Consider the following 288358-nt stretch of genomic DNA (forward strand, 5'->3'; position numbering starts at 1 on the left):
CAGATCACAGATTGTATTTCAATTTAAAAACAAGCAATTCTTTCCTTCTTTATTACAGTTGTCAAGTAACCATATATAACTACATATAGGCAAAGACAGGGTTGTATGGGGGCAGCAATTACTAATGGACATCACTGAATGATAAATAAAGAGCTAGCTCAGAAATGGTATTCATTGCACACAGATGTCTGGACCATGGGCAGATGTCTTAAATTGTCTACACAAAGCGCTTTTGTGCTATCGCAGTAATCTAAATTGCTTTGCATTTTGTTCCAGACATTTCCACAGGCTGTTCTCCACTGCACATAAATTCCTATTCTCAAATCCTAACTGGACTTCAAGGGCCAAATTACTCTCTGGTGTTACTCTTTCACTTAATTTGACTCAGTTTTATTGATGCAGACAAATTTTGAGAATACTGTTCTCAATTACAGACCATCTTGTACATAACTCCATAGTTTATGATCCTGGTTCAGGGGAGGGCATCCACTGCTTTTGCATCACCATGTTGAAGGAGGTGACACTCAGAAAGCACAAGCCGGGGGAAGGTGGGATAGAGCCATGGCTTCATGCACACTCTGGATGCCAAGTTGATGCACTTCACAAGGCAATATGGTCATGATTGACAGTCTTGAGGGGAGGCTTGTTTCAAATGTCCTTCCATTCCCTATTCAGAAAATAAAAGACTACCACAATACATCTTTAAAAGCTTTAACTAGGACATTTGTCCTTCTAAATATGCTAGTCCTTGGTTTAATCTGTGAATTGTCAGCAGACAATCATCATACCTACCGCCTCTGAATATGGGGAGCCCAAAGGAAACCACCCATAACTCTGAGACAGATGGTTTCCTGACTCTCTGGGGATCTTAGCTCTACTGTACTCCCATACCGGGACTGTGCCTAACTGAAAATCAAGTCAATGATGATTTAGGAAATAATTTGTATCCCCAGAGGAGACATATCTTGCCACAGAGACAGCCCAGCCTAAATTGCTGAGTTTTAGTTAATAGCCTTGTTCTATCTAATGTGTCTGCTCCTGTAGATATCACTTACATACGAACTGTATGTTTTCTGTCTCTCTGTTTTTTTTTTTACATGGAAAATATTTGAATTAGGCTAGCACATAAACACTATATAGGAACAGATTCATGGGAGAAGGAGGAAACAGAGAGAGATAGATAGAGTAGTTGATTTAATATCTATTATTCTGAATTGCAACTCTGTGAAGAGAATGAGTAATGCATTTCCTGGTGAACATTTTACAAGAGTCAATTTATAAGGGCAGGGCTGGAAAATCTCTCTTGGTTTTATTATTCCTATTAGCATAGAATTATCTATTACCTAATCCTAGAGGAACTATGATTTGACTTTAATTTATCATTCATTTTTGCATGCATTCAAAATAGCTTTAAAAGTATGCTTAACAGATAGCCATATTAGATTGCACAGATCTCCTTTTTTCCTTCATCCAAGGGTCATGGCACTACATGACCTGATCCTACTACAGAGTCGCTGCGTGCTGTGCAAGAGTTACCAGTTACCAGCTGAAAGGCTGGTAACACTAAGATACGCTGACACCAACGCATGCTGCCACATAGCTGTTAGTGCTGCAAGTGTGCATAGTGCTACATCATTTCTTCCTCTTCTTGCCTTAATGCTGATTGAAAGGCCAGAAGGAAGACTTTGTCATCTTGGACACTTTGGCCACAGAGTTTGAATAAAGCTTTTTAGGTTTCAGTATTCTTTAGAAATTAAACTTGTGACATACAAGACTTCATGCTTTTTCGTTAAGTCAGCTTGTAACTCAGGTTTGACTGGATATAAACAATCTCAGATTTCTGTTACTGTATTGCCTAGAATCATAATTATGGTCCAAGAAAATATGCAGCACATATTAAAACAAAACAAAAAAAACCCACAACAGCTCAGAAACATAAAAGTCTCTAGGAATTAATCTACAGTTGATCGGTAAAAAGAAAGGAAAAGAAGGAAAGAAAAGAAAAAGAAGGAAACAAACAAATAGTGACTAGTAAACTAGATACGTAATGCTTTCAGTATCACTGAGATAAGGCTGCGTTGTAGCAGGACTACTGCAATTCTTCGATTCCAGCATATGGTTGCTGGTTGTAGTTTAAACTGCAAGAAGTGAATAAGACACTTCCAGGGTGCTGCTTTGCCCATAACCTCAGCCTGCATGTGAGTATTGGCAGGTTGAAGGATTAATGGAAATACGGCTAGAAACTGTTTGGGGTGGAAAAGCATGAGCAACCTTGGCGCTTACCGTTTCATTGATGTGGCAGGCTTGTCAACAGTGCAGATCTGCTTTAAATGTCAGGTAGAGTTGGTGCAAGCTGAAGGAAATCTCAGGCATTTCCCCAGTGGTACCTAAAATCACTTTCTGGAAAAAAGCAATAATGTAAAATTACACCGCACAGTGAAAGAAAGCCATAATTCAAATGGTCTCCGCTCCAACAATAATGAAGAGGGATGTACTAGCCAATATTGAAGCCCTGATTGCCTGATTATGGTTTATTATAATAATGGTTTATAATTGATTATTATAATCCATTATTTATATAGTAGTCTTGGTGGATAGTGCTTCTCAGGAAAACTCTCAGTAAAATTAAAAATTTATCAGATAGGGAATTTCAGAAGGAAACAACAGCAACACGAAGCTGTTGCGGATATAACTTGTTCCTGGGGTAAAATCCAACATCTTGGAGCATGGCACACTTTGTTTTTTACATTCAGTTAATTTTTTTGTACTCTTGAAGATGTGGGAGTGGTGCAGCAAGGTTAGCCGCGATAAGCAGCATGAGTACGTGTGTCTGTCTGAGCCCAGCCTGTGAAATCTTTGGTAGGTTTAAGAACAAACCCTGAATAAATATCGCTGCCCGGGATGCGGCTGGACCAAACCCGTTGGAGAGGCTCAGGCTCCCTCTCGAGGACATCAGTGTTAATTACAAATTAATCCTCCGGCTCTCCTGCTTCTCCAGCCTTCACACGTGGAAAGGAAGGAGCAAACCCCAAATGTTACAGGCATAAGCCTAGGACAAAAGGATCCTCAATATTAGGTCAGTCTAGATAGGAAATATATATAGAGAGAGGGATGTAGAGAGAGGAATGGCATGTATTGACATGCACAGTATTCCTTATGTCCTGGTAAAGTTGCTAGAAAATACGTAGGTCTACAAAAAAAAAAAAAAGGGGGGGAAATCAAAGCAATATTTGGACCGTTAGGAGGTGATCAGTGACAGCAAATGCGGTTTCACTAAGGCTAAATTGTGCCTGACAAATTTGGTGGCCTTCTACGATGAGGTTACAGCATTGGTGAATACGGGAAGAGCAACTAATGTCATCTATCTGGACTTGCGCAAAGCATTTGACACTGTCCCACATGACATCCTTGTTTCTAAACTGAAGAGATGACCTGCACTAGATGACCATTAAAGGCCACCTCCAACCCAAAATATTCTATGATTTTAGTCATAAAAGAGGATAAATTATCATTGCCACAGGGGAACTATGACTCTGAAAGTTAAGGATGTTATTACATTGTTGTGGTTTAGCCCTGGTCACCACACGGTTTCTCACTCACTCTCTTCCTCCCCAGTGGGATGGGAGAAAACTGGGAAGAAAGGAAAACTCATGGGTTGAGGTGAAGAGAGTTTACTAGAGTAGCAAAGGAAAATGACAATAACAGAATATAAGGATATTAAAATATACAAAATGAACAATGCATGATTTCTGACCACCCAATGTCCCAATGACCAATAGCCTGTCTCAATCAGTGATCATGGAAAAGAAACTGAGTAGCCAGCAAAAAAGCAAGAGGGAGCCGTGACCCCCTCGGGCAACCCCCACTTACACACTGAGCATGACGTTTATGGCATGGAATACTCTCTTTGGCCAGTTTGGGTCAATTATTCTGGCTGTATGCCTCCCAGCTTCCTGCACACACACATTAGCGAGACTTGGAAAGTCGGACAGTGTCCTTGGTCTCTTTAGCAACAACTTATAACATCAGTGTGTTTATCAACATTCTTCAGATACGAAATCCAAAACACACTGGCTACTGAGAGGAAAATTAACTCCATCCTGCCAAAACTAGGACATACATATAATAATGAATCAACATTGCAGTTATTGTTTGTGTTACTGATATTGCTGTAATTATACACAGATAGTGCTTGACACTTACAGAAAATATGAACATATACTACAGCAACCCCTTAGCACATCAAGCAACCTGGCCACTCTCTGACTATCAACATTTCAGCTCAGCAGCCCCACAGACATCACACGGCTGTGCTCACCTACGGTGACCAGAGTGCATCCGCATTGATGGCAGTGGGAAACCTTCACTGATCCAGACCCAGTGCCACAGATGTAACTTCAGCACACAGCAAAGGCAGGGTCCTTTCCTCTGACCTGTTTGTGGTCAGATCCACTCCTCCACAGTTTTTAGGTTAATTTTCCCCACATTTGGGGATGATTTAGTGTTCCACAGGTCACTCAATGAGATAGTTCTTCATTTAGTCCATGACACCAATCAGTCTCCAGCTGGGTTGCCTTTTACTGCCTTTTACTGACCACTTACCTTAAATATCAGGTAGGAGCAGATTTATCAGTAATGCAAATGAACAGCTGACATGAATTATAGGTCTGTACTTAGGAGGGTAAACAGCTGAAAATGAGTTTCATCAGTACAAAGGTAGCAGCCTTACTATTTAACCCAAGACTTTGAGAAGTCAGGAAGACTGAAGTCTATGTAAAGCTGATGAAGGAGATTCTTGTTTGTGTGTGACTCTAAGGGGAAAAAGCACCACAGGTAGAGGCTGAGCAAATGCACAATGGAGCTGGTTCTGGTGCAGAGGTGAGTGCTTCGTGGCTGCTAAATGTAAATGGTCTTCCTGAAGACATCAAATATAGTAGCTTCTCTGATTTACCTTCCCTAGTTTTCTAGTGGTGACCAAGGAAACCCCATTTTGTTATTTCCAAGTCTAGACTTGTAGCTCTAAGCTTAAGAATAGTTTAATATCAAGACTGAAACTCTCTGAGTACAGAAATTTGTTAGCAAGTTGTTGTCACAGCTCTAAGATGCAATTAATGCCTGTCTTCTCTTACAGGTTGTTACTAATGGGGATATTAATCTCTGAAATATGGACCCAGGAGAGATCAGGTAATGCTACTGTAAACTACTTTCACATAACAGTTTCTAGGCTTTTTCATAGGTAGTATCTGTGTTTGTCTCAAGAGTCTGAAGCTCTTGTGGCAGCCATACTTCTATATTTTTCTGAGAAACTCAAGACATAGAGGTGTCTGGTAACTACTCACAGCCCCTCTTTAGGTTTATGTACCGTCATATTAAGCAAATGTTTCTACCTTTCTTTACTCTGGTAACAACTTCATTATTGCTCTTGTTTTCTTGAGCCTAGTTATTGTTGCTGACCATACAATATGCAAGGTCTTTTAAATGCTATAAAGATGCCAGTACTCTGCCTGAAAAGAAAGTTTTCTTAACTAAAACTGCTGTTTGCTTTAACTACTTCCTTACAAAATACACCTGGTCCTGGAACAGGAGATACAGAGAGCTGGTTATAGGACTGTCTACCCTACTCGCTGTAGGTGCTGTATAAACATGTTAGCATTTACCAAAGATCAAAGTGAAAAGATATTGGAGGAGCTTATTTCCAGCTTGGAACAATTATATAGGTTCTGCACTGAATCGAGTTAGTAGCTTGGAATATAAGCAGAATAAGGTCATGTTTGCCATCATCCACCAGATGTTCCCTAGTATGACCATCTCTTACAGAAGAGTTGTGTCTCTGGTTAACCTAAAGGTATAGTGCTCAGCTCTCTAAGAAAAAGGATCCTCTAAGCCCTTGAAATGCACCATTACTATAAGAGGTCTAGTTGGCATTAGCTCCCTATGCCATAGAAACTTCTGTTTGAAACCATAAATCCCTGTTTATTAGAAATATATGTCAAAGGAAAAGTCTTCTCTGGTCTCTAGCCCTGTGTTTAGAACAGTTTGTACCGCCTTCCTGCCTTTGAGAAGTTTGGTAGCCACAGAATCACAGAATGGTTTGGGTTGGAAGGAACCTTTAAAGGTCATCTAGTCCAAACCCCCAGCAAGGAGCAGGGACATCTCCAACCAGATCAGGTTGCTCAGAGCCCCATTCAACCTGGCCTTGAATGTCTCCAGGGATGGGACATTCACCAGCTCTCTGGGCAACCTGTTCCAGTGTTCCACCACCCTCACTGTAAAAAATTTCTTCATTGTATCCAGTCTGAATCTACCTCTTCCACTTTTGAAACCATTACCCCTCATCCTGTCACAACAGGTCTTTCTGAAAAGTTTCTGCCTATCTTTCTGATAAGCCCCATTCAGGCAAGTTAGAGCCTGGTTTATGCTGTGGCAAAAGCTTTGGACTTCAGCTTCTCAAGTCATCCTCTTCGCTCCTCTGCAGTCCTTTCCCAACATGAGCCAATTGGCTTCTGGTAACTGGTACTTCGGCAGGAGAAGAGCGTAGGCTGAGTAGCTGATGTGGCTGCTCCTTATCTAGACTTGGCTTGCAGCTCCTATTGTGAACAGACCCGTGTGTTTGGGGTGGCTTTTTGGGGGTATTTTGGTTTGGTTGTTTGAGTTTTGGAGTAGGCTTTTTCTCTTTTTCAGGAAAGTGGAGTGACTTTCTTGTTATGTTTTATTCCATTTAAGGTGTTCAGAGTGGGGCAGCCAATTTAGTACTTTTTTAAACCCTGTTTTGAAAATACAGTTTCCATGATTGACTGTTGCAGGTAGCATTGCAAGCTGATCAGACACAGTTACTCCTGAAACACCTAATTCTCTGGTTGGTTTTTCTCCAGGAAGTATTGCCAGTTTAGAAATAAAATCTCTAACACAACCTGATCAGAGATGCTGGAATATGACTGTCACAATGCTGACTTCATAAAGCAGTCTGGGAAGTAACCAATTTCTGCTTGTATGTTACCTTTAATCCCCTACTTACTAGCCTTTCAATCTGTTCAACACAGGACTCACGAGTTCAGAGTGCTTGGGGAACCTTTTGCGTATAACACTGAGTGCAGAATACTTTGAGGACAAATACTTGTCTTTTTCTGTTGTTGGTAAGTTGATACAGAAGAACTTGGGAGAGGGAATTACATACAGAGAAATGTTTAAAATTCTCTGAGGTCCTCCTATACTGGAATTCCCTGGATTATTCTAAAATCATAGTGCTTAGCAGGTTGGACCTCATTTTAAGTAAAGCCAAATGCTACCGTTATTTCTGTGTAACTTATCTTGTAGATGTGTTGTGTAATAACTTATCAATATAAAATCTAATCATGGCTATCAAATTGAATGGTAGTTTCTAGGTATGTTAATGCTGGTGGATTTCCCTTCTTGTTGAAATGTCCCCCAGAAACAGCACGTACTATTGTGAAAATTCACTAGTTGAACCTGGCACTACATTTCTGAACTTGCACTAGTGGCTTTTCACCTTCTTTGCTTGTGTCTACGAGGACCTGATGGAGGCACATAAATTTGTAATAAAGTTAAGAAAAATTAGCTGGGCCCTCTGGCTATGGGCTTAGTAATCAACAAGTGGCGCATTTGAGTGAAAAGCACCACAGAGTGACCTGGAAGGGCAGTGAGAAAACTTCTGGGCGATAAACATCATCAGTTTTATACACAAAATATAAATTCAGCCTTGAACTAGCTCTCTCTGATAGTTAGTTGTCTAACTAGATATATAGTCCATGACATCTCCCTAGAATGTTAAACTTGTGTAAAAACCTGCTTAATGTATCTTCTTTGTTCGGGCATCTTTCTCTGTACGTAAAGAAAAACCACTCTGCAATTGGGATGTGTACAGTTTGAAAGTATAAAGCAATTATTTGGGGGGGGGGGGGTGGAAACACAACTAAAAGACAAAACGAAAAAGCTCAAAACTACAGACAGTCTTGTAGCCTAAAAAAATCCAAGCTAAGCTTTAGTGTGCTGGTCATTCTGGTAAGACCCCAGAAGAGACTCTGTTGGCCAGGCAGGCATTAGAGAAACATGGGTCTGTGCCAGCTGCAGATCAGCCTCCTGATGTTGCTAGGATGTCATCATCAGTCAGTCCTGACAACTTTGATGCTGATGACCTAACAGACTGTTCTGTGCTTACTGGCGTTTTTGCCACTTTAGGATTTAAATCTTTCCATGTTGGTGGAGTTGATTTTTTTTTTTTTAATTTATTTATTTTTATCTTCAGTCCTTGAGCTGGTGTTCCCTGTCCCAGTCTGTCTGTAATTTTACCTTTCTTACTTTCTATAGAGTTCTTTACAGCTCTTTTTCATCACTTTGCAGTTCTCTTTTACGTCTGAGCCCAGGGCATGCAGCTGGGCCATATGGTGCAGATTACTCAGAGTTTGCAGAGCAGGAATTACACTCATTAATGCTGCTCTTCACTAATTGCCCATAGATGAATCTGGCATAGCCTGGGAGCTAGATGAGGCCATGGCATCACAGTGTGGCTATACAGTAACTTACAGCAATTGGAATAACGTTGAGTTTCGTGCTTCTGCACTAAGCTGCCATTCTCACTTAGAGGTAAGTCTATTGTAGGCATTTTGACTACAGTGCTGTTGTATTTGACCTTTATGTGAAAGATGACCAAACTATTAATAGGCATTAATTGGGGTGTCATAATGTCTTGAACATCTATTAGCAGAAAACTATTTAGTTATCTTCAAATGTATCCAAAGGTCTGAAAATGGTATTGACATTTGAATGTCCTACAGCAAAGCACAGATGAACATGTGAAGAAGCATATCACATACATGCCATTGGAGGGCAACTGCTTTCTCTTGGATATGAATAGGGACTTCTGCCTGGCAGCTGTGTTGTACTCTGCTCTACTACTTAGTGTCTGAGACACTAGTGTAAAAGCTCAAAAGCTTTGTCTGTTCTTGTTGCTTGCTCACTGCTACTATATCATAAACACAAAATCAGCTTTATTTTTAAGCAGTACTTTTTTTTTTGTCAGTTCTGAAACGACGTGAAATATTGAAGCTGGTCCCCAAAGTATTTATGTTGCTCTGTAGCTGTACACCTACATGCATATAGCCTATGCAGCTAATCAAGGAGACAGCAATCATGCTTCAGTATGGAGCTGCTCTTCTGTGCAGAGGCTGGTGGCTGGGTTTTGTAAGTTACTTTTAGGTCACAAGGGTAGGCAGTGCCTAACTAGGGAAAATCAGTCTAACAGGCAAGTGTTCCCTGTGTTTATGTAGAAAGATGTCTTCACAATAACTCTAGAAATCAAAGCTTCGCGTACTCCTGATATGAAAAATGCTGCAACTCATCTGAAAAGTGCAAGTTGCCCTTATGGCCCATGGAGTCCAAGAGAGCTAGTATGTGAAAGGAACTATATGGAGGTAAGTGCTGGAAGTCCTTATGGGAAGGTACTTAAAGTAAGGTAGGGAGGCAAGTACTGGAAGATGCTTTCTTCTAGAGCTGATTAGATGTTAGCAATGTGTATTGAAAACAGAAGTTGAACACCCCACAACAAAGAGCTCACCAGCGAATGCACAGCATGCGTCTTGAGTTTTGTGATTCAATTATGTTATGCTTATATAGCCTACTAGCCAGCATTAATAGCCAGTAAAGTTGTGAAATAGTATTCAAAGGCTGAGCAAACAGGCTGAAAACTCACTGAATGTTGTCTTGACAAATTGGATATAACAGAAATGCATACTTTCTGAAAGAAGTTTCCCTACTGAATTTGCTGGGAGGGAGTGGGGCAGAGGGGGAAAGGACTCTGCTTTGAAGAAGATATGGACTTTCACTGGAAGTAGAAAAGGGAAGATATGCTAAAAATAAAAAGAACCAGAAATCAAGTGGGCTATAGATAATGCACAATGCGTGATGGCATTTTGTGCTTGCTTTTTTTTTTTTTTTTCCTCTCTAAGAGAGTGGGAAACCTTCCTTTAGGAAATTAAATACTGATGTCCTTTCTCAATTCTATAGTATTCTGAAAGTATTGAGAAAGACTTAAAATATTGGAGACAAACAAACACGTGCTACCAGCAAAACCCTTACAGAGGCTTTTTTCCTTCAGGTTTCTGTCAGAAATGAGGTTCCTCAGCCTGTGAAAGACTTCATTCAAGATGAACCTGAGGACTGGACGCGTGGTTTTTCAGAGGTAAAACTAAAGGTTTTCCTCCTATCAAAAACTACTGCTACTTCTAGCACAACATCCTTTCATTCTGTGTCTACACAGTATAAAATGTCCTTTCAAAAAGCACTTAAATAGGAAGAGCAAAACTTTTGTATCAAGCATTTTTAGCATGAAGATTTTATACGTTAGAAATACAGACAGCTGTAGGTCCTGTCTCCAAGAAAGAAGGGGAAACTGATTGCTTAAAATGCCTAGAAATTAAGTCTTCCCCAAGTAAGAGACTGTGCAACAAAAACTGTCTAAGACCCCATGGTCCAGGAATGAACTCTGGATATCCTTTTTTCTTCTTAGACTTTATATTTGTAATGTAGCAGTGGAGTTAATTTCTGATGCTCTTAATATGGAAAGTTTTCTGCATGTGAGAGGCTGAGCAGGGGAAAGCTAAAGGGGTATCCCACTAGCAGTATTTAGAATAAGGCAGAAAAACTGCTGGGCAGCTCAATACAATAAATTGTTCAATATGGTAAATTAGTTACTTTAAACAGCATATTTAAACTGTTGATTAATTTCTCTGGTTAGGCAAAAGCAGGAGAAGCCTCAATATGGCAAATAGTGTTTCATCAGCCAGAAGAAAAAAAGGCTCTGCTTGTGAGTGATGCTTGGAGTGCAGGCTATGGGCTCAACACCACAGACACCAGGGTTCTGCTGCGGATACCGTACACTGCTGTGCAAATCCAGCTGGTCGAGGTTCGTGTGCTCATTTTGGCCCAGCAAGATGCCAGGATGTGCAGATCTAACAAGATCTCTTCTTACAGGCTCAGGGAATTACCTTTTCTGCAGTGAGATCAAGTATATTTTACAAACAGCGATGGATGATCCTGATGGTGGATACTGCTGTGGCATGTCCTGTAGGTGAGAAATGCGATAACTTAGTGCTTTAATATACAGGGACCACCTTACGAACAGAGAAATGAGCTGACAGATTTCATGTTTTGTCCCTAAGATGGTGTAGACTACGTTAATAAAACAATCATCTGGACTGTTCCAAAATATATTCAACCACTCTCTGCTGGAGCAACAAGCTTTAAGGATGTGCTTGTTGAAGCTGGTGTGGATCTACACAAACTCTCTGCCAAAGAAATGGCTTCCAGGAAATACATGTTATCGAATGACTTAAATACAATTACAATGAAGATACCAATAGGTGCAGAAGGTGGCTATTACAAGGTTAGTCACTTATGTTAAGTGACAGGTAAAGTACTCTTTCTGTTTTGTTTTTTTTATTATTTTTTTTTTCTAGGCAGGAATAATTATTCTTCCTGTACCTTCTAAATGAAGGATGAGCGTGAAGGGGAAGGAAGGATATATTAAAAATCCCAAAAGCTGTAACCAAAGATAGCTCTTGTAAGCACCACTTTGAATAATTTCTTTAGCTACAAGCACAGATTGACAGGATCCTATACAGAACTATTGATTGGCCTCCTTTCTCAGGTTAACACAGAGCTTTTGCCTTTTAGTTCTGACATCATACTCCTTGGAGATAGCCCCTAACTGGACTGTAGAGCATACATGGGTTCTGTTGTATTTTATACAAACCTTTTAAGAGATTTGGGAACAACCCAGTTGTCCACCAGACTGCATGATATTGGGTTGTGCTGAAACTATATATCTAAAGCTAGTTCCTGGAAGTGAACTGAATCGTGGGGAAATGCTGTAACAACTGAACTTCAAAGAAAGCTGCAGGAGGAGCCCTTTTTAGTGGTGAAATAATCCCCTGCTCCTTTGAAATTTGGAAGTGGAGGGCCACGTTCAAAAGGAATTCTTCTGGGAGAATCTAAACCATTAGGCCAAAATAGAGCCCATAATAGTGATACAGCAAGTGCCAATTAAGAGTTCGTAATTTCTCATAGGTGTTTTTTTCAAAGATTTCTTTCCCAATATAAAAAAAAGCAAGGCCACAGAGCTCAGAAGGACAATTGTTTAGAGCTGCAGTTCTAGCTGAACTTCAGATGCTACAATACAACTTTTAATGTAAAATCATGTCATACTAAAGGGTGTTGATTTGAAATTCTAGACTTCTGTGAGCAGTGGCCAGCATGGGGCAAAATATGCCATCAACTTATTCTTGGAACATCAATGGGAAGACAACAAATGGGGACTAACCAAACATACTATCATCAAGGAAATAGAAACACCATTTGAACAAGTAGAGCTTGCTATAATTAACAGTAAGTAGCCTAACATTGAATTTGGTGAAGGTTTTGATACTGATAAGAGCTTAATGTTATTGTGTTCCTTTTCAGACTTAAATCTGAGCATGAGGATAATGAATGTGACAGTGGGAACATTCTTCCCAGATGTGAAGCTTGTGAACTTAACTATTGAGGGGGCAACTGTTGCTGTGCCTGAAGCTGTTCAGCATGGGTATCTAACATACGAGATCAGATATGCTAATGGAAGCAAAGCCTATGGAATACAAGTCCCATTTGACACACCAGGCATTAAGAAGGAGGTGTGTACTAGGACAGTACAGCACACCACTGTATAGAAATGATGATATCACTTGGTAATTTTTGTTTGTAAATATGATTTTCCTAGTACATGAGAGCGGACATGAGAGCATACACCATGAATGTCACGCTTGGATTCACAATCCCTCCAACAAGTGAGACCTTTGCTGTGCCAGTCATAACAGTGTCCATTGTTAAAGATGCAGGTAAACTAGTGGAACTCAAACAAAACTGTACCAACCTGACTGTGAACTCAGCTGTTAACTGAGTTAACTTAGCCAGGGGTACTGTCAGTCCTAAGTAGCCCTATCAAACTGATAGCGGCTAGCATGCTGGCTGAATCTTGACTGTATTACAGTACTGCCCAGTGCAAGAGGATTTTGTGATGCGAAGAACCTTCATCTCCTTATCACTCGTGGGAATGTGGACCAAAACTGGCTACCCTTCATCTCAGACTGGCACGTGACCCCAGAGGATGCGCAGAAACACAACTACAGCCTGAGGGACAATGGCACTCACTTGGCAATCTCTGTCCCTTTCCTCTCCTCACATGTGAACCATGAGGTAAGGCTGCCAGCACGTAGCAATTAAAAGGCATACTTTAGCTGTGAGATACAAATGTGATATGCTATGGCCTTGAAGGTCGTAAAATAAAACTTCCCTTTGAGATAGGCCTCAAAGTATTAATGGAGAACCATTCTATGATTCTATTTTTTGCCCTTGGAAGAACACTTTAACCAAGGGAAGTTAATATTGGCAGAAACAGTCAAGGAAAAAAAAAACATTCTGTAAGTACTACAAGGATGAGCTATCTTTAAAGTCAATTAAATATACAAAAGAGTTTGTATTGCACTCCGTTGCAAAACAACTGGAAAAACTCATTATGTTGGCTTCCAGATTAAAAAAAAAAAAAACTCTTTTGTTGATTTGACTTTGATCAAGAGCAATTACCTTTTGCTTGTCATAGCCTGCCCTCTTAGTTTTTGCATATTTTAGTTAAACAGTGTGTCTTTATTCTCTTGTTTAATCTGTGATTGTCATGTCTAGGATTTTCATACCTCTGGAGTAAAGGCTTCACTCCACTTAACCTTGAAGGATGGCATGACCTTGGCTAATAAGAGGAACTTCTCAATTTCCTGCCGTTTCTCACCTTCAGAGCTAATACGTAATAACACGTTGGGGATTAGTTGTAAATACTCTTTGAGTTACATGACTAAATCACACAAGCTCATGCAGTCTGAAATGTTTCTAGAGTTTACGCATGTGTGATACGCTATCTACCTGTTATATTTCCTACAAAATAATATGTTACAAGGCAAGGCAGACTACAGACTGGAGTGACTATCCTGTCTAGTACAGAAGAGGGGGAAGGAGGTGGAAAACTCTACTTCCCCTCACACCTTCAAAAGCATGAAGCTCTTACAGGGGTTTAGGGGTTGGTTTGGGATTTTTGGTTTTGAGTGACTTAGTTTTTTGTTTGGATTTGGGTTTTTGCAGAGCAGGATATTAAGGGTAGAGAGGATCATCTTTATAAGTTAGTAATTCCAAAGCTACTCATCTGGATTGAATGTACTGAATATCTTGGCTAGAAAAATCCCTTTGAGAGGAGTGAGAACTCCTGGAAGGGGAAAATAAGGTGAATGAAATCAGACTTCACTCATGCAGTGCACACTCTACAGGTAGTTAGCTTGAAGAAAGTCATATATTAGTATTTAAGAGTCTTCCTCAAAACTTAGTCCTCATGAGCTGCCAAAACACTTGCTAGCAAATCCACGCAGAAGCTCTTTGTTGTGCCAGGCTACAGAATAAAGGAGCTTGAGTCCTGATTTGTATGGAAAACTTATTTTCTCTTTCAGAGTGCCTGCCCAATGGCACTGTGGTTATTACTGTGGTGAAATTGGTTGGAATTGCAGACCTGGACACCAGCTTGCTTGTCTTGAGGGACAGACAGTGCAAACCCAGTCTAGTGACAGAGAAGACTGCAACTTTCAAGTTCAATGTGAACACTTGTGGAACAAGTAGAAAGGTAAGCTTAACCACATGATGTTTACTTTGCATTGGGGTAGGTTTATTGCTAGAACTGGCAGAGGTTCAGGGTTGAACAGAAGCTGCAAGAAGGTCACAGAAGTTTTTAAGTAGTATGTCTATGCTCCTTTTCTGAGGAGACTAAATTCAGTCCTAATTTGGTAAAAATAGTTTTCAAGGCCAGAGGTGCTTTCTGAAAGTAGCCTTCAGTTTAACACCTCTGAATTGTGTAGTAATGAACTTGAATGTGAGTTTACACTGTTGATATGTAGTCATGTGCCTTGAAAAAGCTAGTTAAGTGTTGTTGACTGCCTGGCCCAGGACTAGAGCTGCTCCTGTTACTGCCACTTGGGTACTTCATAAAGAGAAAATGGACGAAATAATAAATGATCAGATCATGCTCAAATTCAGATCACCAGGAAAGCAGATTACTTCTGTGGGTGTTGCCTCTCATGCTAGACACTGATTCTGTTAAAAGAAGCAACTGATCTCTTAGGCCCAGTACACTCCTTTCTGGGGTATTAGGTCATGTTCAAGGTATTGTTAGCTAATAATCTGTTTCTTCTTTACTATGGCATAGCTGTCAGCTGTAGTCAGCTTTAGTTTAGTAGGCATAGAGCTGTTGGCCAGAAGTTACTGGCCATTCCTAAGCATACTGTGCTCAGGGCAATCTGCCAGTCAAGTGAAGGGATGTGGATATTGTGTCAAAGCTAAACTAAACTCTAATATAACTGTCCTGTTTCTAATGATGTGTATCTTCCAGTTCAATAGCACAACTATGACATATGAAAATGATGTACTCTATTTCAGACCTGGCAATGATACACCAGTATACCAGTAAGTGTCATTCACTAGAAGAAGGTTGTACAAGGTATTTTGGTTTCTAAAAATCTAATGTTAAACTTCTTCCCTCAGACTGAAATTTGTATGCTTGTACACACTCAAGCAGATTGTTGATGTCCAATATGAATCTAAGAAGAACCCACCACCCAGTATTAAGCCAGGGTTTGGCTCTCTTACTCTTTCGCTGAAGCTTTTCAAAGGTAATATTTATTATTAGACTTCACAGAATGGTTGAGGTGGGAAGGGACCTCTGAAGGGCATCTTGTCCGAGCCTCCTGCTCAAGCAGGACTATCTAGAGCAAGCTGCCTAGGACTATGTGCACATGACTTGAAGATCTCCAAGGATGAACTGGAAACCTCTTTAAGGCCTCTAACAGAGGCTTTCCATTCTAGGATGCAATACAAATGGTCAAGTACCTATAATGGATCAAGCAGACACTTGTGTCATCACTGATACAAGTGTGGTTTTCCTGCTCAGTCTGGACATGTTAGAAGTCTTGTGTAATGGATGTAATATCAACTTCTGTCTCCCACCAGCTCCCTAAGTGTTGCTGAGCAAAGTTAGCACTGACCAAAATAATCATAACCTGTGTCAGAGAAGGAAGCTATACATAATACTGCTGTAAAATGGTAACTATACTGGTAGAAAGGGCTAACTGAAGCCTGAACCAAATCCTCACCATGACTGGAATGGCCCTGATGTATTTTTATAAACTTTTTTTTTTTATAAGTGTCTTTCTAGAGTCAGTTTTGAATGAGTTGCTTACTGTGGTGGGTTTTTGCAGAAGGAGGAATGGCTCTCCTCTGGATCCTCAGAGTCAAGGCATAGAGTTCAGATCTTTTTGCTTTTGTTATCAGCTCTTATTTTTTTACCATCCTGTCACTGTTTGCTGACATTCATATGCTCTACCAGACTTTAGCATTACTGTGCCAGGACAAAGGATGGTGGAAAGAAGAGCAAAGCAGAGAGTTTGTGAATACTTACTTTGCAAAAAGGAAACTCTAACTTCAATACTCTCTTCTAGAGAAATCCTATTCAGACCCTTATCAGGAACTGGAATATCCTGTGGTAAAATACCTGAGGGAGGCATTGTATTTTGAAGTTGAACTGCTCCAGCCTAAAGATGCAAGACTGGAGCTAAACCTGGATGACTGCTGGGCTACAAACTCCCAAAGCCAGGACAGCCTTCCACAGTGGCCCATTCTTATAAATGGGTAAGAAGAGATTCCCCTCTTGTATTTGGTAACGGTTAGCACAAGGCCCCTTACCTTAGGTGGGAGGAAAGGAGAAGAGGACAGAAGTCAGCTTGGGTGCATTTTTTTTTTTTTTTTTTTTTTTTTTTCCTGATGGGCAACTGCTGCTGGGCTGTGGAGTGCATGTCAATGTCAGCACAGTGAGTATGCCTTCTGGTGGCAGCAGGTCATAGGGGTGGCCAGAAGTGCTTGAAGCTAGCAGCTTCCAGATGCAAAGAAAGAAAAAGAGGTGACTCTGTGGCCAAAGGCAAGGACTGTGAATGGGGAAGGCTCTAGACATACCCGTGTGGCCCAAGGAAACTAGAGGAAGGGAAGTTCCTCCATAGTCTATCTCCTTGATTTGTTTAAAGATCCAGTTGAAGTGATGAAGACTTAAATACATTTTCTTTCACTTTGACAAAAAGGTGTGAAAACAACGAAGACTCCTACAGAACGGTCTTCCATGAAGTTAACTATAGTCTCAGAGTAAAACTACCTCAGCTTCTAAAGAGATTTGAAGTGAGGATGTTTACATTTGTACAAGGCACAACCCTGTTACAAGAGCAGGTGAGATGTCTCTGTGGTTTGTTGTGTGCTGTTGGCAGTTCCAATGCATAAGCCTGGAATAGTACATGCAGAAAACACTATGGAAGATCTCAGCTGGCTAGGTGCTGCCTGAAGCTATTGGTCACCTCCTTGAAGGTGGTCATCTCCTTGAAGGCATGGCACTATAAGAATAGTAAATATAACCACTCAAGTGTTCAGCCTACCTCCTTTGGGGTCAGAACACATACCAGTTATTTGCCAAATAAGACTCCCCTGTATGTAATTGTTGGAGTGAGTCCAGAGGAGGGCCATGAAGATGATTAGAGGAGCACCCCTCCTATGAGGACAGGCTGAGAGAGCTGGGGTTGCTCAGTCTTGAGAAGAGAAGGCTCCAGGGAGCCCTTACAGCAACCTTTCTCCCCTTTTCAGGGGAGAACCTCTTCAGCAGGGCCTGTTGTGATAGGACGAGGGGTAACGGCTTTAAAATAGAGGGATGTAGATTCAGACTGGACATCAGGAAAATTTTTTACAATGAGGGTGGTGGAACACTGTAACAGGTTGCCCAGAGAGGTGGTGGATGCTCCATCCCTAGGAACAGTCAAGGCCAGGTTGGATGAGGCTCTGAGCAACCTGATCTGGTTGTAGACGTCCCTGGTCCTTACAGGGGGGTTGGACTAGATGACCTTTGAAGGTCCCTTACCCCCAAACTATTCTATGATTATATTATAATATAAATATTCTTGTCTTGTAGCTGTATTTCCACTGCAGTGTAGTGATCTGCAGCACTATGCAACAGCCTTCAGATTTTCTTTGTTCAAGAAGATGTAATCCCAGGAAACACAGATTTGGTAAGAAAACAGACACTTCTCACATAGCTCGTTAATCTTTGTTCATCAGTATGGCACATGCTCTCAGGAGCTGTGTCAGATGACAGACTCGTAGTCATAGTGTGCAGAGAAAATGAAAAGCTGAAATGTCTCACTAGACCGCAGTGCAGAACCATATTCACATGGGCAAGTGTCATCTGGAGCAGTGCTTCTTAGGAAGGAAAACGACTAGCAGAGGTGGGTGTCAATCTCAAATTACACTACTGAAATACCCACTATGCTGCTGTTGTAGCATAACAGACTTCTGTACGCCTTTTCTCCCTGTAGGTGAAAACACAGACTCTTGACAGAGACTAAACAAGAACTGTTTAGTTTTATGAAGTTGCAGTTAGGTGACCTAAGCACAGCCTGCTCAGACTTACAAGTAACAACATCTCAAAATTATCTACTGGAAAAATATGTTGATGGTTTCTACTGGGAAGAGTCAGCTAACCAGTATGGGTATTTGTCTTTAAGTCAAATTGGTGTGTTGTGTTCATGTGTACAAGACTGTCGAACTTGTGTTCTTGTGTACAAGACTGTGTCTTGTGTACTATACTGTTGAACTGAGTCTTGTGTAACTTGCATCTGGCCGTCTGCTCAGTTAACGTGTCCAAAACTTGTGCCTAATCCCTTTGCTGCTGGAAACATCTGTTTTGGGGTAAGGGGAGGAAGGTGGCAACGTGTGAAGTCAATTGTAAATCACTTTGAGCTTTTCTAAAGCTTTGGTATGAACAAAGGATTGTAGGGAGCTTAATGTCAGTAAGAGAAAGTGTGTTTTGAAGCAAGATGGCGATGAACATGCTTGATCCTGTAGTGGCTATTGACAGAAAAGCTGTAAACTGTGGATCTCACAGTAGTGTTGTGGCTCTGCAATGTGGCTCTTGCTTTTCTGAATTGGGAGGAAATCACTCACAGGTAGCATCAGTGACTTTCCTTAGCTGAGTAAGCTGTCAGCCTAAATTAAAAAAAAAAAAAAAGCGTTTAGTGAAGACTTGTAGTAGTAGTAGTGGTAATGAAGATAATACACAGACTCTATCCACAAAGTGTTAAGGATTGTTCCTTACTAGAGAACATGATGCTTAGGACCTCCTGCCAGATTATCCTGTCTTTTTTTTTTTTTTTAGAGGAAAATCTCTTGGTTTCTTCTTCGCATCTGAACAGCGATGTGAAAATGGTTCAGATTCAATATTGTATTTTCCTGTTCTAAGGAAAGCTTAGCATGAATCATTATCCCTCAGGGCTGAAGATACAATAATGGGTGTCTGCTTTTTAACTTTATATCAATAAATTATACTACAGGGAATTTCTGTGAAGACTAGCTAGAGCAAGAAACTATTTTGTGAATCCATTTGCACTTTGTGAAAAAGCATGATGTCTAAAAGGCTGTAGCTCTGTTGCTACAATACCTGTATAGAGATCCCATTAAACAGTTTGTGCTATAATTACAAGCTCATGTCTATAAGTATGATCTGTCTTCCAGTTGCCTTCTAAGTATATCTGTAGTAGGTGTCTCTTACTGTCACTTCTGGAAAAATTTGTGTGGACTTCATAATGAGGTACATGTGAAGTTTGTAGCATCAAGACTGTTTTCCAATAGAGGAGGCTACCGTGCTAAACGAGTCTTACTTTGTTACTCCTGTGGTAAGTGAAGACTAAAACCTTGGAGGAATCAGATGTAAGTATGTCAGCAGGGAATAAAAGAAAAACGCAGAACATATAAGCCTGACAGGAGACTTGACAGGTCAGTGACTTCGTGCTTAGTGCTTTCTCCGACATTAACCCAGTGGGTTAAAGTACTAGCTATTCCTCAATCTGCAGGCACAAGCTATGGAGAAATCAAAGGATGTGTCTATAATATGCTGCCAGGCTTTTACACCTAACAGAACAAAAGTACGGGCTCTTCAAGTGGCGTGGTGATCTCCTTGTGTGTCTTAAATTGTGCTGATTGTTTCCCAAGAAATTAAACAATTATGCAGTGTTTTCTCCAGGTAGGTGAGGAGTAACTTTAATCTGATGTGACAGTGCTCTAGCAGCACAGCATGGGCTGCCTTGGGTAGCCATGAGCCACCTGCCCTCTTACGGCTGTGGTGGGGGGGAGTGCAGCAGCTGGGGACAGCTGTGAGAATCGAGCATCACAAAGTTGAGGAACCTATTTCAGTACTGTCAACTCAATCTCAGTTGTGGCTTCCTGGGTTTCTGATCTCTTTCTTCAAACAGAGACTTGAGGACATAACCTAGGAATAAAATGTGGTATTTACAATCTCTTGTTTAATGCATTTAACCTATTTCTGTAAGATTAGTCAATATCTTGTTGGCTTTTTTTTTTTGGCCTGTTGACAGGGATTTGAGTTATTGAAAAACAAGACAATGCTCAGGTAAAGAGTGACTCTAGTCTTTAGCTTTTCTAAAAGCTCTGGTTAGTGCCATTTTGCAAAATAGAAGTGTTAATAAGATGATCCCTTATGTTTTTGTTATTTTGGAAAATTCAAAGAGATTCCCATCCATGGCTAGACTAGAACTTATAGAAATCTTCTTGTCAGATTTTCAACAGCATGTGAGACAGACACTTGAATATCAGCAAAATCTTTTAAAGATGACATGATAGTAATACTCTCTCCACCTCAGAGGTGTCTGTTTATACTAAAATTCAGGAACTGCCTTCCTGGTTATGTATATCTATAAAAGAAAAAAAAATCCTCTTCAAGTGTTGAATCAACACCTCTTCGGCTTTCAAGTGGATTTTTTATGACCACATGCTTTTCCCCCTGGTATTTGGGATGTTATTTTTATATCCCTGTTAACACAAGTTGAAAGAAGATCAATCTTCTTTGTTTATGCTTAATGTCTTCTGCAATTCCGACAGGTGAATGATAAAAGTCTAAAGGAAAAGAGAAGTCTGGTGTGATTTGTTTTTATAGGAAAATAGTAACCATAATAGAAGTATTCTGCAGACAGTTATTTCCACTTCAAATAAGTAGTGGTAAGTCAGTGCTACAAGTAGCCTCATTATATCTGGTCACTGACAGAAGCACAGAGCTGTCATTTTTACTATAATCTGTAGTCAGTAACATGGCTAGTAATTTAAAACTACATACTACTTTGACTTAAAGCAGCAACAACTTGCCGTTAACTAAATCCTGAAAAAGTAAGGAAACAGAAATTTATAGTTTCTGGCCCAACTAACTTTCTCTTTTGGTATATTGCTTTGCTTCTTGTTTTAAATCTCAGTGTCTTCAGTAAGAGTAAATGCTATGTACCTCTATCCAGATGAAAATATCTTCTGACAGTGATCTAATGATTTAGGAAGCTTTGATTCAAGTTTTAGCTTCTACCACAAGTCTAATTGAGTCTTCAGCTAGTCACTGCCATATCAATGCTGTTTCCATTTGTGCATGTGTGTCCAGAAACACCTAAACACAGTGTTAGCTAGCCCAGATGGGCATGTGCTTTGGAAAAAAACAACGCTTTAAAGTAGAAGGAAGCTGAATTGATCTCCTTACAGTGTTTGCAGTGGTACAAGAGCAAGCCCAGGAGGCTCATGGTGCTTTGTAAAGAAGCAAAAAGTCATCAGAGGCTTGATTAGGGAGGGGGTTCAGATGGACCCAACTTTTCTATCTCTACAACGGAATTTCCTGTCTGTTAAATGTGAAAATAGCATTTGCATGACAAATAAGTTGGGAAGTAAAAGTAGTAAGTCAGACACTGGCTCCTTAAAAGCTGAGGTGTATGTACATTGCTATTTTTTTTTTTTTTCTTTGGATGGCCCCTGGCATCCCTAGACCGAGGGGAGGTGGAGCTGTGGCAGCTACCAGATAAGCAGCTCTCCCAAGGAACTGGCCAAAGCTCTTTCACAGTGGGCTTTCTTCCCCCCAAGCACACCTATATGCAGCCCAAATGTGTAACCATAAAACCTCTTGGCACCTACGTGGTGCTCCTCAGCGTAGAATTTCAAAGCTCTGTGTGCATGCGGGCGGGTGGCCCTGGGCTCCCCTCTGCTTTGGGTGTCGGGGGTGAGCTCTGCTGCTCACAGAGCTAGGGCTTGCCTGGGGAGCTGCTTCCACACTTCTACATGTCATCCTTAACCACTGGGGAATATTTTTTGCTGAGGTACTTTCCTTCTGCTAAACAAAGCACTATCATGTGTTTCCAGCTGCCCCAGAGCAGCTGCTGGTCTCTAAGGTACGAGAGGAAACCCAGAGCCTGTTCTCAACTGTTGACAGCAGCAATTCCTCCCTCCAGCAGCACCAACTGCCTGGCTGATGGTACTGAAGGAGTTAACTTGTACAAAATCCATTCTGTATAACTGCCTGCTCTGCCCTGATTTATTCTTCCCTAATAAAAGGCATGAGTGTGAGGAAAAGTTGTGGGGTTTTTTTTTTTTTATTTTGTTGTTTTGTCTTGTGTTTGGTGTTTTGGTGTTTTTTTTTTTTTTTTTTGGTGTGTGGTTTTTTTTTTTTTCCTGACTCCTAAAATTTTAAGGACTCTTCCTCTAAGATCACACCTGCTTACCCCCTCAAAAAATCACCCAGAGGGGAGGCAAGGGCATAGGTCAATATGAAGAGCTGCTCAGGAAAGCAGCTGGTGGGGTCCAGCTATCTCACCTATGATTTGGTGCTCCTTGCACGTCTCTCTTGCCTTCAACCTCCTTCACTGCCCTGCTGTCCTGTGTCTTTGGGCATGTAGAGCATGTGCAGTCTGAGCTGTTTCTTTCTGGCTCAGTGCAAAGTGTGGGGCTTTTGTTGTCTGAGAGCACTTGTTCAAAGGCAAAATATCGACTTGTAGTGTGCAGTAACTGATTCTGGGAGCAGCAGGATGGTGTCATTTTCTCATCAGTATACTGAGAGTGAAGGACTGGTAGTTTAGAAACCTGGTTGTATCTCAAGGCTTTTCCTGAGATTTTAAAGTAGGTTTCAATTAATTAATTTCTGTAGAAGATCTTATAATGCTCTTCATCTTTCCTCTATTTAGTATTCAAGCACTTATCTGCTGCCCTTTCAGCATTATGACTGGTGTCACTCATGAAGTATGATTTCATATACCAATTTATTGTATGAGAATACTGTGAATGAAGTAGAAAACAATGTGGTGGTGGTTTCTTCTTTAGTACCCATGTTCTATTCTCTGTGTCAGTGAGGAATTGCAGTGACTTACTAATCTGGAAAAGGGGAAGATCTTGGGCCCAGAAGAGTTCATTACAGTGTTTGGGACTAATCCCAGTTCACTCCCCTGTATCTCTTTCTCTTTAGCATGTAAACAACTCCATCCCTTAGGCAGAATGTAATTTAATTCCTCAGCTATTGACTTTCAGTGGTTGCTGGGCTATTACTTCAGCTTTATTTCCATGTAGATTTTTAATATACTATGACAAAACACTCGTATGTGAAAAGTCGTCTACTTCTGTGACGTGTGCAACCTTTTCAGACAGTTTTAACTTTTTGGCCTCTGTTCTATGGCTTGTTATGGTGTTGCTGATGGGACTCAGTAAAGCTTTATGGACCTTATGTATAGTCCTGGGGGCTAGATCTCATACCCTCAAATGGGGGATGTAACTTGACCTCCTTCACAGGAATTAAATATTCTGAATTCATGAGGGTAAAGGAAAGGGAGAAGAGGAGAAAACTGGACTGTGTTCCATTTTGTTTAAAAACAAACATTTATTAGCAGTGGGACTTGTACCACCATGAATATAATAATTCAGACTATTTCCTATGGATCAGTGAGATGTCTAGACCAAGGGCAAGAATTACAAAGGGCAGAATTTAGAAAGATGCTTTATGTCAGGCAGAGCAAGAGTTTGTTTATTTCTGGAAGGAGAGAAACAAACATCATACATTCTAGGAGCTCTGAATTCCAGGCAGTCGCTGAACATACCATACCTTCTACTCATGCCCTTCAGTCACTTTTCCCCTTCACACACTTGTGCAAGGAGAGATCCCCTGCAAGGGGAGCAGCTCTGTCAGTACCAACAAATTAAACAGGGTGGGAGTACAACATATTCTAGTAAACTAAACTCATCTTGGACCTAGGCTTTGGTCCTATTGTAGCACAGGGAGTGATTTAGGACAGACCAAGGCCTGTTCCCTAAGGTCAGCTTAGGTGCAGCCACATCATGCAGGATGTCAAAGTATTTAAAGGTAAGGTAGTGGCTACTGGACTTCTGGCATTAGAAAGTGTGCACAGATAAGGTCTTGCTCACTATCAGAGAAACAGTAGAGTGTCTTTCTGAAACTTGAAGCTTTGCCTTTATTGTTACTTAGAGCTGTTGCTCCACGTTGGACTCATGCGGAGACAGAGAGGAAATCTTACAGGTACATAACAAGCTATAGCTCAGCACTTTCAGAGCCTGAAGCTGCCACTGTCTCTGGGGTGATGGGAGATGCTGACCCTGAGCCCCTTCTCAAACCTGCACTGGGCCACTCCTGTGCACAGCATTACTTGGCTTTGTCTGTGAGCAGCAGCTTTCTGAAGCCGTTGGGTATTAGTGTCTTCATTTGTATGTGGGTAAACTGAGGTAGCAATGCTGGATGACCTGCCGTGATCATAGACAAACTAGCAATAAAAGTGGATCTTTCCACTTCCTTGTTCCTCTGCTTTAACCATGACCCTATATGCTTCATTAGCTAAAAAAACATAATCATTACCTGTAGTTTCAGGTGTGGAAGACTTAAGGAACAAGGTTAAGTCCTCCCAATTTACCACACCAGTATACTTGTGAATGGTAATGGTCTTTAATCAACATCACAATGACAGGACTGTCTTCCTGTGCATCTACTAGTGGGTTGCTAGCCCTAGTGAGCAGGTACCCCTTTACAGTAACAATAAGAGTCTTTGAGAAAAGACTCAAGATCAAGCTTAGTTGTGGTTCTGTGCAAGATCCTATGGGCAAGGTACAGTTTCAGCCTCCTGAACGTCATGAGGACCAAATCCAAAACATAATCCAGACTGACCTTATCTATGAGGCTTTTCATCTCCTCAAATCTGGACCAGTTGCACAGGCTTATACCAAGGAATGCAGTGCTGACATTAGCACTGCTATCTCGTATGTGCATAAAATTTTCTCTAGTTTGACAATTTTATAGGGATTTAAAAATGATTCTGCTTATGTTCTTGCTGAAACTCTAAAGCTGGTGAGAAATCTAGCGCGGGTTAAAACAAAATCATATGGGATATGCTGAAACGTGGTTACATCTTGAATGACAGTGCTACCTGCATAAATTTGAATGGAGCTGCTTTTTTGAGTCACTTGATGCATTTCACACTGGTTGCTCCGATATGCACAGACCATGTGAGAAGAGCACTGAGGCAGCTGAGGCTGCGCCTTGGAGAAAAAAACGTACAAACACAATAGTATTTCATTCTAAACTAACAGAAAGAGGGAAAGAGAAAAAAGGAAGGACACAATAAAGTTTTAGCTTTGTGATGCTCTGCAACAGGATGTAGCCACAAACCCAAACCCCACGCAGAGATGCTGATCTCTCCATCCTGGTGAGACAAGCCTGTTACCTCCTGGCTGCTGCTCTCTCCATGCCTTACATTTCTCCATGGAGAAAAGGTTAATTTAACTTAATGAGCTTCACACAACTCAGCCCTGGGTTTTGCTCCTCTCTGTATGTTGCTGCCCTCAGCAGCACCAAGCCATATGAATCAGTCTGCAATTAGATTCAGAAAGCAACTTTTATTTTAATTTTTTTTCTATGGTGTGGTGAAACCTGTGTGATGTCTCTCATGTGAAAGTTGAAGTAATTCAGGATTAAGACTGTGTCCTTATTTGTTTGGTTTGTGGACATTTTTCATGTCTGTGTTTTACAGACTGTTACAGGCTGTAGGAAACAGCTGATCTGACAGCTTTTAACAAGGAGACATTATGGCTACTGGAGCCCTCCTAGGTTTCAGTACACCTTGAAGATAAAACTTTGCATCTTTCTCATACCTGAATCAATTTATTTCATGTCAGAGTGAAGGGAGATAACTCAGCCTAATCTTATTTGTTCTAGCAACTTGATGTAAAAATGTCTTCCATAATTTATCATGCATTGAAGCAAGGGGGTTTGTACATTAAATACAGAAATATTATATGCTTCTGTATATATTAATAAAGAAGATAGGATTTAACAGCAATTTATCTACACAAGATGTCAGTTTGCTTATATTTCATTTCCAATATTTAACAGTCGTTTTTAGATTTTACTTCTCTATCAATCAGATATATAATACAAGATACAGTCTATGACACGTATTTATTTGTTTATGAGCAAAGATTCTCACTATTATTTAGTTTCTTGATTTTTAGGTACAGTGGAAATGTGGATAAATAGACAATACTTGAACTAAGTACACAAGTTTTTCCTTATCCTAATATTTAAAGTGCCTACAAATCAATACACTTAGTATTCCTATAGTGTTGTTGTAATTTACTTTCTTTAAATTCAGTTTAAAGCCTATGGATTTACTATTGTCCTTGTTAAAGAGAACATCAGTCAGAACAGTGATACGTAAATCCTAGGACGATCAGTTGGCTTGTTTCTTTACTTTTGTATCAGACTAGGTTTAATATTTCTCAGAAGCTTATTCTTAAAAAAAAAAAAAGGACATTAAAAAAGCAAAAAGCAAGACTTCCGTCTCAGCAACCCGCAGCTCAGGTTTTTAGGCAATCCTACATCACCTTCCAGCACCGTGTCCTATGTATGCCAGCAGCCCTTGCTCTCCCTCCCTCGTTCCGTCCTCCTCTCGCACCCTGCACCACCGTACTCTGGCAAGGAGGAAATTTTGCTGGATTTTTGGTTTGTAAACACCCTGAGCATGCCGGGGCAGGTGCTCCAGATGGGGTCTACACCCGCTTGACGCTGTTGAGGAGCTCCGTCAGTTCGCTGATGTACTTGATGGTGTACTTCAGGGTTTGTATTTTGGTGAGGGGCTGTCCTCTCTGGCTGTAGACCGGGGGCAGGTAGTTGCGCAGCGTGTGGAGTGCATCGGCCAGGGTCCTCATTCGCAGCTTCTCCCTCTCACTGGCCTTCCTCCTGCGCTGGGCCGACATCCGTACCTTGGTGCCCTTGGGCAGCCGGGCCTGCCCGGGGCTGGGCAGGTAGGCAGGGGGGAAGTCCACCAGGCTGTAGCCCACCAGGCTGCCACCGCTGCCGAAGGGTGCCTCCGCCGCCGCCGGGCAAGGGGATGAGGAGTAGGATTCAAAGGAAGGTGTTGGGGATAAGCTGTGCGGAGACGAGACGGGATGCAGCTCAAAAGCCCCGGTAGTGCTTTTCCAGTCCCAGGACGATAAACAGACGGAGTGCTCTGAACCCAAAGCGTCTTCCATGTTTATCAACGTCTCGTGCAATTTGTCCATGCTGGAGGAGCGCTCAGGAGGAGGAATGCCCTCTTCCCGCCAGCAAAGGCTGGAGCCGCCGGCTGCCGAGACCTTTTTATGATGGAGGGAGGAAAGTGACAGAGTGGGAACGTGGGTTTGGCGAGAGGAGTTCAAAGGAGCGCCACAAGTGCTAAGATGGAAAATGAACTCCTGATGTGCTAGTTTCTTCTCAGTGATAATTATCAACCTTCAGCTAAAAAGCCTTTAAGCTAACAGGCAACAGCGAGAAAGGAGGAAAAAAAAGATTATCTTCTTGCAACTAAACCAATTAAGGCTGTGCATCTACATTTAATGTTGCAGTGGGGGGATAAGTGGTGAGAGAGGAAAAAGAAAATTAACCACTTTACAAAACGATTTAGAGATGCAGAATTTAAAGATAATGACCGCTAACACAAACCCTGAATTTAAGCCATCAAGTGCAGATTTCTGTATAACTGAAAGCGATGGTGCTACAGCAGTGATGGTTTGATCTGTGCTGACTGCTGCTGAGGTAGTCTCTTGTTATCTGCATCTTCATCATGAAAGTCAAAGATGGTTTGTTTGGATTTGTCTGTGTTATCACTCTGTGGATTTCTTTTCTCATGAGATTGCAACTTCTCCCTGGATCACTGTTTTTCAACATGATAAAGGAGGCAAGAATAGCAATGCATTCCTTGCAGTCTGTAGATTCATTTACTATTTTAAATCATGACTGGGAAATCAAAAAGGAAAGCTGTAATGGTAAACATTTGAAAGGCCTATTTGAAAAAGGAAATAGGAAAGTGTAATTTAAAAAAAAAAACAAAAAAAGTCTAGGAAATAAAATACATAGTGTATAAACTTCAGGCCCAGGCAAATTTTTGACATAGAAATTTAATTCAAAGTAATATACAAATTACACTTGTGTAAGAGAAGACTAGAAGCTACTTCTGTAAAATTTTCTACCTCTAGGAATCTATTCTTCTGCCAAAAAAAAAAAACCTTTTCCAGCCCTCACTCAGTGCAACAGTGAAGTCATGTTAGGCAGTTCAGGTGAAAATGTATGTCTTATAAATTAATAGCATTAATAATGAGCACTTTTCATCTCTAGGCTTCAGAACTGCTTACGGTGATGATTAATGATCTCTATTACTCTCGGGAAATGGTTAAGCAGAGGCAAGGAGTAACTTGCGCAAAATCAGACAGCAAATCATTAGGAGAGCCAGGAAATCTGTCCAAAACCACTGAGCTCTGCAGCTCTACCGAGTGGATCAGCTGCCAGCCATGACTTTGTATCGGCCCATAATGGAGGCAAAATCTAATATGGAATGAAAAGAAGGAGAGAAAGAGTGCCAACCTGGAGGAAAATGAAAAGATAAGATTTATTTATTTGTTTTAGAGATTCCATCTGTGTAATGATCTCTGTGTGTGCCATAATCCACTCTGAAAAAAAGGGGATAAATTCCTCTGAATGGAATACACTGATTCTGGGATACACCATTTCTTTTTGATTGTGAAATTCTCAAAAAGAACCCATAATCCAATACTCCTCATAGTCATTAGGACGGCTCTTGCAAATTTTTATGAGTTTAGGATCAAAACATTGGGATGTGGCTTGGGGGAGACTTACTGATTTTTATGCTAAAATGAATAAGAAAGAACCAAAAAGTGAAGGATTTTAGCATTTCAGCCTGAGTTGAGACAGTTTGACCATGATGACATCTACCCCATGCAGAAACTCAGGGCACAGCTCACCACAGTTGGGATTGCTTCAGGTTTTACGGTTACCCAATTGTATTCCGGGCTCTCCTCTACTCCTTCTTTAAAGAAAATGAGCTGAAACAGTCCTAAGAACCACAAATGCCTGCTACAAATTAAAATTAAGACATGATGAATGACAGGTATTTTCTGTGACTTCAATAAACTAAATCAGTTTCACTGAGCACCAAGATAGTGGTCACAAGGCCACAAGTTAGACATGAAGTCTGATTTAGCATAAATAGGGGATTCATTTTTGTCCCAGTTAAAATCTCCCTCCCATTCTTTTTTTCTTTTTTCCTCTCCATATTTTTGTTTATAGTGCCTTTTCCCTTTTTTTTTTGCAAGATAGTGTCTTTTCCCTTTTGTGGTAAACACAAAATTAGAAGTTTACAAATAGACAAAAATCAGGAGGGGGTGGTGGAATAGGAGGAACTTCTGTGTGCAAAGAAAAGGGAGCATCCGAATGCACGTGTGTGTGTGTGTGTGTATAGAAATATATTAAAAATACACATATTGAGCATACGTATAAAAACTGTTCCGCTCAGCAGTTTTAATTTTGAGATCAAATGTTAAGTAAATGCAGTCAAATTTAGAAGCAAATATTTCAACAACTGATTTGTTTGCTGACTATAAACAATGCATGTTGCCAGTTAATTTATACCCTTAATCTGTGGGTAAATCATAGAAAATGTTGTTCAGACACCAAGGGGAAAAGATTTTGTGCACGTTCAAGATGCCATTGCTGTAAATGACAGGGGTACGCAGTCAGATTTCATCTCTATATTCTTATATACAGGGATTGGGATGAGATTAGGTGGGGAAGAGGAATGCAAATTCTAGCAATAGCTATATCTTTCCTTATGTCTTATGGCTGAATTTTTAAAGCAAACAAGGCAGGATATTACAGTATATGGACAACTGCTCTGGTTGCCTAAAAAAAAAAAATCACTAAATCATATAAATTTGTGCTCTTATAAGCTGTTACATAGGCAAGAAAAAATTACAGGTTCTTCTATATTAGCAAATAATAAAGGGCTAACACTCACAATTGAAAACTGCCTTGCAGCTGTGCATCCTTTTTTACTACCATTGTGCACCCTGGTGCTATTTTAGCTCAGACCCAACTAGTCATGTCCCAAACATTGCCTGACTGTGGTTCAGGGAATGGCACCAAGGACATAGGGGTAAGCAAAGGGTTTACCCATGTGAAAGCGAATTTTGCCATCACGTGGTCTTCAGAGCAAGAAAAGGGGCTCTGGCCTTGTTTGCTCAACTGGTTTAGATGCAGCCAGAGGTTTGATTTTGAAAAACGGCCACTCATTTCTACCTACAGCCTCCAGGTTCCCAAAATGTACTCACATGAAGTGTGCCTCAGTTTTGGCCAAACTGGGAAGCTACATGAAGCATTTCCACGATCCCTGTATGTTCCGTAGCCTATGTAAGTCAATAGGTCTCATGGTATTTAGCTGTTCTTGGATTAGTTAGTTTTGGATAGCACTACGTTTCCACCCACAAGTATGAGAATCCTCAGTTAGGAAATTCTCTCACAAAGTAGAGACAATTATATCAGGTAAAAATTACTGGAAATGGTAAAACTGTTCACAGTGGTGTTTTATAACAGGGCCTTGAAAAGTACCATACAGAGGAAGATATGGCTACAGGCTGTTTTATTTTTCTGTATCCTTTGACTGTTTGACAGTCTCTTACTAAAGACCTAAGAAAGTCTAGTATTTGAAAAGGCACCTTCCTAGAAAGTAAATTTAAAAAAAAAAAAAAAAGTGTTTACAATCTTTATTTTATTCTACCTCTCACAAATTTTGGGAATTGCCTTTTTGTCTGTCAGTAAAGTCAAAACATTGACAGGTAGTGAGATATGAGGCTAACACCAATGAAATATGAGCTGATGCTTAAAAAATGATAAGGCATTTTCTGCTTGACTGATAGTTTTGATTTTCATTTCAGTAATTTATTCTGCAGTTTGAAGTCTAACATCTCAATCTTCATCTCCTTTAAAATGACAGTTTCCCTGCTCATATTTCTAAATATATTACAGAAGGGAGGAGAAGCATGGTTGCATGGAAGGAGGAAAAAATTTTCCGCTTTTAAAAAAAAAGACATGAAATAGAAATTTTTTAGAGTTTCCATATGTGTCTGATTCAGATTTTAGGTTTAAAAGAAGTTGTCCAGATAATCACTGTCATCCATGAGTATGGTAGGTAAATACATTTTTTGTGTACTGTTCTTTAAGGGCTGATCTACATTTTTTTTCTGTAAATATTCTAGAGCGTATTTTCGACAAGTTGTGAGTTTGGTAGGAGCAGACTTGTAACAATAAGAAGCAAAATATCATATTGGTCAGGAAGCATACAAGCTGAAACTGAGTAAACATGGATAAATGTGTTTCAGCAACACTAATCCCATAACAATCAGCCTCCTCTACAATTAGGACAGAAGTCCAGTCTTGTTTTATTGACAAGAAGCAGATCATACTAATATTCTTTCAGAGCACTTAGATGATAAAGCCTCATCTTGCAGTTTGTACCATGAAAAAATATCTGTCTCCCAAAAGCTTTTAAAGTCACTTCATCTCTTATTTAGCAAGAGGTTTCCCAAGTACTATCTGCTACGCCTCCCACTCACTGCGGCAGTGGCTGTTACCCTCCTGCTTTACAGAGGCGCGGATGAGGAGTCAATCACCCCTATATAAAACCAGGAGAGAGCAGCTGCAGGTCTCACTAACTTCAGCAGACGCAGCAGGTGTTCAACACTTCTGAAAAACAGTGTTGAACACCTCGGTTTACGCCCAAGCTGGCAATAAAGGAAGGAAAGGATCCACCACATTTGTTATCCAGAGTCACATTAGCCATCAGACGATGCTTCTCTCCTTTTAAAGGTTTTCCCTCAATTTGGATATATGCATTTCTTAAAATGAGGAGACTTTTCAGCTTTTTTCTATATGTGGAAGATGGTTTAATCTGGGTCCAACCTCAACTGAAATAAATGAGATTTCTAGGTAAGCAAGCTGGTCAACAGATACAGATTTTACTCTTTTTTTTTTTTTAGGTAAATATGCCAAAGAATATGGATGAACAGCCAGCTACAATTCCCAGCGAGAAAGAAGGCAGTAAAAGAACCTAGACTGATCCTGAGTCCAGTGCTATAAAAGAGAGCCCACAACCCTTACTATCTGCGAAAACCATCTGTAAATTGGATGTCTCATAGTTATTACTGCCTTTGGTAATAACAAATCTGTGGCTAGCACAAGAGAAAATGTTATTACTCATTCTTAGTAAGACCAGAAATAGGCTAGTTCTAGTGCTGTTAAAAAAAATCCTGCCATAAATGTTTAAAATCTTTAATGTTCTCAAGGGCACAACTCCAAAATGCCAAACTGAGAGCCTACTCATTGAGAAGAAACGGTCAAGTAAGGATCATTGACTTCACCAGGGCTTTGCATAGCGACAAGCATCTCTCTGGCATTGCCCTGGCAGGATCAGGACCTACCTATTTGCTTTACATCCTCAAATGTAAGTATTTGATCCTCCAAACAGTGGCAGTCGCCATCGACTGACAAGTGACATCAGCTCCACAATTCATTTAAAACATCTGATCTTCAAGCAACTGGGTTCCCAGATGAAAAGGCCTACGTGTGGAATTTACACCTACCCACCTTTTAAGTAGGGAGTTTATTACCTAGTGGTTTTCAGCTGATATTTAGGAATGTCTTTTTAATACCCCTGTTAACAGAAGTTGAAAGGAGGTTCGACTATGTGGTTGGTCTTTAATGTCTACTTCAGCCAGAAGGAAAAGGCAATGCTGGGGGTGGAACAAGAGTCTAACAAGGTTTATTCTGCTCAGAAAATGAAAAGTAACAGATATTATCAAAATAATGGAAGCTAGTTCGGTAGGAGAATTCCATTATCGTTTACTGCAGCTTCGTTGTATCAGGTTTCCCATTTGGTTTCAAAAGATTTTGTCTGCTATAATGAAGTTCATGTATTTCAGGGTTTTTTTTGTGGGAGAAGAGGAGGGCTACCTGTTTCAATTATTTCAAGGTCATTAGCAATGCCTCCTTTTCTACCCAAAACCGTATGTTCTAATATAATAAATGATAAAGTACATTATAGTTTATCTCCAAGTGTTTCTTCTGCTCTCCCCACAAACAGTTGATGATTGCCTTTGCCGTGTGTGACAGTGGTTTCACAGGGCTTTTTTAAAAACCTGGACAGCAGCTAAGGGTCCCAGAGGAAGTGCAAGGCTTGTACTCCTGCTTTCCTGCTATTACAATGGTCTTTCATGCTCTGTGCTCTAAATGGTTCATTTTGCAACATGAGGAATTTTCCAAAACTAGGTAAATCTTACAAGAAATTCCAATAGCCAGGAAAATCGCATTGCAGCTTGGTTGTGATTATTTGTAGTCAAGCTGCACAGCTGAAGCTGGGTGCTTATGAAGGGAGCTGGTTTTCAATTGCTGTGATTACATTTCAGCTCAGGCTGTTCCTCTTCATCCACCAAACCTCCTCATCAGTATCTGCTCATTTCTTCCTCCCCCGCACCCCAGCACTGAAGTGCAGAATAGCTACGTGCTGCTAATAGAAACCGTGTTTCATCTCGGCACTAAATGAAGTTATGCTCTCGGTGCAAGCCTGCACTTCAGTTTCATAATTATAAAATGGATCGATAGTCTGGGTGAGAGACAACGTACAAGTGTTAAATTACAAATTTTATTTAGCTCTTACATATTTCACATCCTGAAATAAAGCACTGCGTGCCTGTCCCGAGCTGCCCTTCACAAGCGCGTGGTTAACCCATGGGTAAGGACCATTGATTTTAAACTGCAATCATAAATTTCCTGGCAAGTTGCTAAATCTTAATTTTTATCACATTGAATCCCACAAAAAACAAGTCTGTCCTTCAGTCCATTGATGAACATGAATGGCATGTTAAGTTTGGGTTTTGGGTGGTGGTTTTTTTTTTTTTTGCATTTCCTCTGAATGCTTCCATGAATTTTGCCTGACAAATTGAACTCAGTGTTATAACAATCCCATGAATATATTTGAGTAAAATTGTTCCCATTTTTTCACAGGTAAACTTTGCACATACAGCAGGTTTTCAGTTTACATGAAATTAGAGGGGAAGTGGAGATACATTGGTGAGCAGAGCTGCCATTCAGAGGGACCTGGACAGGCTGGAGAAATGATCCAGGAGCAGCCTTGGGAGGTGTAAGGCAAATGAAAACCCCAGCGCCAAGTGGGATAACTCCAGGCAGCAGCACAGGCTCAGGGGGACTGGCTGGGAGGCAGCTGCTCAGAAGAAGACCTGGGGAACCTGGTGGGTTGACAGGCTGGAGCAAGTCCAGAGAAGGGTCACCAGGCCAGCCAGGGAGCTGGTGGACATGGTCTAAGGAAAGAGAGGTGGATCTCTCCAGTCTGGAGGGGAGGAGGCTCAGAGGAGACTTTACTGTGGTCTGCAACTACCTGATGGGAGAGTGAAAAGGAGAGCAACCCAACTCTTTGCAGACATTTACAGTGGAAGAAAGAGAGATTACGAGGATGTCAAGCGCTGAGTCTTACAAGCCTTCAGCCTTTCAGTGATTCATTAGAGGCTTCCCGCCTCTGGTACTCATACTTCTGGTGATACAAGACACCAGTATTTCCCCTGCCTGATTATATTTTGGGACAGCTGTGTTTGGGTGACAAGGGCATGGTTCAGAGGACTGTATTCTCCACAACTGAAGACCCTGCTCCCTTTCTTTGCCTCATGATCAGCTTCTATTTTCCACCGCTTCCCAATTTTTCTACCCCTAGCTTGTCCCGTCTATGACTAAACATTATTTCTTTTACTCTTTTCTCAATATTTTCTTTTCCCTTTTTTTTTTTTTAAGGCTTCATCTCTTTAATTTTCAGCCTCTTTCTCATTCTTTTTTTTTTTTTTTTTTTTTTTATGCTTCTTGATATTGACAGTAGAACAGGATACCTTTTTTAACATTCCCTGCCTACATGAATCATACATCTCTGTTTATATGCTCAGTTGCATGGATAAACTTCACGTTAGATGCAGGGACATTTAATTATCCACTTGAAACAGGCAAGTCCAAAGCACAGGTTAATGAATAAATAGTTCCAGTAGTTATGGTTACAGTATATAGTTATAGATAGGGGCTCAGTTAAGGTTGTAAAGTTGCAAGAAGTCATTTACTTAAGGCCACTGTTGTTTAGGAACTCTTATATTATTTTCATTTCTATTTTTGAAACACATAAGAGAGAAAAAAAAAACTAAACTCCTACTAGGAAAACTTATGTATGGGCTAGTGAGTCAAGCTTATAAATCTATTAGGTCAAACAAAGAGAAAGTAAAATGTAGAATTAGTGGGAAAAAGGGATTACTAATCAAACTCTTGCCTGCACTTGGAGAGCCCATTTAACAGTGTGCTGCTGGCTGCCCCGTCACTCTGATGAGACCCAGACATCTGGTTTGCACCCTGCCCAAGTTCCTGCTTAGTTAATGGTAATTGGGATGCATGTGTAAAACGGGTGCATGCATGAATAAGCAGGTAGATCTTACAACAGCAGGTATGCAAATCTTGAGAGCAGCTGGTCCTGGCTAAAATTGTGCTCTCTTGGGGTCTGCTTTGCTGCAAGCCAGGGAGAACACCGAAGCCGTGTCTGGCTTTCCCATCACATGGATGGGGGGAAATCAGGTCACAAATATCCTGTTCTCAGCCCTGCTACTGATGTGCATGATCATAAAGAGACCTTGTCTTCTGCTCCTGCTCCCCCAAATCTCTCTCTTCCTTAGACACAGACTGTGTCAGGGGAAGGATTGCCTCTCTACAGAGATCTTCTACATGATACCCACCACAGTGGTCAATTTAAAGCTATTACAAAATAGTGTATAAAACAGAAACAGTATCAGAAAACAATTGCATCTAAATTCTCCAGGTAATATTGCTCTAAGGCAGTTGAGCCCTCCAGAGAAGTTATTTTCTAAAGTAAATACTGGCAAATGGGTTGTAGTGAAAAAAAAAAAAAGGAAAACTTTGATTTCCCTGACATTGACCTGCCCTGTCAGGCTGGGATGCACATTCATCAGTCTTTTGCTCTTATCTGATATCTGTCATTCTGTGATGAGTTGAAAGCAAAGTAACACAGATGGATAGTGCTCTCTTTTGAAGAACAAAATGTACCAGGAACTGAATTTTCAAGTACATTCAATGTGACGTTAACTCTTAGATTGAAGGAGCATCTTTTAAAGGAGAAGGAAAGGGGAAAAAGTACTCAAAAGGGCTATTGGGGATTCCCTGTTAATGTGCATATAGCCTAAGCTAAATTTACAGTCCCTGCTACTTTCAATGTACTTCAGACAATGGCTAATCAACACTCATTACACAGCTTTGAAAAAGCTGAGTATTCTGGGGTGGTGCGCCGCATCCTCCCAAATACAACATACAGCCTGAAGCCAGTTATTTGGTCAGACACCTCCGTCCTTGGAGTTTTCTGGAGATCAGAAAGGCTGTCCTCCTCCAAGGAACCTAGCAAACCTTGTCTTCTTTCAGAGGAAAAGCTCAGTTTGGAGAAATATCATTTCCTCATGGCACAGGAAGGAATTTTATGTGGACAATTTTTAATTAGTGAATCCAGCCTCCCTTAGGAATCAAGTCTGAGATGAGAATGAAATGAGCCCCTGGCTCACAGACCTGGAATTAACCTGAATTACGATCCAGCAGAGAAATTAGCTGATTATATTACATTTTACACAGTCCTGAGGGATACAATAGTCTTGTTTTAAATATTCAGCTATGTTCCTCCTAAATCCTGTGACTCCTATTTGGGTCAAATAGTAAACATGAAGAACATCCTTTATATATCCTAGGTTATATGCTTGATTTTGCTCATATACGTTCCTGGTGCCAGTAATGCCTTCATTTTTTTTCAAGGCATCCTCTTCCAGCCCAATGACAGCGCTCCTGCCCAGAGATTTAATTTCTTTATTTATTTAAATAATATTTAAGAAATGTCTCCATGGCTGTCATAGTTTTTTTTCTTGAGTTCTCTTGGTGTCAAAATTCTTGATGTGTCCTACAGTGAGAAGTTCCTTTTCAACACTAAATTCAAACCTACAGAAGAAGTCAATCTTTACAGCTCAGTAGGCTTTACATCAGACTCTGTATTTCTTTAAAATCTTCCATGAGGAGTTTCTCTAGCTTAAAAGAAACTCTAGTAAAATAAGTTCTTTTTTTTTAATCTTGCGTTATGTAAAGGCCACTCAAATTCAGCAATGGAATATTTTCTGGACACGAATTGCGTAATAGTATTTTCAAGTGTACATCTTCAGAGTGGCTCTCAGAGCTGCTTCTGCTCCTAGATCTTCCACCTGGTAAAAGGCACATGTAGGTGTCTGGCCAGGGGCACAAGCATTGGAGGGAAAAGATCAAAGGCCTATAAATGTGTCAAACTTTCAAATGCAAATTACCTGCCATAACGCTGCTGAGAACAAATCCTTCATTATCACCATTCTGTGAAAGGCTTAAATTAGCCTGAATTGGCTGAAAAGAACAAGAGAAAGCAAGCCATTTATCTTCCTGTGAGTTTTATTACCTTTAGATTTATTTGGCTAATGGTCCAATAGCCCACTAATCAAAATATCTGCATAGCAAATTCTTCAAATGATCCATAAATAAAATATGTGATCATATCACGTTGCTATTAAAGTTAAACTGAGATCTGTGACAACAGGTTATTAAAAGAGTCCTTACAATAAGCCACTCTTTAATTGCCAAACTATGAGCTACTATGATTTATGTACTAACAATTATCCACTGGTTTCTTAGCTTGAGTTACATTTAGGGGAATTTTTTAATGTGCACTTCTTAAACTGTGTATTCTCCAGATAGATGCCATATCCATCCTTATTTTAGGCTGTCATTATTCTGAAAACATAATTACTTTCTTAAAAGGTACTATGTCTGGGGTTTTTTTTAGAGATAGTTTCAGTGAGGTAACAGAATATTTGATTGATTTAATTGACTTGAAGAGCAAGAGTTAAAAAAAAAATATTGCACTATATACCTACTCCTTATCTATAAGAGGAAACCCTAGCGCTCTGCTTTGTTAAACGAACAACTGCAACAAGGTTTTCTTAATTTATTGGGATCTTCAAAAGAGGATACGTCTTGACCAGAAAGCTCTCGGTCAGGATGGACAAGGGGCTGTCTGAGGAGCCAACTGTGGATCCTGAGCTCAGCAAGCATCTTCAGGTGTCCTTGGTTGCGTCTGGTGAGACTCCCCAGAACATGTGCCTTTAACTTTTATCTGCACCAATGACACTTTGTACCTCACTGGCTGTTCTATTGATCAAAGTTTTGATTTATTCCACTTCTGAAATATTCATCCCTCCCAAGTCAGCTGCTTGAGCTAGATTCTGAATTATGTGATCAGTTAAACACAATATACTCACTAGGGTCTTTTTCCCAGGGACAAGTAACACAGTTACACGAGTTCGTACAAGAAGGCTACGCAAGCTTATACAGATACCTACATAGACATCACACTACGAGGACCCCACAGCTTTGAAAGCTTTTCCCTGTTCACTGGCACATCAAAGCAGTTCTAAATCTTGGGCTTCTGTGGTGACAGTGGCCTGGCAGTTGGAAGACGTTTATGATTGTTGATAGTAATTTTTCACTGTATATCTCGAATTCATGGCCTCCCAGCACAAAATGTTTATTTTTATGAGAAAGAAGAAAATTAGAAACTCCAAACTTAAGTTGCTGTTATGTTAGAACTTAAATACGCTAGCATAACAAAGTTGTTGCAAGATACGCACCACTATTATTAGCGGGAATATAATTTTCTTGAAGGAATTTTTCCATTTTGCGTATAAACTCAAACACTTCTGGTGCCAGAGCCACATGCTCATTTTACACAGTTACATTCTTCAGGTTATCAATGTGGGGAGAGGAATGCCCTCTCTGTAAGACTTCAGTGGTGGGCTAGAGATAACAGAACAAGCTAAGGACTTGTGCCTTTTTAAAAATTACTTACGAAATCTGCTAGGTTGCTATACAAAAATCAACTAACTATGATGGGATACCTTCCAGTCCACTTTCCAAACTACTAAAACCAGAGACTGCAATGTGGAAGGTGCTGGAAAAGATGGTGCTGGATAAGGGTTTTTTTTTGATAAATAGAATCAAACTTGGCCTTTGCAGCTGGAAAAAAAAAAAAAAAGGAAAAAGTCCTTGCCAATCCTGCTTTCTTTCTACATTATTATCTCAGAACCTCTTAACCATGTGACTATTGTACTGGTTTCTTAAGGTATTGCTGAAAATAATATTCTTAGAATAACAGAATAACATAGTCTATGAGTTTTTACAATTATTCTACTAACAACCACAACTGACAGTAATACTGGGGAAAAATATATCATCAACAGAAAACAGTATTTCTTTAGAAATCACTAAGAAAAATCATGAGAGAACAATTTTTTTTTTTTCCAAATATATATCTTGCAAATTCTAAGCAATCTGTGAGCAGTAAATTTTGGCATTTTTAGAAAGGTAAACAAAGAAAAGCTCAGAAAACAGAGTGACATCCTCTTTGATGATGGCATATCAGCAGGCACCAGAACAAAGGTGTATTTGTGCTTGGAGATGTGTGGGTGCAATCCCATCACCTTCACTTGAGCTTGATGGTAAGAACACCTACAAATCCCACACATCTCATGTTGTTAAAAAAAAAAAAAGCCCAGAGAGAATGCAAACCACTATCTGAAACCGTGCAGTAAAAGCTAGTATTTTCAGTTTGAAAAGGTAATAGAGAAGCAGGAGTAGAGGTTGGGCTACACATGCCTTACTAAAAGTTTCAGTAGGAGCCAGACACGGGGAGGACAGCAGTTTGGCACGGGTTTGTACAAAGGCAGAGCTGCTGAACTGCATGCCTTGGGCTATCCCAGGAGGTTATTTCAAAACTTGTAACACAAGTGCTCGGGAATTCATGATTAGCATGTGCCCTATGCCACCCCACCGTAGTATCGTCTGGTGTATCTGCTAAACATCTCCGTAATACCAGCAGCACCCTCCTCGGGTCTTCGATAACCCCTCATGGCACAACCACCTTTACATCCTCACGTCTTCCCATGCATCCTCTATCTTTTTTGATCTGCCTGATAGCCAAAAGATAGCCCATGACACAGCTTAGGGAAGCACGTGTGAGCTGACTGACCAGCTGGCGGTCATCAGAGCCACTCCCAGTTTCTTTCCCTTGCAAAGGTCTTTCTCTCTTCCCTGAGCAATTGATTATCAAAAATGGATAGCCCTGAAATCATCAAATGTGGTTGAAATTGGCCAGTTGTTAAAAAGTATCAGTGAATAACAATGGGAAAGAAGCCACGCAACATAGATAAGGCACCTTTCCATAAGGCACCATGCCTATAACTGAGTGGTGTGGCCGCTCTCCCAGAAGACCGATGATTTGAACCCATCCAGGCCAAGAACACATCTAAAATTCTCTATTTATTAAGAACTTCTATGAAAAAGACACCTGGCATTCTTCTGGTCTATCCAACAGAATAGAGTTCTATTCTATGGCCTGATTATGTTTACTAAGCAGTAGTTCTGGTTATTCACTCTCAGCAAACTTTCAGATTTCTATCAACGCAAAAGAATGTAAGAGACTGGCAGACTGTAACTGCTAAGCAGGCTTCTGGAAGTTAGAATTACCTACAGTTAAACCACAAAACCAATTTAGGTATAGAAAAATGCGATTAATACAACTGTCCCAGTGACATACAGTCACCTATGAACTGCTAATTGCCCACTCCATCAACAGCATCTCAGCAGTGTCTTCCTAGGTCATACTGAGACATCAGCCCTGTAACTAATTAGAAGAAAACAGACCATCTCCCACTTTTCTACCTGGCGAGTCTTGTTTGGTAAAGAGGCAATTCAACAATTACAAAAACTAGCGATACATTAGTGTGGATGAAAAGTCTTATAAAGCCCCTGTACAGGAGGTGTGCACATGGCTGTAACTCCTGGAGCCCCCTTTATTCCGTTAAACTCCAGGTTTTAGGGAATCTGAGCCTAAGTATAGTGCTCTTTTCCACCCAGCTACAGATCAAACAGCGAATTTCGCTCACCAGCACAAGATTCAAAGAAAATTCTACACCACATCACAGCAGGCTGAGGGATAGAGAGGCTTAAAGGCTAAAGCTGCTCTGAGACCTGGCGTTCATGTCGGACTGGAAAGCAGCCTGAATTCGACCTGAAACGAGGACACAGATTTCATGGTTTCACAGCAGATAAAACTTGGACAGTTTCTAGGGTTTGGGCGATCTTGTCTGTCCATTATTTGTTATGTGGTATCACTGCCAGGGCAGCACTGCGATGTTGGGATGAAGGAAGAAGGCTGCACACAAGGGTTCACCTAGTAAGTTCACCCACGAATTTACTCAAAGCAGACCATGATCACAGTTCCTCCCATCATGTCCTAAAGAACTCCCATAGCCTCTCACAGATCCAGCCTTTGTCAAGAACACTTGGTAGGACAACTGACTTGGCTTTGAGCTTGGCTGGGGAGGTGGTCTAGCAGAGCAAACTGCATTTTAAAATAAATGTTAAAATAATGTAAATGCTAACATACAGCTACTTCTATGCCATCTTAGCATTAAAAATAGCCATGGTTAGCTGCTTTTACTTCATCGTATCTTAGTCAGGCAGCTAATTCACTTTAAATGTCCATCAGGTGGAATTTTAGTATAGGTAGCTGTTTTCATGAAGCAAATTTTTTAAAGGTATGTCCCTTTTTCCAGCTGTGCTCAGTATTTGAAGCGACAAAATCACTCCAACCCTGTCAATGGAAATTGGGGTGGGGAGTGGAGGCAAGGCTCAGGTTTAAATAACTGTTTAAAGTCTGACACATGATTAATCTTATGAAGTTAAATTCAGTACTGATAGTAGCTACAATGTGGGATATGTGAGCAAGAGAACCCTGCAAAGAGTGGTTCTGTCACCCACTGTGATTTTGTTTCCTTGAAACAGTTTAAGTGTTTTGTTCCCCCCCCCGCAAAGGAAAAAGCGCTAAACCTAGCACTGAGTTTACTGTTTCGTCAGTAGCACCTGGGTTTTTTAACAACTCTCAATAATATTCTAACCACAGTTTTCTTTTATCTGCTGATATAATACAGCAGGGTTTGACACCTTTTTAGACATGAAAAGACTTTATCTTGTCTCAAGTAACAGCTGCCATTAGTCTCTTTCACTACTAAATTTCCCAAGTTTCTTTCTTGACATAGGAGCACAGAGCCAAGCCTGTGCAAATTCTCAATTTAAATAACCCTCTTCTCAAATTTGGAAATTTCTCGTGTTAATTAGCAAAAGATTTATCAAGTCCATCAATTCTATCACTAAAGTAGAAATTGGTAACAATTTTTTCCTTTTGTTAAGCATGTTCACACATATTGATAAGTATTTCAGTAATATCTTCCAATGAAAAAAGAAAGAGCATGTGTAACTTGACAGTAGGATATATAGACATTGAGGGGTGGGCTTTTTTTTTATTTACGTTATATTTTTTGTAGCTCTCTCTATATATACTCCAGGTAAATAGTATTCATCTTCCTTTCTCATTGATTCCCCATAGACCTGAAACAGTGAGTTACAATCACAAGGAACACCAACCAAACGTCTCATTTTGTTAAGATATGCTAAATAAATTTGCTACATCTAAGTAGATTTTTAATACTGTTTATAAGTGGAAATAATGATATTTATGCTGCTAAGACAGAACCTATGGGTCTGCTTGATATCTCTGCAGGAATTATTCAAGCTAGAGGGATACTGACATCAGGGGTGATAGATCAGTTAAAGTACTCAGGCTGGTTCAGTAGTTCTGCAGAAAAACTTCCAGGAAAGTACTTGAGGAGCATGTTTTACTTGCCCCATCTCCATAGCAGGTATAGTTTTACTACTTTAGATGAAGCACCCTGATACAGCCCAGTTGGGCCGACCAAGACAGATGATAAATGAAAATATAGTCAGGGTCAGTGGGCTGATGCATCACATTCATTTATACTTACAGTCAGTTTAAGATAACTTTATTCTACAGGAAATATTCCTAAAAGATTATCTGTTACACCCACTCTGTTTATTTAAACATCTTCACAAGTGTGAGAGGTTGCAAAGAAGTCAGCTTTGGCACAGTAAAAACAGTTCCAAAGAAGAAAAATCATCCCTAATCCTTAGACTCCGTGAACTAAAAAAAGATAAGAAATCAAACAATTTTTAAAACTGTAATTTCTCTTCTGTAATGAATCACAAGATTAATTCATGCAACACTCACCCCTAATTACACGTGTTGTTGTGTTTATTTGCTGCAATGAGCAGCTATAGCCTAAATGAAAGGGCAACCTATACAGATGTTTTCACATCTATTGCCGCTTCTGAAGTAGTGGCAGAAAACTTGCACAAAATTGAGATGTATTGCAAATGAAAAATTTGAAACTTTCATGCATTTAATGCTTAACTGTACTTACGAAACCAGATTATTTTGTAGCAATATCAGCAACAGGCTTTTTTTTTTTTCCCTCTGCAGTTTGTAATATTTTATTATTATATCCTGTTTCTGGTTTCCATCATCCGTAAAACATGAACTTAATATAATTCTAGCACAGTATTTTCAGCAAATTATCCGTTAAAGCAATCATCCTAGCTAGATGTGGAAAAAAACCAAAAAACCCTCCAAAACCCACTCTTGCCTCCCAAATCTAAACACATCCTAAATTCACAGTGTGTGAATTTTTATGATTCCTCAAACAAAAGAGCGCATTCTCATACACTGGGACGGAACAAGAGTGAGGTCATTCACATGATGTTGGCATTTTTATTAATGAAAATTAAAAGTTTTGATTCCAACTTTCAGTATCCAAAAATCAACAACAAAGAAAATGAAAGAAAATACATAACCAATAACAATACTTTTCCACAAAAAATGGTCTGATCTCTCCACTACTGACCACTGCCTAAGGAATCCCTCCATTTATGGCCCCTAGGTGGCTGCTACTCTTACTCTCCTTAGCAATTCTACTCTTCTAGGAACCCTCTCAACATCAGCTGGGTAGTTAAGTCTCCAGAAGACGTAGATGATCTTCAAAATTGAAAATAAGTTTCCAATATTTTTGATTTTTTGCTAATTTCCACAATACATTTCTCATTCGGAAAATCAAGTATTAATAAACTTTCTCTGCACTTTCTTTTCATCTGCCAACAGAGGAAAATGAAAAACTACCATTTTGTCTCATTACAGATTTCATTATCTATAGACCACCTATTTCTTCCTTAAAGACATCTGGAATTTAGCTTCCTAACTTTTAAAGCCTTGATCTTTATGAAGAAAGAATTGGCATTTTCATTAAGGCATGGATATTCTAAATTTCTATTCTTAACATTATATCTTGGCAAGCGTGGCCCTCCTTCTGGTTAGTCCATAGAAAAAGTTATGAACACTTAGATGCGGGCAAGGAGGCATTTCCTAATAAGTGGCTGAAGACAACTTCTTTTGTGTGTATGAACAGAGATTGCTTCTATATTAAAGGGTAGGAAGAATATTCTAAAAAAATGCAAGTGTATTCAAGTTCCCCCTTTAAAAACAAACATTTACATGATATTATTCAAAGAATCTGTAATATCATCATTAAATTTTTATTTTCTGTAACTTAACCTTCATTCTACTGTAAGTAGAAGTGAGTGTTAGATGGGATTTCACATCTTCTTTAAGAAAAAAGAAAAGCCCCAAACTATAAATGTTTGATTAAAACAGCCATCAAGTTTCCTTAAATATTAGATATGACAGTTACAAAAGCTGAATATCCTTACATGGCTTATTCCATTATTTGGAAGATGCACATACTCAAAGAACAGCTTATTATAGGGCATGAGAGAGATAAATTGAGCTACCCAGCAAGGTATTATCTGCTGTGTGTCTCTGTCTGGTCCTTCAGAGATAATCAACACAACCAGCACACCAGGATTCAAAAACTCATTTTAAAACTACCAAAATTAAGTTAGCAGAGTAGAACAGAAAATTTCAGTTGGAAAGAGCTGTTTCACTTTGTCTTATAAAGAATATCCAACAGTAGTACAGTCATTATTTTAATAAGTCTGTTTTCACGAACAAAAGGACTAATAACTGTATATAAAATCCTCACAATTGGCTAGGAAAAACCCTTCTTGTTTCATAAATAAACCTCCCCATTCCCTTGTGTTGTAGTTATTTTGTACTTTTGCTAACATTTGTTTCAAACTTTAGCTCCAGGATGCAGTATTTCACAGCACTTCTTATTCATCAAAACTGTGTCCACTTAAAATCAACAGAGCACACTACAAAAACTTCGAGAAAAAAACTCTGCAAGAGCTGCTATAATCTGTTTTATTGAGAACCTAATTGATTTTGATTCTTCCTTTTAGTCTTTCAGACAGGGGAAGGGGACTGTCTGCCCATGCATAAGTCAGAACAGTACTTTCGGCTTGCTGCATGGGACTAGAACCTGACCTCTCAGACGCCTGCTCTGGACTTTGGGAACAATTAACTTCCCCTACAGAGCACTGTTTCTGAGATACATGCAATGAGAAACTATTACCAGCTTTTTTTAAACCAGTGTTTTTCTTCTTCCCTTTAATTGTAAGAGCTGAGTCACTGTTTGTTCTTTTGGTAGTAACAACATTACTCCTTTTCTTTGTAAAAGAATTTTTAAGCTGACCGGGGTTCAGTTGCCTTTTCTGCTGCTCATAAATCAGACTGTTATTCATGTTCCCATCATCACTGTCTTCACTAGAAGAACATCTGTTCCGACACACACTCTTTTTAAAAGAGGTTTTGCAAGTAGCTTGAGTACAAGCTTTTTTAACGTGACAACCAGTTACAACATCCGCTGGCTTTTGAGACACTGGAAGCACTTCACACCTAGGATGTAGTGTCTCTGTTGTTTGCCCACTGAGGGCTAGAGATGTTGAACTGGTTATATCATGGTCTTTTTGCATCATTTCAGGCAGGCTGTCAGCTTTCTTGTACTGATCTTGAGAAACGTGTACACTGGATTCCCTTGCATGGCTTCCTGATAGCACATTTTTACTTTCCTGCACTAGTTTGTTTAAATGACACGAGGAAGAGACAAAATCTTTATCAGGACTCAATGTTTCTTTTGCTTGTTTAAAACATTTCAAAGACTCCCGTTGCATTACATCTTCAGACAACAAAGGTTTTGATGGAATAGAAGTCTTCTTAAGTATTCGCTCACTTAAAGACCATTTCTGAAGTTGTTCCATAGAATCATCAAAAAACAGATCATCTGCACTATCAGAATGATGTTGATCAGACTGCACGGCATCAGAACATTCTGAGCTATTTCTCACTGTTTCATGACCCAGTGGATGCGAGCGTTTCATGTCTGTAGTTAAGTCAGCTGCTGGATCACGAGTATCACCGCTGTGGGCTAGTGAAGTGCTGAAGAAGTTTCCTTCCTGATAAATACTGCTCAGTTGTAAACCAGCTGTTACAGAGGAAGAGGATGATATCCCTGAATTTTTAGTAAATTGTGCTGGCAATACAGATGAGTCAGTCAACGTACTCTGTAAGAGCGAGTAAGGCAATGCAGTCAGAGGAAGAGCAGCTACTGATGCTGGCAGTTGAACAGTTGTTATGCAGGAAGCTGCAGCTAACACGAGATCTTTTGGTTCAGTACTTCCCTGGTGTATCTGATCTTCTGTGGTAGTTTTTATATCTGATGTGGAGTCTTGCACAGGAATAATTCCACATCTAGATTTTAAACTCATTTGAGACAGAAGATCATTAACTTCATCATAAACATTTGATAATTCTTTTTCTTTCGGTTTGTCTTTCCTGTCTGAAAAAAATAAAAAGGGTATATCAAAATGGCATACTAATAGCATTCAGATTTCCTAGTGCTGAAGTATAAAATAGCGAGGTAAAAGCACACTCCTTGCAAGATACACTCAGATCCTGACAAAACATGGTATTGCTCAATAGTGGGAGAAATGTTTGTTGCTTCTGCTTCTTGCATTCTGGCAAGAAGTGTAAGTTTATAAGAAATAAGCTTTTGGACTTACTTTTCTGTTTCTTCTTGAGAACTTCTGACTTTTCCATTTGATAAAGTGCAACGACATCAGGATAAGCAGCCTGAAACAAAGACTCCTCTTCTACTGTGACTACAAACAACTGTGCAGGCTCGTCTTCTGCATCAACATAATGTTCTAAAAAGTTAATGAATGTACATTAGGTATGTATATAGACACATTTCAAAGTAGTGAATAAGAAAAACAAAGAACAAAAGATTTATTTGAGTACAAAGATATGTAAAAAGGTCAACAGTACAATGTTTGAGATTTAGCTACAAGTGAAGTCTTTCTTTCCGCAAGTCTCCTGGCACAACTGGGCACACTAAAGGTAGAAGTCTTCCGGCACAGAAAATAATTCTAGGTAGTAAACAGTCACAGCTTTGAGTACGTACTGAAATAAGATAGGAAATACAGAGTCCAGGTCTTATTAACATGTAGTAGAAAAAGTACCTGAAGACGAAGCCCCTTGCCTTCTAGGCAGATAACTATATATATTTTTTTTTTTTTAAAAGCATTGCTTTTACTTTCAGGGTATGTGAAATTTGATGCACATTTTCTATTGTTTTCATAGAACAGTTTCCAATCCCACCCACATTTCATTTCCTCATAATGTTGTCAAGTTATTTTCCTCTTTAAGGTATTCTTTTTTCTTTTTCTACAAACTGTTTTGTTCCATAATGTGCATAGAAACCAGACCAACCTGGTTTTTGCCACTCAATTTCATAACAAGGAATTCCATTTTTAACACGAGTCTTGACTATCCTGTAAGAATAAAATGAAACCCATTAAATGACTTCGTTTAGACAAGAAATTTAAAAAAAAGTATTTAAATACTCTAATCTGTAATGATTCAGAGGAAAAAAATATTCTTGTAATAGTGAAATTAATACACTTAAAAAAATATACCACTTCTCTGTATGAGTTACATAGTAAAATTTGGGGTCTAGATTTGAGTACTGAAACATTTTTATTTTTTAATGATACAGCTCACAGGAGCATAACAAGAAATCAAAAAGCTATTCTGTAACAAACACTCATAATGAAGACTTCTGCAAACATCAGTTTGATATCTTCAACTATGCGCCATAGTGAAGGCTGTTGCCATAGACAGTAATTTTCTGAATGACCAGACAGGGTCATTTATATCTTTTGCATGACAGCATGAAAGAAGAGTAAACATGGACTGAGTGAAACAGTCAGTTATGAGTTTTTTTTCTAAAAATATTATCTACACCCCAGTTTAATAAATTCCCACATGTGAAGAGGCTCCTGCTGAACCATCACTGTGTTTTTAAACACTTGTTAACAAAATAAATCTTCTAGAGCATGCATGATACGCCTTTTACACTTCTGAAACACTAGGAAGCATTACAAATGGAGGATGTCAATTAATTCATTCATCAAGGTAAACACTGGTAATTTATCTATCCAATCTATTTAAAAAGCAGACCCCAACCAGTCTCTTCACTCTTCTGAAAGAGAACACGGAATAGAACAGCTTCTCTGCAAGTAATAATTTAACAGAGATACTATCACATTACTACTGACTGTCCTGTCCCCCAAAACTAAGGTCTATAAAATCCTGGACGGCACCAAGGAACATGGGAAAACTACTAACCCTCTTGCAGTACAAGAATTTGGTTGGGTGGAGATTTGATCGTCAGATACTAAAGTTAAAATAAGTCACAATTCCCTTCATACAGTGAAGTTGAGTTCAGATTTGCGACCAGACACTGTAGATTCTAAAAGTCTACATGAGTTTAAGAAAAGATTAGATCACGAAAAAAGAAAAAAAAAAAAACAAAACAAAAAAAACACCCCAACATTGAGGGCCGATAGAACAAGAGATACTAATCTGGCTCAGAAAACTCCCGAGTAACAGAAACCTGGATGGTGGGAAAATATTCCAGGGGAAAGTAGTTATGGTTTTTTTTTCCCTGCATATCCATTTTTAGTAACAGAATACCTGGCCATTTTAAAATTCCTAAATGCAGTAGTTCTTAAAGAAAACATTTCAAGAAGAAAGGGTAGCACAATAGAACTGTAAGCCAATGATTTCATCAGACACATAGTATAACAACAGTCAGCAGGTCTGATGAGAAATGAGAAACCATGACTGTATCTGCAGATGCTCATTTCTAAGTCTAGGCTTTTATTTTGAACCACAGAAGTCAGTTAAACTTTTTCTAAGAACCTGAGCAGAGGATCAAACCCATAATGCTAAGTGTCATGTGCAGATGCAAGGAAACAGAATAGAAAGTAAGCACAAGAAAAAGCAGGCGTTGTCAGAATGAAAGAAAAGTGATATAGGTATTACTTTGTGCAGCAGTAATACAAGAATCGGTGTACTGATCTAAAGTTCTACCTCTATTCAAAATGAGCACAAAGCTTGAAATAGAGATGGAAGAAAACCATTATATGTCCGTAAAAAAAGAAAAAAAAAAAACCCATGATTTTCCTCCAGCAGCAGAAGTAAACATATTAAGTGAAAGAAATCAAGCTACATTACCGTATTGCCTGCAGTTGTTTTGAATCAATATATCCAGATTTTCTCTGGATCATATCATAACGTGTCAATAGTCCTAACAGTTTCTTACAAGCGTAAGGTTTGGTCCATTCCATCTTCTCAGAAGCAAATATCTGTTAGTATAAAAAAAAAACACGTGAAACTTTAAAACTTTCTTATTCTGTTAGGTATCACGCTTAGACAGCTACATAGTAGGGACACCGGACTAAATACTTCAAATACCTAGAACGCTTCTAAACATTAGTGTAACGCGCAATGATATCTCACTGCCCAGGGAGGGAACAGTCACCCCTAACAGGGCAGATTCATCAGCTGTCAATAACAAGTCAAGGAAACAGTTGTGTAGTGGCAGCAACAGGAATAAGACAGCTGCTAAACATCTGATTAGATTCAGATAATCTAGGCAAGGAGCTGTGAAAATTAAGAGATTTTCCATGGGAGAGAAGGATGAACACGGATTTTCAGTAAAGCGATATTGTTCAACAGTGGTCTATTATGCTATACATAATTCTCACAGTGTCATCAATCCTGCAAAAGGAAACATTGTAAGAAATCTGCTTTCACCAATAAAAAACAAATAAAAATCACTCTTAGAAAACAATGCTAACATGCATATATTAACACTCCTCCCGATCCCTCCTATTCCCCCAAAAAAGCCGCACAGGATATTTATTCTTTCTTCTATGGACAGAGCTCAAATGTTCTAGCTTATTCCTTTGTGCACTTTGAATTAAAGGGCCTCTGAACTTGAAAGCTGGTAGTATTGTGCTAAACAGTGGAACAGGCTTCCTAGAGGTGGTCGATGCCGCAAGCCTGTCAGTGTTTAAAAGGCATTTGGACAATGCCCTTAATAACATGCTTTAACTTCATCAGCCCTGAGTTGGTCAAGCAGTTGGACTAGATTATCGTTGTAGGTCCCTTCCAACTGAAATAGTCTATTCTATTCTATTCTAAGCACAAGCCTGCTATCTGGTTTTGGGAAAACAGGCAACATTCAGAAAGAAAGCTACTTCTGCTGGTTATCCCAATGACAGAAAAAAAATACTGAAAAGAAAGTTTAATGTTAAAAAAACCCCACAATCACGACTCGCTAATACCGAAAGTTACCATATATGCACTGTCAATATGATGATGAAACAAGTACAAGTGAAAATAAGAACTGCATCTGTCAATGCCTTTATAGAAGGTGGGTGAAACAAAAAAGATAACATCCCTGAAGCATACACTATGCCACATAACCATATAGTACTTTAAATGCTATATAGATTAGGCACCACTCAGCAACCCAATCTAGTAATACTGGACAATGGAAAACAAAATAATGGCAAGTGACCCGTTTTCCAAGTTCTCTTTCTTCCTCTTTTCTACATATCTTTTTACATCAACTGATTTTTTTTTTCAAAGTTTTCAATTTTAGGCTTTCAAAAAATGAATTATATTAAGAAGTTGTAGCAAGATTCTTTAATTCTTATTTACAGTAAATTAACAATGAAGATCAAAATTATCACAGATGCCTTTCTTACTAATAAACAAAGAACTACAGAGCTGAATATCCAGTATTTTGTTATATACCTGAAAGGACAATAAATCTGGCCTTTGGCATTCCTTTATCTTGATCAATTTATTCCTGTTTACAAGAAATTCTTGGATAACCTTGAAATAAACAAAAGAGAGACATTTTAAGAGAGGACAGAAATCCGAAAGTTCAATTAATTGATTAAAAAAAAATAAAATCTTTAAATAGGCTTGTTACCTCAGAGAATGGAAAGCCCTCACAACTGTTAGCTTTTCTGCAGGTAAAACAAATGTGTTAGGAACTGAATACAAATGGGAAAAAAGTAGAATTTAAATGCTCACCCTGCACATGAATGCAGGGAAAAGCAATTCAATTTTTGAGACATTCCTACTTTCTGATATTGTCCTCCACTGCACTTGCTTGTCTCACTCGCTCTAACTGATGCCATTCACAAGGGCAGCAGTATTTGGCATCACTGGGTTTGCAGTATCTAGTGCTTTCACAGAATTTACATCCGCTGTGCTCATGTTCCTTGTAAGATCCTATAGAAGCAGACACACAAACTGTGAGGAGAAAAGGTTTCCAAAGTCTCCAAATATACTAGGTTAAGAACACATACGAATCGGGCATGAATAGTAGCTGTAAGCAGATCTGAGTGGATTAGCTGTATTTATGCATCTAGAGTGAAAACTGACAAATATAAGCAAGCTTTCATTTTTTTCTGAAAACTTTTTTCCAAGTTGCAGACCTGAACCTGAAAAACTTTATTAATTAAAAACATCCTTTCAGATGTAAGTAACATATTTGAAATTATCTTTTCCTTCTCCAAGTGATAGGTTTGAATGCGTTCATAAATCAAAGATGCTATCAAAATGAGGTTACTTAAGATTAATTTCTTTTTAAGAAAACACTGCAGCAAAACCCAACAATGCTCATGGATTCTGTCCGCATGATGCAAGACCAATTCAGGCAACTAAAGAAATACTTGCTTGTTAGTATAGCATACTTTCTTTACTGCTAATATTGAAAAGGCAAATATCTCTTATCACACAACAGCATCGTGATAACATTCCATCTGCCATCAACCAGTTTCCTATTTGAAGAAAATATTTATGTAAAGATACATATACACAATAATGAAAATGTGAAGGCATCCCAGAAGCTGAATGACAAGAAAAGCGGTTTTTAACATTAGTCATAAAAAACCCCCAAACCCAACCAAACAAAAAAACACCACTCTTCACCTCACACACCCAGAACAAAAAGTAAACAAATGATTAGGCTAAAAATAAAATTCAGCACTTTTCACACTGACCTGGATGATGGCACTCGGAACAGTGAATTACCCTTTTAACAACCAAAACAGGACTATTATCATACTGAAATTGTTCTTTCCATTGCTCAAACCTAAAAGGATGATATTAAAAGAATGAATAAATATATTTTTTTTACTTTCATACTTAAAATAAAACACTGAAAAATGTTCCCTTTATACTTCTCAGGCATCTACCTGAGAAACAGAGTTTTCTAATTTATAAAATAGATTTTATTTTTTTTTAAAGTACATGAATGATTCCTGGACTTCTAGTATTGACATACACATTATAACAAACACAGAAAGCATTTGGTAACTCTTGTCTTGATCTACAAGCCAATTAAAAACCAGCAGAAGTCTCTCATCAGTCCCTATGACTTCCTTTCCAATATCAACATACATCTGCTCCCTCAAGAACTAGGAGATAATGTTTAAAACAATGAAGAAGCTTGCCTAGTAAACTGTATAATTAATTGAGCAAATATGAAGTAATGAATGTGGTAATCTCTTCCCACTCTCCAAATTAAAGTATTACAAACATTGTCTTGGAGCTGAAGTACATACCAGCAAGTTTTTGAATAAAATCAAAGTACTTCAGCATACAGCATAAATTTTCACTTTACCTTTGCAATAAGTTTTGACCTCGTAAAGTCTCAATTAACTTTAAAGCTTGTTCCTTCCCAACTCCTGGAACACCCTATAGAGACAGTAATATGAAACATTATTTAATGACAAACAGAAAATATTCATATTTTCATAAAAACTTCCTTCATAACATTATGTAGAGAAATGATAAAAATGGTCCTAGATGTTGAGAATAAATAGAGAAAAATACTTTTTGACCAAGTTCTAAAGTCAGAAGAAGTGACAGATTACAGCTGTACTATCAGTGTAACACACAAGCTGCACTAAATGTTCTTACATTCAAATAAAACATTGTAGAGGAAGAACGTTGTAGAAAACAATAGGAAAAGAGGTTTTGTTTGTTTTGTTTTCCTTCTTGCTATCTGCAACAGGACAATATAAATACTGGTAACATTCTTGCCAGCTAACTGCCAGAGAGCTGAAACTTTTCAGAATTGTCTTGGAAAGACCAGACAAAGACAGATCTTTTGGATTTTAGAGTTAAAAGGCTGGAATTTAAGAGACAGAAGAAACACAGCAAAAAGGTTTCACTCACAGGAAAGAGATTCTTTACGGCAACAGAAAAAACTTCTAATATTTGAAGACCTAAAGCACTTACACAAAATCAATTCTAAAAAGGTGACAAAATGTAAGAGAATTTTCTGAAAAATAATTAAAAACCCCAATAAAACCACAAACACAGGGAAGTCTTCCACTTCCTTTCAATAAATGCTTGCTTGATTTTGGTATTTACTCCATTGTTAGATTAGATATAAGGAAGAAATGCTTCACTATGAGGTCTCACACCTTTGCCCAATGCAATCAACATCTAAACTTGTATCTTCATTACGGAAAAAGTCTGGAATAATACATAACAGTTTTAGAAAGATTAATGTCCATGAACGATTTTTATGATCTTTAAGCCTTCACAATAAAATTTACAGTGACTTTAAGCGTCTTCTTCAAATAGATCTCTGTAATCATGCATTGCATATGTTTTTGTCAGCATGCACATATCTCCCTCGATACAGTTTATTGTTTTTCAAGGCAGTGTGTGCCTTGAAATAAAAAACAATTACATTGCTTACCTTTGGAAGATAATCACAACCCAGAAGAACAGCTAGCCCAATCAAAGACTCTCTGTCACAACCAAGCTTTTCTTTAATAGAGGACATTGCGTAACAGTCAAGCTGTGGATCCTGCAAGAGAAATTTATCATGTTATTTCTGTAACACCAGGGAAGGACCTTCCCTGAGTCACATTCAGTTCTCATTGCTTACCCACCTCTGTTCACCCATATGTGCAGGAAATGGGTCTATCCCATAAGAGGGGTCTGATAGCAAAAAAAAATAAGCAGCAATTAAAATTTATAATGTAATGCATGGACACCACATGAATAAATACAGCTCTGGAATCTCAAGTTTTAAGTACAGGCAGGCATCAACTGTTGAAAGAAACTAAAATAAATTGGTTTTATTGTTTACTACCTGTAGAAAGTATGGCAAAACTAACATTATCCAGTACTAGTGACTGTGTAAGTAATCTCAGGAACTGCAGTTTTTAAAACCCATGTAAACATTTCCATGTGTTACTTGAGTAAAAAAAAAAAAATTAAAAAAAAGAATTAAAATGTTACCTAGAATATTAAACATGAGCTAAAGGAACACCTGAAGCTTTGAAGGGTAGAGGAACTCAAACACAACAATATGAAATCAAGATTAACATAAATCAAAACATCTCCTCCCCTCCCTCCCCAGACAAAGAAAAAAAAAAACAAAAAAAAAACCAAACCCAAAACCCAAAAACAGAACACACAAGCCAACAACCCCAAATAATTCCATTTTCTGGTACAGATGCTCCTGACAGACACACACTCACTTTTTTTTTTTTATGTTGACTTAGATATGTAACAAAGTACACCTGAAAAATTGAGGCCACCTTCACTTTTGGCGATAAATTACAAGGAACTTGAATGAAAGAAAAGAACTAGGTCAAGACAGAACCCAAACACAGTACCATCAAAGCAAATCATCTTCCACCAACTGTAATTACTTTTTTTAAAGTTAATTGTCCATAGTGGTTTTTTTTTCAGTAATATGAAAAAGATCAATAGAACAGAAGTATTTTCTCAACAAATATTTCAGATAAACATTACTTAAAATTCCAACTCCAATATAATTTTCTCCTCCACTTTCTTGTTAGAGTCACCAGACGGAACACATGCACTCCTTTCTCTGATTTACAGAGAAAGTATAAATTACAGAAATCTGAGGTTGCCTTTCACCAGTTGTGGAAAACTGCAATTACAAAAAATGAACACTTCAGCTCGAAGTCATAAAGTTATTTGATTTTTTGAATGATTGCAACAATTGTACATCTATATCATAATCAATCTCTAATCTATTTATGTTCAGTTGGAAACTAATAGTTTGATACTTAGCTTTCTACTACACATCACAGGACACCACAAACACAGGCAATAATACTGCAAGTATTCAGTAGTTTTCCTCTCACATCCAATATACCGATTGCCAGTGAATGAAACAAAACGTTCCTGTCTTAAACACATTATTTTAAACAAACACCACTACTAGGGGTTAAGTGTGAAAATATCTAAGTAATTGTTTCAAGTCCCTTCTTTTTATTTACATTTTTGGGAAGACTCTAAAGAGAGGGTGAGAAAAGGATGAGGTACATTACCTTCGCATTCATGGCAAAGTTCCTATAAACTGTCTGAGCTCCATATAAGAAAACATCTCCATCATTGGTAATGCAGCCATCAACATGCCCTTTTGCATTTAGGTAGGCACACATTGCCTCAGCTTCCCCCGCTGCTTGAACCCAAGGGACGCCTAAACACTCCAGCAGTTCAAGACACTGAAAGAAGGAATCCAAAAGGAAAGTAAGATTGAATGCTGCATTAGATCCACTTATTAGCATGTGTTTTCTCAGACACAAGTGTATACAAAACCTGCTACTGTTGCACTGCCTATAGAACACTACATCAGTACAAGCCCTACTTTAGGAGAAACACAGTTTACCGCACCACTCAAAATAAATGTCCAATGAAGAGCAAAGTATTTATTAGTTACAGGACTCAAACATAGCATGATTAATAGTTACCTTTTCACAAAAGTCTTTGTACTTTAAACAGATACTCAGGATGTTTTCAGAAGAAGAGTAACAAAGGAATATCTATCTTTGTGAAGCAACACTGTTTACTCAAGTAGTAATACTGGGCTAGCACAGACATCTTTCAACAAACTTCCTGAGAATATCAAGCATGAAGGTACAGTACTGCTGGCCTAGTAAGACTGGACCACAGTACAAGGCACGCTGATATATAACTCATGAATACTTATTACAAATTTCAGAAAAAAATTATTTTAGAATTTAATAATAAAACATGAATTGATATATCCAATCTACTGCAGCCATGAGCGTCCATAAATTCTATTTCATAAAATTCTGAACGAAGAAGAAAATTACTGAATAGGAGGTCTTTGCAACCAGAGCTGTCTCAACCATCTGTACCAAGACAACTACAGTCTTCCTTTTAGCCTAATCCAGTAGGTTTCTAACAAGTGCATCCTCTCAGCTATTCAGCTAGTTTACCAAATCACAGGTCTACATTACAAAACAGTTCTGTGTACCGCTTCAAAAACACACTAGCTTAGCTTACGTAGGTCCACAACATATTCAACATATTCCTGTTTTCACATATACCCTTATCTAGGGAAAGAGTATAAATACTAACACTGTTAAAGAACAAATAAGCTGAATTTCTGTAACAATACGCAATTATGACTGTGGATCACTATAGCTTAACAGGCACAGGAACACATCAAAAAGGAAATTATTCTAACTGACATTGTCCCTTTTCTACATCAACAGTTAACAGATGCTGTAATACCCAATTTCAAAGGCATGTGCTTCCTCAAAATTCAAAATACTGTTGAAATTTGTTGTGTAGAAAACTATTAATTCTTTCAAGTTCTTGTATTTAATGTGGTTAAGATTTCTTCCTATCACATTAAAAATACTAGAACACAGTCCTCAATTACTCACCTCTTTTAACATAGCTTTAAATGAAGATCTCCCTGTTCTTGTAGCTCCAACTTTCTTCGAAGGTCCATAGCGCATCTCATTCCTCTTACTCATAGTGTCTGCTTTCAACTTAGGGGCCTCTCCTTCCATGACAAACACTAGTTTAATTCCCATTGATGTTAAGAAAGAGAACCGAAAAAACAGGTTTCTGCAATAAAGCAAGGTGTTCTATAAGCTGCAGAATTAGTGAAGCCCAACTTCTTCAGATGTTTTCCTGTTTTCCTTAAAACCCTCAGCCTAATCCAGGAACAATTTTAGCTTTCTCTCCACTTTTTATGACTCCCTCACCCCCAAGCTAACAAATCTTTTGTCTATATCCCTGTCTTCAAAGTCATTTTACTATGAACTTGTAATAGCTTTACAAAATTCCCAGGAAAATACCACACAAGCACAAGAAAGATCTTTTTAGGTGTAAAGACGTAAGCAAATTTAAAAGGTTTAATAAAAAAAAAAACAAACATTCAATGTCCAAAGTCTGCTTCCAAACATATGTCCACATTGATGCCTTTCCATCAAATTTTAATCTCAAATCTATCAATACAGGTGCATCAGGTTCTGAAGTGACTGAATGCTGTAGCACTAGACAGACTTACCGATATCATTACCATGCCAATTTATTTCATATGCAAAGCTAGCATTACGGACGGGTGGAATTTTGCAAGGGTGCAATAACAACTATTTGGTCTGCAACAGTAAAATTGAGAGTAGTAATATCAGACAGCATATGCTTTTTCCAGCAATTCCAGGATCAAAGAGATTAGTTCAAACATTTCTATGTCTTTGATTGACATGGAAAAAACATCACTATAGATTTAATTTCATACATTTGCTATTGGTAAAAAAGTATAAGCTGATCTTTTCACGCTAGTTCTATTTTCATAAATTATATAAAGATAAATAACTTACAGTACGTCTTTCTAAGATACTTAGCAAAACAATTCCATTTCCAACTGCCTGAAAACGTTTTTGTTTGTTTGTTTTTTTTTTTTTGGTAGAAATCTGTTTGCCCCTTTGTCTTGCTTTGGAAAGACTGCATAAGAGATCTGGACTGATGCTTCCATTCCACTGCACACAGGAGATTCTATCAGAGGGAAGTAATGACTTTGGTCACGCTTCAGGTTTGATAGTTTGATCCATTTGGGGGTCATAACCATAAAATTTTAAAAAATTGCTAACAAATCTGCTGTTATTTTATATCAGCTGAATTCAACAGAAGGCACAGGAACGCCTAACAGCAGCTAGTAACTCAGAACTTTCAAGCTAATTGATAATGGGTCATTTATGAAAATTTGTAGATATTTTCATTTTTGTCAGCATCATTTGCAGAAAACATTGCTTTGAAGTTACAGCTGCTTATACTTACTCACCCCCTAAGTAGGCAATTTAAATAAAGAATACATATTTTCTTCAAGGTTGTTCATGAGCCTGAAGAATAATTCAAACATATTTAATTCAACATGAGGTCTAACTAGAATTTTAACTTATAAGCCAGATCAGGCTAGAAGATAGACTCTCAGTATACTCTGAATTGACTAGCTTCTAAACTGGTATGATAAACAGTTCAAACTCCCATACTACCTTCCGTCACACAGCCTCATAAATATATAGGAAATAGCATGTTGATTTGCATTTCTTGGTAATCTGTATATCACACAGTGCCACCCCAGTAAAACAACCATGGTTCTGCTTACATCCATCTCATCCTTATCTACAGCTGAGGCCTTGAGACAAAGTAGGCTGGGCCCAAGAACTTCTATTTGCACCCAAGCATTAAGTTGAATTCAGCCAGTACAACCAAGTCTTCACTCCAAACCCATTACACATGTAGCACGAGCAATCAGAATCAAAACAATGCAGTCATACGAATTTTGGAGGTGGTCTTATATTTGGAATAAGTACCACACCTAAATTAAACAGCTCCAAGACTTTTGGCTACAATAATTTATATGGATACCATACCTCAGATGTGGCTTGGTAACTACTCCAATCATCTTTTTAACGGTCTGTGCTTCACAAACCCACAGACTCAAATCAACAGCAAGCGTTTTTCCTTTGAGACTGCTCAGGTTGACAGGTTGTCTCACAGGCTCAAGGATTTGCCACAGATTAGTCACTCCCATTGTTGTAGCTTCTTTGTTGTCAGCATGAAGGTTTCAGCTGTGAAGATCAAGCAAAATAAAATACTTTCAGAATATAACACGAAGTACGACATATTATGAATCTGAGGTTCAGAAAATAAATATTTAGTCATCATCAGTTTTACTTTTACAAGCCAAGAACACACACAATCAAGCCTTCAAAGTGTGTAATGACTCCAGTTCACAGATGGTTTATTACCTTCTTTGGACTGTACATTTTCATTGCTAATAGCCTGAACATAAATAAAAACAAACTCAGTTGAAGGGGGTGGGGGAACCCAACTTCATTTCCAAGTCTCATGTGCCCCTTACAATCACATACGCACAATTCAAGCTTTATTTAAAAACAAAGAAAAACTACACCTCTTGAGTGAATTACTTCCTGATCTGAAGTGGTAGGACTCACATTAAAATGCTTCTGTTCAAACAGAAATACCTTAAAGCTACTTGAGGAATATTTACAATGATGACAGAAGTTAAACTCGCCTTATATAAGACTATATAAGAAGAGTCAACAGCCACAGATTCTGGTTTGAGAAATTCAAGTTGGACTTCAGTAAAAAACCAAAACAACAGAGGGTACTGCAACACTGGTTGCCCACAGGTTGCAGGATCTCAATTTCTGCAGATTTTCAACATCCAGACAGCATACTGTCTTATTGGTTTAACCCAACCCTGGTGGAATCAGCACTGATCACACCTCCAGAGGTCCCTTCAAACAAACATTTCAACATCTATAACACTGTGATTGCAGAAACATGCCAGTGTGTATGTTTTCATTATTGTAATCGATGCAGTCTTACTGTACAAAGTTCGCCTCATGCTTATTTCTCTACTTTTCCCTCTTCTCCCTCAATATTAGAAGACAAAAATCAAATAAAATCTAGAATGTTTTCTATTTCTTTCGTCCTGAGCTTGAAATTACTGTATACTCAGATAAAACAAAACCCTCCTTTGAATAAATCGTGACCAGATGAGCTAGCTTCCTGTGCTCTGTGATCTGCTTAAGACACATGAGGAGCTGTGCCACCTTGAGGCCTCTAGTGAACACGGCCCTGTAAAATTCAGCAATTTTACACATTTAACACCATCACAGTCTGTCAAAACAGCAAGCCTGTCTTTGCAGGGGGCGTTGTTTTATAATCGAGAACTGTTGTAAAGCAAGGCATCTAATCAATAATACATCATTGCCGCTAGTGCAGGAATTTCAGTTTGTTTTTAAATCAAGTTCTCATCTTAAGATTTACTTCCAACAGAAATCATGTTTCTCTAATCGATTTCTTTAACTACATTAATCCCTCAACATAATTTTAGTTGTACACACACAGGGCACAATGTATTGCTTTTGTTGTTGCTATACCTCAAGCACATAAAGTGAGTTAAAAATATAAATAAAGCATACAAATACATGGCATAATTTCTTGAAGGTCAGGATGATCAATTTCTCTGATGCACAAAGGAGGCTAATAAAAGGCATACAAACCTTCTCAAAAGACAGACATAATATTGAACTTCAGTGGGGTTTAGTAAGAGAACATCCAGAAAAAAAAAAAGGAGATATCTTTTTGATACTATTATTTGGTTCCTGCCAGCCTATATCAATAGAAGTTTTTAAAAAACCTGTATTAGTTGGTTTCTAAATATTTTAATGGAATGTCACGTGACACTTAATTAACAGGAAAGACAAATACATCACACTTAACATTCCGTAAGATCACAAATAAGAAAAAAGCAATATAAAAGACTTGAAAACTACAAAAAAACTTAACTTCTTTCATTATGAGATAATAAAGTACTGTTATTTGAGGACAAGTTTTTCTTACCCTTATTCAATACATATCTAAGGTTGAGTTATGAAGGCCCGTGAGACCTACTAGTCTTTGCTTTTTCAAATATATTTTGTAAAATAGTTAGATCTAGATCCTGTATACAAAATAGATCTACTACTTTTAATAGTGATCTATCTACTGAGATTTTCTTGCAGAGCTTCATTCACCACAAGCCTCCAATCTGCTCAGAGAGGTGGTAACTTCCAAAGAAGGGAGACTGAACCTGATTTTTTTCATACTCTTACAAATCACTGAAGACAGACATGTTACTATAAGATCATTGACAGGAAAGATAAAATAAAAGAACCCCACACAAAACCTTCTCAGTTTCTCATTGGGCCAGTATGTCCTACAGCTATATAGCTTTTGTGTTGTATGACTATATTCTCCTGTACAAACATATTTACTATATTCTCCTGTACAGACAGAGAAGTAAGCCAGTTACTTGAAAAATAACTACAGAAGACATTTAATGCTGAAGTTTAATTGATACAGATATGCTTTCACTTATTACCAAATTAGCTTGCAAGGACTGCCAAGCACATGCTTTACACCTGACTCAAATGCCTTTCAAAAAAAAAAAAAAAACCACACACATTAAAAAAAAAGAAAACCAAAACCAAACCAAAAGAAAGCTCATGACACAGTTTTCAGAACTCTCTCGCTCCCTCTCTACACTACTGCGACACGCCAGCACCTGGCACAGCTTTGCCCATAAACCTGAACACCTGAAACACAGCAGTGGTGTGCTTCAGCATTTGCAGATTCCTCCTCAGCGTCCTAAGTTTGGGGCTGGTTTGTTTGTTCTTTTTCCCCGAGACGAAAACAAAACCGAAAAATTGCCTGAAAGCGAAATAACAAGACGCACGGGCACCTTGAACACAAGCATTTAAAATTCCCGCCTTGATGCGAGCTAGCGACAGCAACGCACCGCGCTGACAACACAGACGCTTCCCTGGCCCGCTGTGAGACGAGCAGCCTTCTGGAGGGCTCTCCTCGCCCGGTAAGGACTGCAGGCCTCACACCCCGACGCCAGATTTGAGACCGGAGACCTGTTCTTCCGCAACGCTGCCCGCCCGCGCCCAGGCCGAGGCGCCTTGCAGCCGCCGACGCCCCCCCAGCGGAAGCCACTCAGCCGTTGTGGGGGAAGTCGTAACAACTCACGTCCCGGCTCGAGCCCCGAGAGGTTCAGGGAGACCCAAGGAAGCCCAGCCGCGAACTCCCACGGCCCTCTCAACAGAGAGGGGAGGAAAGACATGAAACCCCCAGAGCGGCTCACCCGCACCGTGCTCCGCAACCCCAACGGTCACCCCCGACAAACACCACCCCAGCAACAGCTCCACCCCCTCGAAAATGGCGGGCGCAGGGAAATGACCCCCTCGGGGCGGGGGGCGGGAGTGCGCAGGCGCCGCGCCCTGCGGCGGCTTCTTCCGTCGCACCCCAGTGGCGCGCGGGTCCTTGGCGGGGTGCGGGCTTGCGGCTGCGGTAGCGGCTCCGCCGGCGCCGAGGAGAGGTAGCGTGAGGGGCGGGCGACCGGCCCGTGCGGCGCGTGTGGGGCCGCGGTGTCCGGGTGCGGTTCTGCGATCCGGGAGCGGGAAGCGGCTGACAGGGCGGGAAGATCGGTCGCGGGGTAGCGGCGTTGCCTGCCTCGGCGCGCTGTGTCCGAGCAGCGCTGGGCTGGGAGCCCCTCGCCCCGCAGCGCTGATCCTGCCCGCCCCGGGGTGGTTCTCGCAGAGGGCTGCGTGGGGGCACGTCAGCAGTCGAGGCTGGCTTTTGTCACCCGCTGTCCATGGCTGTTGTGCCCGGTGCGAGGGCTCCCCTGCGAAGGAAGCGGGCAAGGACCGGGAAGCGGCTGCTACCCGGGCTTTCCAGCCGCGGAGGGTCCGGTGTCACGTCTCTGGGAGGCGAGCGGATCCTTCCAGGCCGGCCGGAGAAAGCGGATACCCGTGGGATGGGAAGCGCGAGCGGAGGGGGTTTCTGCCCCCTCTTTCCTTTGTGCCTCCCCGTGGGGGAGGTGGAGCTGCTTTCTGTGCCGTTGTCCGTCAGGCAGCGCTTTGCCGGTGTCCGGAGGGGATGGTGGAGGCTTCTTACGCAGTGTCTGCAAATGTATTCGGCGGGGAGTCATGGATGTCAGCGCCGTACAGTCTGACGTGGGACATCTGGCTCGGATAGCCGGTAGAAATACACGACATTCTACTGCTGTGGATGAAGCTAGGCTTCTGACTTCGGTCCTCTGAAATATGTGCCTTTCAAGTGCAACTGATAGTGAATGTTCCCTTCCTTCATTGTTGTAAGCCACTAGAGTTAACTTGTAACTTATTTATCACTGTCTTTGTGTCTGTTTAAACGAACTTAGCATGCTATACATCAGCAGAAGACTGCAACTCTTCTTCCTTTTCTCCCATCCTGTGCTTTCTGCTGTACTTCCCATTCATCCTGCCATAGGTCTATGCTGATGTCTTTTCTCTGCCTCTGTTTCCCCAACTGGGCGAAAGACAATTCAGGTTGTACCTGGCCTGGGTGCAGGGTGATTAAAGTGGATGTTTTGAGTGGCAGCTGCTTTCTTCCTTGCACAGACACCAGGCCAACACCACCTAGAAAGCCGGTGGAGTGGTTTTAGTGGCAGTGGGTGTCTGTGTCTGCTCTGGATGAGGCCGACTGTGAGACAGGGAAAGGGTAAAACAATTGCAGAATTGAATTGCAATGGAAGCTGTGGGAAGAGATGCCATGGGTTAAGCTGGAACATGAGTGGGCATCAGTGCATGTTGCTTCCAGTGGATGCAGCCTCTGTTTTCCTATGCTTTGATGTTAACAGGGTAAACACCTTTCTACTGTCACGAGTGACAGTCCTAATAGTTTTATACAGCACATTTGGGGATTGTGGGGTTTTTTCCTGCTGTCATTACATGCATAACAATTACTTGTAATAATTTGTAGTGATCCTGTGATGTTTTTATAATTGGATCTGTCTTCTCCTTGTTTATTCCTGATTTATAGCTGCAGTTTTTATTCCCAACTGTATGCTGTATTCCATGATAGCAAAGTTCACTTTCTCTATTCAATCAGCACTTTCATTTTGTCTTTCTGAGTAATGGTTGGGTTCTCGTTTGAATTATCAATGTTCCTGACTCTGTCATCACAAGTTTCCATTAACATAGTCCTACTTTATATTACAATTTAAACATTAAATTTAGATATCAGTTTTTAAACATGATGCCTAGTCCATTAAAAAAACTTCTCTTAATGTTTGTCAATATTGTCTGTTGTTGGCTTCCCATTAGTCTGTTACATATCTGAAAATGCCTGAACTAATGTATGTTTTTGCCACTTCAACTGTTTCCAGTATAGTATTGCTATATTTTTTAAAAATAACCTTCAGATAGGGTCAGATTGGCTGCTTTTCCTTTATCTTGAGTAGTTATTCCCAAACTGTTGTTAGAGTCATCAGAAATAGTGCTGAGACTGAAATAAACTATTTATTAAATTAAAATTTAATGAAGAAAATTAAGGGTGTCTCGTTGCAAGAATTTTGTGACCAGTTAATAAAACAAAAGGAACTTTTTGAGCCAAAAATATCAAGATGATCTAAAGATAAAATTAAAATGTATGTGTCACTTCTTTTGGGTTTTTAATTTTTTAAAAAATGTTGATTATTTCCTTTTTTAGCTTTTAAAGCTTTGTTTCTTCTTAGTGGATCCTTTGTTGCTGCAGTCAGTTTCTCTTTCCTTCTGTCTTTTTTTGTACTCAGTGTAGGTATTGCATCTGCTAGTACTTGTCATAACTTCTGAGGCTACTGCGATAAGTTTGCTTGCAGTTCCAGTTAAGTTTTGTTTGCAGAACTGCCTCTTCAAGAGTTTCAAGGTGCAGACTATTTTGTCCTTTGCCCTTCTCATGCTTAGATTACACAAGTGAGTTTTCTTCTGGGTTGTTTTGTTCTGTTTTCCACTCTTATACTTTGTTTTTCTTAAATGTCCAAATGTTATAGTGATGGAACTCATAGCCCTGATCTATAGTTTAGACATTAATAATTGCTACACTTAAATCTTGTCTTTTCCTTTCTTTCTAGAGAGACATTTCAATGGAACAACAGATTGAATGAATGCTTATCTTCATATTTGAGTGATGGATAAATTCCAAGAATGTGAAAGTGACTCTTTCCTGGTCTGAATAATTTAACTGTAAAGACATGTTTATGTAGGAAACCGAAAGCATAGCGAAAGGTATGTAACTGAGTCATGAATTATATTTGCTCATTGGTTTCTATGTGTATGGTATTAAACTACATAACATAAAATAGAAATTACATATTGCCTGTAAATACTTAATGGACGTGATAGTAATCCAGTATTTGGTCTGAAATCCATACCGTACAAAATTAGTGCAAGAATTTTAGATGGGAAGTTTATTGCATTTCTGCATTTCTTTGAATTTTGCACTTAGTGTAAAGAGGTACATATTTTTTTTTCTTTATCATTTAGCTACTGTGTCAAAGAAAATTGATGAGGGAATTATTAGACACTGTATTTAATTTAAAAAGTCAACAAATTTCTAAAACAGAAATTAAATACTCTTTGTAGCAGTGTAACAAATCTTAATGTCGTGGTGTTTCGTATAATAAATGCTACTGTCTGTGATGCTTGGTATTATGAGCTGTCTGACCTACGATCAGTTGAAATCAGGCTATAAATTGACCAGAACATGTAAAAGAAGCTGCTCAAAGAAACACTTTTTCTCCACAGTGACCCAAACCTACAGATCCTCATGGTGAAATGGTCAGGGATCTTATGTAATTTTAAAAGAATGAAGTTGTTTTCCTGCATTAACTTTCAGTAAGATCAGAGCCTTGAGGCAGTTTATTATTCTGCTGCGTGAAGAGCTGCTTGAATTCAGGGGATGAGACAGAAACAGAAGAGGCAGAAGGAGGAAAGACTGCTCCTTTCCCTTGCAGCACTAGTTCTTAGGAATAAAACTGTAATTTAACAGTCTTTATTTCATTGAGTTCTCTGTAGATTCTCCAAGTCATAAATCTTAAAACATTTAAAGAGAGAATGTGGAGTAAGACCCAGAGAGAAGCTCTGGGAGGGCCTGAGGGCTTTAATGAAAGGCTGTGCATTGCGCAGCTAGAACCACAGTGCTGATCCACCCAGCTTTCTCAAGGACCGTGTTGTGTCTCCTGCAGGACACAGGAGATGATGTTAAGAACTGCTAGGCTGACCTGCTGACCTTCTCTCCTGGATCCTTCCATCTGTCCTGTGGGACAATGAAGTGGTCACTCATTATTGTTAAATGTATCTGTGACTAGAAGTGTTCTGGTGTCCAAGCCCCTGGTGTATTTAGTTTCCACGTAGTCAATTTACTCTCAAACCATGACACATGGTGTCAACTTTGGACATGCAATGTCTCTAATGCTGGTCTTTCTTTCCTATTCCTCCTCCTCCCATTTAAAAAAATACATATTATTTATTTAATTTTTATAAATAAACTCAGCCTACTGTTAGGCTATGTGTCATGCAGTGATCTCTCTATAGCAGTGGATATTACTGACATTTAATGCCTCTGAATTTTGCTTGAACTGGTGAGATATATTTAAGTTAGTTGCCCTCTTTCCTAGAAGAAAGTAGTAGAGTAAATTCTAGTAAATCAAGTTGTCTGAGCAGGGGAATATACTTCATTTCAGAAACTTTTTGATATCAGAAAACTATGCAGCTGATGTCAGTTTTGGACACTTATGAGTAGGTGACTTAACTACTGGCAAATAAAAAGATTGTGCGTTGCCTTCGTGTGAACGAGACCTTGCTTCTACTTTGGGCAAAAGCATGTGCACTTCCATGTTTTGTGTAGTGCTTTGACACTCTAGATATGAAGAATGCAGTTTGTACTTCTGGAGGAATAAAAACCATGCCCTAAGGTTACACTTACAGAAGATGTGAGATTTTTGACTGCTCTTGGTGCCTGTTGTTTCAGTTTTATGTGACTTTAGTAGACCTTGTTATTTTTGCAAGTTTTATATCTGACCAGTCTTATTAGTGCAAGAAGTTTGTGTTATTTATTCATTTGTAGAGGAAATATATATATACAAGAAAGATGGGGAAGGGCTGTTTAGTAGGGCCTGTTGCGATAGGATGAGAGGTAATGGTTTTAAAATAGAGGGGGGTAGATTTAGATTAGAAATTAGGAAAATATTTTTTACGATGCGAGTTATAGAACACTGGAACAGGTTGCCCAGAAAGGTGGTGGATGCCCCATCTCTGGAAACGTTCAAGGCCAGGCTGGATGAGGCTCTGAGCAACCTGATCTAGTTGGGGATGTCCCTGCTCCTTGCCAGGGGGGTTGAACTAGATGACCTTTGAAGGTCCCTTCCAACCCAAACCATTCTATGATTCTATGATTCTATATATGTTCTCTATATAGAGAATTGTTATTCTTCGTTAGTAAAATAACAACATTTTGTTTACTGTGATCACATTACAAAAGATCACATCAGCCTTACAAAAGCACAAAGGCTGTGTGCAAGAAACAGCACAGGAACAATTCTATGAATCTAAATTTTCGTTTGTTTTGCTTTTATTGGTTCTGCATATTAATTTTCTAGGCATTTGTCAGCCACATATAATTAATACATTATTCTTCTTGGCTGCGGAACTCAGTTTAATCAAACCTGCGTTGACGCTGCTGATCATACTATGATAGTTATGTACTTTTTACAACGTAATTTTCAACTCCATTACTAACCAAAAACAATTCTAGCAAATATCCCAAAGTCTAATTTACCAAGAAAAACAAAATCAAGGTTGATTTTATTGTTAATCAACAAACAAATTCAACTTGATGAGGATAATGAAATTGTGTTTCTTTTGTTCTACAGCTTCTTTATAGTAAGCTTAGGCTTAAATTCACTGAAATTTCAATTCTGAAAAAGTGTCCGTTTATTGCAAGTTTGCTGTGATCTTAATATTTCTTTTACCAAAGTAAATATAATGGTATGTCTGTGCTATCGTCTGTAGATATGTTTTCACCTAGAAGACTGAAACCTACAGTCTTTCATTATTTTCATTTTTCAGTACTCATGGGTAAGAGGAAGGAAGAAAGTATTTCAAAACCTGGATCCAATAAAAGGCAGAGACAAGAATACACAGATGAACGTAGTGATGAGTCTAATGAAGAAGAAAATTCACAGTCATCGGCTGATAGTAATTTTTCTTTACTGTCGGTAAGTTATTTAAAATGTTGGGGGGGGAGATATAAGAAAAACATGATATTAAAAAGCTCTGTGTCTCTGGATAATGTTGAAATAAATGTCCTGTGTGTAGGCTTTAGTGGAACCAATATGAAATAAACTAGAGATAATGTCTGTGATGAAGACTTCTGCATGAGTTCATTCTTGCCTTATTTCTTTTGGGTTGTCGTTATAACAGTTGATCATGAAACAACAGTCTTCTGATTTTATAGAACGAAAACTATTGAAGTTGTCAAGTAACCAAATAAAGGAGTCAGATTTGTTTGATAGAAGTATGTTATATTTAGTTTATGGTTGTTGTAAAAGCAGAAAAAATATTTAGAAAACAAACTACTTACTAAAAGAAGCACCAAATACTTGTTGTTTTGCATGGCTGACACAAAATAAATCTAGTGTTTGCAATGCATGTTTTGATGGAAATGAAACTTGAGAACAAGAGTATCGTTTTTTTTTTTTCTAGTTGTCTGTATTAGTTGAGTTCTAATTTGATGGAGGATTTAAAAAAAAAAATAATTTCTGAGGTTGCAAATACTGTCTTGTGTGTTTGGAGTGCGCATTAGGAAGCATTTCTTTACCAAGAGGGTGGCCAAACACTGGAGCAGGCTTCCTAGAGGGGTGGTTGATGCTCCCAGCCTGTCATTGTTTGAGACATATGGACAGTGTCCTTAACATGCTTTAACTTGGTCAGCCCTGAATTGGTCAGACTGCTAGAACAGATGATTGTTGTAGGTCCCTGCCAACTGAAATAGTCTAGTCTGTTCTATAAGACACCATAGCTGATTTTTAGTATGCAGAAGCATTATTTCTCACTTCACTTTCTTGAACAGCAGCTGTTCAAGCAGGTTTGTTTATTGACTTTCTTATAAAACACTGCTTTTCTGAAGCACTGGGGATAAAACAAAAGTTCCCTGTCAAAGCAGTACTTCACCAGTTGAACAGAGGGCCATCCTACTTTTAGTTTCATTTCCCGCTTCCTGATCTAATTTTACTTCCCTTGTTCTAAGCTGTGCTAAGAATTCTCACAAATAGTATTATTCAAGGAACAAAAAAGTCTTTCTGTGATACTCCAGACTGCAGGGGAAGTTGGGATAATTGAAAGTATCCAACTGAAGAACTTCATGTGCCATTCGATGTTGGGGCCTTTTCAGTTTGGATCAAATCTCAATTTTGTTGTTGGAAACAATGGAAGTAAGTATTAATTGCATAATGTCTTTATCAAAGAGTACTTTTGTTAATAATTTAGAAGATGTAATTTTTATTTGAAAAAGAATTGCTAACCATCTTTTAGGAATGGAAATGGACTTACTTTTGAAATTGGGAACCACATGGCTCTATCTCAGTAGTTCAAGGCTGGTGAAAAGTTAAAAATCTCCTGAATTTGGAGATTTGTAAAAAATAATGTGAACATAAATCTTTTCATAGCTAAATCATACATAAATTCATATTTAAACTAAATGTATTTTTATGGTCATTATTAAATGCATAGTAATTGTCCAAATATATGTCATGTAGAAACTGTTCTGGAAGGAAGTGATACTTATGTAAGTTCACTTCTTTTGGAGAGATAACTTAAAAAATTAAACATAAACTTTGAAAGAGAGCTTAAAACCTTTCAGATAGTTATATACGTGATAATATATGTTAAATTTATTTTGTTGTATATGTCTTCTGTATGCTTGTAACAAAAGGGGAGATTCTTTCCTCCTGAGCTAGGACATCTTGTTGAGTGCCAATTGCTAAATAGTAGTAATAGAAGTAACAGAATTTTGTCTCAGCATGTGGTTTTTTTTTTTCAGGGAGAACACTGGAAGTAGCAATAACTCTAGAAAAACATACGCCACTTCATAAGTTTGCTTCATAAGCGGGGAATTTGGATTTTAAGTGCATGAATACATAAGCAGTCAAACAAAAATCTGTAATGTGGCTGAACTGGATAAAGAGTTAAAAGAACTTATTTTTTAAAAAAAGCTCAATGCTTCTATTACAGGTGGAAAAAGCTCTGTATTAACTGCTCTTATTGTTGGACTTGGTGGAAAAGCCACTGCAACTAATAGAGGTTCCTCATTAAAAATGTTTGTACGAGATGGAGAGACGTAAGTAAAAGTTTTTTTTTTAGTCTTAAGGTTGAACATACTGTTTAGTGATTGTGATTCAGGTTAGCTGATCATTTTTCTATTCACCTTTGTTTTTTCTGTTCTCTTATTGGATTTACCAGATTTAAATAAAAAGCATAACACTGAGGAGACCATATTTAAACAAAAAACCCCAAAACTACAAACAAAACACACATTTGAAACTTTACCAGTAATTTACCAGTAGTATACTACTGTCTCTGATCTATGTAACTGTCATAGTTTAGCCCTGCTTAGGACCAAGCTACACGGGTGTGAGTGACTCTCACTCACTCCCCGCACCCTCCAAGGCAATAGGGAGAGATAATATAACAAAAAAGGCTTGAGGTTTGAGATACGGATAGGGAGAAATCCTTAAAGTTACCGTTATGGGCAAAACAGACTTGACTTGGGGAAAACGATTTATTTATTGTTAAAACCAAAGCAGGATAATGTGGAAGAGAACAAAACAACTTCCTCCCACCCCTCCCTCTTTCTGGGCTTAACTCTGTTTGACTATCTCTACCTCCTTCCCCGAGCGGCACAGGGCGGGGAAGAGGTAATGGAGGTTATGGTCAGTTCATCACGTGTTGCTTTACGCTGCTCCTTCTTCCTCAGGGGAAGAAGTACTCACATTTCTCTCCTGCTCCATCATAGGGTCCCTCCCTTGGGCTACAGTCCTTCATGAACTGCTTTGGCATGGGTCACTTTTTCATGGGGTGCAGTCCCTCTGGAATGGCTGGCCCAGTGGGTCCTCCACGGGCCATGGCCTCTTTCAGGCCTCCACCTGCCCCAGTGTGGGGTCCTCCATGGGCTGCAGGTGGATCTCTGCTCCTCCGTGGGCCTGCATGGGCTGCAGGGGGACAGCCTGCTCCGCCATGGGCTGCAGGGGAGTCTTAGCCAGGAGCCACATTACTGCTCCCCCTCCTTCTTCACTGACCTTGGCATCTGCAGCCGTTCCTCTTGAAAAAAATTCTTCACAATCGACTCAGGCAGACGCCTCTCAGGTTTTCTTCACATCTTCTCTCCATTTCTTGAAGCCCGGTCAGGCCCAGTCGGGAGGCCAGAGGGTGAGGCCTTCAAGGCCCACCAGGCTCGCGCTTCCCCCTCTGTGCCCCGCTCCAGCTTCTTCACGTCGTCTTCTCTTTTTTTTAATTTTTCCCCTTCTTAAATACGTTATCGCAGAGGTGTTATCAGGGAACATTCTGTCATGAATTAGCTTGGCCCTGCCCTAGACCCAGCTGAGTCCACTGGACAAAGGGGAAACTTTTAGCAGCTTCTTGCAGAAGCTGCCACCGTAGCTACCTCCCCCTCCACCCCCAGCCAAAATCAACACAGTAACACAGTGATATGTACTGCATATTGCCAAGTTTTTATGTATTACTTCCGTGATGTACTTGAATGTCCTACAGAAGAATTGAGTTCATTAGTAAAAATTTATAGGAAACTAGTTATTATTGTTCTGTGAGCAGTGGGGTTAATTTTTTTTGTCTTTCTGGTGGTACGATTGAATATCCAATATAAAGACTTTGACATACAGGTGGATTATTAAACATGCAGGATGTGGATTCATGTGCAAGAACGGAGGTAACATGTTTAGGGGAATCAATAAAAAGATAGGAGAGGAGGTTTAAAAGTTTACATTTTTATAAAGCTGTAACTCCAGAGCCCCAGGCTTTTCCTTTCAGAGGTGCTTGGGAGTAAAATTATTGCCAGTACCTGCCTTATGTATAATAACTTCATGTTTCAGTATTCATTTGAGAAACAGAAAATATTAATTCAGAACTGAAACCAGCTCTCATCTTTTCTAGAAGAATACCTTAAGCATTCTGCTATAGATGACTTTGGTTAGGGATGGCTGTAGAAGCTAAGCAACTATTTTCTTCAAAAGCCAGTTTGGGGACAGGAGAACAACTAAAAAACAATGTGATTCTGCAACCTAAGAATGAGGGCACTCAGAGGGGAAGGGAAGGTGGGGGAAATCTGCTCTCACAGCTATTTGCTTTTGGCTCATGATTTGTCTGAAGCATAGAATGTGCAAAAAGGTCAGTGTATGGCAGCCTTTCTGGTCATGTGTATGCAATGCTGTTTTGGCTCAAGCAACATAAATATATCTTGTTCTAATTGCTACTATGACTGACTTCCAGTTGTGAACTGTACAATTTTTGTGGAAAATTAGAATGTTCTTATTTTTTTTTCTTTTACATTTGGAAATAATTTCAGTTGTCTTTTCTTTTTATTTTATTTTTTAGTTCTGCAGATATTTCCATAACATTGCGAAACCGAGGTAGAGATGCGTTTAAACCAGAAGTATATGGTAGCTCTATTATTGTGAATCAACACATTAATCTGGATGGAAGCAGAAGTTACAGACTGAAAAGCAAATCTGGTTGGTGGTAGTCTGTTTTGGTTTTTTTTTTTTTTTTTTTTCAGTCTTAGAAGCTTTTAAAATACCTTCATTGCTTTAAATGCCTTGATGTTAGTAAAGGACGATGTTGTTCATTATTCGTGGCTAATGATGTCCATTTTTTTTCATTTACCTTAGAATATTTTAGTATGTCAAAAGCAGCTGTGTCAGGTTCTGCTTTATGTGAGGTCATAGTTTGTCTTTATGAAAATCTGTTTGTATGATGAGGCTGAACATAGCTTTTAGTCTTTTTGAGTTTTCGTTGCATTTGCTGATTTACCTAAATTCTGTCACAGAGGGTTTATGAGGCAAGAAGTGACTTCTAATTGAAGTCTTCCTGTACAGATGCAAATATATTGCAAAGATTAAAAAACCCACCCAAACAGTGTTTCTCATTTAGGACTAAATCTGTGTTGCAAAAATACTAATCTAATTTTTAAGTTTACTGTGAACCACTAGATTGAACAAAAGGCTAGGGCATTGTATATGTCCCTACTTTGGATCTATTGGTTTTTACCTTTCTTTTTTTACCATTAGGGACCTTAATTTCTTCAAAGAAAGAGGAACTCATAGGAATACTGGATCACTTTAATATACAGGTAATTGTTATAGCGTTTAAATTACGTGCAATTTAAGATATCAGCATGTGATGTTATAATTCTTCAATTAAAAAGCAATATTCTATTTTGTTAAATGAGAGAGGTTCAGCTCTTCCTTGTTCTTTCAAGATCAAATGCAATGGTAAAAGAAAATTGAAATTAGTACCTCATACCATAAGATTCTGCCCCAGACAGGTGAGTATTTTTTTATCATCTGTGAGCTGTAAGTCATGTATCCCGTTACTGAAAATCTTAGCATATATAGCTCTTTTTTTTGTGCTCATATGTCAGTTTCTGCTCTTTGAGAAATTTGAGTGTGGTTTTGCTGCTTAAGTGAATCAGGAAAGATCAGGTAGTACACATGAAGTTTAAAATATTTCAACATATTCAGCCTTTCAAATAATATAAACTTCTCTTAGTATGTATTGATTTTATTTTGTGGAAACTTCCATAAGAATATATGGAGCTATTCATTACATTTAATGCAATATTTTGATCAATTAAATAATGAGAAATTAAACAGCATTGGACAAAATTTCTAATGCTGGTCTTGTTAAATAAATAGGAAAAACAGGCACTGTCTTTCTAGAAGTCAGTTACCCTCCTGGAAACAATTCCTTAGTTGTCCTTGTTGTGGTTCTAATTTGTATCTGAGGGTTTTCTTTTAATTTTTTTTTTTTTTGTTTGGGGGTGGGGTTTTTTTTGTTTTTTTTTTTTTTGTTTCGTTTTTTAAAAAAAAGTGGTGAGAGGAGCAGAAATCTTCATTTCTGGGTCTGATTCTCTCAGCTTACTACTGAATTTCTGGGCATGGAGCAGAGAGATAGTTTGCTCACTTTCATGGATATGCAGTTACATGAGAACTTTTAAACTTAAAGTAAAATGAAAGTAATTTATTTTTACAGGTAGATAATCCCGTGTCTGTTTTAACCCAAGAGATGAGTAAGCACTTCTTACAGTCTAAAAATGAAGGTGATAAATACAAGGTAAGAAAAATCATTGAACACTTTGATTAAACAATTAAGTACTAATTTCAAATTTTTAGAGGTGGCATTTGAAGGAAAAAAAAATCAGAATTCTGAATTTTAATTATTTGTTTTGGATTAACTCAGGTAAGCAGCTAAGCACCACACAGCCACTTGCTCACTTCCCTTGCCTGCTGCCCCCTGCTTAGGGTGGAAGAAGAGGAAAGGAAGAGTAAAGGCAAGAAAATTTGTGAGTTGAGATAAAAATTGTTTGAAAAATGAAGGAAAAGCTGGAAGGAGAGAGAAAGCAAGCAAAACAAAACAAGAGATGCAGTAGATTACCACCTCCCATGAGCAGACCGATACCCAGCCAATTCCCTGAGCAAAAGATGACTAACCCCCTGTAAACCATCTCATCTCCCTTTTAATTGCTGAGCATGAGTGTGCTGGTTTTGGCTGGGATAGAGTTAATTTTTTTCATAGTGGCAAGTATGGGGCTATGTTTTGGATTTGTGCTGAAAACAGGGATGTTTTCATTATTGCTGAGCAGTGCTTACACAGAGTCAAGGCCTTTTTTGCTTCTCACATCACCCCACTGGTGAATAGGCTAGGGGTACACAAGAATATGGGAGGGGACGCAGATGGGACAGCTGACCCCAAGTGACCAAAGGGATATCCCATACCGTGTGATATCATGCCCAGCAACAAAAAGTGAGGGAAAGAAAAAGGAAGGGGGAACATTCGGAGTGATGGCGTTTGTCTTCCCAAGTAACCAGTAGACATGATGAAGCCCTGCTTTCCTGGAGATGGCTGAACGCCTGCCTGCCAATGGTAGGAAGTAGTGAATCAATTCCTTATTTTGCTTTGCTTGCGTGTACAGATTTTGCTTTATTAAACTGTTTTTATCTCGACTCATGAGATTTCTCACTTTTACCCTTCTGTTGCTTTCCTCCATCCCACTGAGGGGGAGTGATTGAGCATCTGTGTGGTGCTTAGTTTCTGGCTGGGGTTAACACAACGATAACGTTTTATGGGAAGGAATATCTCTTTGGTTAGTTGGGGTCATCTGCCTGGTTGCATCCCTTCCCAACCTCTTGCATACCCTGTCAGTCTATTCACTGGGAGGGCAGAGTGAGAAGCCGTAGGCCTTGATGCTGTACAAACACTGTTCAGCTAAAACACTACTATATAATCAATATTATTTTGGTCACACATCTAAAACACAGCACCATAACAGTTGCTATGAAGAAACTTAAACTCCATTTCAGCCAGGCCCAGTACACTGTCTGATTGTAGCAGTCATCCACTTGAAAAAAAATTTTTTTAGAAGTTTCTTTTCTCTAAAGACATTGATAAATTTATCAAAGAATTAGGACACTGCTGAGTTAATTCATTATTCTGAAATACCTCACCAGTTATTTTACTTTGGGTATTATTCAACATGCATAGAGGTTGAGGTGAGTTGTCTTTCTCTGGTAATTACTTAAAATTCAGTTAGATAAGCTGCTGAATCTGACATCTGCATATTTTTTTTCCTTTTTAGTTTTTTATGAAGGCAACTCAGCTGGAACAAATGAAAGAAGATTATTCATCTATTATGAAAACTAAAGGAAATACATGTATTCAGATAGAACAAGGAGTAGAGGTATGTAAAAGTTAAACTAGTTAGGAGTGCAGATCTGAGCACTGAAATAACTATAGGAGTTAAACTACATAGCTTTGATTTGATTATGTCTCTGACATTAAATTAAAAAAAAAACTTACAATACAAAACCTTGGAAAGATATATATATTTTTTTTTATATCACAGCTTTATGCACTCATGATTGAACCTCTTTTTCTTCTTTTCAAGCGTCTTCAAGAACTTAAGCAGCTTTATTGTGAAAAAAAGGAACGTTACAAAAGCATTGGGTTTGTGAATGAGATGCGAAATCATCTTGAAGATTTGAAACATAAAATGGCATGGGCAGTGGTAAATGTCATGTTGAAATATGTTTCTTCATATGAAATGTACCTTAAATTATTCCAAATCTGTTGCAGAAATGCTGATATATGCTAATATATTCTTCCGTTTAGGTGAGTGAGATGGAAAAAGAAATACAGCCAATCAAAGAAGGCATCAGAGTTGAGGAAGGAAATACAAAAAAGTTTGTTCAGAAGGTAGAAGAATGCCAGGTACATATGATTTAAACCATATGTCACTCTGGTTTTGGCCCCTTGACTCAAGAATAAAAATAATAATTAAACTATGATTGTCCTTTAGCTTGTAAGCTATTGAAACTGGCATCATAGCTTTTCACAGGCGGCTAAGAACATTCCCATTTATACATCTTTTTAGCCATCTAAAACTTAACAGTAGCATTTGCATTCCACGTTTCATTGAATAATAATAATAATAAGACATTTTATTTTCTGTTGTTTAGTAGGGGTATGTGTGTGTGGTTTTCATGCCGATACTTTTGTTTCAGGAAAGGGTTATATTATTTTGATTGGGAATTTGAGATTACTAGCATTGCATATACCAGTGAATGGTAATCTAATCTGGTTTATTGTTGAGAGTCCTCACTTGATGCCTATTTCTGTAGCATTGGAGCATCTTTCAGTGAACTGTTATGTATGTTTTCCTGGGTATCATTGCCTGTGGAACAGATCAGTGTCTGCTTTCAGGAGACATCTGGAAATTTAATAGACTTTTTAGATGGTATGTAAGACTTTGTAGGTAGCAAGAGAGAAGATTTTTGCCAAGCATTGAGATTCACATATGAAATATATCTTTTGCAGAGAAACACTAGACATCATCATTCTGAGTTTTTCAGTCTACTAAAACTCCTTTTCCAGACTTGCTGAATTTGCACTAATTTTTCATTGTTTTTTTTTTTTTTTAATGTGTATGTATTATTTTACAGTTGAGGCATTTTTACTTTATGGCTGAACATGTCTGTGTAGTGTTGAAGGAACATTGTCCAGATGCTGGTTTCACTTCTTTCTGTATGATGGCACTTGGCCTTATTGTATTAAGAGTCCTGTGTCTGCGTGAACCATGACTTAGAAAATAAGGTTGCTGTTTACTTCACAGATTTGATAGTCCATTGGTTTCCTGAGTATGTTACTTTATTCATTTTCATCTTAGCATATCCATAGTGGCAATGACCTGCTTTATTTTTTTTTAACAAAAGAAAAGGCAAATGAGGGATGTCAGATGGATTCTTTTGAGAGATGTTTCTTCTGTAGCATTAAGAGGTTTTGAAGAAATTTTTCTTCATTACTGGTTGTGTATCATTCTCTTTTTGCACCGAAGGTAAAAGCGCATGAAGCAGAAGAAAAGTACAAAGCGATACAAGACAGGTTAATAACGATAAGTGAAGAAGCCCAAACCCTACATCCTCAGTGTTTTTCTTTGAAGGCTGATGTGCAGGCAAGAAGAAAAGCAGTCAATGAAGCTGAGGTAGGTAGAAAGAACTTTAAGAGTTCATATCAATTTAAGGCTTTAATCTTGTCCATGCTTTACCCATATGTACTTCTCCATCTATGTCTAGGCTTCCTGAATCCATAATGCAGTTCAAAATAGGGACAATTTCCTGCCTGACTTGCAACTAGTTTCTGTTCAGGGGCAGTGGGGTTTATATCTTTACAGAAGTGCTAAGCACTGTTAAGCTTAGGTCAAAATGAATATGATTCAAGTTAACTGTGTTTTTCTTTTTTCACGTTCTTGAAATTCAAGTTATGTTTGTCTGTTTTGATGCAGTTCAGTGTTTGTTTACTCAAAACTATATAGTTCTTTTTAAAATTATTTCTTGCTTCTATTTATTAAACCACTGTATCCTATTTCCTTACTAGGTACTCTATAATCGTTTCAAAACGGAGTTAAAGCGTCTGGGAAAAGATGATGAACAACTACGTAAACGAATCGAAGAACTGAAAAGCAGGTAAATACAGATATAGTGATTACGATATATATTTATTAAGGTATAGGTATGCAGGGAGTAAGCTCTTCTGATTTAAATATTTCTGATCCTGCTTTGCATACCAAGATTTTTACTAGAAGGTGATGAGGTATTAAGGTAGGAAAAAAGCTTCTCTTTGTTTCTGATAATATACATTTTCTTGCTTTCATGGTGTTGCAAAACAAATATAGCTTAAAGTAAATGTAATAGGAGCAGTTCTGTGTGATTACAAATATTTTTTTAAAAAGGTATTTATGCTTTGTAAATGCACAGAATCTTAGATATAACTTTCTGATGCAGAAATCTTTTGTATGATGCAGGTAATAAAACAAAGTTCGTGTCACTTACAAAATTATCAGTGTGAAATACTGAAGTATGATCTCTTCTAGTGCTAATCACGTTTCAGAGCCTGAAAAATTGGAGAGACAAAGGAAAATCGCACACTTAAGGGAACAGTTAAAGGCATTCCATGATGAAGAAATAATGATTGGTCAACAGATGGATCAGTTTCAGCAGGCTATATATAAGTGTAGGGAAGAACATGCTAGACTTAGGTAAGTTCTGCTTTTTGAATGTAATTGTTTTCGTTTGTTTTGGGTTGTAAGAGGTCCCTTCTTATAGACCTACATTTCCTGCAGTATTAGGCTTCAGTTTCTTTTTTTTTTTTTTTTCCTAGTTATCTTAGGACTTACTAAACTTTTGTCTTTGGCACAACATGACTTCATTTAGAAACTTTTGAAAAAATAAGAAAACTGGTTTGTTGTGAAAGATATTACTAATTTAAAGCCCGATATAAATTCATACTATCAGTTTAATGCTCTTCTTTCTTCCTCCCACCATCTGTCCCTTATTCTCCTGCCATTCTATGGGCAGACTATGCTTTAAATTTTTTCATGTTGTTTAATACAGTAGGACATCCTGATATGATGTCACAAGACCAACAAAGACGCAAGGGTTATTGATGTGTTGCAAACCACAGAAGTGCCTAAGAATGGTCACGTAGGAATTAGGGCTGCCGAAAAGGTGGCAGGATCAATACCCCAGCTGAAGTGCATCTACACCAATGCATGCAATATTGGCGACAAACAGGAGGAGCTGGAAGCTATGGTACAGCAGGAAAACTGTTATATACTTGCCATCACAGAAACATGGTGGGATAACTCACGTAACTGGAGTGCTGCAATGGATGGTTATAAACTCTTCAGAAAGGATAGGCAAGGAAGGAGAGGTGGTGGGGTAACCCTGTATGTTAGGGAGGGGTTTAATTGTCCAGAGCTTAATGATGGTGACAATAGGGTCGAGTGTTTATGGGTAAGAATCAGGGGAAGACTAACAAGGCGAATATCATGGTGAAGAGTCTGTTATAGACCACCCAACTGAGATGAAGAGGCAGACAAAATATTCTGTGTGCAACTGGGAGAAGTCTCAATTGCTAGCACTTGTTCTCGTGGAGGACTTCAACTTAATATGTCTGCTGGAAATTCAGTGCAGCAGAGAGGAAACTGTCTAGGAGGTTCCTGGAGTTTGTGGAAGATAACTTCCTGATGCAGCTGATGAGTGACCCAATTAGAGTAGGCATCCTGCTGGACCTGTTATTTGTGAATACAGAAGGACTTGTGGATGATGTGATGGTTGGAGGCTGTCTTGGGTTATAGTGATTACAAGAGAATAGTTTTTGATTCTTGGAGAAGTAAGGAGGGAGGCTAGCAGAACTGCCACCTTGGACTTACGCAGGGAAGACTGGCCTATATAGGAGCCTCATTGGCAGTCCTGAAGGGCGAAGGAGTCCAGGAAGGCTGGACATTCTTCAAGAAAGAAATTTTCAAGGCGCAGGAGTAGGCTGCCCCCATGTGCTGAAAGACAAACTGGCAGGGAAGAAGACCGGCCTGACAGAACAGAGAGTTTTGACTGGAACTTAGGGAAAAAAAGGAGAGTTTATGACCTTTGGAAGAAGGGGCAAGCAACTCAGGAGGGCTACAAGGATGTTGTGAGGTTATGCAGGGAGAAAATTAGAAGAGCCAAAGCCCAACTAGAACTTACTTAATCTGCCTACTGCTGTAAAAGACTATTAAAAAAATGCTTCTGTAAATATCTTAGCAGCAAAAGGAGGGCTAAGGAGAATCTGCACCTTTTATTGGATGCAGGGGGAAAACATGGTGACAAAGGATGAGGAAAAGGCTGAGGTACTTAATGCCTTCTTTGCCTTCTATTTAATAGTAAGACCAGTTGTTCTTGGGGTACCCAGTCCTCTGAGCTGGAAGACGGGTGGGGAGCACAGTGAAGCCCCCATAATCCAAGGGGAAATGTTTAGTGACCTACTGCACCACTTAGACACGCACAAGTCTGTGGGGCTGGATGGGATCCACCCAGGGCTACTGTGGAAGCTGGTGGAAGTGCTCACCAAGCCACTTTCAGTTATTTATCAGCAGTCTTGGCTAACTGAGGATTAAATGTACAAAAGCAATTATGCACAATTTTTCACCACCCAATGACCTGATGACTGATACAGCTTGTACCAAGTAGGAATTATGGAATGAAATAAAAAAAACAACCCCAGAGCAATCCTGAGCAGTGAGAGAAAAAAATGAGACTGAGCCCACTGACCAACCCCCACTTATACACTGAGCGTGATATTTATGGCGTGGAATAATTTCTTTGGCCAGTCTGGGTCAACTGTACGGACTATACCCCTCCCAGCTTCTTGCATCTGCCATTAGTGAATCCTGGGAAGCTGAGAAAAGTCCTTGTTTTTTTTTTTTTAGCAACAACTAATAGCATCGGGGTATTATCAACATTCTTCACATACTGAATCCAAAAGACAGCAGCTAGTGGGGAAAAAAAATACCTTCATCCTAGCCAAAACCAGGACAGAGGTTCAGGAAGCCTAAGTGTTGGGTCTTGCACTTGGGTCACAAGAACCCCATGCAATGCTACAAGTATGGGGAAGAGTGGCTGAAAAGCTGTCTTCTGGAAAAGGACCTGGGGGTGTTGTTTGACAGCCAGCTGAACATGAGCCAGCAGTGTGCCCAGGTGGCCAAGAAGGTCAACAGCATCCTGGCTTGTATCAGTAATAACGTGGCCAGCAGAACTAGAGAAGTGATTGTCCCTTGTACTCGGCAGAGGTGAGGCTTCACCTCGAATACTGTGTGCAGTTGTGGGCCCCTCACTACAAGGAAGACATTGAGGTGCTGGAGCGTGTCCAGAGAAGGGCAACAAAGCTGGTGATGGGTCTGGAGCACAAGTCTTACAGAGAGGCTGAGGGTACTGGAGTTGTTTAGCCTGGAGAAAAGGAGGCTGAGGGGAGACCTTGTCACTCTCTACAGCTACCTGAAAGGAGATTGTAGCGAGGTGGGGGTTGGTCTCTTCTCCCAAATAACTAGTGATAGAAGAAGGGAAAACGGTCTTGAGTTGCGGCAGGGGAGATTTAGATTTGATGTTAGGAAAAATTTGTTCACTGGAAGAGTTATCAAGCATTGGAACAGGCTGTCCAGGGAAGTGGTGGAGTCACCATCCCTGAAGGTGTTTAAAAGATGTGTCGATGTGGCGTTTAGGGACATGGTTTAGTGGTGGACTTGGTGGTGCTAGGTTAACACTTAGACTTGATGATCTTAAAGGTCTTTTCCAGCCTAAACGATTCTATGATTCTAAGATACATAACTCAATATAGGGAAATAGATATACTTAAAGGTAATTATTGTATCTATAGTTACAGGCAACTTCATAGAGACTTTGAAGCAAGTGATTTAAATACCAATTTAGCCCACACCTGATCTAGAAAAATAAAGCACTATTCTGCTTTGATTTGGAAACCTGAACTTGAACAATGATTACATGAGGGGATTATGTTGATTTTGTAATTTATTGTCTTAAGAGATTTGAGAATTGTTGCTTATTGTACTTGATGTATCACTTTAAATGTTTTTTATCAATTATGTAACAAAGAGTTACTTTGTGTGACAGTGAAGTTGAAGCATATAATTACAAATAAAATAAACTATGAATTTTTAGAAATAAAATCTTATAAACTGCTGCAAAGTAGTAATTTTCTTTCTTTCTTTTTGTCTAATGTTTCTTGAAACCATAAAAATATTGTTGCATGTGTGTAGCTAGCTGAAGTACTGAGGTGTTAATACACTGTCCTATGAGTACTTAAAAATGAGATTTTAAAATTATTTTAATCAAATTACGGCTTCATAAGCTGTTTTTACTGAAAAAAATTCTCTTCTCTTAGGAGAGAAGACTATGATATGAAACAAGCACTGGATGCCAAGCAGAAACAGCTGAGAGAGCTGAAAGATAGTAAAACAAATACCTTGAAAAGATTTGGACCACATATACCAGCATTTCTTGAAGCAGTTGAAACAGCCTATAGGCAAGGACGCTTTAAATACAAACCTGTCGGACCGTTAGGTAAGAATGACTGCTGAAAAAAAACATACTTCCTCATGGGATTTACTGCATGGCTGCTAATGTAGCACTCATCTTTTAGAAAAACTGTTTGTTCTTTAAGGAGCTTCAGATACCTTTCTTCTGTACTTCCTGGACTAAAGGTTTTATCCTGGTAGGTTATCTTTTGCTTCTGTCCTTTTTTATCACATGAATTAGCCAACATCTACTGGTTTTCCTCATTTTTCAGCTGTTTTTGTTAAGGTATTTTATGTAGTTACAGCGGTAAACTTTCAGTGCACCCCTTCAACTCCCACATACCCTCTAAGCATTAGGCTGCTGTACTTTGGCTGCCTGTTCCTTGGTGGATAGCACTGTCCAGTTCTTGGACAGATTTTGTTCAAAATGCCCAGTGGCTGACTTGTGGGCTTGTGAAAATGAGGTGTTTTGTGTGGAGGAAGTCAGATGGAACCAACTGAGATATTCTTGGAAAGCTTGGTTTCATTAGCTTTTTGACTAGCTCTGATAGTGACTGCTATTTTCCGTTTGTGAACGGGAGTCATGGCTTCAACATATTCTGAAGGTAAGTGTAAAGGCCAACTGCTTAAGCACTTGGCATTTACTGCAGAGCAAAAACTTGCAAACACACCTACTACTGAAGACAGGCAATATAAAGGAAATCTTCGTTTAACTTGCAGCATAGTTGTTCCTCTGCCTTTTCCTCTAAAACATTAAATTGCTGATAATTGATAAGCAATCTTGGCCTTGATATGCTCCTGCTGAGCTGTCACAAAATTGTTACCTTAATGGGAGTTAGTAGTGACCTGTCAAAAATCTTGGAAGAAAGTGTAGGCCTCCAAATATGTACGTGTGTCTTTATAGGAAAAGAAACTATGTCTGTGTTCTCACGGTAGCTTGTCTGTTGTGGAGTTTATCTTTTAGTTACCTTCTAATTATTTGTTTTTCTTCTAAGACAGGTTTATTTTGGACTCTTAAAAAACTACCTAACACAACAAAACAAAAACTTTGAGTGGTAAAAATGCACTACTGGATGTTTTGTTATGGAACACAGCTCCTAAAGCCTTGTCTTTTATGTTTATTTAGGTGCTTTCATTCATCCAAAAGATGCTGAACTGACCTTGGCTGTTGAATCTTGTTTAAAGAGTCTAGTTCAGGCATTTTGCTGTGATAATCACAGTGATGAAAGAACTCTTCAGCTACTAATGTCAAAATATTATCCACGTGGATTTAGACCTCAAATAATTGTAAATCAATTTCAGAATAAAGTTTATGATGTTAGACACAGGTAAGTTATGTTTTGAATTTTATTGCTTAGCCTTAATGGTTCAAATTATTACTAGTTGAAAACAGTTACTTGTAATTTTTTTTTTTTTAAAGATCTCATGTGTTTTTGATGGTGTTTTTTCTTCTTTTCTGCAGAGAAGTTTATCATCCAGAATTCCCATCGGTTCTCACAGCATTGGAAATAGATCATGCAGTGGTTGCCAATTGTTTGATTGATGTGAGGGGTATAGAAACAATCCTGCTGATTAAAGTAAGGCTCTACGCTCCCTCTTGGTCTCTAAAGAAAAGCATTTTCTCCTTATAAGGAGCATATATGATACCTTCACTGATAGTGTCTGTAGTGGACAAAAGAGGTAGAGAAAGATTATTTTATTTTTCTTTTTGCCCCTCTGAGGAGAGGTGAGGACCCTGATAGCTGAGTAGACCCTGACTGTATTAGTTATCAGTGTTACAGTGCGGTACAGACACACGGATGTTTCCACTGGAGGGCTCCCAGTAAGGCCATCTTGGCATTCAATAAACTATCAATATCCCACTTCAAACACTATTTTTTATCATGGGTGAGAGAGAGTAAACTGACAATCCATAGTGGATTTAGATACTGGGATTTATTTAAGAATCAGCAAGGTTAGAGTTTTTATTCTTATTTCTACACGCTTGTTTCCCTGCACCCTCAACACTGCCTTCATAGATCTCAACTTCTGTTCCCAGCTGGTCCAGGAAGGTCAGGCAGAAAATACTGTCGATTCCTTCTGTGTAGCTGCTCACAGATACCTGTTTGGTCTGTTATTGGCCAACATCTCTGGGCATTCCCTGGGATTTGTCTCTAGAGATCTCTCTCCATGTGTTTCCAGGATCTTCCCTGTTTGTTTCGGGGATGTCCACCACCCCCTTTCTGGGCCTCTAAATGGTCTAGTTTCCCAGTCTAAATAGTCGGTGTGTGTGTGTGATAGCCTCCTAACTGCTTTCTCCGTCTCATATCTCTTTATTAATTGGTGGGTTCAGGATGTGTCATTTTCATGTACGCCAGGTGTTACTAAAACTTGCAGCCCTTCACTACCGGTTTTACCTATCAGCTAGTAGGTAGGTACCAGTTGTCGCTGTAGCAGGCTTGTGCTTGAGAGTTGAAAAGTTACTTTTTGCCTGTTCAGCCACCCACTCTTACACAAAATTATCAGCTGCCTCTTAGCATTCATAGCTATATTTTCACCTGCCACAACAACCAGAGCCCCTTGGACTCTGCAGTGTTAAAGTGTCTGAGATGAGAGAGTGCAAAAAAACATTGTTCTAGATAGTCTGCTAAAATAAAAAAAGTAGCAATAATCAAGTATTAAGTAGGTGACTAGCAACTGACACTGAATTAAAATTACATACTGGTTTGATAAGAATCTATTTTTTGATTGTCATGAAAATATGTTAATGAACTCTTTTCTGTCATTATTTGATTTGCGATCTTAATTGATTTTGGTTTTCTGTTACTATTGAAGACAGCAGCTCCAGCAGGTAAGATTACAGGTAAAATGTTCAAAGATTAAAAAAAAGAAAAGCTGTATAAGTTTTTATTTAAAGAAAGCAGTGTATTCTGTGAGCAGCAGAACTAATAATACTTACTTTTTCTGGATTTTTATTCTTTTCCAAGACCACTTGTCCCAGTTTGTCCTCTGACATTGCTACTGCAAAAAAGGCTGTTTATGGTCTGTCTAGTGCAGATCTGACAGACTGTTTAGCAAGTATGGCTGTTACTGAATGAGATATGTAACAGCTGAATTTTCTAGGCTTTTTTCATAGCAGGACTGCTAGTTCTGTTCTTCTGCCTCTGCCTTACCTAACCACTGATTATCATAATTTTGATAACTTTGAGCCCTACCTAAACAACTTCAACTGAATCTGAAAGCAGCTGAATGGGTGTTGTGTGGAAGAAATGATACTGCTGAATGGGTGACTTGATTGCCTCGGACAAAGGCACTTGTGACCACTTAGTCTGGCACTGGCAATGTTGTTGGTTTTTTTTTTTTTTTTTTTTTTTTTTTTTTTTTTTTTTTTTAACCAGCGTCTTTCCCCAAAATTGAATTGAGTATTGTTTGATGTACTTCACAACTTTCCTTGGAAGATTTTCCTGTATGTGTATTCCACTGTTGATAGTTAAATATACCTGTACATGGTGACCTTCTGCTTAGTGATTTTTTAGGTTTTTTTTTTTGTTGTTGTTGTTGTTTGTTTTTCTCCCCCATGTCCCCTCTATGGCAAATTAGAAGGGGCTGACTTTACTATGGAACTTTTTCAATTCATATAAATTTGTGATAGAATAAAAGAAATGGTCAGCTAAAGTAAGTGGGTGGTTTTTGAGAACATAACTGTCTTATTCAACTAAGAAAAGCAGATTGTTGACATTGTAGATTTTTTCACATTCTTTCATTACTGTATTTCTTTAATTAGAAATTTAAATTATTGGTGGGAGAGAACTCTAGACAAGGTTTAAATTAATATCTTTAATTATGGTTGCTTTTCTATTGTTATGATAAGGCCATTGTATTTTTCAGAACAGCCGTAAAGCTCGTGAAGTAATGCAGTTTAATCGCCCCCCCAAAAATTGTAAAGAAGCTTTCACTGCTGAAGGTGATCAAGTATTTGAAAGACGTTACTACTCTTCTGATTACCCCCGACCGAAGTTCCTAAGCAAAGATGTTGAAGCAGAAATAAGGTTAGCCTCCTGTAATGTACTATTTGTAAAAAGTGCGCTTGTTGATATGAATAGTGGAATTGCACAATTGTTAACATGTGCGCTACTGTGCAGTCTCTCCATTTTCTTTGAGATTTACAATTCTTTTTTGAGAATTCTAGAAAACCTCTTTATTTCAGTGCCTTTCTGTGATAGGTACAAACCTGAGTTGTACCTACATATTTTTCAGCTTGTGGCATTTAGATCTTGCCCAGCAAGTAGGGATTTGCTGAGCTGAATACTCCAGGAAGTCGTACTACCTTCCTTTTTATTTTATGGTTGCTGAAAAAGAGTATGGAGTCAAAGCTGTTTCTTCAAAAATCTAGTACCTCAGCAGTGCTATCATAGTTTACTGCAAAGGAAGACTGATTATTCAAATCAAAATCACATTGACACTCATAGTCCTGCTGGTTTCAAACTTTCCATCTATGTTTTCTCAGGCTTTTAAATCACTCATGGTAGGTGTCTCTGATAAAGTTGACTACCCCCTCCCCATTTTATTTTTAGTGGTGTTTTTTTTCTCATTACTTTCAAAATGGTAGTTTAAAAAGCCAAACATTTGGAAGTTTAAAAACTTGAACTGTCACCAAGCAAACTGGTGACAATGGCATACTTTTATTTTGAGGCTGAGATTATATTACAACCATAATAAGAAAATATTTTATTTTTAGTATTAATAGCTGATAGTGTACACTGAATGTTAAAATTTGTCTCTGCTAACTCAACAATTTTAAATATGTCAGTTAAGGGTACTTTCTTCATGTCAGTATATAATGAACTTCACTCAGAGGTTTGCTTAACTTTCCAAGCATTGTAGGCATTTCATTACCAATATTGCTATGAGGGAATGATGTAGGCCAGTTAAAAAGGAAAAGTGTCTTCCTACCTCCCCACCCTCCCTTCAGAACTTAGTCTTTTTTACCCTTTATCTTGTCATGCATTTAAATTTATGGATGTCTGTGTGTGTGTAATACATAATAACTGCGTAATATATAATATTTCAATATCTTTTTAAAATAAAGTCACTTGGAGAAAGAAATTGAAAACAAAAAGGCACAGATGACAGCGTCTCAGCAGCATTTATATTCCATTGAAAATGAGATCAAGCAGAATGAAGATCGTCTTCATGATCATCGACGACATCAAAAAGAACTACAGGTAAAATAGGTTCAAAGTTAATTTTTGTTAACTGTTCAGTCTTTCCCTGCTTCATTTTGACTTCTGCAATATAGTTTGAGTGGATGATAGTTTTTAATGTCTATCCTGACTTTTCTTGTTTACTTGTATGTTGTTTACTTTTGTAGTATGCTTTCATCATTTAGGAGAGAATGATAGAGGTCTCATCAATGCTAGCGTATGCTGTAGTTTCTGTATGGTACTTTTTTTTTGTCCTCTTGTGTTAAAATCTCACAAATTTCTACTGGGTTTTTTTTTTGGGGGGGGGTTGTTTTTGTGTTTTTTTGGGTTTTTTTTGGACACAAATAGGAAGTTGTTGCAATATTTGATGCATGTTTCTTTTCCCTGCTTTGCCCCTTTATTTCTGTTGAGCCTTGCCTCTTCATTCCCAGAATCATATTTCTCTTCATGTTCTTCATTTATATTCTTAATCCATTTTAATATACTAACATTAAGAAAATTTAAAGGTGAGATATTAATTTCTTTAGAAACCATTTTACATCTATTAGTCTTCTCTGTTTATTTTCCAGTACTTCTAGGTAGGATATGTATATTTGTGCTGGTCAGTGATGTTGCAGTTAGGCAGTGTAAGATAATACACACCACTTAAGGTTATACTCAGTAAATTATAAATAAGAACCAGCAAAAAAAAAAGACACATGGACTCAAATTGCTGATTAGAAGTATTTGTAGGAAAAATAAAATTTTCCTATTTTATTAAATTGTCATGTTGAACAGAGATATAATAACTTAATAATTTAAAGAGTGTATGACTTTCAGAACAAGTCACAAAACTGGATTCCATAGGTAAGTGGGAAGAGTTCTGTCTTTTTTTAGGCACTAATGAAACTAAAAGATAAAATACTTTGCTTCCTGTGTTGACTTAAATGAACAAATGTGAACTTTTCTCTTTCTATAAGCTGAAAAATATTATTTTTTCTTTTCAGATAAAAATAAGAACAACAAATGCAGAAATAGCAGATCTTGAAAATATAGAGGAACATCAGTCATTGGATATCCGTACATTAGTAAGAACAGATTATCAAATCATGTCTAATAATGATATGAAACAATGTCTTTTAATGTTGTCAGTGTTTTGAAATAAGCAAATACTGTAGATTTTCAACTAGTGTACAAGTTGGATAAATAGTGAAGAATGTAACATTTTACAGGATGTCTACAATTATGGCAATGGCGTGATTTTGTTTATTTTTTGAGTTTTTGGTTGGGTTTTTTTCTACTCTTTTTCAAACCCATAGCACTGCAGGTTTATGGAAGGCAGGGTGGTGGTGTAAAGGAGTATTCCATGCATTTCCTTTCCTCATTCCAGAGGAAAACTCTGGCTGGGGAGAAGCTGTGCTGTAGGTTTGGAGGTCAGAAGTGGCGTGATCAAAGTATAGGTAAATGGCACTCTGGAGAATAATTTATGTCACAGCACTGCCGTTCTGCCCTAAATCCACAGTTTCTTGCTTTGCTGTAGCTTCACTGTGCAGAAGTTTTTAGGTTCATATGTCACTCTAGGGAAGGATCATAGTAGTATGATGTTTTTTTCTTCAAAGTCGTCGTTATTATCCATGTTCCTAAAATGTACACATAGTAGTTTAAGAAGAGAAACTAAGTTTGATCATCTATTGTGATTTCTATGATGGTCACCATTAATTTCAGCTGTTCTTCTGTAATAAGCTAATGTATGGATGGCAAAGACGTAAGTACTGAGAGTCATGCTGATAGACGTTAATAATATTAATCCTGACTACAGTTGCTTCAGTTAAATTCCATGCCAGTTTTCCCACTATTTTATCTGGAATCAGCAAGTCGCCCAGAATTTTTTGTCACTTTCGATGTTGGCAAACATCTGTCTTTCAGTGTGTTTGCAGACAAGTGCGTGTAAGTAAACATTTTAAAATTTACTCAAAAAGTAAGGGATTAGTACAGATTTTGTAAGATCTTGTAGGGTTTTTATTTTTCAGATAAACTAGTTCTGTTGGCTTAAAAAAAAAAAGTGTATTCTTTTGGTGAAATGGAACAATATTCTATTACCTTTTTGTAAGAGAATATCTTCCCATTTGAAAATTATTGGACACTTGCTTTTGGAATGTCAAAACTTCTACCATTGCTTCTGATAACGGTCTTATGCAACTGGTGGATTTATGCTTGCTTCTCCTTATTTCCTTTCTTGGATTTTTATTGTGTTTCTGTTTTCTGCGCTTTCTGACCACTACTATGTATTGTTCTGTTCTTTCACTTGGTATTTGTCTTTAATTTCTACCTTGATTTCACAATTGTCTGATTGTGAAAAAGAATCTTAGCAATACAAAGTTTTAATTTACGTATTTTTCTCAGGTTTTGGAATATATATCTTTTTGAATCAGAAAGTATCTATGAGGATAATTCAATAGGAATGGTATAATTGTCTAGGGAACAGTGATGATCCACTTACTCCTTCTGTATTCCTTTGTATACTGAATTTATATGCTATTTCACAGATCCAGAGGGAATTTACCTTGTTCATTTGTTCAAAAAATTCCTCTAGGAAAATATTATGGCTAAGTCATCACAAAATCCTAGCTCCTTTAGTCTTTTAATCACAGCTCCCAAATAAAGTCCCCTTAATTTTCAGTCAGATAATTAGGAAATTCCACTTTTTCTGTTGTGATTTGATTTAGTGGTGTCCTACAAGATCTGTCAGTCTCTTCTTCTGGGCTCTAGTGGCAACTACATTGAGCTGTTGCTATTCTTATTAGAGTTATAAAGTATTGCATGTGATCTTGTAACTTGATAGCGATAATAAAATAAAAATTTTGTAAAATTATTTGCAAATGTATGTCATCTTTTATTATTCTTCATTTTAATATATTTTGACAGGAAGATGAAGCTAAAGATAATAAGGGTAAGATGGAATCTGTGAAAAAAGACATGCAGCAACACAGTATAAAAATGGAAGAACTGAAAAATATTCTTCAGGTAGCTGAGAAAAATTTTGAAGAAATGAAAGAAAAAATTCATCAAGTAGAAGAAATTGCTGGTCCAATTAAGGTAACAATAATTTCATATTGTATTTTTAATTCATTCCCTTTGTGTGGCAAGAGGAATGAGATTGAAAGGAGGCAGGAGGAAAGAGTATGCTCCTTCCTGACGTGTTTAAGGTCTACCTATGAAAATGGAAATAGAGCATTCCATTGGGAGCATATCAAGAAATAAGATTGGCAACGTTTTGAAGTCCTTTGACTGTTAAGTGTAGTTGCTGTGGTGTTTTATGTTTAAAGAGAGTGTGTTTCCAGGTATTTTTAGTCATAGACTGAAAAGGAAGGAAAAATAGTTTCCTTGGCTTTCCTTTTTAGTGCATCAGATGATTTGTTTTGGCTTATTTGTTTCTGGTAAGACCTGGCTAAGTATTTTCATAACTGGTCAGTTTTCAAAATAGCATTTGAAATTCTATATGAAATGCTTATTGTTCTATAAAATTGCATAATCACAGAAAGTACCAATACATATAGTTTTAATTATTCAAGACTACAGAAGACACCTGGAAATTGCAGAGAAATAGCAAGACTTAAAATAAATAGCAGAGTGATGATGTGCAAAATTTTATATTGGCAAATGGAAGGAGATCTCATGTTGCCAGGAAGAATTAATAGTTTGAAAATGGAAAGAAGAGTCCAGCATGTTTACAGTATTGTAAACTTGTAGAAGGATGGAATTAAATTGTATATTGCTATATAGTCAACTCAGATTCAAAAAGCAAGACCAAACAAAAAGAGGAAGGAAACAGGTAAGGAAAAAAAACTGATAAATATTTTAGTTATAATGTATCTAATTAGTAAATAGTTATCAAGCAATAGAAGACAACTCTTAAATTCCTGAAAGGATTTTAGATTGGCTACACTGCTATGTGTTGTTCGATGAGCTGTTGATATATTGTAAATTGTGGCTTTAAGACAGGATTAGATAGAGGTATCCATTATTGTGATGATTGGTGTTCTTGTTTGTTATTTTTATTTTGGTTTTGGGGCTGTTTTTTTTGTTTTTATTTGGTTTGGGGTTGGTTTTGGTTTTTTTTTTTCTTTTTCTTTTTTTAAGGTAAGCCACCTAGTTGATAGGGATGAGGAAGAAAATTGTCTTCTAATTTATGTCATTTTTTGCTTCTCTGGAAAGATCTTTCAACACTTAACCATATCCGTGGTTCTGTAGTATAGAAGTTGCTGAATTTTCACACAGCAATGCAGTTCTAGCTGATATCACATAGGCATCAGAAGTTCTGCTTAGCCTGTAGTGTATAAAATAAATGTAGTTTTCGAGGTTTAGGAAAAAGGATGGCTTCTTTTCAAAGATTAAAACATCTCCTCAAGATATGATTACAAACATTTATTATGTTCTTGTCAGAATTGAGTATAGACTTTCTGATAAGTTGCTGTTAAAGCTCCTGGACTTTAGAAGGAGTAGTCTTACTGAAAGCAAAATAAATTAGACACTGTTAAAAACAACATAATTATCTGTGATGAGTCAGTAAACATTAGAGAGATGCTTAGGAATCTACCCCAAACAGCTCACTTAATCACATCTTGATTTATTCCAAACAGGATGAATTAAACCAAGCTGACTCAGAAGTGGAAAACAGTAAACGCCGTTTGCAGCACTATGAAGACAAACAGAAAGAACACTTGGCTTGCATAAAAAGGCATAAAGAATTACTAGCTGCCAAAGAAAAAGAATTAGAGGTAACTATGGGAGCTTTTTCTTTATTGAAGTCAGATGGTCATGATACTTCTGATATTTAATAATAAGTTATTCCACTTGTTCAACATACAGACCATATTAATACTCACCTGCATTGAGCATTCTCTCAGCTATGTCTTCAGCTGACTGCATCTAAATCAGTTTAAAGTAATTTTATATAAATTAATCTGGACCTCTTTTCTAGCAGAGCACCATTTCTATCCTGATAGATGAGTTAGGGGTTATTTCTCTGGGATTCTTTTTTTCTGTATTTTGCAATGAAAAGATTAAAATTACTTAAGCTTAAAATTTGTGGGTCAAGTTCAATTGAATAATACTGTTCTGTTGTTTTGGATGCTAGGTTTTTCCTTGCACAGACCTCATACCTGATCTTTTAAAGACTTATCTAATCAAGCTTTATTAACTAACTCTGAAATCACATCCATAAATACTTTTGGAAAACTGTCATATTTAAATATGGTGAACTTGGTTCCTTATTTATATGTATTAGCTAAATAACTGTGAACATATTAAAGATCTCAGATGGAAACAATTCCTAGCACTGAAATAACTACCTACCTGTAACTATGTTGGTGAAATTGTTAGCTGGTATCTAGATTTGCTGCGATAAGTACACAAAGAACAAAACAAAAACATTATTTTTGCTTGGAGACCTTGTTTTTTTCAAAAAAATATTTGTGGTGAAGGCTAAGCAGACTTTTTTAAAAAAATTAACAATTAATTGAGTCTCAAATATTACTTTAGGAAAAAATTGCACAAGCTAGGCAAATCTACTCGGAGCGCATAGAGGTCAGCAGAACGGTTAAGAGTCTTGATGCAGAAATGAATCGCTTGAGAGAGAGGATAAATGCGGAAAATGATCGCCATGGAAACAGAGAAGAAATAGTACAGTAAGTCACCTTTAATGTCTAAAGTAGTTCAGGTAAGATGGAAAAGATAGGGGAAAAAAGAATTTTATTATTGACACCTAATGCTTTTATGTGGTTTTGGTACTTAAACCATGTACAAGAGTATGGAAACATGCTGCGCTGATTGCACAGTCAACCAGTACTGAATAGGTTTAGAGGTGCTGAACGAACTACTCTCTAGTGATTTTAAACAGTGTCTGTACGATATATATGAAGTTACCAATAGTCGGATACCCTCTTAGTGTTTAGAAGTATCCCAATTAGGACTACGTGGTGCAAATATAACTCGCCGTTGTTCTGTGATGCAATGAGCATTAAGCATAACTGCAGCTTGGAAAACTAATGCAGAAGTTAGGCGATTACTTGAGGTTTTGACTGAAGTGTATTTCAAGGAATCACTCACCTTAGATGTTCTTGAGCATGGGGAGCCCGGTCATTCATTCTCCTTGGTGTAAGAGTTTCCTTTCAAAAGAATTAAAGATAGAGATGAAATTTTGTTTTTGATCACTTTTCATTTGTGAACAGTGTTTTACTTGACTCATCAAATACTTTTAGCTTTAACGTAGATACTTAAAGTTTTCATTTGAATGTTTTAATTATCAAATTCATTTTCAGCATTTACAACAATAGCTCAGTTTTAATGTAATGCATGTTGATCCTAGATTTTCTGTTAATTGAAACAGGCAATTTCATGATGCAAAGGAAAGATATGAGGATGCAAACAGTAAAGTGAAGAATTTAAAGAAATTTATCAGGCTACTGGAAGAAATAATGACACAGAGATTCAAAATATATCGGCAATTCTTAAGGTACGTTAATTTTACTGTAATTTCAGGTTTCAAATAAACTAACATTTATATATAAGTACGTGCCCATATTCCAGGGTGAAAATTATAGAACAGAGAGAATGAAATATCTTTAAGGTGGTGTTCACAGCAATCTTTATAACTTAATCTTGCTCCCAGATCCAATACTGTTGTTCCTGACAGTTTAAAGGCAGCTTGGACTGACAGCTGGAAAAACAGTGTGATCAGTGGAGGCTGTATTTTGCTTCACACCAAAGGGCATGACCGTGCTGACTTAATCTAAGGCAGTTCTGTTTCAGTGCTGGTTTCGGTCAGTAAAATATCAGCAACATACTAGCATTGAAATCATCTGGCCTGTCACTGATTTTAATTGAGTATAATTAGTGGTACCGTGCTCACGTAATTTCATTGTGGGCCAAACACTTTTCCTCTGCCATGTGCTGGATCCTGATTTCAGGATCTTTAGTCAGATTCTTCAGTTTGACAGCTTCGCTCATGGAGTATTCACACTGGGACTGCAGCCCTTCTTTCTTCAGTTCCTTGGTATTCTATGCCTATCAGTGAAGATTTTCTGATGACCTCCCTTCAAAAGGACTGATCGTCTTTTTTTCCAGGGCAGTCCTGTATCTTTTATTGTTCCCTTCAGCAGAAATTGAGGGATATCTGTGGTGGCTCTGCTTTTTGTACTTTTGCATCTGGGATTTAGAGGGGGTGCCAGTCCTGACAAATAGTAGTGACCAGGAGAATCCCAGCCTTTGCAGGTGGAAGTACAGAAATAGTAGGGGGTAATGTTTACCTGCAGAATCAGATGCTTGCCTTATGGTGCCCACGTATGTCAAACTGAATCTTGTTCCTTGTGCCCAAATTTAAGTACGAATCCCACTTTAAGATGTGTTAAAGAACCGCAGATCTTTCCTGAAGGAACTGTGATGTATTGTCTGTTGGAGAATTACATACTAGAATTGAGGGGGGAAGGGAGTGGGAGGAGAAATTGATACTCAAAGACGTTTAATTCCCAGAGTCTGTGTAAACCCTTTACTATACTTACTGTGCAATCCTAATGATGGATAGGAAAGAAGTGGAATGTGGTCGTTTTCTGTTGAAGTTGTGGAAAAATAATGTAAAAAGCTTCTAGTTTATTGAAACAGGCTTCTAGAAAATACAAAGCCCATGCATCTGGATTTCTTACCTTGTTACTTTGTGTCAGTGATTCTCTCCAGTATGTCCAGTGTCGAATGTCACCTACTCGACAGCATAATTGATTTGGGAAAATGTCATTAATGGAGCAGGGCTTAATATTTGAGATTATGATGTGGAACTGTTGATAAGAATCTGTTGTCACTTTTTCATGTGTTGTAAAAATTACTGACCTAATATTTATTTGCTTGATTTACCTGATTTAAGGCTCCTTTCTTTACGATGCAAACTCTACTTTGACCATTTATTACGTATTCGAGCTTGCTCTGGAAAAATACTTTTTGATCACAAGAATGAGACGCTTTCAATAACAGTAAGTTATTTTATGTTACTTCAATTATCATAATATGTAATGAATTATTATTATTATTATTAATAATAATATCAGCTGCTAGAATATGCATAGCAAAGGGTAGAATAAATTGTTCTTCCCTCTCCAAAATGTGATATGCTACATTGTAGGATATTGTTGAAAACTAGTGTCCAGGTTTCAGCTGGGAAGGAGCTAATTTTCTTCACAGTAGCTGTTGTTCAGATTTAGTAGGGAATTTGGTATGCAGAGAATATTGATAATAGACTGAAGTTAGTAGTAATTGTTAAGAGATCAAAGACACTTTCCAGCTTCCCAGGTTTCGCTAATGTGCAGGTGCAAGGAGCTGGGAGGAATATAGCCGGTACACTATATATGGACAGAGGAAGTATACGTACCGTAGACGTTATGCTCAGTATGTAAGTGGGAATTGGTTGGTGGGCAGCTCTCTCACTGCTCAGATCATTGAGATTGCTCTTGGTACTGCTTGGCTGTATCGATTATGTTATCGGACAGTAAGGAATTGTGCATCATTCATTTTGTATATTTTATTATCTCTATATTTGTTATTGATATATATATTGTTATTTTCTTTTCCTTTGCTGTCTTAGTAAACTGTTTTCTTTTAGATTCTCTCCCCCAGTTCCCCTGGGGAGGGGGAGGGTGAGTAAGCTGCTTTGTGGTATTTAGTTGCCAACTAGGGTTAAACCAGAACAACAAGCAAGAATAAAAAACATATTGCCATCTTATATGGGCAAGTAGCTAGATTACATGGAATAAATTTGGACTGTTGTCTTATGCTGAGGATAAGAATTCACTAGCAAGTCATCCTAGTCAGTCTTTCAAAATTACTCATTCATGTTTCATTGATAGAAAGTTTGACTTTGTGTGATTGTATTAATGACTCTAGTTGTTATTTAAAGAACTTTTTTAATGACTGAAAGCTTCAATATTGTGGTTTTTTCTGTGTATCTTTTAACATACGTCCCAAAAAGTTTTAGTCATGGGAGTATTTCCTTTTGTTTCTCTGGGAAACTTCAGTTTTAGGAATTAAGGGGAAAAATGTGTCTTGACAACAGAAATATGTGTTGACACAGCCCTAATTAAATGGGTGGAAGGATATGTATCTGAAGAACTCCAACTCAGTCTATAAAATGTCAAGTCATTATCTGGCTTTATCAGAATACTTTTTTTTGTAGCTGATGTTTCATGTTCATCATGCAAGAGATCTACATTTAGTTAAGGAATGTAAATTGAAAAAAAGGAAACAACCTCCCCCAAAAAAACACACCAAAAGACCCCACTCCAAAATAATTCTTCTTTCCCTGCTTAGCTAGTTAAAGGTAATATAATTAAGAGGACAAGAAAATAGTTTGGTTTAATCTTAAAGGGGGAGTGGCACAAGGTGTCATCATAATCAGTGGACCCAAAGGACTGTTCAGTGTTTCATGTATTCGGTAAAGAAACTGTTCATCCTTCAAACTCTGTTGTAAATCAACCTGCTTTTCTATTTCTGTTAGTTTTGTTTAGTGAGAGGGGGCTACAATGGCAGCTTTTGCAGGAAGCTGCTAGAAGTTTCCGAGTTGTTCAGTGGACTCGGCTGGGCCTACGACGGACCTGCTGCTGGCCAGGGCTGAGCCAATTGGTGGCAGAATGTTCCCTGATAACGCCTCTGCGATAATATATTTAAGAAGGGGAAAATTGAAGAAAAAAAAAAAAAGAAGCTGAAGCAGGGGGTAGAGGGGGCAGAGAAGGGGCCCTCCTTGTGGCCCTCACCTTCTGGCCTCCTGCCAGGCGGCCATCTGGGCCTGACTTGGCCCAGCTGAGAGATGTGAAGAGAACCTGAGAGGCATCTACCTGAGCTGATTGTGAATAACTCCTTGAGAGGAATCGTTGCAGGCACCAAGGTCAGAAGGAGGGAGAGGAGTAATGCTGCTCCTGGCCAGAATTCCCGTGGAGCCTGTGGTGCAGCCCATGGAGAGGCAGGCTGTGCCCCTGCAGCCCATGGAGGCCCACAGAGGAGCAGAGATCCACCTGCAGCCTGTGGAGGACCCCATGCTGGGGCAGGTGGATGCCTGAAGGAGGCTGTGGTCTGTGGAGGGCCCGTGCTGGGGCACCCATTCCGGAGGGACTGCACCCCGTGGAAAAACAACCCGGGCCGGAGCAGTTCCTGAAGGACTGTAGCCTGTGGGAGGGACCCTGTGATGGAGCAGGGGAGGAATGTGAGGAGTTCTTCCCCTGAGGAGGAAGGAGTGGTGTAAAGTGATGTGTGATGAACCGACCATAACCCCCTGTGCCACCTGGGGAGGGGGAAGGTGGTAGAGATAACTGAAATTAAGCTAAGCCTGGGAAGAGGGAGGGGTGGGGGAAAGTTATCTTCTTCTCTTTCTCATTATCCTGCTTTGGTTTTAATAATAAACAAATAGTTTTCCCCAAGTTGAGTCTGTTTTGCCCATAATGGTAACTTTAAGGATCTCTCCCTGTCCTTATCTCAAACCTCAAGCCTTTTTTTGGTTATATTCTCTTTCTCTGTTTCCTTGGAAGGCAGGGGAAGTGAGAAACTGTGTAGCTTGATCTCAAGCAGGGCTAAACTAAGACACTAATGTGGCTGGTAACCATTGTATTTTACTGTAATGTAACTGCACTGGTTGGCATGTATTAAACATTGTTTAATAGCTATTAAACATGGAGAATTGCATAAGAAAACACTAACAGTCCTTGAATCTGTTCAATGTAATTTTACTATGACGGAGAAAGTTGCAGTGATCCTAGAAATGTGTTACTAAACGGTTAGGAGCCGTCCCTTTCCAAAATGGCGGTGGTGATGAAGTGCACAAAATTGTTCTCAAGTGATCTCTGTCTGTTAATGTGTAGTGTGTTTACTGTTGAAATTATGATTCTGTTAGTAAATTTCCATCAGGTTTAAAAATTGCTCTCATATTTTTATTTCAAGGTTCAGCCTCGAGAGGAAGACAAAGCTGCCCTTAATGATGTGAGATCCTTATCAGGAGGTGAACGTTCCTTCTCAACAGTTTGTTTCATTCTTTCTCTGTGGTCCATTACTGAATCTCCTTTCAGATGCCTGGATGAATTTGATGTCTACATGGTATAGTTTAAACTTAAAACTACATTTGCCATTCTGATTTGTATAAGTTAGTGAAATAGTCGGGTTGTTGTTTGTATTTGGTTAGATCTTACAACACTGTTGTTAACTGTAAACAATAAATTAAAAACCCCCAAACTGAAAAAACAAATCCCCCAAAACAAAACTTGTTAAGAATCTTGTTCACTCTGCTTAGTGACTCTTGAAGCTTATTCTGTTTCTGAAGCTGGTATCCAGAGCTATGAGCATCTTGGTTACTTTACATGCCTAAACCTTAGTTCAGCACAAAATCCATAAAATATAACTTTTTATTAGTTCGTCAAGCAGTTGTTACTGTGTTTGTCACAGGTTGCCGTGACAGTTCTGGGCTTAGCATGTGCTTTGGCTTCTACAGATTTTGGCATCAATGTGGTTTTCTCAGAGCAAGTGTGGCAATCAAGTTCACTGTCGCTACTTGGAAACTTGCTTTATACTTCAGCTAGTAGCATCTTTCCAAGATGCTGAAATGCAGAATAATGAATAGTAAATACTAATGTCAGCCAAAACTGATGAACCTCATCTTTGTTCACAGCTTCCCTGGATAGGTGATTAACCAATTTTTTAAAATATATTTTTTATCCTATTTCCTCCTTATTAGTATGCAGTGTGATATGGTTTGAGAAAATAATTAGTTCTCTGAGATAAAAGAGTTGATACTGGTTTATTTCATTTTGCAGTCAGTGACCCTCCTCCACCAATTATTTATTTACTGGGAATCACAGACCTAAAGGGGAAAAAATAATCTGTTTTGTACAAAAAAGGACTTTAAAAAAGGAAAGTATGCATCCAAGGCGGTCAAGCAGTCGTTTTTCAGCTGACTTACAAAGCTTAGGTCCTCTTTTACAAGTTAGTCGTGCACAAGTTTATCCATCTCTCCAGAAAAGGGTGGATACTCAGAACCGTATTCCCTGTAGAGAACTTCTGTCATCTATTTAATAAGTAGTTCCACACAATTCATCTTTTCACTGCTGTGTCAGTAAGTGCAACCTTACCGTCTCTACGTTCTGGAGTTACTTTTGGTGTAATCCTGGAGACCCACCACAAGAGGACTCTATCAGCATATTTGCAAGGGAGATACCTAGTTTCATGTGTAATGATGTGTAGAAGCGAGCTTTGTATAACCCCTGCTAATAATAACTTCCCATTACACGTCTTTTTCATAAGCCTAATGCAAAAGGTTGTGTTCAAAATAGTAATAATAATAACGATAATAATCATAATAAAAACAAGCCACATATTATCTTAGGTTTCATGCAGTCCTTAAATCCTTTCTGGTAATTTTGAGGCAGGATTTTATAGGAAACATTATTCTACTAAAATACAGTTCATCTCAGCATACCAATAAAGTAAGAAGTACTACATCTATATCAAAGCTGATAGAAAAACATTTTGAGTAGGAGTGTGTGATTGTTCTCATAGAAGCTTTCTATTGTGCATGTATACTAAAAAGTAGAATTTGAGAATTTTCCAGACTGTAATTTGTAGCTTTTAGAATTTAACCCTAATGTTTCTCCAGCTTAGTTTTTATTAGATTTTTCTTTAGCTAAATTTTACTGCATATTAATAAATTCCAGCTGTTTTTTCTATTAAGAGGTTTTCTAATTTATTCTTAAGCATTTGTCCTAATTTGTGCAATAATAGGCCAGTGAAGTACACGGTCAGTATCACTACCTGATAAATCTTCTATCTTTAGGACATGGTTAACAGAAGAATTGCAATGGATATGATTCTTAAGGTGGCTGACTCTCAGCATCATCGGCAATTCATTTTGCTCACCCCACAAAGCATGAGGTAATACTGTTGTGTTATCTTTCTTGGTACAAGAATTACAAGGAAGTTCTATTGCAAGGAGTATAACTTGAAAAAAGTAAATATGAGGAGAAAGACATTTTGCTGTTTGTAGCAGTAGAATATCAACAATTAAACAGTTCATTTCTGATGATTCTGGGAATTTAATAGGTTTTGCACTCTTCCTTACATAGTGTCTCTTCATATGGTAGTTCAGTGGGACTTGAATCAGTTTATCTTAAGTAGAACAGCTTTTTGAAATGTTTTCTTGTGTAAAGTAGGCTCCTGGTAGCTTTTAGCCATGTAGCTCCTTCTCCCCTCCCAAAATTAACAGATTTCCTATTTTTCATATTAATACTACAGTACTCTCAAGATGTTTATAATTGGGTTGGGTTTTTTTTGTTTTTTGGTTTTTTTTTTTAATATAATTGAACTAGAAACTGGTAACTTACTCCTTGTTTTCTTTTTTTTTTTTTTTCATCTAGTAGCCCAAAATTCTTTAACAACCTCCATATAAGTCCCTGCTAAAGCCATGCCCACTTTAAGGGGACAGTCACTGGCCAACCTTATGCAGCCAGCTCTTAGACAAATGTAATCAGTGAAGCCTGTGGAGGGATAACCGAGCAGTCTTCAAAATGAAGTTGATTACTCTTAATTTCTTGCCTTACTAAAATCTATAAAAAGTAGAATAATAGTATTCTGTTATTTAAGTGGAAATGCTTTATGGGGAATTTCTGAAACTGTACTCAGTAAACATATAGGAACTTTCTGTGTGGTTACTGTTTAAAAGATTAATAGTCCAAGTGCAGCTTGGTTTTGTTATATTTTGTTAAATGTTGCATATTCAGCAAACATTTAATTTAACAAAAGTATGGAGGCATCTTCAGAAAAAAATGTGGGATAATTGGTGGAGAAGCCTGTATAAATGTAGGTACCTTTGCGAGAGATCGTACACATATAAAGTGTGTGCCACTTCGGGATCTGTAAGGCAAATATGAACCGTATTTGATTATTATTTCATTTTGCGTTTCTCTTAAAAGTACCTTTTCTATAATTAAGGTAGTCTAAATGTTAGAAATCACATGATTGAAAGCAGTCATTGTCTTTACCTCACGCTTTTACTGGTCTGGCTCCAACATCAGTTCAGTGAAGCCAGAACTTCAACCCATGTTACTGTTTTTTAAAACTGTCAAAGAAAAAAGGTGGAGTTATTTAAAGGAGAATATGTAATGGAAAGAATCAAATGGAAATATTGAAATTTGTGGAGAACACACACTGTTTAAATGATGCATACTTTATTTTTAGTTCTCTGCCTACGAGTTCCCGTATTCGAATCCTCCGAATGCAAGACCCTGAAAGAGGCCAGAGAACACTGAATTTCCAAAATAGGAATGACAAAGAGGAAGATCAATAAGTATCTCTTTGTATGAATATAGCATACTATTGGGGATAAATGTATAATGATGCGTGTAAATTTATTACTTTCTGATGCTGGATAAGAGGATGTTTTGTTAGATACTCTCAGAATAAGAAGTTCCTGTATTTTGTTGGGTTTTTTTGTTTGTTTGTTTTTTTAAGAATTGTTGTATGTGTACAGACCAAGAATAAGCACAGTTTTGATTATGAGAAAATCCTGTATGTTCAGTTGATATTTTTAAGTACCAACTAGTAGAATTTTTTATCAGTTGTTCTGTTTTTTCTTCTGGAAAAGATTAAATATATTTTGTATAACTATGGAGTAATATTTTAATAAACAGTGAGAACTGATACTTGTGGTAATGTTGTAGTGTCTCTACACATTATAAATTAGCATTAAGTTAAAAATGCTGGTTTCTTCCTAACTCTGCTTTATTCCTTAAACGTGCACTAATTAATATATGCAGTAAAATGTTTCATTTTTTTCCAGTGGAACCAAAACAGCTGGACATGAGAAACTATCAGTACTTATAGTATACACTTTCATAATTAGAGAAGTTAATTATTTATTTGCATTTTATTTCACTGGGCATGAAAAAAGTGCTTTTCTTTCTTCCGAAAGAGTTTATAGGGAAGAGTTTGAGTTTCTTTGGACGTGAGCTTACAAAACCTAGCAAATTGTAGCTTTATAAACATAGATTCTTAATTCCAATAAACTAAATTCTTGCATAGGCTGAGTTTGCAGGTATAGACTAAGTCTGTAGATATTCATTATATTGTAACCAAGTGACAGGTAATTCCAATATAGAGGAATGAAATGGAATAAAAATTTTGGGAAATACAGCAACTTGTCTACAGCATTGTAGGCCTGTGTTTTGTTGGGTGTCCCTGCCTGTTCCCTGCCGCTAGGACCGTACTAGAGCAGTTAAAATAAAGTAAACTTGCTTTATTTAAATAATACAAGCATTTATTTGGGATAAGAAGGAGAAAAAAAGAACCAGATTTTTCAAATTAACTTCTTTTTTCTCTTCTATTCTCCTTTCTCCAGAAACTTGAACTTTTTGGAAGCTCTTAAAAAATAATCACTTCTTAAAATTCAGCCATTAGACATACTTTTTTCTCCCCCCCATGTTATGGGGATACAAAAGCCATTGAGACTATGCAGAGAACAGTTCTGCAGTTTCTACAGGTATACAATTCCTCACTAAAACCTCACTGCAGTTTAAGTTTTAACTCTAATTTGTAAGCAAACTTGATTGTTATTTAGTTTTTACGGAAGCATTTATTAAACTTGTAGGTATCTCTAAAATATGGAAGCTAGGTAAGAGCTGGAGGAAATACACTGAGAAAGCTAGCTACAGTTCTGGGGCATTCTCACTGTAAGAATTAAGTCTAGTCATCTTTTAAAGGCTTCAGATGTTTACTTCTGAAAGCCCAGGGTAAAAGGCCAACAGACTCATAGCAACCTTGAGGAGGTTACTGACAAAACAGGGCCAGGCTTTTTGTTGAAATGCGTGGCAGAAGAGAGACCGGCAGCCATCATAAATTGAAGTGGGAAAGTTCTGGCTGCATAAACCAGAGGGAGGGATTGTTCATGAAGAAGATACAAGGCATGTGAGCACGTTGTCCTGACCGGCTGTGGAATCTCCATCCTTGGAGGCTTTTGGGGTCTGAATAGACTGCTGCATCTCCTTCAAGGAGCTGGACAAGAGACCTCTGGAGGTCCCTGCCAAACTAAACAATCCTATAATCCTGTGAATTTGATGGAATGTATATTAAAGATACTTAAAACTTCAGGATTATGTGAAAATACTGGGGGCAGGAACTGTACAAAGTGCAGACTTGGCAAAACTTGCCTGGAACACAAGCCCAGTTTGTTTGTACTGGGAGTCCTCAATAGAATTACATGATCATGAACCACATGTTTATTTTGACTATTTTATGATGAAACTAATATAGGCTTCAGACCCTTTTATAATGCAGAATGATAGCATGCCAGATGATTATTCCCTCCGGATTTTCTTCAGCATCCAAAAAATAAAGCAAGAGTACGGAGGCAGCAAAGAAATGCATTTAACTTCATTAGTACTTTCACAATGAGTTGTGTGATGAAAAGAGATTACGGAAAATTATTGCATTCCTACTGAGCTACCACTTCAGCTTTCTCCCAAGTTTTCTGTAGACTTACTTGAAATACTGGAGCAGCTGGCAACAATTCTGGTCTTTGGTTCAAATCAATATGTTGTATATATTCTCATCTACCGCTGTACTTGATGAAAATGTGTGCCTGAACTGTATAATTATTATAAGCAACTGTTTTCATGGTAGAGGATTAATTCTGAATAAAAAATTACTGAAGCACATGTTTGGATGCACTTATTTTTGCAGTGATCCTAAGGTCTCAAAACTATCTCATTCTTGGTACTTTAAATACAGAGTTTACTGTACCAGCTACCTGCAGAGAGAATTGCAGTGCTGATGTTACATTTTGTGACTGTGTTTGAGCTGTTGGCCATTTTGGATGGCGATGCATTGCTTAATGCTGCATTAAAGTAAATGGAGCCTGTCCCGCTACATAAATTGGAGGTGCAGGGAAATGTAGAATGAGGTACTGGCCTCTCTGGTAAGTATATGTAAACCAGAGAGGTGTACATTCCCAGGAATATTCAACATCCTCTCTACAACTTGTAATTTAAGCCTAAGTGGAAACAATGGGCATATCATTCTCAGAAGTACGTAATATTTTCAGAATGTGTGTTTTATTTTTAAGTTACAGCCAAACATACAAAGTATACCACTCTATAATTTGCTAAGAATTATTACCTGTGTGCTCTAAGTAAAATTCTGGTATTAAAAAATGTAGTTGAAATTTCTGCCTTTTGCTGTTTGTTTGGAATATGAAGAAACTTAAATATGAGAGGATTCCTGTGGTTGTGGCAACAATTGATTCTGTGTTTCCCCCACCATATTTGTTAGCAAAATATGTAAAACTGTTTTGTTTGGGGTTTATTTCCCCCTCAATTTTAAGATGAACTTCACTTCTAAAATTTGAAAATACAGAGAATGATTTGGTTTGTGTCATGTTTTATTGTCTGATTTTTAGCTGTCAAGAGTACCGTCTCATTTCTTCATAAGGCAAAGAAGAAATATCAAACATGCAATTGTAAGATTTTCAGACTTTTTTTTTTTTTTTTTTTGTAATCCTGCGAGCAACCAACTGTTTAAAGCAACTGGGAAATGTGCTGTAGGAAAGACTTTTATCTGTAGTTTCTGCAGTCTGGTAGTACTCAATGCTTTCCCAGGGCTGCACAGAACTTGCGCTTGCCACAGTATTAGAGATAAACCTGATGGATGCACATAGAGTTGAGGAGGAATGTGGTTCTCTTCACTACACCTTCTCAATCATCACACTTTATGGTTAATTTATCAATAAGGATTTTTTGACATGTCTGTTTATATTAAATCTGGAATAGTTTAGTGCCATATGAGAAGAGGAAAGACTCTTACTCAAGGAGGGAAAAACATTAAAAGACCAGGTTTAGGCCAAGCAAATAAATTGTATTATTTGACTTCAAGCTAGCTTAAAAAGCTACGTAAGCACAGGTCTAGAAGGTATACTGTTAAATCTTAGCGTTAGCATCTTGGAGGATAAACAGCTGCTCTGTTGGTAAATACAAGAACTGCAACTTTTGGTTTCATATAATATGACTTCTCTAGTGAGTGAGTGCAAATAAGTGTTTTCTTCATGCTTTCATTAATTAAATATATATATTTCTCAGTAGGACACTGACAGATAATTAAAGAGACTGGACTTTTTTTTTTTTTTTTTCTATTACCATGCTGAAGACATGAAATAAGAATTAGGGGAAAAGGTCAAATGTTATAAATTTATTTTGGGACATATATATTGCAATCTCTGTGGAAGCTTTTGAAAATTCAGGCAAAGATCAATACACTTCCGATAAAACCTTTAAACTTCCAATAAAACAATATTTTAAACATTATATATATATATTTATATATACTTTTAATTAAAGGGATCACTTTAGCAGGATTCTCTTTTTTTTTTTTTTTTTTTTTTTTTTTTTTTTTTATACTGCATTCCTCTGACATAGCTCTTTCTGGATTGAAGGGATGCAAATGAGGTAAGAATTAAGGCAAACCTAAAAGGCATGCAAATGAAGTACATTTATATTCACTGACAATACAAGCACGTGTGTGGATCAGACTTAAGAGCTGAGGAACTCTTCCCTTCTGTCTGTCCAGTACTACTTTACAGCAGAATGGTGACATGATTTATAATAAACAGTTAACATTACCATGGGAATTCAGTGTCACTAACATTACTCAGTCTAGGAGACACAGAGCTAGCATCAGTAAAACATGAACAATAAATAATATAATTCACTGCAGCACAGGACTGCTGCACAGGCTTCAGAGGAATAGGGTTGTTATGAAATGACATTGCACACATCACGTTGTGGCAGTTTATTTTTATAATATATACTTTTAAAATTCTTTAGCAAATGACATTCTCATGCACACAAGTGTCTCAAACACAAGAAGCAAGTCCATTTATAGGTAGTCCAAGCAAATTTTTGTGTGTGTGGAAATAGCTGCAAACTGAATGGAACATTAAACTTCTGTGCAGTCTATGACGCATTGTACACAAGCTCATTTCTGAATGTCACACTGCAGAAGTAATACAATGGAAGGATCACTCTTTGCAGCTTCTTTGAATTCATCCAGTGTGATCTGGTCGTCTTTGTTCTTATCCATCTTACTGAAGATCTTGTCTACCCGTTGCTCAGGCGTCAGACCATCCTCATTCATTTTCATCATTATCACAGTGCCCACCATTTTGTAGATGGCCTTTGGAAAGAAACCAAATAGAAAATTCAACATATGAATTATAAACTGCTTTTCTGATGTGATCAAATTTTGGAAAGATATTCCAACAATAAAATGAGTGCCAGTTTATCCAAAGATTTTTTTTTCCATTAGAATCTGTTGTCCATATACATAAACCATGGAAGAATGTGTTTTACTTTCTTTAGATGTAGATTTATTTCAGCGGTTGTATTTTTTTGCTTTCCGTTTCACAGTGCAAAACTGTTGTAACCTGTTCTCTGGATCAACTGTTTATTTGGCTTTTACTCATGCCATTGAAATACTTCACAAAAATTCTGAATAATCAGTTTTAGAAGTCATCACCTTTTAATAACTTTCCACGTGTATGTGTGAGCAAAATCTTTTACTAACTACTGTGGCGAGTAGCTGGCAGATGACGGGGGCGATAAACATTATCCTTCCTGTTATGTGCTGTGGTCATCTTAAAGCCCATCTGTGAGAGCTCACTTAAAATAGTATGTTGTTATCCCTGTAAATTTCTATAATCATCTAAAGTTAATCTCCAGTAAGGGTTCAGCTACTTGAGCTACAAACCAGTAATTTCACGGGTGTCAAGAGATTTTGAGATGGGCTTTGTAAATCCGTTGCTATGCTGTTCTTACAGTTAATCCGTTCATCAGAGGAAAAAAAAAAAAACAAACAAACCTCTTGATGTTTAAAAGCTTATATGCACATATGTACTGTCTGCAATTCTCAAAGATTACATCTTTTCAAACGTGAGTGTGCTTCCACTGCTTAGGCATGAGTCAGTATAGGATAAATGTATGTAATGTGTGCTTTTAATGATACAGCACAGCTTCTTGTCTGCTTAAAATCTAAAGGGTATGTGAACAAGTAATCAAATGTTATTCATGTTCAGGCATGTTATTTTTGAGTGTCATATTGATCTCACCTCTATAATTTCCAGCATTTCCACTCTTGTAATTTTACCATCACCATCCAGGTCGTACATGTTGAAGGCCCAGTTCAGCTTTTGCTCAAAACTGCCTCGTGAGGTGATGGACAGTGCACAAATGAACTCTCTGAAGTCGATGGTCCCATCTCCGTTTTTATCAAAGGTTCGGAAGGCATGCTGGGCAAACTTTGAAGCATCTCCATATGGAAAGAACTGCAAAACAAAATAAAAAATAGAACTGTGGGCAACGCAAGGGGGGAAGCAATGTACCTGCCTGGAAATAGGGAACTGAGGTAGTTATGAAGAGTTGCTGGTGGGCTTTGTGTGAAACAGAAGATATGCAATGTAAGCTTCCGTAACAGCTGCAGTGTAATGATTTTTAAAAAATTACTTCTATAAAAATCACTTAGCTTACCGCAAACTATATTACAAATTTATTTAACGCTAATTTAAAGCTAAATTAACTAGATGAACCTTAAAATTAAGTTGGGTGCAAATGGGAGATTATATGTAATGTTCTCTGACTATGAAATACATCAAGCAAGGTGCATTTTAGCAGTATTCTTTCTGCCTGGGACTAATCAGCCCTTGACATGTTGCAGCCAAGTAGATGTGTGGGCTTGCTGTTACATAACTTCATTTATTTAAAAAAAAAAATCCACACATAGCATAAAAAAACCAGGAACATATGTTCTCTTCTGCCAGCCAACGTAATACAAGACGAGCTGAGATTCAGTTAAACAATACAGGACAATGCTTTCCATGTTTGATATCCATTATCAGTGAACACTGCAACTGATTGTAGCTTAACAAAGTATTTTAAATGACCATAACATGTAAGCTTTCAGCTGATAATTTTTCCCTCGAGAAATGTATGATTTAAGACATTTGAGACAGTAGTTGTTCCTTCTGTGGCCCAGACTCAAGAAAACATACCTCTTAAGAAAGGGGAGTTTTAACCCAGAGCTGAAGTCCCATTGCAGTGAAGGGACTGTACATAAATAATGTTTGCTTCTGTATTCCCAGCACAATTTCATGGAGGTTTTCATGCTCCTAAAAATATAAACCAATCTGAGAGCCATCTCCTTTTGTGCTTTTTAAAATTCTGATTCTTAGTAGAAGTATTGCATTTAATAATGTAAGTTTGAAGCAAAGACTGGTGGCAGCCGAGAAAGTGGGTCTGCTTTTTCTAATCTTCCATTTCCCCATTCACAGCTTTCCCTGGAGGCTGATGCTTACTGTTGTCAGCTGTGAAAGTTCTTGACCAATACACTCAAATTTTACGGAAGACCTTAGGGATCTCACAGCATATACAGAAATGAGCTAAATACAGATGTAGAATATGGCAAACCTTTGCTGCTTTTCCTTTGAGGAGGTCAAATGACCATTTGGATAGTGTGGCTTGCCCTAAAAAATGCAAAACTTTGTGCACAGCCTCCTGCTTGCAACAAATTTATGACCATGTGAATCATGTCAGGAGCCACTGCTGCACTGCCAAAGGGAACCTAACCTGGAAGCTTCCTTTAAGCCTGCTGTTTTCTCTGACACTTTTCAGACACAATTTCGGATAACCTTTGCATTGCTGTAGAGGTATGGTTGCTTAACAATCCCTTCTCTGCCTCAGTGGCATTACAGTCAATGCAAAATCTTCCTTAAATTTTGCCCACCTCCGTCCATTGAGGATATTACCCTGTTGTGAACTGACTCCAAAGGGATGCAAATTGCTGCATTATCCCAGAAGAGGTAGGAAATACGCCCATCTTGCTTCGCAAACATGTTTTCAGAAAGATATTTGACCATGACACAGAGGCATCAACAGACAGGGACACTGAACCCATTCCAGTGGCATTTTGTCCAGGTTAACATCGCTGTTTAAGTTGCGATTTTCTTATTTGACTTAGTGTGGGTCAGCATCCAGCTGCTACTTCTACGCCCCTTCTGCAATAGCTGAAAGAGGCACCCGGTATCGTCTCCTCTTTAGAAAGTAATTTACATGCCTGTACTCAACCCAGCCCATTTCTGTTTTGATAATCCAAACTGATGGAGCTGTAAATACCTCAAGGTACTGTTGTGGCTCTTTTCTGTATTTTCTGGTTTTTGACATTTAAAGATTTTTGGACACCACTATAATAAGTATGATTGGGCTTGTAAACACCTATACGGATTCTCTGATACAATTCAGGACTGCAGTGACTGCACGTATCAGACCTTGCTGCATTGCTCTTCTAGTGCAAACCTCAATCTTTTGCCAAAGCAGAGCTCCCTCTACGAGAAGGCTCTTTGGGCTCACAATTCTAGGTTCAGCTGTGTCAGAACAATGTGATGGGAATGTTATCCAAAACTTGAACATTATTTACAGGTTATTGAAAATCCTGCTCATTGCTTTCTCTTCTTCATGATCTACCTTTTCCCCAGCTTCTGTACCAACTGCAGATGTTAACATAGGTGATATTTGATTTTACACATGTGTCTGTGTATAGACAAATGCATATTTCTACAGCTTACTGGTAGGAAGTTAAGAAGTGGCTCTTGTGCCCTGTAGCTGCATCACGACTCCACTGCTTCACTCCCTTTCTTCTTCTTGGGAGCCTGCTGGCTCTTCAAAGCCGGAAAGACAATTCAAATAATCTCTTGCTTTTTAAATCTGTACTGATCACTGTCCTGTGATGTATAGGTTACAAAACAAACTACTTCAAAATTTTAGAGTCTTCCAAGTGTTTCAGTTAAGAGCTGACTATTGCTGAGGATGTGGCCCGAGCAGAATTTCTGTGACTCTGTCGCTCCGCAGTCTCTCTAACAGAAAGTCCAGTAGCTAGAGGGAAATGGGATCATCCCTTCCACTCTCCAGAGAAACAAAATACATTCAGGTGCTATTCTCCTACGATCCAGACTGAGAAAGGGTACAAATGTATACTTACTGGTGGAACTAAAGAACTAAGAAATGCAATGAAGAAGCTCACCTACAAAAATTGCTAAGAAGTGGGAGACACCCAGAAATACTCAAGAGCCCAAGAACAAAGCAGGGGAATATGAGGGGTCAGTGGCTGGAGATGCTGCAAACTATTTCTAAATTATCCTTGGGGAAACATGAACATCTAATTCAGTCTCCCATTAGAAAAGCATAAACAAGCTGTCACTACCTCTTGTGCCAGTCATAGCATTACCCTCAGGTAGCAGCGAGAGAAGCTTCCTTCGAATTTTTTCATCACAGATCAGACAAGCTTTTCTCTTCGGAGGGGAGGAATGTGGTGGCACTGCTCAGAGCTAAGCCTTGGCATTTACAGCCTAGTAAGGTGAACAAATGGAATTAATGCCTTTTTTTTTTTTTTTTTTTTTTTTGTCTCTACTTGCCTCCCTCTAGGGAGCAAATGCAGTAAAAGGTCCTTCTACACTCTTCTCCAGTCTGTACCTGCTGATTTGTATTATTTTTAGCTCAGAACTACTGAAAAACATTGTCAAAACTTGTTTAAAAACCTACTTGAAGACTTCCATTGGCCTGTTTTGAAACAGCTCATAAATAAGAAATGGAGTAAAAGAAAACCAAAACTATTACAGAGCAAAAGAAGCCAGCTCTGGTAAAACACTCTTTGATTACTAAAATACAGTGAGGCCTTAGCAAGACGTAAAGGCCTTGTTTTCCGTAAAGGCACAGACTGTTACCGACTTTAAGACTAGTCTGAGCCAAGTGCAAGTGGAGACAGGGATCATTGGAAGACAAATACTAATTTTTGGCAAGGGGGGATATGAGGGTGGCTTAGTCTGCCTCATATGGCACTCTGGCATGAGCTCCATGAATGCTTCAAAAACAAGTAAAGAAACACAACTGAGATTTTCAGTGGCTACAGCCACTGGGCGAGTCAGCGGGTTCTTGAACCTCCTCTGCAAACCCTTGTCCAGGTGATCAGTCTACATATGACAAACTATATCTCCCTGGACTTTTTACAGCAGTTAGTTCCATGGGTGACCAAACACTGGTCATTCCTTTGTTTCTGCTTCTCTAGTCTCATCTCTTGCTCGGCCTGTGAGTTTTCTGATCTGTTAGAGCAACACACTGGTGTGTTAAGAAAGTGTTACCTCTACAGATAACTACCAATTAGGAAAGCAAAAAGGAAAAGAAAAAAAAAACCCCTCTTATTCTGCTTCTACATTTTGGAGAAGATTGTCTCGCAGATTCTTAACTCCCTGAGTGTTTCTTGACACCTTTCTCTTATATGGGGGGAGGTTCAAAGGGTCCTGAAATAAGAATATCCACCAAGTAGCATCTACAAATTACATGTAACTTAAGTCTTGGGGAAACTGATCAAATACCTGGAAATATTTATCTGCTTGTCTGCAGATGCTTTGAAGTGATGCTGTTCACAAACAACTGTGTGACCAATGCTATTCAGATCATCTTTGGGAGGGAGTCATTGAAAAAGCATATGCTAAAGCTTTAGCATATGACTAAAACATAAATTAAAAAACAAAATCCAAAGCAATACACTTCCCCAAATTTCCCAGTGACAGTGGGGTCCAAAAAAGAAGAGTCTCTGCTTCATTGGTAGGGTGAGGTGGAGCGAATCGATAGACTGGCCTGAGCAGTGCTTTGCTTTTCATGCAATGTTTTATCATGTCTGAGATGCATTTCTATTAAAAGGGAAATTCTGCTATAAAATGGAGAAAACCAGAACTGGAGTACAGAAAGCTGAACATGCTGCCTACACATGCCCAGGTGGTATCTCATCACTGATGTAAGGTCACAGCTTCCAGCACCGAGGTGGGAGCTGGCGCACAGACTGGGGAGGTGGGCGAGGAGGAGGTGGTATAGGGCTTCTCCATCCCAGGCTTGGAGATGATGGAAGAAGCAGCTGTCCTTTCCCCCAGGCGATGAGACACTCCATTCAGGACTTAGCACTGCCACGCTCTGTTGAGGGCTGAAATAGCAAAGAGCCAGTGCAAGGAGCAACATGAGCATTGTCAGGGGCCAGGACATGGAAACAAGCCTAGCAGTTGGCTCCTGTGTGAAAAACCTTAGACAACTGATGCTGTTACCCTGCTGCTGGTAGAAGCTCAGATGGGTATTTTTTTATAGCAAACCTCTTATTTGAACCCCGGCACTGACAGCTGCTGGTCAAGCCCCATCTCGGAACAGAGGTCACCGAGGGGGGTGCCTGTGATGACTGGGGAGCAGGTTGCTGCTCACCAGTTTTTCAAGAGGATGAAGCTCTGGGTTCCTGCCAGCATTACAAACGCAGGAGTAAATGAGGTAAGAAAAAAGATTGCTTCTTAAGCCTCTCCTTTAGAAAAAGTAATTGTAACTTGCTATAAGATACTGTGCTCTTGCGCTTCATGTGTTATGGCGTGAGAAGCGGAAGAACTGTAGAGGCTCCGACCGTCAGGACCTGCCGGGCAGGCTGTGCCGCTCTGGCAGCAGGGCGACCTGCGGGGCTGCAGCCTGTGCCTGCCAGCACCTCTCGGTACAAAACCCAAAACTACTGCAACAAAAGCACAACCACAGCAGCACAAAAAGATACAAACAGTATATTTATCCTTCTTCTGGGAGAGATTTGACTACCCTGGGAATACACAGCTCAAGGGCAAGTCGGGACCTTTAAAACAGATAAAGACATGCTTTCAAGGCTTCCTCAGGATGTGTGGATTAAGAATGGATAAGGCACGATGTGCTCCTCTTGTTCATGTTATGTCTCACCCTTATTCTACAGAGTAATGCCAATGAAATGAGTGTGAAATGCTGTGAGCTGCCTCCATGCCCAGCGCTGGAGCTGAGAGAGCTGGTGGAGAGCATCCCTCCGAGGGCGGTGGGGACCAACGGGGAGGGGACCAGCAGGACAGGGCAAGGCCGAAGCTGTGAGCAGCAACGACTGTGGGTGTGAGATCCAGCCATCACCCTGGATCAATGCCATGCACTGCTCTTTGGCCAACAGAGAGAGGCTTCTCCAAAGAGCCACCTGAAGTGGTCAAATTAGGGGCCTTCTCCCTTGACTGGCTGTAGGAAGAGCAGAGGGATCATTAAGCTTATATTACGTTTTTTATTGCAAAGTATGTATGTCTTCACAGTCCTACGCAAAGAGACTTCTAGTCCTCACAATTCTCAGACTAGGCCTCCTCCCAGCTATCTTCTACATACTTTTGGCTGAAAGTGTTTTCAATGCTTGCCTACAAAATAGGCTTTCAAAAATCACAGCAGTGGGATGATGCAACATCCTTTCCCTGCTGCAAGGACTCAGCTTGGACGTGGAAACCCCACACTCGCATCCCTGCCCTATCTGAGACAAGCCGAACAGGCAGCTCAGGAGAAAGCACTGGTTACAGCAGAGTACGGATCAGGGAACTATGAGTTCCCAAACTGGGAACAGCTTGTGTGAACTTATATTAAAGGGACAGAAAGAGAGCAAACTTTTTATGTAACCAATTAGTAATTGAGGAACTGCTTTAGCAGACAGAAGATTTGGATTCTAGTATTTCCCCCACTAAATATATTTTAAAATCCACTTTAACTCAGGTAATTTTCACAATTCTCCTTTCACTTCATCTGCATCTTAACCGCTATGATGCTAAGCAGAACGTATATTATTAGCAGGATGGGCCAATGCAAACGATCCAATTACTTCAATGGGTTTTGAATTGGGCCTATGATCATGCTAAATCTGAAAGCATTTCCTTACCATTTTCTAGTTCTGTCAAAGGTTTTCCCTGAGTTACTATCCATTGGATGAGATCTTTAATGAACTGAAACACATTCAAATGTAGTTACTCAAGTCCTGGCCCCCAAGGGCCTTTAGGCAACCAAGACAAAGCCCATAAAGGGCCACAGGCAATGAAGGGTACTGAGCAATCGCCTCCACAGACAGGTCTTCCATCACTCTAAGGTGTCCAAATGTTTTGGCTGTGGATTTCCAAGGGCTTTTCTCACACAGCTCTTCTGTCTAGACTCTGGAGATCCTGTTCCCAGAGGCGATTAACCAGATCTTACTGTGCTGAAGTCCTTCTGTGGTTCCTATCCCCAGCTGCCCTTTAAATGAAAGGCATTTAGATGCATTTAGATAACCACTGAGGATTTCAGTCTCAGAGCTCTCCGAGGCAGAAGCTTACTGCAGAGACATAACCGGCAATGAACAAGTACCCAAGAATTTGGCTCCACAGAAGCAGAAGTAATTCCAGCAGCTATGCGTTCTTCCATTAACAATTTAATCAAACACTAAGGGATTTGGATCCCAGAGATACAGATGTTCCTCTCCTGTTCCCAGCTGTCAGCGTCAGCCACTGACTAGCAGCACATCAGCACAAAGGCATATCCCATGCCTTTGAAAGGTCTGGGGCTGTCTTGTTCATACGCATTGAAATTAAGTGAGAGTTACAACAACTTAATTTCATTACTGAAATTCCAGGGAGTGGAATTGGATGATGTTTCTGCACTGCACTAGAGATGGGACGCTGTAACAGATCCAGACAAACTATTCAGGACTGCAGTACAGATGGGGACCCTCCTCTGAACCTTCTCCTTCTCCTCTGTTCCTCCCCACCCTGCCTTATCACTCCGTTCTACAGAGAAATCCTAGGAGAGGTCTAAAAGCTCTCACAATAGCTCACCCCCAGCTACAGCACTGATGCCACTGATCTCCACATGAGCTGAAGCAAGTGCTGCACTAATGGGGCTGATGGGGCTCCCCAGTCTTTGCTCCACCACAAGTACAGCCAGAGGAAAATGGACAGGTTGGCTGGGTCTTGTAAATTAATGATGCACATAAAACTGCCTGGAATTGCAGCAGGGTTTTGTGGAGTATGTTTCAAAGCTGAGAGCCTTGCCCAACCACATCTTGTGTGTATTACCAGGCTAGTTAGCTTAAAAATTTCTTCTGCTAAGCTATTTTTATTTTGCAGATGAGGCTGGAAAGAGCAAGCACAGCTCTAACAAACTCTGTTCATGGTTAGTGAACTGTATTTCCTCTTCCTAAATACAAATAAACGGATTAAAATGGTACTACTGTGTCAGAGAGTGTACTTTTTGAAATCCAAGCTCAATGTGTTACTCTAAGGCGCTAATGTAACTCAAGAAACAGCAAGATTATCAAAGCCAACAATGACATTTAGCCTGTCCATGTGTAGGACTGCAGTGTCTGCTGATGGAATACACAATGAAGCAACTCCATTGATGTATTTTTTTCTCTTGCATTTTAATACAACTACACCACTTTAGAAGTCAGATTCATTTTGTGTTCCTCCTACAGCTGCCTTTACTGGGAGCAAAACATTATCAGTTTTCCTGTTTCTCCCTCTTCTCCCATTCAGCCTTGGAAGGGTTATTGTCTCCTTCCAGCTTGTCATACATCTACCAAAGCACTTCACACCCAAAGCACGTGAATCCCTGCTCAGTATCTGGGAGAAAGGCCATTTTCTGGATCAACTCTAGCCTTTTTATTGTGCTTTACACAGACAAAAGGTCCACTTGGCTGACCCACTGTAAAAATGCAGAATCTGAGCACGCAGTGCCACAAGCCAGTACTGCAGGTCTGCATGGTTTTTACCAGCCAGATTCCTTCAGAGGAATCAAGTTCTTCTCTCAAGTCAGCCAAAAAAAAAAAGAGTCTGATTACATTTTGCTGAGTATCAGGGCAGAGATTACCCCACAGGATTACAATGGATCTGGACTTCAGGCTGACAGGATACAGACCTGAACCTTTCAACACTGGCAAAAATTCACTGCTGCAAAGCAGAAACCAGCACAGGATTTTCTGCAGCAAGGTGAATTTAAAAAAAAATATCACGGATAAAGCATCAGTTGCAGAGCAGGAACAATACCGAAACATGAGAAAAAAATCCCTTATACACTGTCCCAGAGCTCACCTTCACAGTAAAAGCCCTCCAGCCATTTTCCCCCAGAGATGCTGAGTCTGGTATAGCTGCACTCTTGGGCACATCCACAGTGTAAGGCAGAAATACCCCATTTAGGGAAACTGCCTCCAGCCACCTGACTTCAGCTTGCCGGGGGTACCAAGGCAGTGGGCACCATCCACAGCCAGGGGTCTATGGGTTTCAGCAGCAGCTGAGCCTCTGGGAAGGAGAATTGCAGGAGCACCAAAGACCAGAGTGTAAATGGCTATTTAGATCCAGGTCTCAGTTCTCCAGGTGTAAATTAGTGAGATGTCCCCACCTCAGAGGTGTGCTGTGAGGATAAACACAGCAAAGAATTGTGACTAGTTCAGATCCTGCTGCAGTGGGGTCATACAACCAGCAAGAACTGGGGAGAACTGTCTCATGGATGTTACTGCTCATGTCTGCTCAGTAGCTTTAATGCTGTGAACATGTACGCGTGCATAGACATATGAGGAGGCTTATAAGCAGCTGTTACTTCTTCACATAAAGAAATACTTAGAAGAGCCAAGAAATGTAATTTCTTCCCTTCATGGGGAAAATTCACAACTTGTATAGGCTGAAGTAGGATCAGAGAAGAGTCTGTGTCTTACCCAGACCTCCAAGGACTGTGACTGGCTCTTACATTATTGTTAAGGACTAAGTCACCCTGTCTTATGTTTTTAGCCACTGCAGAAATGCTAATTTGAAGCCTACGGAGATGAAACATTTGAGGATTTAGGAGCTGACCTTGAATTATCGATACCAGTGTCTTGCAATTGTGTGAGACGTGGGTTAAGTTAAAAGACCAGAGCACAAGCATACACAACAGGCTATGATAAAGCAAGACCCACAGTAAAAAAACAGCACATGTCAAGAGGTTGGAGGAAGATAGATGGGAAAAGAGAAGCCACGCCTCTTCTTCTGAAATATCCATCTGGCAGGGTCTCCCTCTACAAAAAGCTTTCAACCTGAAAAGTTAATCTCTATACTCACATTTGTGGGGAATTAGTCATTAAACAGCAGGAAATGAATCGATTTTCAATCTCAGCTTTTCTCTGATTAGATTTGGACAATAAGAAACTTAATTGAGCCAAGGTAGTGCTATAGGTCAATACACTAACAGATCAGTTATTACTCAGTGCTAACAAAAAAGGATCTTCAGAGAGAACTGTCGTCAAAACAATTAGTATTGCTGGTGCATAATACCACAACTACCACTGATTAAATGTTATTTCTCTTTGATCTTCCTTAACTGAGCAGCAGCACTGGAACCCTTTATTTATTTTAAGTTTGGCACAGTCTTCCACTACCCCAAGGTCAGCGATAGCACAGGGCTATGACAATGTCAGGATCCTGCTGTGCTGTAGCTATGCCCCAGCCCAATTACAACATCCTTTTTCTTGACACCATGTTATCTCTTTAGGAATCTAGGAAGAAAACAGATGGAGAATACACTGATCTGGGACATTTCTTTTTTTTTTCCCCCTCCTTTTCTTTCTTTTCTCCCCAGTAAAGATCATCTGACTCCTTTTCATTTCTGAAAAAGGCTTTATTTTCCCAGTGAGTTCTGGCTCCAAAGGTTCAGAGTATTAACTTGAATGCTGTGCCTGCCGTGTTGTGAAGCCCTTAGTGCAAATTTCCCAAAAGAATGGGACTACAAGAAGCATCAGTAAGTGCTATTTCCAGCCAAAAAAGGGATTTGAAGCACGAGTCACTAAAGTCTGAGAAAACCATCTTATGAATATACAGATGGAACTGCAGAAAAAATTCTCATGCCTGAAATATCTGACTGTCTTATATACTTATGTAATACCTCCTCCTAAAATTCTTATACATACAGAGTTGTTATAGCCCAGTACTGCAGAAAGAGAAGAAAAATGGCTGTAGCTGGGAGTATCAGAGAACTGAGGATTTGAACCTCAAGACATTAGTGAGTGCTAAACTACAAAATCTATTTTCTTGATATTGAGTGCAAAATCTGCTAATTCAGGAATTACCAACAAATAGCTTTAACTTCTGGGCAGAACTACCAATTCCCTTACAAGCACAGCTCACCCCAGTGAGCTGGGAATTGGTGGACTTTTCCAGTTCGTAAAGCTTTTGGCCATACAGCAGTTCATAAACCTTTCCATCCAAGCAAAGAAACTACAACCTGTAGTCCAGAAAGACCAAAGGAGTGGAAAAAGAGGAAAGTTGTATGGCACCACAAGCACTTTGAGTGAACTTGGTCTGCTGAGAAAAACATCGAGTATTCGAGGAGAGAAAATGGGAAGGGCTGACCGCCTCCAAAAGTAGTGTGCTCTGCTACTCATTGCCATCACAGGCTGGAACAGGGAACCTCAGCCTGCATCTCCAGGCAGCTCGGTCACAAAAAGAACCCATGTAACAGGATGAGTAACTGGACTACAGCCACAGTCTCCAGGTCAGTCAACGTGCAGCCGCGTGCACTGCATCCCTCTGTGCCCAACCAACCCCAGGCAATGGACTAGGACTGGTTATTTTTTTGTGTTGCACCCAAAATGTTTAACAATGCCACAGGGCTAGGCAGAGCTAATGACACTGTGTACTTGGAAACTTGGGTAAATCCTGACATTGCTTTGCTTCAAGACCCCACAACATCTGTCCCTAAACTGCTGTGGTCCTGGTACGCAAACAGATACCCGATTGGGGTTGGTAACAGACATGTTACAGAATAAGGTTTCAATGCAGGACAAAAGGGGGAAGAGCTGAGGGAATAGGAAGGACCTCAAAGTTAGAGGTGAGAGGCAGGAAGGATGGTGGCAATAGCAGCCATAGTTAGCATAACAGACAAGGGGTAGGTGGGCAATGATTTGGTATTACCCTTTTTTTTTCCCTGCTATCCCTATGCATAACCTATTGACTTTTATTTTCAGTTCTGAGTTTCAAAGCAATCCAATAACTCACAGAGGAACTGTACTAAATTGAAGTTTGTAGTCATTTGAAATTGGAAATGGGCCCACATTTCTAACTGCTGCACAACCCAGCTCAAAGTTTTTCTTTTGCAATGAAGCTGTGAGCACAGAGGTTTTCAGGTTTCCTTCTGAAAATTTTATACAACCCTACTTAGGAGACCTGTCCATCTGTAACCCTTTCAATTCTCTTCTTATGGAGAATCATAATAAAAAATGACTGTTTTAACACTGTGCAGTTGTAAGATTCCAGCTTTGTATTTTCTTCCATATCTAGACTTTCTCTTATAACACAAACCATTTGAAAGGTCAATGCCAAGACTTACAAGCCCAACAGTATATAAAAACTTGGAAATACCAGCATTCTGGTACAAAGAATCATGCAACTATAATTATAGATATATTTATCTCTAGATATATTTAGACATATATCAAAGGAGTGAACTGAATCAGTTCTTGCTTAGAGAAAATGTCTTGGAAGACAACACTCTTGAACTCACTGACATTTAAAAAACTCCAGTTTTATTTATGTGAAGTGATGTGCACATGCAAATAAAAGTATTATTATTGCTGTTATTGATAGTCACAATATCTAGGAATCTTGGCTGAGCAGAATTTGGATAAAACCTAAAAGTAAACATAGAAGAAAAAAAAAGAAGAAGGAGGAAAAGTCAGTGCAAGGAGCCTGGAAGACTTTTCTTTGTGACTTGATCCAATGGATTTTCACAAGGGTGGGAAAAGAGAAGGGAATGACAGGGCCCATTGTGTCACCTTCTGGGAATTAAGAAGTATGGGCAGGTCTAGAATAAACCACAGATACCCAAACAATGATAGTTTTTGTGTACACTGTCTCCTTGTCTATTAGCTCCACAGATCAACTCCCCTAAGGGAAAGGCATCTTGAACAAAGACTTTCAAAGGATGAATGGAAGGATGTAAAGGAGCATTACATTCTTGTTCCTTGCCTAAAATGGTGCAAGAAGGGAAAATCCTCATTGTATATAAATTATTTTTTTTCCATCAGTTATGTTTTTTTGCCATCTGTAGAAAGAGATGGATAAAAGCTCCCCGTGGGCCTTACAAATCACTGCTTTCACACAGAGATGCCGTCTCCCTGGACATGCTGTTGCTGTGCTAGTACTGACTGTGCTCATGAGCCAATGCAGAACAAAATGTGGGTATTGATACCAGTGATACTTAATACTAGATGTTTCCCAAAGGTGTCTCCTTTTTAGGCAATTGGCCAGATAAAGAAGCTGGTATCATCCCACACAGTAGACCTTCTCCCCAGTTTCCTCCCTTCTACTCCAATCAGCAGTTTGGGCACACAGACTTCTCTGAGATGAACTTAAGTGGACTGGATGTTTGGAGGGGCAAAATTACCCCACAGAATCTGTTTCCTCAGTACTGTAACTTTGTATTATCACTTACTGGTGGGTTTTATCCATTCTTTCAGCTATCAGACATGACCACAAGGGCTCATTTTAGATAAATCCATAAACCTATTAGTATAAACTGAAACATGCTGCTTGTTCATTTAAAGCATTGCAAGTGAGACGCAGGGTTGCCTTCTCTCCTGCATTTGCCTGCTTAAGTAACTTAAATCCTTCAGCATATGGTACCTTTGAATTTCAGCCCTGTTTTGCCATGAGAAAACCACCACTGAAGCAAAAAGCTACAACGGGAAGAGCAATCTCTTCTGTTACAGATAAATCAACCAGCTAAGAGCTTACCTGTCACTTGTTTCCTTTAAGATCTTGTAATTATTCACATAGTCTATAAAAGTCTTAACGCTAGAATGCAATACGACACTACAAAGAGATAGTATAAAATAACTCTAAAATCTGCAGAAAATGAGTTACCTTTAATTAAAAATTATCTTTATCTAAAAAGGTGAACAAAACTGTACTAACAAAAAAGATGCACCAACACGCATGTTTAAAAGAAAGCTACTATCCACGCCCGTTCTTCCAGCACTGGCATATCTCATTGCATGCACTATTTGACATAATTATCACAACTGAAGTTTCAATAATATAATTAGGAGTGAGCTGAAAATAAGACAACAAAAAGCGCTTAAGCAATACACTTCTCTAATGCTGATTCCTTGCTGCTTTATTTATCACACAAGCTTAGTGCAGCTGCATGTTCTCCTTTGGATTAAGTTACCTCTGTGCACCAGACCAACTGAAGATACCCAAACCACTTCAGCTGCGCATAAAATTCTGAGCTTGACAAATGTAAAACTAATGCCTTCACTGTAGTGCTGAATGCAATTTCGTTTCAAAATCAGATCCATTTGAATTCTTTCCCTCAGCTACAAAAAAAATCTCTAAAAATCTGAAAATCCAACTAAATCCACTTGCAAGGAGCAAAACACAAGGTCTATTTATAGACATAGCAATGCATTACTAGAGGGATGTATCAAAATCAATGTTTCCCATTAATAAGCATTACTTCAAAAATACACTCAAAAATGTAGATTGATGCAATTTGAACTGCCCAGCAGTGTAATTATGGTTACTAGCTCACACTGGGGAACAACTGCTGCTTTTTCACACTGAGTAATGAATATGAGTAACAGATTTGACTTTCTCCCCCAAGTGTTCTGGTAAACATGTTAAATAAATCAGGTTGTAGGCTTTCATGAATACACAACAACAGCTACTCAGACCTTAGCAAGCACGGAACAATACAATAACAACAATAATGGCAAAAACATAGTTCAGTATTGAAGTGAGAATTCTAAGGAAGATTAGTCATATATGCCTTTGGATAACTCAGCTCTTATCTTATGAGAGCAGCAGATTGCATCATCTTTAATATTTTTGTACCCCAGAGTCAATAAAGATGAATAAAAAGCCCTATAGACTTAATGGTTGAACAATAAACTATTATGTTACCAACTGCTTTCCAGAAGGATGCTGGTTTAAGCTTGCCAAGAGGGATCCTCCCAGGAACACTGTTCTTGGTGATGCCAGGTCCCAGAACGTCCTTTTAAAGTTTGCAGCTGGGAGATACAGCCCAATTCCTGACATATCTCCTCTATGAGTTGACTGCATATAATGCTCTCTAGAGATGAGTTATTTCTAGAGGAACAGTAATGACATATATTTCACACGTATTTGGTAGACTCACATTTCATACCAGATGTAATTAAGGATGAAAAATAATGAGCTAATTCTAGTAATCTGTTAAATTCTCAAACAAAAAAAAATTATCAAAACCAAAGTTACCAGAAGACAAGAATAAAACAATTAAGCATCCTCTCAACCCGTTGCTATTATCACAGAAGTAACAAGTAGGCATCCTCTCCAGCCTGGGGGCTTTACTGAATTTGTCCTCCTACTTCATTATTTTCTCAACACACTCCTGCCTTAGAGGGTCTTCTTGATGGTCAAAGGATTTTTAAGCCTCCAAACACTTCACAAATCATCTGCGAGAGGAATTCAATGAACAACCACTCTCTTAAGGCAGCTGTCTCTAGAATGCAACTAGTTTCACAGAGACTCCATGTGGCATCTTACTTAAAATATACAACAGAGTTGGCATTTCATCTGTTTTAGAGTTCATGCTCTCATAAAAATAGGGCAAAGCCACCCTTCTCATAGCGTGAGATCTTTATGGAGAGGTGGCAACATCTTCATAACTAAGGTTACAACCAGATTTCCTTGTAAAGAAGTCTCAAAATTCTTTGCATCTTTCCTTAGTGACAGCCAAATACCTAAGGGTGATAATACTGCCCAGGCAAAGACCTTCAGCAAACCAGCCAGGGAATTCAGTCTCTGTGGATGTAACAAATACTTACTGAACAGGAAACACAGGAGAATTGTATATAGTTCCTGTTAAACAATAGAGAGAAGAAACTTGAAATATGCCTTAGACAGGACATGTCCAAAGAAAAATAACAGCCTACCAAGCTAATGGGCGCCAGTGCTTTTTAGTACTGTCAAAATATGGAGAAGCTTGTCTTCCAGGCTGGAGTCTAGGGTCCAACTAGAAAACATAACACTGGCATTTCTTCCTGCACCTGGGATGGAGCCCAGAGGACACTTAGCACAGCTGCAAGAGCAGATTTAGCAGAACCATCTGCCATGACCCTGGGCAGAGACAGCTCATGAGAAAGAAGGTAAAATCCTAAACCACAGCACCAGAGCTCTCAACTTGAACATTTTAAGCACTAATTCGAGCAAACACCATTAGCAATCAGCAGCAGTATTTTGGGTTGTCTTGAGTACATGTGAGAGAGAATTCTGACAGCACCCAAATCTAGGAAGGTCAATCAGAAACTGCTTTCTGAGGTAGTTCTGTTCTTCCTTCCTTACACAAGTGTTGGAAAGAGTCTGTACCTCTGCTAGCTCCGTCTCTCCTCCTGGAGTGTAAGCAGACCACCAAGTCTTAGAGAGCTCCCAGAGCTCAATAGTATTTTCCCAAAGTCTGCCAGCTGGAGACTCCCTGTGTCAAGGTTTTTGCCCTCTTCATTTGGGGAAAAGTGAAAGTACACTCAAAGCAAGCACAGAAGAAAGGTAGGTTTTTCACAGCTATCCAGGTTATTCATGAAGAAAACCACATAAATTCAATCGAAATAGAACTCTGCTGGCAGAGAAAAAAAGGTCTTAAATTTAATCATTTCCACCTGCTGTCAGCATCAATACTTCTTCCAGCCCCACCCCAAAAAATATTTATGTCTGGCTTCTCTTATTCACTAGATATCTGACCACCACTCAGCTGCGGACAGCCCCGATACCTAATCAGTACCACAGCACCTACATTTGTCATCTGTGGATATACTATCTCGATTCTGGTAGCACTGTTTGCTGAAAAAACAGTTTTGCGAACTGACATGTTTAAATGTTCTGTCACGTTTAGTTTAACAGCTAGCCTGACAAACACCAGTTCAAAGCTCATTGCTTCATTCTTCTTCATCAATGGAAAGAGATGTTGCATCTTGATGGGGTAATGTATCCCAAGACAGGTTATATATCCCAACAGCAGGTGTGACCTGAATCCCACTCCAGGTGAACTCTCTGTGGTTTCTTGGGTTATGAAGGATTGTGTGACTACAGGCTGAATACATTAATAGCTCAGTGAAGAACGAGATTTTAATTTTCAACTGAAATACTAAGTGCTAGTGACTCATGCGGTCTTTAACTGATGACGTACCTGTAACCTTTCCAGATTTACTAATGAACCTGTCTGTTGAATTTCCAGTAAAATTCATAAAAATCTGCAATCTACATAACAAGCTATTCTAACCGCTGATATGAAATGACAGGAATAGAAAGGGATGGTGGGGCACTGAAGCTTGAGTATGATGCAAATTTGAGGTCACAGTATCACGTGTTCAAGACCTGTCATGAAGCTGAAATACAAGTGAAGCTGTCACAGTGATATGGTGACAGTAGAGTTCACATGAAATGACTAAAATCCAGAATGACTGAAGAGCCAATGGAAAAAAAAAAAGCTGTTTTTTTTTTCTACTCTGTGTACATAAATAGGAAAGGTTTGGTACTGTTGTCCTATGAGTACAGGCTTTCTGAGACGTCAATCTAAAGTGACTGACCTGTGCTATATTTACAGAATGGCAAAACACATTGACTTTTCAACTGAAATGTATCCTTCAATATTTCTATTGCTGCAGTGGAGCTGACTCTGTTTTCAGAAGAGGGCAATGCACATTTTCTAGTCACAGCAAAATAGTTTCTGCTTTTCCTTTGACAGACATCAACACTCCCATTGCCTCAGGAGAGGTAACAATCTGTAGATTTAGCTCACTATACCAATTTGTAAGACGTGTGGTTAATAACAGGTTTTCAGTTTTAAAAAGAGCTGTTCTCACACCTACAGAAATCTGAGTGATCCCAAAGTGCTTTCCTGGCATCAATCTAATCCCACAACCCACCCACACTGGCTGGACACCAGAGCACCAGCAAAGCAAGGCAACAAAAGAAAAGAATTTGCAAGAACATCTATAAATAAGACACCTACCAACTCTACCACTTTTACATCTGACCTATCACATTACTTTTTGGGTCCATCTGACTGGGATTTTGAGTGGAGAACAGCATGGGACACTTGCTTAAGCAACCTTCCCAGAAAAAGGGCTGCCCTGTATTTGCAGACGGAATCTCCAGTGCAGCACAGCAAGTGTGAGATGTACCAGGAGCACTGCAGAGTCAATCTACACACCTACAACGTGGCCAGGGCTGACACCAGAAGGTGCAAAGCTCACTGTTTCAGTGCAAATTAGTTATACAATATACAGACAGTAGTTATACAACACACAGCCATAAGTTACACAACACACAGACATTAGGAGGTGTCGGCCTGTTATTCACACTGCATGGTGTGGAAGCACGTAACTCTCCCCAGTAAAACTACCAAGAAGTCCAGACACAACTGTGAGAAAGAGCATTTAAAACATTTTGGATATACGCAAGAATCATCTACAGCTTTCAAACAGTGCGCTGCTGAGAGGGCAGGCAAATTTCTGGCTGCTCTGAAAAGCTCAGGAATTACAATTTCCATGTAAAGCAGGTGAGACCTTGGTTTCTAAATACCTTGGATCATGAATCTGATCTTGTTCCAAATTCTCCATGGAAAGGTCGGTTTTTGGTTTTAGGCATTAGAAACAAATGCCAAGGCCAACCCATGAGCTAAGATGAGGCTTTTATGTCTGTGTTATGTATCTGAACATGTCCCAGCCATTTACTTAGTCATTCTCATTTTAATACTGCATCATCCATTGCTTTACATTGCACTATTTAAAGCCAGGTTTTCAGCTTTACTTAAAGATTGTCCAAAGCTGAGGGAGACAATGAAGCATAAAGGACCTAGCAGGAGCTTCCATAGTGGGGGGCCAGTTTCATACTAATGCCGCTTAACATTTCTGGGCTGTTAAAAGCTAGGCAGCATCCAAATAAGCTTCAGGGAACTGGCAGAGCTCCGGGGCCTTGAAAATAGTGACCATTCTCACTGGAAACATTTATGACATCGGAAGGAAGATTCCCGCTCGTTCCTTCTTGCATCAAGATCCTTCAGGCTTGTCCTCCCTCCACCTGGGGAGCAGATACAAACAGCAGTGCTCTACCTCCAGAACCCCCTTCCACCAACATCTCTTTTCAGTTTGACTTGAAAAGATAACAGCAATTTAATCTTTCCTGCCTTCGACTTGAAGGTTTTGTTCTAAATGTATTTTGACAGCAGAAATAAAGACAAAGTTTTAATAGAACTAACTGAACCACAAACTGAATTATGTATTTCCATTTCAGGAGACAATCTCACTGCTAATAACATCACTCTCCTTCCAAAAGCATGCATGACAGAATTCAAAGCATTTCTCTGTTCCTTCATGGTATTTCGTGTCTGGCAGTAGCTATGCAGCATACAGCGCTCCCTCTCACACGTGGATGTGTCATGTGTCTCACTCGCTTTGTCCAGGACTCGGGGTGGGACCATCTGAATTGCTGAACCAGTCTGTCTGGAAAATTTGTATGCTAGCGGATAAAAATGCAGACTGAACCCTGGCAACATCCCTGCTTTGGATCTCTGCCTAGAACCTTTATTTCTTCATATTCAGTGTTCTCTGGAAACATGCAGCAGCTGCAAGCTTTCTGTAGGACCCCCACACCACCAATCTTCCCCCAGAATGGCAGCACATGGCAAGGCAGGGTCTAAACTGCATTGACAGCCTGGAGCATCTTAATTGTCCAACACTGGATCTTTATTTGGTTCCCATCTTACAGAAACAACTGCAGTCACCAAGCAGCTTACTGAACTGGAATCAAATCCTGAATAGATGTCTTCCTCACAGATTTGTTCTTAATTTGCAAAAGACCCACTAAATTCACCAAAAGTGCCAATAAAATGAAGGCACATTTTATTTTGTGACCAAAGGAAGAGGATTGAAAGAATTTACATCAGCTACTAAACATATGCTCTAATGACCACCACTGGATTATTAGTAGTGACCTAGATGTAAAAAGCTTTGATCTTCTTACTCCTGGGTTATTATCCAGTTTCTAGATCTCTTAAGGTCAATCAGAGTGAGCAAAAATTAGGATGGGTGAAAATTGCATGCAATACGAGAGAGAGGACCATGCAATATTGATCCCCAGGCATTTCACTGAATAAAGCAGGCAGACATCAGGAAACATGATTAGTAAGAGCAAGCCAGAAAACAGCATTACATTTCAAAGAAACCTAGGGGTGAATAGCTTGAGGTAATGAGATACAAAGTCTTTCACATGTAGGTCACCAGTTTTAATCCAGCTATGGTAATAGCAAACTCTGGTCATTAGTATCTGCCAGCTGTCTGGTAGCAACGTAGAATGAGATAGTGGTCCTGGTTTAATTGCTAGCAGTGTCTGCAAAATAAAGCATATCAACAGAGCTGTAGTGCTGTTAAAAGTCCAGGCAGGAAGGTCAAGAACTGACTGGACATTGAGAGAGGACCTCTACCCTCGTACCAAAAAGCTCCATTTTCTGTCAGCTCAACTTGAGATATCTCAAGGGTAATAAATCTTAGTGAGGGAACAGAGGATAAATAAAGTAAAAAGCAAAGTTCAAAGAGAGCTGCGGAAACTCTGCTGCCTTGAACCCAGATCAAGGGCCAGCTCCCCAGCTGGTGCGTCCACTGAAGTGTTAGTGCTACACCAGTTCACACCGGGCCAGGGCTTCTCCCTGCTTATTTTCAACAAGAGCAGCGCAGAAGCTGGAACCAGCAAATGAGAGGGCAGACATGGAGCCACGGAAGGAAGGCTGAGAGCAGACCAACACCACAAAAAAAAAGAGACTGAGAAGGAAGAAGGAGCTCTGAACAAGCTTAGAGCACAGAAGAACCCCTTGGCATGGGTCTTTCCCCACACAGAGCTCCCTGTTTTTCACATCTTGGTCCAGTGAAGAGTTCATTATGTACACTCTTGGTCTTACTGCTGTGTCTGAGGTAGGTGACAGAGGACACCACGGACTGCAGGTGCAGCCCACATGACCACGTCTCACTAACCTATACTGCCCCTCAGCCCAGGGTCCCTCTTAAGAGTCACAGCAACAGGCCAACTGAGAAGCAAGGTGTGGGGAGAGGATGAAGTTGTCATTCACATAATTGGAATAAAGGGTCCACCCTGAAATGATTCATAAGAAACAGAACTACTTACTGCTGCCTTTTCAAAACCTTTTCTTTACAATAAGAGTAAGCCTGAATTTCCAAAGCCCATGTGAAATACCTAACATTCACATCAGGAGGTGAGAGAAGAGATTATTTTAAAGCTTTCAAGACAGATCATCCCAACTGTAGATCAGAACAGAGAGCTCTGATCTCTATATTTAACTAAAAAAGTAATATTTTTATTTTTTCTTTTAGTACATCCTAAGTTTAAAAATACAACTTTGATTCATAAGACCAAACGGTGGGGTTTTTTTTCTTTTTCTCTAATAACTGTGCCTTTTTTTTTTAAATTATATTTATCTTACTTTACCTGTCCCAAAATCAGGTATCCCATCTAAGCTAGTTATCAAGGTTCCCTTGACAGTGACTGGAGAAAAGCAATCACCTCCAACAGGAGACTCATCTGCCTTAAAATAGGAGGATGCTTGGAACAGGTAGGATGAATTCACCTCTCAGGAGGTGGCTGGTGGAGATGCCCAATGTATGGAGCTTAGACTCCAACATGGCAAAATTTAAGTGAGGTGAACACAATCTTTTGTAACCAGAGTGACTCTTCAAGAGTTTCATGGACATTCTGCATGGCTATTTTGGGTTACACCTTGAACAATGCACTCTTGATGTCACTATATAAAACACAGCATTTTTACATGTAATAGTCAAATTATCTGAATATATTTGTTAGCAAAAATGACAAAATATCAGAATAGCTTAGAGGTAGAAATTATGGTTTTAAGACTTTCTTATTCACAACTATCACTGCTGTTTTATCTGCTCAGCATAAGAAACAGGCCATAAAATGAGTCATGTTTTTGGGTTTTTTAAAGTATTTTTATTTTAAAACTCCTCCATTTGCTTTTGGAACTGTGTAAGTGACACACAAGAGTCCCATTTCCAGGTATTTTGCATTCAGCAATTTCTTACAAAGAACAGTGTTCTTTCATGCCACAAAGATGATAAGAGGGCTGGAGCATCTCTCCTGTGAGGATAGGTTGAGAGAGTTGGGGCCGCTCAGCCTGGAGAAGAGCAGGCTCCAGAGAGACCTTATAATAGTCTTCCAGTACCCCAAAGGGGCCTACAGGAAAGTCGGGGAGAAACTCTTCAGTAGGGTCTGTTGTGACAGGACTAGGGGTAATGGTTTCAAAATAGAGGGAGGTAGATTTAGACTAGATATTAGGAAAAAAATTTTTTACAATGAGGGTGGTAGAACACTGGCACAGGTTGCCCAGAAAGGTGGTGGATGCCCCATCCCTGGAAACATTCAAGGCCAGGTTGGATGGGGCTCTGAGCAACCTGATCTGGTTGGAGATGTTCCTGCTTCTTGCAGCAAGGTTGGACTAGATGACCTTTAAAGGTCCCTTCCAACCCTAATGATTCTATGATTCTATGATTTTAGAACTGTGCAAGTTCTATACTGACCATTCAAATAGCCTCTCCAGCTGTTAAACAGGGATAGACTTACCAACAGAATTAGACTCTTTTTTCTTTCTATACTTTCCCTAAGTAAACAAACAAACAATACAGAAATGTACTGAAGCAGAACAGCCCCAGGTGAGTTTTCCCAATTTCCAGGATAATTCTGCGTAGTACTTTATCCATCCGGCTGTAAGGCAGCCACTAGATGGTGGTGGTGTACACCACACACCGAGTACCTGCCACTTTCTGCTTGCCTTTCTCAGAAACCTCCAGGAAGGAGAAACATTTTGGCACACCGTATGGACTTCCACTGTGGCCTAAGTCAAACAACATCTTTGATCTTTCCCAAGCAAGAGCCAAGTGCTTTAACTTGCTACAGGCTGCTGTGTCACAAAAGTTACACAACAGAAAGTCTTAATATTTTGGAAAAACGCCATGCCTAGTGTGATAGAGTTGAGCACTGCAGGACATCGACAAAACCAAAAATGAGGCATGCAGGAGTTTCTCTAGACTTGATTTAAAATAATCACATTCTGCCCCATCATGCTACAGCTGCCTTTGTTGAATTTAGGTCTCTAATTGGCAGTGGAAACCTTTGTTTTCTCTCTTATGGAATTTACATGTTCTGCTGCTCTTCCTTCAAGCAATGTAATTAAAAGAACCTGCTTAGCATAATTAATTTGCAAACAGGTTGGATGAAATGGGATTGTATCCCAAAGGCTTTTTCAGCATTAAGTGAAACTACTTCCTCAAGCATACTGTAATGTAGAGTCTCCTCTATATCAATTTATTGTATTTAAAAGATCTTCCTTTTGAAATTGGCAGCCCAGTTCTGAGCTGTGCTGCTGATGTACACCTAAGTTATATAGCTCACTCTGGAAACCATTTTCCCCAGAGTATCCAGCCTCTGAGCAGAGGGAGGTTGTGTAGTCAAGAGCTCTTCCACATTGAAGAGTTTTTGCTGAAATTGACTGGTCTTCCTAAAAAATCCTCCCCCTGGCTGCAAGAAATGGAGAGGAGATGTGAAGAGAACCTGAGAGACGTCTGCCTGAGATGATTGTGAAGAATTTCTTTTGAGAGGAACGGCTGCAGATGCCAAGGTCAGTGAAGAAGGAGGGGGAGGAGTAATGCGGCTCCTGGCCAAGATTCCCCTGCAGCCTGTGGTGATGACCATGGTGGAGCAGGTTGTCCCCCTGCCCATGGAGGTCCACGGAGAAACAGAGATCCACTTGCAGCCCGTGGAGGACCCCACATCAGGGCAGGTGGAGGCCTGAAGGGGGCTGTGGCCTGTGGAGGGCCTGTGCTGGGGCAGCCGTTCTGGAGAGACTGCACCCCATGGAAGAGATGACCCACGCCGGAGCAGTTTCACGGAAGACTGTACCCCATGGGAGGGACCCCATGGTGGAGCAGGGGAGAGATGGGAGGAGTTCTTCCCCCGAGGACGAAGCAGCGGCGTAAAGCGACGTGTGATGAACTGACCATAAACCCCATTCCCTCTTCGCCTCAGTGCTGCTTGGTGGGGAAGGAGGTAGAGATAATGTTAAGCCCGGGAAGAGGGAGGGGTCAGGGGAAGTTGTTTTCTTCCCTTTCTCATTATCCTGCTTTGGTTTTAATAAACAAATAAATAGTTTTCCCCAAGTCACGTCTGTTTTGCCCGTAACAGTAACTTTAAGGATTTCTCCCCGTCCTTACCTCAAACCTCGAGCCTTTTTTCTTGTATTATCTCTCCCTATTCCCTTGGAGGGCAGCGGGAGTGAGCGAGAGACTGCATAGCTTGGTCCTGAGCGGGGCTAAGCTGCGACCGGCTCTTTAGTGCATCCCCCTTGCTGGCACCTGCTCCACGCGAGAGACTGAGACATCGCCCGCGACACCCGGCACAACGCACACCCACAGGGCCCCCCTGCTCCCTCCCCTGCCTGACAGCAGGCGGCAGAGGCACACACAGAGCCCCAGCCCTTCTGAGTGCTCCCTACAATGAACAGTCTACTAATTGCGACATCCATACTTAGCTTCTTTTTTATTATTTGTTTCATTTTTTAACTGAGAAACTGTCCCCTTTGGTCTGCAACAGAGAGATTTCAGATTTCTCAAGCTCCCTTCCCTGGCAAACTCGTTTCCAAACAGTGATAATAAATCAATAATTTACAGCATTAACAGCTTAGCTCTAGAGACTTTTAATTTCAATACAATCACCACTAGCTGACAACAGCAGGCAAATGGAAAGCCCTACCCCCAAACCTCATTTAAAGCTGATCATCCCAGATTCGAAAGAAAGAAGATTATTTTAATGATCTAACTTGAGAAAAGATGATTTGGGTAGTTTTATAAAGAAGGGAGTACATTTACGACATGACACTGATGGACAAGTGATGCAGAAAACATAGCCCAGTCTCCTTCGGCATGTGGTTCAACCACTTGAATTTCCATGGGGACTAGTAGATGTGATGTCTGGCAGTGCAAGGGACAGGGATTATTCCGTAATAAAAGACTGATGTGTTGTAGTGAAGCACCTGTTAAACTCGGCTATAATACAAACAAAAGTCATTTAGCAAGGTCATGATTTCTAATGATTGTATGATATTGCTTGCCAATCAGATAGTGAACTGGATGGTGCTGCTCAAGATACCAGTGATAGGGAACACTTTGGGGTGAAGCCATTGAATTTCATCTGTTGATTCATGACGGGATGGAATGAACGTACCTGATGCTGTCTGAGGCACTGAGCTGTTCATTTCTTGAAAATCAGACACGAACCACAGATAAATGCCAGTCTAACAATGCTTCTAATATGTGGGGGCATTTGAGCAAATTCAGTTATTAAAAAGTCCTCTTCCACACACACAATCACTGTATCACATCACTGGAGCGTTAAGGGATACACCACAACTAAAAACTGTTAAAACAGTCTGCAGTGCATACCTGAAGCCTTGATTTACAAACTTACAACAGACAAAGAGACTTATCAAAAACTGTAAGGCTGTTCATTACCATCTACTAGGTTTTAAGCAATAAATGTAAAATCATAACGATAAGACAAAAAAATCATTTAACACATTTTTATCTTATTTTAAATTATTAAGAGAATGGGAGAGAAACAAGAACTTGATTGCTTCCATAGGCTTCATAATCTTAATGAGTTAATATCAAATATTTTACTAAACTCTTGATAATTGAGTTTCATTACAATATTGAATGAGCTATTAAACTCGTTAAACAGGGGACAGATAACCTCCTGAGCAGCAGACTTGGAGAAACTCATCTCTGCATCTCAGAACTGAATGCCCATGTGAATTCTCTGATATATAAGAAGGCTTCAGTGCATGTTGGTGTCTTTCCTTTGTGAGAGTATTAACTGGTGTGCCTGCCCTCATGTGGATATTTGTTATATAAAACTTGTAGGAATATTTTTTTTTTTTGCATTGAGACTTCCAGTCCTCTCTCCAAATTGCATGAATAATAGACATAGATTCAAAACTCATTAGAGGAAGACAGACAGACACAGCTCAATCACATCATCTTTATTTTCTTAAGAAAGGAGACAGCAAATATAGTCCAGACAGTTACAAACTGACAGACTAACTCTAGGACCAACCAGTGACCTCGTCCAGAAGTTCTGACACAGGACAGACCAGTGCGGCTCCCTTTGTTCAGTGTAATATGGAAGAGGCTGAGGGAGCCTGACAAAGACGCATTAACACCAAATATCAAGGGGACTTCAGTGCGAGTTTGGAAAACAAAGTTTAAATCCCCTCAAGTAGGGTAAGACTACACCTCAACCCTTCCCAGGAAGGGCCCTGGGAATCAAGAACTGAGGAGCACAACTGTCTTCAGCCCATGTCATGGGATGCAACGTTTCCTGAGGAGCAGGGCCTAACTTAAAACTCCCTCCTGGACATTTCTCATTGAAGAAATGTCTCATTGAAGAAGTAGCTCTCCCCTTAAAATATCGGCTCAAGCATCTCAGCTTGCTCTACCCATTGAGCATGCACGTAGGCACAAACCTTGCATGAATTAAAAAAAAAATAATTCCTGTTGAATCTGTCTGGTTAGGTCAATTTTACATTTTTTTGTTTAACATTTATATGATGCTGGTACACCTGGTATGTCTTGTGCATATGTGATTTGCACAAACTCTCTCCAACAGTATTTTCCTTCTCCACAGACTGTTCACGTTACTTTCTCCAAATCAGACCCCTCACAAGCAACTGGCAGCTCTTGCTTGGGAAGTGCTTCGTCTCCTTTATGCAGATTGTTAGCACCTGGATTTCACATCTGAAGCCAGAGGATAACGCAGGAACTTTTAAGACATAGCACTGAATCGTGCATCCCAGGTCCTTCTCTCTTGTCCAAAGCAGATCAACTACGCTTTACTCACAAGTTAGCACAGAGAAAAAGAGGTCAAACCCAAGCAAACCCACTGCAATAAATGGGAGCCTGACTTGCAAAATATAAGGCTTGCCATGCAGAACAGTCACTGCTTGCACAGTTTATTGATTACACACATCACATGTTGAGCCCTCCACTAGCAGCAGAACGCAACAACCACATGTTCTTGGTTGCGCAACACCGTGGAGGGATAGCTCGCTGACATCAGTAAGCCTTCTTGCCGGAAAACTGCTTTTATATACAGAAGGGAGATAGATGTCTTTTAAAGATTAAGCCAATGAGAGGAAGACATGTCCTTAATGAGTTCAAACATTGCTTCACAAGACCAGACAATTATTTATTTCTTCTTAATTTAGTGATGGGTGGTTCTCCAGAGGAATTAAAGGTTGTTTTGACAGCTGACTGAAACCAGCACAGCTTTTGGATTCTTTTTTCCTTCCAACTGTCCATTGCCAGAACTGTCCATCTGACCATGACTTCTCCCTCTATTTAGTAGACTGTTTAACCAGCAGACTGTTTTAGTTCCTATTTTACCCGTAGACTATTTTAGCAGCAGACTGCTCCTATTTTATCTGTAAGTGAAACAGCATTGCCAGCCTCACAGCACTGTTTCTTACTCCTTCAACAAACAATAGCAATTTGCAAGGACACATTGGGGTGACAGTCTGAAGAGAGCAAGAATAAAGAGTACCTGCTTCTTCTGGACCTGCCCTACCATCTCAGCTTCAAAAGCTGCTGGTTGAGGAGCGGTAACATAATCCCAGTCCCCCCGGGAGTTCCAGCTGGGGTCACTCTGAGCACAGCTGCCAGCACAACCACTGGCAAACACAACTCCCCGCTGTCAGAGCTGATGCAATATAGGCTCTGCTCTCATTCAAGATCAGTGGGATTAGAGGGTTCACTCTCTTTCCTGGTTAACCCAGGGACACAGCTCCCCCATTCTCCATTTCAACAGGGCTACTAAAAAGAACAGTGAGTGGTTACCTTGACTGATGTCGTGCAGATGTGTTTTTTATAAAATCATAGAATCATTTAGGTTGGAAAGGACCCTTAAGGTCATCGAGTCCAACCACAAACCATTAATCCATGTCCCTCAGTACCATGGCAATGTATCTTTTTTTTTTTTTTGCTGTTTTGGTTTTGTTTTACTTACAAGTCTTTTATTTGTGACCCATGATGCTATTTAGGCTTATCTTGCATTTCAAGTTCTCCCTGGGTATATTAGCTCAAATTCTTTCAGTTAAGTTAAAACACATCAGCCCAGGTGACAGCTTTAATGGAAGTGCTGGCACGAGAGGTAATCAAATTATTTAGAGGTTTATTTTTCTTCCCATGGTGCCAATGACACAAGCTCTTTATTCCAAGCACTTCAGGTTCATGTCTTCAGGCATTGCTGTTCAAGGAATTAATAAGATCCTCCTTTATGAATCATAATCCACATGAGAAAAGAAAAAAAAGTAGCCATACTCCTTGAGATATCAATTACTGCTCTGAGTAGTAAGATTTTCAAATGAGATAACCATTGTTTCTCCTTACAGCTTTAAATATATCCCCAGAAGAAAAAGACATTTATGGCTGAGAATACATTGCCCTTTAAAACAGCATTACCATATTATATTCAACAAAAATAATAAAGCCTTGTGAAATGCAGGAATCCAGAAAATCCAGTTTAAGACCCAGCATGGATATTAAAGGGAGCAGTTGCAAAGGCTGGGGTTATCAAAGGGAGACCTGTTTCCCAAAGCCCCTCTGTAGTCAACAGAGGGTGACAGGTTTCACATGGGGTCAAATCAGAGACCTTAATGAGATCCTTGCTCTGGGTGATCCTGGGGAGGAGCCCATGTCTTTTCTGTAACTGTAAAGAAATCCAGGAGACATTCATTTCTCATTTGGTAAAGGGCTTCGTCAAATTCTTTGGAAAGTCAGGTGAATAGTATCAACCAGATTACCTTTATACACATGTCCACCTACCCCTTTCGAGATCACTAAGAGGTGAGGAAGGAATGCGTGGTGTTGACTCTTCCTCAGCTAACTGTAAATACAGAAATCCCAATGGATAAATTGCAGACTTCATACTAGTGATGCTGACAAGGGAAATATAGCTAAACTGGACGTAGCTACCTGGGTGGGGAAGAAAAAAAACAACTGTGTTCAGTTAGACTGAACCATTGACTTAATCTGATTTCTTGTATGTCACTTTTTCCATGTCACTTGCCAATTTTTTTTTCCTAAAAAATACAGTGTCGTTTTATTACAGAAAGATAAACTAGTCCTAAATTTTTAAAATGATCTTACAAATTCAGTTGTTCTATTCTTGTTTTCCACAGCCCTAAAAGTGTTAGTATCATTTTTTTTCTGCATAGTATTTTGTTCTATTGTTTTTCACAGCCTAAATATTTTGCCTCAAATGTCACAACAGTTTTGTTGCCTCATTTCAACAGTTTTGTTAGTAAAACAGTGTGTACCAAAGTACAAGCAATACGTGTGAAATGCTTTGTTTTTTGTCACTCCAGTGTTAAAGAATTACATGTATACACACCATTTCCAAGCAAACCAAGGGAACTAAAGAAAGTATCAAGAATTTACTGCATAAACTGCCTGTCTAAAATGATATTTTATGATGTTCTCATCAGACTGTGTCTTGAAGTGCTGTAAAGAGTAACCATTTTGTAGGAAACTTCTCTTAAATACTTTAATAGAGACAGTTAAATGTGGTACTTGGCTTGTAGTGCTATTCTAAAGGAGGGAACGCCTTAAAGAATTATAAAATGCCTTCAAAAGCAGGGAAAAATATGAACAAAATTCAGAGGAGAATAAAGCACTTCTTCTGTTGTACATGATGAAAATTTGACATTGTCTCTGTTCAAACAGTTTGAACTTGCTCCTTTACAATGTTCTCTGTCCAACAAACATTTATCGTCCCACTATTAATGCCATGCCAACACTGCTGGAAAATTCATCTACTTGTCCAGTCACTTCAACCTGTGGCCTTCATGGTACTTCTTTCTTCACCGTACCAAGGCACAAACGTAGACCAGCTCTCCACTTCAAGCAGTGATGTTGCCTGTAACTACCTACAGTTTCGGAGCAAGCAGTATTATGTGTTCTTCCAGCACGTGCCCACTACAGGGTATTTCCTTCTCTTCAAAATCTCTTGAAATTAATCTGTGGCTACCCAAGGCTTGACAAGGGTCAGCTGGCTTTTGGGTTGTGAGTTTTAGGGCTCTTGGTATTGTTTCATTATTCATATTTATTCTTGTGGTCTGTTTTCCCCCATCTACCACCTTCTCCTTAAATGCAGACTACAAGGTCTGCAGGGTAAAGACCATCATTGTGCCTTGTGTTGGTACAACACTACCCATCATGCACCCTTAGACTGAAAGGCTAATGTTACTAACTGCAACAGCATTTATAACATCCAAACCATTTCTTAGAAACAGTCCCAACCTGTCAAGCCAAAGGCATGAGACCAAAAACATTAATAGAAAAGAAAGTCAATCAAGTCTTTGAAAAGCATTTGAGACTGACTCATTTCTTATCCAAATATAAATATATCTGTTTTTAAGAGAAGAAGCAAAACCACTGTACAAAATACTATGAATCAAACTTGGTCTATTTAGGAATACTACACGCATTCAATTAAATTTTCTTCTTGATGTTTTCCTTACTCCTTGCTTCTCATTATCTAACACTGCATGTAGACCTAACACTTCGTGCTAAGATTTGGCAAAGCAAAAACAATCTGACAACAATTTGTTTTCAAGAACAAATCACCTAAATATAGCAAACTGATTGACTCTCTAATTTTCTCTAACACATTACACTACCCCTATTTACATGTTTCTAGAATGAAACTGTATTCCTTTTATACCTCCACATTTCTACGTATTTCCAAAAACACACTCCTCACTTGTTATTTTAAGTATATTACACATCTATATTTCTATCCATCCTTTTTACAGACCTGGGATTTAAACCCAGGCTTTGGCAGGTAATTCAGCCCTGTTGCTTAGCAGCGGCTGAGACACATGTAAATGCAATAATGGAAATTCTCGCGGTTACAAAAGTGGAAAGCTCTTGCCTGCTAAAAGCGGATGTTTATAAATCGGCTGGAAGCAGAGTAAGTGGCAATATTAGATTAGAAAAATTCTTTCCAAACAAAATACAGCCTTGAATACAAAGCCAACCAGCCTGACACAACGTAAATAATAGAGAGATTGAGGTTAAAAAAGCAAGAGTCAATATTTAATTATGATTGGGTTTATGTATTGATCACACTAGTATTTTAATCATCATATGATTACCAGTAAAACAGATCACACTCCATTTCATTTAATGGGTGAAATAATGGATTCATGAAAGTCAACTGCAAAACTTTCACTGCCTTTATAGAACTGAGATTTCGTATTATCTCAGTTTTTTTCATTAAAACTTATTTTTAAAAGCACCAGTCAAAGTCTCCACATGAATCCAAAGCCAACTGCTTAGCACTCCATCTCTGCCGAAAGAAAATACCTGTTTTAATTTTATTTGACAGGTCCTTATGCTCACCGAAACATGGATTACAATTGAAGCTTCTTTATTCTATGGTGGCATCAGCAAGGAGAAACCTAAAATGGTCTCCAAACTGAAACAAATCCATTTGAGAATGACTCTAGTCAATGATGAGGACTGTCCCTTCCTACATGTGCTCAAGTATCTTCTGCATGCTGGCGTGTAGCATGCTGGAGGGCTGTGCTCATGCTCATCATTACAGACTTAAGGCTAATACTTCGCACATGTAGGATGCAATTTATCTTAGGCATCTAAATTGTCTAAGTTGAAAAGACAGCTATTAAACTTGAGAATCCCTTACAGTAAATGGAGAACAGCATTTCTATAGCATCATTTAATTTATTCCAAAAATAAATGTTTAAGATCAGATTAATTCCTTTGAGAACTCTCCTTCAGTCCATTAGCTATTAAATAAACGAAAGTGGTTTTGTATAAGGCAGAAAAAATGAATAATCCTCTGGAAATGTCTCTCTTTTTCCGTTGACTCTAGTGCAGCCTAAATGACAAACTAGCTTTTCAATGGCAAAATTAATTCCAACCCTTACATCTGTGCTGAAGCTCAATGGCAGGGATGAGGGTGACTAAATAAGCAATGATCTAGTGGAGAACGTCCTGGATTTTAACTCACAGGATCTGAGTATTACCCCTAAAGGTGGTAATAATCTCCAGAAAATTAACCTAGGTCCATTTTCACCTCTAACAGACTGATTCTTACAGTCTGTAAAGCAATCACTCTGATACCCAGATCTTATTTGTGACTCCTTTGACCTAAAGATAATTTAAAATATATTTTAGTCTACAGTGCCACATTCTTTGAGATCTAACTCCATTTGTTGTTTATACATTGCAGATTTTAAAATTGCACAAGGTTTTTTTCTTCACTGAACTCTGTTCAGCAGAAAGGAAGAAATAATAGATTTTCCTATTCCGAATATTTGACAAAAGGTTTTATTTATTTCAACTGAACAGCATTTATTTATGATTTTTTTCTCCCTTCTAAAATATGAAGATTTGTCAGCTTGTGTCACTCATTCTCTATTAATTTCTGTCAGCTGTGTCTCTGGCTCCCATGAGAACACTTCAGTTTTGTTGCAAGGCCCAGAAATATGATAATCAACAAATATTTCTAGGTCAAATCCATTGTCACAGTGTCAGCGTGTTCATGAGAAATACTGATGCAATTAAACACTGATTTGCCACTCCAACTACCAGCAAGACAGATATAAAACACAGTTTGGTTTATAGAGATGTTTTTAAATTATTCCCTTTAAGAATTTTGTGAAAGAGAATCAGCTATACTGAAGAACTAAAACAGGAAAAATGCTTAATACTTTTATGGTGTTTTGCATTTTACTGCTGTACAAACATTAACTAATTAAGCCTCACAATACCCAAGTGAGGAATGGAAGGAAGCATTATTATAGTTATATATTATAATTACACTGTCTCATTTAGAATTTCCTGGCTTGTGACTTTTAAAGTAATTATTGTAATTATCACAAAACTAATAAAAAGTCAGAAACAACCTTTTTTTTTTTTCCCCCTGCAGTATGAATGTACTCTAAGCTAAGCAAAGAAAGAGTTTACAAAGGCCTAAAAGCACACTTTTTCTTCACGTATCTCCTATTTTCCCTTTGTCCATCTGAATCCACAGGACTTGATCTTGCTTCCATCAAAGGGGAAGAAAATCTTGGCAATGACTGCAGTGGATCCTTGATTTTAATAACAATTTTAAAAAATAGTGTGTGAAGTGAGTTTATTGCTTACTTTACTATTTTCTAATAAAATATTAAGAGATTTTTATATAAAGCATTCCTATATGTTCCAAACAACCTTATGAAGTCCCTATGATAGTTTGTAATTGGGATTAATTTTTAAATTATTATGTAAAATTGTTTTACTCTCAAATACTTCTTACTAGTGTCTGGATGCCTCTTCCCAATTCTAGCCTTCTAACAGCTCTCTGGCACCCTTTAGATACAGGTAGAGAGGTTCATTCGAAGAATGGTTTCTGCCCTCTGTCTCATACATCTATCTTGTAACGAGATTATTTGCCCACTGGAGATGCCTTTGCTCTCCAGTAATAACATAGTCCCACACATTTCTCCTATAATACTGGAAGTTTCAAGGTCTATAGGGACAAAATTAATTTTATTAACTATACAGAAGTGTAATTCAACATTTGAACTTTCAATTGACTCCATCATAATAGCCAGTCACTGTAAATTCTTAGGAATTACCACAGCTGGATCAGCCTCTGGGACAAGCTTCCTTATACGGCCATAATCAACTGAAACAGAATTTGGAAAAGGATCTCAGGGATCTCAGGTAGTTTCTTTTAGCTAGGAGCTCAGCAGTTGTAATAAGTTCTTTCTTCTTTTTTAATTATGTAGTATAGACCTAACAGTACTAATGTACATACAGTGGATCCAGCAGAAGAGAAGAAAGAGAAGTATTCTAATGAACTAATGAACCCAAAATGCACATAATACTATTTTGCTGACAGCTACTGGAAAAAGAAACAAAGAAGTAAAAAGATCTGATAATATCAGGCAGGTCAGGTTAAGATTAATAGGAAGATTAATTTTCCTAACTTGCAATTCAGAAGCCAGCCAGAGCACTATTCATTCTTTTAGGTTGCCACCTACTATCTGCATACCCCGCCACGGCTGGACATCGTGCTCATCAGCTGCCTATTGGAAAAGGAAACCACCATCAAATGCCATCAACAGTGGTTTTCCATGATACAACTCCTTTTCTGCAGCAAGTTGCCAATACAATCCTTGTGCTAGCTGTAGATAGTATTTTGACTGTACTTGTCTTATGACACTAGAAAGACCATCTGGCTAAACAGATGTGGAACTCTGATTTGTTTGGCCAACGAACTGAAAAAACCCACAATGGCTTGAATGAGAGTTCCCAGGAGTGACCAGTACAGAGTGCCCAGTGCACTTCCAGATACCATATTTGTCATTTCAGAATGAGCTTGGTAACAGATTATTTGCTTGTGGAAGTTACCAAGAGAGAAGGAATTTCCATATAAAAGACAAAAAGAGGTGAACATGTTCTCATCACAAAAAAAGAAATAGTTGTAATGCCATCTGTCATTACTTTGCAAAGTATATCATGTGTTATAAAACAAGAAACTGGTAAAATGCAAGCCAAATCTAGGACTGTGCAGAACTTTGGACATGCCAAGGTGGCATTTTCTGGCCCACGAGAGGAAGGAGGGCACTTTGCTCCTTAGGGGAGAAAACTTTTGCTTTCTCATTATGTTGCATTCTGTGAATTTACCCAGTGATAGCAAGAATTGAAGCCCTAATAAAATAAATGAGTTTTAAAAATTCAAAAAGTGCATTTTTAGTCCATCGTGTATTACACTAAAGAACTATTCTCACTTTGGTCAAACTCTTACCTCCCACCATAATGCTTCTACTTCACTATACATGTGACTTGTGCACTGTTCCAGCTCCCTTTTGTTATACAGCAAATGATCTACACAGTAACTAGGGATTGCCTTTCTTCTAAAGAGATTTGTTTCCCCTTGCTGTTCTTTTGGCTCCAAGACATCTTGTCTGAACAATAACATGACTGCAGCTGTCCACTGACCCAGCTGTTACACCAGCATGCTGCTAATAAAACCTGGGAGAGACTTCTTCAACCAGCAAGCTACGTGAACTCACTCACACCACACATATACAGGACTTACACGGAATTTTTGTATCATTCCAGGCTTTCACTCTACACGAAAGAAAAAGGGAAAAGGTAAAAAGTGTTCTTGCCCACTGGCGCACTTCACAGTGACATGGGCCATCCCACAGAAACCAGCGGTCCTCTCAGGACCATGTACTGGCTTTCATAGCATTGTATGTAGAACAATGTTTCTATGAATCTGGAAACTTAAATATAGCTCAAAGTATTCTGGCAATATGTAAAATGTATGAGCCCAGAACAGATGAGAGCAAAGCTGATTGAGATGAACAATCACATAGAAATAAAGAACACTGGGTACACGTATAGAAAATGGAAACAAATAACTGAAAACTGCCTGAGGGCAAGTACTATTGGCGATACTGTTTTCATAGAGATTAACTGTTCTGGAACACTTTTCCCATGTGTAAAGCACAACATAGTTTTTATTCTGATAGGTTGATTTGGCAGCCTGTATTGCTAGCAAAAACTATTTATTGTGCCTGTGTAGGAAAAATTCCACCCTCATACAGCCAGAACGCAGCTCTTATCTCACACTGACAATCGCCCACTGGATAGAGCTCAAGAGTTAATTTCCCACTGACCGTCCACATCTATGGGAGGCCTATTAGAAGTTTGTGTGCCAGATTAATCATTTTCAGAAGTCTTTAATAAGTTTGGCTATGTGATGATGTAATTTTTATACTGAATGTGTTAAATTCTGCCTTTGGAAACAGATTTTATTTCTTTGGTGAAATGTAATTATTCTTACAGAAAAAGAGGTAACAAAGAGGTACGTCACTTTAAAAGAAATTGCTGAATACAAAGATTTCTTCTTATTTCCACCATTTACCTTCTGTTAGCATTACTTTTTTACTCAGCTTTATTGCCCTGGACCTGCAGTTATTTTCTATATAAGCAACCTAATTTTCTGAGAGTGAAAAATAGTTTCCTTACATGTTCTTTTTGAACATGTGCTCTCTTTCATGATCTTTCATGTTTCAAGGATACCCCAGGGTAGCAGACACACATAAACTGTCCTTGTTCTCCCTGTTCTTGGCTGTACATGAGAAGAACCCCATAATTTATGTCTCTGTGAAAATAACATCAGGTCCATTAAACACCATTTTCCTGCTATACCAAAAGAAGTCCAGGGGAAAAGAATCTTAAAAATAAATGAGTGGATAGACTAACACACCATAGGGGCTGGTCTGCAGCACAGAGCTTGCAATTCTAACGCAAGGCTGCTAATTTGTTTGGCTTCCCTTGTCATATACAGTGTTTAACTGTGGCAAGAACTAATTGATAGATAAATAATTGCTTCTTGAGGCCAAGATTAATATAGCACCCTTACAATTAAATACGACTATTACTATTATAAACTCCCATTTTCAGAATCCTATTTCATATAACAGCATTTCTTCCAACTCAAAAAAAAAAAAGACATTATATAAGCTTTAAGGAACTGTTCTAGACTTTAATCACAGTTTTCTTGATGACTTTTTAAGAACTACCATATACTGGAACTCAGAAAATTTACCTTTCTCAGGCCAAGTGTTATCTGAAGTATTACTTTTCTTTAAAAAAAAAAAAAAAACCAAGCAATTAAACCACAAATTCCATGATTCCATGTATGGACATTATATTTTTAAAAAGTCAAATTACTTTCTAAATGAAGTATTAAGGCATCCCTTGTTCTGCACAAATAAACAACAGAAGAGATAAGAAGAAAATTATGTGTTTCATACCATTATTGTGAAGCTGATGCTCAGCTGTACCTTTCTGTGGCTTTAGATATGCATGAAATGGTATGACTTTATTCTTCCAAGAAAAGTTTTGGATTTGCTCACCACTCAGCAACTGTGAACTCAGAGCAGTGGATTACCACCTAAGTGACTTGTCCTAATCAAGAGACTGGGAGAAGTTTAACGTGTGTCTATGATGTTTGCACCAAGTTTACCAACCCACATGTAATATAACTCGATGTGCTGAAGATGCTTTATACTGAAATGGAGAAATTGGACCCTGGGGAAAAGATGGCTTATGAACACATCACCAAATACTGATTTGCCTGTAGCTCCAAGCCTTCAGTCTCTTGTGTTTTACTCCTGAATGAAGTTAGGAGTGCTAGTGGAGTACAGAGGACAGCACCCAACATGCCACAGTGACACCAGCATCTGTGAGGGGGAAGGCGGAAGGAACAACTGCCTCCTCTCTGGCCAGGGCTAAGGCATGTGTGCATGGAGACTCTGAAGGGAACTGAGGACATCTGCATTTCACCGGGACCACATCCAAAGAGCATCACCTTCCCGCTACCCGTGGTTAGCAGCTGGCTGAAATAGCAGCTGGCTGGAGTTTATTCTGGTGAAAACAGATCCATACTAGGAGGGAGGAGATCTCCTGAAGTCAACTGCTGGCTCTACCTGTAGTATCCTGTGAGGCTTTCACAGCACAATTTCTTGTTTTAATTGGTCCATTCTTAAACAACTCATAATTTCAGTTACATGCTTTAATTACCTAATTATCTGCACTGACACATATTATAAAATTAGGCACTGTAATTGCTACATTAATAAACACCAACACAATTAAAAGTGTTTCTAGTATGAAAAAGGTATTTTAGAAGAGGGACACAGATCTAGTCAATATGGACACAAGCAGCAGTGTTAGCTGGAGCCTGCAAACATGAAAGCAAATTCAAGGCTTGCTGCTTTTAATCAGTGTATTTGGTATTAGCACTAGGGGTAGGAGTCACATAGCCAAAACTGATGTAGCTTGGAATAGAGCTTTAACCATCTCCCAGCCTGACCGGTTTGACAGGGAGGAGCAAATTAGTGAATATCTTTCACAGAAAGCTGTGAAAAGTCATGCATATGCATACAGGTGTGTAATTTCCTAGTAGGGGACAACAGTAATTCTAGTGTATATCCTTCCAAGTGAAAAAGGACACAGGCCTCTAGAAATAACTTTGTAATTGCATATACTTCCATTGAAAGCTGCTGCCAAAGGCCATGTAAAATCTTATTTCAATCAATGACCTAAGAATTTTTTGTTCCTTTTTTTTAAAATGCCTTTATTAAGATGGAAATAATCCCCAATTGACTTTGACATTCACTTTGAGGTGAACTGTAGTGTTGATTTATGTTGATTTCAGCAGAGAAACTGCTTATACTGCTGTTTCTCTGAACTGCAGGGAGATTTTATTTAAAGCTGTGTATGCAGTTCTGGGCTGTCCATCCAACCGGAGAGCCAAACTTCACAACTTCTCATACAGGTGGATTTCACACCAACCTCTTCTGAGAATGCTTCATATCTATTTCAGCAAGATGGCAAAATCTCCTCTAGCCTGAATTTTCTTGTGCTGATTACTTTATCTTCCAAAGCACATGTTTTTCCCATTTTGTTTTGTTTGTGATTGAATATAAAATTAAGATAGCTAGCTAATTCTCATGCCAAGTAGCAGTAAGTCATCTCAATTCAGCAATCAATAGGTTCATCGGTACAAACAGCCTATTCCTATGAGCCTTAATTAAACATGAAAAGATGGAAATTTACTCTCATTGAAGAAAAATAAAGTTGATGTCCCAAGGTACTGGAAACGTTCAGCCTATGATTAGTAGAAACCTGACTGGAATCCCAACTAATGTCTATATGATCATAAAAACTCCACTTACCTTGGCAACTAAGCAAGCTCCCAAATATCACTCCATACCACAGAACCCTGTAAAAAAACCCTGATGTTTCATCACCTGCATCACTACAGCTACCCACAGCAGTGTGCATGGCAGTGGGAACAGTGATTTGCCCTCTCCAAGTACCACAAGCAGATGGAGTAGGCTGAGACAAAATGCACGGCTGCAAGAGCCATGGTCCAGACTAATCAGACCCCTTTAATTTTTGGAGTATTCATACCCAGCTACAGTGATTCACAACGGTTCATCTGGGAAGCTCTGGAAGTACATATCACTAAGGTAATTTAATTTTCGGAAGGACTGATGAGTTCCCTGGGAGGAGAGGGGCAGGTGAAGCTGAGGCACGGAGTCAGAGACATCGCATCAGGGTGAAGGGGCTCAGCTCAGAGCACCAAGTTCCCATGCGTACCTTACGAAACAAGAACTCTGTTTTCAGCCCCAAGCCTTGTGTACAAGTGAGATATTCGAAGTAGACTTTGATACTAGAGGAAAACACTTCTATGTTTTAAAACAAAATAGTTTATATCATATTAGTTTATTGCTGTGCTGAAATGAGTGGTTTGAAAGGGTCGTTCAGGAATTCTGTAAAACCAAACAGCTTTTAAAATATTTTTTATATTTTAAACAAACAGAAATGTTTACAGTTCAAGAAATGTGACAAGCTAAAGTCCCTGAAAGACCTTCGTTCACTTTGTCTCAAGTAACAAAACACATACTTACTAGCATTCAGAACAAGTTTTAGGATGATCCAGTTTTCAAAATCAAAGTTACTGAAGACCTAAAATACAGGTTTGCAATAAGACATGGCCACAGCAGATCACAGTGTAGATCTAGAGAAGACATTTGATTAAAGTCTGTCCAGAAGAGCTATACTAGTGTGTATGTATGAAGTCAAAAAAACCTCATCTCACACCATTCTGTAGGGAAAAAAATCTCATTCCGAAGAAATAAAGTAAGAGACACTTACATTTGGACCCTTGAAATAATTTCAACCCTGACCTTGCCAAAGACATCAAGCAAGTGATTAGAACTTTTTATATCTCACCTATCCATACATAATAAAGAGACTTTATATGTTCCATTCATGGTTATTTTATTTAGATTGCAAGAGAAAGGAATATCTCTGAAAAAAAGTAGTCAGTATCACCACTCCCTCTCTCCACTGAACATCCTCAAGGGTTTTCTCTGGTTTCATGAACACCCTTCCTTTGATGAGAAGGAAAGCACTGAGGTGGCATGAAAGGAGGGAGGTGGTATGAAAAGAGCTGGGAGATAGGAAGTTTCAGAAGGAAAGAAGCGCCAAACACTTGACTTTTGCAACAGGTTGGGTAAAGATTATGAACCATTATCAATCAATGACTGCTCTGAGGACTACGTAACAATGGTAAAATAAGTAGTTACAAGACGTAGTAGACCTGAACACCATAACAGCTATGAGACTTGGCTCTGACAATTTTGTTTATTTTTTTTTTCTTTCAGGTCTTTGATACTTTGTATTAACAATGGCTCTGTCTATCCAAGTTGCACCACTCCTTCTGTATTACACTTCAGGGAAATCATAACCATATTCATGAATTCAGTGTTTTGCTACAGAAATAATTGCAGTATCCCAAATTCATCGTTTTGATTTCTCTGAAGAATTCAAAACAGAGTAAAGGTGAGCTGTAAAGGAACAAGGTCTCTTACAAAAATGCATGACAGTTTTTGGAACCGGTGAGCTTCCTTCAAAATAAGAGATGAAGTAAAAGTAATTTGCATGTTATTGTTGGAAAATTTACCCAGTCTGGATTCTTTTATCCTAATTGGAAAGCACGGCATGCATGTACATGGTAAGATCTTTAAGCATTCCAGGCTGTATCATCTTACCCTGGCCAGACATATTCTCTTCAATGCTTTGGACTTGATGTTAGTTTAGAGTGCCTCCAGGAACCACATCTAACCACAGAGTTACACTATTCAATACTTAGTAATAATCAGAGGTTTTGACTAAACCTTCAAATCCCCACACATCTGCTGACTCTGTAAGCCCTGGAGATGCCTTTGGACAGTCGGACTGCTTTATGGATTCCTGTGACCATCGTTCCTGCCTCTCACAGAGAGGGTGTCAGCATATATTACTGAATTGTTCAAGCACCAGGAAGATTCATCCCACAAGCCTGGACACTCCACAAGCTGCTATTTGGAGCAATTAAGATTTAGCTATTTAGATTTCATCTCTTAGAATTGTCCAACTTCCTGATTTTCTAGATTTAGAGTCTCCAGAGATTGTCTGGAGGATATGGGCCATTATGTGAGCTGGAACAGAAGCAAAGAAAAGTATATTTTAGCCTTTGAAATTAGCCACTACCTATAATGCTGCAAAAAGAACAGGACTTGTCCTTCTTTGCCTCTAAAACTGTTTTTGTAATAATTTCAGAACCTTTACTCTCACCATTCATCCACATAGACTTCAGTTTTTCAGTAACTGCTGCCTTTAAATGACAGCTAACAATGCGTATGTTCTTTACATGTGATAAGAGAAGCTCTCCAGACTTTGGATCCAGCTTGTAGGACTGGATGTTAATGGAGCTTGCACCAGACTTCACAGGACTTGGGTCTCACAATGATAAACAATTTCAAGAGCAGCTCTAAGTGCTTAAATGAGGAACAGGAATGAAAATTCCCATTAGATTCAGTGAGATTAGTATTTCCATCTAAACTGACTCCATTCTATATTTTTAAAGGCTCTTAGTATCCAGTGTTGTGATTTACAGCTGTATTTTCAGAACAGTTCGGTACCCAGCGTGCTGGTCCTCTTCTGAAAATTACTGTTTCCATTTTACTTTGCAGGTTAAATGAGAATCCATGTTTATTTACTGTATTTTATTTTTCAATATGGTTGCTGATCTTTAAAGCTCTGTTTACTAAAACCAGATTTTAAAAGATGTTCTGTAAAATGATATTAAGTCCAGAATTATTTTTCCTGGGATCAGCGCAAAGACAGAAATGCAGCAGAAGAGCATGTTACCAGAATCCTCCCTTCCTCTGAAACATTCAAAGTTAGCTTCAAAGTTAACATTGCCTTCAGGGTTTGTTTGATTTTGGTTTTATATGTAAGAAGCATTTTGGCCCTTTGTTTTAAAATTCATGCAGCACAATCTCAGCTTCTGTTTGAAACATGTAATAAGCCTTTTATGTGGTTTTCTAGTAGACCTGCATTTTGGCACAGCACCTGCCTATTCATGTTTATAAGGAGAAGGAGGAGGAGGAATAATGTCAAAAGCAGTTTTGCATGGAAAACATCCAGGCAACAAGACTATGCCTTTTTTTTTTAACCAAGTCCTGTAGGTAAAGCAACTGTGATCTCTTTTGTTTTTAAAGTTATCACAACCTAATTTTAATACAGCTTTGGAGCACTAAACATATACTTCATCCTGAAAAGCACTCCCCTGTGACAATGCTGGACCATAAATGCATTTGCTTTTCAACATACTGCCTCTTGGATTCTCCTATATTCATTTTTCTTTCACAGGAACTTTCACTTCACTTCTGGTGAAAGGTATTTTACTCTTTAGGAGTATTTGTTTCTAATGATTTTACTTTAATTGTCTCAAATGTGCAGATTTGTATTAAGTGCTTAAGGAATGCATTAAGAATCTTTACTTCGTAGATTGTTCTACAAACCTCCCCAACGCAGAACTTCCACTGATGCCAATAATGTTACTGCTATTTCTTTCTAGCCTCTACTTGCCTATCTACATATGCGCTGCTTCTTATAGAGCCACTGTGTAATGTCCCCGGATCAGAGCTGTTAGTTGCTTTACTTGTTTGCATTCATTACTATTTCTAATTGTCTCTAACACCGCAATAATAGTTTTATTCTTCTGTATAGGTTTTAAAAATTCAGTAACACAGCAGTGCCATTAACCTGTTTAAGGATTTTCTAGTGTCATGCTTATAAAGAAATACATATGATGTTTTCTCTGTTGCAGTTAAATTTAGGTGGTGCATCCAACAAACACACTGTCATATTGGCCAGGAAGACTGCTAGCACTCCAGATGTGATCTTATAGAATCATAGAATGGTTTGGGTTGGAAGGGATCTTTAAAGGTTGTCTAGTCCAACCCCCCTGCAAGGACCAGGGACATCTCCAACCAGATCAGGTTGCTTAGAGCCCCGTTCAACCTGGCCTTGAACGTTTCCAGGGATGGGGCATCAACCACCTCTCTGGGAAACTTGTTCCAGTGTTCTACCACCCTCATTGGTACATGAGGTACCACCCTCATCTTCTGGAAGGCAGCAACAGCCCGGGCTAAAATCATTGTATGAGTAGATTTTTTATAATCTGCGTGATTTCAAAACATGCTGTAGTTCTTTAGCAATACAGGAATGGTATAATATACCTAAATATATTCATTATATTAGGTATAATATACCTAACATTGGTATAATATACTTGAAAAGTACTCCTACTGTGGGGAGAACTTAAGTGGCCAAACTGGGCTTGTAAGACCAGCACACTTCTTCCAGTTAAAAGAGATGATCCCAGGAAAATCAGTGTCTGTCAGTGCAACTGCATCTTTGTTAGGGCCATCTGCAAACACAGCTGTGCCTTTCCAAAATCCCACTTCTTCACAGCCACTGAAAGCCTGAAATGCAGCTCTAATCTAACATTCTGAGGAGCTCTGTGCCATCATTAGAAAGATGCTGGTCTTGTCTTGAAAATCTGGATAGAGAAAAAGAGGCTGCAAATATACACACTTAAATTTCAACAGATTTTTGAGATTCTTTTGTTCTATACATATTAAATGAAAGACTGGAAATCAATTCCCTTCAAGGCAGGAAATGTGAGATAGAAGACAAAAATACGACAAACCATTTGATGATAATTATCAAAGAGCATTACTATATTTTTTTCATTTAAACGTTATCTATAAAACCCCAAAACATAGCTAAATAGTAGATATGCAACAAAGTCACAAAGTAAATGACTTTATTTAATGCTCACACTGTATGACGATCACTCCCAACCCTACCCTTCCAGTTAAAGGACCATTGGTGCTTGTTTCTGTTCTTAATCCAGAGAATATGCTTCTCATGTTCAGTGACCCAGTTCCAAGAAGTATCACAATATAGAAGCCTATTTTCCACTTAATAAACATGCATAATTCCTGTGAACGTTAGCACTGATTATGCACACTTACACACTCTAGGGAATAATCATCTAAACCCAGTGAATTCAAAAGATCTGATGGAAAATGTATTTGGCCCTCTAGACTGCAAGAAACCCTAAAGAATGATAGGAACAGTCCAGAATGTTTTATCGGCAGATTTTATTTTAATGACACTTTTGCATATTAATTCCTTCAGCTCTGTGCCCACAATGCTAATGATGTTCCATATAAGAGAAAAGAATTAAGGACTTTTTAGGATAGAAAAAAGGAAAATGAATAAAGCAAGCAAGGATTAGGCTTAATAGTTAGGACATTCTCTTTGAAGATGGAAACTGCAGGTTCCAGTCTGTCCAATGCCACTTACCACTACTTCCTGCGGAAAAAGAGGTTAATTGGGATATTGCCAGCAGCCCGGAAGGGCACATCTCACCACAGGTAGAGCAACGAGAGGGTGAGCAGTGGGGATTCAAACTCTTTACAGGAACATGATAATTGATTCAGAGTTTCCTACAGCTTGATGAGTACTTAAACCAATGTGGTAAGGACGAGACATTCACATTATCTTTGCTACTTAAGTGAGAAAGAAAAAGGATTCCAGTCACTTGATTTTCCTTTGACTTCTAACGTCCTAGATAGTTCTCTGCAGGAGAGGTTTGAAAGATGCAACTCCCATATGAAAACAGATGCATATGCCCTGGAGAAATGTAGAATCTAATATGAATTCCCATCCTGAGCATACCTTGTGGTTTTGCATTGGCACATTTGTTTACAACACGCTGGCTTGATTTTTAGCTTTCTCAGAACTGAATCCACAAATTTCTGCCCCTCTCAAGCTCTGTGCAGACTGTCAGGGCAGCTAACTTGATGTTTCAGCAGTTAGCTCTCTTTGCGGCTCTGGGCTTATAGTATATAAACAATTCTTCAGTAAACTATTTCAAAAACTGCTGAAGCATTCACCTTATTGAGCAACACAGAGGGAAACATGAGCCCTAATAGCTTGCCACAAATTCTGGATCCCAATAAGCATCTACCCACCCAAAACCGTACCAGAAGCTCTAGGGAACCTGTCAGATTGCAGACAATGCTAAACATGCACCACTATAAAGCGTATTTCTGCCTATTAGCTGTTTATTTAAAAGAGGTGTTCTTGACTAAATATTTTTATAGACACTTCCACTAAAAGTGCTGCGAATAATTTTTCTGTAGAGTCCATTTGTATAACTGCTATTTATTTTAAGCACTGCATGATTTGTATTCATAATGGAAATTTCAATAGCAAAGGCTTCCAAGCCAAGCTACAGTAATTCCCCCTTTAGTCAATACAGTCTACATCTACACCAGTAAGCAGCACAGTACAATTGATGCCAATACGTAGAGTGGAAGATTTAGTGCTCAGGACACGACATCCCTATCACACATATTCTGGATGTTTTACTTCAGAACAACTCCAGCTTATTAGCAGGCATTAGTTACAGTAATATATTAGGTGTGAACCCAGGACACATCTTCTAGTTAAATTTCACCCCCAAAAATGCAGTTTCTGTGCTCCAAGATTGTGCATCCCACTGTAATTATGATGGAAGAGCAGAAGTGGAGATAATAAGGAAATTCACCTTAAAATAATGCTCCAAATATAACACAAAATGTTTCTACTCCTGAAGTTCAGGATATTTTCTGTTGTGTGTGAGTAAAAGAAAACAAGAGCTTTCTTTGCATCTTAGTCAGGTGACCAACACCCTTTTATCAATCACAGGAAAAGTGCACCACAGAACTCTCCTGAACAAAGAAACCGTGTCATCTTAAGAAAAAGTAAATCTGAATTGAAGGCACATCTTGTATTTCTTTTCCAAATATATTTATTTATGGTAATCTTCTTCGATAAAATCCAGTTCAGTCCAACAGATAAAATGTCATCCCTCCCAACTCTAAGTTCACGCAGAGGAATTAATAATCAATACACCCTTCACGCATTTGCACCCTGAATATGCATTAAAGGAACTGGAATACTGTTAATGTCATCATAACGGTTTGGGTCTCCTGCTGGTGGCTCCTCCTGGAAAGATCATATCTGGGGTTTTGTCTGCAGCCAGCAGCCGGGGTGAGCAGAACGTCCTACACAGGAGAAGTCGCCACCACTGACAGCACTCAGACTATTAGCTTCTCAGAGAGCCCAGGGCCATGATTTTACAAGCATTTCTGTGACAGGAGAAGCAAAGCTCTGGATTTACTACAGCTAATTGTATTTCTCCTCTGCAAAATTAGTATTTTGCCCTATATATAGACATTATATATAGAAAGACAATAAAATAGACTAAATACATGACAGTACCATTACAGAGCAGATCCCAAAACCCATAACCCATACCAAAGCAAGGGAGACAATCTTATTTGATGTGCATATCTAAAAATATATGGGGCCTTAAAAATAAAAGCCAGACATTGCAGCTTAGTAAGACTACAGAGCTGTCTCCAAATTTCAACAGCAAAATACTGCTGTGCTCTTCACATTGCACTCCCATTTTTGTATACATGATACTGAATTTACTCTCTGATATTTCTTCATGAGTAAAGTATATTATGAAATATCTGCGAGTACTTCAAACACTGCTTTGAAGGAAGTCCTAACAGCTTTGAACTATTGTCAGAAAATATCTTCCCCACAACACACAAAATAATAATAAAAAAATTAATCCCTTTATTGTAATGTGTCAAAAAGAAAATAATGATTTATAAAGAGTTAAGCACTTCACATACTTTATTTGGAGCCCATATTTTGTAAAGACCACTTACTTGCCTCAGAAACACGCAAGAGAAATGATTAGATGTCTGATCTTGGTAGATGGGCACCGAGTACTATTTAAAATGGAAGCTATACATTATCTGTCAATAACAAGCACAATACCTGAGGCAGTAAAAATTCTTTCATCTGAAAATAACAGTTATTACAAAATCAGTCGTTTCTGAAGAAAAGGATTGTGAGGCAACATCTTGAGCCATAAATACTAAAATATGAAGACAGAAGCTTATTTATGTGAGCTGGAGTTAGCAGTTTTTGTTAGACCATTCATTAGACTGAAAGAGGGGCTACATAATAATTTGCGGAGTGATCTGGTTCAAGGCTGAATAAATTCAGGAAAGGACTGTAGCACGCATTTAAGGGAAATGACAGACAGTCCCACTTGTCTGGAGAAGTCAGTGAGCTCAGTATTAACTACTTGCATTTGAAAGGCTTTTTTATTTTTATTCAGCCTCACGTTGTATTTTTGAACTGTTCTGATCCTACTGTTCATCAACACCATCCAATATTTTTCCTAATTAAAATTACTTTGAAGCCTCTGACCTTTAGACAGACACTCGATTCTGAATTAAAATATAATTATCTTTATAACATGAATACACTTCTTATGCTGCCCCCATGCTCTTCTTGTTACAGAATAAATGCATAATAAATGTAAGGAAAAGTCTACATTGAACTTGATAAAATAATGAAAAATAAGAAGAAAATAAACCAAGCAGCCTGGTTTTCCTTTCCTATATAACGAGAGCAAAGAGACAGTAGGGAAAAAGGAAGACAGTACTTAAAATTTAGAGAAAGAAATCCTTTGTGCACAGTGCGTAATTTATCCACAGGACATAGAGCCATGAAACTTCACCACTTTTGTTGAAAGCAAAAGAAGGACAGTCTTTTATATAAGCAGGTCCAGCAATCACAGGGTTTATATTCCAGTGGTACTATACGGGTACAGCGTGGTTTATTGAACAGGACCACAACCACTCTTTGAAGGTGAAAGAGGGCTACAAATTACATAATGCGGAGAGTATATATTCCTTGTGAGTCAATCACAGGGTTTTTTCTAAACTTTTGGTTCAGGTCACTCTAGCTATACGAATCACTGGCACGATGAGGGCTGCACTTGTCATTTATCTTCCTGTATTCACCATTGCTTCTCCTAGCAAAGGCATTCCTTAGTCTAAATGAATGGCAGCTCTTGACTGCATGTTTGCTTTATGTTACTTTGCAACCTTTCCTACGGCCATATAATGGGAAATTAATAAATAACTTACTTTTACGTAGAGCTGCTGAAACTCTTCAAGGTTCAGTCTACCACTTGGACAGTCCTTTAGAAATCCTTTGTACCATTGTTTTAGCTCGTGTTCATTGAACTCCGTGCTCTTCACCAGATCCTCCATCACCTCAGGAGCCAGCTTGCTATTCTGTTTCCCCATTATGCCTTAAGAAGAAATAAATTAATACAATTAACCAAGTTGCTGTGAACATTTTGTACTGGAATTAACGACAAAGCTCGAATGCATCACTTGTTTTGTACTCACTGCTGCTTTTAGCCAAACGCAACTCCATGGATTCGCTAGTGAACAAGAACCTAAGCTATGCTTGAATATTAGAGGCTGAAAATTGTGCAAAAGACAACACGCTTCTTTCAGTTAGCAGTCTTAAGGCCTGGAGACAGACTGCTCATTTGCCTTCAGATTAGGTAATTTCTAGCTTTTCTTTACACTAAGGCTGAAAAAGATGACATCACCTTTTCTTTGAATTTAACAAAAAATTTCCGCAGATTCAGGAATGTCCACAGAATTCCTTTTTATGTTGGTCTTGAAAATCTTTTCTGAGATGACACTCATGTTAGCAGCTACTCCTCACAGGTACAAGGCTGTGGTCAGACAGACTTGTAATGGCACAGCACTAGATGATCCACTGGGAGGGAGCAATGTGCGAGTCCACACACTTGGTCTCAAAAAATGATGAAACCAAACTGGAAATATAAGTATATGTACATATTTGCTGTATAGTTGATACACAATAGATGGTTTATATTTCATCACTGTTAACTCTGGAGAGATCCACTACAATTGTTATATATATTTTGTATACACACTTATAAATATTAAACATAAAACACACAGAAACACAAAATATGCATGTGTGTAGAGATAAACACGGTAATTTTAGTACTATTCATGTTGGCCCTTGAGATATTTCCAGGTCCTTTGACCTTTGACCAAACAAGTCCTTTCATGTATTTTTGAGAAACCCTTTTCCTTAACTTTTTCCCATTCTACTACAGTTTGTTTCACGACAGGAGATGTCTTTCAGTTATTTTTTAATCAGACGACAAACAGTACTTAAGTTGTCCTGTACAGAACCACAAAGCCATGAATAATTTCTTTCCTGAGCCTAGCTTAGCATTTCCACTTTTATCTCCCAGTACAGCATCTACCGCTAACGACAGCACCGCATTGAACGCATTGATTTCTAGTCCATATTACCACCCATTCCTGATATTGATCTATTGCGTTTGACATCTTCTCCTATCTCAAAGGAGAAGTTCTTTTCTCCTTAGAAGGACATACTTTCCACTGCTTCAATGAATCAATATATTTTTTAACTTCTTTTATCAGAACCTTCCTTGAGCAGACGCAAAGTTAACCATTCCTCCTAGTCTATGTGTAGCCAACACATCCTCCACTGCCATACTAGCAGTGGCACCAGGCCTCTTCCTGAAACATCTCATGGTCCCTCTCCCCTTTGGCCATGGTTCTCCTCGGTATGCCCTCACTCCCTTCCCCAACCTTCAGCCCACCAGAAAAAACGAGGGCTGCCAGCAAACTCTTTTGCCACGACAGCACACAACTTGGCCGCACAAACACCCCTGACACTGAGAAGAAAGGTGTCTTTCGTGAAAGCATTCGGTTAGTACAAAGTTGGGGAATTCTGTCATCAGAAAGTACAAAATGCTCAACCCATTGGGCTAGAAACTCCATCCAGAAATGCTTCAACACCTTCAGGACACAGCTGTTAAGACAAGTGCATTGTGCTGTGTACAGATGTAACTGGACGTGGAAGTGGCCCACCATTTCTTCAGGTGCTTCCAGCAAGCAGATTCTCCTTCCCCAGACTCTGCACATCCCTCCTCTACCAACACTGCAAGATGTCACAGGGCTTTCTTGCTTTAGGCCCTGCATCTTCTCTGAACTACAAGAACCAGCTGCAAGGACTCATACATCTGTTAATCAAGGGCAGCACACTGCTTTACCATCCACAGCACAAGCTCCCATCCACACGTTTTGGTAAACTTAGTGCAAATATGAGAGAGTTCAACCTTTCACATTAATTGCCACAGGCCTAATTGTATACACAGATGTCCCAGAAATTAGCCATTTTGACTAAACGATGGATTTGCGATTTATAGTATTTAGAACAATTGCCCCAGCTTTATCTTTGAAGTCCTCATCTTCTCATGTATGACATTGACCTAATTTGGCATAATCTGAATTTAAATCCCATAGTATACTAAAGTATACTAATACAGTTATTTCTCTAGCTCCAACCCAGATGCCTTTTAAGTAAAACAATAGACTGTTTTATTCGTTCTAATCTTTAAAAGGTCTGTTTATTTATATTTTTTTCTTTTTTCTCCTTTAAATTGTGTTATCCTTTGCAGTCATAAGGTGCTTTGCTTAGGACCCAGTGGACCCTTAAAGATTCTCAGCAATTATATTAACTACCTCAGGTAGATTCATAAGGCATCTTCTGGCTCTCTTAATTTAGCTGAGTGTATTTTTACTTGACTTTTTTCACCTGGATTCTTATCCCCATTAATATTTAACTCAATGACACTTACACATGAAAAAAGCATCTTCAATAGGCAAAGATCGGATGATTTTGACTAATTTTCTGCAATAGTAACTTTTCTATATTTATCATGTTAGCATACAGCCCTTGGACCTGGGACTATACAGAGACGGAGGCAGACAGAACCGTGAATCTCAGCACCATCTTCCAAAGTGAGCTGTGTTGTTTTCAGTAATGTGGATGCAAAACACTATAGAAAATTGAGTGGGTCTACATGTATTTAAGAATACATGAATAAAGAGCTGGACAAACATATCCACACATAACGTCTTCTATCATCAGATTCGGAGAAACAAGACACCAGTTTTCTGCCTCTGTGATACAGGTCCCTAGTTTCGGTCAGCTGCTTGCTCTGCCATAGGTTGTCCGAGAAGTCCCAAACACCTTCCAGCCATCCCTAACGTACCTCACCATATAATATCCTCTAGTACACAGCTGACATCTTGATAAACACTTTCAGTACCTATTTGTTCCACAGAACCAAACTGGTATTTGAGGAAGGTATAATTTGGGACTGCGGGGTTCTGTACTCGTATTTGCTGCTCCAGCACAGTGCGGTGCGTAAGCTGCCTGGCTCTGTTTGAGATGAGGGACTGAACTAGCTGACCAAGCTGGTCACAATGCCTTCCTGCAATTAGAGGCACTCATTCTTTCATCTCATTTAAAAAGTTTTTTTCTTATGGAATTGAATTACAATCTGCAAGAAAGCTCAAGAGTCTCATATAATTATCAAATATAAACTCACACTTCTGGCTCTGGGAGATCCAGCTTATTTGGGAATAAAAACTCAAATACATAGATTATCTAGTTAATCATATTCTAACATCTTCTAGAGTTTCATTCAATCTCTTATTATTATTGAAAAAGTACAATCACCCATTAGCAATGAGTATGTCACTGCCAACACATTTTATTTTCTAAAATGAAAACTATTTTTAATTAACTTATAATCATGGTTTCCCAAACATGTTTTTTCCTCGTGAAATTCTATGAATATGCATTAGGAAAAGACAGGAGAGAACAGCTGTACAATCACTAAGTTTTCAGGAGGAGGAAAGGTCACTCTGCAAGTTCTTTGTTTAGTGAATTTTATTCTTTTAAACTATAAGTTTGCTTCCAACTTCCATGCTTTCAACCATGCAATGTGACAATCCATGCACTGTTATTAATCTTCTGTTGCATTTTCTGATTGGGAAAATCATGAAAGAGGAAAAAAAAACAAACAAAAAAGCAACATGCTTTGATTTCAAACCATCGTGGGGGAGAGATTCACAACAGACAAGGAACTAAGTACATGAGTGGCACTTGGCATCAGTAAAGGTGTCAAGTCTGTTCCCAATGAGATTACTCTGGCAGGAGAATGGTTATTAATATTAGCAAGGGCAACACAATCCAGATTAGAGATCAAGAAAAACTCTTAAAACTCTACTGCTGTGCCACATGCAGCAACAGCAATGAAGGCTGAGTTTAAAAAGACATCCTCTTGGCTCAAATGCTGCGAAGAGATCGTCAGCTACCCAGAGAAACTACCTTTTCCGAAATGCTTAGTACAGTAGTACTTCAGTACTTCATTAAGCCACACCTTAATTACTGCTTTTACAGGTCCATAGGAAGGTCAAATACAAAAGATGGAATTTTTTTTAAATAATGTATCCTCAACCTGAAGCAGCCTGCGTTGTGCTGGCAGCAGGCAGGGACAACATGAGGATGGATTTGCCAGCTCTTTGCCCCGCTGGGCCTCAGGAGGCCCACGCCAGCCGGCCTGGGGAGCAGGAAAGGGCTGCGGCAGCAGCTGAAGGTTACTCTAAAATCACACAGCTGCACAGCTTAGCAAACTGATTTTATATGATTTACTGGGGGCTTTTCAGATAACATGCAGGAAGAGGAAGACTGTTCCTCCGGTTTTGAGACCATACCTGGTCTTAAAATAGTTTTTCCATGTTTATATCTTTCCTGCATTCCCACCGCATGTCCCGCACATGCTTCTGCTGTCTCAAAAGCTCTCCGCTCTCCAGGCGATCATCATCCAAACCTCCTGGCCAATGGTAGGGGTTTTTTTCCCCTGGAATATTTTACAGCAATTCCTGCACAGGTTTATCAGGTCTGCCTCTCCCCCTTGGCTTTCCAGTACTAAACTGCCAGTGTGAGCACAGTTCCACAAACCAAAATTCTATTAAAGTCCTAAGAAGAAAAAAAAACAAGAGCAAAACATGACTTACGGAAGCTCCTTTGTTGTTTAAAGATCTGAAGCCAGCCTCAAACTGTTGCTAACACAGCTCCCTTCCCACCTGCTTTCTCTTTCCCCTCGTCTCCGTTCCCCTTTGGCCTCCTCGGCAAGTGTTCAATGTCCAAAGAGATCAAATGCAAACAAATGTAACTCGGGCCTTTCCTAAGGAAGAGTAAACTGAGTGCTGCAGAAGATTTTGTATTTGTGCTGAAAAAAGGCCTAAATTCCATTAAAAAGAAAGCATCAACAATGTCCAACCATGTCGCTCAAAACCCAGTTCTGTGTCTTTTGCTTGTTTTCCTTAAACCCACTTATATAAAACCATTTTCTTTCCAAGCTGCATTTGGAAAAGTGTTGCCAGCAGGTTGAGGGAGGTGATCCCCCTCACTGCGCAGCACCAGTGAGACACTTCTGCAGTGCTGGATCCAGCGCTGGGCTCCCCATACCAGACAGACGTGGGCTCACTGGAGTGAGTCCAGCAAAGGGCCATAAAGGTGATGCAGGGACTGAAGCATCTGTCATGCAAGGAAAGGCTGAGAGAGCTGGGACTGCTCAGCCTGGAGATGGGAAGGCTCAGAAGGTCTCATCAATGTGTGTCTAAATACTCAATGGGGGGAGATGGCAGAGCCAGTCTTCTCTGAGGGGTGGCCAGAAAGACAAGAGCCGCTGGGCACAAACTGAAATTCAGGAAATTCTGTCTCAATGTAAGAAAATGGTTTTTTTACTGTGCAGTTGATCAGACACTGGAAGAGGTTACCCAGAAGGTCTGTAGAGTTTCCATCCGTGGAGATACCCAGAACCCACTGGATATAGCTCTGAGCAACCATCTCTAGCTGACTCTGTTGGAGCAGGGGGTTGGAGCATCACCAGAGTTCCCCTCCAACTCCAGCGATTCTGTGAAACAGTTAGGGGAAAATGGGGCAGTCATACTGCCTAAATTTGGCAGGCACCGTAGCTGACTAGTTTTACTAAATTCCCTCCATGGGTAGGTGAGAGAAAAAGGGCTCATCCAAAGGATCATTCGGAGAAGATGTGCCGGTGACTGCGGTCATCCCCCTCCCCTCACTGACTCCAGGAGTGCAGAGAGATTCATCTTACATCCCTGGGCACAGGCACCTAACTGAACAGGGCTACCCCAACTTATCTCAGTGTATTTTGGCTGCCTTGACACCTGCCAGTGTTCACACTCTTGTTTTCCCAGTAATCCTGCATGAGCTGAAGGGGGTACTCAACCAGTATCTCTGCAGACTCAGGAGGTCTGTGCATTAAATGACTCCCCTTGTATGGTGCATGTTTTTCTTGCTCTTCCCTAGTTCTGGGAAACGGGAATGAGTCGTGAGGACTATGCCAGAAGCAAATGACAACACTCACTGTGCCAGCTCAGCTGCGCTGGCAGGCACTCATTAGGTTGGAATGAAAGCTGTGCTTCATCCCCACCCCTCTGCCCACTCCCAGCCCACAAGCTCCCACAGGAACGTGCTGACTCCTGGGGACTACATGTGAAATCCAGGCACTGAGCAGGCAAGTGTGGTGGGAGTCTTTGCAATCTTTGACACAATACAAATCTATAAACGGTACATTAAACGCTGTACAGACTCCAACATACATATATAGGGGTAACAAACCCCACAACAATTAAATGCAGGGGAAACCACAGAACTATGTGTATGATCTTCAAGAACAGAACAATTTTCATGTTATTTTTGAGCAGGCTGTTTGTCACATTTCCAGCTGTGTGCTGATAATAACTGTAACTCCTGACAACTCCTAGCATAGAATCATAGAATCATAAAATGGTTTGGGTTGGAAGGGACCTTTAAAGGCCATCTAGTCCAACCTCCCTGCAAGAAGCAGGGAACATCTCCAACCAGATCAGGTTGCTCAGAGCCCCATCCAATCTCGCCTTGAATGTTTCCAGGGATTGGGCATCAACCACCTCTCTAGGGAACCTATTCCAGTGTTCTACCACTCTCATTGTAAAACATTTTTTCCTAATAACTAATCTGAATCTACCTCTCTCTATTTTAAAACCACGACCCCTCGTCCTATCATTGTTCCTTTCTCCTCAGGCTACTTATGACACTGCCTCTTCTCTACTAATGTCAGCATGAAGGACTGATAGAAGCAGGCTATCAAGCCACACAGATGCTTCAGTCCTTCAAATACACTTATTGTCTCACAGAAGAAGATCTGGAGCCATAGTCTGTCTTTCACACACAAAAAACCCAACAATCTCATACTCAAAGCCCCAGTGAAATAAGTACTCAAGGAACAGTCTGTGTGGAAAAGAGGAGTATTTTCCCATCAAAAGCATGACCACAGGCTACAATGAAAATGTCCTTGCCCAATGGCAGTGCTTCAACAGCAGATGACACCAAGCTGAGTGGTGCAGCTGATACACTTGAGGGAAGACATGCCATCCAGAGGCACCTTGATAGACTTGAGGAATGGGCCCATGCAAATCTCATTAAGTTCAACCAGGCCAAGTGCTGCCTGCACCTGGGTTGAGGGAATCCCCAGTACTGAAGTCTGTAGTGACAGGACAAAGGGTAACAGTTTTAAACTGAAAGAGGGTAGATTCAGATATGACATAAGGAAGACATTTTTTATGATGAAGGTGGTGAGGCACCAGAAGAGGCTGCCAAGAGAAGTTGCAGATGCCCCATCCCTGGAAGTGTTCAAGGCCACATTGGATGTGGCTTTGAGCGACCCAGCCTACTGAAAGATGTCCATGGCAGGGGGGCTGGAACTAGATGATCTTTAAAGGTCCCTTCCAATCCAAACCATTATGTGATTCTGTGCTTCCCAGGCAACTTGTGAAGGACCTCCTCACATTATAGTCAACACATTTTCTAAGCCAGCTTGCATGAGCCCTGTCCTATGCCTTGCATAGCAGAAACACACTTGATAGGGAAAGCTCCTTTTTCCCCCAATATGTGCAAAATATTAAGATATTTTAGAGAAGAAGCTTCTGGTACTGTTGTATGATACCATATGGATCTTTTCATGTGCTGATATCAGGTAAGTACTACAGCACTATTAAACCTTCTGCAAAAGGGGTCAGTCAGCTTAGAAGGAACTAGTGGTGGCAGCAGTTGTTTTCGCTGTCTCTCCTGTAAGCCAGCCAACTGCATCCTCTTCAGTGACCAGGAGCTCTTACTTCATGATGGACACTGCATCACGTTGTGGCCTCTGGGGCTCTCCAAAATCCCCGTGGGTCAAAGACTCCTCATCTCAGCTCAGTCCCATCCTCCTACTCCTCTCTCAAATCCCATGGCTCCAAACACACAGCAGCTCCACACTTGCACTTTGCCAGCAAGGAAGGAAGGCTGTGACAATGTGTAGGAGTGGAAGATGAAAGCAATCCACCTCTAGGTGTTTAATGTCGGGAAGAAAAGCTGGGCAAGGAGCACCACCCCAGACATTGGCAGAGGCACCAGGGGCAGAGAGTACCAAGCACTGGCTGGGTGAAAGCCAAACGGGGCCAGGCAGCGCCGAGCACTGTTGATTTGCTCTAGTTGACCCGGCTCCAAGCAGGGCCTTGCACTACACAGTCTTCAGAGGTCTCTGCCAACCTCCGCAGTTCAGTGACACAACAAACGCAGACACCCCTTCAGAAGTAATTTTGGAAGAAATTCAAAATCAGGTATAGGTAGAGTTAATATACCGTGATATTGGTATATTGCCCATCAGTGACCTCAAGAACATTTTATTCTCCCCACTCAGCAGCATAACCCACCCTGAACTACCAGCTTTCTCCTTTCCACAACACACAGGGCTCTATTCTGATATTTTAACCAAACTTATGCTTCCCATCCCAAATTGGGAAATCCATCAGTGAACAATAAGCAGAATTGTATGTGTGTCTTTACACAACACCATCCTGAAGTTAGAAGCAGTCATAATTTACTGCTGATAACACAAACCTCAAACTAAGGATAAAACAAACAAGGTAGGTTCTGATTTATATTACACTACAGCAAAAACTGGAACAAATCCAGTGATTTCAGATTACTTTACCAGCTTCACCAAAGATCAGATTCAGGCCTGCAATTTCTCTGTGTAAAAAAAAAAATGGGGAAAAATAAAGAGTAATGACATTAAGGAATGCAATTATCCAACTGAATTGAATAATAAATGGAGAAAAGAGGTTTAAGCAAAAGAAGAGAGATATATATTTTTTAATGTTATTTGAAATGAGATGGATATTCAATTAGATTCAAGCAATAAAAAAAATATTTGAAATGGTAAAAGCTGTGCAGGAGGATGCTCTAACATAACAATGACTGGTATGTAGGACCTTTTTTCTCTAGGTGAATTTATTTCACTAAAAGTGTGGATTTGTTTTCTATTGATTCTGGAATAAAACAAAAAGGTAGGTCTCTACATTTTCAACATGAAAATCAAGGGCAATACCAGAGTTACCAGCAGCTCCACTGCTGAGGCACTCGTGTGGGTCACAGTAGGGCTCCATTCAAAGCCGGATGCTGAAGCCATAAGCTTGTATATAAACTAACCTGCAGACACGTGGTCTGGACTACATTGCAGGGTCTTACTTGTGCCCCCTCTCCTCACTGGGCTTGGGAAACTGCTTACAGTATGCCCTAGCTGGCTTTCCTGCTTTGCAAGTGGACACAGGAGGAGGTACGTAACATAAAGCAGGGACTTCTCTGGGTTGTTCAACAAGACACAAGTGCTCAGAAGAGCTTCCAGGCTCTACCACTTAGCTTTAGCCTTGGAGAGACAGGGGCAAAATCCCTCTTCTGCTTGCTCTTTTAGTCTCTTTTTAGACCACAAAGAGGAGGCTGTCCATATTTCTACAAAACGCTTAGACTCTGGATCATCAGTGGTCCTTAAGAAAAAATGTATTTCCTCCTGAACTCCATTACTTGGCTTTATTGCATGCCATAACTTACACTTGTTTGTGGGTTGCTGGGTTTTGTTTTTTTTTTCATGTCCATTTCTCTAATATTTTGACAGAATTTGGTGACTTATATGTTCTAGAGAATTCAGTGATTAATTTCTGAAAAGAATAATATGCTTGTTATTGCTGAGCACCAGACAAACACGTAAGTACATCCGTTGTCATAGTTTCATTTTGCTATTGGTCCAGCTTCTATCAACTGTGGTGATCCGTAAGTAACAAGGAGGTGTAGGTTCTGGAAGAAGCCTAATTTTTCAGCAGTTGTCTTCACTGGCCTATTCTCTTCAATTTTGTCCTTGTAAATAATAATCTTAAAATGCATGCAAAACATTTACTGTACCTTTTTGTAATCATTCATATGCTGAAAACTATTCCAAGCACCTGAGTGATGGTTAGTCTGATTATCTAGAACGCTCCAACATCAGAGCCTTGATTGCTGTGACAAGTTTGTTATACGCCTTTCACCAAATATAACAGTTTTTGACTGTTTTCTCTGAGGTTTTATTCTAGAATATGCTTTCCAATAGGCTGTCCCTTATGAGATACCCTGACATGTTAACAGAGAGATCTGTAGCCTCCTGGACATCACTAGTTCAGAGTGGCCACTGGAACAAGTCACGCATCAGCACTGAGGATCACTTTCCAAGCTTTGCATTTCAAAAGAGTGGCTTAGAGAATTTTAGGTATTTCAGAGAGCTACTCACTATTCAGCATTCCACCTCTCCTGGGATAGTTGCTGCAAACATCTCTTTTTGGGGGGAAGATTGACAAGGCATGCCTGAACATTACAGTTTCCCTGAGTACGTCCCAGTCTTCTTCTGGGACCACGGGACATCATTTATGTAGTCTGTAAACATCCATTGAGTTTTGTTATGCTAAACCAAATCAACATTTCCTCTGCCTGAGATACAGAAGTTCTGTCAATTTGTAGAGACTAGTGTTAATTAAAATCCTGCTTTTCTAGGAGACAAACACTATTGATGGTTCATGCTTGGGGGTAAGCGCTTCCAGACTTTAGCCACTGCCTTAACCACATTTACACATATGCACTAATTTTTTTCTTAGTTTTTGGGGATTTTAAAATAAATATTCATTTATGCTGTTGTAATTGCCTATAAAAAAGTAATACATATTTCCCTCCATTTCTATCACAGCAGGTCTTCTTATTTGCTATCAGTTTGCTTTACTGATAGTTTGAAATGTCACTGTACTCTTATGTTTGACATCTGCAAAGCCAAATTCTCTAAGTTGGTATGCTTACCAAGAGGCACTTCTACGGCTCACCTTCCAGCCTCATTTTAATTTGAGTTTGAATCCACATGCCTTTTAAGACCATACCTCTGACTCGTAAGTCATTGGGCTTTTCTTAATGCTACAAGTTTCACTCTTCATTTATATCCATATTTCTCGCAACAGTTCTTAAACAATACTGACCTACTTTCTGCAAAGCTGGATTAATTGCATCAAACATTAGCTGTTTTAAAAGTCAGTTGCCTTTGGTCCCTCTGCAGTTAATGGAGATGGACAGAAATTTCAGAGTGATTCACTCCATCCAGAGAGAGATGTCTGGAGGAGGCGGGATGAATATATACACACTTATTTTAAGACAGGATGAATCACCTTCTACGAGCGTTTCTTTCTTTCTGCTGATTGTAGAGGCAGCCTTGTAAACTTGCTTAGATCTGAAACTGGATTTGTAAATGCTTAAAGTGAAGTAAGAAAAATCCTACCTTGCTCATCAACAGTGGATAACCTAGAGTCAAAATGCTATTCCTGATCTCACTAGGAAGCAGGTATATTTGCCGAGGTTGATTGTTATACCTATGGATCACAACCCTCATTCTCATGTGATGAATGCCATTTTAAGTACAACACGCTGGTCTACCAAATACAACCAGTCTTTCCTGAACTGCTATTTACTTCCATCTCAGCAGTGGAAAAATTAACTCTTTTCCACCTTTTTCCAGGCCCCCAAAACAAAACAGTTTTAAGTAGCTGAACTGCAGACATCAGGCTGCTCAAGATTGTTCCATCATGTCCTTGTCATTCCCTGCTTTTTCCTTACTATAGTTCTTAACCAAGTAAAGTCCTGGCCTCAAAGAGTAAGAAGAACATTTATTATTATAATATATATAGATTTTATATATAGAATATATATAATATATACATAATATCTATTTATATATATAAAAATTATAATTATTTTATAGGAAATTTCACTCTGACCATCTAAATGCTATGTTAAAGTATAGTTGTCTTCACCTTATTTCTAATCACAGAATCATAGAATCTTAAGGTTGGAAGAGACCTCCAAGATCATCAAGTCCAACCGTCAACCTAACACCATGATGCCTACTAAACCACGTCCTGAATGTATATCCAGCTCTCTTTTCATCCATCACAGCCTCTTTAGTGGTTGCGTTCAACAGTGCCATTGCTCTGGATTCACAAGGAGAGGCAGGTATGGTGAGCACTGTGTGGCCCTCCTCCAGTCTCTGCTGGGAGTAATAGCAGTAAGATCAGCGCCTAGATTGTTTCCTCTCCGTTCACAACTTACAAAGCAGCGATACGGTCTCTTTTTCATCTTTGTTCTGGTTTCAGCTGGGATGGAGTTAATTTTCTTCCCAGCAGCTGCTATGTTTTGTATTTAGTATGGGATTTGCTATGTGAAGAATGTTGATAACACACTGATGTTCTTAGTTGTTGCTAAAGAGAGCAAGGAGTTTTCTCAGCTTCCCAGGTTTTGCTAATGTGCAGGTGCAAGAAGCTGGGAGGGGTATACCCAGTACAGTTGACCCAAATTGGCAAAAGGAAGTCTTCCATACCACAGACGTCATGCTCAGTGTGTAAGTGGGCGATGGCCAGTGAGCAGCTCTCTCTCTTGGGAAATCACTGTGCCAAGATCATTGCTTGAGACCATTCTGAGATAGCTCTTGGTTCTGCGATTGCTGCTTGGGACAAGCTGTATCAGTTGCTGGGTCATGAGGTGCTGAGAAATTGTACATTGTTCATTTTGTATATTCTATTATAATTAGATTTTATTATTATTATAATTATATATATATAATTATTACTATTATATTTTCATTTGCTGTCCTAACAAACTGTCTTTATCTCAACCCACGAGTTTTCCTTTCTTTCGGAGTCTCTTGCCCATCTCACCTGGGAGGAGGGAGGGTGAGCAAGCAGCTGCATGGTACTTAGTTGCTAGCTGAGGTTAAACTATGACAGTCTTGTTCATGCTCCTGTGTCCTGTGATGACAACTAAGACTGACAAAGGATGGAGTAAAACTCTGAGTAGGGATATCAGCATACAGTCTATAAATAGTGTTGTGATAATTGAAATAAATATAAGCCAACACATAAATCTTTTGCTGCCATTCAATTTCTACATGAAAAAGGAACACTTAAGACTCCGGGCTTAGCTCGCTTTTGCACATGCATCTATGACGGTCGTGAATGAGCTGATTTCAGCTGATGATTTTGACCTGTGTGCTAAACAACTACTCTACTAAAAACCACATGACTATATTATGACAGATATTAACAGAAGTGGTTAGCAGGAAAGCAGATTACAGCTTTTTATTTTACTAAAAACCTTTCAAAGTCAAAACAAAGTGTTTACATCATTGTGGCTAGTGATCCATTGGTGTAACGCTCGCCCCAAATTCATTATAAACCAAGCGTCAGAAATATCCCTTGTGACTGCTTCAGATGGAGCATGATTAAATGCAGAGGAAATACATTACCAAGAAGATGAATCATAATTCTGCAGGACAAAATCAATGGCTTTACACTTTTTAGTTGGACATTGAGGGGTGGTCAAAAATGTTACTCATACAAACAAGTGAGCAAATGAATCACATAAACAGCTTGGACAGGAAAAAAACACTTAAAATTTGACTGGCAGTAACACTGACTATCAAAGAAACATAGAAGAAAACCTGAACATTTTTTCTTAAGGATGAATTTTCAAATAAAAATCCATTCACTGTACTGCTAGGAATGCTAAGTTTTTCCATCACTTTTTATTTTTATGGTTTGGAATAAATGTAATATTTTACTCAGCATGGTTGGATGGCTCATTTGAAATAACATTTTAGTTTCTTCAGTCTAGTTCTAAGCCGGCAGGTCCGCAATCATCTTTGCGAGTATCAGCTGGTACGACTTAAGCCCGTCAGGTCAACTTCGCTGCCTAGACACAGGGTGTTCCGGTTGGTCCCAGTGTTAGTATCTGCTAGCTCCATGTGGATGTCCCAGACGCCTTAGAGCTTTTTAGACAACATCAGACACCTCTGCTTAAGTAGCTTAATCAGTTGAATGAGATCTTGCCCACCTAATTTAGACAGCTAACTTGAGCTTAAGGAACCAGCTAAGTGCCAAAGCATCCTGTCTGGTCAACAAACAAAAGCCACCACAGAGAAACCCTGCTCACATAAATTAACTCATCAGTGCTGTCATCAACATGCCCTCCTTCTGCAGTCCATGAAAAATGCCTGCCTTGCCTTATTCCCTACTTATGCTAGGAGGAGGGCTTTCTTACCCATCTGAAGGTTAGGTGGGAAATAAGGTCTTTCAGATCTGCTTAAGACACAGATGTTGGTGTGCCAACAAGCTGTCAGCCTTCCCACCCACTCATGCCAGCGCACACACAACCATCAAGGAGCGTACGCGGAGTCAGCTGTCACGTCAGCTGCGCCAAAGGGAGAGCTGCTAAACTCATGTACAATGTCCCCTTTGCTTTTCATAACATAATGCACAAGAGGTCCAAATCATAGGTGATCTCCAACTCACTCTTTCGGCTGGACATTGGAGCAAAAAGGTCAAGGCTGGGAAAGTGTCAAACTGGACTGGTCCCACCAGGACTGAGTTTTGAAGTACTCATTGTGCTTCTCTCTGGAAGAGTTTCACTTTCCAGACCTGCCAATCCCATTTCTGTTATAAAGCACATTTACATTAATCAAAAATGTAAAAATGGCTTTAATGCAGACTGAGAACACAAGTTCTTCAGTACAAGTACACGGGCAAACCCACCATCAAAAAGTAATAATGCACGTAACCATTACCTCCTATTTCCTCATTAATTATCACACACTAGTAATCCTGCTATTTGAAATCAGACTAACAGATAATATAGATAAGTTTCACAAACCCTTCTTCCTGTGAAAATTTAAGTAATTTTAAAGATGACAGAGCTCTTAGCAAGGTTATATATAGAGGGGAAAAAAGAATGCACTCTGACATTAATATTGATAGAAACTGAAAAATGAGCAAAAAGGACAAAGCAAAAGGAAAGCTGGCTGTCTCGGAGGAGACTCTGTGTCCCCAGCACAGGAACCTCATTATTATTTCATGACCTTAAAGGCAAGCTTCTGAGCCTTGTGTGTGTCCATCACAACAAAAAATTAATTACAAACACAAAATAGAAAATCTCAGTTATGCAATAACTGAATGCTGTTAGCTATTTCTTCTAGTTTTGATTTCATTTATACAGTACAGTAGTTCTGAGGGACAGCAAGGTAAAACATGTAACTTTTCCTAAGTCTCAAATACCAATCATAGCATATGATCTTTCTGTTAAAAGATAAGCCACAGGGAGGCAGGGAGAGAGAGAAAGCCTCTCATGCTAAAGGACTGCATAATTTTATCATTTCATACATTAAAAATAATTGGAACAATTTCTTCCAACTGTTTTTCAATGAGAACTCCACTGGAATAAATTTCTATAACAACTGGTTATTGTGGCTGTGCTAATAAAACTGATATACTTGCTCAGCTGAATCCGTGTGTGCACACACATGCTTTTTATTGTGGTTAAATAATAACAGACAGACATAAAAATAAGAGAGACACAGAGTCTAAATTTCAGTAGTATTTACTGTGGCCAAGAATAATAAAATCTATACTGAGGAAAGTGGAGGAAACTGAGGAGACCTGTACAATGCATCACATATTTGTAGCACCGCACCATCCATGAGAACTTCAGTGCCTCAACCTGCAAAGGACAACACGTAGATAGAGTCTATCTGTTTGCTGGGCTGGTTTGGTTTTTTGTTTTGTTGTTGGGTTTTTTTTTAACTTTAAAGAGATGCTTGCTTTTCAGATTACTTTCTATAATGCTGTATTCCTAGGACACACAGTTCTGGAGTTATCTTTTTGGCAATGACAGGAAAAGGTGAGTAGAAAAAAAATGCTAGTAAGATTTTTGATCTGGACATGAGTGCATGTAGAATTCCTTCAGCAAGGCACATGGGAAGCTGTTACAAAAGATCAGCTCTAGGACAGGCCATAACAATACAACCAACAAAAGAGAAAAAAGCAACATTGATGTAGATACAAACATGAAAGAAAACAAATGAAAGCTATATAAACATTTAAATTATGAAATTATAAATGTCACAAAAAATACTGGCTGAATTCCTTGAGTTTATCATCCACCAGGATAAAGCAATTGATGGAGGTTGCTAAGCACAGACAAGCTGACTCAGAAATCTTTTCAAAGGTCTAAAAATTGCAAATCTAAATCACTAGCCTGCAGTTCCATTAAATGGTCTAGGAAAATAAAATTTTGCTCTGATTCATTGCCCACCTATGGCAGATAAGAACTCCCTGGGAAAACTACTTTAGAAAAGCTAGCAAGAAAAAGACATTACTATAGGCATGGAAAGCATGACATCTAACTCTAATTCCCAAGGGGCAGGATGTTTTTTCCTAGCTTAGGGCTGTCTGTCGCTGAATTGCCTTTGGAAATATTTGAGGCTCACGGATATGGACTACAAAGGTGCTGGATAGAAAAGGACAAATAATCACAAAAAAGACAGTTCCACTTCAAAGCTGAGTTGAACTTGCTGACACAACCTTGAGGGTCTTGCTGAAGCCGATCAGGGAGCATCTCTCCAAGTTGAGGGGGAATTGCTGGAGATAACAGGCAAGGACCAAGAGCCTGGAGAGCATTCAGACGGCTGGGCCTTTCACAGTAACTGATGCTCCCAAGTGACAAGAGACAGCAGTGGGTGAAATATTTTTATTCCCAATCATGATCCTAAGCAGCTGCAACTGCATTGACAGCTACCCTGAACTATTTAAGCCTGTAGAATCTGGAAAGCTAGAAATATCAAACATTGCCGTCCATTGCATTACCTCATGATTACTTCACTCATCGCTGGAGAATGTGGAGGTGAAAAGGTTTATGATAAATAATGGCTGTTGTTCTCTCTCTCTTCCAGAGGCTGGGAGTGACTTTGAGGATGATATAATCTCTTTTATGTTTCTTACACTTCTGCAATAAGGTATACACATTAAACTGCTGCTAAGAAAGAGCAAAAATGTCTTGGATGATAAATAGAAAAATATCCTTTCTTTACAGCAAATGCCATCTTCACCATTTAATTGCATCCACAGTTTTTTTTTAATTGCAAAAATGACCCACAACTTCTGTATATGAATATAACATTGTATATGAATATAACATTACAGCGGGATTGAAATCACCTGGTTTTAACGCTCAAATTTTGGTGTCTACACTAAGATAGTCATTCAGGCCAACAGAGACACAGTCATCTCCAGACAGCGATTCAGCAACTTGATCTAAGACAATTCTCCTAGGAGGGGATGAGTCATACTTTGGAGGTGCTGTTCTCTCTCCATTGGCTCTCCAGACTATCATGCCTAATAATCACTGATTGAATTAGCTTTCCTGAACTTGTGTGATCCCTTTTTGACCACATTTATATCTTGGTCTCCACAACATCCTGTGGCAATCAGTTTCATAATTTAATTAAACGCTATACAATAATTTCACTGGTGACCCTATTTCTTACACTGTGAGAAACAGTGACTATTTCTTATTCAGCCGCTCCTCATCAGTCATGAAACAGCCAGACTCTGTCTAGCCTACGCTCCATGTTCCTAACCAACTTTACTCCCTGTTTCTAGACTTTTTACAATTCTACTAACTCTTTCTCATACAAAAGACCATAATTACAGATAGGATGCTCCATATGCTTATACAGTAGAATATTTTCCTAATTTTGTCCTAGTGCTTTCTAGCCATTTAAACTGCTACTTGTCATGAACTAGTAATTTCAGAGATCTATCCTCAGGAATGTCCAGTTCCTCTCCTGATTTCTACCAGTTAATCTATAGTCATCAATATATTTTGTCCCACACACATTGGCTTCCTCTTATTGCCTACGAATTCACCTGTCATTTTATCTTCCCAGTATTCAGTATTACCTTATCATGCTGCAGCACTTTATAGTCAGATTTAAATCTGACTGTTACAGGGAATCTCAAATAATAAGCAAAATTTCTCACTTCACTAGTGTCGTAGTTCAGCCCCGATCGGGACCAGACTACGCAGTCTCTCTCTCACTCCCCCCACCCTCTGAGAGAATAGGAGGAGATGATATAAGGAAAATGGCTCGAGGTTTGAGATAAGGACAGGGAGAAATCCTTAAAATTACCATTACGGGCAAAACAGACTCGACTTGGGGAAAACTATTTATTTATTTCTAAAATTAGCAGGAGAATGAGACAGAGAACAAGATAACCTCCATCCACCCCTCCCTCTTCCCAAGCTTAACATTATCTCTACTACCTTCCCCTCCCGAGCAGCACAGGGGGGAAGAGGGAATGGGGGTTGCAGTCAGTTCATCATACGTTGTTTCACGCTGCTGCTTCATGGTTGGGGGAAGAACTCCTCACATTCCTCCCCTGCTCCATCGTGGGGTCCCTCCCACGGGCCACAGTCCTTTGTGGAACTGCTCCGGCGTGGGTCATCTCTTCCACGGGTGCAGTCCCTTCAGAACAGCTGTCCCAGTGGGCCGTCCACGGGCCACAGCTGCCTTCAGGCATCCACCTCCCCCGGTACGGGGTCCTCCATGGGCTGCAGGTGAATCTCTGCTCCTCTGTGGACCTCCACGGGCTGCAGGGGGAAAACCTGCTCCACCATGGTCATCACCACAGGCTGCAGGGGAATCTTGGCCAGGAGCTGCATTACTCCTCCCCCTCCTTCTTCACTGACCTTGGCGTCTGCAGCCGTTCCTCACAACAGGCTGGTAGATGTCTCTCAGGATCTTTTTTACATCTTATTCACTTCTCATCTCCTCTCCACTTCTTGCAGCCGGGCCGGACCGAGTTGGGCCCAGTCGGCTGCCTGGTGAGAGGCCAGAGGGTGAGGCCTGCAAGGCCCATGAGGCCTGTGCCTCCCCCTCTGTGCCTCTGCCCCCACTCAGCTTCTTCACATCTTCTCTTCTCCCTTTTTTTTTCTGTTTTCCCCTTCTTAAATACGTTATCGCAGAGGCGTTATCACGGATCATTCTGCTACCAATTGGCTTGGCCTTGGCCAGCAGCGGGTCCGCCCTAGGCCTGGACAAGTCCACTGAACAAAGGGGAGCGACTTCTAGCAGTTTCCTACAGAAGCTACCACCTTAGGCCCCCCCTCACTAAACAAAACCACGACAACTAGTCAACTCCACAAATCATTTATGAACATATTTCATTTTTTCTTCTCCACTCTCCATGAATTGTAAAAATATGTGATAACTCTTTTTATGCCTACTATGTTTTACCATATTATGCATCTATAAGTAAGTAAGACAAATTAATTAGAAAATTCAAAACTATATAGAAGATGGCTTAAGCACGTTGCTATTGTTAAAGGCTAAAAACTTGATAAAACGTGTCATAGATTCATGTATTTTAACAACCTGGGAAGAAGTGTTGTGATCATTTAGGATGGAAATAGCAGAATTTCACAAAGTCCTGATTCATCTCCAGTCTTTGTCATTGAACAAGAGCACAGTAGGCACCCAGTTTGATTTAAAGCTTTAAAACAACAGATAATCTACCAGGTCCGTAGATGGATCAGGTCCTGCTTATGCTAAATGCTGCACTGGTAGAGCTGTTAAATCTCTCTGGTGTAGTAATATAGGGGAAAAATTAAAGGAAATTAAGGACACAGCTTAGGAATAAGGTAAACAGTGGAATAAAATAAAATAACAAAAAATCCTCAAATCCCCAAAACCCAGCAGCAAGAAACAGTGTAATCTTAAAAGCTAATAGTGGCACTTGCCAGGAGCTTGGAACAGGTAGTAAATCAAATCAGAGGACACAATATAAAAACTAGGGGCTGCCAGAAGGCAAAGAATTGTTTCAGCTGGTTATAGTTGTAGCACTTTTTTTTTCTTTCCTTTTTTTTTTTTTTTCCTGAATTACTCCAAAAAGAGAACCTGTTACAGAATCCCCTCTGGAACTGAACAAGACTCCAAATGATGGACTTTTGGTAGCAAAGTTTTTCAATCTCCAAGACAAAAGGGAATATAGAACAATATTCAGGAAATCTGCCTGCTTTTTCATGGTGGAAGAAATCCCTTCATCCTTCCTGACTAGAACAGCCCCATTAATAAGGCCAAGCAAAAAGGGAGAGGAGTGAGCATATGTCAAGAAACAGATTCAGGGAAAAGGACCAAAAATCTCTTCTCTCACTTAACGAAAAAAATGCATTCTATTCTGTGGGAAAATGTGTGTATCTTGGAATGCAAAAATGTAGACTTCAAGGTAAGTGGTGAAAGGAGACAGATTTACAACGACAGGTAAGGACGTCCATGGGTCTGGACTGCTGGCTGATATAGATGCTGTTATCTAATTGCTTTGGTTCGTTTCTGCTCAAGTAAGTCAAGGTGACGTTCAGCATAAATGTATCAACCGTCTCTCCAGCAGCTTGAGTGCTCTTATGAAATCTCACCAAGTACCTAAATAGCTATGCAAATCACATCTGAAGTATTTAGTTGCTGCATTCCCTGCCCAAAACGCAACTTAAACTCTGTCACCTCTACTTTCTAAGAATATGACACCAGCATACAAAGCAGGCCAGGCACTGAACTTTCTGATGGTAGCCTGTGCATCCACGCCTTGTTTTACATGGTACCACTTCTTAGCAATTCGAAGGTCTCAATTTCTCACGCACTGCCACTGTGAAACATTCAGGTTGGCATTTGATTCTCCATAAAAATAGCCAGGCACATGAATAATCATATGTCATATTAACATTAGTCCTGGGGAGCCGCCAGTGCCAAGCTGTGAGCGCACATTAACAGAGCAGGGTAAGGAACGTGTCTGAATAACCCAGTGAAATTACTGCCTATAATGTTGCTGAGAAACACCACCACCTATATAGACATACATACGCAATAAATATAGGCTAAGCTGGTTTTATTATGCAGACGTGCTTAGCGTTAAGAGTGCCTACACAGTATTACCATGGCCCTGCTGTCAGACAGACAGTTAGGTAACAGCAAATTGATTGTGAATCTCGCTCCCTCTTCTTCCTCCTCATCTAAATCTTTTCCCTGTACCTTTGGCTTCCTCTCCACCCTGGTAGTTCACTTGCCAAGCCAGTCCCAGTAAATCGGTACCAGCTCAGCCTGACTCTTTCTCCCACTTTCCTTCTCTGCCTCCTTCCTACCTGGCTCTTACTCCCTACCCAATGCCAATTGTCATCACCCCTCGTGTTTTATCTGCACTTTTTCTTTTCCTTTTTTTGCTTTTCAGCAAAAGCAGTGACAGCAGCTATGTTAATAGCGTGCAAGGTGTACACATAAATTAAAAAAAAAAAGCGGTAGGCTTGCTTAAGCTGCGGAAAAATTCATCTGGGCAACATCTTATTGACATTTCAACAATCTTGGCATCTTCAGGCACAAAGATAAGACAGCCACTCCCAAAGAGCAGAGAGGGATGGATGCCCAGGCTGCCAGCAGGGCTGTCAGCATCTCACAGAGCGGCAGCTGCCGAACGGGAGGGACTCGGGGCAGGCCTCCGCATGTTTACATGCTGCTGCATGCTGTACAATATTTGAGAGCATTTCAAGTTAAAAAGCAGGTTGTAAAGCTAACTGTATTATGCAGCTTATAACTTTGTTGTGTAAAGCTTAAACAGTCCAAAGCAGCCACCCAAGAAACACCATGATTTACAGGCGCGAGACACAGATGGAGGGAGAAAGGGAAGACTGGTAAAAACATCTCCCTCAAATGTGAGCAAATGTGCAGGATTTGTACGTGTATGTGTACTCCTTCGACTACCCGAAACTGCTGTGGACTAGTTGGAGGAGAAGACACAGAGCAGAGCTGGCAGTGGGCAGGAAGAGCAGCAGCAACGGTGAGTGAGACACGCAGCACAACGTTTTCAGATCCTGCATGGTCTTGGTGAATCAAATCACCTAAAAAGTGGGACAGGAGGAAGAAGTGTGGGAGGAGTTGCTATCCCTAAGGGAAGAGATTACTTTTGATATCCTCAAGTAGAAAAAGAGAACTCAAGTTATAGAGAGAGAGGTTGTTACTTATATTTTCTACGTGTTATTCCAGATCTCTTCTTCTCTCCTCAGCCCTAACAAAGCAGCGTTGAGTGAACCTATTTATGTGTCACTTATAGCAGACATCTCTGTCCACCCATCTCATTGCCTAGGTTTCTAGGTGGAGGCTTGAACTGGTTTTGTTTGGTTGGCTGGTTTTCCCAGAATAAATGCAGAAATGAACTTGACTCTTGCTGCTGCCAGTCTGCCCTGATAAAAGGATAAAATGGAAATGGAAAAAGCATTGGAGTCAGAGATGTCACTTGTATTTGTACTTTCTCTTTTAAAAACTAACGATATTTCTCAAAAAAACTTTTCAGAACATCTAGGAAAAACCTTTTTTAAGGTTAAGAGGAACAATCAATTTGTTCCTCTGCTCTGCTTGCCATATAGATCTGTTGCCAAAGAAAAAGGGAAAAAAATCTTAAATCTGACAGGCATGGGAAAGCCCTGAGGAGCTGCAATCCCCCAAACAGCCAAACAATTACTATCCTGAAATTTCCATTAAATTAATGCCTGCCACCAAACAAAGCCACTCAACAGTCTGCTGATTCTTCACTGATGTCACACTTCTACTCTATTTCAGTATCGGTGCTCCAAACTTTCTTAGAAACACTATTTTTCCCTAACTTGAAAGGAGCCAGGTTGATTTATGACTCAGAGAACCTGGCCAGAATCCAGAAGGACATCAAACTGCCAGTCTGTAACTTAATCTGTTCCCTCAATAAACTGAACTCAAATGTTTTTTTTTTTTTAATTATTATTAATGATAACAGCAAATAACAAAAATCAGTTACAATTTTTAAAACTTTCATTGACCATGGACAACAGAAAACTGAGCAGTTGTACTATTAATGCCAAACTATTGAAATGATTGCAAAGAAAACCAAGAGAAGACTGTTTTTCTCTTACACAGCATCCACAAATCACGCACAGAATAATAACAGGGAAGTTATTGTACAGTCAGTAGCAGCGAACTTGATTAATCCAGGTTATTTCTACATGGGTGGTAGCCATTAGCAGTTGTATATCTAATCTAAACTAGTCATCAAGGCTCCAATGTGCGATGGAGAGAAACAGGCACCTAGCTCACCAAGAGGCAATTCATCCCAAGCTAAAAGTATATATACAAGACAAGTGGGATTAATTGCTTTCTGGAGATGCCTACTCTTGTTTGACTAACGAGAAAGCCTACGCAATTAATTTAGACTAAACATTTAGCTTCTAGACTGCTAGAATGGCATGAAAAACAATTCCACCCCTTGAGCTCAGACTCTCTGCCTTGAGCCGACTCTCCCAGTTCAGGGCCAGAGCCTTCAGCCAAGCTGTGCTTCAGTCCTCGTGACCCAAACCTAGGTACGAGTGGGCAGTGAGGAAGCAGTGGATCTTGGCTGAACTTGTGGGACAAAATACCAGCTCAATGTTACAGCAGCCTCTGTGCAGACTCTTCCCAAGGAATTGTCTTTCTGCCAATACAGCCAGTTACCAATCTGTTTCAAATAGCTCTTTTTTGGGGTCCAGCTTTACTAACAAAAATCACACAGCTTTATGTTCTACGATTTCTCTGGCCCTTGGATGGCCATTGTCATACATTCATTCAATTAACAAGCTTCTCTTGGATGAAAAATGGGGAATATAATAACTTGATTATTTTTGAAGGTGTTTTAAATACTTTTGAGAGGTTAGTATCATTGACTTGCTGAGACTTCCATGGGGAATGGCTTAGCACCAACCAGCTCCAGTCTTTGGTAATTCATATATAGGGAAGAACACAAGCATTTCTACAGTAATGTATTTCTATAATTCTATAAACTCATTTTGTATGAAGGTATCAGTAAAAGATAACTTTAGAAAATAGCATCCATCTGGTGTACATATGGAATTAGTTATAACATCCCCACTGCATCTACAATGCTTAGTTTCAAGCACCAGGACACAGGTAGATATCCTGTAAGTCCTGCTTCTCCAAACAGCACAGGTCATCTTGACATTTAAAGAAGACTAAGTTAGTAGGCATCTAAGCACAGTGTAAATTAATTAAACTGATTGAAGCAAATCCAGCCACACCCAAGGGTCCCAGTTCAGACAGCGTATAACTCTCTTTACTTCCAGGTCTCGTGACATATTTGTCTAGATTCTTACTTTTCTTAAAAGAATTATCCTCTGAATATAGAAATGGTGTGCAATCATTGTTAACCTCCGCCTTAGTTAAGCTTCTTTGATTTGCTTTCACCCATGACATATACTCACTTTGTCCTTGCTTTTGCTCTCTAAAGCAGTTTATAAAACTTGAAAAAAGGACTGCTTTGTATCATATGGAAAATAACTGTGCTGTAAGGAACAATACCAAGGCTGAAAAGCCTAAAATTAGACCTGCAAGCTTTGCTTTCATTGGCAGCGATGTGTGCGCATTCATATTGTCCCAATCCCACATTCTACCTCTTCTATTCTTGCAAAACACACTACTTTGTGAAAAACACTGAAGTTTAAAATTAGCAAACCTCTCTGATTCAAGGGTATACTGACCTTGGCGCCGGGTTACTTTAATCACATTCACCTTTAGGTTTTAATAGTGAATTAGAGGATCAGCTTATTTTCAAAAGCACTGGCAACGAAAAAGCATTTGCAGAACAAAAAGCTGAACATCCCTGAAACGGTGCCTGGAATAATCCTGTAATTTCCAGGTTGGTTTATTTTTTTCCCTCCTAAGGAAACTCAAACGCAAATCTAACAGCTGTATTTTTCTATCCTGAAAGCAAGCTAGTGAGGGGACAGGCATTACATAAAGTGGCTGGTGCTGGGCAACATGGGACTAACAGGGATAATTTAGACATAACAGGTCAGTATCTACGCTACACCCATTCTCTTCTCAGCTACATCCATTCAGTTCCCACTACAGTCAACAAGGGGAATAACTAAGAACAAAATGTATCCAAAAGGTCAAACTTCATGGATTTTCAAATGAAGAAAGTCATCGAGAGGCTAAAGTGAAACCGATGCTAGCTACCGCCTTAAAGATAATGCAAGCTGTTGCTAGCGTAGTGTTTATTTTGAGTGTCTCCTCATAGAATTTCAGGATAAAATATGAGATTGGCAGTGAGCCTGAAGGGGGTATAGGCAGCACAGTCCAATTTCAACAGACTATCAAGATCAACTGTTGGGAGCTATTTTAGAGGCTTATGGCTACAGCTCACTCCGAAGCGCAGTGTTATTAATATTTGTACAACACTATAGTATAAACAGCAAAACTATATCCACCACCTAGGTACCTGTGGTATGCTCTGACAGAGCACTTTTTAGATAACTGAATACCATTAAATGTGCCACAAATGCTGAGTTACAGTATTAGATACAAATGTAAGTAATGCAACAGTTATTTATCCAACAAAAAATGCTGATGCGGATCTGTAATGTAGCACTAGTGTTAATAGCCTCAGGCACAAAACCAGGGGATGATTTTCTGTCAGAAAAAAAAGAATTTAATTCTAGCACTGTTACACTGAACAAGGACCCAAATAGTTTCTTGGACTTAGGACCAGGCTAGACAAAGCTGCTCCTGAACGGCACTCAGCGTTTCCCTCTGGAAAATCTGTGGCCATAAAAAGTAATGTTTTCAAAGTAAGACAAAGAGCAGCCGCAGAATACTATTTATTTCATCACAGTGATTTTGTCAGTATTTCCTAATGTTTCCTACACCCTGGAAACTGCGTAGGCTGTCCTTCAAGCTTCACTTATCCACGCAGCAAGCTCCACGGGTCACACAATGGTATTTCAGACAATGTTGAGCTTTTGGAAAAAGAATTGAGGCTGGTTGCGTCACGGAGACAAAATGAAGGTATTAACCACCAGCTGCCTCACGAGTGGGCTGTCACAGCATGGAAACCCTGAGAAAGGTAAATACACCTTTCTCAGCGCCAGGAAGTTTTGTCCTAGTTCCAACCTCAGGATGAGGTAATTTCTTCCTGGGACAGCCCTTCTTTTGTGCCTGATTAAGCCAGGTAATTACCTCCTGGATCTTGTGGGTAGGAACACGATGTGCAGTAAGTTCATTTATGGAGCTGTAGTTTCAGTCTCAGGCTTAGCTTTCTATTCTTCCATATGGAGAGTTGCTTTTACTGGCTTGACAGCTGCCATCTTGCAAGTTTCTGTAATTCTTCCAAACTCTTCTAATGACTCAATCACTACATACATGTCTATACTTGAATATAGTTCAGAATAAAATTGGTAGTGCATAGGAACTATAAAAAGTATTCCTGAAAAATGTGAGGTAATAACACTCTCATCCCTTTCTTATTCTTCAAAAAAGCATTTTATTAACATAGTTACGTTTCCAAAGAATAACAATTTTCTAGACTAAGAGTATCTACACACAGAATTATTTCTGAAGAGCTTTTCCCCAAAGAACATCAAGAACAGGAGAGCTCCTCTTTGCTATTCACTTTGCTACTTAAAGGTGATCTCTCCTTCTACACAGAAGGTATAAGATCCACGGACCTACATACTTACAGAAAGAAATTATATATTATCTATTATTGATTGTAATGGATAATAAATAGTGAAATTGATTCTACTGGGATTTTATCAGAAGTACACTGGAAGGAGAATAACAGTATAAAAATAATCAAAATTTATAAAGATTCTGCAGTAAACTGTAGAATCCTTTTTAAAAGATTTAAATTAAATTAAAACTAAATTAAATCTGCTTTGAAAGATTCCCCACAGATCCCCACACAAGCTATGCACACTGGTGCTGAACACTTTATAAATATTATATACTCCATACTACACCATATAGAGGTTCTGCACAGAGACAGAAGGCAGCATTGCAAATTTCTTCATGAATAATGTAGAGAAAAGTAAGTTAGGCTCTTCTGGAGCCAACTGACAGAGCAGAGGTAATGGCACGATATCCTGAGTCTGTGTGTAAAATAGCTGAGTCAGACACTTTTCCTCAAAGCTTCACACAGACCTTGGGGAAATAGGAGGTTAAACTTGTGACCTGGGCATAATTGACGTGAGATGTTTATTTCTCAGGAAAAATGGGTTATCATTCAAGCTGTCTGTGGTGTCTTCAGGTCTTTATTCACTTGGAGTGTCTTCATGGTAGGTGCCAGCTGTCATTAAACCCGTGGGTGCTGAGGCGAGTTGTGTTCTGGAGAGCCAAGGTGCCCCAGCTCCCAGGCACGTCCCCAGGACAGCTTGCCCCAGCCTTGGTGTCAGCAGAGACTTGGTGTCAGCCGGCTGTGCCCACACCAGACGCAGAACCAGGACCTCAGCAGCATCCTCTGTGCTTTACTCCATGCTATCCATTCCTCAACCGAGGAAGCAGTTACCTCACTCCAAAGTAGTCTAGACATGAGCTAATATATATACAATGCACAGGAGATTATTACCTGACACAAAACCAGAAGAAACCATCTGATAACAGAAAAAATGTAGACGGGTTGAGTACGCTTCATGCTAGTGAATATATTCCCAACATAATCTCCTTTTTGAACAGCTACTTCATCTGCTCACTGTAGGTGAAAGGGCTGCTTGGTGCTTTATACCAGGCTTATTCTGCCTTTCTGCTACTGGAGGCTTGCTTTTATTTTGGCTGAGTGGAAGGAAGATTTGGAGAAATCCTTGCAGGAATGGCAGAGTGCAGGGAGCTGCCTTGCCTGTTAATCAATGGATGCTGCCCGGGAAGAGAGGCAGGATGAGCACCGCTTCCTCCCTGCCTGTTCCTCTGCTCCCCTGGGAACAAGCAAAATTGCAGTGACACACTAAGGCATGTGCTGTCAAAGTGCCTCAGGCAGAAAAATTAGCAAAGTATCAAGGGACTGAGCCCGTTTAGCTAGCCATAGGATGGAGGGCTGTTTCAGCTGAAGACTGGAACCCTAAACCCTACTTTTAATTTTTTCACTTCAAGCGATAAAAAGTCCCGTTGAATGGTCTGAAGATACCAGAACAGAATAAAACCGGCAAGCTCTTCTGCTGAAGAACAACCAGACTGTGGAGTTCTACTTTCAGAACACACCCCTAAGCTGAAAAGCTTGCTGTCCGAGCTCCAGAGCCTTGCAATGCTGAAAAAAAATGGATAACCAAATCTTACACATGGCAGATTTTCATCTTTTGTCTTCCATAATGTGGAGTTGGCTGAGAGCACCTAATAACAACCTAATGGTGCCTGATGGAGTTGAATTGGCTTATATCCAGTGTGACTGGTGCTCAAATGACTCCACTTTTAAATATTTTGCCATAATAATAAATGGGAAGTAATGATCACCCACAGTTGGCCAAAGAAATACAGATTTTTCAAAGGAAAAACAGGGAACACACAACTTCCCAACTATTCCATGTAAAATATATACTTACATGTTCTCCTGTTCTAGCACTTTTTAAAAACTATTTTTACCAGGTCTCAGTCTTCACATGGTCACACCCATTCCTCTCTGAAACACGCAGGAACAGGTAATAGCCACTTCTGCCAACTCTTACTGCAGTGACAAATCTCAGGCACAACCCATAGATTAACAGAATGTAACTGGTTACGCCTGTTCACTGCATTGTACTGTTCCAGTTTATTCACAGTCAAAGTGATTTCTAGGTAATGCTTCACATGTCCAAGCAGAAAAGCCACAAAGCCTGCCGAAAATGTGATTCAGCTGTAAATTATAGGAGAGCTCTACCATTTTATGGTCTGCCATAAAGCACACAACCGAGAAGAGGTCAGTTGCTGGTTTCGTTCTAAAGGATAACTTCAAATCCACACCAGAAACTGATCTGGGACTTTATTTTTCACAGTACTTTGACAATCGTGTGTGCATGAGCAATTTTCATTATGTGTAATGGAGTGCTGACACCTGTATTTTATTATGCAAAAACCTTAAAAGAAAAAACACGTCAAGGACTATGGCTAAACTGATAATTAAAACTGATGCAATAATTGTATGTAAATATAACATAGTGATGTAATCAATTCCATGTAATTAAAACCCAGTGATAACAGAGACAGGCATCTCCTTACTCTCAAAGAGCCCAGTCCGTACTCTGCAACCCACCTCCTCCTCAGCTCTCGTGCCATTAGATCATCGTTACCACACCACCACTCAACTGAGATCTCAGCAGCAAAAGCACAGGATCGTGGGAGAGATGTAAATACTTGCTTATTTCCACTTTATAGATATTCCAAAATTAGACCGGTGGTGGCCTAATAATTTAAATTTAAGGAATAACTGCTACTTTCAGTTCACTAACATTTTTATTTCATTTTTAGTTCACAAACTACATGCAAGCACTCAAGAAACTACTTGTTTCCATAAGAATTTATAAGGATAGCAAATATTTCTAACCCACACCCTCTAGTTTCATACCAAGTACCTCAGAGAGCCAAGAGGAAAGAGAAGCCTTGGGAACAGGTCACAGACAGACAACGATCATAGCTCTGTATCGGTCCCTTTACTCCATGGGAGGATGATTATATAGTGATTTTAATCTGACATAATCCAGTTCTGCTGTCAAAAAGGGTTATACTCTCTGTCATTTTTTGGAAACAACTCCTTGCCTAATGTCTTGTCTACACTCTAGGACTTGTACAGTCAGGTGTAAAGCAGGATAAGAGAAAACTTCATCCAGAAAAGAAAAAAAAAAGGTTGTTTGGGTGAGATAAACATAAAGGAATAAGTGTTAACAGGGAAGTGAGCAACAGAGAAAGCTTCCTTTTCTGACAGACACCTGATTGAGTGACCACATCAACCCAGCCTGAGAAAGGCTGCATTGGGCTGGGTGGAGAGCTCAGCCCAAGCCGGTGCCACCGTTCATCCTCCATCCAGGAACATAGATCACCTGGTGCTGGGGCAATCAGACATTGCAGTTCACTCAGGACAGAGCAGTGTCACATCAGAAGTCCACTGGGACACTGCTTTCACCCACATTTCTAGGCCTGCATCCTCATCCTTTTCAAACCTCAGATCTGATCACCCCACCAGCAGCTCTTGCACCACTCATCTCACCTCCCGATACAGAAGATAATTATCAATATGGCAACTATACCTGAACTGCAGGGGCAACTCTTTTGAGGAAGAGATTGGCCTTTAATGATGTATGGGACTGAAATACTTGTATCTCATCCGTGAAAACTTTATACAAATGCCAAACGATTTTCCACCTTGACCTGTAACAACTAGATGTAAGACTTCTTGAGGTTTTGTCCAACTTCTTTCACATTAGCAGTGCAAACTGAGTTCTTCCCATGAAAGGACCTGCACTATAGCACTGTGATCAAGCAAACAGGTAAAACATGGTCTACAATTCACTATGAGAATCAGAGTCTTGGATTCTATTGTCCACTTTGCCATCAGTTTTCTAAAAGCTCTTGGACAAGTCAAGTTTCTGCCTTCTGCTTCATCATTTAATACGATGTGAATGAAATCATGTTGAATTCTATAAATTTGCCAGTTCTGTAGGTGTCACATCCTATTCAAAACTGACATCAGTGGTAAAAAACTACATGGCACATAAATACAAATGCAAAACAATGAGCAACTTGTCATTTAAACACTTCAAAACCAGGACTCCAAACTTACAGCTTTTTACTGCAGAAAAGCAGGATTTTCAAAAGCAGCAGTTCAGTCATAAGATCAATGAATCATATGATGAGAGAACATATAAAGTCTCATGCAAATGCTTCACATTTTATTTTTCAGTCCTTCTCCATTTCATGTCCCAAATGCCTCTAGATGAGTAAATTCCCCTGCACCCACACAGAACTCACTGCCAAAGGGAGCCTGCACAGAGGCTGTTTCTCTGGTCATTTTTAGGACTTACTTATATGTGACCAAAAACCATCTCCATTCCCCTTCTTCTTTCCCAACAGCTACACCTATCACCCATGCCACACATCCATACAAGCAAAGTTCTCACAGCTCAGCCAGCTACCTACCGGCACCTCAGTAAGTCTTTCCCTAAGCACCTAACTCAGATGCTTCTGCTCTAGCACCGTTCTGGTACAGCCTGGCTATCATTACATCTGAAGAAGCAGTTCAGAGAAGAGTGGCAAGAATCATATGGGTTTAGCACTAAATTCAATGTTTCCTGGAAATTAAAGTTTTCTCTGCAAAGTTTTCTCACAACACCTAAAAAATCATGAAATATGGTGAAACCATTGGCAATTTTCTAATTAATCACCCTTTTTGCGAGAGGCTCTCTACTCCTCAGTCTTTCCTAGATGCTAACACCTTTGCTTTCTGCTGCCTTCCAATGCTATCCTACTCCTTTTCCTCACTTCTCCCTTCCTTTTTTGATTCATTTAAAATGTCTTCTCCCTAGCACAGAAATCCTTGCAGATCTGATCCTGCCTACATCTCTGAAGTGATTCATGATCACACCTTCTCCTTTTCCCCAAGTCTCGTCTCCTTCAGGCTACGAGCTTGCTGAACAGTTACACCTACATTTCTAGTCCACTCTATGTGTTCAAACCAACAGATTTTCTCATGCATTTAAATCTCATTACTCGCAGAAGTGTTTTGGTGCTTCGGGATGGACTTTGCACTATTCAAATCCATTTCTTTATCCAATGTTTCCAGTAGGGATCTGACAGGTCAGCTGACAGAATGAGTCCTTGTATTTGTATGGCGCCGGACTTTGGTCTAGCTACTTCAGGATGCCATTGATTCAGAAAATAAATTTCCAGTTCATATTCAACTCTACAGGAATTTTTAATAATGAAGCACCGTCAAGTCATCCTCTTATTTGCTCCTACGTACTTCCTTATGTCTGCGCTTGTCAACATCGCTGCGGATGCTACTGCCCACTGATGGCATACATTTCCTTTCACCGTACAGCCACAACTAAGTCACTTCTACTGTAATTTGAATTTTTGCAGCATGGCGAATTACCAGAGCATGGTAGAAACACGGTGACTTTGCCCCTGTACTTGCTGTGAATTCAATATCTTTTTTTTTTTATTCTCCTAGATTCAACATTATAAAAGAGTACCTCATTACTCAAGTGTCTAGGGTGACACCACTAACTTCAATCCTTCAGCACAAAGGAAAAATTGGTAATTTCTGCAGATTTCTTGAAGGAAACAAAAGTACAAGACTGAAGTGGCTATTAGCTGCTGTGTAGGTATTACTAAAACTGGGAATCTCATAAATTACTGTTCTGACTGACAAAATGCAGAGTTGCAGAAATAGGGAGTACGTCAGCTGTCTCGCACTGCTTGGGACATCGCAGCCCTTCTGAATAGATCCGCACTGACAACAGTAAGCGGTTCCTTTTACTGGGCAACACTGAGAATTACAATCTCCAGATCACACTGTTACATATAATCCCAGAACAACCTTGAACGTTTCATGAACTCTTTCTTTTATCTGGAGATGAGCTGACATTGATAGATTGTTACTGGTCACAACTAATACATTGCTATGGGCAACACGGAGGCGCATCCAGCTGAAATGAGCCACGTACTGCAACACCTTGCCATTTCTGTGGAAGAAAGTGGAATTTTCAAAATGTCTATCTCCTCCTCATCTGAATACGGAATGTAAAAGACTCATTAAAACTCAGACTGTAGTTACACACAGTTATTTTTCACATATTTAAGCGGGTGAAGTCGCAGGATTTTTTTTAAATTTATTTTAAATTGACTATCTGTGTTTCATCAACATTAAAACAATAGCAGTACAAAGCACTGACACAAGTGTCTGATACTGAAACACAAATTATTATTTTATATTTACTATAGATTTTTCATGCAACAATTCAGAACCTTGTTAACTTGTTTCTCATTTATTTACAGTTACATATAATGAAAAAATCTATATTCGTGAAAAATATTTGAAGGAGGTATTAATAATCTAAAGTAATGTATCTTACAAATAGCAAATAACTAGCAAACAGTTCTCTAGCTCATTGTTGTCTAAAGAAAGCAAACTGCTTTGTGACTGAAGAACTCACATTTATAAATTTTTTAATTTTATACAAATAAATTTAAAATTTTAATAAATTAAATTTGTTAAGCTAACTATCAACACAAATGTTAAGGCATTAAGTGATATGTACATACTGACAGGAGAAATAAAAACCACAGAGTATGTTATGCTCAATTATTATAACATTTTCAGCCTCCTACATCAAATCTTCCTACCCCAACATTACACAATGCAAGAAAAAAACCAACACAGGCTGCATTCCTACTATGCAGATTTACAAGGAGCCTACAGGGTGGGCCTTGCACTAAGATGCAGGGAGTCAGGGCACTGAAGAGAGATTCAACAGAAAAAGGGGACAGGCAGAGAAAGAGCACAGCTGTACTCCACATCTGTTCACATCGTACTCTAACTTCCTACAGACGTCTCTGGGAAATACCAGTCTAGAGGCACCTGGACACAAACCCAGCTGTTTAGGACATGTTCTGGGCTGCATCCACACTGCAGCCCCTGCAGCTGGAGCAGAGCCCGTGCCTGACCCACCCTTTACCTGGCCAGCATTGCCACCACACAGAGCCCCGCCGCGGCCACGCAGAATGCGGCGTGGGCTGCGCAACCGGCTCAAGGGCAGGGAGAAGACCTGAGCACGTAAGCCATGCTAAGCGCTGGACTGCTGTGTCTGGTTTGCAGCAGGCACATCATCTATTTGGTTTAGGGGTAGTTTGAGTACATCAGCGTACTTCATTCACAATATGAAGAATAAATGCATCCTCATTAGCTGTGCAGGAGACGGACTCCGTCACTGCTGTCGGATGTGGATTGGTTCAAAGTCACTCCGTGAAGTCCCTGAACGTGCATCTTATCTTCCTGTACCCCCTACAAGTTGTCAAAATCTTAATAAAAACATGTACATTTATAGCACTGTAAATATACATACAGCTGCTCTCCCTGGAACATACACAAAGACCAGATCCTTGCCTTATAAAGCTCACAGCTTAAGAAACAAACACAAACCCACAGTTAAACTGCAAGACGAACAAAGCATCCACCATGGTGAAACACGCACAGCCAGGTATCGTTGAGAGAGAGACCCTTAGGCAACAGCAGACTTGGAACGGAATCAAAGGAGAGGGGAATCAGAGCTGAAGAGGGAGGGAAAAAAGGGATCAGTAAAAGCTGAAGGATGAGATAAGACGCAAGGCAGAGTTAGTACCTGCTGACGCTTCAGGATTACACTCTCACATAACAGAGTGGGAAGCCCACATGAGTAATGTTCACTTCTTAAACCACATAGAAACTAATATTACTTATTGATCAGTGTTTCAGTCACATCCCTTTGTGGCAGGCACTTGAGAAAAATACAAAGAATCATAACCCCTTCCCATCCTCCTATTTCCCCAGACAAGAATTAAATTAAAAACAAAACAGCCATTGAATAAAAGGGCTAAGTGCTCACGCCATAGCAAGAGACAGCTCTTGTAAACAAAACTTTTAAATGAAGAATGATAAAGGCTGCTGTGTGATCTACTTACCGTACCCGAGGAGGAAAACGGAGCCTTAGCAGCTACTTCTCTTAAACCCTCTGGCGTTTCAGTAATACAGTTGTATTATTAGAAATACAATGACAGAAGAAGGCAAGCATATTTTATCTACTTATATCGGAAAAACAGTTTGCGACACTTTGACTCTCCTCACTTAAGGATGCATAATACAAAAGATTTAACAACATAAAACATCTAATATTCTGATTTCAAGGCCAAAAAAGCATGCAAATTTCTAAATTTTCTCATTCTGCATGGATGCCAAGGACCAGACTCCAAGTCCAGTGGAGCACACGGCAGAGCATCCTTTGACCTTACAATGTAGTTGATGTGACCAGATCCAAGAGTACTAACATATCCAAGTTAGATGCAAAAAAAAATCCCACGTGGAAAATACAGGCCAAACTTTGTTAGAGGGCATTTGAGAATACAGTTCTTTTGTATAAATCAGTCTGGTTTGCAAAAACCATCAGCATGATCTGATGTTTTACATATCAAACTACAATTCCTTTTCAGGCTATCACACTTTAAAACAGAGAGCCTTTTATGCAATTCAAGACAAGCATTTCAAGACCATTCCTGAATGTCAGGACTCATTTGTAAAATTTTAAAAAAAAATGCACTTAAAACTAAAAATTATTGCTTTAAAAAAAGTACAGTATATGTTCTGTTGTAATGAAGGAACATTGACTACAGCGGTATGAATTCGTTATGTGCCGGATATCTTCATAGTCTCACAAATAAATTTTTGCAGCATTATTCATTATGTAAGCTGATTTTACTTTCAGAGCTAAGGCCTTGGAAAAATGTTCATTTTTACTAACTTTTCAAAATCACTTTTTTTTTCCTATGTATATCTTCTTCTATTAAAAAACAAAAGCATTTTAATTCCAACTACTAAATAATATCCCAAATTTCATTCTCTAAGAGTCTTCAGTTACTTCGTATTTCTAAACATAGTAGATAAGAGTACACAGAAATATGCTGTATTCTAAGAGCTTTTATAAACAAGATGTTCTAATTTTAGAAGACTCCATTCTGAATAAAGTCTAATTAAATACACAGATATTCTCAAATGCAGTCCACAAAAAGGATAATATTCAGCTCTCATCATTGCCATTTAATTCCATCTTATAACAAATGATTCAATAGCTACTTTTGAGTAAAAATGTTTTCTACTAAGTGGAACACTAATCATTCATTTTTAAAAAAATCATTTCCAATAACATGCTGTCTTTGTGAAATTATTTTAGATACTAAAATCAAGTCATAGATACTTTACACACACCTGGCTCAACAAAGGACCTATTTAAGATTAATATTCTTTCAAGTGCTTCAGGGATTGATTGGCTCAAGAACTGGTAATGAAGTCCAGAACTAAGATGCAAAGTGTACACTTTAACACGAAGGATAATTAATTATTAGAAAAGCTTAGAGAGAACGGAGATAAATTTTCCATTATCTGTGGTCTTTAAATCAAGACTGATTTTTTTTTTCTTCCCCTCAAAAATATGTATATGATCCATGAACAGGAGACTAGACAGAGGCATCAATGTTACGGACTCTGCTAGACATTTGGTTAAAATTCTCATTATTATCCCTTGTAGAGTTAAACATTTATGAATCTGAAAGCTTTCACCTCTAGAATATAACCTCCTATTTAGCTACAAGTTAAAAGTAATTAAAGTAATTTTCATCAAATGGTTTAGAGCCTTATATTTATTAGTCTAAAAGCTCTGTAAATTACCGTCACAGCTTGTTTTCTTCCTGAGTATACATTTTCACTTGTACAGTGCTGACAGTATAGTCTTCATCAAAGTTTGAACAACCAAAGTAATTCCATCGTTTTTTTGTTATACCAGGTGATTCAACTCACTGGGAGTTAAACAAAATTCTACTATTTTCTTATGCCTAACTATGGTATGAAAATACCTCGGTAGCACCAAAACCAAACAAGCAAAAAAAAAGAGTTAATACACCATTTATAAGTCTTCCCACAATGGATTTCAGTTTTTAGGTCTTTTTATTAATGAACTTTGAGAAGATCTAAGTTAGTGAACAAGAATAGGCACGACTCTTTCCGATATTTAGCAGACTATACAGTGGTATAGTTGTGATGGCAAAGAAGGTGACTTTAAAATTCTTCGTCTTCCTAGCAGGAAATTGTTTTATTATAATAATCTTAAAAGATACACTTGATTACGTCAAATTATAGCTTCTTATTACCTCAAAAGTTGTAGGTTGTTGGCAAACTCAAGACTGTAGTAAACTCTTACTCTTTCAAAACAGTGAAACTGGGGAAGCTATAATACATTCTGTTACATTTGTACAATCTGGGATTGAAAATGTGTCTTAGTTAAGCCTGTTCCAGGTAGAAAATCTTCAGTAAGATCTGTAATACTTCTTTGTCCTTGATATCCGAATTTCAGAATACATCATGTTTAGGTCAACAAAAGATGCATTTCTCATCTCATTCCCCAGTTCCCCTATTTCAATTAACTGTGGTTTTACAAGTCATTTTACAAAACATACTCTGTTCCTTACCCTCCTGAAGGGAATAATCACAAAGAAAAACAGCTTGATATTTTTATAAACCCATCAGTGAAGCTGAGTATCAAACGATTTCTGCATTTTTCTCTCCTTCAGCTGCCTCCTTGAAACTACTTACTTTTTCCAACTTTCAGCTATGAGACAATCTCTAATAATCTCTACCTTAATTTCCTACATGTGCACTGTTGTCCTCTGGGTAGTATTCATATCTAAATGTGGAAAAGCTCCTGAAAGCAGAGACCCTGTGGATAATGTCCACATAAAGTTTAAAACACAAATTGAAAAAAAAATATTCTTAGCAACTTAAATCATAACTTAAAAAGCAATATGGATTTGAAGCACTACCCAGAGATTTTGTATTCCACAAACAAGTATCCTTTCTATCATCTGTTTCATTATCTTTGAAAAGGATTATAGCTATTACCCTCAGAGCAACAGTATAAAATTCAAAAGATAAGATTCTCTCTTTCTATGAATAAAGACAAGAGTTGGAGCTGAGGTAAGAAAGCGCCTCCCTGCGATGGGAGCCCATCTGGATCCTCACATTTTACAGCACTACATATGCTCACGTCTTCCCTATGCGTGCTGTACTCTTGTATCAGGCAACGCTTTCAGCGACATCACGTAGAGAAGCCACAAAGTAAGTCATGAGCTCTCCCCAGAATTAAGGGAAATAAACAAAGACGAAGATAATTGGTAAAGAGAAAAGCGATCCAAAGATGCAATTAAGACATACAAAGATCAGACGAGAAACAAAATTACACTCCAAAGGAAGAAAGAAAAACGCAAAGGACATCCCGAATGGCAAAAGGTATGCAAATACAGGTAATGTGGACCCACAAGAAAACAGGGACAGATTAAATGGTCTAGACTCATTACAGTGAAGTTTTGCTCAAAATTAGGCATGAGGAACAACGCAGGAAGACCACACGCTTGCTCTTCTCTATCAGTGTAAGAGAAAATTAAAGGAAAGGGCAGAATCCACTGGCAACCAAAAGCACTCTGAAACAAGCTTCTTTTTAGACCACTCAAATGACAAAGCGTATTTAGCCCCAGTCCACACTGGCAGAACAATATGCATTAAAAACAAAGGGATGAAGACCAGTGCTGAAAATGTTAGACACTACAGACAAGGAGCAGGGTTTCTCATGGTAAGTGCTATGTGTTTCAATTCAAAGTACTTTAAAAACAAATTTGCCTGTCATATTTTAAATTTTCTAACCCTAATTTCAGTTGGGCTACACTGCTGTTTAATTCACAATTAGAGGATGAGCCAGCATTATTTGTCCAAGTGATATAAACTTCTGGAAATCCACAGGAATCTGCAACTTACAGAACTGAATACCTAAAGTACGACTGTGTGAGGCACAGAGGCACAAAAAAACCCAGAGGAATGTACAATGCAGCCAGGCATAAAATTAGAATTCCAAACCTGAAAAACAGAACCAGAACAACAGCTTGAAAAGTAAACAATTCTGGAAGTTCCCACAACAAAGTTCAACATATCCACGTGTTTGTTAAAAAGGACCTACATCCTTAAGATTCAGATCCTGCCTGCAACTATATTGACAGTACAGACAGAAAGAAAAGTCAAGAGGGCTATACCACCCCAACACATCAAAAAGAGAAGAAACGGAGCTGTGAGAGCGCGGTACCACAGCCCGTGCCACGTTCCCTCGATAGGGGGAATGTGGAACTGGCACATAGGGCTGGCACATAGGGCTGGCAGGCACGCTGAGATCCCCAGCGCATCCCCAGAGGTGCTGCAGCCAGCAGGATGTCGCACCCTGGGACACGTGTGCATCGCCTTTTCCAAACAGCACCAAAGCCAGCTTCACTGCATCGCTTCCATCCTACGCCGCCGCCTGATTTTGGCAAGCTGAATCTGCAGCCTTCTGTTCTGCTCTGCTCTGTCCTGTCCTACTCCATCCCATCACGTCCCAGTTAGACTCTGCCACACCATTCCGGCTAGAGCACAATTTTTCTTCTGGCTGGCACTGTAGTGTGATATCAGCTATGACTCTTCTGGTAGATTACACCAGGGGAGTGCACATAGGGAACTGTAAAACGGGAGTGACAGCAGTGGGGACATCTCTGGGATTTGCTCTGCGGTTGGGAGGTTACGTAATGCTGTGACAGTCTGAAGCGGACGTTATTTGACGACACAGTTGATGTACTGTCAATAGCCGGACCTTCCAGAACACGAGGCACATGGACAAATCAGTGGTGACATTCTATGTACAGGTGTGCATTTGTGTGGGGCAAGATTAGGGCACCCTAGAAAACTGATTAAACATGGCAGTTTTATGGCAGAAAAGTTTGTGGCTAAATTTCTTTTGAGCATGAGATAAGGATTCAGTCCTTAACCAAAAGGCAGGAATAATACACAATGAAGATTAAGAACATGTTTCCTTATTTTTCCTTGGCAGCGTCATTAGCCCAGACTACTTTATGGTTTGTTTGAATGGAGAGGCAAAATGTAATTAAAGTTTTAATTAAAACTGATCGCAGTCCACAAACCTGAAATGGATAGTGCTGTTCTAACACTGTACTGGAAGACCTTTCAAGTAAACCTATGTTCTTAAATGAACAGTGTTCTTTACAGAAAAAAAAAAAACAAACCCACAACAAAACAACATTCTGTCAAGTAAAAGTGTAGTAGTGAAAATTAATGAGTCTGAAAATGTGTCATAGAAACAAACTTCTAGTAAGTATGTGTTCTGAAAGGGCCAGTGAATACGTATTTACGTATTTTACAGACCGAGCTTCCTCATATACTTATTTTTCTCTGAATGTGAGGATTTTCTTCCTTATCATATTCCCGTTAGTAAGTATATGCATCTTTTTGTTCGTGATAAAGAGGTGGCCGCACCTCTGAGAGCTGAACTTTCTAATACATGAAGGAAGAGAACGCAAATCCACAGAAACACTCGCTACAAAATATTGCTAAAAATATTTTGCCAGTAGACTTGTTGGGAGAAGTACCTGTACCTCTTAAACACATCTGTTATGTTAGCATCTTCTGCTCGAGAACATGGAATTCATTCACACATTTGGCCCTTCGCTAACTGGCCAAGGCTCTGGCGTGCAAGTAATCATATTTCAATTTTAATGAAAAGGGCAGGGTTGTTTGTAATTACCCTGTCATCTGCACGGTTTCTTTGCCGGCCCAGAAGCCTGGTGCTGTAGGCAACCGTCGCCCCGCTCCCCTTGGCCTTGCCGCACTCCTTTGCGGGGGGCGATGCGGGATTTGGGAGCGCGGCCCCTCCGCAGCGGGCGGGAGCTCCGGCTGCCCCGAGGGCTCCGCTCGGCCGGGCTCGGCCTCCCCCTCCCCGGCCCTAGGAAGGCAGGGAGCTCCGTCCCACCTCCGAAAAGCCCCTGAGCGGGCTCCTGCAGGTGCAGGGAGGGGGGTTCTGCAGTTGCATAAGATCAGCGCCCCCCTCCCGCCTTCCCCTCCCCAATCTTCGACGGTTTCTCCCCACGCCGGGGGTCGAAGCAGCCAACTGGGGCTGGGGCGAGGAAGGGGAGTGCCGGGGTTGGGGCGGGCACCCGCCCGAGGGAAGGCTCATGGGGTTGGGGACCGGCTGCAAAAGGGGTGCGGGGGGACCCTGCAGGTGGCTGCATGCAGCGAGGGGACTGACCGGCTGGGGGGGTGCGGGCGCCTCCGTGGGGCTGGGAGCGGCGGGGAGCGTTGCACCGCAGACCCGGCGGCACGGGCAGTTCCGCGGAAGGGCGCGGGTACCGGCCGTGCGTGGGAAGGAAGCGCCGGGAGTGTGTGGGGGGGTGTCCTTCCAGCAGCCCCCGCCGCGGGAAGCCCGCACCGCCCCACACCGCTCCCTCATTCCGGCGCGGCACCTCCGCACGAACAGCACCGGCCGGCATGCCTCCCCCTCGCCCCCGCACGCACAGAGCATCTTCTCGCCGACGGGCAACTCATTTTCAAACGCTGCTTGCGCGCAAAGTTGCGCCGGTCCAGCTACCCCTCTCCCCCGCAGAGCCCCCGCGCTCCTCCCCACTTCTCTTCCCCCTCACCCCACGGCTGCTCAGGATCTGCCTCAACCTGCTCCCGCTTTTGTTTTCCTGCTCTGGAAACGAAATTCTCCCTGCTGTCGTCTCTTTTACCTCCTCCTCCTCCTCCTCACGCCTTCGCGTGGGAAACGGCTTGGATCGCGCAGCAGCTTTTGTTACCTCCCCCCACCTTCATTTTCCCTCCGACCGATGCCCAAGCAAAGCGCAGGAGCGCACTCACCCCGCACCCACCCCGCACCCACCCCGCCGGCGGGGCCGGGCGAGCGCGCCCGCCTGCGAAGGCAGCCTGCGCACACCCCGCCGCTTATAGAAAAAACCGCAACAATAAAGTAAAAATTCCTTACGGGCTGTAAGAATATCGACAAAGCGATAGCAAGGACCGGGAGCGCTTCTGCCTGCCCGGTGGGTGTGATGACCTTGCGGGGACTGCTCCCGCTCTTCGGTTTCGCACGCTCTTTTTTTTTTTTTCCCTTCCCACGGGGGAAAAAAAAAAAAAAACAAACCAGGAAAACCCGACCTTTTCGCTATCTCTTTTCAAACGAAGAAAAAGCCAAACACTTCCACTTTCAGCCAAACATTTCCACGCGCAAACTGTCAAGCGGCAGATCAACGCCTCCTTTTGATGCTGTCCGTGTCTCTATCCGGAGCGATGCGGGATTCGCTTTCTTTATCTCGCAGCCCCTCACGGCAAATCGCCGCGGACACGATTTCCCTCTGCCTCGCCCCTGTAACAAGAACTCCCGCACACGGAGCCGCCCGCACCAACTTTCCCACTGAGGACGGATCCCCTCTCCGAGCGCCGCCCGCACCGCACCGCACCGCCCCGGGCAGCCCCCGCACGCACCCCCGGGAGGAAAAGCCCGAAACAGCCTCGTCCCTCCCGATCTCACCACGGGAAAGGCTCCCGCCCGCACCGAGCCCGCCGGGCGGTGGGGTGCCGAGCGCGGAGCTTGCGCCCCCACCCCCCCGCCTCGGTGTACCGCCGCGGGTGCGCACTTACAGAGCGGGCCGAGAGCTGTCCGCGGTGCGGAGGAGGGCGCTGGGCCGCGGGGTCCCGCCGGGGTGCTGGGGCCGGAGGGACGGCGCCTCGCTGCGCGCCCGCCCGCCGCTCGCGCCGCACCGCACCGCACCTCACCTCGCTGCCCACCGCCGCCGCCGCCGCCGCGCGCGCCCCCGCTCCGCCCCGCGCGCCGCCCCGCACTGCAGACCGCCGCCCCGCGCCGCGCCCGCGCACGCGCTGCCCCGCGCCCCGAGCATGCGCGCGGCCGCCCGCCACGGGCGTGAGGAAGGGGGAGCGCGGGCAGGTCGGGGCGTCGCTGTGGTGGGGAGGGACCCCGAAGGGGAGGGAGGCCCCGGGGCCGGCAACGTGCGGGGAGAGGGGGCAGGAGCCCCTGCGGGGGCCGGAGCCGCCTCAGCGGGGTGTCCCCCGTGTCGCTCTCGGGGACCCGGAGCAAAAGCCCGCGGCTGCCCAGGCACTCCCCGTGCCCGGCCTCGTCCGTAGCCATCGTGCATGTGCGGGGACGCGGCCTGGCCTTGCGGGCTGCGCTCCAGTTCGTGGCTTTTTCACCCAACGCGTGGAGCTGCCTGTCACCAACGCGGATGTGGGGGCAACGCCTCGTGGTGCGGGCTGCGCTGGGGTTGATGGCGCTTGCGTCCCGTGCCTGGAGCCAGCTGGAGCCGCCATGCAGGCGTGGAGACATCCATCACCTTGCACTGCAAGCCACCCCTTCACCAGTGGCTCCTTTCCACCCGCTCCTTACGATCGTGTGGGAGCTAGCGATGGATGCTTTAACTTCCATGGCGTTCTGCAGCCCCTTGATAAAAAATCCAGCTGATCTGTCCCTTCAATATAAAATCCAACTGATGGTGCCCTTCCCTCGCTGTTGTCATCGTCATTGTCGTTGTTGCTCTTCTGGTAGGAGTGAAGAGCAGGGCGCTCTCACTCGGTGTCGCGCAGCACATGACTCACGTAGGCCCCTTCTCGGGCAAAGAGATCGGAAATGTTTACTTTCCAGCATGGCAAGTTCTGCTGCCGACTTTTGGCGACACATACATTAAGCATATTTAGCATGTCCTAAACATAACGCCAGAGAAAGCAGATGGGTACAGCAAGGAGGTGAAAGCAGGACAAAATAATGACATTTAGAAAAAAGAGCATCTAAATCACACTTTGCCCATTTTTATCCTGCTGCTCATTATTTTAGACAAAAAGAAAAACACAAAGGTTGTATAACACATGATAGACGGTGATAATTCCTAGCTTATTGTTGAAATGCCCAAAGAATTCAGTTGTAACACAAACAGATGTGCTGGGTATCGTAAAAATGCGCAGGAAGCTACAGTATTTTCAGTTTGCTAACATAGACAATTGAATTCCTAAGCTATCTTTGTGTGATAAGCAAAAATCACCAATTTTACACCCAGAATGACTTTTTTTTTTTGTGCAATAAGGCAATAATTTTAAGGTTTTATGCTTTTTTGGAATTACCCAGTGCATTCCTCTTCCTCTGTTCACATTTTGATTTTCTGTATGTGCAAAAATGCAGCCTGAAAATGCTAAAAATTTAGGTCGATTCCAGACTTAGCACAAAGAGTTAGGAGGTGATTCACTTCACTATCTCTGACATTCCTGTTTTATTTGGTTTGATTAATTTAAATTGTTTTCTATCCTCTTCATATTTTGCTACCTCATTGCTTGCTCGGCCTGCCAGATCATTAACAATCACCTTCAGCATAATGAAAGTTAGAGTGCTGTGGCGTCTGCTTGATAAGTTTTAACCACGTTGTTCCCTCGTATTTTCTGCCTCTTGTTCGGTTCTTTATAAGTTTGTCTTTTACCATCACAGTGCAACATTAATTCTCTGTGACCTATTTTGATCGTGTCCATATTGCAGTCACTGCATGACTTCACCTCGTCTTGGTATTTCTTCCAGCGGCAGCAGAGTAGCTCTGGGAGCGCAGGGCTCCGTCTTGGCTGTAAGACCAGGTATTTACTCAGTGTCTCGGTTGGGTTTTGCTGCTGTTTCCTTCTTCCCCGGTTACCGAGGTAGCAATAGCTCCGTCAGCTGGTTGAAAGCTAGCTTAGGGTTGTCTGCTGAGTGACTGGCGCTTCTGGATGACACGCCTTTCCCTGTTATTGAGGGGCGTGCTTTTCAAACAGCTGTTGAGCTTCTGCTTGCCCCCCAAAAGCAGAAAATATAGGTTGACCTTTAAACCATTTGGGATGCTGCACATTTAAATAGAACTTTTCATAGGGGGTAATTTTTTTTCATTGAGTTCAGTGGCAGAATTCCCATCTACTACAAACAAGTGTAGATTAAGCAGAAGGTGCTGTGTTTTGTGCTTTCATGTACAACTTTCCAGGCCTACGTTTAGGTAGTTCTGTATAAAATCAGGTTAATTAGACTGTGTTTTTGAATGTATTTGAAACCATAGAATCATAGAATGGTTAGGGTTGGAAGGGACCTTTAAAGGCCATCCAGTCCAACCCCACTACAAGAAGCAGGGACATCTCCAACCAGATCAGGTTGCTCAAAGCCTCATCCAACCTGGCCTTGAATGTTTCCAGGGATGGGGCATCCACCACCTCTCTGGGCAACCTGTTCCAGTGTTCTACCACCCTCATTGTAAAAATTTTTTTCCTAATATCTAACCTAAATCTATATCTCCTTTATTTTGAAACCATTACCCCTAGTCCTGTCACAACAGGCCCTGCTGAAGAGTTTAAACATGATGGTTATTCAAAAAAAAGAAGCACTCTGAGGTATTACTATAGAAAATTTTGGCTTTTTTTTTTTCATGTACTACATCACAGTAACAAGACAATGCAAAATCCCATTTGAAAAAGTAAATATATATATATATAAAACCTCCCCATTCATAGTATTACTGCTTAGTCCGAAATGCCCATGAAGAAGCTTCATTTTGCCATAAATCCCCAATTTAATAAATGTTGCCTGTTAAACCATGCGCAGGGTTATCATTAAAAAGGTAACAATGACATTATCAGCAATTGTGCTGTTGTGACACGTCGTACACTGTGCTGTCCTACACCCTACGCAACTACTGAAGGCTTTTGTAACCTGGGTATCAAAGTTTACCAGCTCAGACCCTTGGTGTTTTCAGCCACCTAACATTCGTTTTTATCTATGTAAATGATAAATATTGTATTTCAAACCGTGGAGAATTAGATCCACAGCACTTGTTTATCACATAGATAATTGTAGGATTTTTTCATTTTCTTGCTATTCAGTTCTTTGGATTTTGCAAATTAAACTAATTTTTGCAATTTAACAGCTTTAAATGTTTTTTGAACCTAAAGAACAAATTGCTCATAATGGAGCTATAACAATTTAAACCAAGTCAGGATCTGACCGGAAGTTTTCTATTTAGTGTATATTTTTTATTTTAGCAAATTAATGAATAGCACAAAAAATGTAGGTACATGCTCTTTTTACAGTCCGCCATGGCTTACATGGGTCTCCTTTTGGCTTTGAATCCTAAATGTTCTGCTTATGCCTTTGAAAGAAGCCAAGTGATGCCCTAAGCCTCTGATCTTGTCAAGGGAGATAGATAGGCATCTCCAGAGGGAAATTCAAAATCTAATGAAATCGAGGATCTTCCTCTCTTTTTTTTTCTCTCCTTTCTTTGCTCCAGAGTAGAAAATTCAATATTAAAACACAGAGTAGTCTCTGAGAGGAGTCACTATCTCAGCAGGTGTCTTACCGGTAATGAGATTTTTTATTTTTTTTTAGCATGACCTCCTGTTTTACAGACACCAATTTAATTGCAGAATACCATTTCAGAGGTTTCATTTTCCTCCCTCCTTTTTATGCTCAATACTTGCTAAGAATATATTTGCGTATATATTTTTTTTTACGAGAATCAACAGCAGAAAAAATGTAATGAGAAGAAATTGAGTCTGTTTCTACATCCATAGCTGTATACTTTATGTTCTGCCAGGCCTTTTGAAGGAGGTATTTCCTTTCTCCCTTTTGTGTTCCCTTCATGCAGTTTCGGCACGCTGAAATCTACTTGTCTGTTACATGGAGAACTGAAAGCAGCAATGCGGTTGCAAGGATTGGCAGAAGGGAGCTGCTTCAAGGCTTTATGATTGAATGAAGCTGCTGCAACACGCTGCAGTTGGAAAAGGGTGAGATTCTTCTTACTCAACAGCAAACAATGAGCGTGACCGAGATTATCCGTTTCAGAATGACTGTAAATGGTCTTGCTTCTTTAATGTGCTATATATATAATTATATGAAAATTACATTTTTATGCATATGTATTGTCTTTCACATGCATCTGTCATTCATTTTTAAATAATGCCCCTAAGAATACAGATAAAACAAAATGTACTTCCTTTAATAGATTTCTCTTCTATATGAAATGTAATGATTTTATGTATACAGATCACTTTTTTATGTGTCAAACCAAATAATTTCTAATTCAGTCTTTTTATTAATGAGATTATTTATTAGTCTTCAATTTCTTAGGCTCATAGAATGAAATGTAAAGAAAATATCATTTATGTAACATCATCTCTGATGTTGTATAATACAGGCACAACTGGGGAGTACATGCAATGCCTAACTTTAGCTACCTAAATTTGATAGCTAAATTACTTGCCTATTTCCTTGCATTGCCTCTGGTGTCCATGAAAAGAAAAAGAAACCCTGGTAGGGTGATTCAGACCTGGAACCTGGCTATCGGGAGTCAAGAAAAAGTGTATTTAAGTTTAGGCACCTAAATGAAGTGTCTAAAGCTAAATGGCACAAGCCCACGTTTTACTCCAGTAGGCTGTTTCCCACAGAAGCTGTTCCAGTTGTTCTTCTTAAGTGAGGCATTTGCTCAAGTGGAAATAAAAGGTTGACATTCTGGACCTGAGAAATACAAGTCTTGAGTAAATAACGGTTGTTTAGAAGGATAGGAATGACAAAACTTAGAAGCATTTCATTTTCTACAAATGTCCTAAACATAGCATCACGCTTTCCTCTGCCATTTAGCTGAAGGCAGAACTCTTACATATACAAAATAATTCCTGTGAAGTCAAAACCGTGATGCAGTCTTGAGATGTTCCAAGAGTGCTTTGTTTGCTTATTTGATCCACAAGTGATTGTCCTTAGCTAAAATATTATAATGGTGACATGTAAAAAATTGGAATGCAGTTGTGGAAACAATAATAAATACTAAAGGAAATAAAACCAAATAATAAACAAAAAGCCCATAAATTTCAGATAGCTTAGCAGATTTATTAATAATAAAATACTTAGTTTTATCAACACACATCAAAACAGACAAGATGCTACCTAACTCTTTTAGACACCAGATTATCTTACTCATCTTAGTTGCATTTTTATCATTATTTTTATTATTAATGTTTGTTGTACATTTCTGTATGGTTAATAATACACTTCTACACTGTGATATGAATGTACTTTCTATTAGAGGGAGGGTAGATGAAGAATATAACTTGCAGCAGGACTGTTTACTTGTTTATGGACAAAATGTACTCAAATCTTGGTGGCCATTCAGGTAGTTACCTTTTTATAATTAAACTGTGCTGTGAGACATGATGGCTTCTCACAGTAGTCTTTATTTTAGAAGTAATACTTTTAAATATAATTCAGCTTGAGAAAACAGAAGTGAATCAGCACTATTGGACCAGAATCACACAAGCAGGATCTACTGCTAAGAGTGGAGATACATCTCAGAAAGTAGGCTACTGGACATGAAATAAGTTCAAAACAGACAGAGGGGCTCATCAGAGAAAAGCGATGTTAAACATGGAGGAGGAGTGTGGCCAGCAGGTCGAGGGAAGTGATTCTCCCCCTTTACTCTGCCCTGGTGAGACCCCACCTGGAGTACTGTGTCCAGTTCTGGAGCCCCCAACATAAGAAGGACGTGGACCAGTTGGAGAAGGTCCAGAGGAGGGCCACGAAGATGATAAGAGGGCTGGAGCACCTTTCCTATGAGGACAGGCTGAGAGAGTTGGGGCTGTTCAGGCTGGAGAAGAGGAGGCTCCGGGGAGACCTGATAGCGGTCTTCCAGTATCTCAAGGGGGCCTACAGGAAAGATGGGGAAAGGCTGTTTAGTAGGGCCTGTTGTGATAGGATGAGGGGTAATGGTTTTAAAATAGAGGGGGGTAGATTTACATTGGAAATTAGGAAAAATTTTTTCATGATGCGAGTTGTAGAACACTGGAACAGGTTGCCCAGAGAGGTGGTGGATGCCCCATCTCTGGAAGCATTCAAGGCCAGGCTGGATGAGGCTCTGAGCAACCTGATCTAGTTGGGGATGTCTCTGCTCCTTGCAGGGGGGTTGGACTGGATGGCCTTTAAAGGTCCCTTCCAACCCTAACCATTCTATGATTCTATGGGAAAATTATTCAGTAATTTCATTTGCAATTAAATCTTTCCATCTGTGATACTACTAAGTCATCTTTTTCTATATCTATTAACCCCTAAAACAAGTGCTAGTCCTCTACACATACCTTTCTAATTGCCAATATCTCTATTTGTCAAAATCATGCTGCTGCTTCTCTCCCCAAAATGCATCGCACAGCATCTAGTCTGGTACCTGGTATCAGAGATGTCAGTTTAAGAAATGCTTATTAGCAGCAAAGCACTTACAGAATGTTTCTTTCACTTCCCCTTCTAGTAGTTTCAAGGTTAGGAACATGGAGAGCTGGAGTTTACATTTGGATCGAGACACTTAAACAGGCACTGGTGAGCCTCTTAGTCATTAATTTGTCACTATTAAGTAATTTATATCTGTGGTTTCTGTGAGTTCCTATTGCAATGAGTTCCAGTTAAATATACTTCAGATATTTGAAAAAAATATTCACCCATAGCATGAATACAGAACCCCACCGTATTTCTCATTCAGTGGTGAAAGGTGTAGTGCCACGCTGAAAACAACCTGTGCAGTATCAGCTTATAAATTTGAAGTAACATTGAAAATACAATTATATAAATATTTATAAAAATACATAATATAAAAATGCCTAAAAATGAATAATTGTTAATACTGAGATAACTGTACTGATTTTCATTCTTCTCTATGTGATAAAAACAACAAAAAAAATCCAACTTTTTAAAGCTTTTAGACAAATATTCTGTAGCATATCCCGTCACCACGTGTGCTAACTACAGAATTCAAGGGCCTTTCCCCAAAGTCAGATCTCAGGGAGTGCCTGGGTATGCATATGCTGATGGATTATTATATTTGATAGGGGAGGATGAAGAGGGGTGGTGTTCTCAGGACCTGCCTCCTAAAACTTGAGCTTGAAAACCCTTTACCTGTGAGAGCCATCCTAGGTGGTTTAGTCCAACATCAGATACTATTAAGAAGTGTTTCTGCTTCCCTGAGCCTTCCTGAATAACTCCCACTCCCTTTTGAAGCCCCATGGTTAGCCCTTATTGTTAAATTTCCATCCATTCTGCCTTCCCTTTCAGGTCCCTGTCTGACCGTCACTGTTTACTCCTTCATCCCTGGAATCTATCATGCTCTCTGCTGTGCTGAATAGCCTGCTGCCTTGGGCACAAGCCCTTTTCCAGAAAAAATTGGTTGCTCCCAGAGGAGGGTTCTATGAAAAAATTAAGAGAGGGTAGCTGTGTATATATTATATTTTAAAGTTCAAATGTGGCTTATTATCTTACGTAAGAGAAAGAGAATTTTAATATTTTTACTTGCCCTTGTGATTTATTTAGCACTGACAGAAGAGTAAGCTAAGCAAAAGGGGGAACAGTCTGGTGTGGCTGTCATACACAAATGATTCTGTAGCACTACAGACTTGAAGCCAGAACACTTCAAACAAATGCAGCAGATACTTTGCAAAAGTGTTGTCTCAAATAAGCATTATCAACTTTTCTAACTATATTTATTATTCTGTGGTTGTGTGAGATATCTATGTATCTGGAGATTAATGACAAATATTCGTACAGTATTCCATACACTTGTTAGCTTATCCAAATTAGGTATAATATAGCAATAATAAATACTTGCTATGTGCATAAAATCCCTTTTCATCTTTAACATGGATCTTTATTTCTTTTTAACAATTTGGTAGTTTATTTATTGTTGTACAGTACTGTAGACTGGACCATAAATCTTCCTTCAATTTTCAGATTATTTTCTGACCATCATTTTTGTACCCATAAATATTTTCTATGTGATGTCGAAATTACTGGTCTGTATACTTCAAGCCATTCCCAGGTGCTGTTTTGTTCAATCATGAGGCCATCAGTGTTTGTAATTTGGGAGGTGAACCAAAAATCATGGAGTAAGTTGAAATTCATTTAAAATCAGCTCACGGCAAAAAAAAAAAATATTGCCCCTAGCACATTATTATATGATTGCAGAGTGCTGCTAACTGGGTAGTGCATTGTAATATAACACCCTACACAGCATGAACAGCAAAGAAATGAAAGCAATATTGAGTTGCAGGAGTTTTACTAAACCAAGAATAACTTACCATTATTTTAAATATCTTTTCATCAGATTTACCAAGGTCTAGGGAAATGCTGAGTATATTTTACTTCTTATAATGTTATTAGACCCAACAGTCCAGAGTTTTTGAGCATTAATTTTTCTCTCCAGATCAGAAGTGTTAGATGAGTAGCTAAAAAATGTCTCTATAATATGCTTGTCATCCATTGCCTTGGGTAATTTTAAAAAAAATTTTATAAGAAAAATGGTTTACTCTGAAGGCTGTTCTAAGTCAAAAGAGCAAATATCTTTCCAGTTAAAAATGTGTGAGCATAAATAGTTTTCAAATAACTAAACAAGAATTGAGTAAGTCTATGAACACAGCAAACCCATTTAGACCTGTTCCCTTTATTTTACTGTAATTTGGCATACATCGTTAGACAAAGATTCTTCATACCCTGTGCACATCTACTAGGATGTGTATGTGTTTATGTGGTGTATGTAAGTAAGACAGATCCTTTCTTCACATTTCTTCAGTACCTTAACCATGAGCTTTCCAGAAGCTGATTACAACATACAGTTCCTGTGCTCTTAACTAGTTCTCTTATGAAGGAACTAGATGGAAGAGAGATGCAGTTCCTCACGCCTTTTGCTCTGAAGAGCTGTCCACTAATAAATGCAGAGCGTGTTCTGGTCTTATTTCCACGTAGAGCAGCTCTGCAGGCATGCACAATCTAAAAACTTGAGAGGAAGCCCAGACGGCTCAGCAAATGTCTGTTGCAAGCCTTAGTCTCAGTGAAGATAATGTTTCCCTCTGTGATACCACTGAGCTTGCCTAGTGGAAAAGTGACATTAACTATTGGTTAACAGTCAATAAAAGAATGGTGTTTGTCAAAAGACATGTCCGTGCCTCATAATACTAGTCCACATAGGGACACCTAATCCTGAATGAGCTTACTTAGGTTCCAGCAATAGCATCGTCATGCTAATGCATCCCTGAGTCCAGATTTATTTACCTCCTGGGCCAATTGCTTCCTATGTGCAAAATTTTTTTAAGTTCATGACCTTGCATTCTGCAATGCATTCATTACATAATCTTTTGTGGCATTATTTTCTCTCCAGACTTTTCTGAAGCGATACTTTACTAGCTTCTCAAATGGTTAGCATCTGATTGCAGACATGTGGCATAAGATTCACTTAACCGAATTTAGGCATCAGAATAGCCCTCTACATCTGAGTTAGCCACACTGCATTGCCAGTATAGGCAATTGAAACAGAGACATTTTAAATCGTTTATCTCTTCCTAAACATCTAAAATACTTGAGATTGAACGTCAGCCCAGAAGTGCCTATTTTTTCCCACTGTCTATAAAGGGAACCTTGAGTGGTTAGCTCAGACGCAGATATCCTAAATTAGGTTACATGAAAAGCACCCTGTAGTTTTCAGGCTGATAAGAAATACCACTAATTGTAAAAATGGCAGTCCTGGTGCTCAAATCTGTGCGATCTACACTGCTGACCCAGTTGCTTCACTGTTGAATTTGCATTAATTTAGATTATACTTCCCCTTCTGCAGACATAATGTGTTTTAGAAAAAATAGGGAGAACCAGTTCATGTGCCATCATTTGAGTCTAATAATCTGTTTATCAGTTCTCTGGTTTTAATTTTGCCTTTTAGATAAGTTCAGTAAGAAATGGGTAATAGGTCAATTGCAGATTTACTTCTTGGACCTACAGCATGTTTATCTTTCAGTAGTTTAGATAGAAATAATTGTACCTAATTTAATCTTTGGTATAAAGAAATCACCATTACTGCAAATCATTTTACTCTCTCTCGGTACTTGAAGAGAAACTACCACATAGCAACACATCTTTTCTGTCTTAGATGAATCATCATTTAGATGAGAGTCTCCCACACTGGACATTTAACTTCTAAATTACAGAAGTTAGGTGATAATTAGCTACACAGTGAAAGGGCCCAGAGTTTAGACCTCCTTTGTTTATTAGCAGGATGGTCCCTTTCAGGCACAATATCCTAAGGAAGCAATGGTTTAGGCTTTAATGTCATGTTGTGTTCTAGATTCCTTGTCTTTGCAAAACAGCTAGTAATTCATGATCCTTCATTCTGATGCCATTTCAAACCAATGAGAGACTAATAAGCATTTTGTCCCATTTAATTTAATGTGAACAACAGTGTAACTGAGATTCGGTTGTTTCTCTTGAGAAATTTGTCTTATGATCTATCCCAGTTGTTTAAATGTGGGTTAGTATATATACGTCATTTGTGTGTGTACATGCAACTACACACACACACGCAAAATGTTAAATCTACATTATTTACTGCCCAATCTCATGTATTAAATGAATTATTGTCTTCTATACAAAGTCCATTTATAAAATTTTTAGACTGTTACTTACATGGCTCTTGTTTTTTAGGCAGCTGGGTAGTTTGATTTTTTTTAGCCTTTCTACAGAATGGTCCCTTTTACTAATTTCTGATGTTTAACAGGACATCTGAGCTATTTCATAGATGTTTAATCAGCTTTCTTTCCTCATCTTGAGTCTATTCTAATTTTCTATCCATAGTTGAAATGGGGGTTGAATGTAGGGGTTTTGTAAAGACCTATGTAATTATAATTTTTAATGTATATCTGCGTCTACACATAAGAATGCATTTTATATAAAATTGTATAAATGTACATAACTATGATATACAATAATAGCTATAATAATTTTATACAAGTGTAAAAACTATATATATGCAATTGTTGTGTCTTTTATGTGAGAATGATGCTGATCAGTTTACAAATACTTTATAATAATGAAATGCCTGCAGACTTTTTCGTATCACATGTTGATAGTTGACCATGTTTAAGATTGGGCCAAGCAGGAGCTGGAAGCTATCTAATTTTGCAGTTGTTCAGCATGAACCACAAGAAAAAGTTACATGTTCTTAAAGCATTGTTTTTCCCTGTGAGGCTTTTATTGAACAGAAATTTCTGATTCATATTCTTGAAAAAGGAACATTAAATTCTTCCTGGATTTATGGACCCAATAAACCTTGTTCAATTTCTTTTTCTTTCACTCATAATTTAATTTTTTTTCCTAAGGCTGTGAAAAACATTTAAAAGGGAGATTTTGATCAAAATAATTAACTGATCTCTATTCATACCATGAGTATTACAGAAATTCCATATCTCTTTCAAACTAGCAACACCTGAATATATGAAAATAGATTAGAAAAGAATAGTTGCTGAATTTAAAAGCATGCTGCTTATTAAATCAACATAGCCTAGCAGTTGTTTTAGCAAGCAGTCAGTGTGGAAACCATTTACCAGTTGCTAGGATGTCTCATTTATAGTGTTGACCTTCAGCTATATCAAATCACTACATGCTGTGAAATAGTGGAGAGGAATAGCCTACCTACCTGTACGCTATGCCTGACTCCTGGGGCTTGCTGAAGACAGATACAATGCTCTTGCAATTTACAGCAGTGCCAGGAAAGCCCGGGATCACAGGAAAATATACTCTTGTCCAGCCCACTCAACAGGATGGGCAGAACTGAGTGCTGATGAATGGAAATTTTATCCCTGTGTTTGCCTATTTTAGGTACTTTTCCTTTCTTTGACTGTTTTTCTGCATCTGTGGAGAAGGTTTTTGTAAATACATACATGTGTATAAATTAAGATTGTAGCTACACTGTAACTTCATGGTATATGTCAGAAAGCATCTTTTACATATAACTACATGAACAAAGGACCATTAATTTTTTTAAGAGAATGAGAAAAGGCCTATGATTGTTATTATAATAATCTATTGTCTGGTTGTTGAAGCTGTAAAGAAATGAAAAGGAAGAATTCTGTATTGGTTTTATGTTGTAGAACCACTGCCTAACTTGCATTCTACAATGTTCCCTTCCTAAAAATAAAAATAGCTTTTATTTATTTATTTTGTATTTATTTTTTGCAGATAGAATATTGCTCATATTAATGGTTATATAACATTTTTCATCATCACTCCCATGCTTTAATGTATCATGTTATTCATTTCTCCTAGTCTTTGCAATCTTCCATGCTAACTACTTAAAATATGCATCTTGATCTACTGTGTTTTATATACATTGCTCTAATTAGAAAATCTCATTCAGACTAAGATAACCTTAAAAGATTCTAAGAGGAATGTACCATCCATTGTGTTTAAAATTAACTTGGATAAAACATTTCAGGTTCACTTGGTTTCACCTTGCAAATACTGCACAAGATGTCTACGTGTTGTTATTGAATATTCCAAATTCAACCGATAATTGTGAGTTGTGCTTCCATGGGGAAAAAATATTTGCATTTTGATTATCAGCCATTTAGAACATTTCATCATTTTAAACTACAGTTTCCTGCTTTTGTGATTCTCTGTGAGTTATGTGAGTTTCAACTCTGTCAACATTGTTTACATCATTCATCTTTTAGTCATAATTTTAAATATAGTAGGTAATTTATTCACAATAAGTCATAATCAGCTCCTAATGGTTCCCTATTAAATGCATGAAAAGATAGTTTTTAAATGCCCAGCTATACAAACTATGTTGTAAAATGTGAGGATGCAGTACATTAAATCAGCTCATTACTAGCTGTTCTCATGTACTAGATGTACCTCATCTAGATGTCCTCGATGTGCCTCTTAGATGTTTTCCAGCCTAGAACCAAAGAAACATAAGAATTTCAGTTTCCAAAATACAGGACTCATAAAGATGTGATCCATTTGGTATGATGATAGTAAACTGTATTTTGGGAAGACAACTTAGACCTAGGAGAAGAGTTTTTTTCTGTAGTTCAGAAGCTTCATCTCTTCCAGTTTTTGGAAAGCCAGGAATCGACTTCCACCCACGTTATTTATATTAACAGCCATGACATCTGTAGACTTTACAAAATTAACAGGGAAGAAATAAGTTGCCCCCGTGCTCGGTGACACACTTCAGCTACTTATTAGTTCGGTGCGCCTGCCAAAAGTGAACCCCTGATAGCCACATTTTGACACTTAATTAAACGAGCGTGTTTTATGTCCCCATTTAATGCCCACAACTAATACTGAATAGGATCAGGATGAATGGGGAGAATAAAAAGAAAAATAATGTATCTATCAATTACAATTTGCCAATTCCCTTACAGTGTAAGCAATACATTTGATTTGTTGATATTTAAATCTTTCTTCATGATTGGTAAATGGTTGTAATTACACTAAACTAAAGAATTCAGAAAATATTTATCATAGCTGATATATAGGAACAGAGGAACATGTGTCTGGAGGAGAGCTTTAGTCATGGACTGCATATATGAATAACTGGGAGTAGATATTTTGCTAAGAAATATGATGTGTGGTCCCATTACAGCAAACAGTTCCTGATGTCCAAATAAGACATTTTAATTTTGAAGAACTTGTGGGATGTTAATATGTAATGAAAATACCCTCTGAAACATTTGCCATGGAGTAATGCGCTCTTCAACTTCCAGGCAATTGCTCTCAAAGTCAAAACCTTCTGTCATTAGAACAAAACATGTAGTTATGCTGTTCTGCCTGCTGAAAGAGCAACTTATCTTCTTTTCTGTCTGGACTACTTTTTGGAAGTAGTTCAAACAGGAATCATCAGAAAAGAAAGGAAGAACTCATTCAAAAATCTTAAACAGATTTGAAGAGGAATGGATATTCAACCTGAATAATAGGTATTGAATTCGTAAAGCCAGTTGTTTATTATTTCACAAATATTTAGATTTTATTACTTTTAATTAGTAGCACACTTCAGACTACAGTATCTTCTTGAAAATGTAAAAATAGAGCACTTTTTTTTTTAAATATTAATAACACTCTAAAATACAAATCTAATAAAGGAATGTAAAAATAGCTGTACTGGGTCAGAGGTAAATGTCTGATCTCTATACAGGTGGCACAGTATTTGTCTCCAACACTTGTCAGTAGCTGGTCCTAAAAGAAAGTGTGTAAGAAACAAAGCAAATATAAAATTATCCTTCACTTAGTACCCTCTAACTTCTGACAATCAACATTTTGCAATTTTCTGAATCTTAGTTTGCAATCAAGGCATTGTGATTAATAGGATATGGAGGTGTCTTTTCTGAATTTTATCTTAGTTTTGAAACTTCTTATACCTTTGAGCCTCATCACTACAAGCTACTAGGAGTTCCACAATTTAATTATATATAAAAAGTACTATATTTTATTTGTGCTAAGCTTCTGGAACAGTAATTCTAGTGATACATCTCTGTTCTTGTCCTGCAAGGAATTTCTCATACCCTATCTGACACATCCAGAAACAATCTGGAAAAGGAAATGCATAGCAAGGAGACAGAGTTTACTGATTATATTGACTTATTTAGAGAAGTAAAAATGAGAACCACATGTGAAGAACTGCAGAAGTACCTTGTGAGATGGAGCAATAAACTAGCAGTCAAAATTCAATTTAGAGTAATGTAAACTCCTGCGGGGGGGGAATAGTCCTAGCTTCACATTTAAAATGATGGGCTCTGAAATGTCCGTTACTGCAGAGGAGCCAGCTCTTCAAGTTATGATAGATGAGTCAATGAAAAGGTCAGTGATCAGCAGCAATCTAAAAATCAAGCTGAATGTTAAGGAAAGGAATAAAAAACAAACCAAAGGATATTAATATGCTGCTGCATAAATATGTGAAGCACCTGCAAATTGACCATTATATGCACTTCTGGTCCCTCATCTTATGGAAGATATGATAGGATTAAAAAGGCTCAGAGAAGGGCACACAGGATGATCCAAAGTATAGAATTGCTTCTGTAGAAGGATCAACCAAATAAGACTCTTCTTCAGTCTGGAAAATAGATGCCTGATCAGGATGTGATACAAGTCTAAAAAACATGAATAGCATGGCAGGGGTGTATAGGGATTGAGTGTTCCCTGTGTCCTTCAACACAAGAAAGGGAAGCATCAAAGCAGAGCACTGGTTCCAAATAAATAAAAAGGGAATGTTTTCAAAATTACTGAGGTTAAACTGTGAAATTCTTTGTTCCCAAATTTTGTGGGTGCTAAAAGTTTATGTGGAATTAAAGGGAGACTGGACAGAAATCTGTTGAATATAGAAAATAAATCAATGGAAATCCTGAATACATAGACAGTGACCAAACTAGAAATGGTTGCAGACTGAGACTTCTTATGAGATGCACATGATTTATCCCATTCTCATTCTCTTTACAACATGCCTGAGCTTTTTGTTGCTGTCAGACAGGATGCTAGGCTGGACTGACCTGAGTATAATCCAATATACCCACTCTTAAGTTTCTATGAATAGCCCTTTTCTTCTTCCCTGTTTTATACTATCAGTGACTTTACAGAATTATATCCTGTTCCCCATTAATCTTCCCCTTTCTTCAGTTAAAAATCCCAGTATATTTGTTTTTTTTTTTCTCATGTGAATGGATTACCACTCACTATTAAAGATTTGGACATACTGTGGATTAGAAATATAATATCAGTAGTGTTTTCCTGAAAATTTCTTACTTTTTCTCTTTTTTTTTTTTTCACTGCTGGTGAATGTTGAATTATTGTTTTCAAAGATTGTCTGCAGATTCCCTCATATCTTTTTTTCTGAGTAGCTGTAGCTTGAAAATATATAATACATCTACATGTACAGTTAGGGTTATTTTTCTTCTACATGTTAGGTCTCATTTATAAAAAATGAATTTTATCTATAGTTCTATTATGCAGTCACTTAGTATTGCAGGATGACTCTGGGATTCTTTGCAATCGACTGTAACTTTGAGTACCTCCAATAACTGTGATCTGTCTTAGGTAGGTTTCCAGGTAATTTATGAGTATGTCAAACGGCATCAGTCCTATCATAGTTGGTTTTTTTTTTCATAAATAAAAAGAGAAAAAATAAAGGCTTTGTCAAGCCCATCAGTTTGTTTTCATATGAAGTTTGATAACCATAGGTAAAGACTAAATACACACTACTCGAAAGTGCACTTCAGTTTTTGATTTTCTGCTTCAAAAGGCACTTTCATCTTGCACACTCAATTTTCATCTGTTCTTGCCAATGAAAAAGGCATTATGATCTGGATTATTTTAAGAAGCTAGATGGGAAGTGTCTGAATAAGACTTCAGAATTCCCCTGATAGGGAACTAGAAGAGTTATTATTTTCTTGCCTCTGATACATCCCCAAACTACCATGAAATGATACATCATGCATTTTGCCAAATACGTCTGTGTAAAAGTTTGGAATGAAAATCAGTAATCTCCACTGCTTTTATTGCCATAAGACAGCAGAGTTTTAGTTGTCCTCTTATAAAGGAACTGAGGCGCAATCGATACAGGGAAAACTGTTGTATGAAACTTCTCCGTTGTCCCATGGGTATTTTGCATTTTGTTTATATGCTTTGGCAGAATGTTATGTGGGTGCAGCTCACACTTAGCTTTTACACTGTGGACTTCCCAACTTCAACTGTATTTCCTGAGAGATTGCACAGTGCTTTATCACCTCTGATACAGCTCCACTTCTCTGAGAAGCTGCCTGAGCAGCTAAGCCTTACAACTTCTACAATATACCCAGTTAGTAATGGCAGAAAGGGTGCTGCGTTTGTTGTTAACCAGGCTTATTTCCAAGGACATCCAAAACTACTGATATGCAGATGTGGCTAACACTTAGCTTTACTGTGTGACTCTCAAACATAACTTCTTAGCTGTAAACAGAATTCAAGAGGAAAGCAGGAAGTGTAGATATTTTATATCTTCATGATGTGTTTAAAGAAGAAATCAACATTGAAGAGTTGTTTATTTAAATATAATCTGTTATTCTTAACTAGCTTTTTATCAGGAATAGATATGGCTATAAGACTAAGTGAATCACTGTGCGAGTTATTCATGTATTACACATGGTTTAGTTAGTCTGTACGTGAGAAGCTTAGAGACTAAAAGAAGACAGCAACACTGAAAAAGGGAAGATGGACTGCTTAAAATTTTGTGCTGTAACTAGCTTTTCACAGCAAGCGCCACAGAGGCACAGGGCAATCTCCAGCCTTAGAGATATTCAAAGCTTGACTGGAAAAGCCCAGAGCAGCCTGATCAAGATCAGATGATATCCAGAGGTCCCTTCCAACTTGAATTTTTCAATGGCTCTATGAACAAGCCTGTATATTGCATGCAGCATCTTGAGCAAAAGTAAATCGGGCTTAGGGATCATATGTACTGAGTTAATCGCCCTGCTAGCATGAAAAGAAGAACACTGCATTCCAAGTGCCTTTGGATGTGTGTGACCTGAATTCAGCAGCACTGCAGACTTTCAACAAAGAGGTTTTCAGTTGTCTGGCAGGCAGAACTATTTTCCCTGCTCTTTATGAAGAAGATGGATAGTGGCAGATAAAATTGGATGAAGATCCTTTGTATCTCTGTGTTCAGTGCTCTGTATACAAAATGCCTTTTTGGCTACTTCTGTTTTAGAATTAAGCTGCAAACAAGGTATTTCAGCTGGAAAATGAGAACATCTTTGGATTGTACAGGGAGATAATATAATAGAGAATGATATGGTCATAGGAATGGAGTAGTAAGGTCAAACAGTGTCTCAGGTGATAGGAAGAGAATGTGTCCAAAATATCAAGTCCAATAAACAGCAGTTTTTATTCAAAGTGACAGCTGTCAAATGTATAGGACATGAAGCAGTCAAGCAGTGACTTCATTGCAGCGGACAAAATGAAGAGGTCATAGAGGAGTATGATTCACCCTACAGTTAAACAAGGCTGGCTTAAGTTCTTACACAACTCTTAAACATGTTCTTTTCATCTCAAGATGCAAAAGAACTCCATTTGAAAGCAACAGAAGAGTCTATTAGCAGCGGAAATCCCAGCACCAAACCATCTGCAAAAAATTCAAGCCATCACAGTGGCAGTCAGGCAGCAGGGACAGACAAGTGCAGGGAGAAGATGGCCTGTGTCACATACAGTCCCTTCTCCAGGGGTTAAAGAGGGGGTCTTCGTCCTGCGCTTCCCTATTACTCTTAGCTTTAGATACAATGCCTTCTGGATCTCTCCTTGTGAATCTTCTTCACACACTTTGTTTCTCTTGTTTTACAGCAGTATTTTTTTTCTTTCAATTTAATTCTGCATGAGCTTACAAGAGAAAAAAAAGGTTTTTGGAATAACTTCCATCTTTTACGAGACCTACTTTGTATGGTCATGAAAGAGTTGTCACCATTTCATAACAGCGGAAAAAAAAAAGGCAAATAAAAAATCAAGTACAATAGTGAAAGGAAATATAAAAAAAGTAATAGTAGCTCAAGAAGTGCTACTAAGTATTCAGTAAACATTTAGTAAATAACTTTTCAGGGAGTCTGTGATTTTCAGGATGGTTTCATTCCAAGTCCAGCTTTGAAGGACTAACCGTATCGCTGAATCACTCCAGGACTGCGCTTGCATACACATGGAAACTGATAATAACACAGTGTACTTCCTACGGGATGCTTTTTCTTTGTTAGTGTGGACACTCTGCTGAGAATACAGAATTGACAGATGCAATGCATACAGAGAGACATTAACTTCCTTATGATTTAAAGTACATTGGGTAAAGTCGAAGTTGTGTCTTGATTACACCAAAGAACATTTAGCAAGCAGAACAGTTAGTATTAGTTATTGGGGGCTATGTGTATTACCCTGGAACAGAGAGAAGGACTGAAGTTTTTATTTAAGCTATTTCAAAGTTACATCGATAGCTAGGAAGCATGTGAGTTAGGGCTGCAGATACAGCAGTCGTGATAGAAACTACAGAAAGTATTTTCACACGCTGACTTTTTAAATGAATACTTTTAATAATGAAGTGATTGTGTGACATGGGACAGTAAGATGACAAAAAAAAAGGGTAATTTGTAAAATACAGTTTTAAGAATATTAATGACCAATATCCTGTTCATAAGACCAATGTCAAAATGAACCTTTTACTAGTAAAGCAGTAAATTCTCTTTTGAATCTTAATTATGACCTTTGATGAATCAGTGTTACAAGGTGAGCTACTTTCAGAGTGGAAATTTTTAGCATTACAATTCATGATAGAAACATGATGGATTACAACAGTCCTTTGGTCTTGAAATTTCATGTTCTAAAAAGGCAGTTTACTTACAACGCATTGTAAGGAGAAGGCTGCAATCATTCAGCCTGCACAGCTAAATTGAGATAAAGGACTTGAGCCAAATCGCACAGTTTCACTTGACAAATCAAGAAAGTCACACTGATCACAGAGATTATCTTTGGTGCTGTCTTTGTTGATATTTAACTTAAATTCTTAATATTTATTCCTGACCATTCTTTTTTAATGTTTTCCAATATTTTTCTTTTCTCATTTTCAACAAAAAAAAAGAAAAAAAAAAGAAAAAAAGAGAATGAGAGCAACAAAATCTTTTGTAAGAGCTTAAAAAAATGATTTGAAGTGAAGAAATATTTCTGAGAATTGGTTGCAGCATCAGAACCCAAAGCTGCTTTGCTGACTTCATCAAGAAGCTGCTCTACAACCCACTTTGTCAACTTGCAGACATAGTGCAATAATAGTTATATACCTGATAAGTGTGATGGAGATGTAATCAATTGACAGAAAGTGAAAGTTTGAAATTATCAGAATTCGTGATGTGACGTTTACATCCTATTAAAATATTATTGAATCAAGTAGCAGGGAAAGCAATTACGTCTTTTTTCCACTCCATTAGTAGAAATGTGCTATATGCAATTTGTAATATCAGTAAACAAGTAGTATGAATAAATTTTCTTCATGAGTTGCAACTTCAAAAGTGCAGAGAACGCAAGATATGCCTCAGTGGAAGTCTGTCAGCTTATGCGAGGTATCAAAGTTATATACAACAAAGTAAGCCATAGATGTGAAACAACTGGATGGAGTTTAATAAACAATCTTGATTTATAGCTGGGTAGATGCAAGGAAAAGCAATCTTCTTTATTTTTCATGTAATTCCAGTTGGTTTCACTGTTCAAAGACATGAGTAGTATTAAACTGGCTCCTATTTACTTGCAACCTACCATGCATTCTAAGGGACTTCACACTTGCAGGCAAGTGGGGGAATGCTTTATTCAGAAGGAGAAGGAGCCGCAAACAGAAGTGCTGCAGTGAATCTGCTGCTCCCTTGCATGCCTTGAAATCCTGTTTCTAGTTTGTATCATGACCTCCATTCCGTACAGCATTTAAAATGTTTTAAAATGTGAATGTAATCTAATTGATTTCAGTCAGACTATTTGTTGCTTAAAAATAGACAGGAACCCTATGTTGTTAACTAAAGATTGATTCAATTAATATTATTTCTTAAGTATTAGAAAGGAGGAGTTAGCCAGATTTCCTTGCAAAAGCAGAAATATCAAAGAGAAAGCTATTTTAAGGCTCCATTCTATAAAATTCCTGTGTGCAATGTTTACTATCAGGAACAATGGATCTGTTGGGTGTCAGTGGATTTGTTCACTGTAGTACGGACGATAAACCTTGAACAAAAAAAATATTTGCAGCAGCAGCCCCCAAGGATGTTTCTATTTTTATTGCCCATCCTTAACGGTATTAAAGCAACCCGCTGGTTTAGTGCTTTAAAAAATAACCTTTTGGAAATGAAATTTCAGCGGTTGAAGAGGAATCACCAATTTCAAAAGCGTGAAGCTTTATGAATACTTGTTATTTTTGGAATAAAGTCCTTGGCTGAATCAACGCTTGCTACTGTGAAAAAAAAAAAAAAAAAGATAAGGGAAGCAATGTCTGTTCTGCTCTGTGTTCAGCAGAGAAGTAGCATCGAAAAGGGCTGCGGACATGAGCATTTGCACATGCAGGATCTCATGCTTTTGGAATTAGGCAGTTTGGAAAAAGGCATCCCGCTTGTAGAAGTAATTGCCAGCAGGTTGCTTGGCTCTAGGCCGTGACCCTCATTGCTCAGGCACCAAAGAAAGGATTTTCCAACCAAACTGCAGTCTGTACAGCGTCTTGGCAGCCATGCACCTCAACCCTCAGCCTTTGGCAGATATAAACGGCAACTCATCTTTCTCATTGGGAGCTCAGGGGCGAGGAGAAGCCCCCGGCCTCTTTCCTTTCGGGCGGAGGGACACGCCGGCCCTGAAGGACGGCCGCACCTCAGCGGTTGGTCGCTGCGGGCAGAGCGGGGCGGAAGGATTCTTCCCGCCGCCGGTGGCTTTTCCCGCCTCGGGGCGCCTGGTGCGGCGGCGGCGGTGGGGAAGTCGCATTGTGGGGGCTTTGTCGCTGGCTGCCCGCCCCGTCGCGTCCCCGCTTCTCTGGGTTTCCAGCCGAAAGGGACCCGTATCCCGTGCTCAGAGGGCAGCCGGAGTGCTGGGCGGTCAGAGCCCCTGGGAGGAGGCAGCCCCCCAACGAGGGTGGCTGAGGCGGGGCGGGCAAGTTGGCTGAGGGGGTCACCGAGGGGAAGCGGCTCAGGGCGGGATCGGGGCTCTGAGAGAGGAGAATCCCTGCCGCAGGGAGAGGAAGAACAATCCCTGTGGAAGACTTGAAAAAAAAAAAAAAGCTTACGGGAGGTTAAGAGGGAGGGAGAGGCGGCTTCGCTCACGGTAGAACTGGGTTTGAGGAGGAGGGAGGGGCGTGGCTGCCTACCAGAGAGGGGAGCACCTCGGGGAGGGGGCAGGGGGCACCTGTCACCTGCAGCAAGGGGGGAGCCTCAGGGAGGGGAAGGAGCGGCCTTGTGGAGGGAGGCGAAAAAGCCTCGAGCTTGAGGATTCATTCTTTCTCTGCGCTTCACAGGTACATCCTGCAGCCGAAGTGTTCCGTGCCAAAATGGATTTTCCCGTGCCATTAAAGAAGTAAACCTGTCAAATGAGGAATGCTACTTGCTTCTTGAATCCCACAGTCCTGGTTAAAAAATTAATTCTGTTAATTACATACTTCATTAAGTGTTTTGAGGGTCTTCCTGTTGGCTCTCTGAGGTCAACTCTGCCTGCTGACTGGATTTTTCAGAGGTAGTGGTGAACAAGTCTGTTACGAGTATAAAAAATTACCTCAAAATTTCATTTTTCTCGAATTATGTTCCACACACTGGTAGATCACTTCTTAAATGAAGCTACTGAGTGCATTTAACTTGGAGAGACATACATTTAAACATCCCGAGCAGCAGTATATTTAATAATTGAGATTTATGCCTGTGACACCATTGTTTGTTTGTAGATAAAGATACAATCTGATACAATGTTTTGGCATACCTGAGGACTTTTGATAAACTTGCCTACAGTTCCACATTACAAACGATCACACAGTGAAGACGAGACTGACAATTCCTTTCAGCTTTTAACGATTGTAAAGGGTCCACTCCCCAGATTCAGAAGAGTTCATCAGTGAGCATTCTTTTCTTGATATTTTCTCTCAGTATTAGCTTTTGGCTAAAGCACGAAAAATGAAATTAATCTCTTTAACTTGTTGACACAGTGAAATTATCACCCATTTTAATTTTGTGTACATCTGCAACTTTAGTAAATAACATCTCTCTTAAACTCTAGATCTTGATTTTAAATGCTGTTCAGTGATCCTGCCTTTATTTCAGGCCTGTAATATATACAGAAAAAATATCAATGTGGTAACATGGGTGGATGATAGAATTACTGATTTTTTGTCCTGTACGTTTTGGAAATCATTAAAAAGATCGTTTATGCCTAATACTTTGGTATTTCTTTAACTTTCAGGACTGTCTCAGCACGTATAGAACTTATTTTTTGTGAGCATGGAAAGTACATGTTCTGAAAGATTTTTACCTACATCGTCAGATGAAATTGGATGCTACCTGTATCCAAAGCGAATTAAGACAGAAAGTAATCAAAAAAGCGTAGAGAATGAGGAACAGCAAAAGGTAGAACAAAGCATGCAGTGTGTGAACAGATACCAAACATCACCACAAGAACCAATCTATTTATCAGAAAGACAAACCAGCTGGACATTAGAAAAGCAAAGTTGTGATACAGCAAGAAAAACTTGTATGAGAGAGTTTTTCCATTTTCAGACTTGTAGTAATGAAAGATTACCACATAGAGTTTCAGAAAATAAACTGTCCACCAGAAAATGTCTATCTGAAAATGGAGAACAAAATACTGTAGATGACAACATTTCAATGGAGTCACCCAGTGTGTTGAGTGCTGCTAACACACGTAGAAATCCACAGATACTAAATCCACCCCAAGTACAGCAGAACAATAATATAGAACAAAATAAGAAAAAAAAATGTGATAATGAACTCAATCAAAATTTTTCAGTTACATCCTTAAACAGAGACTTATTTCAGATGGAATTGTTAAGTCATAGGTCTGTCTCTGATAAAAAGTGGAAAAAATACCAGCTTTTGCAGATTCCATTTTTATGTGGTACCAGTTCTGTGTTTTCACACATAGGCAATGAGAAAAAGAATTTTCTGAAAAAAGACGGTAAAGATTGTTCCATTAGTGATAATGAAACTACTTCACAAAGAAATAATAAACAAAAAAGTAATTCATCATATATAATTCCAACATTAAAAACTTTTAAAACTATACGACCACTGGAAATCCCTAATTTTCAACTTCCCAGCATTTCAAATGAAATAAATAGTAAAATGCTGACAACTCACTTGAAGGAGACAGATTGGAAGAATTTTAAAGGCCAGCCATCTTTGATGCAAACTAAACAGATAGATGGTCTGCAAAAAATGACTGAGACAGGGAAACAAAAATTGCAAAATGATAAAAGCAGTGTAAAAGTTTCAACTGTTGGTTCTGAATTTAAAGAAAAGAATTACTCATCTATTAGCAAGCAAGAGCACAGTGCTTTGGCAGAAGGTGAAAAATTATCTGTAACTTATTTCAGAGGCATCAGCACTGACATTGAATGTAATAAAATATTTTCTGAAAATTATTTCAGAGATGAAATGCTGGAGAATTCAGGTGGTGATGATGACCAGAAGTCAAAGATTCACATTTACATTAGTGCTAAAAACATTCAGAATGAGAAATGTGTCAGCTGTAACGATCTTTTGAAGAGAATGAGGAACAGCAGTAATGAGGATGCGGGAACATTTCACATACAGACAAGTATTCCAGTAATAACAGAAGCATTAGAGAAAAACAAGTTAGACATACACTGTGGCGCGCATAATTCCAACAGTGATATTAGTTTGTATGAAACAGAATCAAAACTCTCTACGAAAGAAAGACTTTATTCCAAAAGATATTTAACTAAAAACATTATATTTGAAAGCAATTGTCCTCACATTATTGTGCAGAATTTTCCAGATACAAAAATGAGTTTCAATGTATTTAGGGGAAAGGAAATGTTCAAATTAAAGTTTTCATTTCAAAACATGTTGTTTGGAAGCTTCAGGAGGTGGACTGAATCCTTATATAAAGGTATGCCTGTGTGTCAGGGTGACACTGTTACATATTGGTTTCATTTTCCTGAAACATTGAATGAACAGTGTGATGACCCAGAGTTAGTTAGCAATATAGACAGGAAAAACATCCATAACATATGTGTTTGTTTGCTGGCTATTATTTCAAAGCATCTGAAGATGGAACTGCTAAAGAGAATTCTTTCTTCCTTTTTCAATAGCAGGAATACTTTATTGCCAACTGAAAGAAAGTCTATGCGAGTGGAGAATCGTCTTTTATGTAGCAGAAGGCAAGATCACTTAAACTCTTGCGCAGATAATACTTCGAGGCAAAACACAGAATTTCATAAAAAAAATGAAACTTATCCAGGCTCTGTAAGTTCTAAATTTGTGGTGAGCATTGGTTTTGGATTACATAATGAATGCCAGAGAAGACATTTTTCTGGATCTTTAAGTGAAGAGGAATCTACTTTCCTAAAAAGATGGACCATCTTTCATAACCAAAAAAGTGGATTATGTAAGGGAAGACGTGTCAGAAAGCACCACCTCTTATCCAGAGGGACTGAAGGGTTTAGCACCTACTTGAGGTTAGTCAGTCACAAAACCTGTATGAAAAAGCAAATTTCAGTTGCTAAATGCTTAATCTTGCTGCAGGACACTTTTGATTATTCTTCACTAGACAAGATGTATTGCTGCAATATCACAAAAATACAGTATCTGATAGGAGCAAATGTTAGATTTTGGAGTTACTTTCCTCCCCATTCACAACTGAAATTTGAAAAGGTGAATAGTAAATGTACAAATGAGGAAATATCAGTAACTACAGTAGAGCAGGAGAAGAAGAAACCAAATAAAATGTTTAATAATTCTTTTCAGGGAGAAAGATTTAAAGATTTCCCTTTTGTTTTATGTGAAAATAAGAAACATGAAACAACCGGATGTAGAAATTGCATAACGTCTTCAAATGAAGTCACAAATGAAGTGACATATACCATGAAAAAATGTTTGGATACTTCCAGTTACATACATCCTGATAGAAAAGAATATGTTAAGTCAAAAGAGTTGCAAATAAATTCAGATAATTTTCTTTCAAAAAAATCTTCTATTTTTGACATATATGAAAAAATTCCCCTTACTACTGATTCTGAAGACTTTGACCGGATCCCAGTTGTAAACCAAGACAATTCTGTCATAAAAATGTTACCTGAAGAAAATGTGGTCTCTAGTTCAAAAGAGGTTCATAATTTGCCTGATAAATCGAATAATGTCTTAATTCTACCTGAGCAGTCAAAAACAGCTATGGAAAAATGTAATTGTCTCTTGTTACCAGATGGCCAAACAAAAAAACCTGAATATTGCAAAAAAATAGACACATATAGCCCACATGTAGCAAATGAAGAAATCAAAGAGCAAAATACTTATTTAAATTTTGAAAAATTATTTCCCAGTTCCTCAATTGTTTATCAGTCTGTGAGTTTGCCATTAGATAGCAACTCTTCTGTCAATAAAGGCAGAGTAGTAAGTGAAGATGGACACTGCAGGAGTTCCTCAAGTGCAGACAAACAAAAAAAAAGTGAAAAAAGTCATGCTACTACGCAATATCTGTCCACAGGAAATCCTACCATGAGAGATACATATTTGCAATTGCAGGCTAAAGAAACAGTGCAATTTTCTTTACAAGGGCAAACACTGACAAACACAGCAGACAGTTTGGAGCTGGCAACTTTGAAACAACATCTTGAATATGTAAGAGAACAGGAAGAGAGAAGTGATAAACAAATGCATGTAACTAATGAAAGTCAATGTGAGGCTGTAATTATGTTATATTCAGAAGATGAATCTAAAACATTAATTGCTGCAGAAAAGAAATTAAAAATGCATTTATCTGTAATGAACAAAGGATGTCTTGAAGATGTAAAAGATAAGCAGTTACCTTTAGAAAATAAAATCACATATGAATTTGAACTGAAGAAAAAATTTGATTTAGTGCTGGAAGAGCTACGTATGTTTCATGAAATTAGCAAGGGAAATGAAAACAATTTATCTAGTTTGGAAACAAACTCACACAACAATTATCGCGAATTAAATAGTTCTGAGGGGATAGATAAAAATGTGACGAGTGTTTCTCAAAAGAAAATATGTATTTCTTCTCCAATCTGTGGTAGCATAGAAGGGCAAAACATAACTGACAAGAATGAAAGTTCATTAAATGAAAAAATACCAAATGGCAATGAAGAACAAAAAGTATCTAAGGAATATTGTTTTTCAAAGCTGCCAAGTGAAGAGTTGCTGCATTCACCTATTGCAGAAGGTAAGCACGTGAATTGTTGACTATTATGGTAATAAGCAGATAGAAAATTTTAGGCAAATATTTGGTTTGCTGCCAAGGTGTGTTTCTCAGCTCAGATAATTTCCTAACAATTGCTGAGTTTTCCTGGAGTTGTACAAGGTTTGTGGGACAAAAGGTACCTGCCTGTGAGTAGCCAAATGCAAAACAACTGCACTACTACTGCCATTTGCACACTGTGCTGTAGCAGTTGTAGCACAGAATTCAGTCAGTCAGTGTCAGGCTTGCTCCTATCTGTCTTAATGCAAATTCCATTGCAGTTTGTTTTTTTTTTTTTGTCTTGAATTAAATCTCCTGAACAGTCGAAAACTCAGTAAGATGCACATTTACAGAGAGAGCAGGCTCAATATATGACACAATTTTCAGAAAGGAGACAACTGTTTCCTTACAACCGATGTGTTCTACTGAAAGCCTTTGTAGTCATGAAAATCAACTTCATCTTTTCAAAATGGATTTTGCATAATATTCAGAAGTCCGTTTTCTCTGAGAGGCCATATTAATGAGGAATTGAATAATCACAAAGAAAATATTTCGGTATTAGGTCATCAACAGTGACAGTTACCTGTTAAATCTCTCTGGTTTGTTTAAGACCTGGAAGTGAACAAAACAGCTAGTCTTGCAACATTTACATGTGTTTGCATCTGACACCGATACTAAGATCTTCAGTTTAGAAAAGTTACTTAGGGAAAATAGGCAGTTTAATACAAGTCCAGGTAGCAGACTAGTAAAGCTACATGTGAGTATGTTCATGAGCGATAGGCACTACTTGTCATGTGTGATATTTGCATATTTCTCTGGTGTGTTCTAGTTATCTGTCCTCAGCATTTAATTCTGAGCCATAGATCCCAATAGGTGAAGGAAGTTTACTGCACTAAGGATCTTAAGCAGCAGTAAGTTTCTAAACATATTCTGCACTTAATCTTTCTCATGGCATTGCCCTAAACAGTTCGTTCCCAGTTCATTGCTTGAATAGCATTCTATTTTATCATCCACCATAAAGGCAGCGTAGGTACCTCGCTTATGGTTCTGACTTCCAGGCCGAGCCCTCACAAAATTTAGGTAGTACTATAGTTATGATTGTTTAAAATTTAAGTGGTGCCTTTTTTCAGTGTTATTTTTTCTTAAAGAAATAGAATCCTGGCTTCAAACAATATGTGGGAAATACACTTTGTAAACTCCTAACACTCCTACATCCTTTGCTACAGAATCAAAAGGTATTTAATGAGTAGAGGAAGGACACCAAGAAGAAAACTAGTTGAATGCTGTACCTTCTTTTACAAATAGCTCCTATGTAATGAGTAAATTATTCAAGCACTTTTCAAACAGTGTGTTTATCAGATTTTGTATGTGAAATTCAGTTTGCAGAGGTGATGAGTTCTCACAGCTGCAAATAAAATCAATAAGATATATGCTTTTGTCATATTTGGAAAATTCTCTGATTAAAAAAAAGCAGCCATCTCAAATTTGAAATCTGAAATCAGTTTCTCAGGGAGTCAGGTTTAAATTTATAAAGTGAAGATTGCATGGGTTTTGTGAAGGTAATTAGTGTTTGCAAAGCAATTAGAAAAGGGTCACAGGAAAGCCCCGTAGGGAATTCTGTTCAGTAGAGTTTTAACAGTATCATGTGCTGCAAGTTACATCTGAATGCCTTGCCCCAGAGGATGAAAACCTAACAGATACTGGATAAATTGTTCGCTCAGTGATCACTTTTCTGCTTAAGTCAGGAATAAGAAGATCTAAGTGGAGAAAATGATATGTCATCAGAGGATTAAAAACTGCATCATTGCATCTATGCAAAGAAGAACTTAATGAGGTGTATAGGTCGCTTTTGACAAGGCTCTGTTAGTGAGACTTTGTAGTTTCATTAATATTGCCTGTAATATGCATGTATACATTTTACTTAACATAATTAACGTCAACAAGAATCACAATTTAATAACTGGATGAGACGAACGTCTTTATTTGTTTATAAAAATTAGTTAAAATCTTAAATGTTGTATTTACGCTTCTCTTTCAAGGCTATCTTGATGCAGCTTATAATAAGCCATACACATGGAACCCTGCTTTTTATTCCTGCACACTTCTTAAGGAACAAAACTATAATTTACAGAGAGAGGGAGGTAAGAGTAATATGATTCTGTTATTTATACCACAAATATCAGTGCTAATAAACTTATTTCTCAAACATTTGTATTTATCTCTTCCCTTTTTAGCTTTATTTCTATAGCAATCACATTTTATTTAATTGTAGGTTGCTAGAAAGCTGTCCTATCTTTGGCTTGGGTCGCAGAGCAAGTCATGCAGATGAGCCTTTTTGTTCTCTGGATAGAAGAAAAGAACTTTAACAATGTGGGGCTTCCTTTTTTTTTTGCTTCTTTTGGAGCCATTTGGAACAAACATCTTTGGGCATCCAGTTGTTATGATATAGCCAAGATATACTACAAGGAGAACATGATTTGATATACTTTGCTTGGAAGAGTTGTAGTTTTGGACACATTGTGGAAAGAAATTCAGAGAGATATTGCCAATTGCTGTGTTAGGATTTTAAAAAGCATGCTTTTACATTTTTTCCAACACTTGGAAACGTTTAGTAAAACAAGGCTATTGATTTATTCTGAAACAAAATACTTAAATATTGTAAGGAAAAGGCTATAGATAACTCCTAGTTCACTAAGTCAAGTCATGTACAGATATTTTCATTTTTATTCCCCATTGCACCCCTTAAAACTGATGCACTCTTTATTGTTCTCAGAATTCATGTTGTTTCCTTTATTTAGGCCATTCTGTGAAATAATGAGACTTAACATCCTGAACATTTACAGATGATCTCTGGTGATCTTTTCACCTGTTTTTTATTGAAGATATGTCTTCTTTTGATAATGTTTCATATACCAAATGCAAAATGTTACAGAGACTACTGCTCTACTTTTTACTGTTTATTACTGCTCTAGAAGGTGGTAGGATTTTTTTCCTTTTTAGTTTAGTTTTGTTTTGTTTTCTAGCAGGTGGATTTTTCTGACTTTTGTAGTATGTGTTGTTATTGCTTAGGGAAAGTTTAAATTCCAGAATGCTTTATCGTGCGTAACAGCACAAGGTGGTTGATGTTAACATCTTCTTCTTGGAAGTTTTATTCAGGTGGGGTTGAAGCTTACTAGATGGAACATTGTAGCTCCTGCAGAAAATCTCAAGATGACTGAACCCAGAACATCTTCCCGTTCTTCTTTCCCTGTTGTTTTGGACCACGGGGCCAAGGGCAGAGAACACCAGACATTTTCTCCATTGCCGTTAGCAGTAATTATTCCCTTTACATTGCCTCCTAGTCTTTTTTAGGTTCCCATCTGAACTCCAGAAATGTTTGTAAGAAAACCTTAACAATGAGTGACTTCTTTTTTTTCCCCATGACTGCTGAGAAATCCTGCAGATTTCTAGGGCAATGGCAGATTGCTAAGGCATTCTATACCTTATTTCCAGAGCTTTGTCAGAACAGGCACCTAATATACTTCCAGTAGAAGAAGCTGAAAAAATGTAGTGTTCCCCTCATCATCATTCTCAGTTGATAGCAAATAGGGAACTGATGAGTATTTTCTTTCCTTGAGGAGGAACATTGCTTCTGTGCTGTAATCTATGGTTGGCAGAGACAATTCTCTTCCATTTGTGCTGAACCTTGCCTTAGAGATTATTCTGAAGCAAGGACTATATATTTTGTTGCCAGAGGGAATACTGTATTTACTGTACTGATAGGGCAAGTTTGGCTGATATGTGGTTGTCTCCCTCTGCTTTTTCAGAAGATTCTGAGCCATTACATGTTCTCTTACATGATTTGGGTTGGTTATATATCTTGGATGTGATCACTGTCTTTCTGCTGTGCAATCCAAGCCTATTAATTTAGCCAATTTAGTTGCCAAAACTGTGGCTTAATCCAGCATATTGTTTCCATAGTTAGAAGATTATGAGGTACAGATTTTATACTTGCTGGTATCAATGAGTTCTTTGGTTTACATCTCACTGTTTGGTCGTATCAAGCGACTGTTGCCTCAGAAACTGTGACTGTTTTGGAAAGGAGATACCTGGGTGGGACAAGAGATTTATGCTTCAGCAGTTTTACAGTTCAGCATGACTAACTACCATGATTTACGGGCTACATATAAACCTATAACACTTTGAGTGCATGCCATTCTTCTTCCAACTGACTCTTATGAGTCTTATAAAAGACATAGCAGCATTACTATCTCATCATTGACTCAAGAATGGAACTTTGTTTTTTTTTTCTCATCCCATCAGTTAATATTCTTGTGAAAGGCTTAGAGATTTTTTCTTACCTTCATAGGATTCCAGTTGAGTGCCTAAGACTCTGATATCCTCTATCAGGGTATCAGGCAAATGTCTCACTATTTGATATTGTAGCTAATGGCCCAGTGCTTCATCATTTTATGGAATAATTGAAAATAGAAAGGATCTTAAGAAACTTGACACTTTCTTGTGTGATTGTTACTTCTTCCGGATGACTCATTGTCCTGATCTCTAGTTTACAAGCTCATGGTCTTCCATTTTTCCCCAGTGAGTATTTTATTTTATGCAAAACTGAACAGCTTCTGAAGGGTGACTGAATCATGCTCTGGATTACTAGATGGTGTATACCTTACGTAATAGACTATGGAATGGAAAATCTACATCGTCCTGTCCTACTTGCTGTAAAATGAGTGACGCAAGACAAGGCATCGAGATTATTACCACCAGTAGAGTGATGCCTGGTTCTGTAATTTGGGTTTGTGCATCTAAACCCCTCAGACTAGTGGAAAGTATTGATGCATACTCCTCTCGGTATATCCCCTCTGTCCCAGAATGGTAATTTGTATCAAACTATATGCCTTTGCCAGTCTGTTAGGAAAGCTGTGTAATGTTAGGTTGAGGATCCTTCTAATTAGAAGGAATCTAAGTGTGACTCGGCTCTTAGCGTCTCAATTTTCAACTAAAATAATATGTTAGATGCTTTACAGCTGAACAAAATGGAGAAGGGACAGGATGTAGTAAAGGACTGAGAAGCTGCAGTTAATGTTCATTTCATCTAATTAACATATCTTGGTAATACATAATTCTGGTGTATATCATATGTAATTCTGGTTTTACTTTTTGTTTCCACTTTGGTATTTTTTATTTTCACTTCTTGTTTTCTTTTTTTTTTTTAATATAGGATACTTTCTGTCACGTGAAGTTATAAGAGTACAGCCTCTAAAAACATGCAAGGGCCCCATCAGGGTTGGGCTGTCAAGAAAAGCTCGACCCAAACAGCTTCATCCTTATCTGAAATGACTTACTGGATTCTTTTACCAGTCTTCAAATAGAATCACTGTGCTTCAAAACTGTTGAAATGTTTTTATGTTAAGTTTTTATGTTGATAGTTTGATCTTTGTGGTTTATGCGGGTTTTTTTAGATATTAATATTGCAGTATTTGCTAGTGATTTATTTAGGAATGCTCCTGTGAATATTTGATAGCAAAGGGATTTATAATGAATGTTTACTATCAGAAGTTTTAATGGAAAGATGAGGCACTTTTAATGTTTATGTAATATTAATAAAATCTGACATGTATTTTTCGTCTATTAAAATATACAGTTGAAATTTTCTGTCCTAATCAGACATTCCTAGAATCCTCTGTGTGTTTGTATGTTTATATAGCTTTAAAACCTCTATTAGTATTTTTAAAGGGATTTGTTACAAATGTTTAGAGAGGTGTAGAAGAGAATGTCAGGAAGCTAAATTTAGATTACTAAATAGGAAGGTTATGCTTTAGGCTTCAGAGGTAGTTTCCTCTGATGTACTCTCAGTTCCATGTACTTAAGCCATTAGACAAAGAAAACTGTTGAATTTCAGTGCAGAGTTGTGAAGGAAGAAAAGTATAAATGTTCTCTCTGTTGTTACAGACAGAATGTCTTATTCTGAAGGTACTGATTCCATTGTATACAATATGAAGGCAAAATACTGGCACTTAAATTCTAGAAACTCTATCTCAAAAAATGGGGAAACTTGGGCTGATCTGAAGCATTCACATATTGAATATCTGTTAATAGTTATTAATTCACTGATATTTGTGTTATCTAATAAAGAATAATGATTGAATAAAAAGACAGCAAGAAACAAACATGGGTGAGATCTGAAAAGAAACCACTAACGTGTCAGAACAAGAGTAATCCAATAACAGAAGAAAGCTTTTAACCCTGTGTATGCAATTGCACAAAGTTTTTTAGCAAGATCATATTTTACATTGCAGTGGGTGAGAATTTCAATATAACAAGCATTACACAATAGTGATGGAAGGATGATAAACCCCAGGACAAATAGTAATACTTGGTTTCAGCTGGCACAATGAAAACTGAGCAAGCTGAACTAATAGGGAAATATATCTATAGATAAATAATTCTACAGAATCTATAGCCACAGTGTGAACAGTAAGTCACTACACAGCTTGATCTATTTAGCAGCAACCTTCAGAATATATCATATATAGTAGTAAATCTATCAGTATGCTTATCCTATAGAGGCCTAAGTAAGAAAAGGAAATTCAGTACACAATGTCAAGAAAAATCAATGACACAATACAATCTAAGAAAACAGTTGTAATTTGGTTTATAATTTATTTTATTCTTATATGAAATAGCAAAAATGTCAGATGAACATTTGTTTCTATGAACCACTGGTTCTAAACCAACGGTTTCTAAACTTCTCTGTGGACCATAGGTTGTCCAAAAGGTGTAGTGAGTGCTATGCATCTGGTCTGAAAATAATTTTAAACAATAAAATTTACTAATTTTCCATTAAACATTTGATGATGCAAGTGTAGGACAGTCCATGCTAATGGAAAGCGTATTTCTGGAGGTCACAGGACAAGAAATTATCCTTCCTTTATCAATAGTTCAAATCTGTGTAAAAAATTGAAAGGGCTAAGCAAATGGGCAACCAGAAAACAAATTCAGAAGCAATTCAGAAGCAACTCCAAAGGCAGGGCCATTAATCAGCTCCCTGTGCTAATGAGCCTGAGGAGTCCAGTCAGGCAGCTGAGCAGACATGGGGTGGATTAGACTTTGTAGCACCCTCAGAAGCCACCCCTGTAGCCTCGCCCTGTTACCAAAACCTTGCTGCACAAACCCAATACAGAGACCTATAGACCAGCTCTCTTTGCTCTTCGCAGCATACGCAAGAATACTTAGCTAAAGAATTTTGATCAATCCCTGCTTACTGGGGTCCAGAGAAACTTAACCTGATACTTCTTACAGAGGGAGAAATCAGCATCCCTTTACTGTCTATTCACAACTGATAAAATCTAAAGTCCTCAGATTTGGAAGACAAAGTATGGATGCTCAGTTGCCGTTTAGGGGTTGCTACCAACCACAAGTCCACAAGCTCCTGCACTCTGTCACCCTGAGCTATAATGCCAGTTTATCCTCTCTGAGACAGAGATGTCTGCTGCTGATGGTGAGGGTGCTACAAAGTGTCAACCACCTTAAAAAAACCACTGGCCATAGAATTTTACAGATCAGTGCAAGGATGACAACCAGAGCACGTGTGTCTACCACCAGCATCCACACCACAGACCAAGCAGCGTTTGTAATGGCCACAGATCAAGGCCTTAAATGTCTAGGATGGATACCTCATAACCCTGATTCTTTGTTATTAGTGTCTAACATGGAGTCACGAAATACGCCTTAGTCGTTCCGAAAGCAGTTACATCAATGAAAACTGTGAAGTCATGTATGGAGATGATGTGACCTCACCAAAGGGTACTTGTAATGAATGTTCACACAGCTCGTTCTGAAATGAATACACTGTTCCTTGAAATACCTGGGTAATTTTGTTCTGCCTTATACTACAGGATGCTTGGAAACTCAGATTATACTAAAATCTGCAGGAATCAATTCCAAGGAAATGTTCTATTAAATTACCTCATCATTGTTTATACAGCAAGTCATACTTCCACTGAAGAACTTTGCTGTCTAGTAAAAAGTTAAGAGACAGGAAGCCTAATGCAAGATAGGAATTATTTTTAAATTTTACAAAAGTTAGGTGGTAACTTTCTATAGTACATACAGTTTTTAGAATTGAGAAACATGCTTATTTTATAATCAATGAACACACCTGTTTTTTTAAAAAAAAAATTATATCTGGTGCTTTTATATGAAAATACTACAGTGTTCTTGCATGCAGAAGACAGAGGTAAACGCCACTTTTCCAGAACGAGAGACAAAGTCTTAATTCACTGAGTTTACACTCAGTGGCAAACTTTCTTGTGTTTAACAGTGCAAAGTTTGTACAAGAATGTTCCAAAATATCCTGGAAATACAAAATTGTATTCTCAAACTTAAAAAATACCCAACCACAAAAACCCAATCAATCAAGTAAAAACCCAAAAATTGGACCATGCGGACAAGTAGAAAGATTAGTCCAGCTGAGATATTATGTAAACTTTATGCTTCACTGGTCGTTCAGCTGGGGATAACATGCTAACAACCTGCCGTCGTCTTAAGTAACAGAGGAAGGGCTGGCACAGGGAAGGCTGGCCTGGCGTTCTGCCGGCTTTGGCTTCCCCAGCCACCATCAACTGGAAGAGCTCAGCTACCTTGTTACGCTGGCGAGCAGCGCCTGAGCATTCAGCTGTGTAAGTCAGCAACAGGCGTTGGCATTGTTCCACGGACCTTTGGAGCTGCGCAGGTATATGCCAAGCGAAGATCCCACCGTATGGCTGTGCGTATTTTATCAAAACAATGTGTATAGATTTGGAATTTTTTCATTGCAGACACAATATCTGGTGATATTTTTTGAATTAGCTAAGCTTAGTATTGCTGACAGTAAAGGAAATGCAGATGTTAAGTGCCACTGTACTTTAATAAGTATGCAGAAAAGCTTAAATATCATTTCTGAATCATTTTTTTATCAGCTGCTAGAACAATAGATCTAGCTATGGCTTATTTAATACAAAAGAATTCAATTATAGCCTACTGAAAGCCTTGAATTCTGTTACATGTACCAATACATGTGATTTTTTAATAAATAGTGATTGAGTGCATCCTTTTTGTCTGTCTTTCAAATGACTGGATGCAAAGCTGCTCTTTTCAGTGTATTTTGGATAAATGTGGGTGATTAATAAGTGAACAAATGCAAGATTGTTAAAATCCAGCTTAATAACACCACCTGTGTGGTAGAAGTGTAGCTATTGTCTCTTTCAGAGAATTGAATTGAAACAGAGGATGAAGCCCTGTTACTCCTTCTACTGTTGGAAGGCAGTTTCCAAACAAGAATAGACAACAAACGTTTGAGGGGAGGCGTCAGAGAAAGGGCTGGAGTGACTGTATGTAATAAAAGGTCCTTCACCAAGCAAGACGGTGCTAGGGCATTTTCTGCATATACATTACTAAAAGGCTTAATGTGCTTAAGGGTGACCTCAACTTTTGTTCTTACAGCTCACATCCAGTTTTGATCTTAACAGTCTGCTCCCAGTGTGGGCATCCCACCATGTTGTTCCCACACACCACTGGAGAACCTACCTGCCATTACCCCCTTGCCAAGCCACTGAGATCTCTTTACCTGCTGTGTTCCTGCTGAGCCATCAGCAGAGCATTTCTAGACAGACTCTCAGGTAAACTCAAAACACATTTTAAAAATACCTGGGAAAAATTAAAAGTAATTTTTGTTGAAAATTACTTCTGTTAAGTATGGTTCAGGTGAAAATGGAAATAAGGACACTAGTTTCAACATTTGTCTGTTGACGGTCTGGGTGACAGCTGTCTACAAGAAATGCAGCAATTTAACATTTACAAGTTATGATTAATTTCATAAGCAAAATCAGTTCATCATGATTTGATAAAGTAGCCAAAGTAAATAGTCAGTCGTCTTATAAAATATATGCTACCATTTGATATTTGGTCTGAGCCAATGCTGCGGTAGAAGAGACTAATTGTTAATAGGTCAAAAGAAGTGTGTGTTCCATTTTTTTAATTTAACATCTTCCCGCCACAAGGCCCCTTGAGCCCCTTGAGTTATTGAAATATTTTTAGCCAGGAGTCATAATGAAAATTCAATACAAATTATATTCACTAAGAAAGATGCCTAGACTAATTCTCTGTTAAAATACTTTCTGTCAAAGCTTAAATATGCAAAAATATGCAAAGCTTACCAAAGAAATGTGAAAAATAAGTGCATCAGCATGTGTGTATATACACATATATGTATGCATGTCCTGCCATGTTTTTAATGTATAATCAACGTGCATTCTCATTAACAATGACATTTTGGAGCCTCTAATGCAACGTATTGGCAATGATATATTTCACAATTTTGAACAGAGGTTACGGCTACACATGGAGAGATGGGAAACAGATTGAAATAACTTGGGAAACCCCAGTCAATACAGTAGGGTAGGCTCTAAGGTGACCTGAATTGCCTTTGGGACAGAACTGTCTCCTCCAAGTGAGGAAACTTAGGGAAAGCATGTGCCTGAGTCAATGGACTGCAATAGTTGAGAAATCTTTTTTATTTGTTATTTGTAGCTAAGGGTGAAATAGATAGATAGCTGTTTTTAAGTATTTTCCAGCACCGAAATTCTGTTATTCTAAGGTTTGTATTCCAACAGCATCCAGGAGCTCTGGTCACAAACTCACTGCGTACTGCAAAATCTTGCAACAAAGATTTGATTCCTGTCCCAAAGATCTTACAATTCATTTTTTTTTTTCAGTGCATGGTTTACATGTATGCAACAGGCAGGGAGCTGACCATGGGAGAGGTAATGTCCTATAGATTAGTCTGAAGATGGAGCTTGACTTTTATTATTCTCAACCATTCCAAGCATTCCCACCCTTTCTGGAGCAGTCCATCTGGAGTGATGTTTTATGTGCCATTGGAGCCAGCTCCTTGTGCCCCTTACCCTGTGTATCATCCCGTTCTTTCTGCCTCACAACTGCTTTTCCCATGGAATTTGCTGAGGTTCTGGCAGCACGGTGGAAAACAACAAGAGCTGGACTTTGTTATGATCAGCCTAGCTACAGCAAAACTTATCTACTTGGGCTTGCCAAAATTCGCCTGTTATATGCTTATGATTCAGGAGTACACCATAACTGACCAGTTGTGGTTAACTACAGGTCTTGTCCACTGTTTCCACTGTGGGAAAGGTTCTTTGGGAATGGGCGGGTGCCAAATTATCTCAGTATGCCTTTCTGACCACATTTCTGTAAACCTGTGTTAACACTGGCGGTTCTGAGTTGCCCAGCCTTGAAATGATTAGCAGGAACAATTATAAAAAACAGTAGTGTTCAAAACTCAGTAGTGTTCAGTTTCCAGGAACCTATGGAGTGTGATGGTCAAAGGAACTTGAATATGGCATTAATTCTGGAGCCAGTGCCATAAGGAGAGTGTCATGAGAATTAAAACATAACTTTTCTTTTGCTCCCTATGGAATAAGTATTTGTGGATAGTCCTATGCTCATTTTTTGTGTATTTTTCTATTTTACATGTATATTTTATTATTTGTTTTTTTTTTTTAAAAAACCTGTCATTAGCAATGTATCTGTAAAAAGCTTTTAGGATGGGTGAAAGCTATAGAAAAATGTTTTGACATATTTTCAGAAGAGGATTTTTTTTAAAAAGATTGTGAAGACTTGAATTAGGCTTGTATACACTATACTACTCTTCTTTTACCCCATGTATTTGATATGTTATTGCTTGAAAATAATTATAGAGTACGAAGAATGGAGGTATGAGAAATAAGTATAGTTAATACTGAAAAAAAATACAAGACTGTTCACAAAACTGAAGACACAGCGTAGGACGTGTTCATCCTTGTGAAAATTCTTCTTTTGTAAGTAAGCGCTGCCAAGGTCAATGTCAGCTTGAATTCCTTAATGCATACTGTAAGTGCTAGCTGTGCAGATTAGATCTGCCCAGAGCTATTCTTATTTGTTCATCCAGCTTTTAAAAATACATGTTTGTGCTCTTTTATTAAAAAAATTTCCATTTAAAAAAAAAAAAGAGTGGTCAAAGCTTGTATCAAGTCTTTCATTATACTCATTCTCCACCTACTTTTCATTTTGCCCCAGGAATATGTACAAACAAGTTTCCAGCTGCACACTGCTGAATGTATTTTAGCATTCAATAACAAAGAAATAATATATTTCCTGCATTTCCCAGATAAGTTAATGAAATTAGATTTCATAGGGAATAAAAATAGTTCAATGTTAGCACTCATTAAATTCTTAATGTTTACTATATAATAGTTTAGATTGGAAGGGACCTTTAAAGGCCATCTAGTCCATCCATCCTTCCTGCAAGGAGCAGGGACATCTCCAAACAGATCAAGTTTCTCAAAGTCTCATCCAACCTGGCCTTGAATGTTTCCAGGGATGGGGCATCTCTAAGCATCCTGTTCCAGTGTTCCACCACCCTCATCATAAAAAAAAAAATTCCTTTTGTCCAGTCTGAATCTACCTTCCTCTATTTTAACTTTTAAAAATTGTTAGGTCAAATATGAGATTGTTTGGCTATTGCCAGATCTTGTTAGGGCCAAATATTGTAGTATCTTTTTGCATCAACCTGTTTTTCTCTGGCAAAGAAAACATTGCAAAAAAAATTCGAATCCAGCCTAATTCCTAGGTGTAATCCCTAAGAATTCCTTGAGATATTTGTCCAGCAGTGTGTTCAGGTGGCCAAGAAAGCCAACAGCATCCTGGCTTGTATCAGGAACAGTGTGGCCAGCAGGAGTAGGAAAGTGATCGTGCCCCTGTACTCGGCACTGGTGCGGCCGCACCTCGAATACTGTGTGCAGTTTTGGGCCCCTGACCACAAGAAGGACATTGAGTTGCTGGAGTGTATCCAGAAAAGGGCAATGAAGCTGGTGAAAGGTCTGGAGAAGTCCTATGAGATGCAGCTGAGGGAACTGGGGTTGTTTAGCCTGGAGAAGAGGAGGGTGAGGGCAGATCTTATCGCTCTCTACAACTACCTGAAAGGAGGTTGTGGGGAGGTGGGTGTTGGTCTCTTCTCCCAAGCAGCTAGCGATAGGATGAGCGGATATGGCCTCGAGCTGTGTCAGGGGAGATTTAGGTTGGATATTAGGAAACATTTATTTACTGAAAGAGTTGTCAAGCATTGCAACATGCTGCGCAGGGAAGTGGTGGAGTCACCAGGATGGTGATCCCTGGAGGTGTTCAAAAAAGGTGTGTATGTGGCACTTTGGGACATGGTTTAGTAGGCATGTTAGGTTGATGATTGGATTTGATGATCTTAGAGTACTTTTCCAACCATTATGATTCTATGATTCTAAGCAGGATTGGTAGGAGTCTGTCAGGCTTTGCACGTAGTATCTACATACATAGTCATTTAGAGCTTTGCCCTTGACAGGCTTTTACAAAGAGTTCAGGAATATTGCTTTAACAACAGATGGGCACTTTCGGACAATACTGGGGTAGAAATCTGTCAGAAATACCAACAGCTCATTCAGAATAGTCCAAGGATGTGATATCATAGATTTTCTATCATCATCAATTATTTTGGACTACAAAGTGCGCTCTCTGTGTTTCAAGGAGGTGGTATTTGGCTCCCGATTTGATAACAATTGATATTATTTCGTTGGTACTGAGCCATCTGAAATTCAGGGAGATGATGACCTTACAAATATCCCTCTTGATTCCCATGTTGCCATGCAACTCTCTGGCTTTACTGTTCTGAAGAAAACTGTGTTTTTTAAAATATTAAACTACTATTTTCCTCTGCCTCTTGCTCACTCATCTGTCACTGCTGTGCTTCCTGCTGCTGATGCTGGGTTGCTAATGGCTTTTCAACATTGCTAGGCTGTCTGTTGTGGTACTGACTTTGTATCCATGGCAAGATGCTGTGTCTGTTGTTGCAATGCTTGTCCCACTCCATACTGTGGCAGATCTTCCCGTGCTCCTGTGAGTTACTGACTACTTATGGCGTGGTGGTTCCTCATGAGGAGGGTGATTTCTCTTAAGACTGTGCAATAGGTAAATTTTTGTTTGGTGACTGAGCCAAACATGAAAAGTAATGCCTGAATTGGAGTTTTTTGTTTGTTTTGTTTTTGTTTTTAAGTATATTTGCTTAGAAAATGTATTATCCTGGTGTCATAATGGTACATTACTGTTGGAAAATCTGGCAATAGATTCTTATAAACTTTCTCTTTGTTTCAGTCTGATAGTACAAAAATGAATAAAAGCTATTAAGCTTAGATGTCACTAAACGGGAAATGGTCCTCTGAGCCATCCTATTTCTGCTAGCTGTCGTGAGGCCGATATCTTTGTTGCTCTACAGTCATATGCCCAAAACTGCTTCTCTTGTCAACCCCAGCTGTGGGTCTGACCCATTGGCATGGGCAACACTTGCTCACTGCTCAAACCACAGCTTTCTTCCAGCATCTCACCCATCTAAATGGTCAGTGTAAGATGACTAACGCTCAGTTGAACAAATCCCATTATCAAGCATTATTATTCTTTTCCAGTGACAGAAAAAAACTTCAGAGTTGAAAAGCAAGTCCTCTAGTCGATGAGTTTTTTGAAGCAGAAGTGCAAATCCTCTTTATGCTGACCCTCTGATGAGCTGAGATGTCGAGGGGAGTAAATGTCCTCTTTATGAATGTATTTAGTCCAGCAATATCAGATGATAAACCACAGCATTTGGGATTACATTTCTCTATGAGATTGTACTAACTGAGTCTATTAGAAGCTTTGTCCTTCACACTGCCTTCATATTTAATTAATTTGGCAAAACAGCTTCAACCATCTTCTTTTCTCCCATCCTCGCATTTCCTACTTCACATCTTTGTCCACAAGGATGTTATTTTTCATTTCACTTTCATTGCAAGGTTTTTTACTTTTTTATTCCTTTGCTTCTATCAAATGCTTTTGTATACCCAGTTGAAGGCAGTGCTGAATTTGTATTCGTCTTGTGGAAACTGCTGAAAGTATTGTAATTTGTTTATCATCAGATGAAACATCGTGCCTCAGACCTTTCTTTTTATTATGAAGACTGATTAAGCTGATTTGCTTGTCGAGCTCCCTACCGGCAATCTTATTGACCACTAGTAACCTCCCCTGTCATTTTCTCGATTTAGTAAACCAGTTCTAGGAGAGCTGTCAGATTACAATCCAGGTAAAAGCAGCAGCAACTGCGGTCTCTGCAGCACTTCCCAGCCACACAGACGTGCCTATATAAGTACTTTCAGAGTCCAGATCCCTTTGTATCTTTCTTAGAAAATTATAGAGATAGACTTTTATTTATTTTCTCATCTATTTGTCACATAGACCATATATTAATGCTGTTTTTCCTGATTATTTTTCTGGGTAGAACCTAAGACACTTCAGCAGAAACTGTTGTTTTCTATGAAAGACGAGAAAGAGATGACGTCCATTTAAAGGTTCCCAAATCGTTGACAATGGAGTATCTCTGTACTGATGTCCTCAGTCTCTCTGATTGAAGCAGACAGAGACAGATAACGGTCCTGAACCTGCACTGGCAGTATCAGACACCTTCTAAAGCTCTGTTCTGAATGACTTTCATCCTTCCTTGGGGAGAAGCCTAAGCAAATATGATATGAAACCTTGTTTTTTATTGATAACTTTTACTTAACATTATGTCATGAAGCCAGACCAAGGTTCACTTTCAGAAGATGCACTCTAACGTGTGTTTTCTCCAGCTGCTGAATTCTGTGTATTATTATCTGGATCCTCATATTAGCTGCAGGATTGCTGCCATGAATAATGACATTGTATAAAAATTACAAGTAATGAGATGATAAGGTTATACAATGTAGATCTGGGAACTGTACAAGCAATCTGAAAAAAGGACAGGAGGCAAAATAAATATCAGGCAAATAAGATTTCAAAAGACTGGCTCTTATTAATCTTTCCTGAAGAGTAAAACTCAACATATTTGCAACAACTTCTGAAAAATATGTATTTTTTTGTCAGTATGCTATTTGGACAAACAGTGGTAAGTAGTGGGCAGTGAAGCACCGTGTTCATGCAGTCTAATAGGCGGGCTGTGCTTTCTGCACGGGGACAGATGTGAATGCTGCTTAAACTGTTTGGAACCTTTTTTGCGTAATATTGAAACCCAATAAAATGGAGAAATATTATCTAATTATTCATCTGTTCATAGATCTGCAATTTCAGAGTCAGCCACAAGAACCCACGTATTTATAATAAGAAAATATCAGTATTTACAGATGAAGCTAACTGGTATCATCCAGCAGTTTATCTTACCAAAATTAAGTTTCACCTGGGATGTAGCACTTGTCAGCTATAATAAACTATTATTGAATTTAAAATGAAAGTACTTTTTTTTTTTTTTCAATTTCATATAGATTAATGGGTGGCTTATATGTTATTTTACAGTAGATTAAAAAGACGGATATTCTTCTCAGTTATAATACTCTAATACAATCTACTTGGTAAGAATAAATTTGGTTTTGATCCTGCAAAGTAATATGAAGGTTGAGAACCTGAAATTGTTGTGAGAGGAGATGAGGATATACAAACAAAGAAATGCCATGAAAAAGGATGTTTTCAGTACAGTCAATGTAAATCTTTCTTTTTTCTTTTCTCTGCAGACCCACTGTTCTGCACCTACAAAGTCCCCACTGTTTTTAAACACACATCAATTTTAACACATTTCTTGAAAAAAGGCTTTTAAATCCTACACTTTCTTTATACAGAATAGGCCATTTAATTTTAATGTCAAAGATTTTTTTTTCTAAAATTAATAAAATACAACAATCAGAGTGGTTTTGTCAGCACAGCAATGTGACTCGTCAAAATTATAATTTACCAAATTCCTTGGCATTGTTCAACTTTTCTGTAACCATCTAAACAGTTTTTAAATGCTATTTCTTGATTAACCAACTGATTTGGCTATTCATTCCCAATTCTGATTGACAGTATTGATTGGCTTTTCAAATGGTCTGATGCAAAACCTCTTGAAGTCAGTAGGACATCAATAATTTAGTCTGTGTACTCTGGATCAGGCCTGACGTGTCACCAGAATAACTGATGTTTTCTTCTAGGCTGCTCCTTGCTGCCACGGATTTTGTAACGGAGCGAAACCAGCATTAGCTGGGATTAAACTGTAAACTCATAGTTCTTGTAATTAAAACATAAAGAATATATAATGAAAACACAACTAAAATTATTAATGATAATTCCTACTTAAATAACAGTAACATAAGGGCACCAAGGGCAGATCGTGCCTGACCAATTTGGTGGCCTTCTATGACGGGGTGATGGCATCGGTGGACAAGGGACGAGCAACTGACGTAATCTACCTGGATTTGTGCAAAGCTTTTGACGCTGTCCCGCATGACATCCTTCTCTCTAAACTAGAGAGACATGGGTTTGATGGACGGACCACTCAGTGGATAAGGAGTTGGCTGGATGGCCGCACTCAGAGAGTGCTGGTCAACGGCTCAATGTCCATGTGGAGACCGGTCACGAGTGGCGTCCCTCAGGGGTCCGTGCTGGGCCCGGCCCTGTTCAACATCTTTGTCGGCGACATGGACAGTGGGATAGAGTGCACCCTCAGCAAGTTCGCCGATGACACCAAGTTGTGTGGTGCCGTCGACACGCTGGAAGGGAGGGATGCCATCCAGAGGGACCTTGACAGGCTGGAGAGGTGGGCCCATGCCAACCTCATGAAGTTCAACCAGGCCAAGTGCAAGGTCCTGCACCTGGGTCATGGCAATCCCAGGCACAAATACAGGCTGGGCGGGGAATGGATTGAGAGCAGCCCTGAGGAGAAGGACTTGGGAGTGCTGGTGGATGAGAAGCTTAACATGAGCAGGCAATGTGCCCTTGCGGCCCAGAAGGCCAACCGCATCCTGGGCTGCATCAAGAGGAGCGTGGCCAGCAGGTCGAGGGAGGTGATTCTCCCCCTCTACTTTGCCCTGGTGAGACCCCACCTGGAGTACTGTGTCCAGTTCTGGAGCCTCCAACACAAGAAGGACATGGACCAGTTGGAGAAGGTCCAGAGGAGGGCCACGAAGATGATAAAAGGGCTGGAGCACCTCTCTTATGAGGACAGGCTGAGAGAGTTGGGGCTGTTCAGCCTGGAGAAGAGGAGGCTCCGGGGAGACCTGATAGCGGTCTTCCAGTACCTCAAGGGGGCCTACAGGAAAGATGGAGAAAGGCTGTTTAGTAGGGCCTGTTGCAATAGGACGAGGGGTAATGGTTTTAAAATAGAGGAGGGTAGATTTAGATTAGAAATTAGAAAAAAATTTTTACGATGCGAGTTGTAGAACACTGGAACAGGTTGCCCATAGAGGTGGTGGAGGCCCCATCTCTGGAAACGTTCAAGGCCAGTCTGGATGAGGCTCTGAGCAACCTGATCTAGTTGGGGATGTCCCTGTTCCTTGCAGGGGGGCTGGACTAGATGACCTTTGAAGGTCCCTTCCAACCCTAACCATTCTATGATTCTATGATTCTATAAGATCATCTAATAATACACTGAGGGGAAAATTATTTTCGGGTACTATGTTTTTTGTTTTGTGAGTGAGAAAATGAAACTAATATTAGAAACTATGAAGATCACAGGAAATAATATTTGTAAACCAAATTTTGCAGTTTGAATGAAAGAATTTGAATCTCTCTTAAAAGAAGCATATTTCAACTTGAAGCTCCCAGTTTAGCATGATCTGTAACAAAAACCCCTTGTATGTTAACATTAGATTTACATTTGTGTTTTTACTCTAAAATTTAGCAAATAGATTTTTTAGGCAAATAGAAGATGGCTTTCCAGTAGCCAAAATATTGTGTTAAGGAAGTAAATTAAACTATTTGCTCATTAAATTACTTTTGTGCTGGAGATTCATTAATATTCATTCAGTAATATCTAGCAAAGGTCAGCCAAAAGGTAATTATGTGAGGGCTGAATACCTTTCCTTGGAACTTTCTGTACATTGTAAACCAGATTTCTTTCTCTTACTTCCATAGAACTAATTTGAAAGAGGACTTACTGGGTCTGTTGGATCTCTCTTACTCCAAGACAACCTTTTAGGTATTGTAGACACACACACACTCACTCTCACATACATTCTGGAAGGTTCCCAACAGTGTTGTGAATTTACGCTGATGTGGGGAAGTACCGGCATCACTGAGGAGCAGCTGTGGTGAAGGGCACCACGCAGCAGTGTGAGACAGCCAGCAATCACATCATACCATGCAGAACCACCGGTTGAGTTAGGCAAAATTTTCCAAGCGCCAAATTGGTGCTTGGCCAGGGCACTGCAGCAAAAACCTTACTGTTAAAGAAGTGGTACTTGAGCATTAAGGAATTAATGAATGAACATTAAGGAACAGAAGAGCATTAAGGGATAGAAGTGTGCTGACTTAACATTTCAGCCAAAAAGTAAAACCTCTGAACGCAAAGGGCATGTCAGCATTGTATAACAAGGAATGGCCTCAACTTGGGCTCAAGATAATAGTAAATCATTATTTTTATAAACAGCTAGCTGGTTGTAAGCTTGTCTTAGAAGTTCAGGTTTAACCCTAGGGGACAATTGCAGATTGAAATCATGCTGCTGACTCAAGCTGGTGGATCCTCACTACTTCAGCTCAAGAGCAATGGATAGTATTTAACTTTTTGTTGGCATTTTATCCTAGGTGTAGGGTATGATCTAGTCTGGCCTCATGGCAGCATCTGGGTGGCAGGGAAGGCCCCAATTTACCTTTGTGTGGCTGCTGCCCTCAGGAGGAGCTCCCTAGACAGAGGTGAGATTGCTTTTTCCTGGGGAGAAATTGAGCATTCGTGGAAGGAAGAAACTTCAGAGACCACACTGGGAGCAATCATGCTGCAGGAGAAGCTGTGAGATTCCTTAGAGGAGCAGGCACAGGATCAGGCTTCAAGGTGACAGCAAGGAGACCTTCATAGGACTGCACAGAGCTTTTTCATGCCAAAGACACTGAAGATGAGGATGAGAAAGACAAGGAAAACAGGAGAAAATTTTGGTTTTATTTTAATCAATCTCACTGAGCAGAACTGTGTCCTGCACTTGAAAACTGAATTTGTGTTAATTTTCTTTCAGGTCAAAGAGCATGTGAGATTCAGAGCTTCCTGGTATCTTTGGTGATCACCTCAAGGAAAACATGAGGTGCTTCTGTAAGTCTAGCTGACCTGCAGCTCACAAATTAGCTTATTCAGATTTAACCTTTTTCAGTAAGTGTTAAGGAAATGCTAACCAAACCAGTCAACTTCCAGGAGCTGCTCAACTGAACTTGCTTAAATTCTGGAAATCTTGCTGTGCCACAGAGACACTGGGTGCTGCTGAATCAATTCTCCTTCTATAAATCATGATGGAAGACACTTAAGGCAGGTAGATAATTTTTTTTACAGCACAGCAGTTAGAGAGAACCATTACATCCTTTTGTCAAAACTGGTTTTTTGGACTTGCAAAGTCCCTGGTCAAATGTTAAAACTCCCTCAAAAAGAGAGTTATTTCATCTTTCTTTCAAAGAAACTCTATTTCTGATGTCCTATCAAATTCTACATCAGAACAGACCCAAAACAGTTATGATGCTGAGCTGGTGAGAAAAAGCTGACAACAAGGGCACCTCTTAGGTGTTGGTCCTCTTTTTTGGTCTTGGGTATCTCACATGGGTTTACAGAGCACCTTTGTCCTTTTTTGCTCCACAGCCTGGGAAGAGGCACTTAAAATTTCTTTCTGGAAGCAAGGAAATATTTTATCTACAAGAAGGTAGTCAGCAGGGCTGAAGGAGGAATGGTACAACTTGTGACCACTGATGTGATCCCAGAGACCAACTCTTACCTTCCTCCCAGTTCAATAGATGTACATCTGAATGCAGTGATACATACCTTTGCATATGTATGCTTACATAAATACAGAACTCAGATAATTAGAACATTTCAATTTGTTGCTTTGCCTTAGATTTAAGCCAACTTTTTGTGTCTCACTTGAAAATACCTTAACAATGAGGATTTCCCAGCCCTTGAGGTGGCCATTTTTACATGTAGGAAGATAGGTCCCTCACAGAGCTCACTGGGTTAGAAAGGAATGGTTTAGAAATATATATTTTAAAATAATTTGGCCTGGAAGCACTCAACTGAAAGGGACTCATCAATGGTTTTGGGTCTAGTTCCTGTTTCCTAGAATTGTTTTTATATTTAACAAGGAAATGAACAAATAGTTTTCTGGAAGTGGGCCGGGGCACAACTCTCTTCTCCCAAGTGAATCCCCTAATCATAATTTTACTTAATGGTATTGACACTATGGTCTAAAGAAATTTGAGCTAGTTTCTCATGGTGAGACCATTTCGGGGGAGAGGAGTAGGATGTCATTCCTCCATCCTCATTCTACCTTCAAGAATAGCTACCCATTGTGGTTAGGAGTTGGAGATCCGACCTTGTAAGGCTGAAAAGGTAGTTCATCCTGCTTTATGCATAAATGTCAGGGTAAAAGGTGGATAGTGCTGTCACAAATGTGTTCTGCAGGGTGTCTGCTTCTGTCAGCATCCAATATGGTCTGAGAAACTTTGCAGCTCAAATCCCAGAGGCACTTCAGGAAGACATTTGTTCATTCTGGGACCTTGGGCGTGAGCTGACATCCACTTACTCACAGTTGGGTGACTTGAGCACAGTGGTACTTTCTTAGCACTTTAGGTTAAAAAGAAAAAAAAAGCTAAACAACTAGGGAGATTAGTTTTAGGCAGCTACTTAAAGTGGATTTTGAAACCTGCGTTCTGTCCCATATATCTGACATGAGTCAGGTGCTACTTACATTGAGTGTGGCAGAGGTTTTTGCGGTCACTGGAAAGTTAGATATATCCAAAGAAAAATAATGCATTCTGCATGGTCTATTGGAAAAGAAAATTAAAATGTATGTGTCTGCTCTTACAGAAAGAATTATAAAATTAGGCTGATCAGTCTGGTTCAGTCTCACAAACTGAGAAATAGCATGTTTCCCACATTGCTAATTTCTTCAAGGATAAAGAGCATCTAAAGTGATGACTGTGAATAAATGAAACTGTTCTTTTCAAGTTTAATTCAAGGTAAAACAAGTGTCCAGCACAGGTCTGCATAATACCTCTACTTTGTAAATTAATTTCACTGGGTTTTTAAAAAACACTTTGCTATAGCCGCTACCAATGGTTTCCCTAATAGGAGATATGACCAGTTTCAGCAGACCCCCAAGTAAATTGTTAAAATTAGGCTGACCACACCAAAATGCTGAAGTGTTTAAATTTTAAACAACAAACCTGCTAAAATGCAAACTTTCATCACTAGGCATGGATTATCATATTAAGAAATTGTTTCATGTGAAGCTAGATCCGAGGGATGACAAAAACTGAGGCAACTATAATAAATCCAATAAAGAAGAAAAGTGTGTTTTCTGATAGTACTGGTCATGTAAAAGTTGTTCTTTCTGTATTTATGTATATAGAAATGTTATGCCAAATATTTTACGCAGTGTGGATGACATTTCTGTAATTTATACTGAGAACTAAGGCAAATCAATCTACCAGCATCAGTTAAAATCAATACAATCTACAGCAACTGTCTGCAATGCAGAGGATACAGGGGCAGGCATTTAAAGACTCAGAAAAACAGAGGAATGTGAAGAAGCTGGCAATAAAAAAAATTATACACGGATGCCTGAATGCAAATTAATAAGAAAAAAAAAACAAATCAAATGTAAAACCTGTGCAGGCCAAAGCTGTCCTCAGAGAGTAAGCAGTTTTTAAATTGTAGCAGATAGCAGTGACCTAAGTGTCATTCCAGGAACAACAGTGACATAAGAATGAGCTGCTATTAGACAAGCTTTGGACAGTAACAAGTACTTCTACATGAAGTCATCATGTTATCTTGTTTCACCTCCAGTTAATGTATTAAGTGGTCATTTAAAATGAAGATCCCACTCTACCAGTCATAATAGAGTTTTATTTTATCTATTTCACATTCTTGCCAGGAAGAATTAAAAATTAAACGTGTACTGAACTCGCATTTGTCTCAGGGCCCATCACTGCAGTGAGGAATACCTTCCCCTGTGAACTGAAATCCAGCGGTTTAGCATCATACATCATGTTGATGTAAGACAGACTTTTTCGCCTAGAGGACACTCTAATGATACACTCCCTGTAGTTAAAGTTGCAAATGATTTCCGTTTGAGCCTGGTTTTTAATCTTGCCACTTTAAATGGCCAAACCAAAATTGATCTTGCTGATATATTTATTTGTTCTAGAAAATTAAAAGCTTGGTGAAAAGCTGATAAGAAAATTGCATTAGTAAGATACGACAGTTTTAATAAACTTCCTTCAGTAAACTTCTAACTTCCTTTTTAATGAGCATTATGTCTCAAAAGCTTATGGACTACAGAGGCACCAAACATAGTTAATTTTTTTTGATCTCAGAATTCAAAGTGGAACCTCTGCATACTTTAAGATTGTAAAGTGGTTAGCATTTAAATAATCCTAAATGCATTTGGAGAACAGAAATGAATTTTATGATGTATGGAACTTAAGTTACACTTTTTTTATGGAATCTGTAGACTTACTGTAACATATTATTCCTGACATGAAAGAAGAGAGGGGCTGAACGAGCATTCTTCTGATATAGTCCCAGCACTTATTAATTAATGTCACTATTTAGTATCTGTGTCACACCTAAGAATCCACAAGTATCAAATTCCCAGGAGCTCTGGCACAGAGATGGAGCCATGGTTCATGGAAAGTTCCAGGTAACACCATGGTAAGGAAAATCAGATGTAGGCTGCACCAGAGTGGTAGGGTTGCCTAGATGGGGTAGGACTTAGATAAAAAAGCCTTACTCATCATCATTCAGATGAAGTCACTACTGACAAGTCTGAAAGGAAAAGCAATTAAAACTCAGGCCAATACCGTGGTCTGCCTCTCCTGACTTGTTAGCTATGAATGATAGCTCCCACCTCTTCCCAGCAAAGTTTTTATGTTCTTACATATTTTTGAGACTTCCATTGATTACTTATGGGCTGGAGAGCTATAGATGAAGCTAGGAATTAACAAGATTCAGAATGATTCTTCACATAGCTAACCTTATTTCTAGGATCATTAAGGTGTGTAAGTGTGTATATATAATTTCCTTAAAACAAGTGAGAAATCTCACTCTTCAGGCCAGGGAAATAACATCTTTGGATCTGTCAAAACATCTAAGCCATAGATTCCTTGTTACTGTGTGCTTTCACTGCAAATATGCTGGGATCTCTTATGTTTCAGATAAGTTATAAATTCACGCATGAATCAGACTTCTCTTAAATTATTGCCATTATTACAGATTTTGATTACTCCCTGGAATAATAAGAGACAAAGACCAACATGCAATAGCAAAACTTTGCTTAGTGCAGAAAGTTTAACTGAATATTTCTAACCTTTCCAGGTGTTAGGATATTTAGATGGAGTTTGATTCTGACTTCAAATCCAAGCCAAAAGCAAATGCAAATGCCTTTATGGAAAAGGAGGGCAATTCAGACCTATCTATTTCATGAGTACAGACAAGCATACAGAAATCCTTCTGTCTATGTGTTAACTGAAAATTGAAAGTTGAGAAGGAAGCTACTCCTCTTTTACTAAGTGGTTGTTTTTGCAAATTCAGTACATCAGAGATTCAGCACAGCTACCCTGTAAAACTTCAGACTGATTTTGTAATTAACATTCTGATGGAGGTGGGCATTTTGGAGCTGTGGCTTTTAGCTACGTATACGGAAAGTGCTACCATGTACCAAAGCAATAGTATTGTTGTATTGTGCTAATGCTGAAGATCACAAATTATTTGGCATCCTGTATTAATTCAGTGACATATTTCAGGCACACATTATGTTATTTAACTGTTAGATTTGAAATGCCTGGCACTAGACTTCAAGACTGCTGCAAGTAATACCACAGGCAGGCATCTCCAGTTTGTGCTTAATAAGTGATCCAGAAGGCCCTTTTAAAAAGATATTTTAAGCCCATTTTAAATCAATAGACCGAATGGCTGCTAGGATCACTACTGACTTCATTGGGCTGAGCCTTTGTATCACGATTTTTCTCATGCCAAAAAGACAAGTGGAATGACATTACTCCTTTTTTGTACTGATCTGAAAGCTGAATCCGAGTGTGAGTGCCTCACTTTCCTCAGCTGACCACAAGAAAACTTGTCAATTTAGTTAATATAACAGAAATACCTTTGCACATGCAAAAGCTTTGTATAAACAATGACTGCTGTTCCTTTACTTTTATTTGGAGTATTTCTGCAGGTAAATCTGAAAGAAAGGCTCTGAGGGAGATAGATGCACCTTCTGCTCAGTGGCAGGCTGCTGGGTCCGGGAGGGAGTTATTACAGCCCTATTGCCAGGCTGTACATGCAGGATTCTTTATTCAGCTCTCTGGAGAGCTACACATTTCACTGCCTGATTAAAAAAAGAAGCTGTTAGCACATGTCAAATTCCAACCAGGTGTAAGTCACCAGAGAAAGGCTTGAGCACTTACAGGTGGGAATTTGTTAGAGGCGTGAATTGGGCAAAAGAAGAAAAAGGCACATAGCAAAAGGACCCAAAACCACTGTAACTTCTAGCATTTAAGAGTGACTTTTTCCCTCTGCATAGGTCAGGTTTCAAAAAGTATTTCCATGGATGCTGCTATAGAAAGCTTCTCTAGGACAGAGGAGAAGCACAAAGTCCATGGATCCACTGGAAGTGTATGTTGCCTTTCTTCGGTATCGTCACTCTACAAGGTACGGTTTTAGCATGAGGAGCAGAGAACAAACTCCATACACTAAAGAAGTGTATCTTCTCCCTGTGAGCTTAGATGTCCTGTCTACAGAGGCTACAGAGGACAGCGTTTGAGGGCAGTGTTTGAGTCTCTGTGGGAGGGCGGTGTTCCAGGTCATCATGAAGAGTGGACATATGGGCTTCATTCCAAGTGTGCTAAAGCCAGAAGTATAACTTACATCAACATCAGTGATCTTTCTTAAAGTCACAGAATGGTTTGTGTTGGAAGGAACCTTTTAAATATCATCTAGTCCAACCTCCCTGCCTTGGGCAGAGACATCTTTCAGTAGACTGGGTTGTTCAAAGTCCAAGCCAACCTACCTTGAACACTTCCAATGATGGGGCAACCACAACTTCTCTTGGCAACCTACTCCAGTGCCTCACCACCCTCATAAAAAATTTCTCCCTTATGTCCAATCTAAATTAACCCTCTTTCAGTTTAAAGCTGTTATACCTTGTCCTGTCACTAAAGGCCCTGGTAAAAAGTCTCTCTCCATCTTTGTTATGTCCACAGAGCCTTCTCTTCTCCGAGATGAAAAACCCCAACTCTCTCAGCCTTTCTTCACAAGAGAGGTGCTCCAGCCCTCTGATCATTTTCATGGCCCTCCTCCAGACCTTCTCCAACAGATACTATCTTTGAGTTAAGCCTGTTCTGTGGGCTGGAGCATAATACTTCATACACAAGAACATGGTAAAGAAAGTAGTTTTCCACCACCAAAAAAAAAAAATTATCTTCCTTCTCATACAGGAAGTTATGAATGAAGATTAATGAACTTGTGGGGAGGGAGAATCAGGTGCTGGTCACTCTCTTCCTTGCTCTGACAGCAAGGAAAGACCTTGAATTCCTTGCTTCTTCCCCTTCTTTATTATACATGACTCTTAAAGATATAGTGAGGATTTTTTTAAGTCTCATAGTGATATGTATCACAGATAGATGCAGTTTTTCAGCTGACCCAGTAAACTTCTTGAAGGTGTTTAGAAGCATTAAACTTCAGTTTATGATGACTGGAAAGAGTGTATTGCCACTGGGGACCTGCTTAGGTGTTGGCATAGTAAATACCAAGGTATGAATTCTTCCTGAGATGAAATTAAAATTGTCTCAGAAGGATTAATTGCTCTCAGGTGTGCTCAGTTCTTCCATATTAGGGAAGCTGTAATTCCAGACTGCAACTTCATCCATTAAACTCTCTGGTCTGAATTCAATCATGTCATCACCCTCCATTGGATTTTATAAGTGCCTTTACAATAGGCAGTGGTGTTTGGGACAGAGCCAAAACAAAGTTTTGTTGCCTCATGGTAATTTATCTTTCTATTGACATACGTATAAACTATATCTATATATAGAGTGCACACCACAACCTTGCAGCTGCTAGCCATCAGCCTGTAGTCCCAAGGGACACTTAACTCTATACGTTTCCCTGGGTTCAAGTAGTGTGATACACCTTATGCACTCACACAGCATCCTAAACTTGTAAAATGCTGTCCCTTTATAGGCAGGGTGTTGAAACCATAGCTGAATACAGCAGGAATCAATGCTGGACTTCTGTTTTATTTTATTTTGGCTTAAAATAGCTGGTTTATACTAATCTGTTTAACTTGCCCTAGAGCAGAGAAGGAAAAATGTTCATTCTGCCATACACCAGTATCAGCTGGGCAGTGGCAACAGAGATGAATCCTCTTGCCTTCAGGAGACACCTACTAGCTGGGTTTCTCTTTTTCTCTCTTCTGCAGCTGAAACCTCTTTGGTTTCTACCACTACAACAAAAACATGTTTGCAGAACAAACTCTGTTGGGAAGGACATCCTCTGCTGAAGCCACTGTGATCTTAAATGAAACTGATTGCAGTTTAACAGAACAGAAAAAAGGAGAAACTAGTCTCAGCTGGGAAATTAGGAGCTCACTTGAGAAATGTGTCGTAACTTGGGCTCAGAGACAAATCACAGTTTGTGTTATGGGTGCTATGATGTTGCTGCTTACATGCACTCTTTTTGGTCCAGGCTCCTCTGCACAGTGTCGTATTCTTGACTTCGGAAATGAGCAGAGCTCATGAAATACTCTCACACTGAGCTGTGTGAGAGTATTTCTAGGATGGGGTGGCAACTGAGCTTATCTTCTGTAAGTGTTCCAAATACAATGATGTTATATAAAAAAAAAGAGTCCATCCTTTTCTTTGGATTTTGTTTGCTTAAGTGGTCATACACGCTTCTTTGGAGATCCTAAGTGGTGTGTGTATGTGTGAAATGTGCTCTAAACAAGTCATAATCATGTCTGCTGCACTACAGCAGAGCAGAGGAACATCAAATTCTGGATGAGCCCTGAGTGAGAAACAGGACTTTCTCAGAGCACTGCAGTTTTGGATATGTGCAGAAGAACTGTAAATAACTCTAAGAAAAAAAAAAAAGAGAGATGTCTAGTGTGTTTTGTCTCTATGCTTGGATAGGCTACAGCTGACAAAGTCTGATAAACAGTTTATTTTGAATGCAAAATATGCTAGAAATATACTCCATTGAATTTTCTAGCTGTAAAAACTATTTCTCTCTTTGGAATTAGCAATCCAATGGTGAAATCATAAAGCTCTATCATTTATATAAATAGTTCAATGATTGTTATGTCCTTGCAGGTTATCTGTCACAACAATTAGCTGTTAATTTGTGCTAAGTTGGTTTTTTGTTGTTTGGGGATTTTTTTGTTGTTGGGTTTTGTTGGTTTTTTTGTTGTTGTTTTTTTTTTTAATTAAATTGTGCCTCTTGCTCAGTTAGTCAGCAGACTTTGTATTGAGGCACTAGGACTGACTTGGAGGGTTTTTTCATCTTATTCAGAAACAGTGAGGTGGTTAAACACTGAGATACACAGACTCTAATCTTTCATTTGTTTATTGCACCAACAAACTTGCCAATTAAGTTATCAAACAGTTTCATAAATCCAGATTTATCCTACCTTATTTAGGCGTTAAATCAGGAATGGGTCTCCAGAGGCCAGTTCAAATTGTAGTTGAGTTGATGGGTTTCCAGTGATGTCCATCTTTCCCTGCTGACTTGAGGAGATATGTAAGGCAATCAGTCCTGACTAAAACACTTCAAGCACCTGCAGCCAGCCGAGATCAATATAGCGTCTAACACATCTTATCAATTATTTGGATTTCGTAGGCAATGGCAGTGTGCTACATAACACGATGAGCACCCATGCAGATTCATTGCCTATATCAAACAGTAGACAAGTCTTCAGGGAGAAGATTTATAGGGTTTAGTTGAAAACTTTGTAAATGATGAGGCAACATTTATATGAATTAGGGTTTGTCAGGCTTTGCATAGATGAAACTTTATTGCTAGGGTTTGAATGGAGAGCCTGTCTCACTACTACTGATGGTTATTCCCAGGAACAGAACACAGCATGGAAGAAGTCGGGGCAGAAGAGGCAACAAGAAAATAAAAACTGTGGGGCTACTGCCATTATCTAGAGAGCAAAATGCATCAGAGAGAAAAGAACAAGAGAGGTTCTGCAGAGAAAGGCAGGGATGTTAAATGAAGTTGAAGTTGTTAGAGACACGGATTATGGGAAATAGGTCAAAGGATTATTTTTAAGGATGAGAAATGTCTGAATGCTCAGATAGAAAGTGATTCACTCTCTAATCATCAAATTTGTGTCTTCACATTACACACTTTCATTAAGTTGCAACAATTAAGCCCTCTCATTTTGCATGATCCCCCTGATATCCATACTTAAACTTTTATCATTAATTTGTTATCAAAGAAGATATCATGGATATTAAAGAAATTTCTTCAAAAGTAGATTCTTGACTAGATCATTAATTATTTTTTTCTTTAGAGAAATGATTAAGTTTTTAGTTCTGAATGCTCTGGTCTCAGACACGCAAACCTACTTTTATTTCTAAAATAATATTCTGGAAGGGTAACTTGAAATTGAGATGGAAAAAAATCCAAATGATCACCAAAGAAAAGGTAATATGGCAATCCTGCCTTCCTAGAAAGTCTCTGATGCCTCAGATGACAGAAAGAAGAAGAATGTCCAGGTAGTGAATGTACAGTATTTCCTGGCTGGATAGGACTCACAACTAAATATCCTCAAAAGTGTACTGGAAGTAGGTGGGGATATCACTATAAACCTCTTTCTAAAAGAAGCCCTTACTTTTGCTTTTGTCCTTGGAGGTGAAAGAAGTCGTCAAGTCCATCTTCATGTGTTTGTGGATAATGTTTAAAAGCTTGAAACACAAGAAAGACTCCTAAGCATGCACTATTGTCTTTTTCAGATTATGTTAGCTGTGATTCATGCTGCTATCATTAATTTTCTTGTACTGTACTCCTGGGACAGCAGAAATATTGCAAAGGGATGAATAAACATTACTTTGACAAAAACGTGAAAGGCATATCTGTCATAACCTGGTTTTTTTTGATCAGATAATTTGTGAGGAGGGTGAAAAGTAGTAGATGTTCTAGGTAGATAGAGATTTTTTTTTTTTGAAGCTAAGAACAACTTGTTTCTGTGTAGTTATGTGTAAATGGAAAAAATACCAATTCATCTGAAAGAAAGGACTCACCATGCTAATGTGCAGTGTGGTGTAATCAGGTGGGCATCGAATGAGGTCCTTAAGGGACAGCCAAAGAAAAGCAGTACTTCTGTTCAACCTGTGTTTCCAGGAACTTCTCTGACATGCAGTGAAGAAATCCTAGAATATAAGAAAAGACATGTCAAATATCGATGAGTCAGGCAAAAGTTGCAGCAAGGTTAATGTGTGTGTAGGTGGTAGAAGTCTTCTGGCTGTTTCCTCTGGCAGTTTCTATTCAAAGTGGTTTCTTTTCTGTTCTGTTTCCCCTTCAGAGTTTTGGAGGAAAGTTGTTCTAAAGAAATGTAATATTGACTTGTCCAAGACCACCCATTGGCATGGAACAGTCATCCACTGGGATTTTATTTTTGCCATCAAGAGAGATCCCAAGAATGGTTTGGATCCAGAAGGTACATCTATGCAAACAAAGGAAACACTGCCCTGGATCTGGGGATTGGTGTTGGGAAACTATTGTCTATATGGCCTAATAATACATGGTAATTGTTCATCCAATTCAATAAATCAAGTGCACAGAAAACATACATACTGATGCTCTTAGGATGAAAACTGAGGCCAGAATAAACCGATGTTGTCCCATTTCATTTAGCTGCACATTTAATTTGTAGAGTGAGGCAACACAGTTGCACAAAAAGTTGTTCAAATAATTGTTCAGTTGTCTATCTACTATAATCACTTGAATTTCAGAAATCTAAAAAGAGAAAATAAATTTTATTGACTGAAGTTGTTCTGCAAACATTTCTGACAGTGTAGTGGATACTGAAATTCTGAAACTACAATCCTACTGCAAGCAACTTCCATGTTGTACTGGTAGAAATCTCTGCCAGCAGGATGTAGGAAATACCTGTTCATTATTTGTCTGTCTCAAGCAGAAAGCATACAATGTTCTCCATTTTACTGTCAATATATGTAAAATGTAGACTCCAAATCCAAAGCTTTTGTTCCCATGATACATTTTAAACCTCCACTAAAAAGGGAATTATCTCTGGAGTCAGTAAGAGTGATAAGTTCTCAATTGGTTTACTATCCTCCATGGACAATAAACATACCACATGGGTGAAGGGAATGAGAAACTTATCCTCCCCTGATATATATATATTCCCCACATTGATGTGTGTGTTTTCTTAGTACCATTAATTTCCTCTTAAGAACTTTTCATGTTGCTTATTGGTCTCAGTGGAAAATAGTCTTGTAAAATTTTGACATTTCAAAAAATGAATCCTGTTCTGAACTGTGATTAAATCAAAGTTATTTTAATTCCTGGGTATGATGAAATAGAGACAGCGTGCCAAAATCTTCTTTCATGTAGATATAACATCAGTTGACTTAAGAGAATCTAGGTGGATTTTCTCACATCTTCAAAAATGTTCCAAAAATAAAAATATAAATGTCGGATAGGTTTTTATGTTGTGAGCCATGTAATTCAAATTTTTATCTGTGAAAGTTGTCCCAATGAAAGGATTGGGAGAAACCATACACTGGCAAAAAGTTTCAGTTCCAATAAAGCAGTATTTTCTGAAGAAAACCCCCAACTTAAAAAAAAAAGATTTGCAATTCAGTGTATCTTAAAATACAAGAAAAACTGTGTAATTTACTTACACCTTTTGATATATATATTTTCCATGATGTGAGTACATGTAATCACACCAATCTCTTCTAGCATTTGAAGATCAAAAGCCAATTGAACTTTGGTGAGCTTTTGGTGAAATCAGTTAAATTAGAGCAGGCTTTGATTTGATCCTTTATATCCGCTGAAATTTAATATTTCACACAAAAATAAAATGTTACATATGACATTTGAAATTTGTCTTATAACAATGGAACAAACTGTCTTAGTGTATGAGAAATGATTCACTCAAACACTTTATAGGAATTAATGAGCCTGGCTTTTGGCTAACTCCATAGCAACGCAGAAAACACTTTCTATACCCCAGGGAACTAACACTATTGCATAACCAGTGAGAGTGGAAAACCTTGGTGATCCTCTAAAAAGAGAAAATGGAAGGAAAAAGCAGTAGAGCTGTGTGGGTAGACATTATTATTTCATGTTTTGTAGAAGTATATGAGGAGCTGGAAACACAGGCTCTGTGCTTAGGAGTTTACAGTCTAAGGAGTGAATTGGGGAAAAACTGATTCAGATGAATAAATGATGCTGAAACAGTCTGGTTACCTATATACTGGGATCCAATTTTGTCAAGCTATATGTGAATGTGAACTATTTCCTAAAAGTCATGCATGCAGATAAAAGGTAAAGTAAGATAAAAGTCGAAAAGGTAGATTTTAATAACTAGTAATGTTTTCCTCCTGAAAGATTGCTATCTTCAGCTCCAGTATTGCTTATAATTTGTAAGTTCCCTCCTCCCAAATTAGCATGAAAAGGCAGATTTTATAAAGGTTATGTTTTATATGCATTCTTCTCTACTGTTATCATTTGGCAGTTTTGAACTACATCACTCCATCACTCCAGTTTTGCGGTAAATAGTTTCCTGCTCTGGAACCCGAGTCCATACTCACCATATTTTTGCACTTATATTAAACCAGAAATGATGTGTTGCTCATTTTACATTAAAAAGTAAAAAACCAAATCCAGATGTTTATTCGTCGTCTATGATGTAAACCCAAAAGAGGACATGCCAGTCCTGCCTCATCAAATACAGCATTTCCAAGAACTCTTCCAGTTTAACTCAGGGAAAGCACTGAGAATGTCAAAACTCCTCAGCTTATGTATTTTCGTGGATCCTTACTTACTGAAAGGACAATATTATCATACAGGGTTTTTGTTTGCATTTAAGGTTGTGTTAATTAGTGTTTAGGAAGCCTGTAAAAGAGCCACAGCATTGTTTAGCTTGCATCTGTGACTGACTGAGATGCAGGTGCTCAGCATTGGCAGTCCTTTCCCTGGTTTTTTGCAACCCTCTTTTCTGCTCCCTCTCGTCTCCCACTCCCCCTTTCCCTTTTCACTGTCCTGTGGCACAGCAAAAAGGGTGAAGCAGGTTAACCTGCCAGCTTTATCTCTAGTTCTGATTATTTCTTGGAAATTGGTTTGCCCTCTCTGTGCTAGCAGGATATGAAGCTCTCAGCTTTTTCTGATTTTTTTTTTTTTTCTCCTGCACTGGAATTGCAAAAATATTAGCAATAAAGATTGGCAAAGAAATGCAAGAGATACTATGGCAAAATATATATATTTAAAAATATTTAAAATATTCATAAGCTATCCATGAATTTTTGCAAACTTTTTAATTGGAGTAGATCATAGCAAGAAGCACTTTACCTAGTATGTTATAGATTTTTCAAACTTTCAGAGAAAAGAAGTAGAGAAAATTAGTACCTGGCTACCAAAAACTCTCTTCTGTCTATCACTTACCATTTCAGAGATGCAATCAATAGTAAGATTTTTACCTATATCAATATCATACTCTAATTCCAATATTAGCTTCCTAAAATTAAAGTAATTTTTATTTATAGTAAAAAAGGATACATCCCCCCCCCCCCCACATTTACTTGTTAGCCTTTTGGCTTGTTTTCTTGGTTATTAACACAAGAAAATGCCTCAGGAATCTCACTGTAGCCATTGGGCTTTCAGTTGCTTATCAGCTCACCTGGAAAAATCTGTAATTGCAGAACAAACTTCACATTAATAGAGACACTAATGGTGATGATGAGGTAGCTGCCAATTATCTGCTGTAACCATAATGTATTTAAATGAAACAATTATTGATAAGCAATTAATGTGCACAACTGGTAGCCAGTTTCTTAGATTTAAATAATTCAGTATTTTTAGCCTTAAAAGCAGTATCTGTGTTTGTGAAAGGTCTGAGATTGACAGGCACTAGAAAATGAAATCCTTTGTTTAACCGTTGAACGTGCACTGCATGCAGGGACAGCTCTGACAGGGACAGCTCATGCACAGGCTGTCATGCTTTGTGTCTGAGCTGGGTCCAAATATGCTTTTTTTATTGTATTTATTATTATTCACCATTTCCCAAACTAATCAGTGGTCTGGCTCAGACACACTTGATTAATGTGAAGGTAGTCTGAGTCAACATTGCAGGATATCATCACATCGACAAAATAATACATTTTGGAGTAGATTAATCACTATACTACAGTTGGTTTGCATCACTTGGGAAATACAAAGATAACACAAAACCTGCTTTGCTTGTTCTTCCCTTCGTATGTGTGAGCACAAACTCAAGGATGGGAAATCAGGAATGTAAAGGACAGCTGAGTGCCTTATAACCAGATGTGTGGCATGAATATGGTGTGCAGGCTATGTACTACCTCTTGGGGTGGAGGAATTAATTAATAAATAAATAAAGTTTCTTTCCTCTTGTTGCAAATGTTCAGCTCATCTCTCCAGGTTGCAAGAGCAGATCTTGTTAGTGTCAATGGGAATCCACACAACTGGATTTTTAGTCTCTGGATCTACATCTCAGAGACTAAAAGAAGTACAAGTATGTTTTGCTTTAATTACTTAAATATTTTAAATATATTGTCTGGAATATACACAAAATAAGGAAAACAAACTCCTCTGTCACTGAAATTTTAGGTGAAGAAATGCAGACTTGGAAAAATATATGCATTTTTAACAGAGATTGTCTGTAAATTGCAACTAGGACCATCTGCTAAGTCTGATTATCTTTCATCAGCAATGCAGAGTTTAGGTCACTGAAGTCCTGTTGCTTTTCTTATGATGGAGATCATTGGTCTCTTTTTATTCTATGAATCTCTCTTGTACAACGATTTAAATAGTTACAAAATTAAAAAAAAATACTTTTGTAGTTGATTTAGGCCATATGTTATATATTCTAATGTCCAGAAAATAAATAATCAGGAAAAAATAATTCAAAATATTAGGGATCACTTAATATCAGAATACAAAACCACACCTGTGTTATTAATGCTGTCAATGCATATCAATATTATGATGTATTTTATTCAAGAGAAATGTACAAAGAAGATAATTTATTCTTAGATTTATCTTGTTCTGTACAAGGTCTACCCGCAATCTGATTATTTTGCCCATTGTCTTAAGTAGCATCCTTAGTGAAGACAGCAATTGAGCTCAAATTTCCTTACATTCAAGTTCATACTCATTCTGTTGTTTTAAGAAATCTCACTGCAGTGTGCTAAGTCCAGGTCTCAAGCCTGTTTTAAAAAGGTAAGACACATTTTGACAACTTTCACAAGAGGTTTTGACAGGAGAGTTTTAAAGAAAAGAGCAATAACTAGCTAGCTAACTAGCTGTGGAGGGGAAGAGAGAGGCAGACCTTGTGGCTACATCTGAAACTCAAAAAGCATGAGACTATTCAGTAGCATGGAACAGCCTGTATCTGTACTGTTAAATCTTTTTACCATTAAAAGCATGAAGACTACACGTTGGAAGTGCTGCCCAGCCTCTGCTTAATTCTGAGTGTTGCCTGAAATTGTCAGGGAGCAGCCTGACAGTTTAACGGCTGAGATGATCAAGTCCCCGCGCCCGTGTCCCAGCTCTGTTTCTTTTACGAGCAGAGACTCGCCTGTGGTTCTGTAAGAGGTGTGATGGCTCTGCAGCAAGACAAAATAACTTTGTATGTTATCAGGGCGGTGTTGTCTGGGGAGATTTAACACACAGAAATGCATGAGAAGTTTAGCACATTAGTGGATCATTCGTGATTTAATTAATATGGACCAAATCACTTCTGCGTAAGGTTAAAGCCATTGCGTCAAACAGAATAGGAATACGTTGTGGCTACTGGAGGTTAAAGAGTTCCCTTTACATAATCTAACACCAACACATGGTTGGGTTTTTTTTTTGTTGTTGTTTTTTGGGGTTTTTTTTTGGTTTTTGTTTTTGGTTTTTTTTTTTCCCCTAGATTGTAAAACCCTAGTTGTTAAGTAACCACTGTCAGTGTTCGCTAATCCAATGCTTTGGCTCTGGGCGTGTGACATCCCAAAGTGACCCAGGTCCAGCTAGATGTGGCTGCCTTTTCACACCCAGTTACCCTCAGAGATTGTAGGTGTATTTCAAAATATGTAGCTGAGGATACTTGGACTGCCAAATTACTCCAGTGAGTTTGAAAGCCAGATTTCTTTCTATGGTTTGTTACGGCTAATTGGAAAGGTGTGTACACCTGGGTCTGGCCAGGTTAAGAGAGAAATACAATATCCCTCCAGCTACTTCTACTCATACTAGTTTTTGTTCTCTTGCTCTTCCTCCTTCTCCACTTCAGTACTACTTATTTTAAAATGTATCTGAGATTAGGCTGCTGACATGAGGCGATTCTCATTTATACAGGAACAATTTTTGGATCAATATGAAAAGTGAATGCTGCCTTTCATACTGATAGACATAAATACCCCTCAATAACTAAACATAAAAGAAACAAGACGTTAGCTAAAGCTAAGAGTGTATTTCCCCTTTTAAAACGGAAAGAAACAAAATCAATCAACAAAAAAATCTAAGTTTACTTGGAATACATTTATTTTAATTTGATTTAGAGGGAAAAGAGATAATCTGTAATATGAAAAAACTTTGAATACCAGAGGACTGAATGTTTTTTTTCGTATAAGATTCAAATTTCATATGAGCCTCTCATGAAATTTCAGTCTAATTATCAACCTAGCTCTAATCTGACTTTGATCTTACACCATAGATTGATGTAATGGAAAAGCAAAAAAAAAATTCTACAGCCCACCTCTATTCTGAATGAAAGTAAATAAATAAAAGTATTTTCTCAAGGGAAGCTTTTAGGTTGATGTATCTGTAATATTGACATTGGTGAACAAGGTCTTACCTGTATTTGTACAGAAATGAGCAGGAGTGGCAGCACTCAAAGGGCTGCCAAGAGCCATGTTCATCTCTTTACTCATTTCCTGGAGAGAGAAAATTAACATTGATCTTGTGAATGAACAAATGAATGAAAGAATCCATCAGTGCAGAAGACGCTTTCAGGAAGTTGTGGCACCTGAGGAAACAGTTCGCTTATCAGCTACTATGGATCTCCAAAGTAGATATTTCAGGTTCAGTTTTCACAAAAGTATTCCTGAGCTATATGCACAAATCTGCAATTATAAAACCAGGAAAATAATATGCCATAGAATTCAAGAGCATATAATTCAATTATTTTAGTGATGACTCTTCCAAATAACCATTAAAAATATGAAAGCATACATTTACAGAACAATGCAAAATGCCATCTGAGATATTTTTAGATTTTGTTAATTTAATTGCTTAGTCTGCTCTGAAATGCAAGGTAAAATAAAATGCCTTTAAACTACTGCGACACAGTGCCCTTGCTCACTGACTATTTCTATATGACTTTTTTCAAAATTGAAAAATGGAGACTTAGAAATTAATTTTAGCACTTATTCTGTCAGTTCCTCATAGCAAGAAGTCCCTTTATCGTGTGTTATCTTTTGTTGGGCATTGGTGATAGTTACATAAAATGATCTTAATTGTCAAGAAAATTATTCTGAAAGCAGCTGTTCTTCAAGACCCATCTCTAAATAGTATCATCAAAACATCATAGTATCCCAATATATTTCCCTTGGTTAGCATTTATCACTGAACTCTTTGAATGCATATTTTTCCTCTGTGGTGCTATTATTTTAACGACAACCCCTAATTAGAGTTGACATGTCACTAGCCTTATTTCATAATTCAGTTCATTCTGACCTCAGACAAGTTATTTAAAGCTGTTGAGGTTCAATTTTAATAAAAAATTGTGTGATTCTTACTTTTCCATAGTGACTAAGCCATTTGAAGTCTGTCTTCATTTATAATATTAGTGTCCTATTGAACTCTGTGCGTTAGGGCAGCATCTAGCATAAATGCCTCCATCATAATAACATGCCAGGATCCCTGCAGCAATCCACAAAAGGAATTTATAACGCTGATAGACAGACCATGCCAGACTTTGACCTGCCGCTGGCCCGTGGTGATGTCTCCTGAAAGAAAACCAATGATCTGAGTGCATGCCACGGCTGAGAGAGTGGGGTTGGCTCAGCCTGGAGAAGGGAAAGCTGAGGAGGGATCTGTCCTTCTTGCCCACCACTACTGATGCCCAGGAGACATTTCTGGGCTTGTAAGGAGCACAGCTGGGAATAGAATGGGTAGCAGGAGAATTGCCTCTATTTCTGCCTTACAGCCTACGTTCTATGTTAAAAAATATGGGAAGTATAGAAAAAGTCATGTATGTTTTTAATGCATATGTTTCTGGAGTAAGGAAACCCCTTCTTGCATGGAGCGTGTAGCTGACCATGCAATTAGAGAGACGGGAATCACTTCCACTGAATTCTGTCATAATAGGGAACCAGGTCAAGCAGGGGTCAAAATACAAAGAGATTTTCCCCAAATACCCATTTTTTGAGCCATATCATCTCCTGAGATGAGGACATTTCAAAGGGAGGATGCAGGAGAGGGAGATGTCCTTTGAAGCTTATGGAAAAGTCCTATCTTCATCTACATAAGTCAATAAAACAGGCACAAAACACGAAGAGCGGGATTGCTATGGCTTGCCTTTTGGCACCAGAATTTCTTGATCTGGAATGATGTAAATTTTGCACTGCAAAATAAAGCATCAAAATAATAAAAATAAATAAAGATAGCCATCTGTTTTTTATTACATAGGGTTTTTTATACAAAATGTTGTAATTCTGAAAGGGCTAAATCTTTGTCATTCGCATGGATGGAAGATAACAAAACCATAGAGGATTAGATGGAGTGGAAATGCTGATGGTAAAAATGTTGTTTACAGTTCTGCCTTTCATTGTTGCACTGAGCTGTAGCAGCTTAAACAGCTTATAAACAAATTTGTGCAAAGAAACTTCAAAGGTTAATTTAATCAGTTTAGTGCTCTGAAAAGTGTAACAACTTATCTACAGCGAAAACATGGTGCCTACAGTGTGTTCCTCAGGTCAGGGGTGATGCTTTCTGTCAGTGTGGCATAACACATCCCACCTGGCAGTCCTATGAAAAAGAATTGTTCTGAAAATCTGTATTAATATGATGATGTTCTTGTTTACTTCTCATGGTATTTGACAAGCTGGTTTTTGTATAAGTTTCATTGTTTGTATGCAATTTGCATTCATAAATTAGATGCCAAATCAAAGGACTAGCATTAGAAATGTGAATATTTTGACTACTCTTGGTAATAAAAAGATAATTCTGTGGCATAAATATATAAAATTGAACATAAAAATGAAAAATTGATGTTCTTTTCTGAAAAGATATCACACATATCCATTTGCAAGTCGTAAATCCTCAGCTACAACTGTCTTTCTAACAAAACCCCAGCTCTTGTATAGTCCTTGAGCACAGATACATTTTATTTTGCTTTCTTTCCCTGTCTGTATTTTTTTCCCCCCATAATTTCTTTAAGATACTGTTCAGATTTGTGCCCTCTCCAGCACAATCATATTTGAACAAACGGAGAGTGAGTATCCTTACTCTTCAGGACAATCTCAGAGAGATTAATGGGAAAGTGCAGGATGCCTTCTGCTAGAAAAAAAAGAAGAGTATGGAAGGGATGAGTTTAGGATGGGAGGACTTCAGGAAAGATTTTTATCTGACTCCTTCCATTCCATTAAAACATCATTCTTTTTACCTCTGTATTTTCTCCTGGCTTTGAAGGTAGCCACACTGACCATCATGTGCCCTAGAGCGTTTGTGTACATCTGCTGAGCTCCAGAAGCTCTGGCTTGAGTCTGAGTTTTAGCAGGCAGAGCTTGTAGGAAGTCGGTGCTTTATTAAAGCATTGGAAGCAGACTCCTGTCGGCTCCTTTCATATCTGTAGGGCTTGTGTGCCTGAAAGCCTTTCTGCTTTTTCTGAGCATATCTGTTGGTCTAATAAAAACTATTAGCTCTGCCTAGAATATCTGTTTTACCCTGGAGCATCACAGATAGAGCAACAGAACCTCTATAACGTAGCTATAACATAGCTGTGGCTATCCACAAAGGCAGGTGTGCACACTCACCAAAGTGCCATTTCCTCTTTACTTACGATGCATATTTTTTCAGTATTTTTCTTTCTCAAATGTAGTGTTCCTTTGTGGTTTATTTCTGCTTTTAGAATTATTTCAGAAATATCTGAAGTTGAAGAATGACATAATAATCTGTTAGTAATAATGCTTCATCATTTCCAGTTTCCTCTATAATTCAGTGTGGCTCCATCACACAAAAGGAGGCTGCATAATATAAGCTTAATGTAGCACATTTTATGATCCCTATTGCCCAAATATTGGACTTTTATATGAAAGAAATAACCAAAAAAATATGTCTATTTTATCTCTCCACAAAAATAAAACTGACATCTTCTAAGTATTGCAAAATTAGGAACTAAAAAGGTGAAATAAATAAAGAATATTAGGCAGCCCTTTTTACACTGATTAACTCTTTGGTCTGATCTAAACTGTATAATCTTTCAGTCCAAAAGACTGAGTTCCTGTTGGGATTAAACACATCTAGGAAGAGATAGAACAGCCAATTCATCTCCACTGTCTCTATGCCATCTATGGTTTGCACATCTCTGTCGTGTGTTCCTAAGGAATCTCTTTTTCAGGTTTGAAGACCACCAGCCTACTCAATCATTCCACATATGAAAACTCTTCCACACTGTTGATCAGCCTTTTCTAAATCTTTTCTAACTTGAATATGCCGTTCCTTAGACAAACGAACTGTAAATGCCCACAGTGTTCCTGGAAGAGTTAATAATGGATTTGTATAGTGGCACAGTCATACTTGTTCTCTTATTTTTTTTTTACTGTTCTATTAACAATTCTTAACTGTTGGGTTGGTGTTTTTTTGTTTTTTTTTGTTTTTTTTGACTGTTACTGAGTATTGACCTGATGTTTTCAAGGAACTAACTATCATAATCCCGAGGTCTCACTGCTGAGTGGCTGAGTGGTAATGCTCAGCTCAGAGCCCATCATTTTTATGAGAAACTAGGATTGTTTTTCCCCATATGCATTACTTTGCATTTATATACACTGAATTTTGTTTGCTATTTAGTTGCATAGGTACTGATTCTTGTGAAGGCCTGTGCAATTCTTCACAATTAGGCTCTGTTCTTCCTAGCATGAATAACTTTGTAACATCATGAAACTTCATCATAGAACAGCTCACTTGCTTTTCCATTTTTTAAAAATAAAACTATGAAACACTACAGCCCTTTATTACTGTTGACCTCTATCCAGTATTAGAAAACCTTATCTGTTTCTTTTTGTCAATTATTTAGCTGTATTAAATAGCTAACACATTTTCTCTTCTACTAGCAAATGTTCACTTCTTTTGTGACTATTTAATTTCTTTAAATCTTTTGGCAAAAGACTTTATCAAATGGATTGAGGAAATTCAGATAATTAATCTTTATCCATGTGCCAGTTGGCTTATTCAAAGAACTGCAAGAGTTTTCCAAGGCAAGTGTCCCCTTTACAGAAGACTCTTCTTAGAGCTTATTTTTCACATCTGTTTTTTATTTTAGCTTCTACCACTTTGCCTTGTTCAGCTCACATCTCATATGCTTGTAAGTTCCCCTGACTTTCCCAGGAATCTCTTCTAAAAATTGGTGTCATGTTTTCTTGCCTCCATTCTTCAAGTATCAAGGAAATTTTCAGTGAGAGGTTACACATGGCTGTTATTAGTTCAGTTGTTTCATCCTTCAGATATTTTGGAATACTTTGATGAATTCTCTCTGGTTTTGGTGATTTATTGGAGTTTATTTGGTCTATTTGTACCATACTCACTTCCTCTGTTCCTTCAATTTCAGGGAAAATCACTGCTCGGTCCCACCATCTCCTACAAGGGCTCTCATGTTAGAATCCACCCAATTTCTTCTACAGCAAAAGCTGAGGAAAAAAAAATGAGTTTCTTTATAATGCTTGTATCATCTCTGAGTGTTCTTATGACTTGGTTGTCAGCACTATGCAGTTAAACAAATGAATTTGATCACATTAAACCATTAGAACAATGTTTAACAGTCGGGCAAGAAGTCCCACAATTTCAGGCACCATTGGAGAAATAACACAGGACGGGAACTATTCTCCCCAGTTGGGATGCAGTTACCCTGCTATAAATGTTAAGATAATTTATGGGTATGATCATGCTATACCAGTAAGGTAAAGGACCAGGGAATGTGTCCTGGTGCAGTTTTGTTTAGCAGAAGATATGTAGACTGGTTCTGTGTTCCATGGTCTTATGTTAGTCAGACCAGATCTGACATTTTATCTCCAACATTAGGTTTTTCTCCTTCATCTTCTTCTGAATACCTGATGCAAGACAACTGTCTCTAGTTTTTATCCTTGTAAAGCATTTTCTTCCTGCCTCCTTCAAGCAGCTCTTGATGTTACTAATGTGAAGGACTTCCTAGTTTCAAAATTTGCAAGACAGAAATTAAATTAAGATAACAGAGATACGGCTTTTTTTTTTTTTCTAAAAGAAAACAAACAAAAAAAAGCTGCAAGAAATATGGCTTAAAGAACATTGTTCACTGTGAAACAGACACCCATGTTGTTGACACCTTGGGCTATCTGAGATGCTTTGTGGTATCTTACCTGGTCTCCATCTACTGCTCAAGTATAGAAGTGGTGTCTTGTAGATACTTTGTCATATCTGCCAGCCTAATGACAATGTGTCTCAGGTTCCTTAGAGCGTCTAAAATAGCACTCAGTACCTATGTTTTAGTCAACTAAATTAAGCTTCTTGTTGGCTGAATTTCTTTCTAGGCTCCACTGACTGTACTAATTCAATTCATTGTCTATAGTGGACGCCTAGACACCTACATCATACCTTCCCTCAGAAATGGGTATTTAGGCAACTTCTATTGATAAGAATAATTTGATTAAAATGTTATTGCAGTAGGATGAATTAATGAGACACAAGGATGAAACAGAAATAAAAAAGGCAGCAGGTATTTATAGTGTGTTCAGGAGGTGTTAGAGGTGAAAGGGGAAAGGAGGACAAGCATAGTGAAGTGGGTCAGAGTTTTCTTAAATATGTCTGTTCTGTGAGAAGGAATGCACTGACTAAAAAATAAAGACTGGATTCACATTCACTTTGTGGTGCCTTTAATACCTCTGGCTGTATAAAGGGACCTAAGGCAGGTATGATACCCCCACCTTATTGCAGCAATGTGAAAAGGCTTCACTGCAATGAAAAATTCAATCCCAACTAAGTAACTGGCACTACTGAGTTCATATTTATTCTTTCTCAAGATAAGTTATCTGGCAAAGAAAAGAAAAACCACCACAAAACCCTTAAGGTCATTAATAGAAGCTTCATCTGGAATACAAGATTATCTTGGAGATGTAAGAGCTTATTCAGTGCCATCGGTAATCAACATTTTGCAGAATGATTTCTGCATGCCTGCCCTACACTGTGTAGCAGAAGAAATAATGAAGATCCTCATTAATGTCTCTTCACAGCCCATTCCTACCCCGTCACATCAGTCAGTATCTAAAGGTCAGCTTCTACCTTTGATCTCACGTATGCATGACAGTAAAAATCTGAAGAAATAGACTTTTGCTAAAGAAAATATACTGTCAACTTACAAATTGGAGATATGTGGAAGTAATTCTTCCATCAAGAGTTGTTTTATTTAATTTTAGCTCATGGAAACAATATGGTTAGTTCTGTTCTGGTGTTTGAAGGCTGCTGTGCCCCTCTGGCCTTGCGGCTGTGCTGTATTTTCTCATATCTGATACTATTGCCAGAACACTCCACCTGCAGCACAGAATTTGGCCCAAGTTTGTGGTACATAACTGTATCTGTTTGACTACCAAGTGTGCTGTGATCAGGAAGATGCTTGTGTGATTGGAGAAGCAGTTGGAATAAAAGTAGAGGCTAAGAAAGAACCAACACTTTAAAAGCAAATGACACAAACTTCTGATAGCTTCTCTATTACAAACAATCTACAATCATCACAAGCCCTCCTATTACAATAACCTGAATCCATTGAACATTTTCTGCTAGCTACATTAAGCACCAGTATATTAATTTCAGATCTTCTGACTCTGACATCTTTTACACTGACTTTGGTAAAATGCAGCTCCATTCTCCTTGAGTTATTCCAGATCACATCAAAAGAAATGGGAGGAGAAGGAAGCATTGGGCTACTCACTTTGAATCTTCCATTTTAGTTCAGAATGTTTTCTGTCAAGTCCTAAAGTATAGCTTTTAGTGCATTAAAACATGAGATATAGCTTGAATGAAAAATCACATCAGAAAGGTTACATCAGATGATGTGCTTAAAAAAATGCAAAAATCTAGAATTCAAGAAAATGGAGGGAGGGAGACAAGCTGGAAAAAAAATAGTTTGATTCATCTCTTTTATAGGAAATATTTTTGACAGAATAGAGTTCTGCACAGGGATGAGTGAGCGCAGGGTAGGGAGAAGCTTCCAGATGATGACCCCTCTTTCTACCTCTCCTCTGTATCTGAACAGAGCATGTTTCCCACAAGCTGTTGTGCTATCAAAAATTGAGAGGGGTCAGAGGGACCTCTGGGCCAAACTGTAGCAACAGAGAAGCTAAATTCTTTGAAAAGCTGTTTTGGCTGTACATTGGCTTGTACACTGTCTGTCTGTCCAGTGCTGTCTGGAAATAAAATGTATGGCTGTTTTGTTCAGAGCAGGCAAACAAGGAAACACTCAAAGTTTTGGGAATGTCTTCTGGAAAGTCACCAAAACTCAGTGCAAAGAGATTTTCAGAGCCTGCTTACTAATGAGTGTTTTGTTTTGAAATGATAGTGGCTGGGATTTCTTCTGAGGAAGGAACATTTCGTTGCTTCCACCTGGAAGCCAAATCAGCAAAGCTGCGCGGCAGCATGGGCTCCTTGCTCAGAAGAAGCAGAGATCAGTAGCATCAGCTGTAGCATCAGCTAAAATCATTATGTAGTCCCATCTGTTGTATCTCATCACAGAGCTTGCTGGAAATTTTTTTTTGTTTATTGTTATCTCTAAGGAGTTGTTAAGGAGGTATATTTAAAGGCATCACTGTCTAGAACAGAGCACCAATATCTATACATTTCTGGCTCATCAAAGACGAGCTGATTTTGGTGGTATTACTTTCTCAGATTTACTTACAGAAGACCATGACCAAGAGAATAATACATAAAGAGTTTTGATAAAGAAGTTTTATTTGTTTTAAGTTAATGTATATCGAAGCATTACAGAACTGTTTGCTTTTTGTCTTAGATTTATTTTTTAATGGTATTCCCAGAGACTCACATTTCAACGTGGGTCAGATTTTAGTACATAGCTTTCCTTGTTTATCAGAATCTCACAAACTGCATTTTCTTTATAGCCTTTTATAAAAGGCTATAGGGGACTCAAGTTCACAGTACGCCTGAAGATAAATCTACAAAGGAACTTCAGTATTATAAAGCTCAGTGCTGAAATTCTTAACTCCTGGATGTTCTACTCTGTGGAAATCTTGATGTGTGGTGTCCAGTGTCTGATACCTGCAGGGAGAAGTTTAGGCAAAATGAAGGTAACAAAATGAGTAAAAATTTCCCAGAATTGCTTGGTGCTGCTGTTTAAAATTATTCTGGGGTTCAATGTTCAAAGCAGGTTAAAAAAACCCCACCAAAACTAAAACCCAAAAACCACAAAACCAAACTTTCACCCAAGGAAGACCTGTGTACGGCTAATGGTTAGGGGTTTCAAGGGGGTGGTAAGAGACTTCTGCATATTATGACCAGACTTTCTAGATAGCTGAAGAGAGTATATATGTAAGGAAGTGCTGTAAATGCAGGGATGCACAATGCTCAATAACTCTATGGAAATTGCTCTGCTTTGGGTATTTAATTAATCCCTGGATCAGGGACTTAATCTATTTCTTTTGTCTCAGTACTCTTAGTACTTCTAGGCCAAAAGCCAAAAAAGTCAACCTTTCTCTCTGGCTCTGTCAGTAGTTAAAGAAATTAAGTCAAATAATGTCAAAATGAAAGATGCAGGGTAATTTTCTCAGAAAAAAAAAACAACAAGAATTTGGAGAATTAGAAACCTTTTCTGGTGACTGAGTCTCTGCTTTGAAACCAGAGAGAAAAGGAATAAAAACGTACCACACAGGTAAGTGGTCTAGCAACTAGGTAAAATGGACACAAATGTGATCCTGGAACATCAATCATCTTGATCTTCAGCAGAAAGTTTAATCTGAGGAATATTTTAAAACCCAGTTGACCTAGCTTCACATGGGAGTGGGGCAGAGAGAGTCCAAATTGAGGACTAATCATTTCTATGCTTATAGCATAGACATAATCAACTAGCAGGAATTGGGAAAGTTGCATGTGGAAGATTACACTGAGGTGTAAATGTTGGAAGTAAATTTTTTTCTACGTCAGATATATACCTAAAATTCTTATTGAACTTACCCTTTTGGGACTAGTCCTGGCTATCCTACAGATGCATTCTATCAAATGCATTCTTAAAAAAGGTAGCCTTACTGGAGAATCCTCTGATAACATTAGACTCTAGTTTAAAAGCCACTTGGTTCCTGAGGGCAAGTGAATTTATTTAGTGAGGAGTTAGATGCGATTTCTATCACTAGCAGTACCCATCAGACCAAAGGAAGTACTTGTAGTTCTGATGGTTCTGTAATGTTATCTGTGTAGTGAAGCTTCATTCAACAGTATTTTGGCTGGACTCGTTGATCTTAAAGGTCTTTTCCAACCTAAATGATTCTATGATTCTACAATTCTGTGACTAGCTCTTGTAGCATGGGTCAAAAAGAGAAGTGTTAGGTGCCAGAGCAGTTTGCTGTTCTTGTGTATGTACCCTTAAATTACCACATTCCTCACACCTCAGTATTCAAGCTTAAACAGGATTTCTCAAAGATATGTGTAAGATGTGCAAATCAAAGCCATGTGCCACAAAAAAAAGAACAGATATGTTATCTCATGCCTGTACTTAAACCTCTGAGGGAATAAATGTATCCAGAAGGATCTCCCCAGCTCTGAAAATAGCTGGTTAAAGGATGAGTAGTCTATGTGGTACAGAATGCAACTAATGTTCATGCTGAGATATTTTTATGAAATATTCAAATAATATGGCCCAAATTAGTCTCATCTAATGTTAAGACATAGCAATGCACTACTCTAGGCTATAAGTGTAGTTATCTGTGTCTCCCTCTATAGTCAGCAGGAAGGAAAAAGCACTTCATAGAATCATAGATTGGTTGGAGTTGGAAGGGACCTTCAAAGGTCATCTAGTCCAGCCCCCCTGCAAGGAGCAGGGACATCTCCAACCAGATCCAGTTGCTCAGAGCCCCATCCAGCCTGGCCTTGAATGTTTCCAGGGATGGGGCATCCAGCACCTCTCTGTGCAACCTGTTCCAGTGCTCCACCACCCTCACTGGAAAAAATTTCTTCCTGATGTCTAGTCTGAATCTACCCCTTTCTATCTTAAAAGCATTATCCCTCAAGATGATATTTCACACTGCGTAAGATGTGAGGAAATCTCTCTTTGCTGCATGTGCATTTTGATTAGGTGAAATGAACCTGGACATCTACATGGAAAACCTTGTAGAGCATGAGGTGAGGAGACAGAGATCCTGAGAAAAACTGGGAACAGATTGTTGGCTTTTGCAGCGTCAGGGTTGTCCTTGCTGAACAAGGGTTTGGATCTCTGCTCTGCAGAGGGAACAAATAACTTCTGACCTTTAGTGTGGAGTGGGAAGATGGGGTGGACCGCAGGAGAAAATAGACTGAAACACAAACAGAGACCAGAGAACTTCTGAGAAGATCTGGGAGTGGCCATAGCTAGACTACAGGGATTTTCTAAAGACTGCAGAAAGGACTGTGTCGAATTTGTTGCAGCTCAGGAAGCCTCCAAAAATTGCTGGACTCAGAATAAGACTGGAGAAACAGACACAACTTTCAAGGACATAGCAGGCAGGGAAGAGATTTATTTTGAAACCTTTTTTTTTTAATCTGTCCCACTTTGGTTTTCTCTCTTTAAAAAATCATAAATCGTGACCTAGCAATTCATAGCTCTCTTAGTATTTTTGGTGTATTCACTTAAGGAGAACAGCAAATTCCTTCAAAGCTCTGGCTGGTTTGAATGTCCTGGCTCCCCATGCTAGAGAGTTGTGGAGTGCTTTTTCCTGGTTACAGAAATTGAAGCTTCTGAAGAAGACAGCTGTTATCTTGCTCATTTGCCTCTGGGCTCCTAAATTTCACTCCACTGAGCAAAGAATAAGATTCTTGTTACCCAGTTGTTTTACACCAATGAGTTCATTTCTAATGCTCTTTTGCAGCAAAGCTAAGGGACAATTTGAGGAAACACTTTCCTCTCCTTCTTCCCTTTCCCTACCCACCCCCAGACTCTCAGTTTCTAGCAGGCAGAGGCACAGGGTCTCTCATACACCCTCTATCAATATCTTTCTGAGTTGAAGCGGTTACACGTTGCCTCTGAGCCCTGCAGTAATTCGCTGCAGCCTTTGGGCTGCTGTTAGCTGTGTTATAAGCTGTATCAGCAGGCACTGACATCCTTGGGGGTAAACCACCTGCTCAGACTGGCAGGAGCTCAGTGTGGCAGAAATGGGGAACAGCTAGTTTTTATCCCTTTAGTGTACGGCCTTGGTCATGAGAGAGAACCCAGGGATAATTCAGAAAGGCTTTAAAATCAGCTGAAGTTTCCGTAAGCAGAATTGGTAGCCTGCCCCAGCACAGAGGCTATTATTCATTTTAAACTTCTGCAGGAACATACTTGTATAGACTGTTTCATATCTAGTGTTAATTAATGGCTGGGCCTTAAGGGAGCAATGCACAACTAGCAACTGGGCTTGCTTAACTATTTTTTTTTGTGTTTAGTTTAACTGTCAGTTCAGTGGCTAACTTTTGAGAATAATTTCTAGCACCATTTTTGTGGCTAATGCAACAAACGTGTTCATTTACACCATGTCAATAAACATTTCATGTTTTTATGAGCCTCTTATGAAACAGATTAATTTCTTTTTTCCTAGAGACAGGCTGTGCAGAAGAAAAATTTTTTCCTTTCCTTAGGTCTACTACACAATGTGGATTGTTTGAGCAGAATTATCTGCCAAGTAAATTTCAGTCACAGACTTGCAAATAAATGTAGCCCCTGAATTGCAAATTAAGGGTAAGTTCAGGAGCTCTTTCTGAGCTTTAAGGCATGGATTCCCTTCACTTAATTTTAGGCCCTTAGGGGCCTAGTCTGCAGTCCTCTTCTCTCCCTCTCCAGTCAGCAGGGGAAACAGGTACCGTGGGATGCGCAGGAGGGTTTATTTGGGCCTCTTGAAGCAGATATCTCTGCTGAGCGTGGGAGGCTGCTGGTGCTCCCAGAGCTCTGCAGAGCTTGACCCCTCAGCTGGCTGTGCTTGCGGAGAAGTAAAAACGTGGTGTGTGGGAGGGAGGAGAAAAGGCTGCTTTTATTTTACTTTTTCATCGGTTACATGGACTGGCTAAAACCTAAGAAAGGTGATAATCCTGCTGCATAGCCTCCTTGGCTGTTTTCAGGCAGTCCAGTAAATATGAGCCACCTCAGGACTTTCCCTTAAAAACAAAGTTCTGTGTTCTCTGTCTCCCATTATTTAGTACTAAACACCAGAATTGCTTCCACTCTAATTCACAAAAACGTTTGCAGAATTTGTAGTTATTGACTAGAAGTATCAGGAATCCAAACAGAGCTCCTAGATGAAAAACTACCTCTCATATGATAGAAACCACAAGCTCCTCAAGTACATATATTTCTGCCTATCTTGAGAGAAGAAAAAGCTTCAGTACTTCTGATATTTAATGAACGACCTTTTGTGTTGGGACAGAGATCAAAGAGGACAAAAATCAAAGGGGATCACAGCTGGAGTTGGCCACAATATGTCCCCCTTTTCCACTGGAACATGAAAAAAACAACCAAATAAATGTCAACTAGTTCTCAGATGTCAGTTTTAGCAAGTTATATATTATAACTCTTCCCTAAGTCCTAGGTAGATGGCAAAGAGGGTCAGAAGAAGACCACCATAGAAGCATCACTCACTGAACAGCCACACCATCTTACAGTTGCTGCTTTGGTTTTGTTCAGCTTGCACTTCAAAGAGCTGTAGGATACACATTAGTGAATAAGAACAGTTGGTCAAAGTAGAAACCACAGCGTAGGAGGCAGAAGAGGAGATTAGATTGAGTAACATCTACATAGCTATAAAAGTGCAGACTACAGCTTTGTAAGGCTGAGCTAAGAGAGTAAAAAGAGCACTCAAAACACGGATATCATAGGGGGGGAAAAAAAAACACAACAACAACCCCATAGTGTTATGCCGACCCAAAAAGACTATCACTGAGCAGCACGTGAAATAGGATTTAAACCATGACATAATTCCAGAGGGCACCTTCAGCAGCACAGGGCTTGCTAAAAGTGTGCTGGAACAGACTGGCTTAGCACTGAGGAAAGCACATCCTCTCGCTCAATCTGTGACAAGCCTTCCTACTGAAAGTCAGCTCCTTTTTCTTTCACTGAAGTAGCTGATTATGCCTCACTGCTTAGCTGGACCGACGGTTTTTTTTTGTTAGGCTAGCTCCTTTGCACACAGAAAGAATGGACAGGTAGTCTAGCCATCTTCAGGATATACATCACCATGCAAGAATGGACCTGAATGGCTGCGTTTCTCACTATCTTTATGTTAACCTAAGTGATAGGAAACTAAGCTTATTCTGATCTTTTAGATGAGAACCTAAGCCAGCAAAGTCCACGGGCTATATTCAAGAAGAGATGTAGGTGTTATTACAGTAAAGTCTGCAGTCTCGACAGCTAAGAGCTCTGGGAGCAGAATTCCTACTGCTGAGGTAGTTACTGAAGCTAAAACAGCCAACAGGCATTGCAGGACTGAGGATTGTGGCCAGGCACCTAGCTGTCTGCCAGGCTCAGGACGGACCTGTCAGCCTGGCAGCTGGTGCTTACGTGAGAGTGGGATTCACAGCTTGAACTTCCAGAGATACCGGTAAGGTGGTGACAACCACCTAGGGCTTGTGCAGACTGCTATTGAAGGCACTTACCGGAATGTGAGACCTCCATTTTAGGCCTCTTTGAGATAGGGAACTGGCAGGATTTAAACGCAAAGTGCTTATTTCACAGAGGAGCGTGCTAACAACCAGGATGAGGATGGGCTGTTCCCTTTCCATCTGTTGAAAGTAGGTCACTGGCAACTCAAACAAAAACTAATGTAAGCAACGGGAACAGGCTTCCATCCTCCAGCGAGATAGGCAGAACAAGTGAAGGAGGGAAAAGGGAAGGGATCTTAGTGTTCAGGGAATGCCCATATATTTTATATTCTGAAGACTATGTATCCAGCGATGCCTTTGAAGATATGCATCAAGCGATTGCTAAGCAGTAGGTTAAGTTCCCCTACCCAAACACAGAAACCCTGTTCTGTTAGCCAGTAACTCAACTTAGCTTCTCATCATAAAAATATTTATTAGTAATTAGATATCTATTTTAACTGCAATGATTATATCCCTAAGATATTAAGCAATGCTCTCTGACACACACAAGGTATTTTAACTCATCTAACACAATTTGGGAAAATCTACATTAAAAAATCCACTGAAGTATTGAGAAGTTCTGCAAGATTTATCCTTTGATTGGTTTTTTTCCCCATATGTAATTGAAATAAGTTTTCACTGCTTTAAAGAAAGAAAGCATGAAAGTCTAAAGGAGTTAAAAGCCTTCAGTTATATCTCTGTATGTAATATTTTTTTTTGTGAGTTGCCTAGGAAATTGTTTATCCACATGTAGGAGAGATATGTTTTTTAGCTTGAGACACAGAACATTCATCACAACTTTTTAAAAGTTTTTCTGCAAGAAGGCAAGAAACAGGCTCTTTAATCTTATTGATCAAGATGCAAGTCAATGCCTATCCAAAAGGCAGTTGAAACGTGGATGAGGCTGTATCCAAAAGGAGCAGATCTGTTTTATATATATAAATTGAAATTACCAGATCTCACAGTATTAAGAAATATTCACTGAATCCTCTGAGAAACTAATTTTCAAGGTATTATTTTGGAAATAACAGGAAATGGTAATCTTTTCAGGAAAGTCATTCACTTTCATTTAGGATTAGAATCTGACAGAATATAAAAGCAGAAATAGCAAGACTGGGATGAATCCACTGTCCCTTCATAACTTACATAAGACAGGGAGACGCTGCACATCCTGAAGCTGCAAACATTGTTACATCATCTCAGCTGCATTGTTTTTGGTGCCCTGAACAGTGCAGGGAAAGGACATGGACCTATGGTCATACAGTCCCATGCGAGCCTGCTTAGTTTCTAAAGCTCTAGGATAAATAGTGATTCAGACATGTATAGGGCACAGCAGGCAAAAAAAAAAAAAAAAGCAAAAAAAAAAGCTTCTGAGTCTGTTTTGCACATAAGCTCTTCAGTAGAGCTGTTCAGCTGTTTGAGAGAGCATAGGAACATAAGGAATTACCTACAATGTGACTCCGGTGCTCCATCTATCCTATTCCCAAGAGTGACTGTTACAGATGCAGTTTGGGAAGAGAGCGTGAGCCTCTTCACTCTCTCCAGGTCATCGCCCTTGCTGTCTTCCAGAAGTAGATTAGAGATGTTACAGGGTCCATCCCTGCATATTGCTTTTGGAATCTGACTATGCACCTATTGTCCATGAATTTGTCTAACAGCTTTTTGAACATACTTAAATTATCAACTTCCATAACTCATCTTAACAAAAGATTTCATTACTCACTATCTAAACAAAGGACTCTCTTTTATCTGTTTTAAACTTACTGCCAATCAGTTTCAGTTCTCCCTGTTCATAATATTACTGGTCTTGGTGAATACAGATTCCACACTCACCTAATCTACAACTTCCTAGATTTGAAGTTTTCTTGCTTTGGGTAGAAGGTATGACTAGAAGACATCCTGAAGTCAGAAGATGACCTCCTGTGGCCTAAATACTAGATCTATGTAAAAAAAAAAAAATGTACAATGATGTTGGTGGAACACTGGTATGGTTTGCCCAGAGAGGTGGTGGATGCCCCATCCCTGGAAACGTTCAAGGCCGGGTTGGATGGGGCTCTAAGGCATCTAGTTGGAGATGTCTCTGCTCCTTGTGAGGGGATTGAACTAGACAACCTTTAAAGTTCCCTTCCAACACAAAACTTTCTATGATTCTATGATCTTCCAGCCTTAATACTATTTCAGGGTTTTTGTAAATCCTGATCATATCACTCTCCAGCCTTCCCCCTGTCAAACTGAAGTTTCAGCATTTCTTGTCTCTATTCATAAGGCAGATTCTTCATTCTCTTAATCATTTTAGATGTCCTTCTCTGTAGTTTCATTAACTCTATTATTGTCTTTCTTGTTTTGGAGAAGCAGGAACTGCACACCATAATCAAGATAGGGGTGTCCCAAAGTTTTATCTGTTCTCATAGCAATATCCTTCCTTGTGTTGCTCACTGTTCTACTATCTTACTTCAGCTGTGGCTGCACACAGGTCCAAATATTTCTGGGACCTGTGTCGTAGTTCAGCCCAAATCAGGACCAGACTACGCAGTCTCTCTCTCACTCCCCCCACTCTCCGAGAGAATAGGAGGAGATTTGACAAACAAAAGAAAACCAGGAAAAAAAAAAACAAACACGCGGGTTGAGATTGAACAAAAAGTAAATTTAACAGTAATGACAGAAGAAAACAAGAGAGTGATGGATACAAATACAGTATAATAGCTCACAACAGATCTCCACATCCAGTCTCTTCCAATTAGCAGGGCCTCCCTTCAGCACCCTCCTCACTTATATACTGAGCATGATGTCAGATGGGATGGAATAGCCCTTTGGCTAATTTGGGTAAATTAACCCCAGCTGTTAGCTAATTAGTTAACTATCCCAGCCATAGGGGCTACCAGCTTCAGTTCTCCACCCAGCTCAGGTAAATATTAACTCTATCCTGGCCAGAACCAGGACAACCTGTCACTGATGATTCTAAGACCTCTTTTCCCAAGTTGTAAATGTCACACTTCCTAAAGCTATATGACATGACTTTCTGTGGTTCGTGCCTGTATGACAGTCCAGTTTTTAGATCTTGACTTTGACTAGTGTCCTTGATAAGCTTCAGATTTCCTACTTGAGATTTGTAATGCAGCATGGAGACAGAAATAAGATGTAACCGTGGTGATTTAATGTGCTTTTTGCAGGGAAAAAAAAGTAAAGAAAAAGAATGAACAAAGACAACACCATCTCCCTGGCTTAAAAATGATCGAGGAATACGAAGTGACAAATTTGCTGTGTTCCAGTGATTGTAATGCTGCTCGATAGTGTCGTAGTTCAGCCCTCATCAGGACCAGACTACGCAGTCTCTCTCTCGCTCCCCCCACCCTCCGAGAGAATAGGGGGAGATGATATAAGGAAAAACGGCTCGAGGTTTGAGATAAGGACAGGGAGAAATCCTTAAAGTTACTGTTACGGGCAGAACAGACTTGACTTGGGGAGAACTATTCATTTATTTCTAAAACTAGCAGGAGAATGAGACAGGGAACAAGATAACCTCCCCCCACCCCTCCCTCTTCCCAGGCTTAACATTATCTCTACTACCTTCCCCTCCTGAGTGGCACAGGGGGGAAGAGGGAATGGGGGTCGCGGTCAGTTAATCACGTGATGTTTTACGCTGCTACTTCATGGTCAGGGGAAGAACTCCTCACATTCCTCCTCTGCTCCAGCGTGGGGTCCCTCCCACGGGCCACAGTCCTTTGTGAAACTGCTCTGGCGTGGGTCATCTCTTCCACGGGGTGCAGTCTGTCCAGAATGGTGGCCCCAGTGGGCCCTCCACGGGCCAGAGCCTCCTTCAGGCATCTGCCTGCCCCGGCAAGGGGTCCTCCATGGGCTGCAGGTGGATCTCTGCTCCTCCGTGGGCCTCCATGGGCTGCAGGGGGACAACCTGCTCCACCATGGTCATCACCACAGGCTGCAGGGGAATCTTGGCCAGGAGCCACATTACTCCTCCCCCTCCTTCTGAACTGACCTTGGCGTCTGCGGCCGTTCCTCACAACAGGCTGGCAGATGCTTCTCAGGATCCTTTTTACATCTTATTCACTTCTCATCTCCTCTCCGCTTCTTGCAGCCAGGCCAGGCTGAGTTGGGCCCAGTCGGCTGCCCAGCGGAAGACCAGAGGGTGAGTCCTGCAAGGCTCACAAGGCTCGCGCCTCCCCCTCTCTGCCCCTGCTCAGCTGCCTCACATCTTCTCTCTTTTTTTTTCTGTTTTCCCCTTCTTAAATACGTTATTGCAGAGGCGTTATCACGAGACATTCTGCTACCAATTGGCTCGGCCTTGGCCAGCAGCAGGTCCACCCTAGGCCCGGCCGAGTCCACTGAACAAAGGGGAGCAACTTCTAGCAGTTTCCTACAGAAGCTACCACCTTAGGCCCCCGCTCACTAAACAAAACCAGAACAGATAGTAACACACATCTATTTATCTGATAGAATAGAATAGAATAGAATAGAATAGAATAGAATAGAATAGAATAGAATAGGAATAGACTAGACTAGGTTCTAATAGAATAGACTATTTCAGTTAGAGGGGACCTACAATAATCATCTAGTCCAACTGCCTGACCACTTCAGGGTTGACCAAGGTAAAATATGTTATTAAGGGCATTGTCGAAGTGCCGCTTAAACAAATGTTACACAATCTTTCTGATGCAATGGGTTTGCTTCTCCATATATAGGGTTGCTCTGATTTTTGATCCTAGAGCGGGATTCAATATCTTTGCTATCCATGTAGAGTGCAGTAACATCTTCCAATTTACTGTTCTTATTCTTTGAACACACAATAGATTTTTAGAGATTGTGTAAGTATGTTTACTGATTAGTCCATGAGTCAACTTTAGTTAAAAATACCTTCTGAAAAAATTAAGTCATGTACAAGACTCCTTTTATTTTGAATGATCTTGATAATTGGTGAACATGGATTCTTCAAACATTCCTGAGTTTAAGTAATTAATTTCAATTAGGATGCTTACGACTGTCGTATACAATTATCATTGGTGAATAATAGATGAAACTAAGTCAGCAGCTCATATTCTCCAAGATATGACCTGACATGTAGGTATGGTCTCTTGCATCATTCTGATATCACAGATGCCACAAATGTTCTTTCTCACCACCTCATTTGTATTCTGCAGCTCTCTTTTTTAAATGAATCCTCAATGTAAGTTACTTCTCAAGTAAAGAATTCATATCGATATCGTAAATTAACTTATTTCAGTGAAGTTGAATGAGTTTTTTTTTGCCAACAGGTTTTCCCTTCTTGAACTAAACCACACTTAGTCTATTTTCGTCCTTCAGAGAACTAAAAGGACAGTGAAACATTGGTGAGTTTGGAAAAGCAATCTGATATCATTAAGCAAGTGGGTGGTAAGGCATTCACAACTTCTCCATCGAGAGATGTGCTGGTGAAGGATTAGACCTCATACACTTTTTCCTGCAGAGTCAGAAGGATGCCGCTTGGTGAGTGCTGTTGCAGGTTATGGGAACAGATGGCTTTTCTAAGCATGAGCCTCACCTGCTGCCAGCTATTGCTTGCTGCTCAGGGTGGTCCTTGTACAACATGTGCCATCCTCTTCTAAAAATAGTGCCCTTCAAGGAACACAGTGAACACATATCCTATAGCTTAACATATCACGTTACTAAGCTGTAGAAACAATTTATTACAACTATTTGTACAGAGACGAAAGACTGAGCCCATGGCTCTAATATCTTAATTTCTGAGGAGTTACTTTTATGCATAGTTCTGCTAATTTCACTGTGATTAATTCTGTGGCCCGATTCTGATATCCTGGCTCTGCAATCCTTCCTACTGAATTCAGTGGAACAGCTTTGAGAACCTCAGCTGGAAATCCATGGGACCTTGGATCAAGCCAACAGTAAAACAATGCTTAGGATGAGGATGTATCAAATAAAGCATACCAACACAGGAGAATGAGATCAATATCAAGTTTTGCTACGAATGAGCCTAGTAATTTAGTAAATTCAAAGCGGTATCACCATTGAAATTTTCCAACAGTTTACAACTGAGATTTGACTGCATGACTCAGGGGGAAAAGGATTGTTCTAACTGGCCATGCACCTTCTCCAGACTATTTTGTCAAATTATGTACATTGTATGTCAGTAACTGGTTACTTTCTAAGAACAGGATACATTAGTAGATGTCTGACAACACAATTCCTTTTAGAAAAATATATAATTTAAGAGCAATGCTTTATGTAGAACTACAACTTCATCCAATTGCATTTCTCCCTTCTACCTGTATATTAATTAAGGATTAATTCTTGTCTCATCTCATTTTTATTTAAAAAAAAAACTTTACTAACTTTATTTTCAATGATATAGGAATGTCTAAAGGTCTTATCTAGAAACACTTAGATGCTCAGACTAGGAAATGTAATCATAATCAACACTGTTCTCTTAATGACAGGTGATTATTATATATGAAGTTACGGCCTGCAAGAACTGTCTGATTTTTCTTTCCGATGTGAGAAAAAAAAAGAATTGAACCAATAGGATGCAGTAGTAATAAAACCATGAAATCTATAAAAACTAAGTCAGGAAGACTCCATGCAGAGACAGGATTAACAGTGGTGTCAGATTAGAAGGATGGTATTTTTGATTCACACACCAGAAGACAATGATATGGTCTAAAAATGTTTGGTCTTCATATACCATTCTTTACCATTGTCCAGCTCAGAGTGCTGTACTTCTCTCCTGAAAGATTTTTCAGGCCACAATTAATCACCTATGGAACTAATTCTCTAAGCAGAAATGACTTAACCTCAGTGTTATGAATTTTAGACTTTGAAAAGATAAATACTCTACAGCATCAGACTTACATAGAGAGATGTATTGCCTTATACAGCCCATGTTGACCATGTCCTAATACATAGTGATTCTTCTCTATTCTTAATACAATTTCTACAATTTAACACTTTGATTCTTCATGATAGAAGATAGTAGGGGCTTTGTCATTGATGTAGGATATTGTCCCAGGTCTTGAATTTAAATAGTAAAGACAAAATCCAAATTGAGTGTCATTTTGTTTTGTTTTGTTTTATTTTTGCTTAAGTCTGGTACAAACATTCACACTTGCAGCTGCTGTACTAAATGACATATGTCCTCACAGCAGATAATCTCACAGGTTGATTCAAGAGATATTTATATCACAGTAATGATGCAGAAGGATACAAATATATTGTTCAGAAATCAGAAGTGGTAAAACAGGGATCAGTGTTCTGGAAGTCCCTGCCTTGTAGGATTGGTTCCTCAAAACCTCCAATGCTACCCAGATCAATAAGTTTACTATTTTTATCTTTATAAAGTTGTTCATCCTCATTTCAAGTATGAGAACTCACTTTAGGCTGTAAGAAGTGAGAGTTTGTGGGAATGGACCCTTCATTACCTTAGCCTGCTTGTGTTTTTGTGAATTTGCTTTTTTAGTAGGTTAGTTTGAAGGCAGAGAATGATTTTGCCTCTTAGCAATACCTCTCAACAAATTTAAGAAGCCTTGTTCTAAAAAGCTTTAACCATTGGCTTAAACACAATTGGCAACACTGTGCTCCAGGTCTGTGCTGTGGTATTACTTGGAGTCCTGGACAGGGATGTCCCTGCTCCTTGCAGGGGGGTTGGACTAGATGACCTTTGAAGGTCCCTCCAACCCTAACCATTCTATGATTCTATGATTCTATGATTCTCATCCAACTGTATCCTTCCTGGATGAACTCCCTCGGGCTAACACAGTGAGCTTTCTTCCCAGGGTGTAAGGAGGAGAAAGGAAAGGATGCTACAGGAATTGGTAGTCAGGATTTACTCCAGCACAGACAGGAATGGAAATATTTCAGTATTTAGGCATAACCATTTTGGAGCTATTTGCATCTTGGCACACAATTCTTTGAACTGTCATATGCTGTGTATTTAACTTGCTTCTGAAAGATTATTATGTGGGAACAGGGTAGTCAGGAGTTCCAAAATCATTATTTCACTGGAGGGAATCAAAAGGAGTGGAAGAGCATCTGTGCTAAGTGATGTTAGTCTCACCTAGTGTGAGATCAGAGCTTGAATCACTGTGTATGTCCTTTCAGCCTCCCATAGGCTTTTTTTCTGCTTTGCTCACTTGCATTTGCATCATGGAGAAAATTTAAGAGATACTATTTAGGTTTTTTTTCCGCAATCAGCATGGGGTTGGGTTGGACCAGACCAAGCAATGGGACCTGTCAGATGAACCCTGTGCATAGACTGCTAATTTTCTTGATGCATTATCTGTTGCTAAATGATCAGCAGACTCTCCACACTCATGTTCTTCATAGCACTTTTAAGGAACAGCATAATGTCATTATGTGAGTAATGGCATTTACAGGAAATTGTTGATTAATGGGTAGACTTAATGAACTTTCTCTTCTGAGAAGAAATTCCACTGGGCTTGACCTGGACAAGCTAGTTTAGCTTGGAATTTAATTAACTTGACTTGGCTTTTCTTTGAAAAACAAGCAGCTCCTATTGAGCCATTCAGGTCTCTCGGCAAATATGTAATAAAGCATTTTTCTAATATATTCATTACAAAGCTGACAAACCAGAGTTGAAGGAAACAAATTAGTAAAAAGTAATGTCCTTTTTAAAGTATTTTCTCTTTTATTACAGAAAAAAATGCCCTAATTAAAATTTGTATTATCTGCTTAGAGTTCATAAAAGTGCATAATTTAGATATGCTAATAATCGGGCTATTTTTAAATTATTGTTTATTTAAAATTTATATTATGCAATTAGTGTTTTTTAATGTGCACTGTTTACCCTAAAGATTTAACCATCTCCAATATATGTACGGTAATTACAGTACCACTGGAGTCTTCTGTGAGAAATCCTTGTGTGCCACCTTGACACCACCTGTAATGAGCATTGCATGGATGGTGTGAGACTAAACCAGTTTCTTGGCCTTGTACATGGAGAATGAAATGCATACTACTGCTGATGATGAATATGTGTCCGTGCTTTGCTTAGTCTGTATAGGTTCTTATATTGTACTTCAGCCTGATAGTATCCAAGCATTTCCTAGTAGTGTTTTAAAAAACTTGACTAACACCTGACATTCTTTCTTACACTCTCCTCCAGGGAGCCACGGCCAATGGCAGGTGGAGAAAGCAAAGACTTGAGACATTAAACATGACAAATTTGAGCTTTTCTACATAGTTTAAGTGTTATCACTTTAGGGAGAAATTGTGCTAAGAAGCAGCACTGAGCATAGATGTGCTGTAAGGAAATGGGCTCCAGTAGCCTGCAGCTTATGAGCTGTAGCAGGCAGCAAGGCAGGGAAATGAGGATGCCGGAGGAAAGTGGACGAGGGGAAAAGAGAACGGCTGACATACAGCTTAAAATAGTCTTCCTAATTGGCTTTAGATTTATGGGAAAGTGAACACTATCAGAACTGTGCATTATGAATGTGCCTCGGAAAATGGTCATTTGATAAAACACACAGAAACAGAGAGTCTTCAAAATGCTGTAGAGAACCAGATGTAAAAGGTTCCCATTCATTCTGAGGGAAATTACAAACGTTTCTTTATAAGTAGGACTGAGCATAGTTGTTGCTTCTACATTTGTTTTTCTCTTTTCTACAAAATCAAATCTGTGCAATTAGCAGCAGCCAAATGATTCCAGACAGGAATAATACATCCTAGTACGGAAAGAGAGACATCCATTGGTACAAAACTTGAGGGTTCAATGCTTCTGCAGTAGCCCTTTTCCTCAGTCACAGGCCAAAGGTTCTGAACCACTGGCAGATTTTTCTAGGTGTCTGCTTTTCTGCAGGTCCCTGCGGATTTCACCAGCAGCTGGAGCACCCAGAGCACACGGATGCTTCTGCAACAGCAGCCGCAGTGCAGCTTCAGGGCATGTGAATGCAGCACCCGCATCAGCTGCATTTGCATCTTCCTTCGCTGTCGCTACAACTGGGCCACAGGAGCGGTGGTTTCTGCATGTCCCCAGCATCACACTGAGTAGACACCTCTGTCACTACACTGGCAGGAAGTTTTTTAGAGAAATGTACAGATTAGAGCAGTCCTTTTTAGCTGCTTCTGATTATTTTTGCTTTGCTACAGATCTGCTATAAAGTAGTGACACTTCTGTTGGTATTAATTATCCTTATTTTTTTCACATCAGAGATCAAGCCTTCCTCTTTGAAGCAAAGATGAATATGTATATGCATGGCTAATTTACCAGTACTGGGAGCTGTGATCTGAACCAGAACATTCAAGACAGGATATAAAGTATATGAAATACCTCCTGAAGATAATTTTTATGGGGAATTTGGAAATAATTACAATTTCTAAAAGATCAATGTTCTCTAAAATGGAATTTTGCATTCATGGGTAGTATCCACAGATATAATTACTGTGATTTTTATTCCTCAGAACAACTCTTGATCTACTGTAGTGAAAACCAAAAAGGGAAGTGATTATCATTCTTACTGTGAAATTTCATAAGCAAATTATATTTATCATATATCATCAACATTATACAGCACAAAACATAGCCACAATTAGAAGCAGATATTGAAAACGGTTCAGCTAAGTGGAGCTTCATGATTAAACAAATGTTATAGAAAGACCAACTAGAAAGAATAGCATAGAATAGCATAGCATGGCATAGCATAGCATAGCATAGAATAAAATAGAATAGAATACAATAGAAAGCATTTATAACATTATATGGTATAAAAATGTATTTGCAATGCTGTGGCAACGCTAGACTGTTAAGTAGTGGCATATTACCATTCATGAAGACACACCAATTTGATGTTTTTGAATGTGATTATCTTTGTACTACTATTTGCTGTTTAGCAGAGATCAAAATGGAAGGAGAAATGATTATTCTTTACTTATTAAACATGTCACCTCAGATCTCAAGATTTTTGTCAATTTTTCTTACTCGATTTTTTTTTTCCTAGTTGGTAGCAATGACAGATGAGGAGACGGGTTATGGCCTCTCACACTCAAATGCGAGCGTGTCTATAGAGCAAAGAGTGAGAAGGAGGTAAAGGTAGCCATGGTTAACCTGTTACTGGATTGAGTCCTTTCCTTTACTGGAGAGATCCCATGTGGGTTAAGGGATATATTTAAATAACCTTTTGTGGATCTAGGATGAAGTGTGACAGCACTCAGAGTTACCAAACACTTCCCTGCACCAGACTGTAAATTCAGATATTCATGTTCAATGCCTAAAATCCACGTATGGAAAACACATTATCTGAGTGCCCTGAGTGGGGATGCACAACTGGAGCAGGACAATATTTAGGCCAGCAAACAGCAAATGAAAAAGGGAAGAATGTTCTGGAATGCCCTCTCTCTCCTGCACTTCACAGAGTCTAATGCACTACCCCAGGAAGTCTGGAAACTGGGTTTTACGTCTTAGCTTCAAAGGACTCAAACTCACA

The 288358-nt window shown here is 39.2% G+C and overlaps 6 protein-coding genes across 9 annotated transcripts; 3 read left to right on the forward strand and 3 right to left on the reverse strand.

Moving 5' to 3' along the window:
• Window positions 1-4855: 4855 nt before the first annotated feature.
• Window positions 4856-18387, forward strand: LOC104481588 (zona pellucida sperm-binding protein 2). Its single transcript, XM_086743511.1, has 21 exons — window positions 4856-4878; window positions 5132-5184; window positions 7041-7133; window positions 8474-8601; window positions 9285-9428; window positions 10112-10195; window positions 10751-10918; window positions 10987-11083; window positions 11175-11398; window positions 12246-12399; window positions 12475-12683; window positions 12770-12887; window positions 13040-13245; window positions 13729-13846; window positions 14538-14707; window positions 15470-15543; window positions 15622-15749; window positions 16575-16764; window positions 17208-17349; window positions 18080-18176; window positions 18314-18387. The coding sequence occupies exons 1-21, from the start codon at window positions 4856-4858 to the stop codon at window positions 18385-18387; spliced, it is 2694 nt and encodes an 897-aa protein (XP_086599637.1).
• An 8637-nt stretch (window positions 18388-27024) lies between these two features.
• On the reverse strand, window positions 27025-27537 carry MSGN1 (mesogenin 1). Its single transcript, XM_010122846.2, has one exon. It carries the CDS (start codon window positions 27535-27537, stop codon window positions 27025-27027), a length of 513 nt encoding a protein of 170 aa, XP_010121148.1.
• A 16591-nt stretch (window positions 27538-44128) lies between these two features.
• Window positions 44129-62729, reverse strand: GEN1 (GEN1 structure-specific endonuclease). Of its 2 annotated transcripts, XM_086745522.1 has the most exons (14): window positions 62395-62729; window positions 59456-59653; window positions 57458-57644; window positions 56090-56266; window positions 54478-54588; window positions 53389-53462; window positions 52766-52857; window positions 51842-51992; window positions 51688-51724; window positions 51507-51587; window positions 49917-50047; window positions 48108-48169; window positions 47399-47542; window positions 44129-47175 (listed from the first exon to the last, which is right to left on the reverse strand). In XM_086745522.1, the coding sequence occupies exons 2-14, from the start codon at window positions 59614-59616 to the stop codon at window positions 45713-45715; spliced, it is 2871 nt and encodes a 956-aa protein (XP_086601648.1). In that variant the 5' UTR covers window positions 59617-59653; window positions 62395-62729; the 3' UTR covers window positions 44129-45712. The 2 variants fall into 2 exon arrangements, with proteins under 2 accessions (XP_086601648.1, XP_086601649.1); XM_086745523.1 differs by lacking the exons at window positions 56090-56266; window positions 57458-57644; window positions 62395-62729 and having other exon boundaries at window positions 59456-59532.
• Window positions 62730-68528: 5799 nt separating this feature from the next.
• Window positions 68529-105691, forward strand: SMC6 (structural maintenance of chromosomes 6). The gene is made up of 26 exons (XM_086743209.1): window positions 68529-68673; window positions 69771-69888; window positions 70688-70793; window positions 73064-73200; window positions 73756-73817; window positions 74720-74800; window positions 76323-76424; window positions 76632-76751; window positions 76856-76954; window positions 78078-78224; window positions 78617-78705; window positions 79113-79277; window positions 82955-83133; window positions 84214-84415; window positions 84550-84664; window positions 86955-87115; window positions 88156-88291; window positions 89257-89337; window positions 91175-91345; window positions 92890-93027; window positions 93791-93936; window positions 94638-94763; window positions 96165-96270; window positions 99221-99373; window positions 101103-101200; window positions 102503-105691. Exons 1-26 carry the CDS (start codon window positions 68530-68532, stop codon window positions 102609-102611), a joined length of 3291 nt encoding a protein of 1096 aa, XP_086599335.1. The 5' UTR covers window position 68529; the 3' UTR covers window positions 102612-105691.
• A 790-nt stretch (window positions 105692-106481) lies between these two features.
• VSNL1 (visinin like 1) lies at window positions 106482-198557 on the reverse strand. 3 transcript variants are annotated; one of them, XM_086743210.1, is made up of 4 exons: window positions 198442-198557; window positions 156322-156488; window positions 108417-108632; window positions 106482-107485 (listed from the first exon to the last, which is right to left on the reverse strand). In XM_086743210.1, the coding sequence occupies exons 2-4, from the start codon at window positions 156481-156483 to the stop codon at window positions 107288-107290; spliced, it is 576 nt and encodes a 191-aa protein (XP_086599336.1). In that variant the 5' UTR covers window positions 156484-156488; window positions 198442-198557; the 3' UTR covers window positions 106482-107287. The 3 variants fall into 3 exon arrangements, with proteins under 3 accessions (XP_086599336.1, XP_086599338.1, XP_086599337.1); XM_086743212.1 differs by lacking the exon at window positions 198442-198557 and adding an exon at window positions 197786-197921; XM_086743211.1 differs by lacking the exon at window positions 198442-198557 and adding an exon at window positions 197445-197500.
• A 23050-nt stretch (window positions 198558-221607) lies between these two features.
• RAD51AP2 (RAD51 associated protein 2) lies at window positions 221608-230896 on the forward strand. Its single transcript, XM_086743277.1, has 3 exons — window positions 221608-225550; window positions 227605-227706; window positions 230778-230896. Exons 1-3 carry the CDS (start codon window positions 221608-221610, stop codon window positions 230894-230896), a joined length of 4164 nt encoding a protein of 1387 aa, XP_086599403.1.
• Window positions 230897-288358: the final 57462 nt, after the last annotated feature.

This window comes from Chlamydotis macqueenii, chromosome 3, assembly GCF_036417535.1.
Source record: "Chlamydotis macqueenii isolate bChlMac1 chromosome 3, bChlMac1.mat, whole genome shotgun sequence".
In the NCBI taxonomy this organism is placed as follows: Eukaryota; Metazoa; Chordata; class Aves; order Otidiformes; family Otididae; genus Chlamydotis; species Chlamydotis macqueenii.

Excerpts from the sequence above, each read along its gene's own strand:
- LOC104481588 (XM_086743511.1), top strand. The coding sequence starts at position 4,856 with ATGGAGCTGGTTCTGGTGCAGAG. Across the intron at positions 12,400-12,474 it reads AGAGCTTGCTATAATTAACA|ACTTAAATCTGAGCATGAGG; the intron begins GTAAGTAGCCTA and ends GTTCCTTTTCAG. Across the intron at positions 18,177-18,313 it reads TCCCAGGAAACACAGATTTG|ACCGCAGTGCAGAACCATAT; the intron begins GTAAGAAAACAG and ends ATGTCTCACTAG.
- MSGN1 (XM_010122846.2), bottom strand. The coding sequence starts at position 27,537 with ATGGACAAATTGCACGAGACGTTGATAAACATGGAAGACGCTTTGGGT.
- GEN1 (XM_086745522.1), bottom strand. The coding sequence starts at position 59,616 with ATGGGAGTGACTAATCTGTGGCAAATCCTTGAGCCTGTGAGACAACCT. Across the intron at positions 56,267-57,457 it reads TTAAAGCTATGTTAAAAGAG|TGTCTTGAACTGCTGGAGTG; the intron begins GTGAGTAATTGA and ends TCCTTCTTTCAG. Across the intron at positions 51,725-51,841 it reads GTGGAGGACAATATCAGAAA|AAAAGCTAACAGTTGTGAGG; the intron begins GTAGGAATGTCT and ends TTTTACCTGCAG.
- SMC6 (XM_086743209.1), top strand. The coding sequence starts at position 68,530 with ATGGGTAAGAGGAAGGAAGAAAGTATTTCAAAACCTGGATCCAATAAA. Across the intron at positions 84,416-84,549 it reads GTTTATGATGTTAGACACAG|AGAAGTTTATCATCCAGAAT; the intron begins GTAAGTTATGTT and ends TCTTTTCTGCAG. Across the intron at positions 87,116-88,155 it reads GATGTTGAAGCAGAAATAAG|TCACTTGGAGAAAGAAATTG; the intron begins GTTAGCCTCCTG and ends TTTAAAATAAAG.
- VSNL1 (XM_086743210.1), bottom strand. The coding sequence starts at position 156,483 with ATGGGGAAACAGAATAGCAAGCTGGCTCCTGAGGTGATGGAGGATCTG. Across the intron at positions 108,633-156,321 it reads TTCAGCAGCTCTACGTAAAA|TTCTTTCCATATGGAGATGC; the intron begins GTAAGTTATTTA and ends TTTGTTTTGCAG. Across the intron at positions 107,486-108,416 it reads AAATGCTGGAAATTATAGAG|GCCATCTACAAAATGGTGGG; the intron begins GTGAGATCAATA and ends TTCTTTCCAAAG.
- RAD51AP2 (XM_086743277.1), top strand. The coding sequence starts at position 221,608 with ATGGAAAGTACATGTTCTGAAAGATTTTTACCTACATCGTCAGATGAA. Across the intron at positions 225,551-227,604 it reads GCATTCACCTATTGCAGAAG|GCTATCTTGATGCAGCTTAT; the intron begins GTAAGCACGTGA and ends TTCTCTTTCAAG. Across the intron at positions 227,707-230,777 it reads TAATTTACAGAGAGAGGGAG|GATACTTTCTGTCACGTGAA; the intron begins GTAAGAGTAATA and ends TTTTTAATATAG.